The 269,959-nt window shown below is 38.6% G+C and overlaps 1 long non-coding RNA gene and 2 pseudogenes across 1 annotated transcript; 1 reads left to right on the top strand and 2 right to left on the bottom strand.

Moving 5' to 3' along the window:
* The first annotated feature begins 30,728 nt into the window (after positions 1–30,728).
* LOC121156740 lies at positions 30,729–150,237 on the top strand. Its single transcript, XR_005883919.1, has 3 exons — positions 30,729–30,832; positions 98,617–98,745; positions 150,100–150,237. It is a non-coding gene; the product is annotated as an uncharacterized LOC121156740 (long non-coding RNA).
* A 6,641-nt stretch (positions 150,238–156,878) lies between these two features.
* Positions 156,879–162,935, bottom strand: LOC121156951 (annotated as a pseudogene).
* A 90,604-nt stretch (positions 162,936–253,539) lies between these two features.
* LOC121156864 lies at positions 253,540–254,309 on the bottom strand (annotated as a pseudogene).
* Positions 254,310–269,959: the final 15,650 nt, after the last annotated feature.

The following is a 269,959-nucleotide window of genomic DNA, read 5'->3' as shown; positions in this document are numbered from 1 at the left end:
CATGGTTGTGGAGTTACAACAAATGATTTTGCATCCAGGGTAGTGTGTGCCTTGTATGTTTGTACATTCAGTGAATATTGTTTGCTAACAGTGCAGTGTTCTCTAATTTAGAGAATGGAAGATCCTTGGTGATAGAATCTTTATTTCTAGCTTGTTTTGCTATTGAAATTTAGCTATATGCCCTTAGCAGAGATGGCTGGAGATTCTGGGCCTCAGTATTCTCATCTTTAAAATACAAGCATTGAACTTGTGGTCTCAAATCTATTTTTTCTGGCTATAAACTATTTGTGCATCAAGTCATTAAGGTTTAAACGAGGAATTTTTGATGGTTCTTTTTTTAACCTTTTCTGTTTCCCATACTCTTTTTAAAAGGATTTATATATTCATTTGAAAGGCAGAGAATAAAAATTGGAAAAGACAAAAAGAAAGAGAAAGGAGAGTGTGGGGGAAGAGAGAGACAGAGTCAGAGACAAAGAGAGATTGATTTTTCATTGACTTGTTCATTCCCCAACTGGCCACAATGGCTAGGATTGGGCCAGGCTGAAGCCAAGAAGCCAGGAGCTGCATCCAGGACTCATTTGCCCTGTGCAAGGATGTACCCGGGCCAGCTTCTGCTGCTCCACCGGGTGCATTAGCATGGAGCTGGAATGGAAATGAGGCAGCCAGGCCTTGAACTGATGTGGTTTTCTGGCACTGCAAGTTGTGTCTTAATCTGTCGAGCCAAGCATCTCTGCCACTAGTGTTCTTTCCTGGCTTCTTCTGGGACACAGTTTAATAATTTTTTAAATTATAGTATTCTTTTAAAAGATTTATTCATTTTTATTACAAAGTCAGATATACAGAGAGGAGGAGAGACAGAGAGGAAGATCTTCCGTCTGATAATTCACTCCCCAAGTGAGCCGCAACAGCCGGTACTGTGCCCATCCGAAGCCGGGAACCAGGAACCTCTTCCAGGTCTCCCATGCGGGTGCAGGGTCCCAAAGCTTTGGGCCGTCCTCAACTGCTTTCCCGGGCTACAAGCAGGGAGCTGGATGGGAAGCAGGGCCGCCGGGATTAGAACCGGCACCCATATGGGATCCTGGCACGTTCAAGTTGAGGACTTTAGCCGCTAGGCCACACCACAGGGCCCAAATTATAGTATTTTTTCTAAAAAAATTTAAATAACACTATGTAGCTACTTAGTATAAATGCCATGGTGAAAGCTTCGTCAAATAAATTATCTCATTTAATTATCACATTCACACTGGGAGTTAGAGATTATTATTCCAGATGGAATGCAGAACCTAAAGCATGGGGAGATGAAATCATTTTCTTAACACAACTAGTAAATTACAGAGTCAGGATGCAAAGCTTTACATACTAATTCCTGGTATACCATGCTGCATCTGTTAAAAGCAGTTAAAAATGATGCTTCCTTACTCATATTTTAAAATGAAAGATATGAGGAATTGGGAACTAAAAAGGACTTGTCTAATGCAGTCTACTCTAGTATTAATGGCAGCACTATAAAAGGCTGTGATTAAAGCATGTTCATGTATTTTCTGTTTTCTAATGGTTAGATTTTAAAATTGTACTGATTTCATGGCTGGCTGGAAGTACATTTGCCATCTGTTGTTCAAATCTCCATCTCCTGGCTATCCTTTTGGATAAGTAGCTTGTGCAGGTCTCATCCTTAGTGGTACAGGCTGTGCTTTCTACATGCCACCAATCTGCTGTCATCCAGCATCAGTAACAGATTTCTAGCCAAACTCTGCAGACTTGGCCTCTTAGCAATCTATGCTTCCTGACTTTAATTGATGTTTAATCCTTTCATTAATCTCTTATTGATCCTCTAACAGCCTGTACAAGAGGCATTCCAAACCTTCACTCACTTCCAGTACCTGGTCCCATTTTTTCCTCTCATTTTGAAGTGAACAACTTCCCTTGTAGGTCGGGAATTTAGAAAGTATGAACATATGCTTTTGGATTCTCTTTGTGTGTTCCTCTGTCAGAAAGTAATAGCTGTATATTGCTGTGGCTAGCACTTGCACTTGAGCCCTAGGAATAATGCCTTCATCAGCTCTGTCTCCACTATCATTACTACCTTCTTGCTATTGTGTCCATTTTCTAACAGATTGAAAGTCATCCCTTCACCTTACAATCTTTTCATCCAAATTTCATTGAATGTTTTTTACATTTCCAAGTTTTTAAAATTATTTATCTGGAATCAATATTTAAATGCTTATATCACATACTCCCCCTCCCAATTCCTTATAATGATTTTGACAATTTATACTCTATTGAAACTACACTTTCAAAATATCTGCATGATCATTTTTCATTTTCTTATAAAATATGTTGAACTTTCATAGTTGTTATTCTTTCATATTATCAGATTTATTTCCTAATTCTCTTCTTCATGAAATTCTTCCTGTTATTCCCAAGATTTAAAAAAAATAATTTCTTTGTTCCTTCATGTATTTTCTTTCCAGCCTCTCCATGTTATTCTGTTATATGGCATTTCATTTCACAATAAGTGGTGTGTATATTTGATAACAAACTATACCTCTTTTCCTTTAAGGATAATTAAGAACAGATGTTTGATCTAGTAAGCTATTACTTGGAGTTTCCACAGCCTATACTGGCCTTCCTGACTTGGAGTCTATCTCCGCTTCCTGTTCTTTTGCTCCATGCTGTGGTGCATCCTGAGGCCACAGATGATAACTCAAGTGAGAGATCCAGACTGAGTTCTGAATCCTGGTTTTAGTATGAGCCGGGCACAGCTGCTGTGGGCATTGGGAGAGGGACCCACGGACAGAATTTCACTGTCTCCTCACTCTGCTCCTCATGTAAATAAAAAAAAGAGCAAATTTTAAAAGATTCAAAGTTACTCAAGTATTTTATTAGTTTTAGTGCCCTAGGTTCACTCTATCCCAAAACATTTTATTCTCCCCCAAATCTTCTTTTCCTATAACTTTTTATGGTAGAAATAATATCACCATTTCTCCACACAGCATTTCCCTCAATTTGTCTTCAACTTGATCTAATCAACCACCACCTGATTATATTAGTTTTCTATGGGAGATGACAGATTAACACAAATTTAACAGCTTGAGGAAATGAGCATTATTATGTCACATTCTCTCTGGGCCAGATTTTCCAAGTTCTCTGCGTGGATTCTCATCGGATTATACCCAAGCTGTTACTGAATCTGAGGTCCCTTCTGAGGACTAAACTGGAGTAGGATCCACTTTTTTGTCTCCTGCAAATTGGTGGACCTTCTTTGTTCTTTCATTTTTAAAGCTTTGAGACTAACAATAATTTTCTTTTTCAATGTTATTATGAGAGTGACTCTTCAAGAAGATCTGTGTCATCTTTCTAGTTTCTATATATCATTGCTGTTAATAAAAAAATGACATTCAATTACTCTTGTCATACTACATTGGCTAGAGGAAAGCCATAGGTTTTATTATCAAGTGATATGTGAGACTATCAACAGGGAACTGTCTTAGAATTTTGCCTCGTACATAGCTCCTGCTACCTAACTCAGATGAAGGAAACACACCTTTTATCCAGGCTATAGAAATAACTTTGCAACCAGATTAAATAAACTTACAAAATTCATGAAACAATTTTGTTTACTAACATCTTGGAAAAATTGGATTTGGAAAGCACAGAAGAAAACCTGGAAGTGAGAATGAATGCCTCTAAAAGGAGATTCATAAACATTTTCCTCAAATGATCAAATTCAGTGCTTAAACTGCTCATAATTATGTTTCTGGATTTATGTGAGTTTTTAAAAAGACTTACTTATTTTTATTTGAAAGGTAGAGTTACAACAGAGAGTGGGAAGGAGAAAGAGTTAGGGAGAAAGAATCTTCCAGCCACCCACTGGTTCCCAAATGGCCACAACTGCTGGAGCTGTGATGGTCCAAAGCTAGGAGTCAGAGACTATTCTGGGTTTCCCACTTGATTGCAGGGGCTCAAGTGTCTGGGTCATCCTTTGTTTCTTTCCCAGGGACATTAATAAGGAGCAGGATTTGAAAGTGGAGTAACTGGGCCTTGGATTGGAGTCCATATGGGATGCTGGTGCTGCAGACAAAAGAAGTTTAAAGTTCTATGCCATGGTGTCGGCCCTGTTGCTTGTTTTTAATATACCCAAGCTTTCACAGGCCCGAACTTGTATAAAAGGGAAAAAAAAAGCAAGAAAAAAAACACCATGACTGGTTTTAATAATGACAACATCATCAACAACTAAAGATTATAAGGCAAAAAAATACAAATTTGAATATTATTTTCTTATACTACACTAAAAAGTCATAAATTTGTCACAGAATGTACTATAAAAGCTTCCAAATGCTTACTTTTAACATCTGAAATAGTCTTATTAAGGATCAGATCAGTATTGCCTGCAAGCATTTTAAACAGAGCTAGCAATCTAATTCATTCCCAGAGTGTAAAGTATTCCTTCCCCTATATTCTACCCCAGAGCTCTCTTCTGAACTGCCTTGGTTCATTCACTCACAAATGAATTATTGAGCAATTACCGTTGTTGGTCAAGCACCACGCTGAACTAGACAAACTGCTAGGTAAATTGATGGCTTATCTTTGTACATCTTAAAGTTAGAAATCAAATGGTCTCCAACATAGCGTGTCAAAAAGTGAACATACCATCTTCTCTCTAGTCTGCCTTCCTCCTATCATAACTGACAATTCCAACCTCAGTTCCCAGTGTCAGAATTTACTCATCACTCCTTTACTTCCTCATATTAGCTTTTGAAATGTACACTCCATCCATTTACATACATTTGCAGTGCTGCTGCACAGCTTCAGAGATTTCCTCACACCATTTCTTGCTGTGACCAAGGTAGATGTTTAATGTTCCTTTTGACAGTGTTTTTGCTCTTCTCCATTCAACAACCCTGGTTGAATGAACCATGCAATAATAGAAGTATTATTCTAAGTATATTGCTACCTTAAAATTCTTCAGTGGATTTTCATAGCTTAACAATGAACCAGAAAATTGATCATGGTATATAGTGTCCTTTCTGGATTAATTCCCATTTATTTCTTGCCTTGCCTTACTTCCCCTCTGAAGTTTTTCTCAATCCCTATTCAACTGTTTAGAATTCCTGGACTTCCCACATTCTTCTGTGTCAGGGGTCTTTATATTTGCTTCTTCCCTTCCTTGAAACATCTTTCTCCTGATCCTTTATCTTGGTACGAAGGGGCAATCATGGATTTCTTTCCATCATTAGACTGTGAAGATCTGCAATTAGAAAAATCTGCCACGTTTCCATTGATGTGTTGAAATGGAAAGATAAAGAAATTCTACCTTTACAACACAAATTTTGGAAGCAATTTTGCCATTTAGCAGGGCGAGGTGAATTTTCCCTTCTACTTTCCTGTTTAAGAACTCCTTGCAACATATCTGGGATGTAAGTACATCAGATTTGTTCTATGACTCTATGACTTTTTTTTTTTTAAAGATTTATTTTTATTATTTTTTCATTGGAAAGGCGGATATACAGAGAGGAGAGACAGATCTTCCGTCCGATGATTCACTCCCCAAGTGAGCGCAACGGCCGATACTATGCCGATCCGAAGCCAGGAGCCTCTTCCGGGTCTCCCACGCGGGTGCAGGTTCCCAAAGCTTTGGGCCGTCCTTGACTGCTTTCCCAGGCCACAGGCAGGGAGCTGGAAGGGAAGCGGGGCTGCCGGGATTAGAACCGGCGACCATATGGGATCCCGGGTGTGCAAGGCGAGGACCTTTAACCACTTGCGCCACCGGGCCGGGTCCTCTATGACTTTTTTTTAAGAATCCATTTAAATGCCTACTCATTGAAACGAATATTTATCTAAATGCATTTATGTTTTAAATAATTTTTTAGCACCTAATTTGTGCCAGGCACTTTTTCTGTTGCCTGGATCACCTGAGACAAACAAAAACAATTCCATGTTTTTAATAGAGCTACATTTTTTTGTTTTCCCCTGATGCTGTAAAACTGGTCATACTCATGACTGAAATCTGATACCTTTTGATAAACATCTTCTTACTTCATCCAGTAACCAGACCTGACAGTTACTATTCTAGTATTTGCTTCTAGAAGTGAGTTAAACTTTTTAAGATTCTATATGTAATTAATATCATAAAGTGTATGTCTTTCTGTGTTGACCTTATTTCAGTTAGCAAAATGCACTCCAAGTTCAACAAGCAAAATTTCCTTTTCTCATTTCTTTTCCTGGCATTTCATTTATTTTGTTTTTAATATTAAAATACAAATAAGCTCAAATGTACAGATGTAAGCAGCCAGTAAAGCTAAAGTGTGAGATTTGTGTGGCCCAATCATCTTGATCGCCCAGCCAGCAACCAGTGTACAGTCAGACATGGGTGAGCTGATCCTACCACAGGAACCCTTGATGTGCCAGATTTCTACAGCTTTGTGAGTGAGCATGGTGTCATCGGAGTCCAATCCAGACTAGCAGACATAGGATGCACAGATTCATAATAACCTTATTCTTTTGAGTTCCAGAACCTGGTTTATCATACAGTATTGTTGTGGTGATAAATATATAGGATGGTAAATAAAACATTTGCAAATGAATGGAACACCATGGCCTTCACACACTTTAGCTTTACTGGCTGTGCTTATTCATACTCTCTTGGAAAGTTCAAACCTAGACAACAGAGATCAACAGCTTGGGAGACTAACTTCAGAACAGATGCAGACTCTCCTGCTGCTCCCTGTTGGCCAAAGCAAGATTCAAACTTAGTGTAAATTTATAGGAATAAGTAAAATTAATTTTACTTTTGGAAGAGAGGAGGTGGTCACATTGCAGAGGATAGGAACAGAGGGCAAGGCATTTGTAATTTGGGGGCAATTACTCTAGTTTTCTTTTAGGCAGACTAAATATCTAATAGATTGCTTTCAAAGAGGTCTAACTTATTTGTCACTCTACATTAATCACCTGTGGTTTGTATCTATTTTGTAAGGTAAGCTGGTATATACCACTAAAATGTGAATTCTGAGATTTTTTTAAGTGCCATGAAAAGGGTAATTTGTCTCCTTATCTCCCATCGCTCTCCGTACATTGTATCCAGTAGATTCAAACTGATTTACTGAATCAAATATATGAGCCTGGAGCAAAGAGCACATAATGTGTTTTGTTTACATCCCCTTCCTTATCCACTTGGCGTAAAAGGAATATGAAACCATTCTGATTCCACTACCATTTCAATAGCTTATACACTTTCTCTATTTGATGGAGAAAAAGAGCTGAAGCATATAAAATTTATGTGACTATCTGGTGATTTGGGGAATCTCATAAGGACTGCTTTATTTTTCAGATAGTTAAAAAAAATTCTTTTTAGAAAATGACAAAAGCAAAGTAAGACACCATGGAGGCAGGCAGAGGGGCCAGAGGACATGTCTTGTACCACAGTGGAGTGGGACTAGGCAGAGCTAAGCCCTGCATGAAAGTCTCTTAGAAAGTGCATAGCAAATGAGCATTATTTTAAAAACTATGCATGAATTTTTTTTTAATTTGCAAAAATATCTTTTGATTCCGTTTTCCATGCGATTTTTGTAGTCCCTTTATATGACTTTGCATTTGGGGGAAGAGGAAGTATGTGGTAAAAACCTGACCCTTCTCTAACATTTTTCTTAATTGAGCGAATCTGATGATGATGATAAAGAGTTAAACAAGGCTTTTCAAAATAGCATTGAAATTACTCCTACTGGGCCCGGCGCGGTGGCGCAAGTGGTTAAAAATTCCTCGCCTTGCACGCCCGGGATCCCATATGGGCGCCGGTTCTAATCCCGGCAGCCCCGCTTCCCTTCCAGCTCCCTGCTTGTCACCTGAGAAAGCAGTCGAGGACGGCCCAAAGCTTTGGGACCCTGCACCCGCGTGGGAGACCATCGGCTGTTGCGGCTCACTTGGGGAGTGAATCATCGAACGGAAGATCTTCCTCTCTCTGTATATCCGTGTTTCCAATTAAAAAAAAAAATCTTTATAAATATACAGTTTCCTAAAACAGAATTTGTGAGAAATACAACTGCTGAAAGGGTTCAAAATGAATGTAAGAGTTTCTTTCTCCTTTTTTTTCCCCTTTTTTGCCCTTGCAAATGTATTTCTGTCCATTCTTCAGAGTTGAAAGGGAATGAGTGAAAATCACAATTTTAAGACGTGACTTTAGAAGATCTTTAGGGAGGAATGATTTTTAATTGGATTTTATTTTACGAAAGGGCATTTTTTTAAAGAAGAAAAGTAGCATTTCATCACAGGCTAGTTTTCAGAGGAAGGTTGGAATTGTTTAAAGTTAAATTTGAAATTTAAGATCTTATTTTAAGGAAAACTACGCCAAAACATATGGGAAAAGGAAAGTCTAATATGAATATACATGCTAAGCAAAATCATACTGTGAGTTAATCTAATCAGATTAACCTACAGCATAAATGGAATGAGATAATATTTATTTAAATTATAATATTCATAAAAGTTATTTTTAATAACATGGGCAGGCAAGTTTAAATCTTATAACTCCAAATTTGTATTTTGCTCAAGCAATCCAGATCTTATTACATTAGGCAAACACTATTCAGGAGAACAGTGGATCATGTCAATACCTTTAATATTATTCATGAATTTTATTCCTGCACTAGGTTGGAAATATGCTACACATATTCTCTTAAGGGTGACCATATTTAACTACTGATATTGCGTTTCGGCATTTTTTCATTACAATTTAAAGAGGCTTTGATTTATCCCCCTAGCTCCAGATTTAGTGTTATTTTCTTCCTACCTTTTGTTTCAGTTTTCTTAACTATGCTTTTCTTTTTTATTTATTCTGCTGTTGCTTTTTTTCCTCATCCTTACATGCCTCTTGGCACCAATTCATATCAGCAGTCAAGATTGGAGGCTAAGGTTATTAAGTTACTTTAGACAATACATGGATTTTACTCTGTGTGTGTGTGTGTGCAATCAACTTGTAATTTATGACTGTTTTACAGTGTGTAATTCACTGGCAGAAATGAGACCATAAAATACCTATGCTCTAGGATGTCTTTGCTAAGCAGTGCTGCTCATATTACATGATATCCTTTGAGTATCATGATCTCAAAAGAATGAAAAAATATATCTGTATCTAGAGAAAAGTACATTTTAAACTTATGGAAAACTGAAATTAACAGATAAGCTTATTTTTAGGCAAAGTATTTTTGAAATCTATAGTTTTTTGTAACATATTTTCTATGAACTTTTTTTTAAAGATTTATTTTTATTATTTTTTCATTGGAAAGGCAGATATACAGAGAGGAGAGACAGAGAGGAAGATCTTCCATCCGATGTTTCACTCCCCAAGTGAGCGCAACGGTCGATGCTATGCCGATCTGAAGCCAGGAGCCTCTTCCGGGTCTCCCACGCGGGTGCAGGTTCCCAAAGCTTTGGGCTGTCCTCGACTGCTTTCCTGGGCCACAGGCAGGGAGCTGGAAGGGAAGCGGGGCCGCCGGGATTAGAACTGGCGCCCATATGGGATCCCGGGCGTGCAAGGCAAGGACCTTAACCACTTGCGCCACCGCGCCGGGCCCATATTTTCTATGAACTTTTAAAAATCCTTCATAACTGATATTTCTGTAAGCATTGTATTCTAGTCATGTAATCTTTATTTCAGTAATAATTTATTGAGCATCTACAATGTTCCAGTTACTGCTCTAAGCACTAAGAATGCAACAGTTGCGAAATGTTTTTGATCTTTTGAGGTGTGTATTTTTAATTGGAGGAGATGTACCAGGAAAAGAATATTGGTCAAGTGATAAATGCCAGTAAGCAAAGCAAATAGTGAGAATATCCAGTTACAAGTATGACTTTAGATAGTCTTGGTCATGTCATCCTTAACAGGTGACACAGAGGAATGGATGGTGTTGGTCTCTGGAGGGCAGTCTGCTTCATGATCATGGGTGCTTGGTGAATTCAGCAAACAGCGGATAAGACAGTTTACTTGAACTGAATGAGTCGGGGAGAGTCCTGAAGTGAGGTCTGACACTTGTTTGAGGAAGCTGCCATAGTCCCTTGTAGGTGAAGTGGAAGGACCATGAGGCTCTGCCCTGCAGGCCATGACAAAGGACAGACATTGTGCTGGAAACATGTGAAGTCTTTGGAGGAGTTTGCATAGAGGAAAAGATAAGATCTGACATGGTTTTTTGAAAAGTTTTTCTGTGTTACTGTCTCAGTCTTTTTTAGTATGTAGTTCAGCAGTGTCAGTTAGTTCGCACCATTGCCTCTAGCACTTTTTCTTCTTGTACAGCAGAACACTATGTGCATTGAACTGCTTCCCATTCCCTGGCTGTCACCATTCTACTGGAGATGAGTTTGAAAACTTTAGAAACCTCATTCAAGTGGAATTGTACAGTATTTATCCTTATGTGATCAATTTATTTTCACATGCAATTTGCATTTTTGGCATGATTATGTCAACTTGGTGTTATAGCTCCTGAATGTTGAGGAGGCACAAGACTAAATGAGGGCATATTTGGAAGCAGACACAAATTTCAATTCTATTGAAGTACCACAGGCAAGAGATGATAGTAACCTGAGCAAGACCGACAGTTGATGTGCTAGCAGGTGGATGGAATCTGGAGAGATTTTGAAGATAAAGATAGTGTAGAAGTTAGCAGGGCTGATTCCTACAAAAGAAAAAAAAAATCCTACAAAAGGGAAAGTCTTTTATAAACCTTTCTTTTCCAACTCCATACTAAACATAGCCTCTGAGGACCATTTCAAAATGTCTGAAAGTCATCGATTATTGTTTCAAGCTGTACAGTGTAAATCCAAACACACACAGCCAGAGACTTCCCATTTTTATGAGACGGAAACAAACCTAAGTAAAGGAGGCAGGTCTCCTGGGCTGTGTTCCTGTGCCCTGTATTTTCTTGACTGACATGAAGCCAATCAGCAAAGTGCCTGGAGGTCCATATACTGTCCGTATTTTTTTTGACCATTCTTTGAACATGTCAGGCAAAATTTCGTAATTAGCTGAAAGGCACGCAATTCAGTTTCACTTTGCTGAACCCAATCTGCAGGATTGACAGCAAGACTTTAATAGATTCCTTCAGTAGATAATTAGAGCAGTTTAACGCAAGCACTGCATGAATTAACATTTGCACTTCGGTATGAATATTTTGGGGTGTGAGTTCTTTCCCCAGGATTTGCAGGACTGCCTATTAGGTGCTTGTTAGCGTATTGATTAGTACAGAGTGGCACCAATTAGAGCGTATGGGACCATTTCTGGAGTCAGCAGTAATATGCTTATTGGTTGTACTTACACTTGTTCCTGCAAACTCTAACCCAGACAACAGATTGCCTGCTTCAGCTAGTCATATGCTTGGGGTTTGATATGAATTTGTCCTTAAATTGCCATGCAAAAAGAAATACTAAGTTTTCTTCTTGCATTTGGAATCACAGCATCTATTCATTTCTCTACACTGAGATTTTTTTTTTTCATCTGTAACATCAACTGGAAAGATCATATACTCTCAATATTAGAAATGAACAATTAAGTTAAAAAAAATAAAAGAATCTGAGCCATTGAAACATGCTTTTTGTTGTGATAAAAAAAATGCTTTGGCATTGCTTACTGATACATCAAATATTGTCTTCAAATTTGTTTGCATTTATGTGGGATTCTTACAGTATGTTCTATTTAAAAAGTCATCTTGGTGCGGGGCTGGGTAGGTGTTATGGAGCAGTTACTGAAGCTGCTTCTTAGGATACCTCATCCCACATCTTAGGGCTTGATTTGAGTCTCTGTTTATGATGCTGCTTCCTTTAATGCACACCATGGGAGGCAGTAGATGATGCCCAAGTACTTGGATTCACTCATGTGACTTCAGCTTGCCACACAGCATCTGGGGAGTGGGACAGCAAGAGGAATTTCCCCTTTTTTTCTCTGTCAATGTTCAATACAAATAAAGAACAGAGTAATAAATTAAAATACTCCCAGAGACAGCAATAATTCACATATGCCTATCTTTTTTTTTTTTGCCTAGCCTGATGTGTTTTCTTTTTTTATTATTAATTACATTGCATTATGTGACACAGTCTCATGAGCTTTGGGATTTCCCCCAACCCCTCCCCATACCTTCCCTCCATGGTGGATTCCTCCACCTTGTTGCAGTATTACAGTTCAAATCCAGTCAAGATTCTTTCATTGCAAGCATCAGATATGCCTATCTTTAAAATAAATCTAGTGAAGAAATCTGGAGATGGAAGAAATGATTGAGCAGCTGATGGTTTGAGTGAAAAAAATATTATTACTTTGTGAAGCAGAAAGGGATTGTATCATGTGAGAATTAAGAGCAGGAAGTCTGCGACCAGGATGTCTGGCTATGAATGCAGCTCTAACCCTAGCTGTGTGGTTTTGGGGGACATTACCTCCCCTCTCAGTGTTCTTACCCACAAATGGCGATGATAAGGGTAGTTACTTCACAAGGCATTGTAAGGATTAAGAGAGTCTAATACTCGCAAAACATTTAGGGCAGTGCTTGATGCTACGTAAACACTGTTGTCGACTCTTCTCGTTAACATGCATATAGCATGGGCACTTTCATCGTGGGGATGAAGAGTGTGTATCTCCAGATGGATTTATTCTGTGACTTGACTCAGTTTGAGAAATTAATTCTACGGAGACACATAGGTAAAATGCAAGACAGAAGAGGATTTATTTAAAGAGACAAATACACATTTAGCAATGGACCTTGAGATTCTTTTCATGAAAGAAATGGGAAACAGGTTGGTACTGCTGCTTCTGTCTTACAGTGCCTGCCCAAGTTTAGGTCGCCTCTTTTATGGGGTACTGGATTCTGCCCATTCTCACCTAACTGAATATGTCAGCGCACATGGTGATACCCGGGAAGGTCTCATGGTGTCTGTCTGTTGCTTAGCATACACCTGGCTGTCATGACACTGTGTGTATATTGGAGGATGTCCAGGTACTTCATGAGAAAGTGTATGTCCTAAATTCACAAGAAAAGGGGCTGGGGTTCCAGCAGTTCCTTGCTCAGGTAGAGTCCTGAAAGTCTCCTTTCTTTAAAGCTCCCTACCTAGACCATACATTGACATGATGTTTTGTGAAATATGTAAAACATTGAATGCATATTTTAGGTTATTTCAAATATCGTTTCCTTATCTCCAAGAGATGATAGCTATTCCCAAAGGGGTGAACACTGAGTCTTCCTCCCTTCCCAACCTATAACCCCTGAACTCCCCCTCTGCTCCTCTGCTCTTTTGGAACTTAGCATGTTTGGAAGATTAATGCCAGATAGCGTTTCCATGCTCTGGAGCGACCATATAATTTTGTGTGTAGCTTTTCTGTGATTTATCCATTCTACATTTCAGTCATGCACTAGGATTTATAATATATAGCTTTTTGTGTAAATAGCAGCTTCTATTCTGTATGCCCTCATGTCCAGGGTATTAGGGCAACTGGATCAAGTTGTAGAGAGAATGTTAAGAAGCTTCTTTCTGCTCATCTTGAAAATGCCTCCAGGTCTGCATTTCTGTGGGAGAAGACCTACACTGCTGTCAAAAAGGCCAAGTGGAAAGTGGAACAGGCAATGCATCCTTTACCCAACACCGATGCATAGTTGCATTACTACTGGGGTAACTGGAGAATATCCCAAAGGCTATCTATTCTTTCTTTTCCTAAATGATAAATAAATATAAATGGTCTAAATTGAGTTGCCAGAGATTTCAGGTTCTGAGTTCTAGTGGATACTGTCTGTTACCAGAGTTCAGGCTGCCTTCTTCTTGAATGTCCTTCTAAAATGACAAAATTTGTGCTTCTGAGGCATGGCTTCTTCAAAGGCAGCACTTAAGAGCTGGGGAAGGTCACGTACCCAATATGTTGAAGAGAGTTGAAGGATTCTTTCTGGCCAATGCAGACTGCATTGAACAGGTTTATCGGTGGAATTTTTTTTTTTTTTTGCTGCAATTCACCTGATATTATAAAGTCATACTTTTGTTTTTGATAATGTGAACAAGTGCCAATGCCTTCTATATGCAGGGAAGTCACTTATTGTAGTTACCATACTGTAGAATTATAAATTTGAAAATTCCAATCCTTCAGTAAAAAATAATGTCATATTGTATATTGTTCAAATATCCATTTATTTGCATAGATTTCCTTTAGGGGATTGAAGTAATTGGTTTTATAGAGAAAGTGCCTCTGTTGAGATTAGTGTTTTGAATACACAGAATGGAGACATTGGGTTGATTCTAGAAGCTTTCTGTGAGAAGGCAATTTCTTATCTGTGTGTTTGTGTATGTGTGTGTGTGTGTGTGTGTGTGTGTGTGTGTGTTACATGAGTTTGCAAATGGGCTGGGCACTTGCAGCTGGATCTCAAATAGAAGAGAAACATCCTGGATGCATTAATATCAGAATTGTAGGAGATACCTTTAGTCAAAGTGTGGACAAAGCACATAGAGCTATAAGGATGAAAATTTGCTTTTCAAGCATCTATCAGATTAGTTGGGAATATCAGCATCACTTCCATTGCTGTAATTTTTAAAAAAATATATTTATTTTAACTGGAAAGGCAGATATACAGGGAGGAGAAGAAACAGAGAGGAAGATCTTCCGTCTGATGATTCATTCCCCCAGCAGCCACAATGTCTGGAACTGAGCCAGTCCTTAGCAGGGTCCCAAAGATTTGGGCTATCTTTGACTGCTTCGCTAGCCCATAAACAGGGAGTTAGATGGGAAGCAGGGCTGCTGGGATAAGAACTGGCGCCCATATGGGATCCCGGCCTGTTTCAAGGCAAGGACTTTAGCCTTTATGCCACCGTGCCAGGCCCCCATGGTTGTAATTTTATCTTTGGGTATTTAGTTATGAACAGAAGCAGAAAGAAAACAAACAACAACAAAAGCAAAACCAACTAGGATTTTTCAAGTTTCTTCCCTCTCTTTCTGCCTTCATTCTTTTCTTTCTTTCCTTTTCTTTTAATATTTCTGAATTTTATTACCTTGGAAGGCAGAGCTGCAGAGAGAAACAAATGAAGCAGAGAGATCTTCCACCTGCTGGTGCGCTTGAACTGGCTAGGGTTTGGCCAGGCAAAAGCCAGGAACCAGAACTCAGTATGTCTCATGAGTCACAGTGGCTCAATAACTTGGGTCTTCTTCTTCTGCCTCTGGAATATAATGGTAGGAAGTTGACTTGAGGGTGGAGGTGCTGGGACTCAAGCCAATGCTCCGATGTGGGATGTGAGTCCTGAGCATTGAGTAAACCCCTGCAATACAAAATCTACCCCATTTTCTTATTTTCTGACTTCAATTTTAAAATTTTTATATTGATGATGTGAAATACAATGCAATATTTACATCCTGTGGTTTTTATAAAATTATGACACTGCATACATTTGAAAAGCAGGTTCAGATATTGAAGGAAAACTAGGAAATTGAGAATTAAAGAGAAATAGGAAATTTCATAATCTATTGAATTCAAATTTGAGAATTTTCAGTTCTGCTTTAGTGTGCGACAATATCTCACAGAATCATTTTTACTTTATTTATGTTCTGAAATGTCATGGCAAATAGTCATTTCTGCATGTTCTCCACAGGTTGTGAGGGGTTTATGATGTTGCAGACACATAACCTTGCTGACTTCCACATAATGCAAGGTACATCTAATCTCAGATTTGGAATAAATGTTTCATTCAACATTTATATGTTTTATAGGAAAATACTTTAACATGATACTGGAATGAGTAGATGTGGACAATTGTCTTTAAAAATAATAACTTCATGATTACATACATGAAAAATCTAAATATATAGTCAGCAAAAGTAATTTAAAAACTGGAGCAAGTCAAGTCGCCCATGTATCACTAGCAAAAAACATGTGCATCCTCTTCTGCTCCAGCTTCATTAACACTAAGTGTGAGAACAGATACTGTAATTGACAACTAAGTCTTTACTCAAGGTTTTGCCTTCCATATGGGTGTGTGGGATGTAAGTTATGCATTAGGAGTTGTCACTATTGTTCCTAAGTATATTTTCCCTGATGTATTCCATTGCTTTCTTAGCTCCCATTTTCTCTTTTTAATTTTTATGTGTCATTTACTTCTCACAGTACAAGCTCATTAGTAAGTTAAAGTTTCTTTGTAAATGTAAGTGAAAGTATGCAAATGAAAAATCTTTTCCCCAAGCAAATTTGAAGTTTTATTTTAAATTATTTTGAGTTTTATAGAATTTGAGTAACTCCAGCATTGAGGAATACATAACAGTGTTACAAAACAACATTCTATTTCTTTTCAATTTTTAAAAATTCTTTATTTTTCATGAAATAGTTCCTTAGGGTCAGGGATTTCCCCTTCCACCCTCCCGCATCCCTTTCCCTCACTGTTTTCCCCTGAAGTGTAACAATAATTTAGTCCCTTCACAACAGTCACAAGTCCATTTAAGTATATCCTGACACTGTAGGTCTAGACAACTATATAAAGTCTAGCATTCTAGTGTCAAGGTATATTTAACAGTTTTGGTGGACGCAGTACAATAGCCTAATGGCTACATTCTTCCCTTGCATGCGCTGGTATCCCATCTAGATGCCCATTTATGTCCTGGCTGCTCCACTTCCCATCTAGCTTCCTGTTTGTGGCTTGGGAAAGCAGCAGAGAATAGTGTAGAACCTTGAGTCTTGGCTCCCAGCTTTGGATGGGCTCAGCTTCGGCTGTTGTGGCCACTTGGGGAGTGGACCAGTGGGTGGAAAATCTTTCTCTCTGTCTCTCCTTCTCTCTAAATCTGCCTTTCCAATAAAAATAAAATCTTAAAAAAATATACTTAACAGTTTTATTCAGAATCCATTTTTTATTCAGAAGTAGAGATACAAAATTGTTTAAAGCATTTAAAAATTGAACAAGATATTTCTTCCAGATATCTGATCAGATGTACCTTGCATGGGTGTTGCTCAGTTAGGTGTTGTCAAACCATGGAAAATAGTTGGAAATCTGGCACAGAATCTTAGACTTGATGACCAATAAATAAAAGTGTCAGACAAATCTGCCTTCGCATCCTAGGACTAAAATCCATTAATGAATTATCAGTGTAACTTGCCTACAGGAACCTGACTTCCCTCTAGATATAATAGTATATTCCTGTTTCCTATGGTTGTTACTGAAGATGGAATGAAATACCTTGTATTAAGCGCTTAGCATAGCGAATGCTTTATTATAAGTAGGTAACAAATTGTAGTTAGTTCCTTTCTTGTTTTAAAATTATTTTTTAAAGAAAATCTTTATTTATGCAAAAAGGAATAATTTCTTATATTGCATATTTATGACAGTGGTGATACCTCCGACCCGATTCTTCCAGCCAACACACCTACCTCCCTTTCTCATTCTTTTCTTCTTTCTTAGTAGTTTTACAAACATTTAGTTTATTTTGTAATCATAAGCTTGACCCTCCACTAAATAAAGAATTAGGCAAATGGTAAGTAGAAAGACCATGGGTCCTTAAGAGTCCAGGCCGTGCCTATAAAGTGCCTTGTAAAGAAAGAAATTTGAATAAGGACGCTGCTACTGTTGATTCTCTCACTTTTCGGGTTCATTTTATTAATTAAATGTTAAAAACATTTTCTTCTTTTGTTTTTATTGTGAAGCAGGAAAACCATCATAAACTGATGATATCTTAATTGTTCAAAGGGTTCAATTGTTTTCTGGTTCAAATTTTCACATGGTCATCTGACAATGCATATTAAAAGCTTTTTAATCTGTGTCTCTTCAGCCTCCTTCAGGTAAAGAAATAGAGCAATGTGTAGATGTTTATATGTAAAATTTATACTACTGAACTATATATTGTTTTAAAGCAACTAAACATTTAGACATGTGTGTAAGGAAATATTTTGAAGGCATTGTTCTCAGTTGACATCTTCCAGGGATGGGGCTGTTTCTAGTTTGCATATTTTATAATTATTTGAATTTTAGTAAATAAGCAGGTCATATTTTTGCTTATTTGGAAAAATGTCTATAAGTTTTAGAAAAACATGTCACTGGTATGTGAATTACACAGTGAAGGAAAATTTAGAAATGCAAAATATAACAAAGTAAGAAATGGGATGTTACTTTACATCATTCATGCATTTTATTGATAAACAGTAAAAATAGAAATAAAAAGTAATCAGATTCTGCTATTCTAAGTCACTGCCCTGAAAGCAAGAGGCATACATAGAGCACAGAACAGCAAATTTCCTTGCTAAATGATTTTTTTGAAAATCGTGACTGTCATTGTTAACTTTTCTTCTGTGACATTTACCATTGTAACCTCATTTGAGGCTTTAAATGAATTCAAAATAAAAAAAAACCCTTTGCACTGGCAAAGAAGAAATGCTTTTTCAAATATGCAGAACACATATGCCTACCCACTGTGTGAAATTGCACTGACAAGATTCTATTGGAAGCCTGCTGTGCCACAATAAACTGAACTGAATGCCCAAGCGACTAGACTACACTGAACTAAGAGGTGTTATGTGAAAAGGGATCTCAGGAGATTGGGCAAAGAAGATCCAGGCAAGCATACCTGGCTTAACTAGCCAAAATTTGCTTTTTTCTTAGTTGACATAGAGCCACAAGAAAGGTATCTGTTATTCAATCCTGCTGAACAGAAAATGCTTCAAGATACACATGTTAAGAAGCAATATTCGTTTCTGTTCCTAGATTTCATTAAGTATGAATGGCTCTCAAGGGACTTAAATCCTGTAGGAAATGAATATAACGCTTTTTAGCAATTTTTAGAAACCAGGCATCAGTTGGGAATTCCTCCACTAGTTTTCTTGTACAGTATGTTATTACTAACCCCAAATGGGTATTTTATTATATTATATCCAATCAAATCATTTTCACCCTCTCTAAGCCACATTTCATTAGAGGAACTTGAAAATTCTGCAGTGTCCATAGCAAGCTGTTCAAAAAATTTGGACTTATATCGATATTCTAGCATGGGCATGGTCAAGTAGACAATGCTAGTCACGAGGTTTGGGATTTTCCTTTTGATTTCGGTCAAGCCCCTTTACCTTTCAAAGCCTCAGTTTCCATACCAGTGAAATATGAAGAATGCACTCATTTCTGTCCTGTTCTCTGAGTGCCCACCGAACACCTGGTGATACCAATGATAACAAAAGAAAATGACAGCACCAATGAAGTTTTGTTTTGTTTGTTTTTCTTAAAGAATGTAACTGAATCAGAAGGCAGCATGATGTGGACAGTTTCAGCATTCAAGGTTGTTAGGGGCAAAAGCAAATGAAAAAGGACTCAAGTATTCAAAGCATCAATATTAACGAATAAGACAATAATCAACATAAGATAGCATCCTAGAGCTGCTGTATTGTTTTAAGCATAAGGACATCTCATGAATTTTAAAAAAATTAGTTTCATTTTATTTGAAAGGAAGGGATTGAGAGAGAAATCCTCCAGCCACTGTTTCACTTCCCTAAGTATGTGCAATAGCAAGAGCTGGGACAGGGTGAACCAGGAGGCTGGAACTCTGTGTGCCATGTAGGTGGGAGGGACCCGTGCACACGGTTCATCATCTACTATCTCTCAGGCTGCTAGACTTCAAGAGGAGTTGGGACTCCAACCAACACTTGTCCTGTGAATATTTTTTTACATACACATTTTTTTCATGTTTTAAGTTTGTATTAGAAATTCTAACAAATGAATCACTGAGAAAATTAAAGAAGTAGTTCATTATTTGTTGTCTGCGGTATTATCCATTTTGCCATTGCAAAAGTCTATCTGTTCATAGGTGAAGATAAAAAAAAATACAAAAATGGATCTAAAAATTAGTGTAGAGATGCTGTAGAGGATAAAGCCACCACTTGCAACACTGGGATTACATAGGGCTGCTGGTTTGAGACCCAGCTCGTCCCCTTTTGATCCAACTCCTTGGTAATATGCCTGGGAGTAATGGGAATCCTTAAGTCGTGCACCCAAGTTGGAGACCCAGAAGAAGCTCTTGGCTCCTGGCTTCAGTCTGGCCCCACCCTAGCTGTTGCAGCCATTTAAGGGTAAATCAGCATCTAGGTCCCTTCCTCCCTCTGTAACTCTTTCAAATAAGATAAATCTTTTTTAAAAATTAGCTAAAGTATTTATCTTGAAGGTAATCTTTATTTCTAAAGATTTATTTCTTTTTATTGTAAAGTCAGATGTACAGAGAAGATCTTCCATCCATTGATTCACTCCCCAAGTGGCCACAGCTGCCAGAGAGGAGCAAATCTGAGCTAGGAGCCTCCTCCAGGTCTCCTGTATGGGTGCAATGTCCCAAGGCCTTGGGCTGTCCTCAAATGCTTTCCAAATACCTGAATAAAAAAAATGTTAAATTTCTTTAAAAATCTAGATATTACATTTTATTGGCATGAAAAATCATTTATTAAGAATATCTAATGGAGCCGGTCTGGTACCCTAGTGGCTAAAGTCCTTGCATTGCACCCACCAGGATCCCATATGGTTGCTGGTTCTAATCCTGGCTGCTCCACTTCCCATTCAGCTCCCTGCCTGTGGCATGGAAAAACGGTCGAGGACAGCCCACAGCCTTGGGACCCTGCACCTGTGTGGGAGACCCAAAAGAAGCTCTTGGCTCTTGATTTTGAATTGTCACAGCTCTTGTCATTGCAGCTACGTGGGGAGTGAATCAGTGGACAAAAGAACTTTTTGTCTCTCCTCCTCTCTGTATATCTGACTTTCCAATAAAAATAAATAAATCTTTTTTAAAAATGCAGAAACAAATAAATCTAACTTGAATGAAATTATGCTAAAATGAAAAGAAAAATCCTGTATTATTCCTTTTTAGGTCTGACTTTGTGGACTATGAGAGTCTGCTGGTTGAGACAATAACATTTAAGAGCATCTCTGCCTTTGCACCTTTACATTCACATAAGGATTTGTAAAGCTTTTGTAGGCCGTGACTATCTAAAAATCAATCTATGCGAAAGTATAATAGGTTAAGAATAAGAGAAATTGGGCAATGAATCAGGTGTAGACTTTTTCTTGATTGCAGTTCTCATTGGAATATTACTGACTCTTCCTTTTCCTTTGGGGCTGTTCAATCCATGGATGGTCTAGTGACAAATTGCCCTACCTGCCATTGCCTTTTCTGCAGAGAACTTCAAAAATCCATTACAAGGTACAGGACCATTGCATGTTAATTCAGACTGTCACCTAGGTGTGATTTTTAGCTTCTCAATTGAGGATGAAGGGCTAGCCCTTTATTTGCAATAATGGCTCAGACACCTTCACACAGCATCTTCGCGTAATTTGTCTTTTCACTTCCTGAGTGAAATTTTTGTCTAATAACTAGTTGGAATAGGAGGACCAAATAAAATCTTGTGTTCAGCATACTCAATTTCTGTCAGGTTTTATTGCACTTTGAATACTGACAAATGATGCCTTAGAGTGTCCTTTCATTTTCATGGTTTGGGAAATTCATGGCTATGTATTTTTCCTATAAATTTGTGTGCTAACTTCAGTTCCTATTTTCATTTCCTTCAGTTGGAATAATTAGATGATTATAAATGTAACATAATCATGCTATGAAATGTGGAGAGTTTGTTCTGCCAATGACAGGTTGCATGGTGATCAGATTTTTAATTTAATTTACCATATTTCTTCATAATTAAGAGCTATTTCAAACACATGGAAAATTTAAATGACTATTACATAAAATGTAACTCTTGTTCTACTTACTTTTAACTACAAAATGAGATAAAACTGTATAGAGCTGTGCTGAGTTTATTTACCTAACCCAGTTATTTTGTTCTTTTTTAAAGGTTTATTTATTTTTACTGGAAAGTCAGATTTACCCAGAGGAAGGGAGACAGAGAGAAAGATCATCCATCCTATGATTCACTCCCCAGGTGACCGCAATGACCCATTTGAAGCCAAGTGCCAGGAGCTAGGAGCTTCTGCTTCATCTCTCACGCAGATACAGCTGTCCTCAACTGCGTTCTCAGGCCACAAACAGGGAGCTGGGTGGGAGCTGAAGCAGCTGGCATACAAACCGGCTCCCTTGTGGTATCCCAGTACATGCAGGAGGGGGACTTCAGCCACTAGGCTACCACACTTGGCCCAATTCAGTTATTCTTTTTGAAGTTCTTGTACTCTATTCAAAACTGGGTTTCCACAAACAACACATACTCTGTTCTATCTTTGCTTAACAATTATCATACTTTAAATATCATTCAGTTACTTGATTTTTCTTTTTCACTAACTCTATGGTCTTAACATGTGTGCAAGAAGGCACATGTAATTGTAGTCCATTTATCTGATTGTATAGTGTTCTTTGAATGATACATCAAAATATACTTACTCATCTTCTGATGAACATTATGTTACAATGCTATAAAAATATGTCTACACTTTTTTGCTTTGATGCAAACATTGTTTTCCTAGGCTTGTGTATTTCCATCTTACTTTTGCAAGTTATTAATGAAATTATTCTCTGAAGTAGTTGTGACAATTTATCATTACATCATTGTATAGAAATTTTGCCTCTCTCAGCATCCACACCAAATATTGTTAAGTTCTAGCGTTTAGAAACCATTTTCTGGGAAGCCAGTGCAATAACTCAACTGGCTAATCCTCTACCTGCAAGTGCTGACATTCCATATGGGTATCAGTTCGTGATCTGGCTGTTCCACTTCCCATCTAGCTCCCTGCTTATGACCTTCAGGAGCAGTGGAGGATGACCCAAGGGCTTGAGACCCTGCACTCACGTGTGAGACCCGGAATAAGCTCCTTGCTCCTGGCACTAGATCACCTCAATTCTCACCATTGTTGGCATTTAGGGAGTGAATCAGCAGACAGAAAATCTTTCTGTCTTTCCTTCTCTGTGTAAATCTGCCTTTCCAATGAAAATAAACCTTTGGGAAAAAGAAAAAAACACATTTTTTTTTTTACTTGGGGATGTGAAATGATATTTGAGTTTTCAGTGTATATTTTCCTGATTACAATGCATTGCTCATTCATCTCTTTCATTTCTGTTTGACATCCTTTCTTTTTTATTTACTTTGCTATTTTTTTGCCATTATTTGAAGGGTGGAGAGACAGAATTGAGCAAGCAGATTAAGAGCCCCCATTGACTATTTCAGTTCCTAAATGCCCAGAATGGTGGAAGTTGGGCTGACGGGGTTGGCAGCCAGGATCCAGAATTGAGGGCAGAAACCTGATCTCTTGTGTCATCACGTATTGCCTCCTATGGTGTCCATTAGCAGGAGGTTGGAGAAAGGAACCAGAACCCAGGATCAAATTCAGTCTTCTAATATAAGATATGGGTTTCTTAACTGCCATCATCATCTCTAGATTTGTAATTATATTGTAATATTATATTTTCAGTTTTCAACCTAATAATTGAACAACTTTTTGTGTGTTTTCTTGCTATCTGTGATTCTTCTTTGGTTATGGGGTCTGTTGAGGATTTTTGCTCATTTTTAGATGGGGTTTTGCATTTTCTTGTCAGTTAATTTTGAGTTTATGAGTTTAGGTAAGTCTTTTATCTGTTATTCTCTCCAAGTTATTGATTCTCATTATCTTGACTCCAAAGAACATACATTTAAAAAAGTTATAATAAGTCTAGCTTATCAGTTCTTTTTTCCCCTAAGTGTGCCCTAGTTGTATCAAAAGTTATCACCCTAGTCAAGTTCATGTAAGTTTTGCTTATTGCTGTCTTTTAGGAATTTTATAGTTTGTGTATTACCTTAAGATCTATAATCCATTTTGTGTTAATCTATGGGAAAAGCTTAAGGTTTTTTTGTTTAGATTCCGTTTTTTTTTCCATTTGGAAGTTGGGTGTCCAGCTATTCTTACAATAATTATTGGAAAAATTATACTTTTAAAAATATGTATTTATTTATTTGAAAGGTACAGTAATATATAGAGATGGAGAGACAGAAGAAAGGGAGATTTTCCATCTGCTGGTTCATTTCCCAAATGGCCCCAAAGAGCGAGGCTGAAGTAAGGAGTCTGAAAGGTCTCCAAAGTAGGTCTAAGTGCCCAAGCACCTGGACTAGTGTCCACAGCTTTCTCAGGGGCTTTAGTAGGGAACTGGATCAGAAGGGAGCAGCAGGTGTCCAACTGGTGACTATATCGGATGCCAGCACAGCAGGCATTGGCTTAACTTCTTATGCCACAGCACCAGTTGCTGAAAAGCTTATCTTAATTAATTAGTTAATTAATTAATTTTTGTGTTTATTTTTATGAACTCTGTATTTATTTTGGAGGCAAAATTACAGAGATGCGGGGGAGACAGAAAGATAGAGTTCTTCCTTCTACTGATTGTCTCCCCAGGTGGCCACGACAGCCAGTGCTGAACCAGGCTGTAGCCAGTGGCCAGTAGATGCAGCTATCACTTATGCGGGTGGCAGGAGCCCAAACACTTGGAGTAACTCCATAGCTCGTTCCAGGCTATTAGCGGGGAAATAGATCAACATTGGACCATCTGGGACATGAACTGATGCCCATACAGATGCTGGTATCTTAGGTGGCAGTTTAGTTTGGTATGCTGAAACATCAACCCCAGAAAGATTATCTTTATTCCAGTTTATTCTCTTTGCTCATATGTTGGAGATCGGTTGACTGTCTTTAAATGAGTCTGTTTCTCTGTTCAGTGTTCTTATCGAACTATGTATCTTTTCAGACAATATGCACATGGCAGTGCCTTGACTAGTGTAGCTTTATAATGTCTTGAGGTCAGGCAAATGTCAGTTTTCTCTCTTTACTCTTCTCCAATAAAGATTTGATAGTTAGGGATCCTTTGCTTCCCAGCAAAAAAATTTCAAATCAGTCTTTTTTCCAAGAAATAATTTGCTTTTGGAAGAATTAGCGACTTGATGATATCATGTCTTCTATGCATGAAAATGAAATATGTCTACATTTATTTAGTTCTTTAGTTTGTAGTTTTACTCAAATAGACATTGTATATATTTTGCTAGATTTATTCCAAGCTTACCATTTTGGGGGACTCCAGTGTAAATAATAATGTGTTTTCATTACATATTCCACTTGTTTACTGATACTGTATAGAAAAATAGTTGAATTCTATACATTTACCTTGTATCTTGAAATCTTGCTACAATTGCTTATGAATTTGAGAGATTTACTTTATTGATGCTTTAAGAGTTTCTACAGGGCCAGCATGATGGCTCAATGGCTAAACTTCTTGCCTTGCATATGCCGGTATCCCATAAAGGTGCCAGTTCATTTCCCTACGGTTTCATTTCCTAACAAGCTCTCTGCTTGTAGCCTGGGAAAGCAATGGAGGATGGCCAAAAGCCTTGGGTCCCTGTACCCACACAGTATAACTGAAAGAAGCTCCTGGCTCTTGACTTTGGATGAGCTCAGTTCCAGTTGTTGTGGCTACTGGGGAAGTGAACCAGTGGATAGAAGATCTTTGTTTCTACATCTCCTTCTCTCTGTAAATATGCCTTTCAATAATAAATAAATAAATGAATAAATCTTAAAAAAAGCATTTATATAGTTATGTTACATGTGAACAGTGACATTTTTATTTCTTCTTTTTCAAATATATGCATCCTTCTCTTGTTCTTAATCTGTGTTTCCCTTCATTAAGTATGTTATCAATTGTTTTTTTTTTTCTTTTTTAACATTCAATTGGAAACCAGGGAGAGACAGTGAGACAGAAAGACATCTTCTGTCTACTGGTTCACTTCCTACATGCCTGTAGTGGCCGATGCTGAGCCAGGTTGGAGTTACGAGCTTGGCACTCAGTCTGGGTCTCCACCATGGGTGGTAAGGAACCACATAATTGAGCTCTTTCTTCTGCTTCCCATGGTGCATACTAGAAGCAATATGGAATTGGAAGCATAACCAGGACTCAAACACAGGTCCTCCTATCTGAGATGTGTCCAAGTGAGATCTTAACTACTATACCAAATAACAAGCTAGTAGGTTTAAAGAAAACCATTTTATTACTTTATCTCTGATCCAGAAAACACACGGAGGGCCAAAGTTCCCATCTGAGGGTTTACTCCAAATACTTGCACCTGTCTCAGAAATATGGTATAGAACAACGGTGTTCTAACTGACCTTTAGCCTGTAGGCACAACAAACACCCTAGAAATAAGTTTTGTTGATGTGCTTTATTAAGTTGGATAAACCCCTCTCTGTTTTCTATTTGTTGAGTTTTTATCAAGTGCTTCTGTTGTCAAAGATTTTTTTAGTATATGTTGATATTTAACACTTTTTGTTTAGCATGTTGAAGTGGTGGGTTACATTGACTGATATTCAAATGTTGAACCAGCTTTGCACACCTTAGGTAAATCCCACTTGACTGTGATGTGTAATTATTAGTATTCTGTAAAGAAATGAAATCAATAGGATATATGCATAGATATACAGAAGGGAATTCATCAGTGGAATTAGTTCATGCCATCATGATGACCAAGACATTCCCTGATAGGCTGTATGCACACTAGAAACCCTAAAATGATGGCAGTGTGGCTTCATTCAAGTCAGAAGAGTTTCATGCCAGTAAAATTAAAGATATAACACTCAGTGCAAAGCCAAAAGCCTGAGTACCAGCAAAACCCGCCCTAGAGTACCCTAGCATAAGTACTGGAATCCAAAGGCCATTCAACCGAGAGTTTATGACAGATGAACAAGTTCCAGCTCTCAGATAAAGAGAAACAACTTGCCTTCTTTTTTTTTTTTTTTTTTTTTTTTTTTTTACTGTTTTCCGATTTCCAACTAATTGTTGGTATTCATCAACATTAATGGTGGGTCTTTACCATCTTGTCTACTCATATTAGTCTCTTTTAAAAATACCCCTTAGACACATTCAAGATAATGGGTTTTCAGGTTTCTACATGTGCCTTACAGTATGCAAGTTCACACTTAAAATTAAGTTCCAGAATAATTATTTTCATACATTGTTGGATTTTATTTGCTAATTTTTGTTCAGGATTTTTATATGCATGTTTTTAAGAAATATGGTTCCATAGATTTCTTGTGATGTTTTTGTTTTCATATTAAATTGATGCTGGCTTCTTCAAATGAATTAGGAAGCATTCCCTCTGATTCTGTTTTCTGAAAGTGATTGTAGAGAATTCATTTCATATCATTCATAAATATTTCATAGGATTCACCAGTGAACTAATCAGGGAAAAATGCTTTCTGGGGTGGAAGGTACTCATTATTAGTTAACAGGCACAAACCTATTCAGATCGCCCATTTCTTTCTGTGTGAATTTTGGCATTTTTCATCTTCAAGAAGTCATTTCTTTTTATTTATATTATCAAATTTGTATTATTCTTGTGAGTATAAGGTGACTTCAAATTCAATCTCTGAAAACATTAGATACACTACCAATAATAAATGATTGTTTCCCAGTTGTAGGCAACTGCCTAGGCTGCCATGTACCTACACAAGTGTTACACTGCTTGGAGAAAAGCATCCAAAAGCTAGTGGGTTCTTTGGGCCTGGTTAATGCCAAATTTGTTAACTATACTAGTATGCTAACATAATTACCTTTGTTTCTCCCTTCCTCCCTCCCTTCCTTCCTTCCTTTCTTCCTCTCTCTCTTTTTCTCTCTTTCTCTCTCTCTTTCTCTTTCTCTCACTCTCGTTCTCGCTCTCTCTTTCTTTCTTTTTTTAAATATATGTGGGGAAGGCAGAGAATGACTGTCAAGGGCATGCCTTCCTAGCACCCAGGCAGGAGGCTGTAGATTGCCTGGGGAAGGGGCCCTGGGAATATATTTGAGTGGAAGCTGTTTAAGGCATGCTTGACAGGGAAGGAATGACTTTTTTGGTCTTCCATGAACTGGACCACTACACTTGTAGGTAGGCAAAGGAGCTGAGACAGAATGGTAAAACTAGAGGATATGTCTGGGTCAGGCTAAGATATCTGCCCATGTGGGAGTCTTGGGCTCGGCTAAATAACATAGAATGCCACCCACTAGCAGAGTGGTAAAATTAGAGGATATGTCTGGGTCAGGCCAAGACACCAGTGAGAGCCAGAATGGGTGTGGGTCAGTCAAGTTAGGCTGCAGTACCCATCAATGAGTGCAATGAGTCGGGCGCAATTGTGTCAGGCTGAGCTTCAACACTTTGCAATTACACACAAGATCCTGGGCTGGAAGTGGGCCTGGTGGAGGAACTTGAAGAATTTTTCTGTTAGGCTGCAGCTCTCACTGGTGAGTACAAGAGTGAGGGCTGGGGGCAGACCAGGCCTGGCTTGGATGCACCACCCATCGGTATATATGTAACACAGGTCTGGGGACAGGCTCAGCTGGACCACAAGACCCACCTGATTGTATAAGGGTTGAGGCTGGGGCTGCCCAGCTGGGGCTGCTGCACTGGTTGGTGAGAGCGGGGGTTGAGGGGTAGGTTGGGGTAAACCTGATGGTAACACCTGCTGGTGAATGTCCACTATGGGTGGGCCTACCACTGGGGTAGACCTGGAAGGGAAATTGTAGACATTCTCCTTTTGGGCTGAAGCTCCTGTTGGTAAGCATAACAGCCAGGACTGGAGGCAGGACAGGCTGCCTAAGGTAGCAGCACCTGTTAGCAAATATATGGGCTAAGCTGCAGCACACATAGCCAGATGGGATGCAGGATGGATCAGGCTATACCTTAGTACATGTCAGCACAAGCAAGTCTGGGGGCTGGCCTGTGGAGGTTATTGGGAGTCACCCTGATTAGGCTGTGGCACCCACTGGTGTGTGTAAAGACCCTGCAGTACCCCTGAATTCACATGAGAGATGGAGTTGGGGGCACAACTGACCAGGCAGCTACATCTACCAGTATGTGTGTTGGTTGGTACAGGTGACAAACTGAACCTGACCCTGTACAAGATAGTGCACACAGTAGTCAAATCTGAGGAAATCCCAGGCGAAGTTTCTTGGGGAACTCCCCAGCTAGATCACTGAACTCAAATCTCAGCCACAGGGAAGGTCGCAAGATATATAATCCAACCTTGGAGTGCATGTGCTGGAATTGAGCCTCCTCAATTGCTGGCGTCAATGCAGTGCACGACATGTCCTGATACACACTCATCTAGGGTAACAGAGGATATCAAGTGCCTTGTCAGAAGTTGGGAAACAGAACAGGTTGTACCACTCTCCTGGCCAAGCTTTGCAACATATCCCTGGGCCTGTGGATACACCAAGGTGCACTTTTTTGACCAGTAGACTTTGGAATAATTTTCTGACCCTGGTGCAATAAATCCATGTTTCAGAACTATCAAAACCACTTAAGTAATACCCTCGGAACACTCTTGCTGACATTGAGATCTCTAAGGCATCATCAGTGGCTGTATTCCATTTCCAGGTGCTGATGTAGTTTTGACAGAAAGGAGTGGCCCCCTCCATTTCCCTCTCTGCACATGCAGGAGAAAAAAAAGTATAACTTTCATCTCACCTACCTTCCTCTGTACCTCAACATTCCCCACATGGGTGTGCATCCCTCTCAACTACTTAAACAATTTTAAAAATAAAAAAATGAAAAATAATGAATAATTGTTATACCACTGAGTTTTGAGTGTTTATTTTCATAGTAGTGGCCAAACTTAAAACAAAGATAATTTCAGCTAAAGTCAATAATTATAGGAGTAAAAATGAGTTTATTTCCAATTAGCTTTTTTAAACTTGTGATCACTATAGATTGATGAAAAATTGTGAAACTAAGAGTATTCTTATTTGCCACTCACCTAACTTTTCTTAATGTTAACATATTATAGAAGTATAATATAATTGGTAACATCAGAAAATAAAAATTGTTACAGCAATATCACTAATTTATATATTTTATTTGAATTTTGCTAGTGATGCAGCAAACAACCCAGAATTCAGACTTAGTTTTATTTTATTAGATTTTGTTAGTTTCTGCTAATCTAATTCATTCCTCTATATTTGTTTGTCTTTTAAGACCTTGACATTTTGAAAAGCATGAAACAATTGTTTTGTAGAATGTCAGTTAATATGAATTTGTCTGATGCTTCCTCTTGATTAAATTCAAGTTATGCATTTCTGGTGAAAAAAGAGAAAGTATTATTGTGACCTTCTCAAAGCAGCATATCTAGAGGCACGGGATATTGATACGTCTTAATACACGATATCTATGTCAAAATTTTAACTTTGATTACTTGGTCAAGGATATATCTTCTGGATTTATCCATTGTTGAATCACTTTTCTTTCATGGTTAATAAGTGTCTTGTAAGAAGATGTCTTGAAGCAATGCAAATGTTCTATATGTCCTCATATTTAATTTTAGCAACCACTTGTTTATTTATTATATTTGTTTATTTATTATTTATTTGTTTACTTATTATAATAAACAATTTGCTTATATCGATGGTGTTTTCCTAATACTGATTTTTCTGTTTTCATCATTCCTTTTGTATTTATTAGTTAAAATTTGACTATAGCAAAAGCTATTCCTTCTCTATTTATTTAACCACTTATAACATGATGTACAATGTGTTAAAATTAATATGTGTTACTTCTTCAAATTTTCCAACATTTGGCTATTTAATTTCTTCAAGTTGTTCTTTGCATTATTACTGTTGTTGTTATTGTTGTTGTTTAAAGATTTAATTATCTCCATTGGAAACTCAGACTTGCAGAGAGAAGGAGAGACATACAGAAAGATCTTCCATCTGCTGGTTCACATACAACATGACCACAATGTCTGGAGCTAAGCCAATCTGAAGCCAGGAGCCAGGAGCGTCTTCTGTGTTTTCCAAGTGGGTGTAGCACCCAAGGCTTTGGGCTGTCCTCTACTGCTTTCCCAGGCTGCAAACAGGGAGCTGGATGGCAAGTAAAGCACCCAGGATACAAGCCGGGATCCCAGTGGTGGCAAGGTAAGGATTTAGCCATTAGGGTAACGTACTATGCCTGTGTTACTTATTTTTTAGTATCATTTTTCTTGTATCACAAGATATTCCAGGAATTTTTTTCTGAAAACTTATATATTTATTTATTAGAAGGTAAAGTAACAGAGAATGAGATCCTCCATTCTCTGTTTATCTGCCCAAATGCCTGCAATACCCAAGGTTGGGCCAAGCCAAAGCCAAGAGCCCAGGAACATGTGAAAATCCCCGTACAGATGGCAGGAAACCAAATCATTCCAGGTAATTAACAAGAAACTGAGTTGAAAATGAAGGAGCTGGGACACAAACCCACCACTCTGATATGGAATTAAGCATCAAAGTGGTGGCATAACGCACTTCACCACAAAGCCTACCCCCCAGAACATACTTTGCTTAACTCAGTTCTGGAATCCACAATTGCTTCAAAAACCTTGGTTCCTTCTTACTGTAAGATGACAATGGTAAATTAATGTCTGAAAGCTAAGCATTCTCATTATTGGTATAAGTTTCTTTCAGTTGATAGGGTCAGAAATGAATCTGTGCTTATGTACATATCTGTATTTATGTTTTTATTGAACTATTTCTAAATCTAAATGTGATACAGAAAACATGATTCCAGTCCACCAACACAGGCATCATTCTAGTTTTCTTTTACTCCTTATTTGTCATTTTTTTAATAACAAAGCTCATTCACACTATCCACAATGTGTTTTCGTATGAAAATGTACTTTTGATGATGAACAAAAAGCTTTTTCCTTAAATGTTCCTTTTTTCTTCTGAGTTTAGTTACAGTTCAAACCTCATAAAGGCAAGTATGTCAATAGAGACAAGTGGAGATTCCCAGTTCAGTAGTGCTGTGCCTTTTAATGTTGCACAAGGGATTGGGGTTGGTAAGCAAACAGAGATATTATGAATGTTTTCAAGTAACTTCATTTTACTAGATGAATATCATATTAGGTTAAGAAATCAATCATCTGATGGATTTTGTTAAGTGCCATGCTAACTCCCTTCATCAGAATTTACAACAAAAGTAGCAAATTGAGACTTAATACATTCAGTAATATTTATCAGACATGTCCTGGAAACTGAAAACAAACAAAATTAATATTATGTATTATTTTATTTTTTTAAATGATGCAACATTTATGTGAATGATACCACACAAAGCGAGCATGCACTGTTCTGGTTATGTGGTGACAAGAAGAAATGAATATCAATTAGACATTTGATTTTCATTTATTTTAAGCGTAAAATGTTAGCTATGTCATTTGAATAATGTATGTAACCATTTTAACTAATAGTCTCATTTTTCAGCTACTTAGTTTAGAAATGATAATTTAAGCTTGAAAGCATGTTTTGATTTGCAAATCTGTTACACAAACTCTTTTCCTTATAAATAAATTTCTAAACATCCATAACTTTAGAAGTGCAATACCTCTGTTATGCTCATGAAAGTCTTCATCAGTTCATTGGATATCTCATATGATCCTTTTTTATAAAGATTTTATTTCTTTTTATTGGAAAGTCAGATATACAGAGAGGAGAGACAGAGAGGAAGATTTTCCGTCCGGTGATTCACTTCTCAAGCGGCCGCAATGGCTGGAGCTGAGCCAATCTGAAACCAGGAGCCAGGAGCCAGAAGCCAGGAGCCAGAAACTTCTTCCGGGTCTCCCACGTGGGTGCAGGGTACCAAGGCTTTGGGCCATCCTCGACTGCTTTCCCAGGCCACAGGCAAGGAGTTGGATGGGAAGCAGGGCCGCTGGGATTAGAACCGGCGTCCGTATGGGATCCCAGCACGTTCAGGGCGAGGACCTTAACCACTACGCTATCGCACCGGGCCCTCATATAATCTTCTTTTAAGCTATAGAAATGTCAGTTGCCATGGCAAGTGTGAGGTTTGCACTCATTATTTATAAGATTGTCTTAGGCACTATCTTCTCACAAATAACAGGTGAATATTGAGCACGTTTTACCAACTTTTTGCTATCCAAGCATGCACGAGAAAATAGGAGACTTAAGGTAAGAAATTTAAATTTAATCTTGAGCAGTACTTTTCTTTTAGTGAAGGAAATGAAGCCCTCAGCTATAATCTTGAAGGTGAAATTTGGATTTTTTTAGTAAGGTATTAATAAATTAATACATTTAAAGATTTTGCTGTGGATTAGGTGTGATCTCTTATTTACGTAGAATGGAGTCCTCTCCCTACTGACTCCTAATAAGGTGATGTGAAGGGCCTGGCGTGATAGCCTAGTGACTGAAGTTCTCATCTTGCATGTGCCAGGACCCCATATTTGTGCTGGTTCTAATCCCGGCAGCCCCACTTCCCTTCCAGCTCCCTGCTTTGGCCTGGGAAAGTAGTCCAAAGCCTTGAGACCCTGCACCCGGGTGGGAGACCCGGAAGAAGCTCCTGACTCCTGACTTCAGATTGGTGCAACTCTGACCATTGCAGTTGCCTGGGGAGTCAACCATCGGATGGAAACTCTTCCTCTCTGTCTCTCCTCCTCTCTGTATATCTGACTTTGCAACAAAAAGAAATAAATCATTTAAAAAATGCTATATGTACTTAGCATTTAATGGGAAAAGAACCAAGAAGTCTATCTGGTTCAACCAATGCGGAGAAGTGACACACATTAGAGTGATGGGAAAAATTTCAAGAACACACCTCCTCATGTTGGCAGGTTTGATACCAGATCAGTCTGTGACATTTGGTATACAGAGGAAGTGTAGTATCTTTTCTTTATCCATCACAAGATTCATGATTGACTCCCCTTAAACCAGATTAACAAGAGAAAAGTACAACATATTTATTTAACTAAGATTTATGTGACACTAAGATGAAGGCCCAAAACCAAGGGAAAACAATTTTTATGCTGAGGTTCAATAAAGAATGCACAAATATACAGATATGATTGGACAAAAATAGTATGCTCTGATGTGAATAAATCTCTACATCTCTGCATACTGCAGGTTTAGGGCAGGATCTTCGTCACAGGAAACTATAAGGTGAGAAAGTAGGCAACTTTTTTTTTTTTTTTTTTTGGCATTAGAGGACAAAGGCAAGAGAAGGCCAAGGAGTGACATTTCTACTGCTGCTAGGGAGCCATGTTTTGTGGTATCATATTTGGAACCCTGACAATGGAATAACAATAACTTCCAGATATTTTGCATAGTATGTTACATACTGTGGATGATTTGGGGTGAAGGGGAATCTGTGTTTCATTTATCTATTATCACAACTTTGTGAAATAGACAACATATCATTCCTGCTATGTCTTGTGGGAAACCAAGCAACAGAGATTTTAGAGTAATTATCTTGCAGATTGACCCAGGTGATGGGAGATATCTCTGTTAAAAAAAATACAAATTAAACTGCCTTTGGGCCAAGTGCTTAGCATCAATCTCACCACAACTTCCATTCACCTTTCTGATACAGACCACCAGCGTCTCTCGCGAGGAGTTTTTCTATAGCTATCCAGTCTCTAGCTTTTCCTTTATCCCACGAACTGTATTCTCCACACATCAGTCATAAGAGTCCTGTTAATACACACTGGCAATTCTGCCTTCTTTACTTTCCTAAAAACCCTCCAAAGGCTTTCAATTTTACTCAAAAGGCAAACCTTTAAAACTTTCTATAAGAGAAAACCTCACTCTTCTTAGCTCTTTGACCCATGTACTCTCTTCCTCTTTCACAAAGCTCTTGGTGCACTGGCCTTCACAGTCCATCTTTTCTGCCAGAAACATGCTTTTCTCAAATTTCCACATGATTAATTCCCTTCCTTCACAAAGTTTTTGCTGAAATGTCACTTTATCTATGAGACTTACCCTGGTCATCCTGCTTAAAGTCTTTTTTCCCATTACAGGTCTAACCCTCTCTTTTGGTTTTATTTTTTTTGTCATTGCTACCCTTTTATGTTCCATACTGAATATGTATTTTTGATGTTTATTATCTCTTTCCCTTTCTCAATTTAATAATACAGGGGTTTTCACTTATTTTCTTCTTTTTTTCTTCTGCTAATATACTGCAAGTGTGCAAAAGAGTGCCTGGTACACAGCAGGCATTTAAGATTTCCTAAATGTCAAGTAATTGTATTCTGCTGGCAGTACTGCCAGATGGGTATTGTACCTCTTTCTTAGCTGCACAAATCAAGTTGTGGGATGTCAAATTATTTTTTGCACTGCATACAATGAGGAAGCTGCTAACCTAGAATCAAGACACAATTTTCTCAGTACAGTGTTTTATACTGTATGGTAATTTTTCCTAATTTTAAACATTATTTAATGTATTTTTGAAACAGAGGAATGAGAGAGTTAGAGAGAATTTCTGTTTTCGCTCCAGTCCTCAAATAGCTACAGTGTCCGGGAGTGGGCCATATCAAGGATGGGAGCCGGAAGTTCAGCTCAGATCTCCTATGTGGGTGACGAAGTCCCAGCTTCTGCAGTCAGCATTTTCTATCTGCAAGGATGTACATCATGAAGTAGCTTAAGTCAGGAGTGAGACTCAAGTTTTCATCCTCTGATATGAGATGTGTTCATCCCAAAGCAATATCTTTGCTAATATGCCAAATGCCAGAACTTGTGTGGTGATTCTGATTGTTATGTTGAGAGCCAAGGCATGAAGATGTCTCAAAAGAAGAGTATTGCCAGTAGGGTCACAATTTTCATTAAAGCCAGAAAGAACGATTGAGATAAAAGACTATGATTCTTTGTAGTGAGTCAACAATACAGTGACCTTTGTCAAAGTGATTTCAGTAACACATGAGCCCAATCCAGAGAGCAGTTGATGAGATAGTGAATGGAAAGGAGGTAAAAGAGTGCATTGTTGCTGCACTTCCAACTTCTAGGAAGGAGAAGGAGAAAGGCTATAGTTCCAGGAAAGGAACAATTCCTTTTTCAGAGGAGTGATACTCAATCATATTTCTACACTTGATCTTAGTCAAAAAGCCGAGAAGCAATCAATCATGTTTCTAAGAGGAGATACAGGCAAGTTAAAAAGAGCCTAGAGGTGAAGGTACCAATCCCAGTCCTGAGTTTTTAATTTTATCATGAGAATTGCAAGAGATGAAGGGGAGGGACTCTTGTCTAAGAAGACGAAACTTGGTGTTTAAAGTAAAGCACTGATGTTCACAAAATATCTGATCAGGTTGTACTGGCTATATTCTCTGAGGGATGTGCCCTGGGGTAAGGTAGTAATTAGTTATGTGTCACTTCATTTCTGTCAGGAGAAACTTTTCAGCTTCTTCTGCAGCTTTTCTTTTTTTAAAAAATTACATTTGATTTTATAACACAGTTTCATAGGCTCTGGGATTCCCCCAATCCCTTCCTGTACCTTCCCCCCATGGATTTCTCCACCTACGTGCAGTATTCCAGTTCAAATACAATCAAAATTCTTTCATTGCAAGTATGTACTTTGCATAGTGTCCAGCATCTTATTGTCCAGATAAATTCAACAATTTCTTTTTTTTTTTAAGATTTATTTTTATTATTTTTTAATTGGAAAGGCGATATACAGAGAGGAGAGACAGAGAGGAAGATCTTCCATCCGATGATTCACTCCCCAAGTGAGCGCAACGGGTCGATACTATGCCAATCCGAAGCCAGGAGCCTCTTCCGGGTCTCCCACGCGGGTGCAGGGTCCCAAAACTTTGGGCCGTCCTCGGCGCGGGTGCAGGGTCCCAAAGCTTTGGGCCGTCCTCGACTGCCTTCCTGGGCCACAGGCAGGGAGCTGGAAGGGAAGCGGGGCTGCCGGGATTAGAACCGGCGACCATATGGGATCCCGGGCGTGCAAGGCGAGGACCTTTAACCACTTGCGCCACCGCGCCGGGCCCAACAATTTCTTGAAGAGACCATCTCTGGTCTGAAGGCAGAGCTGGCAGAATATCTTCCCAACCGATTGAAAGCCACAACATAACATCAACAATGGTTTACAACCTTATGGAGTTAAATGAAATGGTATTGAGTGACCAATATGTTAGAAAATGCAAGTTCTTAACCACATCCTGTGATTACTTCATTGACATTACAATTTTAGTTTATACACAACTGGCTGCTATACACCTTAAAATGGCTATAGGGTACTATTCAGCTGTCTAGTGTCTATTTTCATTTTAGTAGTTAGTAGTTTATAGTGTCGAAGCATAATTTTTACTGAACTTGGTGGATTTTGGGATAGTCCATGTTGGTTTATAACTCTAACAAGTCATAGGTCAACAGTTGAGGCGGGGTGTGCAGAATGTAATTTACTCCTCAATATCTTAGTGAGGAATAACTTGCATTCGTGTCCTACCTAGTAAGGTATATGTGAGTGCAGGCTAATCGTTTTCTGTTTGGTACTAAGCTTTCCTTGTTGTTCTCTGTCTATCTAATCTAGTTTTTTGGGGGATGGGGCTGGAGGGGGAGGCTTTGGAGCGACCCTGATGGTCATTGCAAGAAAGGGTGGGCATCCAAAGTTGGAACTAAGTAATGACCAGAGAAAGTTTCTCTCCCAATTCCCTAAGGATGTGTACTGTTATTCTGTTTCTGCGGACCGCTCAAGGCTCCTGGCTGTTGTTCCGACGACATTGGCTCCTGCCTAGTAGGATTTGGGCTTCTTCCATCCCATGTGGTAGATGGAAGTGGATGATCTCAGAGTTCTCGGCCTCTGAAGGCACTCCAATTCCCCATGGTCTCCTTGGCAGTTGGGATGTAGTCCTTGATGCCCATACTGATAGTCCTTAGTAAGGATCCGGGAGTCTCCAGGGTTGGGATACAAGCCGCTTCCTGTCCACCTGCTCCACTCTGGGCCACCCCCTGCCCTGTACACATGACCTCCTGCTAAGAGTTTGTCAGGATCGCTCTTGATTCCCCCTATATGTCTTTATAGTTTTGCTATTGTCTAATGCTGATTTGAGTCTGTTGTCTATAAGTTGCCTGTTATATTCTTGATAGATTATACTTCACGTCATCCTCATACATGGAAGATTTCTCTGCTCTCCTGCCCCATTACTGAGTAGCCTAGGGTCTTCAGAGTATAATAGGTTTTACAATTCTTTGACGTAGATCATAAGCAGTCTGACGCATTTCAGTTGCTTTCATATTTTTGCAATTATTGATTGTGCTGCTGTGAACATAGGGGTGCAAGTTGGTTTCTCATGTAACAGGTTTTGGATGTATTCTTACGAGTGCTACTGCTGGATCATATGGTATGCAGATTTTCAGTTGTTTGAGTGTTCTCCATGCTGATTTCCATAGAGGCTGTACCAACCTGCAGTCCCACCAGCAGTGGAGTAGGGTTCACTTTTTCCCACATCCTCGCCAGCAAGTGTTGTTGGTGTTTTTTTTTTGTATATGAGCCATTCTTACTGGCTTTAGGTGGTACCTCATTGATGTCTTAATTTGGGTTTCCCTTATTGCTGCAGCTTTTCTAAACAGACCTTTTCCTCAGTCCTCCCATCTCAGTTCCCAATGTGTCATCTCTTGGAAGCAGCTGGCATTGCCTGTGATCACTGTGAGCAGAGACCAGTGTACATGAGCTGCTTCATCTCTTCACCACCCATTTCACTTGTGTCATCACTGACATTCACCAAGTTCTGCATCTATAGACACAAAAAAGATCCCCTGAAAGGGGGGATCTTCATAACATTAGGTGGAAATGGTCATTACATTTCTATTTCACTTTTTAAAAAAGATTTAGTTTTATTGAAAAGGCAGATTTATAGAGAGAAGGAGAGACACAGAGAAAGATCTGTATGCTGATTCAATCTCCAAGTGGTCGCAAATATTGGAGATGACCTGATTTGAAGCCGGGAGCCAGGAGCCACGAGCCAGAAGCCAGGAGCCAGGAGCCAGGAGCTTCTTCGGAACCTCTTATGGGGATGCAGGTTCCCAAGGCTTTGGGCCATTCTCTACTGCTTTCCTAGGCCACAAGCAGGGATCTGGATGAAAAGTGGGGTTGCCAGGACATGAACTGGTCTCCATATGGGATCCCAGTGCACACAAGGAGAGATTTACCCTTTGAGCCATTGTGCTGGGCCCTCAGTTCCCCTTTCCATGAAAATTTTTAAGTAACCCCAAAAAGCATTCTCACATAGTATTGCTTTCCTGGCCTCCCAACTAATTTTTAATATCGTTAATCAATAGACTGATCCTCATTCTGTTGTCCAGGGCATTGTATTAGGCACTGAGAAATTCCAGGAGGAAAAAAAATCTCAGAGATACAGATTGGGAGAGACCAAAATATAAGCAGATTATAATGCTGCTTATTGAATTGTGATAAGGCACACCTTTACAGTAAAATTAACATCGTGTGCTGCTCTTCTCATAATTTGTTCCTAAATGAATATATTCCTTTTGTTTTCCTTAACTTATGTGAATTGGGTTTTTGCCACTTTGCAGAAAAAGGAAGTTGTTCATTAAGCTCAAGTTTAACTCAGCAGGTGGCAGGGATGCCTTTCAGGAAAACCGTAGAAATAATGTGTGGACTTAGCTTAAGTGATGTGTAAGAATTAGACACTAACTCGAAGATGTAAAGGGACAAATGTGTGAAGAGTCAATCTGGGTAGAAGGGACAGCATGTAAAGAACAGCGAAGAATCATAAAGCATATGGTCAGTGTGGGTGTTCAGGGGGCACTTGGTCATTTTTCTAGAGAAGCCAGTACATGGCAGAAAATAGCAGGTGCAAGTATAGGTGAAAAGACAGGTGCAAGTATAGGAATCAGAAGGCATGTGAATGAACCGTGTCTATAGGCAGTGGAGATTCACATGACCAAGACTGTGACTCCGTGGAGAATGGCGATGAGGTAACAAGCCTTATAATATCTTCCAAGACCTGGCTCAACGTATGCCTCTGATTTGCTCAATTTTCATCTTATTCTTAAACAGTGAATGTATGGGTAGATCACCGATGCTTAAACATAATAATCTTCATTCTTCTGTCCTCTCAAGAGCTCATATCAATACTTTTTTCTTTAAACTCATATGTGTAGAAGCTTTTTCTTTTATACTTTTCCTTTTATAATTTGGAAATGAGAACAAAACCTGGGATGGTGGGAATGGCTAAAAAAGAGAAAAGTGAAAGAAGAGGGAGTTGAGGACATTGGCTCCCCACAGGTTCCCTTTTACTGAATTTGAGCCTCTATTTTGAGAGTGAAGTTTTAACCAGAGTGATGGGTTATCTACAGAAGAAAGTCCATCCAAGACAGTTACTTAAGAAGTTTTTGCAGTAAATGGAATAATACTCCTAAATAAGTGAAATACTGTAGGATGCTGTTTTAAGCTAAATAGATTCATTGCAAATAACAATGACTTACCAATACTGGTTTAGGGCAAATATCTGATTTGATGAACTTAATATAATTGCCTTCTGTCTTAATTATTCTTTAAAATTTTACATTTGAAAAGCAGAGAGAGAGTTAGGCAGGGAGGGAGGGATGGAGGGAGAGAAAGTGCTCTTGCATTCACTGGCACTCCTCCAAATGCCTGCAGTGGTTGAACTAGACCAGGCCAAAACCTGGAGCCAGATCTGCTCACAGGGTTAGCAGGGACCCAACTGCTTGCATTAACACCTTCTGCGTTCCAGGGCACATTATCAGTGGGTTGGAATCTGGAGTGGAGCCAGAACTTGAACTCAGGCATTCTAACGTGGGATGTAGATATCCTAAGTGGCATTTTTTTCCTACTACATCAAATATCTGACCAGTTTTGTCTATTACTTTAACCTATAGTCCCAATTTGTCACACTTAAATTTTAAAATGGGAACAAAAGTTAAGCTTATAGTGAAATAATCTGCGTGCAGACTTCTAAATTGTTTCCAGTCTTATACAATTGCTCCTTTTGGTCCTATTTTTTCAGCAGTCTTTGGGGAAAATTATTCTTTGAAGGGAAATAGAATATCCACAAAAGGGCCATATGTTCTGTGTCTTGGCTCTTTGTATATCAGTATACTGGTTGTGATATTACAGCTTTATAAGATATTAAATTTTAGCATTGGATCTTTATTTTATAATTCATGTAAATCTATCATTATCATTAAAATTCAGTTAAAAATATTTGAGTGTCTGTTATGTGCCAGACATTATTGTTGATGGTAGGGAAAACCAGAGCTTGACAAAAGTTAAAATAATAAAGTCATTTTTTGCAGAACTGTTGTAACAGGGAAAGAGATACCAGTATACAGCAGGATCCACTTTGAATATAACAGACAAGTGGGGATTTATAGCCAACTAACAAGAGGAATCAATGGGTAGAAACCAGCTAACGTAAGAGGAGTGTCTGTGTAGGGGAATTCAGGTTGAAGTGACCAAAGAGAACTTGTGCTAATGGAATGGAAGGTCAAAACAGACCAATAGTGGGTAGTGAGGAATTTCAATCTGATATTGAGAGTGATGGGTATCAAATGTGGGACTTCTTGACTAACTGACTCATCAGATTTCTAAAACTAGATTTTGCAAAGAAATGTGTAGATGCATCTTGGAAAAGTTTAAGAGCTTAACTAAAATCTCTGTCATAGATACAGAGATAATGTAATGGAAGAAACATATTGAAATTTGCACTCATACACCAGCTCTCTGCCTTAGTGTGGAATCAGTGACAGTTTGAAATTTGTAAACCCAAAAGTCTTAGAAACATTCAGCTACAGAATATTGTCATAAGCAGGCGCGTTTCTGTGGCAGACAGAAGCTGTTCATGGTTGCTTTGCAGGCAGCTAATGGTGGTGGGTGGGAACTCACAAAAGGGAGAAAGATCATGAGAGATGCAACATGATGATTTCAGCTGACTTCCTGGTTTGTGGGTACATTAAAAAAAAAGAACGCTTTGAGGAGGAAGCCTGGTAATTTGCTGCAACCAGATGGAAGGCTGTTGAAACAACCAAAGTTAGGGCTACATTTTCTGCTGTGGTGAAAAGCGTCACCTTCTACTTTGTCCCTCAGGTAGAGAAACCTTAATGTTTGATATGTCTCTTCACTCTCCCTCACACTTGCTATTCAATATGTGCACTCAAGTTTTCTTCCTCTTTAGTTCAACTTTACCTTCCAGCTGTATTTTTAGTACAAATAAGGTGATTATGATCTTTTGCCCTGACTCCTCAAAACCTATTGAATAGTTCCACTACAACTTTTGATTCATAATGCATTCCATTTTATATACATTTTTAAAAATAAACATCTTGGGGGCTACGGTTGTGGCAAAGTTATCTGTTACCTTCAATGCCATCATCATCATTCAAGTCTTGGCTGCTCCACTTCTGATTCACTCTCTGCTAATGTGACTTGGAATGCAGAGGAAGATGAAGCAACTGCTTCAGGTCCTGCCACCCGGGCAACAGACAGAATGGAGTTTTAGCGTGGCCCAGTGCCCTCCCCTCCCATTGTGGCCATTTGGGAAGTGAATCAGAAGATGGAAGATCTCTCTCCCTTTCTCTGTTTTTCTCTAACTTCGCACTTTGCCTTTCACATACATAGATTTTTATAAAAATCTAAAAACATAAAATTATTGTCTGGGAGATTTTAATGCAGTTGGTTAAGCAGCTGTTTAGGATGGGATACTTATATCCAATATCAGAATGTCAATTCAAGTTCAGGCTACTGCTTCCATTCTTTTTTCCTGCTGATGTATCCTTGGAGACAGTATATAACAGCTTGGATCCCTACCACTCTCGTGGGAAACACAGATGAAATTCTGGGTTCCTGGTTTCATCTTGGTCCAGTTTTGGCTATTACAGGCATTTAGGAATAAGGGTGGAGGGAAACTATGGATGGGGGAATATTTTTGTGTATTAGTGAGTGTGTGTGTGTGTGTGTGTGTGAGAGAGAGAGAGAGAGGGAGAGAGAGACTATTTCTTTGAAGGAAATAAACCAATAAAAAATAGATATATGATCTATATCATATTCCTGCTGAAAGTTGTCCCACATCCAGACTGTGTAGATTGATTGGCTCATAAATGCTTCACGATATAAACCTATCATGTTTTCCAAAGCTCTATTTAGAGCACTCACCACAACATACCGTGCCTTATTGATGACAGACTTTTCAAAAATCATTTCCTAAATGCCCTTTGTCTCCTGATGCCTTTTCCAGCATCTGAAGTTTCTATCCCATCACTCTACTCAAGAGCGATTCATAATTTAACATCTGCCATATGTAACATTTTATCTGGAACTTTCACTAAAACCCTATATCCCAAAATCAAAGAAGGGACTCTGACTGCCACATCTGTAGTCACTTCTGCATGTCTTTATTTCTCTATTTATCACACTGACTTGCTGTTATTTCTTGTTGTGTATGCCTCCACTATTTCTGCTGGTAGGAACACTGGAAGGATTGAGATGGTTCAAAAGGTCAATTCTTCAATTTCTAAGGGATGGTACTATTTTTTCTCCTTGGGCATTTATCCTTTTTTACTTAAGCATTTTCAACCCTTGAGTAGTTTGGTGTTTCAGACTCCCATGAAAGTCAAATAAGAGCAAAGCCAAAATAAATAAATGGGACTATATCAAGCTAAAGAACAAATTCTCATGTTTCTTATCTATTAGGGAAATACAAACAAAAGCCACATTAAGGTTCCAGCAGGTACGTCCTATTGGCAAATACATTGAGATGCTGGTTGAGTGGTGTCGGGCATATGGAAGTTCATGGCTATGCACCACCCCATACCTGGCACTATGCATTTCTTCCATCTGATGTTTCCTGGATGTATCTCTATAATAAACCAGATTTTCCAACTTACTGTTGACAGCAAGTTGAGAAGGCTGTGAAAGTAAATCTGCTTTGTTTGGAATGATCACTCTGAGCTTTCTGTGTCCATCAGTCAACTTATGTTTCAAGTCAACGAGTCACAGAGACCTGATCTAGCCAGTCTCAATCCATTAGTGCTGCTACAACAAGACACCTGAGACTGGGTAATTTGTAAGAAACAGAATTTCGTATTGAGAGTGTCTAAGATCAGTGTTCCAAACATGAACTATCTGGTGAGAGGCTTCTTGCTGCATACTCCTGGCAAAAGAGGAGAGGAGAAAGTTGGCAAGTTAGCAAGCACCAAGCTTCTCTTAGTCCAAATAATGAGAGAGCAGTTCTTATGGCTAATCATTTTTAGAGGCTTCATTTCTTAAAACTGTCATATTGGCAACATTTGAAATTTGTGGCGGGGGAACATTCAAATTCAAGCTTGCTCTTTCACCAGAAATGACTGGAAAAATATAATCAGTTATGAAAATGGCAAAGGATATAGATAGGCATTTTTCTAAGGATGAAATTCAAATGGCCAACAGACACATGAAAAAACTCTCAGGATCATTATCCATGAGGTAAATACAAATAAAAACCACAGTGAGATTTTTCCATATCCCCTCCCTATAGTTAGAATGACTGTCATATGGAAAAGAAAAAACAATAAATGCTAACAAAGATGTGGGTGAAAAGCTCCCTAATATACTGTTGGTGTGAATGTAAACTTGTACAGCCACTATAGAAGACACTGTGTAGATTTCTCAGAACTATGACAATAGATCCACCATATCATATGGGCATCCCAGCCCTGGAACTTGCCTCACACAAATTAAAATCAGTATATCAGAGGGTCATCTGTACTCCCAAGTGTAGAGCATCTCTATGCACAATATCTAAGATACAGAATCAATGTACATGTCCATCAACTGATGGCTGGATAAAGACGTGTATGTGTATATATAAATAGATGTTATATAAATATGTATAAGACAATGTTGTCTATACAAACACATATATAAAATGGAGTATCAATCAACTGTAAAAAAAATGAAATTCTGTGTTTTGCAACGAAATGGATGCAACTGGGAATCATTATGGTTAGTGAAATAAGCCATTCCCAGAATGGTAAGAAGCATTTGTTTCCGCTGACTTGTGGTGCAAGCAGATGTAATGTATGTAAGTGAAACTGACATTTTGAGATTTGCTGATTTCTTACAGCCCTAATGTATTCTCTTGAGAATCAGTGCATATTTTTTCTGCATATTGTTGGAGTCTACTTAGCGGAGGGTTAAGCTTGGGATTATAAGATAAACTAAAAGTATGTCATTGTAAGCATTTAAAATAAATTATTTTTAAAACATTGCATTTTATAAAATAGTTACAGTTATATAGGAGCATGAATATAAGTTGAAGGTTGCTACTAAAACAATACAAAAAGAATATTATTTAAATTTACACTTAAAGGATAAAATTAAGAATAGAAAGAAAATTTCAAGATTTGTATAATAATAATGGAGAATTTCAATGTAAAGATAGAAACAGCAATTCAGAATTCTCATCTGCCGTTCAGTAAGGTGATACAACTTCTGTAGCTTATATGTTGTATAATACTATTGCATTCTAAGAATACGTATAATAAGGATAGAAATGTGATGTTTTTATGTGTGTTCAATGTCTTTATTTTTTGCTTCATATAGTAATATATTGACAATTTTAAATTATGGTTGGCCTTGAGGAAAGTAGCTCAGTGAATTATGATATGTCCAAAATCTTTCTCAAAGTATCCACTAGTGGCTTTATTCAATACTTGAAAATGTCACATATAAATATAGTGAAGTTGATCACACTAAATGTTCAAATATTCTGATTATTCATATCCATCCTGGCTGGAGTGAGACGATACCTCACTGTAGGATTTATTTGCATTTTTCAGATGTCTGCTCATACTGAGCATTTCTTTCATGTAGTTGTTATTCTTTTGTATGTTTTTTGAAAGATACTTATTTATATTATTTGTCCATTACTTAATTGAGCTGCTTAGCTGCTGCATAATCTTTCTGTGTTCCTTATGTATGATGGATTCTAATGTGTTGTCATATGCATGCTTTGTAAATATTTTTCTGGTTGTTTTGGTTGTTTCTTCATTCCGCTGACTGTTCACTGTGTTGTACCAAAGCGTCTTGATTTGATAATATGCCGTTTGTCTGTTTTCACCTGTGTGACTTATGTTTCCGGAGTCTTCACCAGAAAAGTCAGTACGTATGTCAGTGTATGGAAGTGTTGCATTCAGGTGACTATAATCCACATAAGGCAATAGAACCAATTCACTGATGGCTTTCTGCCAGGTATATATGTTGGGTGTAGTCCTGTACACCACAAAATGTTTGAATTTTTCATCTTAATACACAATTTAAAAATTAAATGAATAAGACGTCAAAACAAAATAAGTGTTGAAAATATGCCGTTCAACATATTGACACTGAACAACTGAAGACAGTGATCTCAGAAACCGATGAGAACTTTCTGTGTGGTCATTTTCTACAGGGACTCCGATCTGAAAAACTTAGCCATATTAGTTTGCTTTCCACTTTTACAATGGAAGTGCCTGGGAGGTGTCACTTGGAAGGGAAGAGGGGTGTTTTTTGACTTACGCTATGGAAGTTCATGGTCTAAGAATGGATGACACTGTTAGTTTTGCACTTAGGGAATTCTGGTAATAGCAGAGCATGTGTTGAGGAACGACCACATGGTAAGCTAGCATTCAGAGGCAGAAGTCACATTTGGCTTATATAATTAACCCTGTCCTGAGAATTACCTTCAGAGCTCAAGCCTGCAAGGTTCACTTCCCAGTGTTACAGTTAAATCAGCTTTGAGTCATGAATCTGCCAAGTGGTAACATTGACCCATCAATCATTAACAAATACCTTAGGCTTTAAACATCTGCAAGGCTTTGGGGGTTAATTCTTTTCAAGCCAAAACAGATGTTATGATACTGCAGGTTACGTCATCTCTATAATAGCTTTCCAGTTTGAAGCTGGGCACTTCTTTATATCTGACTTCCTACATATACACCTGGGAGGCACAAAAGATGGCCCATGCTTCTGGGTTCCCGACACCCATGTGGCACATCTAGGTGGAATGACTGACTTTTGTAGTCATTTGGGGAATGAACTATCAGAAGATGGACTTTTCTTTTTTTCTGTGTTGCCTTTGAAATAAACGAGTCTTTTTTTTTTTAAAAAAAAAAACAATTTTTATGGCTTTTTAAAACTAATACTTGTGCATATAACATAGTCATTCCATCTCAAGGCCTCCAAAGTCTTGATTCAATCTAATGTCAATTTAAAAACTCAAAATCCAAAGTCATGTGAAACTTAGAGCAAACTCTTTGTACAATCAAAAACCAGTTGTCTACTTCCAAGACACAATAGTAGGGCATGTATATAGTCTGCATCAGAAAGAGGAAACAGGAAAATAGAAAGAATTAATTAGCTCAAAACAATACTAAAATCCATCAGGAAAAATATTAAATCCTATAGATCCATGTTCAGCATTCTGGACACATTATGGTGGGGGCTGGCTCTACAGTGGCTTAGGAAGCCCTGTTGCTTGGCTGCAACCCTTGCCACTCCTATCTGCTCTAACTCTTTGAGAAGAAAATAAAAGTAATCATCTCTGTCATTCTACTTTTCAAATAAATAACATAAACCATTAAATTTGTATGAAATGGAAGTTCTTCAAAATTGCACAACATGGAAGTTCCTCAAAATGTATTATGTGACACTGCTGAGAACAGAGAAGGAAAAACTGGGTGTCTCTCCCAAGGATGGGTCCAGAAGAGTATGTGTGATGTTGCAGGAAAGATGAGAAGTTTCTGGAGTTGATGTGTATGAGAGAATTTTAAGTAGTGAAACATTTTGATGGAAGCTACCATGCACTTGCACTTCCTTAAATGTTTAAGGAAATAAAGAGTAAAATAATAAGAAAGAAAAGAACCTAACTCTGTGTTGTGATAGGTTAAGCATGTTAAGCTACTGCATGGGATGTGTACATTCCTAAATGAAGTGCCAGTTTAATTCCGGCACATTTTGCTTATGATTCAGCGTCCTGCTAATGTGCCCTGGAAGGCAGCTGATGAGGGCTTGAGAGCCTGTGTGTTTGCCATCCACAGGGGAAACTTATCTGAAAGTCAGGGGTGGCTGGCCTTATCCTGGTTCCTTTGGATGTTTGGAGAGTTAACCAGAGGATGATCAAGCTCCCCGTCTCTATTTTTCCCTCTGTCTCTGCTCATCTAGATGAAAATAAATTAATGCACATTTCTAAAAGGATCAAATGCAGTTGCACTCTAGCTCCATGGTGCCCAAGTGACTGGGGCCTCTGCAGTGCCCTACAGTATGTCTCTGTGCCATCCAGGGATAGAACTGATATAAAAAAAAAATACCTGTATCTTTATTTTCCTCATTTCCTACTTCTGCTGACCTTGTACTCAGGACAGCAACAATAATTGGAGTCCCATCACAGTCGAACACTTATTTATGAGGGATTTGTGCTAATCTAGGTATCTGTACTGTGAACCCGGTGACAGGGATCACCTGCTTTTAAAGATTACTAGTATGAAGTCACTATTTATTACAGTGCTTAAGATCTCCATATATTTGGCTGTCATTTGCACAGTGCTATGAGGTTTGTTAAAATAGGAGAAATGTCTAACATTCCAATTTGTCTACATTCTTACTAATACTTCACTGCATGCCAGGTTTGTCAGGCTGATACATTCAAAACGTTCAGAGTCAGGCAGACCTTCACACTACTCTGAGAATAGTTGTCAAGCTTCCTGCGTTTGCCAGTGCTTCTCTCATGACACATGGATAGCAGTGGAGATCAAGGTCCAAGGAAGGACAGTGAGAGTGCTGTGAGACATACTTTATGTTTTCATTAACACGTTAACTCACCCATCTCACCTTCATTTCTAGTCCCATACTATATTATTGTGACTATTATTACCATGGATCATTCATCTATCTGCCTGTTTCACACACGCATACACACACTTATGCATATGCACATAAGGGAGTGTCGGTACATAGATTTCTGTGTTACCCTGAAAAGCTTTGGTGTGATGCCTATTATTTCACACTTAAAACATTTAACATTGCTAAATTGAAGACAGAAGAAGCAGGGGAGGAAACAGGAGGTGACAAATAAAGAAGAGGAGGGAGAGTGGGAAGGCAGCATGTAGCAAGAAGAGGGAAGGCATATGGGAAAACAGGGATACATCAACTTCACAGAAAATAACAAGCCGGTATCTGATTGATGACAGACATTTGTCTCCAAATCGTGTTTTAACTTAAGTAGCGCTGATAATGAGAAAGATTTGTATTTTTTAAGTGGCAGAGGCTCTTATATCTATAACAGTCATTGATATAAAATTGCTAAGCGAGAGGAGTCCTCCAGAAGTTTGGAGCGCATTGTTGTCTTGCTTTTATTTTAGCCTTACCATTCCATTTCTGTCCCAGGCTCCCTGAAGGTCAGATTTGTTTTCCCCCAATTTCTAGAAGCTTCCTGACTTAATCAAAAGTGAGAAAATGAAAACAGATCACAGAGCAAAAAGCCAGAGCTCATCCACTTGCTTGTTTTGGTTGCATGCTTAGTTGGTTTTTATTTGTCAGATCATGAAGTTGTGTACAACACACAGAGGACCTTGAAATGACACGTACAAGACTTGCAATCTCCACTTTGCAATGATGTGACCTTATGAAAGCTACTTTTCCAAGTTTTTATGTCCTTAATCAGATGATTGTTATTGCTAACCAAAATTGTAATCATTAAGCTGTTGGATAGCAAGTTGTATGAAAGGAAGCTTCATATTTTCTTACATCTACCTTGATGACTACCATGTCAGATTTCAACGTGGACATAAACTAAATGCAGAAGATTCCAGCTTGTCTAGGCGTATCTACAAGTATTTACATATTTGGCAAACCTCTGCCAGGCATTATAACCATCAGTGGACATTCCTTAGTTAGGAGCTGCCTCAGTGAGGGTGGTATTGGATTAATTAACACAGATTTCACAAGGAGTTATAGCAAGAAAAGGAGAAATTGAAAGGGTGGTGGTTGAGAAAATTGTTGTTATTTGAGTGGTCACATATCCCCTGCAGGTTAAAAATAGCAATTGGAAGAAACTAAAGCCAGTTTAGAGATGGAGCATCAGGGCAGAAGAAATACCATTTTGTGCTCCTTGTTATAAACCTGTATTTTCCCCAAGGTTAGAACAATCTGAGATCCTCTCTCTGCATAAAATGATTATTGAATGTGGACAATCTTGCATCATGTACTGTCTTATCTCAGCACAATTTCATAGGAACTACTTATGTTTTGACACCATAGAAGTTTGAAAGAGCATCAGAAGATTTCCGAACTTATTTCTTACTTTTTATTCCTGAAAGAATCTGTTAATTTCAGATAAAAATATTTCCTAAAGAGTTGAGCTTCTATTATTGTGTGGCTGTTGTGCTTACAACTCATCAAGTTCTGCTATAAGAGATTTAGTGATCTAAGGTTCAGATTGAATTCTGGCTGGAAGGCAAATCTTAGGAAATTGACCTCTCATAACAAGAAAGATTTGAGTGACTTCAGAATAGTGGGTATGTCTTAACTAGTAAAAGAAAATTAACAAACTGATGGCAGTGGGGATGATTGTGACGTATTCAAGGCCTAAACCCCAGGGAAGTGTTTTGAGTTGGAAAGGAAGGAGGTAGAAGACATTCCAGGGAAGATCTCAGTGCCCATAAACCTTTTGGTCTCTGTACTTTAGGCAATCAGGCAACATGTGTTTTTGAGCAAAAGAGCACCTGCTTTATATGTAAATCGCAAGCAACAAGGAGTGACTATTCAGACCATTGATTGTCAATGCTTTAAGCCTACCACCCCTCAAGTGAGCAGCACAAGACCATAGGTATCAGTGTAGACTTTGAAGCTTGATTATTGGTTCCCTTTTCACAACAGACTACTTCACAGAGACCTCCTTCTCAGCACTGTGCCTCAAAAATGCTCTGCTTGGAAAATAGGCTTATTTTTTTTGTGTGTGCTTAATACTTCTGGTAAGGTATTTAGGAACAGCAAATACAGAACCTTGCAAAGATGAAGTGTCTGTTATTTGTAATTATTCTCCAGCTCTCTCCTTTAAGTTTCTACAATGGTAGCTGGGCTTTAATTGCAGATTCATAACAGTGATGGTTTGCCTTCATATGAGCAGTTCTTCCATGGTTTTCACAGCATTTATTTCTTCACTACTGTCACAAAAGGTAGAGATTATAAAAAACACTACCATGGATAAGAAAACAAAGAGTTATTCATCTTCACATGTTTTCAGGTGGACATATTCTAGGTGTGTTTCACAGTTAGTCAACTGTGAGGAACCCATAAGATAAGCTTTTACCCTCTGTATTTCATGTATTTTGTTTTATTGTATACATATCCCAAATTTGTTTGCCCATTAAATATTTTCAAAATATGAAGTAAGTATACTATCAAATAATAAATAATAGTAATACCACCAGGATTGCTGATGTATGTTAGCCATCTTAGGATTTTAATAATGGAACCCAACCGTCTTTTTAGGTGTGAGAATCTTTGCCTAGTAGAAAAGTATTTTGAAAATCCAAAAGGTAGTACTTACATTTGGAAAATGTAATATGGTAAAAGCCTATCACAGGTAGACGTATTAATTGTACTAGAATATTCATTACTTTATCCTTTTCCCTGAAAATACCATAAGTGAGGGTAGCTCTAATAAACCTCGTACTGCAAAGTCAGAACTTATTCACTCCATCCACATTTGATGTGCTTATATCCTCATTGCTTCAGACCCTGTAGCCCTATTGCTTCTCAGAATTCTGCTTCCCAGTACTGGGAATGACTGATCTAAGTTACAAGATCAGTGTTTTCAGGAGTTACTGCTCATGTACTGAATAATGATATAGAACTCATTGGAGTACCTGAAGAACATTCAGCATTCAAGAGCTCCTCACTGGTTAGTGAGCCACCCTTCAGGGTTAAAGCTACTTACACATTAAAACAATGGGATTCACATGCTTCAGAGGTTTTCTTTCTCCTTATCTTGTCTCTTAGAATTAATAAGTTAGAAGCATTCAGCTCAGAATAGAGGCTTGATTGCATGCCTCTTGCTAAGGATCCGAGACGTGAGGAGACTGCAGGGTGAAGTTTACAGAGTAAGCACCTCTTGGAAGCCAAAACTGCCTTGCATTGTTTTCATCTGTACTTCCCATTGGTTATATTTAAGTAGAAAGATACCCTGAAAAACTGTATTATTTTTAATGCCTTTTCTAAAGAGTGTAATGGGAGCTAAATACTTTGTTTCTAATTTATTGCTACTTTGAGTGGTAAATCTTGGCAGAAAAGATCAAAAAGCATTAGGATTATCTTCTCTTAGGATTTGATTTTGTGATCTTCACTTTCTAGTTGTAGATAATCCTAAAAAAAGAGTTAAGTTTGGAGAAGGGTAATAGAATTTTGATTAAGAAGCATTTATGCTTAATTCTAGTTAGGCTTTAGTTTACAGTGCTTTGAAATAGAATTTGAATTACCATACCCAACAAAGTAAATATGTTTACCATCTTTCTAATATGAAAATTAAAATATTAGAAGCAATGTTTGACTTATTGGGTAAAAATTGAGAAGAAAATCCAAAATGCGTGATTGCTTTTGAATCAGCTAACAGTATTGTTAGCTATTGTAGAGTTTGACCTTGAGTGCTCAGGTGAAAGCAGCCCTCTACAGCGTGGTGGCTTGCGGAGAGTACCCAAGCCAGGTCTGACCCAATGCTTGGGACTCGGCCCATGGACACTGTCGCCATGTGGTGATTGAGTCCTGGCTGTTGGGCAGCCAGTGCACCCTTAGGAGCCCGGCTCCACCTGCTGGCCTTCTGGCAGCAAGCTCTAGGGTTTTTTGGGCATGTAATTGCTGCCTAAAGACATCAATTGATAAGGCCAATGTGAGTGTAGGTGAGGGGTGAATCCTGTGTGACTCCAATGACAGGGTCACTGAACTTGCTGGCAAGCATGGGGACTGAGACCTGGTGTTCAAAGGGGAGTGTCCATATGATCTGTTTGGGTCAGAATGATTCATCAGCCCTCATGGGAGCCCTGAGATGGGCTGTTAGCATAGAACATCACTGACTGCCACACACCAGTCCACATGAAAGCTATGGCTGAGGGCCTGTCTGAGAGTTGGATCCCAGGACCTGACTGAGGGTTGGAACAGGAATAAGTCATATTAGGAAAGGTCATGACACTAATCAGCATGTGAGACAAACAGGTGTGGGGGTAGATTCTGCGGGGGACAAATGGGCCCAGCCCTGTGTAAATGCAAGTCCCACTGATTAGATGAAGAGTTGGGGTGGTGGTGGGCTGAGCTAAGAATGACTGTGAAACCTACTGACACTCATGGGTGCTGGGGCTGGTGACAGCATGAGCAGGTCCAGGCTGCAGCACCTGTATGTACATCCTACCACAGGGTGTGAGGCAAGTCAGGCCACAACATCCTCCAGCTCATACAAAGGCTAAGATGAAGTGGCAGACTATGGCGAGCAAGGACCTAGCACCTGCTGGTGCATGTGAGCTCTTGGTCAGAAAGTGAACTGAGTGGGGGAACCTGGGAACTTGGAGAACCTATTGGGGATCACAGCTTCTGCTGGTGACCACGTGTTTCAGGCCTGGGTGTTTGGCAGCCTGAGCAGAGTAACTCCAACTGTTGGCTAATGTGTGGGTTGACTTTGGAGCGGGGTGACCAGGCAGGGCTGAGCCACCATTACCTCACTGGCAAGAACAGAAACCAGGTTGGAGCACAGGTCAAGTTCAGCTAGGCTGTCACACATATCAGATTGCATAAGCCTGGTAGGGGAGCAGATGGAGCAGGGCCGGTTTCCAGCACCCACCAGCAAATGGTGGGACTTGGTTTAGGCAAGGTCAGGACAAGCTATAGCATCCAAATGCAAAGGTCATGACCTGTGAGGGACTAGGCCAAGCTGTGTCAGAGCAACCACTGCCATGTGAAAGATCTATAGCTGGGAACACACCAATTTGGGGGGCTAAGGTGACCCTGGCTGGGTTGTGGGTCCCACTGGTAAGCATGGGGTTGGGATGGGATCCATGTTCTGGTCTGGATAAGGCTGCAGCATACCTTGGCCAAAGTGTGGGCTGGGACTGGATGCACTGGACTTGGCTAGACTCCAATACTCACTGGTGCTCGTGAGGACCAGGATAGGTGTAGGACAGGCTAGGCTATGTTTTACACCTGTTGAGCCTGGCATGAACTGTGTCTGCATGTGGACCACGCTAGACTGGACTATAACACCCAGCAGTAATAACTGGAATGGGTTTAAGGCTGGTCAAGTAAGGCCATTGCTCCTGCTAGATCAAGAGGTAGACTGAGCAGGGCTGGCTCATGGACCCACCTGTGTGCACGAGATCTGGCATTGGGAATGCTTCTGAGGGAGGAGCCTGGGAAACTCCTCTGTCAGGACACAGTTCATGCAAGCGAGCACAAGAACTATGACAGGGAGCATCCCAGACCAGGCCAAGGAATGGTACCCAGCAGCACACATTTGGCACAGGTCGGGGGCGAACAGACAGGGCCAGTTCACATCACTCACTGGCAAATCCGAACACCAGAATGGAGTTTGGGTTGGGCCAAATTCAGTTGCAACGCACACCAGTACACATTATGGCCTGGATTGGTGCCGGATGAAATGGGCTAGGCTTTAGCCCCCACCAACCTGAGCTGCAATTAGGGGTGGGCTGGGCAGGGCCAGGCTATGGCAGCCACTGACAAAAGCTGAGGTGAGGCAGCCCATGCCAGACCGGCCCAGGGCACCCAACCAGTACACGCAAGACCTGGGAATGGGGGGAGAGGTAAAGCTGGTAGGGGAGATGTGGAGGGCTCCTCTGCTGGAACACCACTCTCACTGGAGAGTGTGTGAGATGAGGGTAGATGAGACCAGCAGGGTTATAACACCTGTCGGCCTCAGTAGATAAGATCAGGGAAAAGACAGGCTGGGTTGACTGCTCCTACTGGTGCAAGCATAAATCAGAATGAGTGAGGGTTTGTTGGGCTTAGCCACAGGATCAGCTGGCAGATGCTGGCACTGGGGACTAATTCTGTCAAGCTAAACTGCAGAACCACCTGGAAAGTACATGGTCCAGGAGTGTGGGCCCAGGAGGGAAATAGTGGGCACCCCTCTTTTGGGTTACCACTCCCACAGAGGAGCATGAAAACCAGGACTGGTGCAGATGCAGCTGCACAGAATGGCACCCACCAGCATGTGTGTGGGCTGGAGAGTGGGGCTGGTTGTGTTGAACCAGGCTTCAATGCCCATTGATATGTAGGAGAGCTGAATGGGAGGTGGGACAGATTGGACCAGTCTGTTGTATATTCTGGCAAGCATGGGAACCAGGGCAGGGGCAGGCCTGGTGGGGATTATTGGGAGTTGCCCTTACTAAGCTTCAGCTCTCACTGGTTTGTGTGAGAACCACATGTGCAGTGAGTAGAATCAGGCTGAACTGCAATACCCATTAGTTTGTGTGAAAGATAGGGCTGGAAACAGAACTGACCCAGCAATTGCAACTGCTAACATATGCATAAGCTGATTGGGGTGACGGACTGTACTGGACCCTATTGGCATGTACACACAGGAATTGGGCCTGCGATCACCTCAAAGCTTCTTTGAGGAACTCTCCAACTGAGCTACTGATCTCACAACCACAACCATTAAGAGAAGTGCAGGTTCCATGGCCTGATCATGGAGTGCTGGAGTCAAAGCTGAGCCTCCCCAAAGGCTCAGAGGCAACAGTAGACAGCAAATCCAAATGCACATGCAGGATGTAGCAGTATCTTGGAACCTGTAGAGGACACCTGGTACCACAACAGGACGGAGGACAGAACAAATCAATATCTACCCCAACCAAGTATTGGCAGTGAAAATCTGGGTTAATGGTGATTTTAAGGTAGACTGTGTCAACCAGTGGATTCAGGAGAAATTTCATCATGCTTAGAATGGTGAGATTGGCAGCAATTCAAAACTGCTGAACTATGAAAACCACTTGAGCAAGATCCTTGGAGCATGCCTCACATCCGGGACCTGGGATGGGTGGGAGGCCGGGTAGGGGCTCTCTCTTTATTCTCCCCTTACCCCAGATCTAGAAAAAAAAATAATAATGTGGAAACAATGGTTCCTGTAGCTCTGACCCTTTGGGCCCTAATCAACTATGTTAAAATTATCAAAATAAAATAATTTTTTAAAAATTAAAAGAAAGCAACTGTATTGTTAGCTATTGTTAGCTAACTGGATTGTCTACTATACCTTGTTTTCCCACTTACAGATTGAGGTTAATTAGACATTATTGTCACTTATCTCATAGAACTTTTCAGAAGAATGTATAGAATATTGAATGCACTAGTATAAGCACAAGGAGGGACTTATATCTAAAGTATAATATTTATTTTTAGAATTGCGCAGAAATGTGCAATGGGAGGAGACTGTTTAAAAAGGGAAAATTTACTATAAAAAACAAAAGGGTACTTAGCATTGGATAGAAAGAGAGTAAGTGGATGTGTGGGAGGAATAAATAAGAGGGAGTAGATTTGATATCCAACAAACTAAATAGCCTGAGATCTCTGTGCTTTCATTATTTCGAGAGAGTTCTGATACTGGGGTGTTTTTTTTTTTTTTTGGTTTATTTTATTTATTTATTTTTTTTGGAGAATGAGAGTGCACAATTTATAGGAAGCAGCCAGTGATCTGAAGATCAGGGAATACAGCCGACACTGCTGGCATCTATATTGAAGATGCCTAAAGCTGAAGGTGTTGGGTAACCAATAAGTTAACTTCTACTGTGTTGTTCAGTGAGATGGTCATTCAGCTGTAAGCCGAGATATAAGACAGTTAATGTTCTATTTTCTTTCATCTTCTATCTCTAAATAAGTTAAGATTTCATAAAAGAAAAAGTTTTCCCAGAGTGTCACTGGAAAGTCTTGCATTTTCTTTCTTAATACCCTTACCATAATCCTAGAACTTTAAAACTTATAATGAATCTTCAGGTCTGCTGGTCTTCCATCTGATATTTTCAGGAATTCAGTATACTAGTTAAGTCTTATTCCTGAAGTAACTGGCTTCTTCAAAAAAGGTTTCGTTTTTTTTCTTCTTAAAAAAAGTACTTCTCAGTTGCAACCAAAAATCCCTTTCAGTTCAATTTTTTTCAAATCACCAAAATCTTGTTGAAAACTACCTTTCCAAGTTCACCATTTTCTCATGTCACAGCTCAGCCTAATCAGATTGACCTTACACAGACACCCTCTTCTCCAACATCTCTTGTTTAGTCATTACACAACAATTCCATTCTAGCTGCTTCTGTGAATTTGAAATTATTTGAGCTCTTTTTCTAATCTAGTCAATGCTTCAAGAGTACCTGTAAAATTGATATTGGTGTACTGTAGCCAGAATTAAGAGTGTAACTCTGTGTTCAATGGACATCTCATAGGTAGGTAGAAATCAGCCATGGTTAGATCATTTGCACAATAACAATTGACCCAAAGATCACTATTATTCCCTGCCTAAAAGTGACCTTTAAGCCAACACCCCTCATTGCTCCTAGCTCCAAATGTTTGATAAATCACAGGCACTGACTTTACATTCTTGAAAAATATTTGTTTTATTTGTATAACAGAGGTAGAGGAGATGGCAAGATGGAGAGAGAGAAACACAACACAAGCTATTTTCCATCTTATGGTCCACCCCTCAAATACTCAAAATAGTCAGAACTGTGCTAAAACTAAGCCCGAAAACTATCTTGGTCGTACATGAGTGGCAGCAGCCCAAGTTCCTAAGTCATCATCTGCTACCTCCCTGGGTGGAAACCAGCAGGAAAGTAGAATTGGAGATATAACAGGTGTAAACTCAGGCACTTCCTCCAGTATAGAACTCAGGTATCTTAAATGCTCTAGCAAGTGCCCAACTCCACAGAAGCTTCCTTTCACTTGAGCCTTTTTTTTTACATGTTAGAATAAATACTATAAAATTATTTAGCTGGGGACCTGGAAAGGTATGATCTAGGTCTTCAGGTGCAGACATGCCTGTGACTGGTTGGGCTGCTTAAAACCCGGCTGTGGATAAGCTTGGTGGAATGCAGAAGGGTGCAATCTGGGTCTCCAGGTGTCAGCATGTCTGTGGCCATTTAAAACCCAGCTGGCTGGCCAGGTTGCCAAGGGTGCCAGGCAAAACCCTCAGGCCACCTGAAGAAGTGCTCTGGAGACTTGGGGGTGTGGTCTGCCTGCACTGCAGGGTGGCTGCTGGTTCTGTGAACCATGGAGGTGGTGGTCCAGGGGGCTCTGGTTGCCTGGCTTGGGTCTTTGAGCCTGCCTGTAAGGTGGGTGCAAGGCCCGTAAGCCCTGGGGGCAGGTCACCTGGCCCAAGTTTTGGAGCCTGTCTGTATGGTGGGTGCCTGGTTCATGAGCCCTGAGTGTGTGGGGTCCGTGGGGTCCATGGTGCCTGACCTGGGTCTTTACACCTTACCTGTATAGTGGGTATTGGGTCTGTGAGCCCCTGGGGGTGGGTCCAATAAGGGCTGTGTCGCCTGGCCTGGGTCCTTGTGCCAGCCTGAATGGTAGGTGATGTTTGTTTGGCTTGGGTTTTGGGTTTATCTGCATGGTGGATGCTGAGTCAATTAGTCCTGGAGGTGGGGATCTGGTGGGGCTCAGGTAGCATGGCCTGAGTTCATGGTCCCACTTGTTAGAGCTGGTCCTCCTCACTGGAAAAAACTGAGTAGTGGACAGTTGGCCCAGAGCCAAATAGAGGATATAGCAGTCCATGGGCCCTGCAGAAGACATCTTTTACCATCGCTGAGAAAGAAGAACAGACAAATTGGACAACTACTGTAGCCCAATGATGACAGCAAATATCTGAGCAAATGAAGACTCTAAAGTGGATGTCAGCCAGAGGACATTGAAAGTGTTCCCTCATCCTTGGATCAGTGAGATCGACAACATTTCAGAAGTGTTTAAACCACCTAGGCAGAACCCTTAGTGTGTGTGCCACATCAGGACCGTTGATTGATATTGGGTGGCCCTTCCCCATCCTCTGGGGTACTGAGGTGGATGAGAAACAGAGTGTGGCTTCTCCTTTTGACTTTCCCTCCCTCAAGCAACAGGAAAAAGAAATAGGAACCTGGAAACAATGATCATACTCATTTTCCCCAACCCTCAATCTTTCCCGCCCTAATCAAGTATGTATGCATCAGTTAATGATTAAAAATTTAAAAATCAAAAAAACAATTACTTAAGCTATGTTGGACTTTATAATTTGTCTTCTGAAGTGCACTGAAGTCAATCTGAAGAAAAATACTGAGAGAAAATTGAGATATTCAATAAGCAACTCCTCGTTTATCTCCACGACTCTAAAGATTAATACTTTATACAAATCTAGAAATTACAGTTTATGTATTTTTTCCTTCTTGCTGATCCAGTGTCTAGCATCACTTGTTATCTATACTGTACAGTTCTTACTTGAATAATCTTTGTATGCTAGAATTGTATGGTAGATGAATAAACCAATACTGACTTACATGGCAATGAAGAGCTGCGTTAGACTTTTACTTATGTTTTTGTTTATCTTTTTAAAATTCCAAATATAAAATTGATTTATGAATGATTTTCATCTTTATAATCTTGTAATTTAAACACTGAATTGTTATCTTAGATGTTGATTGAATTTTGAGTTTTACATAAATATTTGGGATACCAGTTGGAAAGTCGGTGTTCCAACAAGCTTACAGGTATTGGTTGTTTACTATATATCAAACACTAGCTTTTAGAACCTGCTTTCTCAGTTATGCCCAGTATCAACTTTCTGAGATGATGCCATTAATATGCATATTTTATAAATGAGGGAATATGCTGTAGACTGGTTACATGACTATACCCAGTGGTAATATAGCGTGACTATTAGCCACTTTAATTGCAGAACTCTTATCATAACCAGTGTACACATTAATTTCACATAGGAGCAACATTGCATTGTTATACTTGCTTTATATTTTCCTTGTTGGCCCATGCCACGTGGGAAAATTTTGAAAAATAAGATCTTCAAGCCAGACTGTACATATTGCATCTTCTAATTATTGAAGTTTTAATTTCAGTCTACTCTACCATTCTATTCTAAAGTAGAAAAAAATGCTGTTGGTTAAGACATCATTTAGGAGGCTGATCTTGTGCTTAGTGCTATTACAGATGATCCAGAAATTGAAGGGTGGGGGGAAGGATATGATACTTTCCTCAAACATCTAAACCAGGAGGAATGACAATAACTTATGAAATAATAAGGAAACAATCAGGCAGCTCTCCATGGTACTAATTGATACCAGTAACGTGCACATTCAGTGCGACATCAAGGGCAAAATAGAAATGAAATCTTGAATCTGGAAGGTAGTGTTTGAAAGAGAAAGATGAGAAAGTAGAATAAGGCAGAGTGTGTACTGAGTATACTGAGGCAGAAAATGAACACAATATATAGGAGATTATCATTTATTCTCTTTTTAAAATTATTTGCTTATTTATGTAAATGGCAGGCAGAATGACACAGAAGTACAGAGGGAGGGTGCGAGGGAGGGAGAGAGATAGAGAGAGAGAGGTGGCAGGAGAGAGAGAGAATGAATCTTCCATTCAGTGGTTCACTTTTCAAATACCTGCCAGATTGGGGACAGCCTGAAGCCAGAAGCCAGGAATTCCCTCTTGGAATCCCACATGGGTCCAGGGACTCAAATACTTGGACCATCTCTTGTGCTTTCCCTGGAGTGTTAGTAGGAAGCTGGATCAGAAGTAGAACTGTTGGAACTGAAAGTAACATGATGAGGGATGTCAGGGATGCAAGTTCTGATATCCCACTTTAATCCCATCAATATCATTTGTAAATCACAGAACTTGAGAATCATGACTTATTTCATCCCAAACAAATGGTTGTTTTGAAGGCAAGGAAAGTCAACTTGGATGCAATATTTTGGCTTATTTTGTTACGTCTGTAGGTACTCTGCCATATATAACCTCATTTTTGCTTTCCCTGATCCTTGACTCTATCAAGGTGCCTGGCAAATGGAGCATCATGTGGTAAGCACTGGGGCATTTGAATAGAAATACTACTCTACTCTACTATTTTACTTATAGTTATTGCTCCTCACACCCATCACCCCCCCTGTTTTGGTCAAATTCATCTTATGACCCTAGGAACTGTGATCTCACGTCAGAGAGAGTCATTGCTTCCACAATGCTTTTATTCAATTTCCCATGTGTTTCCTCAGGTGCCCAACTGCCCTTTTACCCTCCTTCTGTTTGTCTTATTTTGCCGCTTAAACAGTTATATGCAAAAAGTGCTTCTTTATCCAGTTGAAGTAGCCTTTTCTCTGCTTCTGGTGCATTGTTGGGTAAACAAATGTCTTGCTTAAATTTGCACTGGCATGTGTTTGTTAAAGTGTTCCTCTCTGGACCCAAAGTGGGAAGCATATTGTCTGGAAGGGCTGGCTTGTTTAGATTCTTCCCAAGGCCAGAATACTTGCTTTTTCAGAGATTTCCAAATCTTTCCTTTTAATCTCCTTGGCTGCCTGCAGTTTTTTCAAGTTAATGGATTTTGTTTCCTATTAGCACTCTGAGAGACTGGGAGGAGAGCATACTAACAATTTATGCATTTTCCTCTTTCATGAGCATCTTCCTGGATTTTCTAAGATCTTTAGTTCCTCGTCACTCAGCCATTAACATGGCCAATACTTTCATTCATTCTATGCTTTCTTTTCATCTATCTTTTTCTTGGATGATAACTGTTCATCACCCTCTCATTGCATTTCCTTCCAAGGTAGCACTGAATTTGGAACTGTAATAAATCTGAACCAAAATCTCCAAAAAAGCTTACCATAGGAGCTAAGTTTGTTTCTATCTCAAGATTCTTCGTGACAGGGGTAGCCCTCTATATGCTTCATAGAGCTTTTGTTTCTTTTGTTTTCAGTGGAGCTGTCCAATTGTAACTCAAAGCAGCTAGATGTTAGGATGTGAAATATGTATCCCTCCCAGCAATGCTAGTGGAGAAATAGACTTACCATCTAACCTGTCAAGAATGATTCCTTATGTATCTACTTAGAGAGGTCCTGAGAAATAAAATCACATGAAGATCCCAACGTTGAAAACACTTGGGTTTTCCATTTCTGCATGTCACAGGGACAAATTTAGCGAGACAAGTGATGTGGATAGAGGAGTACATGGACAAGCACAATCAATTAAAAACACTCTAGTAGACTCTTTGATCATCATGACATGTAATTGCACACAATGATTTCTCCTTCCTTGGTTATAGCCTAATAATGAATTTGGTCAGTCTTATGCTGAATGCTTTATCCTTTCTGCCTTCATTCTTATATTTAAAACATAGCTGCAAGTATACCATATCCCTAATCTCATTATTTCTGAGAAACATGAGAAAATGAACAGGAACATGACTTTGTGATAATTTCTGAGAATACATTTGATAACTCTAAGAATACATTTGAATACAATTACAGTTGGTCTCTCTAGGTGTATTAGTATTTTAAATGTACATAGCATGTATTTTAATGCAACATGGTAAAATATGAAGGCATGACAGCTGCTAGGAAGTAAGGGCTTTTTAATATTTTGTAAATTTTACTGATTTATTTATTTTTATTTGAAAGGTAGGATGAAAGAGAAAGAAAGTGAGAGATCAAGAACGAGAAAACAAGAGAAAAACAAGAGAGCAAGAGAGTGTGCACATGTGCAATAGAGAGAGAGTCTTCCATTTAATGGCTCATTCCTTAATTGCTGATGATACCTGGGGTTGGACCAGGTTGCCTGAGAGCCTGGAATTCAATCTAGGTCTCTTGTTAGAGTGAGAGGGACCAACTGCTTGCACCATCTGCAGCTGCCTCTCAGGGTGCATACATCAGCGGGGAGATAGACCAGAAGCATCTCTAAGACTCAAACCCAGACACTCAGAGTTGGGATGAGAGCATCTGGAGTGATATCTTAACTGCTGTGGCATGTCACATGCCTTCACCAAGAAGAAGTTTTTGTACACAAAGATCTGTAGGTTCATGTTGCTGTGGGCCACATGAACCATTCTGTTATTTCTGTAGAATGTAATGGGAGATTCTGAGTAGTAGGGTCAGAATTGGCTGCTTTGAGTAACTTGTGGAGGTGTTTAAAACTAGGAACTCTTTGACCTTGTGTGGTACCTTGCCCTGGAAGTTGAATAATGTCTCAGAGTATAAGAGCTATCAAAAATAACATAGTTGCGTGCTACATGTTTTGGATTGGTTGGTTTGTGTATTAAAGTAGTGCTCCCAGGTGAATCTTTAGCTATTCTGGGAGTTAGCTAGCTTTGGAAGGGGGAGTAACTGCCAGTGTTGGCAAGACCCCAGAATATCGAAGTGCCAGAATAAAAAAAAATGTAGGCAATATTCATGAAATTGGTGATTGTTTCATGGAAAAGCAGCACTAACAAAACACAACTCAATCTGTAGCACTTGTTGAATTCTCTAAGTGCTTCAGCAAAGCTACAACTTAATGTAATCTGTTTCAAAGGACAAGTTCTTTGTCATAGCTGTGTGGGAGGTTTTATTCAGGGACAAACTGAATGAAGATGATTTTCAGAGTCATGATGCATTCCAGTGTAATCACCTGGGGCTCACCTAGATACTGAGAATGGATTTCAATGAAAATCAAAAGCTTAATATTTTCCTTCTTCTGTGCTAAGAAAGTAAAGTAAGTTTTTTTTGCTTTTAGGTTAGTTTATTGTTCAAGCAAATAGAAAAGCACCAAATAAAGAAAAGGATAAAAATGTACCTAACATTATAGCATATTAAAGTCATCCTTAATTTATGATATTTGGATTTTTAAAAAATAAAGTTATACCTCTAGTATTTCATATTTCCAAGGTATTTGTAAGTAAATACCTCAGTATCATTATGAAATCATAAATGCCTTCCATAGATGTTTTACAAAGTTAAAGAAAGTCAATGTAGAGCAGATGATTAACTTCTGTTAATATTAGTCTTTATCTAATATGGGGATGTACTTCTCCATTGGTTTCTCACATTGCTTGTATGTCTTTTGTGCCTAGGCACATAGACGCTGGTGTTTTGACTACTGCACCTTGTGAATTAAAAAATCATCCTTTGATTGATTAGCAACTCTTATGTGTGTTTTTTTAACCAGTATTCACTGTGGTGAGTTAAGTGGGTAGGTTGCAACCAGACCCTGCACAGTTCTTGACACTTTGAGAATTTAGTGATATGCTAATGTATATATGCATATGTATATATTTTGTATTAGAATATCTTCTTAGAATATTCAGGGTAGAATTGCCTGTGATATTCCAAAACTGGAAACAAATAGGCATCTGTCACAGAGCATTTATATAATGGAATTTCATATAGTGAGTAAATAAGTGAATAAATTACAATTCTACACAGAATCACACAGGCTCCATTTGAAAACAGAAAATAAGCCACCAAATTATTCATCCCAGCACAAAAGACAAAACTAAACTGTATTTGCAGAGGTGAATCAATGGTGATAGCATAAGTAAACAGATACTATGACAAAGGTCTTATGTTTGAGAAGCAATTGATGGGAGATGCACACCATGCCAGCATGTTTCGATCAGCATGGTAAATGAATGGATATTTATAAATATTTACCATGCTGTGATTTTGTGTTTCATGTACTTTTTCTGAGAGCGATTTTTCTTGATCAAAGTGGTTAAATAGTAAAAATTTCTCAATTCTCAAAGTGATATAATCCAACTTTCTATTTACAATGAAGAATGTGAACAGAAAAAAAAGGTAGAGAATTTTATACTAAGAATTAAGTCTGTAACCACTTACCAATAAGTTGTTGATGCTTTGGAATGTGATTTGTAAAAATGTTACTCTTCTAAATATAACAGAATAATACTGTGGAAATCACAGTGGATTTTGCCAATGATTCTCATATGCTTTAAGGTGTGTTTCATTTTGGGAATCAGAACTGAACGCATACACTGTGACTACATCTCTTTGAAGTGCTTTATAGAAAGATATAACATACACTACTTATTCTCATGAATATACTGAGATCATTCCCCCACTGCCCCATGATTATCTACTAATTGAATAAAAAATGACCCATTAACAAGGTACACATCTGGAATTATTGATGATATCTCCACGTGTTATGCTTTTGAAAGAACATAAAATATGTGCTAAAATGCATGTAGTAGTCAAACAAAATTTTATTTTTCGGCTCCCTCACATTGATTCCTATGTATCAAATATTAATATTTCTTTGATCTGCTGCAGTATGCATCTCCGATGTATCCTCTTTGCTGACCATAGCATTCCTTTCTACTTATTTGAAGAAAATACAGGAAATGTACTTCTGTCAATCTTAATATTTTTTAAAAGAAAAAAGTTTTTCTTAACTTGTTAATAAAATTTAAAAGGAAAAAATAAAAGTAATAATAATAATGGGGCTGATTTAGCAATGTACTGTGTTAAACAGCTGAAACAGTAGAGTGTTTTTATACTACAAATAATTTGAAATCCTTCCACCTTGTCAAAAATTGTTTTTACAAGACCACATGTGATGGCTCAGTGGCTTAATCTCACCGTGTTAGCACCAGAATCCCCATACTGGTGCTGATTTGTGTCCCAGCTTCTGCACTTCCTACCAAGCGCCCTGCTTGTGGCCTGGGAAAGCAAAAGCGGACAGCACAAAGCCTTGGGATCCTGCACCCATATGGAAGATCCAGAAGAAGCTCCTGGCTTCAGATTGACCCGGTGTAGCAGTTGTGGCTACATGAGTGTGAACTAGTACACAGAAGATGTTTCTCTCTGCTCTCCTCTCTGTAAATCTGCCTTTCCAATAAAAGTTAAATAATTCTTTTAAAAAATTATGTTTACAAGTATGAAATTCATGGTGTTAAGTAAGATCTGATTTGGGGTGCTAGCATTCTGTATTGGAGCACTTGGGTTCAAGTCCTGTTTTTCTTAGCTTCGTGCTAATGCATGCCCTGGAAGGCAGCAAGTGATGGCTCAAATACTTGGGTCCTGTCACTCAAATGGGAGACCTGGATTTAGTTCCAGAGATAGATTTGTTCTATTGAGCGCCAGCTGTTATGGTCATTTGAGGAGGGGTCATGGATAGTAGGTCTTTGCTGTCTGTCTGTCTGCCTGTCTCTCTCTGCTTCTGTCTCTCTTTTTCAAATAAATAAAATGAGAAAATTAACATACTATATCATATAAAAGAAAAACTAGGTAAAAATCATATAATCTGTATCAGATTTACAGATCGGTTATGGAGGTTGTTAGAAAATGAATGCCTACCCAAATAAAATGACTAAACACAATTTTCAGCAGATTTATCCATCAAAAATCAAGAATCAAGTGCAAATCTTGAGATCTTTTCTCAGCTCAATCTCACGTACCCTCTTCTAACCCAAAGCTATCATTAACTTGAGAAAACTTTTTTATGAATTCTTGCCCCCTTCCTCCATAAGCCTCAACTCAATCTCCTTGTACTCGTCCACAGAAGTTAAATTCACAACTCCAATTCTTTCTTTAAAAATTTTAGTAACTATTGAAGAGATGAGGGGGTTGCAGACTCAATAGAACCTCTGATTGCAATGGAGAGGGTAAGAGGTAAAAGCTGGTGAGATAAAGTTTTCAGGTTTCCCTCCTGTGTCTATGGAGGGGGATGTGGAACAGATGGAGGAGGAAGGCACTCCTTGCTGTCAGCCTCTATCAGCTCACTGGGATGGTGGGGGTCGTTTGATGTAGTCTTAGAGAACCCAATTTTGGGAGCAATACTCCAAGGGTGTTACTTGAGTGGTCTTCATTGTTCTGAGAAGTTGCCAATTGCCTTGCACAGGAGGTGACAGATTCTTTCTAAGGCCCGTTAGCTGTCCAGTTTTACTTCAGTGTTACTACAGACCTAGATGTGTGCTGTAAAATCTGGCTTTGAGTGTTGCTCACTCTGTCCTTTTCATCTTAGAGGCCCCCTGTTGGCTTAGATGAGCTGTCTCCCCTGTCTTTCATGTGCCTCTGGCTATGTTCCACAGTACACAAGTGTCAGTAATTGAGAAGGCTTAGTCCTGTAACAGGGGCTTAAAGGTTGGACCACATGCCCATAATTTCGCTGAGATCAATGATTAAGTGCAGTGGTCCATTTGGGGAGCCCCTTTAGAACCCTGTTTTAGGAGGTCCTCAGACCTGGATGAAAATGTGTGTGGGAAACCAACTAAGAGGGTGTAGTAAGAAGTACTGACAAAGGATGGTGGTTGCCAATACTAAAATTTTCTGATAGTTTCAATGATGATATACACATGTTCTCTCCTTCTATGACCCAGAAATATATTAGAGAAATGGAAGCATGTTGTGACCTTTTAGCAAACTTCCAGGAGTGGTTCTCTCTTCACCTCTATATGTAAGAGTTAAACAGACGAAATTTTGTATTACATTTACTTGTAGATAGCAGTTTTAACATAACCAATTTTATATGTGCTTGTTGGTCAGTTGATGTCTTTCTGACAGTTAAACATTACTCTTCCAAGAGTGTCCACAGGCTACCCTGTGTCACTTCTTGCCCAAAGATTCACTGGTAGTAGGTTATATCGCTGCCACAAAAACTGTTACAAGATGCCTGACCATAGTTTTCCCTCTGTGACAAGTAATGCCTGATACACAGATGCTTCTGTTACAGGTCCATGACCGCAGAGGAAAGAAAAATGAGATCTTTAACCATAGGAAAAATGAATGTTCATGAATGGATTCTTGGCTTATTTCTCAAGATGGGAACTGGTCTATAGAATGTTAATTAAAATGTACCAAAAGTTTGTTAGTTTGAACTTCTGCTGCATGCTCCTCTCCTCTTTACTTGCTGCATACAGGTGAACAATAAAGAGAGAATTCACATTTTTGTATAGCAGTCATGTCTGACTCAAAGACCATGAGTTCTCTGATGCAAGGCACCTCATGAAACTCTGCACACCAGGCAAGATTTTCCTAGGAAGACAATCTGGACTTTTCCCGACCCTTCTGTGGGCAGTTGATGTCTTAAAGTTCTATATCATAACACAGCTAGAGTGATTTAACCTGGGCCAATTCCCAAGGATATTTAGTAGAACTTCCATTTCACTGTGGCAATTAAAAGCAATTATTCATAAGGTATTTCTTACACATCTATTTCTGAGTCATGTAAACGTGTGGGATCTTCAAATAGTAACTATATACATAGCACAACACAGGTAACTAAATTTACTTCTTTATACATGAAGTTTAAAAACACTTCCATTAAATATTGTAGCATCAATGCACATAAAGGATACATTTGGTCAGAGGTAAATTTTTAAATAGCACTACAGTAGTGGGAAAACTTTGTGTTGAAGCCACTCCTGATATAAAGAGGGAGAAGAGAAAACGAGGGCAAGAAGAGGAAATATTGATTTCTTCTTCAAAGTAAGCATATAGCTCATTTAAAAGTGCTACTGAATTATTAAATTTCACATTAAAAAGTAGGAAACATGAATTCACTGCTTTTTATCCTCAGAGCTCCTGGAGGTGTAGGGATGCATTTTAGAAACCCTGGATACCACCTGTGGCAAAGGAATCCCTAATGAGTGCTTGTTCCTATCCCAGCTGTTCCACTTTTCGATCTCGCTGTCTGCCAATGCCCTGGGAAAGGCAGTGGAAGATGGCCCAAATGTTTGGGCCTCTGCCACCCCTGTGGGAGACCTAGATAAAACTCCTTGTTCCTGGCATTGGCATGGCTCCACCTGGCTATGGAGGCCATCTGGGACTAGAAGCAGCAATGGCAGGTGAAAGATCTTTCTCCCACTCTCTGTGGAACTTTGACCTTCAAAAAAAAAATCTTTTAAAAAAAATCACTTGGAGGTACCTTTATTGAGTTAAAAGTCATTCATCCAAGACTCATGTATTTTAAAAGCAATGATTTAGAGCCTGCCATGGGCATGCTAGGGCATACCAGATTTCTTTCTACAGGATCAAAGACTACAATAAGCTAGATAAATGCTTCAATGATTTTTTTTTCACACAAAAAAAAATAGTTTGGTTTATTTGCTCTGTAACAAATTCTTTCAAAATTTAATGCTTATAATAGAAATGGTTTATTATTACGTTATTTTATCTGTTGGCTGAGTGGTTTTTCTGATTTCCTCTAGATTCAATCATTAAAGTGGTTGTGTTCAATATGAGGGTCTCCTTGGCTTGAAGATAGGATATAACTTAGTATATATGTCTGGCACTTGGTGCTGCCTGTCTTCTGTTGCTGGTTTGCCTTCATATAGACTAGATCCACTTTTTACATGACTAGCTTATATGTTCGTGCAGGTGAGTCCTAGCACCTGGGTCGGGCGTCTCAAGCATCACTGAATCCCCCACCCCTGGGATTCACGAACCTGACACCCACCTAGTAGGTGGGCCCTGGGACCGGGATCAGGAGACCCAAGCCCTGCCAGGTCCCCCATCCCCAGGGCTCACGAAACCAACACCCGCCCAGAATGCGGGCCCCAGGATCTGGATCAATCGACCCACACCCCACTGGTTCCGCCATACCTGAGGGCTCAGGAACCCACCCCTGACCACACAGGTGGGCCCAATGACCCACCCCAAGCCAGTTGAATGCTGTCAGATCCCCTGTCCCTGGGACTCAGGCCTCCGTCCCCTACTGGGCCCAGGCTGGCAGGACTTGCCTCACATTAGTGTCCGCAGTCATATTGTGCAGCCTGGCCTAATTGGTCTTGGAAATGCATTTTTAGAATATTTATTTTTTTGCCTTTCCAATTTCTTGATATAGGCAACAGTTATTATGAAATTTTTTAACACTGCTTTTACAATTTTTCATAAGTTTTACATGTTATGTTGTCATTTGTGCTTATTTCAAGGAATTGCTTTACTTTCCCTTTTGATTTGTTCTGTGCCTCCTGTACTCCTGTAATTTAGTGCCCATGCCTTTCTTCAAATTAAGATTTTTTTCACTATTATTTTTATATTATTATATTATGTATATATATATATATAAATAGCCATTCTATTTTTATATTATTTCAGAAACTCCAAAGAGTTTTGGTATTCCAAAGAGTATTTTTGGTCACTTGATGGTATCCCATAGATTCTTAATACTGTTTTCACTTTTTTTATTATTAGTTTATCTGATTAAAATATTCCAAAAGATTTATTTTCTGCCTTGTAATGTCTCACTGAATCTGTTGCTAAGGTTTTCGCTGTATTTTTTTATTTAACATATTGAATCCTTCATTTCTGATATTTCAGTTTGATTTTTCTTTACTGACTGTGTCTCCTGTAGAATTTCACATTCATGTCTGGATGGATTTTCTTGATTGTTACAATTGCTTCGTTGTGTTTGGAGTAATCTTATCATTGCTTTTTTCAATTATTTTTTCATGTATTCCATCAATCTCCTTGTCTTCTAATCCTAATATTAGAACATTATATTGTTCCTTTCGGGGAGTCACATTGTCTTCCCTTTTCTTGTTTCGTGTATTTCTACACTTACTTTAATGCATTTGTAATAACACTGGTACTTTCTCCTAAGGTTTTATTCTTGGGACTATGCCTTTATTATTTGGTGGAATGCCTGTACATGCAGTGGCTAGCCAGACATGTGCCAGTGGAGCCTAGATGCTTTTGTCAGCCTTCTGGGGCAGAGTTCAGAGTAGCACTCAAATTGGGCATGATGGTTCACGTGTTTTGTCAGTAAGGGAAAAGGACAGTCATGCTGGCTGGCCTGTTTAGAGTCTCAGCCCTTCTCTGAACCAAGGTGACCCAACTGCTTATGGTAAGCTCATGATGCCTGCAAACCCCATCCACTCAGGCACAGGAATGTCATTAAAGACCTTCAGACTCTGTGAGCATTGACTCATCTGTGACATTCCTCCCCGGCACTTGGGGAGCTCTTGGCTTCTGTAGTCAGATTATGAGATTGTCCAAAGACACAGCTGTACTCCACACCTTTGCAGCCTATGAAGTCATGCAATCTCAGGATCCCCAAAGTCACAGGGTGCAGAGGATCTATGATCTGCCTTTGAAGCCTCCCATCTGTGGGGCAAGGTCAAGTTGCCTAAATCTCTCCCTTTGCGAGCTGTCTAGTGCTTTGTTGGGAGCATGGAAGAGGAGCAACATTTATTCCCTTCAAGGAGTTAAGTGGGTACCCTGATTCACCAACTCTCCAGGTCAGACTCAAAGTCAGTGGGGACCACAGAGTTCTCCTTTAAATGAAATACACCAGTGGGATGTGGCCACTGCAGACTCTAGTTGTTGAGATTTCTCCTGATGGCCTTCAGGTGCTGTGTGGAGTGTGTGTGTGTGTGTGTGTGTGTGTGTGTGTGTGTGTGTGTGTGTGTGTGAATGGAGGCAACATGGCCTCCCTTCCTAGAGCTAAGCTGAAAACCTACACTTCACTAGATCGCTAATCCAAACTCAAGTTTGGTGGTGACCGGAGGGTTCTCCCTTGGACAAGATCACCAGTGATGGGTGGTTGATGCAGCCTCCTATCAACTCAGTCGGATAAGATGGCATCTCCCCTCTAGCCACTGGTCGTGGAAGTGGCTGATAATGTCTTGCCAACTGCCTGAAGTTTCTTTTTAATTTTATTTTTTATGTTTTTTCTTTTTACTTCTTTTTATTATTATTTTATGATACAGTTCCATAGGCCCTGAGATTTCCCTTATCCCCTCCCCAATCCCTTCCATCCTCACTGAGTTCCCCTATATCATTACTATAGTATGGTTCTTCATACACAGTCATATGTCCATCATTGTGGGCATGGACAATGGCAGAGAGTCCAAAATCCTATTGTCAAGATATAGTGAACAGTTTCTTTGGAGTCCATCTTTGACTGGAAGTAGAGATGCATACTTCTTTGTATCCCCACAATGCAAAATCAACAACAGGATGAAAAATAGAAATTTACAATGCCATGAAGTTAAAATACATGCTACTAGATATGCTGGTCTCCATTGCAGTTACTCTACATCCCTTAAATGAAAAGTTGCAAAACAAATCAACAACAGGAAGAAAAAAAAGTTAACAACATCATAAAGTTAAATAACATGATACTGAATGACTAATGAAATAAAAAAGAAAATCAAGAACCTCCTTGAAGAAAATGATGCTACTGTGTGATCTATGAGCCAATGAAGAATTTAATCAGAAGAAAGTATTTTGAAGAGCTGAAACTAAAAAAAAAAAAATCAAAATCCATGAGATATAGTTTCTGCTGATCTTTGTTGGTGAAATGTGTATCCTGTAGGCAAAAAAATAAAATAAATAGTGTTTTGTTTCTTAATCCAGTTGACTAATCTATGATGTTTGATAAGTTTAAACTGTTTACATTCAGGGTTAACACAAATAGGTGGTAATTTGATTCTGTTACTTTAGCAATGGGTTGTTCATTGATTTAGTCTTCTGTTGTTATTTTACTGGGATGTTCTTCGCTTTTACCTTTGGTTTTGGAGGGTGCTATTCCTCTTCTCTGTCAAGAGAAGATCTTTAATATCATTTGTAGGGTAGGTTTGGAAGAGGCATTTTTTTAAAAAAAAATTTCTTTACTGTGGAAGACTTTTATTTCATTTTCAAAGAAAAAGGAAAGTTTGGCTGGGTACATTATCCTGGGCCGACAATTCTTTGCTTTTAGAATCTGGAATATGTCATTCCATTTTCTTCTTGCCTGTAGAGTTTCCTATGAAAGATCTCCTGTGAGTTTAATTGGCATTCCTTCATATGTCAGTTAATTTTCTTTCATGTGCACATTTAAGGATCTTTTTCTTACGTTCAATTGAAGAGAGCTTGGTTATCATGTATCTTGGTGAGGATTGCTTTTGTTAAGCCTGTTAGATGTTCTGTGCCCCTCCTGGATGTTGGTTCCCAATTCTTTTTCGAAATTTTCCATTAAATACATTTGTAAACCCAACTTCTCTTTCTGCCCCTTCTGGGACTCCCATAACTGTTACGATTGGCCATTTAATAGTATCTTTCAATTCTTGAATACTTTTTTTTAGCCAGATCCAGCTCTGCTTCTAGCTTTTTGATTGTTTCTCCCTGGTGACAGAAAATATCTTCCAATTCTGTGATTCTTACACCTTCTTCATTCTATTTTGGAGACTCTTCACTGTATTTTTAATTTGTTCCACTGTACTCTTCATTTCTGATATATCAGCTTTCATTTGATTCATTTCCAGTGTGACATATTTCTTGAGTTCTTGAATGCCTACTTTACATGCTTCTTATTGCTGATGTTTTATAGCATGTGTTTTGAATTCTGTATCCCCCATTTTCCTCAATGTCTTCCTCAGTTAACTCTGAGGTTGGCAAAGGGTATTGCTTCTTTGCAGGGGAGTCTTCAGTAATATTCATTGTGCCTCTGTCTCTTCTTTTGCTCGTGGTCATTGTACTTCTGGTTATCAGATTCTTCTCGTTGGGGCAGGTTTCTAAGTTGTGTCACTTTCAGGTATACAATTCGATTTTCCTTATTGCAGTTGGTACACAGTTCTTTGCTTGCAGCCAATTGTGTCCCCTCCCTCCAGTGAGTTCCAGATCTGGGTTTTTATGTTTGATTCCCACCATGATCTCTATAGCCCCAGCTCCTGGCTCACCACTCTCCACCTCCTGTGATACCTTGCTGAGGCTGCACCATGTCTGTATAACCTTTCTTCCACTTCTGGTTGGAGTAGGTCCCAGGGTTAGGGAGACACCAGGTCCTATATAGCTAGGTTGTTGTTGGTGGTGATCTAGCCAGAACCTGTTGGCTGTTAGGTCTGAGGGTCACATGGACTTATTTTGGACTGTATAATGCCATAGCTGGTATTATTTTCCTGTGTAACAAGTGTGATGCACTGAGCTCAGTGAATTCTCGCCAAGCTCAGTGCATGTGCAGATCATTGTTGTCCCTGCATTCTTAAAAGTTTTTCCACACTGTACAAAATAGTGCCTGATGTGCCTCTACTAGAGTTCTTGTGATGCTGGCTGTCAAGTCTGAGGGCTACTGGGACCTGCCTTGGATACCGCATTGTTGCAGTTCACTGAGTGAGAAATGAGATAACTCCCAGCTCAGTGCGTGCACAGTCCTACCCTTATTGCCCTTGCCTCGTTAAACAAAACAGTGCCTGATATGGCTCTAGGGGGCGCACTGGGTTGTGAGATCCACCCTGTTCCCACACCACCCATCTGGGACCTGCTGTTCTGTCTCTGCTCCTGGTCAAATCAAATAGACCAGCAGGATGAGCAGTTCTCAGGTTACATCCCTTCAACCTTGTTGCTGGTGGAGCTCAGGCTACCAGCAGAGTTCAGATTGCCACTTGCTGAATGCCGCTGGGGTATCAGTCACCCCAACACCACAGGGTTGTTTTCACTGCTTTCCTGTGTCTGTCAGTCTCTGAGCACCCCTCTGCTGTTGTTGTGTCCTCTCCTATTTCTTGGAATGTGCCTTCTCTGCTTCATACTGGCTCATATTTCTCTGTCTGTTTAATTGTGTCCTTACCCTATTCTACCATCTTGATTCTCCCTTGCCTCAAGGTTTTATTCTGCTTTTGCTGTGGGCTATCTCCTGTGGGGTATCCCCTGTCCTCTTTATGCTTTCCACTGGAAAGCTCCATGTCTCCTCTGGGAATGTGCTTCCTCCCCTGTTATTCTTGTGTCTTTCCTGGTCAAAACTGCTGTATTTTTCCCTATCCAGTCATCTTGGATTCCCCCTATTTTTCTTATATTGTCAGCTATATTCGATTCCAATTGTTAAGGATACAAAAACACACTCTTCAGTTGCTGTATTTCAATACTTTATATAAATTAATGTTTGTAGGACTAGAATTATAAACATAATAAAGTAACATTATGAATCCAAGAATATCTGGATTCACAAGCACTTCTCTCCTCAGAAAGTTGGAATACTTAATTGTCATGAGATGTCTGAGATCCTTGGCTCCCAGTTCTTACAAATTCCTGTATTAAAGGGCCTCTCCCTTTCCATTTTGTTTTTGGAAATGAGAGTCCCTTGCCTTTGTTTAAACTGTGTGACACTAAGACAATTCACTGATCTAATCTTCACATCCCACACCCTAAAACAGCATGACTTCAAATTGCAGCTGCATATGCACCTCATTCAATGTTTACAAAGTTTAAAAAGTTTACAGTCATATTTTCAGAACCACTAAAAACATTCTGAATCAATTGTTTTGGAAGGTCCAAAGAATTATTTTGAAATATTTATTTATTTTTGTTTGAAAGGTAGCCTCACAGAGAGAGAGAAGGAGAGACAGAGAGAGAATAACTTACCATCTTCTAGGTCACTCTCCGAGTTACTGGAGCTGAGATGATCCAAAGGCAGGAGTTTCCTCCCGGTCTTCCATGTGGGGGCAGGGTTCTAGGGACATGGGACATCCTCTGCTGCTTTCTGAGGCCTTAGGCAGGGAGCAGGATGGGAAAGGGAACATCTGGAACATGAACCAGCACCCGTATGAAATGCCGGTGCTAGAAGGTGGAGGATTTTCATGTTGAGTCATGGCACCAATCCCAAGGAATTTTCATTTCCAACATCCTGTGAACAATGTGTCTCACAGGTTGGCCTTTGAGAAGCCATGTTAGATCTTTCCCCTTAGTCAGTGCTTTGGAGGGGCTTTATGTGACCCAAACCTACAGACTTCAGTGGAGGGTGAGTGTGCCTTGGTATCTTTAACAGTTAGGAATTGAGTCAAGAAACATACAAGAAGGAAAAAACAAATATCAAGAATTGTGGCTTAAGCGAGACAAAGGTTTTACATTCCTCTGACATCATCCCTACCGAGGGGATACAAAAGATGATTCCTGACAGATCCAGGGGTTCTGATTGGCATTCACAATGAAAATTTCCTTGTGAAAATCACATTTTTACTAATTTATAGCTTTGGCACCAATTGTATCAGCTGGATAGGTAAATCCCTGGCTTTTACAGGGTTCCAAGATGTCTTTCCTGTTCTTAATTATTAAAGATTAATGTGTTGTCTTTAGAACATTCACAGAAAATTGTCCAAATCTATCCTCAAAGGAAAGATTTTAAAAGTTTAAAAGATGAAAACCTCAATAAAAGTTTCAAAATTCTGCCAATAGTTTTATAGAAGCCATTAAAAGATTTCAATTTTAATTCTGCACATTATAGGTAATGATTAAGGGAAAGTAAAATACAAGTCACACATGAAATGAAAGGAAGGTCTGTCAGCAAACTGACAACACAGACCATCTTTTGCTTTTATTGAAGCAGAAAATATGCGACAAAATGAAATGTGGGAATGTATTTGTTTGAAGACAGAGTGAGACATTTTACAATATCTGCAGGTACACCTGACTACTCAGTATCGTTTTAATTGCTTGTCATATATTTTCTTATATCTTTAGTATCATTTATTTTTCTTTTTTTTTCCTGGTTTTTTTCTCTTCAGCCAGGTTTATGTCAAATTAGTTTCATTTGTAACACCACCATTGCAATCATCCGCATGAGGCACTGAGGCTGCTACTGTTTCTATCATTATCCTCAGCTAGTTAGGTATGCCGTCAGTGTGAGGCCCACATTTCAGCTGTGCTGTCAATTTCATCTGTTTGAAGAGGCATCTCCCTGTTCCCACATTTCAGCTGATTAGCCTCTCAGGCCAATTCACAGTCACTACCTTGGGATCTGTGCTGGTCATCACCTTCAGGATTCTCTGTTTTTCTTTCAACCAGGGCCCCATTGTTTAGCTCTCATGGTTTTATTTTTCAATTCATTTGTCATTTTGGTGTAACACAATTTTTAGTATGATCCTGAAAAATATATCATGAAAAGTAAGCTTTCCAAGTTTTGAATGTATGAACCTCCCTATACCATTATTTTGAATAGGTAGTTTGGCATATCCTGGATTCTCTGTGGGAAAAAAATTCTCTGATCATGAACTCTTTTGGCTTCCATGTTATTGTTGGTTATTCTTCTGCCATTCCTATTCTTGATCATTGTATAATGTATGATCTTCTTGCCTTCACAGTTTTTATAATCATTTTGTCATTATCAGAGATCTGAAACATCACAGAATATATTTTAGTATGAGTATTTTACTTACCCAGATCTTTTGTGAGATATTTCAATCTAATGACTCATTTTCATAGTTCTCTGAATTTTCTTTCTTTTTTTTTGCTTATATTCTTCCTTTTGTAATTTGTATTATTGAGATGTTGGACTCTATGGAGGAAATTCAAATTTCACTGATTTTCTTCTTTTCCCCATCCCTTCATCCTTTTCCTATGCTTTTGCCCATTTTGTCTTAATTTTGCCTTTTATCTCTTACATTGATTTTTAAATAAATATTATTATGTCTTTCATTTTCCAGAATGATTTTTCTTGTCTTACTGGCCTTTTTCTTTCTTTTTCAATCATATAACACATATTTTTATATTTCAATAATATGACATAATATGGATTTTTAAAAATTTATTTTTTATTGTAAAGTTAGATAAACAGAGAGGAGGAGAGACAGAGAGAAGACCTCCCGTCCGATGATTCACTCCCCAAGTGACCTCAATGGCTGGTTCTGCACCGATCCAAAGCCAGGAGCCAGGGACTTGCTCCAGGTCTCCCATACGGGTGCAGGGTTCCAAGACTTTGGGCCATCCTCAACTGCTTTCCCAGGCTACAAGCAGGGAGCTGGATGGGAAGTGGAGTTGCTGGAATTAGAATCAGCATCCAAATGTCCTTTAGCTGCTGGGCCACTGCGCCGGGACCGACATGATATGGATTTTAAGCAACAGACAGACAGGTGGAGATCTTCCAATCATTGGCTCAATGTCCAAGTGCCTGCAACAGCCAGCGTTACGATAACGCAAAGCTAGGAAACCAGGCATTCAGTTTGGGTCTCCCACGTTGGCAGCAGTGATGGAAGCACCGGGACCATCGCTAAAACACAAAGGCAGGCACTCTGATATGGATGTGGGCATTCCAAACAGTGTCTTAATTTTGTACCAAATGCTTCTCCCTCTCCCCTCAAATTTTCTTCCACTTAGCTTGGCTTAAATGATCTTTTCAAAGTGAAAGAGAAGCAGCCTGCTCTTACTCCTCTTGCTGTTGTGGTTCGGGGCATGACCTGCAACTGTGGCACAGGGCCCTTTGGGTGTGGACCTGCTGATGACCCACCAGGTGCCAGAAGCAGCTCTGTTTGCTGTCAGTGTGCTGTGGCTGTGGCAAACCTCTGCATCTCTAGGGAGTAGCGGCAAACCCCGAGAGTTGGTGGCTGGATTTCCAGACCTCCATTCCTTTAGCATTCTGACTGCTTGATAAGCACATAATTCTTATATGAGTGCTCTTTCTGCTTGAAATACCAGAGTGACCAAATACTAACCACCATTGTGCCCATTTATGCTCAGCTGTAAGATCATCTGCACTGTGCGGGTAGTTGAAGGTTATCTTCATCACATTGCACAAACATAATGTGCTACACGTCTTTCTCAATGCTTTTGATGCCTTTTTGTCTATACTGAGAACCTGTTACTTTTAACTGAGAGCTCATTTCTGGGGTATAATTATCAGGGAAGTTCCACTGAACTGGGTATTCTATTTTCCATCCAAGTGACGTGGGACAGGGGCACCCAGAAGCTAATTTACGCATAGAAATTATTTTAGGATGTCTTTTTCTGCAAAGGGACCATGAAATATGGTTACAGAACAAACAACTGCCAGTATGCATCTCTACTATTGAATAAAAGAAGGACTCCTAGTGAAACTGTTATATGTATCTTTACAGTAAGATGCTGGACTCTCTGCCATTGTTTATACCTACAATATCTTGATAACACTTAAATAGCAGATGAAGTGACTATTGCTGAAGGATTACAGTATTGTAATAATACAGGGGGAAACAATGGGGAAGAGCGGGAATGGAGATGGTGGAAGGCCAACCTCTTAGCTTATGGAACCGTAACATAAAGAACCGAAACTCCAAATCAAATAATCTATACAGGTAAATGAGCAAATGAAGCATTCTGTGCTTTAATCCAGAACATGAAATGATGCTAGTAGATGCTGTTTAAATGGTGTAATAAGTAGAAGTATAATTCAGTGGATTCCAGCCTAATTTAAATTTTTTTATTATCCATACTGTCACCCTATGAAAAAATTTGAAAGTACTTTTTGGTCTTCTTCTAAAAAACACTGATGACTAAATTTATCTATACATTATAGAAAATTTCCCTTTTATGTCAAATACGTTACCGGCTTTCTCAGTGAATCAGCCATTAAATTTGAGTGCGCTGATTTCTATCTTAGTGCAAACTTAGGTTAAAAATCTATGAAATAAGAAAATGAATACCTTTAAGAACATAACCTTGTCACATCAAGTTTCTTTGAAATATACTGAATGCTAAAAATCACTTTGTATTGAAAAATCTCTATTAAGACCGAATGGTTTAGCTTTTCAGGATATCCGCTTCATGGCAGTTTAAAATTTCAAAGTAGGAGCAAATTCAGACATCACCTGGGATGTCAGTCTCCTACGGAATACTTGAGTTTAAGTCCTGTTTTTTTTCCCGCCTAAGTCCAGTTTCCTGTTAATGTATGACTGGGAGGCAGTTGTTGAAGACTCAAGTAGCTGAGTCCATGCCACGTCCATGGGAGAACTCAGTTGAATATATTTGTTTGTTTATTTAGCTCCTAGCTTTGGATAGGCCAGATGCAGCAGTTGCAGCTGCTTGAGGAATGAACCAGCATGTGCAAACTGTTTCGTCTCTTAATTTGCCTTTCAAATAAATGTAAACTGAAAAGTAGTTTTCTACAAATAATTTTTACTTCCTATTTTTAATACAGCCTGTTGGTGGATTATAAATTAATCATTTGATTGAGCTGCATGGATTATGCCATGAAATGATTAAGACTGTGGTTTAAGGGCTCATACAAAGGCTAATTGTTCTCTGGGCCTTGCAACATTTTCTTATATAAATATAATGTTTTTTGCTTATGTTATACAAGCACTTGTTTGCAAGAAATATTGGAAGCATCTTGTGTCAAGTAAATGTAATGTGGCATAAGAAAAATTTAAGAAAGAAACAGAATATATATCCCTGAGGACCTAGTTTTATTTATATATGGAGGCAGGACTATGTAAATAAAAAAGTAATTAATTGCACATAGATTCTCATCATAATTTTTATACTGTAGACAAGGTGTTGGTCCAGTTTCTAAATTTCATTATCCACATCTGATAAATGGTCGTGAACTGTAGTCCAGTTGGCTGGTGAGTGTATTTCCAAGACAAAGCCTTAACAGAAGATTCTTCCTTGAGATCTCCTCGGGAATCGCCGTTTCTTCTGGAATCTCTGGATAGAAAATGTTTCTAAATGCCTGCAGTACCAGGGCTGGGCCAGGAATTTGATTTGATTTCCATGTACACGGCAGGGACACAATCACATGGGGTTATCATCTCTCCTTGAGTTTATATTAGTAGGAAATCAGAGACAAAAGCCAGAGCCAGATAGTGAACCCAGGGACTCTAATAGATGTGGGAGTCTTTTTTGTTGGCTTATATATTTAAAGCTTTATTTATTTTTTTGTTGGAAAGGCATATTTATAGAGTGGAGAAACAGATCTTCCATCTGCTGCTGATTCACTCCCCAAATGGTTGCAATGGCTGGAACTGAGCCGATCTGAAGCCAGGATCCAGAAGTCTCTTTCGGGTCTCCCACACAAGTGCAGGGTCTCAAGGTTTTCGGGTGCCCTCTGTTGCCTTCCGAGGCCACAAACAGGGAGCCAGAAAAGAAGTGGAGCAGATAGGACATGAACCAGTTTCCACATGGGATGTGTGCTTGGAGGAGGAGGATTAGCCGATTGAGCCATTTGTGCTGGACCCATGACACAGGTGTCTATTTTTATGTTTTTGAGATTTATTTTATGTTTATTGGAAAAGCAGAGAGGCAAGACATAGAAAACGATCTTCCATATGCTGGTTCACTCACCAAGTGACCACAATGGCATGAGCTGAGTTGATCCAAAACCAGGAGATTCTTCTGGGTCTTTTGTGCTGGTGCAGGGCCCCAAGGCTGTAAGCTATTCATGACTGCTTTCCCAGGCCATAGACAAGGATCGAGGTAGGAAGTAGAGCAGCTGAGACATTAAGTGGTGTCCGTGTGGGATCCTGGAGCATACAAGGTGAGGATTTAGCCACTGATTGAGCTATCGTGCTGGAAGCAGATGTCGAGTGCCATGCCAAATGCTCCACTTCCACATTACTAACTTTTTTACTGCACCAAAACAAACTTGCTTTTTTATTCCATTTTCCCATTTCTTTTTAATTCCATTTTCCCATGTCTTACACCTGCTCAAGCAGCTGCTGAGCTGCTTTGCCTGCTGATGCTGAGCTGCTCTGCGGGGTGAGCTCTGTACCTTACAGCCTGTCAGCCTCCTTTATTCCAACTCTTCCTGGCCACCTTCAGAGTTGACCTTTTTACCTTTAAACCAATTATAGCCCCAGCAATGCTGATGACCCCTTAGGATCATAGACTTCTGCAGAGGACAGAACTGGCAGGTAGGTTAAGCAATGATGAAGTACAGCTTTCAACTGGAGTTCCTGGTTCCTTTGCCATCCCTGCTCTACCACTCAATCCCAGGCCCCCTTGATTTGCAATAGGATTTTTCTCGAGATTCCTGAGCATCTCTTTGTTTTAGTACAACTTCCAGGTCTCAGACGAGTTCATACTGCAATTGACAAGTTCAAAATCTCGGGACCCCAATCAGCTGGTGGCATGCAGCCATTTCACCTTTCGCTGTTGCAGCCGCTGATTATCTTTCCAGAGTACAGACGTGACCAGGAGGGGGCAGTGTTGTCTAACTTCACGTTCCAGCTTACTGCTCAAGAAATGCAGCTCAAACCTTTTGTTGAACTTGTTTAGATAAATGGTGAAGTCTAAGTGAGATAATATAATTGCTGCAAATGTTTTTTTAAATGCCTTTTCAGTGGCGCGTGTTTATGTATTATTTGGCTTGATTTTCATATATTCCAGATAACACTGGAGATTTTGATGACATTGCTTCAAATGCTAAGTGTTCTATGACTTTATTTCCAAAGTTGTCTTTGCTGCTTGTATTAACTTCTGTCTGGCAATGGCTTCGGAAACTATATATGCCGCCTCTGTTTGCATAAACCATTTTTAAAAATAAGCATCCATGGGAAACCTGCTGCATTCACACTTGTTTTGAAGACACATAGGAAGGAACAAGTTGCCCCCTTTGCCCCCTTTGGAGCTCTTTACTCACTTTGAAGCATCAAACTCCTTTTCCAGCTCATAGTCATCCATTGAAGGTATCTCTTGCATGTACTTCTCTCAACTAAGCTGCAGGGAGACATCTCAAAATGTAGTATTTGCATGAGTGAATACTTAGTCAATGAAGGGTTTATGATTTCAGGACACTGAGCATATGCAAAACGGCTCTTACACTAATCAGAATTTCCGAGTTGTTCTCCAGCAGTTACATGTGGAGTGGGTTAATGATGAACCGTGCCTAAAAATAGGTTGAGCATGCCGAGAAGTTCTCAGAAATACCTCCAATGAATATTAGTGTTTTGAAATGTCTGTGTAATCAAAATTAATTTAAATGTAAAAATAATTTGAAGAATGCTAACGTAATGGTAGGATCCCACAGATAAATATGTCAAAACACATTAGAATTTCTCTGGGGCAATGACAGAAAACTGTAACGATCAGGTCATGGAAGAAGATTTGATTTGATTTTTTTCTTTTCTATTTTGTTGGGGTTTTCTTATTTGCATCTTTAGTCTGGAGCTTTTTCTGCTTTGGCTCTACTGAATTTTATGGGAAATGGTACCTTTATTTTAGCTTTGTTACATTGGCTAAAATAACTATATACCCAGATTTGGGTTTGGGAATCATCAATAAGCTTTAATTTTTAAACAATTAATTGCTTTGTCCTAAGATAGAAAAATTTATTAATTTTAATTATGTGAAAGAGAGACAGATAGGAAGGAGCAGAGAAGTGGAGGGTGGGTATGAGAAACAGGTATGCTCCGTCTGCTGGTTTAGTCCTCAAATAAATGGAACAGCTATGGTGGGCAAGGCCAAGCTGGGAGCTGGCAACCCAGGATGGGCCTCTTAAGTGGGTGCAAGGACCCCAGAACTTCAGCCATCACCTACCTCCTCCCAGAGCCTGCGTCAGCTGGAAGCCAGAATCAGAGACAGAATAGGCCCTCAAATCCAGGCATACTGTTGTAGGTTCTTGGTATCTCAAGGGACGTCTTAACAATGTCAGTCTACTCATGCAAACGCTTACCTGGACGACTCACCATTTATTTTCTTTTTTAACAAAGAATTGTTTTTATTGGAAAGACAAATTTATGGAGAGAAGGAAAGACAGAGAAAAAGATCTTCCATCTACTGATTTACTCCCTAAGTGGCCACAACGGCTGATACTGAGCCCATCCGAAGCCAGGAGCTGGGAGCCTCCTGAGACTCCTCCAGGTCTCCCATGTGGGTGCAGTGTACCAAAGCTTTGGGCTGTGCTCCACTGCTTTTCCAGGCCACAAGTTGGGAGCTGGAAAGGAAGTGGAGCTGCTGAGACCCAAACCGGTGTACACACGGGAACTTGGCGTATACAAGGTGAGGATTTGGCCACTGAGCCATTGAGCTGGGTCCCAGCAATTAATAATTCAAAAAAATCATTGATTTGACAAATACTGAGTGTTGTCACTTAAATGAGCTATCTCAACTAATGAAATATAATAGCAAAATGGTGCTTGAAAGGAATTTCCTGGGGAATAAAATGAAGAGATGCTGTTGAATGGACTCAAAGTTTCAGTTACATAAAGTGGACAATTTCTAGAGTTCTGTTATATAATATAGTTTCTATAGATAAAAATACTGTGTTGAGCACTCAGAGACTTCCTTAGCAGGTAGAATATCATGTCAAATACTCTTACCACAAAACAGAAATACAAATAAAGGGGCATCACAAAACTTTTGGGGTCGATGAATATGTTGATTACCTTTATTGTGGTGAATTTTATGAGTCTCATCTCATCAATCGTAAAAACTAAGTAGGTGCAGTGTTAGGGTATTATTTAAATATCAACAAAGCTTTTAAATGTATGTAAGATCCAAAGGAAAGAGATTGAGATATTTTCTTATTAAGTCACTTTGAAAATCATGCAGAAAGGGCAAAGAATATGAATTGTTTCTATTTTGCAAGGCTAAATACATGAAGGTATTATCCCAGGCCACTGTATAATACTTTACAGTATACTGTATTTAACCATTTTCAAAATTATTTTAGATACATTATGGCATCTTCGGTAGATTTTTACATTCTCTGCAATTATCAAGTTTTTCCTACCCCTCCTCCTATGCTTTTCTGCCTCTCAAAAAATCCTATCTTTCGTGAAGTCTTGGAGCGTGTCCAGGTTTTTCAAACCTCCCACCAGAAGGCATGAATTGCATTTGAAAAACGCCCTTTGCACTATATCAGTCATGTGATCCTTGCCGCATGCGTCCTCCACTGAATACTTTTTTGTATCTGATTTATTGATGCATTATTCTTAGGTGACAAATCTGGCAGATGAGTAATTTTCATTTACTTTAAAAAAGCTTATTACCCTGCTTTTCTTATAGGTGTTATTGCTGATACAATAAATAAGATTTCTTTTTTCTTACCATTGTCTGCCATCATTGATATTATCTTGGTTACTCAAATTTTAACATGGGAGTTATGAATGTTTTAGTCAAAGCAGTGATGTTTGAAATATTTTGTAGTTTCAAAACAACTAAAAGTAAAGCAAAAATGATATCCATGGCTGTGTTTATATCGCCTTCCTCTTATTTTCTTAAAATTGTTCCTTAGCCACTCTGACTTAATCTGTCTCCAACTTCCCCATTTTTTTGTACATAGAGTTTCACTTCTTTCTTTGATTTTTCCTGGGCATGTGGAAGGCAAGGCAAAAATGCTGTCTACCTTCCACACTGATTATGCAAACTGTCTAAGATGGCTGTAAAACACTGTAATAGAGTTTGTTGAGAGGCCCATGCTGTGGTGGAGTGGGTAGAGTTTCTTGCTAAGTTTGCTTTTCTTCCAATTCAGCTTCCTAATGTGCCTGTGGAAGCAGCAAAACATGGCACAAGTCTCCAAGTCTCTACCATCCATGTTAGAGACTCAAATACTGCTGGTGGTTCCTGGCTTCAGCCTGGCCCAGCCCTGGCCACTGGGGCTGTTTGGGAAGTAAACCAATCGATGGAAGATCTCCTTCCATGATCTTCTTCATCTCTGAAACTCTACCTTTTGAAGAAATCAAGAAATATTGTAAAAAGAGTTTGTTGTATTTTAAAAAAAATATTTATTTTTTTATTGAAAGTTAGATATACAGAGAGGAGGAGAGACAAAAAGGAAGATCTTCTGCCTGCTGATTCACTCCCCAGGCAGCCACAATGGCCGGAGCTGTGCCAATCTGAAGCCAGGAGCCAGGAGCTTCTTCCGGGTGCCCCACGTAGGTGCAGGATCCCAAGGCTTAGGTTTTCACTAATGCTTGCAGAATAAATGTAAGACTGTACAGATAAAAACTATCAAATGCACATGTATTTTCTATTTATTCTCTTTGTTTTTTTATCAATGAGTTTAAAATGATATAGGAAAAAGCATATTCCATCATTCACCAAGTAGGTTCATGGAAGACTAGTTTTATAAGAAACAGATGAGTATAACTGAGAGGAAAAACCAAGTGTCAAAGGACTTGTTTTTGTGCACCAGCACTTCCTGTGCCTGTCCTATGCTAAGCTATGTTAGAAGGCTCCAAGTCAGTGAGCACCATTACCCAAATTTGCTTAATTCCAAATCTTTCCTTAATATGCCTCAGACAGAATGCACATATCTGAAGGAACAAATTAACTGCTGCTCTTGGTATCTGAATTAGGAGATTTTTCTCTGTTATAAAAATATGTATGTGGACAAATACATACTTATCCACTTAGCTTACCATTTCATGATACATATTTAAAAGATTGTTTTGCATGTTATAAATATATATATAATTTAAAATTCTAAGTATCATGATAAATACAAGTAGGTAAGCAGGGCTCAGCTTTGTTACCTGCTATGTTCTGTGGTGAATTTATTACTGAATAGAATTTCCCAGAAAGGAGAAAAGGCTAGCCCCCAAGCCTTTTGATTCTAAATTATGTTAGTTTAGCAACCACGGTTCAAAGACAGAAATGTTCACCAGATAGTTCTGGAAAATTTCCACTTGTATATGAATTCCCCGAGTTTTTAATTTGCTTCCAAACATATTTTCAGGGAGCGAAGTATCTATTTGTACTTCATGCTCAGCAAACTGAGTTACATTTACTTGGCTGAGTTCTATTCTTAAACAAGCTGCTGTGAACCAGACCATGGAATCCTCAGCATGGCACGCTCAGTCATTTTTCTCATAGTGGGATTAAAGAAGGAAAGTGTTGGATCCACCTGATCAATTAACTAAGAGTGGATAATAGGAAAGAACAAAAATGAAGGGCCTGGCAGGATGAGAGAAGGAAGGAAAGGAGGAAAAGGATAAGAAACTCAAAAGAATTAAATAGAGAAATCTTTGATAATATGCTAATGCATTGTCTCTCCCTATGATTTTCGATGGCTCCTAAATATCTGGCTTATGCACAGATACTATATATTAGTGTCAGGCCTAGAATTTTGTTTTATGCTAGTTATAAGCAAGTAGAGTAGCATGAATTTATTTCATGATTGCTGGCAGAAACCATGAGACCCCTTTGTTTGAGGCAAAGGACTGCAGTGCTTGAGACAGAGCAGATAGCCACCAGCATGTTTGCACCCATCCGCTTGCCCCAAGTCCCATGTGATGGGGCGGATGAATGCTTCATGTGCAGTGTGCTTTCCTCACACTTTTCCAAACAATAAGGTATTTACAGCTTTCATAACAATTTAGCAAGCAGGTTTAGTCTTTGGGTGGAGATGTTAGCTCGTTCATTCTGATTGTTCAATAAACACAACTCTGCTACAAGGGCCTGTGTGAAAAGCAGGCATGGCCTGCTGAACCCGGCAGGAAGTGTAGACGTGGGAGAGGTACATGGAGGACTACCTCCCACTACTTGGCCTGGAGATTTTACTTTCATCACAATCTAATCCAGCCCATGTAGAGTGGGCAAGGATTTGTAGCCTTTCTAAAGCCATATGACATAAGCTGTTACCTCATTACACTAGCTCCATATATTCAAATTCCAGAGAAAATTGCATGTATTTTGAGGGCATTGATATTTGTCAGAGAAAGGCTGTAATCTCTTTACGTTTTACAATGGTGGAACATTCCTTAGCATGAGGAAGAGGATAAAGGAATCTCTGTGAGCTTTCAGAGGGAGCACTCAGCTATTCTTTCTTGCCACCCATTTGAATTCCCATTATTAAGACATTGCTCAACATGTCCTGTGAAGAGTCTTTATGAAAACGAACAGCCCGAAAGGTCTGCAGCGGGTCTGGTTCTGAATCTAGCCTCTGTGGTCGTCTGGCAGTTTGTCTAAAGCCACATTCATCTTTTTATAAAGAGTCGCTTGATTGTGAAAAGACAACCCCCTTGTTCCAGCCTTACTGATGAGCCACACTTACTATTTTTCTTGACTTCTTGTACCCAGGCCGTATGATTACCAAGTGATCATGTGTAAACAAGAGGCTGCTTTGTGCCGATAAATGGATTCCCACTGTTGCATAAGCCCTCAGGAGTCTGTATTAAAAACAAGCCAAGATGCAGAACAGAACACAGCATTTATTTTAACAGCAGGCACTTATCATTGGTGACATTACCTGATGTGGCTGATAATCTAAGGCATTATGACTTTTGAGCAAAATTTGGTTTATAAAGACATACAAGGAGATAAACCATGACTACGAATAGAAATTACAGGCAATGCTTTGAATAGAATGATCTTATCTACATTCATCATCCAGCTAGCCTCTCCTCCCACTGAAATGAGGCAAGGTAAATTCACAACTCCCGTTAATGCTAATAGCAGCTTCAGAAGCAAATCCCTTGTTCCTCCACAGGGGAAGACAGCTGCCCCCTCTTGTTTCAACATGCTGCAAACCCATTTCGATCCATGCTAATTGGTTGGAATTTGGAATACAGGCAATTTAAAATTTAACCTTTAATACAATGATCAGTTCAGTTGGTGATAACAGTAACTGGCTAAGAAATACTGACATTTCTCTTTACAGTGCTGATTCTGCACTGTTGGTATTAAACCTTCACTGCCCCTGGACCAGGTTATCTACTTGTACCCATTTCAGCTTCTAGCATTGGCCTGTGAGGTCAGAACTGGGTAAAGAAGGATGCTATGAATAAATGCTGGCAGTGTGCACTGCTGTGACATAAAAACTAAACTTAGCCATTTTACTATGTTGTCAAGTTGGCCAAGTAGCTTAAAAGCTCTGAATCTCAGCTTTGTCACTTAAAATGCCTCTCTCTCTCTATATATATATATATATGTGTGTGTGTGTGTGTGTGTACATATATATATATATATATAAAATATTTCCTTCACCATGATCTTCTCAAAAGTTCAATGAGGCATGGTAAATTAACATTCTCCTGGTTGCAATGCATCTCTCACAGCTGCTGGTTCAGCCAAGTTCCTCTGTTGACTCTTTAGCATGTTCAAAGCTCTCCATGCACTGGCTAACAAACATGACTGGCTGAAAGTTGGGTTAACCTTGTACAAAATTGTTTTCTATCTCAACAAACAACCTAATGAAAATATTTTAATGATCAAGTAAGAAACCGGTTGGAAAAAACTTTTGAAATGCCAATAATACAATATATTTATATGGTTAGTAGCAGTTCCTTAGGATTATCCTGTTGAATTATACATGTATGAGAAAAAATTATACGTGCATATATTTGTAGTCAGCATTTGTACCAGTAAATGAAAAAAATCACATCTGTGTTCCTCAAATTAAAAGTTCAATGAGATCATGAGGTTTGTTGTAAAACTGAGAGTTTGTAATGCTCCTGCTTCTATTAAAACACAATTGCTAGGAATATGCTAACCTTCCAGGAATTAATACCTGCTAAGCCCAGGTTGCCTGAAGAAGGAAATTCCTTTCATAACGGAGAGACAAGGGAATTTGTCGTGGGGATTTGGAGGGTTGAAACGGGAGAAAAAGATGTTTAACCCTGGTAGGGGAGGAAGTGTAGAAGATGGGACCTTCAGTTGATAGAGACTTTGGAGAAGGGAAATGACTGAAGGAGGTCATCGTGTGATCATGGATCTAATCAGATACAGGGCTCTTGGACATATTGTGTAAAGTCTGTACCATCATCATGACATTTACATAACTGACTAGCTACAGAACAGAGCACTTTGGTGCTGGGGCTTGCTGCCACACTGGTTCATAAGGACACAGGATTATGATTTTTGCAGGATGTGACAATTGGGAGTTTTGGCAGAGGTAACTGAAAAAAAAATAGAGGAAATTGCTAATGTGATGATAGGTCATGCTACAGATTCTCAAAGGTAATGGTATTGGGTAGGGAGGCTCTAGACCTGCCTGGAGAAAGCGCAAGTTGAAGGACCAGTGTTGTTGTATAGCTATTTAAGTTGCTGCTTATGACAGCATCCTATATCAGAGTGCTGATTTAAGTCTCAGCTGAACCTCTTCAGACCCAACTGATGTACCTGGGAAAGCAGAGGGTGATGGCTCAAATGCTTGAGATCCTGCCACTCCTGTAGGATGCCCAGATGGAGTTCCAGTCCTGACTATTCCAGACATTTTAGAAGTGAACCAGTGGATGGAAGAGCAATCTCCCTCTTCCTCCCCCACTCCGTGCATGTGTCTTTCTCTCACTCTACTGTTCTATCATTTGAATCAATAAGTAATCTTAAAAAAATAAGTGTAGCAGTAGAGAACAAATATGCTGAAGAGACCCATTTTACAGAGAGTATCGTTGAGGTGAACCTTGTGGCTTGAGACCAGTCCTATCTCATCTTTCAAAGGGAACAGTGGTACAGGTTGTTCCCTCAACGTTTTTATTTCCCAATGAACAATCACAAGCAAATGCGCGTTGGAACAACAAATCATTATTATTTGTTTAGAATTTATAAATAGCACCTAACACGTGCATGTTTTAAATGCACACACATACACATATTGCATGGTGACGATCACAGAAACATTGTTAGAAGAAATTTACATCTACCAGACACATACACAGAGCAAAATCTTTTTTTAATACTTACCATCTGTAAATACCTGAAAAAGATCCAGCAAAATCCCTGTGGGCCTTTGATCGGTGACCATAAAAAGAACGGGCGTGGATAATGATAAAGGTATACAACCAAGAAGTGAAAAATCAGACATTCGTAGTGGTGTTTATGGCTAAACTATTTCATTGACAGGATAAACTCATATGACCCTTTGAAATTGTGTTTTTTTTATGTGGGAAAGGAGTTGAACGAAAAGCTTAATCATGTGACAACATCTTAAATGAAATTATGAGAATACAAGGGGTAGGTATAGTGCATATATAAAAATTCATGCAAGCTTTGTATTATGAAATAGCTATTCATGGATTTCAGAATTCTTTGCACCCAAACGAACACCCTTTTTCTTTAGGGTAAAAAAAATCTACTTCAAAGCAATTTGAGGATCAGATACCCACCCACCCACACATATACACAGAGTGGTGCAGGGTATGCCTCTCTTTCAATCCTGGTTAGGAAGTGCCTTCACCGAAGATAACAAGTGAATGGGATCAGTGGTGGGGTTAGAATGGGATTAGTGAATGGGATCAGTAGGGACGTGTGTTTTGGCTTGCTGTGTGAGAGGCCCTCCTGTCCTGCAGCAGAGCAGGGTGTATGGCCACACAGCTGCATTGGTGAAGTTACAACATCCTCATTGATGCTAATGTGAGCATCCTGTGTTTTCCTTGGCCTGCGTTGGGAGAGAGGGGAAGAGAAAACTGGCCTAGAGAACCTGCCCAAGGGAACCCCTCATGAGTGAAGACTTGGAGAAACTCTGAGTTAAGTGGATTTCTGGACAAATAAGGATCTAGAAATCGACCCCCAGTTAAAGAAGCGGCATCTATTTAGTTAGGTTCCAAATGTGGGACTGTAGAGGGCTCCAGGAATCTGCAGAAGGGTCCAGGAAATTGCACTGGCATTCTACATCTGCAAGACGTAGGGTATAAAAACCAGTTTAGAATAATAACAGAAGCCAACCAAGAACTTTCTAGTAGGGTCTGCACCAATGGTGTCCAGCTGAGTAGAGATGAGTAGAGATGACAGAACGGACAGCACCCTCTTCCTAGAAGCAGACACCATTTGGACATCAGACTTCAAAGATAACAAGGGAAAACCAAAGAATTCCTACAGCAAACGGAGAGAGCATAGCTTGGATGCTTTCACTGCCTCCACTGAGGACACATTTTATACCTTACAATATTTTCTTATTTTTTCAGATTTATCTTATTTTTATTGTAAAGTAAGATTTACAGAGACGAGACACAAAGAAAAAAAATCTTCCATCTGTAGCAGCTGAGCTGATCCAAAGCCAGGAGTCATGGGCTTCTTCTGGATCTCCCACATGGACCCAGGGTCCCAAGGCTTTGGGCATTCTTTGCTGCTTTCCCAGGCCACAAGCAGGGAGCTGGAAGGGAAGTGGAACAACCAGGATACAAACTGGCACTCATATGGGATCCTAATGGTTGCAGGTGGGGATTTAGCACTAGGCTCTCATGCTGAGCCCCATAAGATCTTTATGAGGTTGTGTATGAGCCTAAACTATGCAGATGAGCCATGTAGCCAGTAGTGATTCTCAAAGTCTTGATTCCTGGGGCAAAAGGATCTGAAAACTTAGTAGAAATGCAAATTCTCAGGCTCATCTAGCCACCCATACCAGAAACTCTGCTAGTCAGGATGGGAGCTTTCCAGGTGATTCTGATGTGCACCAAACTTTGAAGTAGAGGGGGGAGGAAAACATCCACTATACAGGCACTTCCGCTGTCTTAAGGTAAAAGGTGGAGGAATGCAAGCTACACTCCATGGTATAACCACCTGGGGTTTAGAAGAAAGGATAAAACATTTTTTCATGATGACTTCTGACTTTTAAACCAGTTCTGTCAGGATAGCTGCTTGAGTGTCTTGAGTGGCAAGCATCCAGCTGCAGGGTGTGTGGGTGCACGGAAACCAGAGCTACAAAGCCAGAAAGACTCCGCTGGTGCTCGTGGGGTCCACGCAGCCATCACCCGGTGGTTCCTTAAGCTGATGTTTGACTTTTGGACATGAGCAGGTGAACCACACGCAGCATCCAGGTTTGGAAATAGCATTCTGTTCTCTTGGTAGCTCCATATTGTATATTAAATACAACCTAAGAGACAGCACTCTGAAGAGTATAATCTAAATACATTTTGGAAACAAAAAATTAAAGACTGTAGTATGTCAAAAGCTGTGAATAAGGGATGAACAGATTTTCAAGCGTAGACATTGTGTCAGCCCTGTTGCCTTTTGCTAAATAAAAATACACGGAGCTGCATAAAGGTGCTTCCAGGTGACACAAATTTAATGTTCATAGAAATGTGAAATCGTAAACAAATAACTTTAGGCCCTTCAAAAAAGAGGTCTAGTGTAATATGAAAAGAATACAGATTCAAATGTAAATTCAAAAGTAAAGTCATCGGCATAATGACAAATTTATTCAAGAGTGCTAGTATTTTTAAGAAGGCTTTAAATATATACATGAGTCAAACAGTCATAATATGACAAAGTTTAGCATAGCGTTCATATGTTCTCATATTCATCTTGGGAATTTGCTTTCCAAATTCATGGTTATTAATTTGTTTTCATTTTCTTTAAAACATGAGTTTTGAGAGGTTTATTTTACTCTTCAGCTGCAGTTTTTGGGGGCTGGTTGCACAGCCGGTTGGACCAATGTCTTACAACATAGCAGGTTAAGCCAAATTCTATAACCCCAGCATGCCACATTGGCGCATTGCGCCCAGTCCCTGTTGCTCTACGTCTGACACAATTGTTTTCTAAGGCACCTGGGAAGGTAACAGAGATGAAGCAAGTACTCAGGCCCCTAGCACCCTTGTTAGAGGTCTGGACAGAGTGTTAAACATCTGGATTTGACCTGGTCCGGCCCTGGCTGTTGCAGCCATTTGGGGAGTGAGCCAGTAAGTGAAAAAGTGTATGTTCTCTCCTCTCTCCAGTGCTCCCTCTCTGTCATTATGCCTTTCAAGTAAACAAAATACACAATTTTACAATGTTTACCAAATTTCTTTCAGAGGGAGGGACCATTTTAAATTTGGTTTATGAGATCCATTTAGGGTGTGTGTGTGTGTGTGTTTAGAAGAAAAACTGAGGTAGGGGCATAACTAATTTAAAAATCCACTTTGTAAAAATTCTGTGAAAGATGGGTGTTTTAGAAATCATCCTATCATTTTTATTAATGGCATTCTTTTTTCTAGCTGGATTGTAGGCTCCATTTCAAATTTCCCGTAATATTTAATGTAGTGCAATGAACACACACAATAAAGTTCCAATAAATGTTGATATAATGGCTGGTTGAGCAAGAAAAACACCCGTTCAGCCAATATCATCATCATCTGCCTATCGAGTTCTCTCTTGTCAGTCCTTCAGGAGACAGTTGATTGAACTTGTTTGGGGTTAGGCCAGAAGCAGCCTAATGTGTACAACATCTTCACTTGAAATAACTGTCAGAAAGATCGTTAGGAAGCAGCCAATTGCTCTCACTGCCTCTTTCCTTTGAAAACTCTAATAATTTTCACATTTAAAAAATTCTAAAATAATAAAATCTTCACAAGGTATCAGGATATTCTTTAAGCTGTATAACTGGTTTTTCTCAGCCGTGTGTTCAGTTCATTGTATTGGATTTGAATTTATCCCATGAGATGTGGCATGAGAGGACTATTGACAGCACAGCCTTGCAGATCTAGTAAACTTCTTAGAGAGGTGACTTCACTCTGTTTCTTTCCTCAATCAGCAAAGCAGGGATAATAACATCTAACGGGACTGTGAAGGAAGTAGTCCTCGTGAGCATACTGGTGGGACTCAATGGCTTCCGCAGAAGACAGACACCAGAACCATTGTGGTGGCTGCTTTTCTCTAAGCCTGTGAATTGAGAGGTTGACCTAGCAACAATTTGAATAGCAAAGCATGTTTTTCTTAGTGCCCATTTTCCTGCAAAAGCATATTTCTGATTGGACTGCAGTCCAAAGCATAATTAAATGTTACAGAGGCTCTCAGAACTTTATGTCAGAGTCTTTTTTCCATTTTAATTTGACAACACAAACAAGTCTAATGTTTCATTTTGCTGGCTCCAGATGTCCATTGTGAATGTAAATGATGAGCCAGTGGAGCTGACGCTTCCACAGAACTGATAGTTGGTGCAAAAATGAATCGTTGCACATCCTGCAGGTGCCTCTGCTGAGGGAATCTTTTCACTCTGAGGACATTTAACAGATAGGCAGCTGGTCAAAGAAAGCCTTTAGGCTATTTCAAAGAAGTTTCAATACAAAATGAAATGCTTCACAAAGTTAGCTTGAAAGTACAATTTTACAAAATACAGTTATATACACTCTTTCATTTTTATTCCAATAATTCCAGGCTGTTTTCAGGGCTGAAAATACTATTTTTTTAAACAATCAGATGAACTCCAATATTTGGAGTTTTGATGGAGAGAACTTTCCACTTAGGATTTAATTTGGAGGTTGTATTGAAGTCAACAACAGCAACAAAAATACAATGATTTCCTGTATCTTGTTAATGAATACTGATTGCAGCTTGATTATTTTGGAATTTTCAGGATATTCAGAGCAGCATATTTTTACAAAGCCTTTCAAAGGACACTTAATGAGAGCCATATATAGAGGCAGCACCGATGTCTGCCTGGGGAGAGAGCTGTTCACACATGTATTTAGCATTTGAACTAAAACGCCCCATCTAATTTTTCAATCCTGTGTTCAGATCAGGGAGAATCTATGGCTAAATCTAAGCTGTCTACTGAAGTGCTTATGACTACAGAATTTCGAGTCAGAAAAAATGTCCTGAGAATTTCCTTTCTCTTTGCCTCAGAAATCCTGAATGATTATAATGCAAATGTCTGCTCACTTTGCCCTGTGATGATTCAACTGGATTCGTCTTTTCTGAAAGATCCCTGCATTCTAAAATAACTTGCTTCCTTTCCTACCATCTGTTAACACTCTATGTTTCAGGACAGCTGACCACTTCCAGAGGAGAGCAAACAGATGGAGTTAATTTGGGATAAGACAAGAGAGTATGCTAACTTATGTGGGGATGGGGTATTTAATTCATAAAAGGGTTTGCTTGAGAAGCCTGAATTTGTCTTTAATAATTGGAACTTGAAAAATTAACTTAGAAAATGTAAAGAATTCCAGGGCTAGGAATAGATTTGAAATTTGGATCTTTTGTCAGTATTTGATTTAGAAGAGATGCATGAGCACATTGTCACCAGGAAAAATAGAATGAATAATGATTGAATGATTAGTGTGTCTAAGGGAAAATATAAAGCATCAGTTAGCAGTTAGCCACCCTTAGATGTATAGAAATGGACAAAACGGCACACTTTGGAAAGGTATAGCCTAATGAGAAGGGAGTATTGCATGACAGACGTTTCATTCTTCCTCTATTAACAAGAAGACACAATATTAACACATATTTTATTTGAAACACACACACCCATACATGCACACACATTTATTTGACAGAAAGAGAGCAAGGAGCAAGAGAGAGTTCTCTCAACTGCTGATTCACTCGCTAAATATTTTCTGCTGAGGTCTCCTGCATGAGGAACAAGAATCTAGATATTTAGCTATCACCAATTGCTTCCCTTTAGCAGGTTTTAGCAGGAAGTTAGAGCCAGAACTAAAATCCAAGTGTCCTTATATGAGATAGAGCATCATAATTACTGCCCCTTCACATGCATTTTGCATTAAAGGGCTGATTTATGTAATTAATCTTATTTTAGGTTCACATTTCCTAAGTAAACTTCTGATTATCGTTTAGTTTCCAGGTTGTTCTGTCACATCAGTTGAGGAGCTCAGGCCCCATGATAGTTACTTTAAAACTAGTTTAACAGGATAGAACCAGAGAGTGAGAACCACTAGAACTTTAATAATTCCATTTTATTTTTTATTTTCCAAAGATGCATTTATTTATTTGAAAGATTTGGAGAGAAAGAGAGTATCTGCTGGTTCATTTCTCAGATGCCCACAATAGTCAGGGCTGGACCAGACCAAACTGAGGAGCCCGGAACTGCATCTGAGCCTACCCTATGGGTAGCAGGGGCCTAGGTCCTTGAACTGTTGCTTTCCCAGGCACAATAGCAGGGTGCTGGATGGGAAGCAAAGTAACCAAGATTTGAACCAGCATTCTGACATGGGATATGGGAGTCCCAAATGGAGGCTTAACCTATTGGCTCAAAATGCAAGCCCTAGTTATTTTTGCTTCTTAAAATGCTCATTTCTTTTTTCACCTAGTTGAAACACAGAGTAACAGAAAAAAAAAGAAGGAAAAAGAGAAAAAGAGAATCCATCCCACATGTCCACAATAGTGGCAATAGCCAAGGCTGGGCCCAGCTGAAGTCAGGTGTCCTTCGCTCCATCCAGGTCTCCAACTGGCCTGGCAAGGGCTGAAGCACTTGAGCCGTTATTTACTTTCTTCTGAGCTGCATTACCAGGAAACTGGATGGATAATGGGGCATCTGGGACATAAGCCAGCATTCTTATATAAGATGGGACATCCTAAATGGAGACTTAACTTGCTGTAAGACATCATCTGTACCCTATTAGGACTTTAAAGATGAACTATACCTGATACAATTGTGAAAGATGGCTAAACAGCCTCTGCAAAACTGTTGCCTTTACATCTTTTCTGGCACTAATGGTTGTTGGACAGGAGTCCGGAAAAGAAGGCAACTACGTGGAACCCATTGGATCAAGTGAAGTCTGCAAGGACGTAATGGACCCAGATCTCACATTGTCCCCACTTTGATGGCCACAGTGAATTGCAGAAGAAATTGATACCCTTCATTAAGGAGGTAAATCTGTGTCTTAGGACAATTAACCTGAGGCTGATGTTGTGGCACAGTGGAGCCAAGCCCCTTAGAGGGATACCTGTGTCCACATCAGAGTTCTGGTTCAAGTCCTGGCTGCTACACATTTCATCAGGGTTTCTGCTAATGCTTTGTGGGAGGAAGAAAAAGTGCTTATGCCTCTGCCATCCATGCGAAAGACCAAGATGGGTTTCCTGGCTCCTGGCTTCAGTCTGGCCCAGCCCTGAGTGTTCTGGCCAAGTAGGAGTGAAGATCTCTCTATCTCTCTTTCCCTGTTAGTCAGTCTGCTTGCTTGATGAATGAATGAGTCCTCAAATAAAAACAAAAATGAGAGACAGTGATTTTTATGTGTAACTGAAGTGAAACAGATGATTTGTAGAGCCAGCTGTTGCTCAATGTCCACGCATGTTACCTGAGACATCAGGGGGCATGACTGGAATGGTGGCCTGTGTTTTTATGCTCAGTAAATGAAGAAGAGTGTGGGTACTTCAAATCTATTTCCACAAACCATACAAAAAACTCATACAGAAGAGAATAATGGAAAATGCAGTTCTGACCTGGCTAAGTTGCTGATTTTCAACTTCTTTTTACTAATACTACATTGGCAAGTGTGATGACCCAGTTCTAGTTTATAAATATACTGTGTTAGTAGTCTGGGGTCTGAGAGATGGATCTACTTGAAGTCCACATGAAATAAGAGGGTTGACTGTGAGCCAGAACTTGGGGAGAAGTTGGTCTTCAAAGCTAATAAGTGACAACCTGTGAGATCTCTTCTCAGACAGTGTACTTCATTCACCCAGGTCTCAGTCAGACAAGTTCTTATCACTCTCCTGGCATTTGCCTGGTGATTTTCCTTTTCTTTTTGAACTTATATACCTAGAATGTTTCAAATTTGCATCTCAGAAGTTACCTTGGTAAATTATTTTTCATTGGTTTCTAGAGTCTAGGATGTGAAAATGAGGTTTTTTGCTCCTAATTTATGCTTTTGCTCTTCTACTTATCAAAAATGTTTTCCATCATCCACCTGACACTTCTTTTTCTATGAGATTCATATAACAGCCAGAAATCTCCAAACATCTTTTTAAAGAAATATTTATTTTTATTGGAAAGTCAGATGTACACAGAGAAAGATAGAGAAAAATATCTTCCATCCACTGGCTCATTCCCAAGTACTCTTAATGGCCAAAGCTAAGCTGAACCAAAGTCGGCTGGCACCCGTAAGGGAAGCTGGCGCTTGCTAGTTGAGGATTAGCCAATCAAGCCATTGCCCTGCCTCCCCTCCAAATCACCAAATATTTTATAAAGATGACTATAGCCATGGGTATTGCTTGCTATATATGTTGATTTAATTATGTTGTTAGTTTCTCACTGCATCTACTTCTATCTTCTCATCTAGAACAGGAACTGTTGTAATTAAAATGGGTTTTAACCCAATGTGATAGGTTAAAAGTTCGATTGTATCTAGGCTAAAAGCTTGATTGTATCTACAAGTGTGTATTACATTCTAGTCAGTTAGTGGATGCATTGAACAGGGTAGAGAATGTTGATGAAACAATGTAAATCCATCACTACTCTGAAAACTCTCTTTTCTAGGAGAAGCTTATTTGAAAAATAAAAAATAAATACTATTTCTTAAGCCAAGAGTTCTACATTCTCCAGTCCTTCTTATTTTTGGAAAGTTACCAAGATGCAAAGGGGGAAAATTCCTGTAAAATAGCTTACCTGAGAATGGATGAGTTGTGTTGATGCAGGAGCTATTTTTATCCTTATGTGTAGGTCTTTTGGCCTATCATTGCCCAAAGATTCAGAAGCATTGTTATCTTGTCAAATGTAGTCTATTTTTGCATTATCTGCATTTCAGATATCCTCGTACCAACCTGTCAGTGAAGGCAGATGAAGGATGTTGGTAATGATGAAGGGCTGATGAGAACAGGACAAGAGTCCTGCAGAAAGATCGCACAGTTGCTGTAGGAATCTGCAGGGAGAGAAGGTAAGCAATTCAATGGGAGGCCTGATGCAAAAGGTCAAAGACAATGTTATTCAGAACTGCCTTCTGCCTTAGCCTAGAGAAGCTCAAATCTGTTAGCAGGTGTTTCTCCAAGGTGTCTAGACCGGACCCTACGTATGTGTTGATTTCTGGGAAAAATTAAAATTGAGGACCAGTATTTAAGAAATAGGAAACTTCTCATGAAAGCTCAGACCATAACTAATGGGAATTGACATACTTCCACTTTTACCCCCTACTTCTTTGGATAATATAAAATGATTTTTAAACCACCTCCCCCCTTCCCTTAGGCTCAGGTTTCCAGGAGTTGGCAGTAAAACAGTCAAATCTTGAGAGGGTAACTTGGAGACAAGGAAATAACTGAAAAGCTTGCTTGCTTATTAGGCAATAAATTAGGTACTGGGATTGACGCCAGGCTGGTTTTGAAAGGGCCACTACATATTGACCTCTTTGAAAAAATGGATTTATTATTGAATAGTCTGTATGAAATCTTAACTAATGAGTGCCGTGTCAGAGCCCTGTGGTTTAGGCAGGTCCCGTATGCAGTTACAATGAGGTTGGGAGGTTGGATTCTGCTGACATCTATCTGGCAGAGACACTGGTACTTGGAACCTCCTGCTAATCAAAGCTTGTCCAGACCATTTCTCACTATGGTATATCATCCTCTGCTGAATTGTGATGCAGATTAGTGAGGGAGACCTGGCCAAATTTCAAAGCGGCTGTCAAATCTAGTGGTACTGGTCTACTCCTGGGTGTTTCTAAAACCAAATAAGAATTTTTGAATCCAATATTGTGCAGTAATCAGAGGAATAGCTGTAGAATTCATTAGCAAATTAATGTAACTATGTTTCTGGCAAAAAGGCACAGACCAAGATTATTTACTTTCCTTTGTTGAAAAGCAAAAATTGAAATGGTAATTAAATAATTGGATGAAACATTTAATTAATGTCTATGGCTTTTAAAAATCCCAAGCAAGTGGTTTCATAAATGGAAAATACATTAATTACATATTAATTTGTCAGTGTTGATAACAGTTCATAGAACAATTTAACAGTTTAGCAATCTATTTAACAATTTATTGCCAGTTTCATAACACGTGAAACTGTTATGCATCCCTGGTGTTCAATATGGGTGTGTTGCTTTCTCTCCTGGTTGCTTCACTTTCAGCTCAGCTCCTGTTAATAACGTGAGGAAAGCAGCAGAAGATGGCCTAAGTACTTGGGCCTAAGTATTCTGGGAGACCTGGTTGAAGTTGCTGGCTCCTGATTTCAGCCTTACGTTGTGCTGGCCATTGAAGCCGTCTGGGGAGTGAATCAGCAGGTGGAAGATTCTCTCTCTCTCTCCTATTCTCTGGAATTTGCTGTGGAGTCTGGAGAGTTAGCACATCCTGGGGGTAATGCCAAGGAATAGCTATGTGAAATTCTATAGCAGGCAGTTGATTCTGTGTCTTACAGGTCTTGGGTTGCTATTGAGCAACAGACATGGCAGAAGGGAAAATAAATGAATTGTGATTAGCAAGTACGTGCTTCGAGCATCAGCACCAATATTTTTACCTCCCATCTTATGTAGCCAAGATCACCTTAGAGGGTATTGGTTGCTGCTTCATTCTCATCTTCATATCGCTCACAAATTCAGGTGAGTGCTAACCAGTAAAGAAGGTGATATTAGGAATCAGTATTTCAATTTCAACAAGTTAATGCACTATAAAACAATATCAATGTCATGCAACTAACTTATTCCATATTCTAGTTAGATATTATATCACATAAATACCACTCAAGGTTGGAATCTATGCTTTTCAATTTTAATTGGAACTTGTGCAAGAAACATACAGACAGAGAAAGAGAGAGAACATATGCATGTGCATGAGACAGAAAGATAAAAGTGCTCTGTTCCATCTGCTCATTCACTTCCCAGACATTTCCACAGCAGAGGTTGGGCCACACAGAAACCAGCTTGGAACTTCATCCAGTTCTCCCATGTGAATGTAGGGAGTCAAGTACTTATGCCATCACCTGTACAAGCCTTACTTAGCAGGGAGCTAGCTGTATTGGAATACTGTGTAGTGAGGGCTTTAAATTTGTCAGGCCCTTGTGTATGAGATCTAAGCAACCCAAACTGCTTGAGGGGACGCCATCCATTTTCATGTATTTCTGTTTTTATGCAAAAATACTTATGGTAAATTCGGTGGAATTCACTTTAACATCCAGGATACTTGCATTGTTCCAAGCCGTAAGCTGCATTTGTAACTAGAACCAGGAAGACATCAATCAAGTCAGGATTGTTTTTACATCTGCAGATAGTTGCTATTGGCATAAAGTTACGATGTAAAATTACTTGCCAGATAGAATTTTCCATCAATTTTTGACCTCAGAAACTCTTATCAATAAAAGTTAAAATAATTTTAACAGCTTGGTTTAAAATACAAATTTACATTATTTCCTTCTACTTATGAATGTTTTAAGGGAGTCTGTCTTATGTCTTTACTTAGATGGGTATGGATATAGGAAGATAGAGGGCAAAGGAGATGTAGGATTAAAATGGTAAGCAGGATTTTTGTATCTAGTTCTCCATGGATATCAGCCTGTAATAGTCTTTCTGTTGTGTCTCTATCCAGCTTTGGTATTAAGGTGATACTGGTGTCATAGTCTGGGAGAATTGCCTTCCTTTCTGTTGTTTTGAATAAATAGCTTGTGGAGGATTGGGGGTAGTTTCTTCCTGAAACATTTGGTAGAATTCAGCAGTGAAGCCTTCCAGTTCTGGGCTTCTCTTTGTTGGGAGGGATTTAATTATTGATTGAATCCTCTACCCTGGTTATAGATCTATTTAGATTTTAATTTGCCTTGTTATTCAGTTTGGCAAATTGTATATGTTCCAGAAATATATGCATTTCTTCTAGGTCTTCTGGTTTAGTGATATAGTTGCTTGTAATAGTTCTTGATATTCCATATATATTTGAGGTTTACCTTGTTATGTCTCCCTTTTTGACATTGATTCTATTGATCTGTATCTTCTCTCTTTTGTTTTTTTGATTAGATGGACTAGGGGTGTATCCATTTTGTTGATTTTCTCAAAGAACCAGCTCTCTGATTTGTTGACCATATGAATGTTCTTTTGGTCTCTATTTGACTTCTTCCTTTCTTATTTTGATTGTTTTTTTTTGTGCCAATCTTGAGATCATTTTGCTGCTTTTTTTTTTTTTTGGTTCCTTCAGCTGCATAGTTATCTTATTTACCTGGTGTCTTTCTAGTATCTTGATGGAGGTACTGATATGTTCTGCAGATGCCTTCATTCATTTCAACAAACCGTTTATTTCCTCTCTGATTATTTCTATAACCCACTATTCATTCAGCAGCATGTTGTTCAATTTCAAAGAATTTACATGCCTCTGGGGTATTTTGATTTGCTGGCCTTCATTTTCACTCCTTGATGGTCTGAGAAGATGTATGGTATAAAATACTCAATAAAATACTGGCCAGTGGAATTCAATAATACACCAGACATATAATTTACCCGGACCAGGTGCAATTTATCCCTGGAATATAGGGATGGTATATGATATACAAATGAATAAATGAGATAAACAACATCAGCAAAATGAAAAATGAAAGCCCTATGATCATCTCAATAGACTCAGGGAAGACATTTGATAAAATACAACATGCTGAAAACACTAAACAATATAGAGATGGAAGGAGCATTCTACAGCACAATCAATATATTTGAAAACTAATGCTAGCATCATACTGAACAGAGAAGCTTTCCATCTAAGATCCAGAAGTAAACAAGAGCATCTGGTTTCATCGTTGCTATTCAATAGAGTACGGAAAGCCCTTGCTTAAGCTACTAGGCATGAAAAATAATTGAAAGGAATTCAAATCAGAAATTATGAATTAAAATTATCCCTTTTGCAGATGAAATGAAAGAAATAGAAGAAGACATCAAAAGATAGAGAAATTTACCAGGTTTCTGGGTTAGTAGAATCAACATTATCAAAACATCCCTATTACTGGTCTCTTAGTGTAGACTAATATGGACACTATGGTAGTCAGTATGGAGAGTGCTCAGAAAACTTTAAACAGATCTATCATATGACTTAGCTATCCCACTGCTTGGAATATACCCAAAGGAAGTAAAAGCTGAATATGAGAAAGCAACCTGCAATCTAATATATGTAGTGGAACAATTGGCAATAGTTGTTAGGAAACCAACTCAGGTGCCCATCAACAGATAAAGAAAATGTGCCCTCAGAGCATGCTCCGCATCAGGACCCTGGGATGGACGAGAGGCTGGGCGTGGCTTCTCCCTCTATCTTCCCCCTATCCCCAGTTACAGAAAGGAAAAAAGGAAGATGTGCAAACAATAGTCTTGCCCACTTTTCTGTAATCCTTGACTCTTTGTGCCCTAATAAAAAATGTAAAGATCATCAAAATATAATAATAATAATAATAATAATAATAAATAACAGATCAACTTAGACCTTAAACAAAACTGTCTTACATACATTATGTTTATGTGAAGTACAACTCTTAAGTATTACAACATCGCTTCACATTTGCTTCTGTGAATAATAAAAAAAGAAAGAAAAGAAAATGTGGAGCACTTACTCCATGAAATACCACTTAAGCGTAAAAAAGCATGCAGTCGTACCATTTGCAATCAAATGGTCTCGGTTGGAGACCATTATCCATAAAGGCAGGTTTACAGACAGAAAGAGAGACACAGAAACATCTTTCCTCTTCTGCTCTACTGCCCAAGTGGCTGCAATGGCCAGAGCTGAGCTGATCCAGAGCCAGGAGCCAGAAGCTTCTTCTGTGCCTCCCATGTGGGTGCAGAATCCTAACGCTTTGAATCATCCTCTGCTGTTTTCCTAGGCCACAAGTAGAGAGCTGTTTGCAAAGTGGAGCAGGCAGGACATGAATTGGCACCCATATGACATTCTGGCATGTCTAAGGCAAGGATTTAGCCACTGGGCCTTCACACCAGGCCTATAATACAACCTTTATACAAAATAGCAAATAGATATATAGACAAGCCAGTATATACAAATATATTCATGTATGAAGTGTATAGTAGAGACCAGCTACTAGGATTGTGTACTGCCATTAACATTGCAGTATGCACCACTCTAAATAAATGGAGGACTCCCAATGAAACATTTCAATATACACGACAGTATGATAACAGATCTACTACTTTGCCTATACCTACAATGCCATGAAGCACTTTAAGAAAAAATATCCAATCAATACATTTCAATATTCAAAGTTCTCTATTATAAGCACATTTCACAACATTTGTGTGGCTGGCATTGTGACATGACAATTAAGGCATCCCATATGATGCTGGCTTGTGTCAGCTGATTGGCTCTCAATTCTTTTTCCTACTAATGGCTTCAGAAAAAGTAGAAGATACCACAGGTACTTAGCCCTGCCATCCACCTGTGAGACCAGAAAGATGCTCCAAGCTCCTGGCTCTGGCTCAGCCCAGCCCTCACCATTGTGGTCTTCCAGTGAGCAAATCATTGGATGGAAGATCTCTATTTTCCTTTTTCTAATTCTGAATTTTGAATTTAAAAATGGTTAGTAGAAAAATGGAATGAAAAGATTGTTTTGTGAAACAAATGTTGAAATAGTTAATACATATTTTTCACGAACTTTTTGAAGAATTTCTCCATATGTGTGGATTTTAGCATCTTTTGCTTCCATAGAAATATTTAATTCCATTCTCTACAACTTTGTCAAAGTAGCCTTATTTTCTTAGCATTTATTCATTCAAAGGAGGGGATCATAAATTTGGAATCTTTTAAGGCTTTTACCAAAACACATTCAAGGAGATGTCATGGTTAAGCTGTCCTGCAATGTGAGAACATTATTTGTATTTTTCACTTTCTACTATTATTGGGTATGGTTTTCCGGGGGTTACATGATGTGAGATGATATCATTGTTTAGACAGGTAATGGAACATGTGCTTTTGCATTGTTTGGTGTTTTAGAAACTTCCCAACTTTAATCTCAGCTCTGTATTACTCATGTAAATAAAAGCTCTGGGAACTTTCAATAGATACTGTAAGAACTGAAGTGACTCTGGGGACCAAAAGTTTTAAGAAGTCTTAATTTTGGAGAGCCGTTTCTAAACTAGTCTGAATATTTTATAAAATTACTCTGGGAGTATTTTTTCATTTCTGTTGCTCCCCGCCCCCCCCCTTTTTTTGTATTTAGAACTTGTAGGCTTATATCCATAGGAAGATGAAGGGAGAATTTTGCTGGAGAGTTCTATAGCATTCAAAGAATTTTGCATCTAAAAATCAAATAAAAAGAAATGGATTTATGTGTGTATGTAGCAAAATCAGCCTTTTTAGCATTAATCTTTTGCTCTTTAATAAGATCATACTGAAGAGTAAAATGTGGAACTAATCAAATATGCAGTAGATATTTATGCTCATCTTACAAAAAGCTGACAGAAACCCAAGTCCTAGAGCCAAAAGGGAAAGAATTATTTTTCCTACCTAATATAAAGAATTTGACAAATCTGACAAATATTTAAAGGTCCCTATGTTGGGATATGTGAACACAAGGAGCAGTAGTGGTGATCAAGAAAAGTGACTCAGAATGGTCCTACTGAACTGCTGGAGTCAGTTCAGAAAACTCTATTCTAAATTATACTTCTATTTATGATAAATGAATAAGCATATTGAATAGTCATCTGAAAAATACATATATAGATATTTTTATTTGGAGACTCACACAATTGAGTTTTCATGAATTATAGAGATAATTAAGATTATCGGACCACAGTTCTTTGAATAATTAGGATAATTGGTTTCTATATCCCTCAGAGTATCTGGAATCCTTTCACAGATGGAGGATACCAATTTACTCAGATTACTTTGGACAGTGGTGTATGTACAATAAATGCATCATCACTGTGGAAATAATTCCTGCCAGCCCCTTGAGAAATAGACTCATTTTGAAGCCTTTGATTTCAGCTGCATGGAACATGCATGGAAGCCCTGATCTAGGCAACTGTGTTTGTTTTTTACTTATGTCTCACTTTTTTAAGATCAAAACAAAAAGCAGGAATTAAAGACATGTTATTGTAGATTTGAATTGTGTATTTATTATAAAATTGCTAAGATGTGATGTTAAATAGGAGAAGATGCCTATTTTCTGTGTTTGGCTTTTCCTTCCATTGCTAGGATGCTGAATTCAAAGAACTAAGGCAAATATCTTCCTATGGCCTTGGCACACTCTCATCATCCTTTTCTGTAAGATTCATCTTTTGTTTGGTTCAATTATTGCTTTCCTCTTCTTTTTCTTTCTCATTTCCCTCCTCTCATACTAACGTACTCTAATATATTTGAAATGCAAATGTTTAAATCCTTGCAATAAAGACTTTATGTAGAAGTTATTTTCAATTTATTTTGATGGTGTTACATTTTAAAGCTCATTTTATATTTTACTTTTTACTCAATACTGTGTTTTAAGAAATCTATCCGTGATTCAATAAAACATGCCCATAGCTTCTAACTCCTGTTAGAAATATTCCTAAGATAGGATCTAATACATCCATTTGCTTTCTTAGCGATGAACACCGAATCCCATAACCCATCAGGGACACTGCAATCTTTCACTCAAAATTTAAATGACGTACAAGGAGAGGATGCTTGGCTTATTAAATTTTGCATCTTTAATGCTCAAACAAGTGCCTGCAAGTTGCTGGGATCTGAGCAATTCTTAGCAAAAGAAAACATTTACATTTGGGTGATGTGCAATATAGCATATAGATGAATGAAAAGGTGTTAATTTCCTTAGTGAATCCTTCTCCAACTCCTAAGTCTAGGTTAGGATTTTGTTGCTTGAAGTGCTGACATTTCAGGAGAATCATTCAACATAATTATCTCCCTTCCTGGATTCAAGTTTCTACTATGTTTTTTTTTTATACTAACAGATATTTAACTTCATTATGTCTTTAGTGTCACTCAGCAGTCTCTGCTGCAAATCTAAATGAAACGTGAATCCTAGAAATGGAAGGCAATGGTGGCACGGGCAGTGGCTTTGGTGGTGATTGAGTTTGAAATCTACCAATTATAAGTTAAATCAACCCTAATCCAACACAGATATGTATTACTCTTTAAATACAAACATATTTTTGTTGTTAAAGATATATTTATTTGAAAGGCAGAGTGATACACACACACACACACACACACACAGATTTTCCACATACTGGTTCACTCCACAACAGCCAGACCTGGACCAACCAAGGCCAAGAGTCAGGAACTCCATCCTGGGACCCAAGCACTGGTCATTTTCCACTTCCTTTGCAGAGTCATTAGAAAACCAGATGGAAGTGCATCTGCAACTCAGATATAGCTTGTCAACATCAGCATCACAAGTGGCCGCTTAGGCAGCTGTACTGCAGGGGCAGCCTCATGAACAGCCTGAAGGCGAGTCCTGCACTGCCCTTTAGGGACAGTCTCAGACAGAAGATGAAAAACACCGACCCTCTAGTCCCATATATCACCCCCAAAGCACATACCACGATTTTCTTCATCTTTTATACTGCAAAGTTGAGTCTTCCATGTCCTCCTAGCACTGTTCTGACAAAACAAAGGTGCATCAGAGGAGCAAAGAAATTAGGGGAAAACGTGCACAAGTGATTCTCAAAGAATTTTCTGATAATTTCAATGATTAAAAAATTAGAAATACTAAAAGGAATATATTTGGCAAGAATTATCCATTTAATTATTTTCAGGGACCTTGTGTGCTTCAGGATTTATGCAGTAGAGGAATCGGGTTCAATTTATGGCTAGAACCTAATCAATGCAGCGAAGTACTCAACAAGGCCAAATGTAATCTTCACTTCTTCTACTAAACCATAATTTATTAAAAATAAATTCAAGATCTATATTGCTAAGTATCACCCTCTGGTGCAGGGTTAATTATATAAACTTCAAAACATGCTAGAAGTCTTCGCAGATAAATTAGTAGCTGACATAAAATCTAACGGCAGAAGATATATGCTCTCGGACTGACAATTTTCTGCTAGTCAGGAGTACATGGGAAATGTAGTTTAAACATTCATTCTCTAGTTTAAACACTAATTGGTTAGTAGCTGCATCACACATTGATGTTGTTGACCTCATTAACTTCACTGTAGTTTGACATGTTAAAAATACAGTGGAAAAATAAGTGCATAAAATAGAAATCAGACTTTGAAAATGTTCAGTTTTGAAAGCTCAATTAGGAATGAAATGTCAGTTTTGTAGAGTGAGCATTTTAGGAACTAGTTTTGTAACAATCTGACATCCACTTTCAAGTAGGAATCTTGTAGTATCTGACAGAAGATTCTTTATTTGGTTCTTTCTGTTTTAAATGTTTTATCAAACTGTTTGCCTTCTTCTTTTTTTTTTTTAAACCATTTGATTTCACTTTGGTTTATGGTAAGGCTTTAAGGACCAGGTGGAATAATACACTGGATTGCTAATGTCTGCAAGTGTGACTCTGTGTGTGTGTGTGTGTGTGTGTGTGTGTGTGTGTGTGTGAATATGAAAACAAAATGTTTGCTCTGCTGCAGTGGCATAGCAAGCTAGTCTTCTGCCTGGAACGCCAGCATCTCATATCAGCTCCTGTTTGTGTTCTGGACGCTCTGCTGCAGATCTAAGTCACTGTGTATGGACTGGGAAAACATTGGAAGTTTTCCCAAGCCCCTGGGCCCCTGTGTCCATGTGTGGAACCTTGACTTTGGAGTGAACTAGTGGATGGAGGATCTCTGTCTCTTTCTCCTCTTGCTAATCATGCCTTTCTAGTGAAAATAAATAAACCTTACCCTCCCCCACAAAACAGCAACAACAATACAAGAAAAGCAACATATCTTCTTTCTCCTTTTTTTTTTTTCCAGGCGATTATGGCTCTTTTTCAAGAGACCCCCACACAATGCTCAAAGAAAAAAAAATCTCTCAGCTCTGCTTGGGCAACCCCCCTTTTTTGGTTGCCTTACCTACAGCCTACAGCGCCAGGTTCAACCTGCCCTGGCCTTGTCTTCCTCTAGGTGCCCCAGTCTAAACACACAGTCCTACAGGTCACGGCTGCCTGCCAGCCCTATCACTGGGCATGGGTGCTGTCCGACATGGCCCACCTGCAGCATTCGGATGATGTGATCATGCCGCAGGCTACTGAGGTCCCTGCTTCTTGTTATGGCTCCCTGGAGTGCAGGTGTTTCCTTGGATGCCAGATGCAGCTTCACAGCCATGTGGCTCCCAGATGGCCTGTGGTGGGCCAGCAGCACCATGTCAAAGTAGCCCCATCTCAGGAAGGACAGAAGTCCAGCTCAGGGTGGAGGCTAACTTGTCCAGGAAGTCTTCAAGACCTTCCATCAGGAGGTCTCTAACTACTCTCTCTCATCTGCCCTTAGGGATCAACAAACTAACTGAACCTCAACCTTAACAATACCTACCTAAGGGTCAACTAACTGCCAAGATAACTAAAACACAAGACTATCTATGCTAACTACACTAAAGATATGGAGGAATAAAACTAAGGGCCATCTAACCAAAAGTGCGAACAACAACAAACAGGGAAACCACATGCAGGCCAAAAGCATAACACTGCATAACTACACTGACACTCATAAATCTCACCACATCCTTTATCTAAAATGGGGAAAGTAATAAATAAAAAAAAAACTGCAAAAAAAGGTGAAAGAGCCAAAACAAACTACAACAAATTGGAGAAAAGGATAAATTAAATAGAACGAGAATCAAACAAACAAATAAAATAGCATAAACCATCAATAACCACAAACATTGGATAGGATGGGTTCAAGTCACACAGGTCACAAAAATAGCTCAGTCATAAGCGGACAGAAGCCCAGGCCCAGCAGGGCTTATCCAGGCACCAGGAATGATTTTATCATAGGGGTCCTTGTGGAGTCTTTCCAAGAAATGGACCGATCGCCATTTGGCAGGCGTTTGTGTAATATTGGTCCTTGAAGTCAGAGAACGGCAGGAACCAAGCGCAGCTGCAGATAATCCTGGGGTGGGTGAGGATTTGTCAAGCACCTCCCACTTGAATACGATATTTCTCGTGTCAAATTCCAATGGCACTTTTTCATGCCTGCTTCTGTTTTTCTGTTTTACATGAAGATGACATTTAAGAACATTTTTATTTACGTTTGGTTTGGGACTTTTTTCTTGAATTACATTTTATTGCTCTTTGTGGCAATTAAGGGAAGACAAATGTTATAATCTTTGTGATCAGTAAGAAACATGCACGGCTTTTAAACTGGGGCAGATCTGAATGAATTCGGTGAATGCAGAGTTGCTGTGGGAAAGCAGAAGTGTTCTTTTGGAAAGAGACCAGTGGGCAAATATTCAGCACTTGCCCCTCTTTCACACATCCACTTCCCATGGGCAACCTCCCCTCCTCCGGGCCCTCTGTTCATTATTGACCTTCCAACCCCTCACACCCCCCAACTCATAAAGACTTACTGTCTCCCAACATTCACCGGTTTCCATGCTTGTCACGGGGTTGCACTCTCTGTCACCTTAACAATAACCCCTCCCTGCAACACTTACTGTTCTTTTGAATGTGATTTTAATCGCTTAAATGGATACCATAACTATTTTCCATAACTGATAATTTTGGAGAAAATAGCTATTTTTATGTTCATTGCTTCTTAGGTAAATAAATGATTTTCTCATTATTCTATGTTTCGCCCTATTTGAGAGTCAACTATTGGAAGGAAGACTTTTCCCTTTGTCTCCTGTCTGGAAATCTGACTTGCCTTTCCAATACAAAGATATATATATATATATATATATATATATATATATATATATATATTTCACATATTTATATATATATTTTATATATATATACACATATTTAGAGAATTCTTTACTGAAATGGACAGAAGCACACAGCTCACTGCAAAATTTTGAATAATTCTGAATCCTGATTTTGATTTTAGTTTGTAAGATCTTTTTTTGTTTTTTCCTATATGGAAGTCTTTGATCTGCTGATTCACTCCCCAGATGGCCACAAGGGCTGGAGCTGAGCCAATCTGAAACCAGGAGCCAGAAGCTTCTTTTGGGTGTCCCACATGGGTAAATGGACCCAAGAACCTAAGCCACCCTTCACTGTTCTTCCAGTCACATTAGCAGGGAGCTGGTTGGGAAATGGAAGAGCAGAGGCTCAAACTGGCACCTCTATGGGATGCTGGAGCCTCAGGCAGACGCTTAGCCTACCATGCCATGGTGCTGACTCTTGTAAGAGCATTGTTTTCTAAGACCATTTTTAGAGACAGATCTATTTAAACATCAAGAATTCTAATGGTTACAAATTTTTAGAAAGAAAAGTGAGGAATTTCATTTTCCAAATAAATTCCTGCTGAAGAGTGAAAAGCAGTGTGTGTTAAGATGAGTCATGCCCAGTACTTCCCTGGTGATCTCTTCTCAGCTATACAGACTTCAGGCAACATAATTTTGTTCTGATTCACCTTTTATTTGACTCTAAAATAAATGCAGTCTTAGTATTTCTATCTTTTCTTTAATCCTAACCCCGGCCTAGAAGTAACCCAAAGTTACTACAAATAAACAGTAAATTTAATGCCCTCTATTTGCAAATAAAACTTTCACCTACCAGCCATTAGACAAAAAAAAAGCAGTGAGTGAGCGCGTCTCGGGACTGGTGCTAAAACCTTCTGAATGCTGTTTGCATGCTTCCTCCAGCATATTCTATCTCAGAATGGTGTGCACTTTTAAACACCTTTGAGTGGACATGGACTGGGTCAGCAAAACAGTGACAACAGAGGAAAAGATTATGGTGTGGAGAGAATTAGCTTCTCCAAGCCAGCTTACCTCTATATGTATCTATATTTGGAGCTACGGCCTTGTAGCTGGTAATTACAGTTAAATGAGATCATATACTTGTAAGAAGAAGAGACCCTAGGGACGTGAAGGTGCAGAGCAAACACCGCCTGAGGGCACAGTGAGAAGGTGATCATGAACAACACAAGGAGAGAGGCCTCAGGAGAGCAAACCTGCCAGCACCTTGACCTTGGGTTTGTAGCGCTCAGAACTAAGAGGATGTGCGTTTTGATGTGTAAGCCACTTCATGTAAGTTATTTTGTTACAGTAGCCCTGGCCCATGAATGAAGATTCTGAATGAGTGTTGCTATGTCTTTGTTATTGTAAAAAAAAAAAAGTTATATTATGTATTTATTTAAAATTGTATAAACTGATTCAGAAAATAATGAAATGCTAACAGTAGGAGTGACAGTTTAGCATTCACAATGGTTGCCTACTGTTTTATTTCTATGAAGTAGGAATGACATTAAACTGCAACATTAGTCTAGACATCCTTTTTCACCCACCATATGCTGTTAATCAGCTCATTTTCTCACTACAATTCTAATGACTTCAGAATCATTTTGAAGGCATTAAAATATATATTAGGCACTATAAAATAAACAATTTCTTTTTTCCTTTTCAGAATAAGTTATCAGAGCATTTACTGACAAAAGATACTTAGAATTTTAGTCCATTCAAAGTTTATAGAATATTAGCACAAAAATATTTCTTGGCGCTTAATATTGTAAACTTTAATTTTTGTTAGCACTCAGGTTATAAATATTTAGAAGCTTTTCCACTTTGCAGGTACTTATTTGGGACATTTTAGTCTTGTCTAATTCTCAAGTTCCTTGAACTTGTAATAACATTTTCATGAAGAAATTTTTTTCTTCATCATTCCTATTTTTCACTTGTTATGGGGTGAGTAAAAAAGCATATGTCACTGTACTTTGTTAATTTGTGTCATTAGCATATCAGTTCTAAGACAACATATTTTATATGTTGCACAAAGGCTTTGACTATGAAAATCCATAACTGTATTATCTTCTTATATTTACATTCATTTTAATGTGATTTCCATGAACTTAGCAGTATTGATCACAGCAGAAAATAAAAATATGCAGAGTGAGGAATATAGGTCATTCTGGGAGCATGAGAATTTTTAAATTTAATTTTAATTCAAAAAGTATTTGAGAGAGAGAGTTGGGTAAACAGATGGACAGATGGGTTCCATCTGGTAGTTTATCCTAAAACACCCACAGAAGCTAGGAGTAGGTTAGGATGAAGCCAGAAGACACGAACTTAATCCAGGTACCTCACGTGGAGTGGCAAAAACCCAACCACTTGAGTCATCACTGCTGCCTGCCACGAGGCAGCACCCCGAATCAAACCCTGGTTACTGTCAGGTGCGATATGAGCATTGTATTTGTCTTATTTAAAGATTGATTTATTTAAAAGGTAGAGTTATAGAAAAAGATTGATTTATTTAAAAGGTAGAGTTATAGAAAAAGATATGGAAATGCACACACACACACACACACACATACACACAGAGTGACGGTGAGGGTGAGAGAGAAAGAGAGGGAGAAAAAAGAGAGAGATTTCTTCTGATCACTGGTTTGCTCCCCATTCCTGGCTCTTGGTGAAACTGAAATCAGAAGTATAGGATTCTGTTGGGTTGCCCATGTAGGTGAGAAGAACCCCCGCCCTTGGGTCATAATCCCCTGTCCTCTCAGATGCATTAGCAAGAAGCTGGGACTTGAGATTTTATTCTGATACAGCATATGAGAATTCCACATTGTGGCTTAACCCACCTGCAACAAACACTCTTGGTTTGGGCATTTTAACCACTGGGCTGGTTAATTATGTCTTAAGTGCCAGGCTAAATGCTTACCTATGAGTATATTATTTTAAATAAACTTATTTAGGGACCCGGCACGATAGCATAGTGGTTAAAGTCCTTGCCTTGCATGCCCAGGATCCCATATGGACGCCAGTTCTAATCCCAGCAGCCCCACTTCCCATCCAGGTTTCTGCTTGTGGCCTGGGAAAGCAGTCGAGGATGACCCAAAGCTTTGGGAAACTGCACCGACGTGGGAGACCCAGAGGAAATTCCTGGCTCCTGGCTCTGGATCGGCTCAGCACCAGCTGTTGCGGTCACTTGGGGAGTGAATATTTGGATGGAAGATCTTCCTCTTTGTCTCTCCTCTTTCTGTATATCTGATTTTGTAATGAAAATAAATACATCTTTAAAAAATACCTTTAGAAAAGAGATGCTTAGTTTTTAAAAATTATTTGTTTATTTGAAAGTCAGAGTTACATTGAGAGGGGGAGATACAGACATACAGAGTGAGAGAGATTTTCCATCTGTTGGTTCATTTACCACATGGCAGGAATAGCCGATATGATGCTGGACTGAAGCCAGGAACCAGGAGCTTCATCCAGGGGCAGAGGTACAAACACTTGGGCATCTTCTGTTACTTTTCCAGTTCAATAGTGGGGATGTGGCTCAGAATTGGAGCAGGTAGAAGCTGAACTGGTACCTACATGGGATGACACTCTTGCAGGTGGTGACCTTTCTGCTACGTCATAACTTCGGTCCCAAGAAAGTCAGTTTTGAAGGGAGTTGGTCATATTTTGTAAACAACTGCAGCATCTGCTTCAAAAAATTCTGTGCATGTAGCCCATGGAATTACATACACAGTACATCCCTGACACAGCCAATGGATAGAATAAGCTAATGTTATTAGCAAAGTTAAATTTTCTTTTTTATTGAAGAAAGGATTGTAAAATTTCTGTTTGAAAATCTGAGCTAACCAATATTCTAAATTATAGTTGTTGTTACTATGATTATTTTAAATCTTTTCTTTATTTTTATTAGAAAGGAGAGACAAAGAGATCCTTCCATCTGCTGTTTTACTTTCTAAATGGCTATAATGGCCACAGTTGGGAGAATCCAAAGCCAAGGGCTGGGAGCTTCTTGCAGTTTTCAAACATGGGTGCAGAGACCCAGGGACTTGTACCATCCTCTCGATTTTCCCAGGCCATAAGCAGGAAGCTGTATCATAAGCAGAGCAGCTGAAACACAAAGTGGCATCCACAGGGGATGCCAGTGCTGCAGGTATAAGCTTAGCCCCCTAAGCCACCATGCCATCCCCTAAACAGTTATTTTAAGGCTAATTTCTGCATTGGAGAGTGACATTATTTCCCTGTTAGAGAAAATCATTGTGTTTAAAAAATCTGAGAAAGCTGTGTGATATCACCAAGCAACAAGAGAGCCTCCAGTTTGACATGCAGTCCTGAAAGAAAAATAAACAAAGAAACGCTGTAATAACAGATTTTAGGCCTTTAAGAACCTATGTATCACTTATTCCAACTTTTTTATTTGACAGAAAACTGACTGAGGGTAGGGTCAATCAAAGCGGCAGTCATTTGGGCCTGATATTGGTTTGTGTCTCTTTGCATCTCATCTTTATTTGCAGACGTTTTGAGGTTAGATCCTTTCAGAGTGAATGGTCTTCTAGCATCTTGTCCTCGTTTCCTTTGTGTGCAGTGCAAATTTGCCGAGGTTGGAGTTTCAGTCCCGAACATGTTATCTGATGATTCAGATAGGCAGGGGAGTTATACTAGCTATGATGAGAGAGGCTTAGCCCCGCTGTGTTGCTGTGACCATGGGGGAAGCCCAGGGAAAATGCTGCCTCAAGCCTTGTCCCTTTCTATTGCATTGTGATTTAATTTAATTTCCAGACATTTTAAGATGAAAGGATAGGAATACTAGAAGAAATTATGAGTTGCGAAATTATTTTAATGTATTTGAAGGCAAGATTAGCTAGTAATGGTTGGAATAATAATAAAATTAAATATTAACAATGGTGCTGAGGTCTAGATTTAAAAATAAAAAAGATTTATTTGAAGGCAGATTTATAATGAGAAGGAAAGACAGAAAGGTCTTCCATCGCTCTGGTTCACTTCAAAAATGGCCTCAACGGTTAGAGCTGAATTGATATGAAACCAGAAGCCAGTAGCTTCTGCTGGGTCTCCCACACGGGTGCAGGGCTCCAAGGCTTTGGGTCATCCTCCACTGCTTTCCTATGCCACAAGCAGGGAGCTGAATGGGAAATGGAGCAGCCAGGACATGAACTAGCACCCATATGGGATCCTGAAAAGTTGCAGGTGAGGTTTTAGTCACTAGGCCATTGTACCATGCCCAATCTAGATTGTTTTTATTCAAATTCCTGTAGGATGCTTAGGGAGAAGGTTGCCAGGGAGCAAAATTCTGACATGCAAGGGACAGCAGGAGTCACTTAACATTTCTGAAATTATCTCACTTGTAAGTTGTGAATAATGGTGACAGCTAAGTTTTAATTAACATTTTGTATGTGCCAAGCATCATTCTGTTTCACCTGCTTTTTTTTTTTTTTTAAAGATTTACTTTGTTTATCTGAAAGAGTTACAGAGAGAGACAGAGAGAGAGAGAGAGAGAATCTTCCATCTGCTGGCTCACTCCCTAACCACAAACAATGGCTGGAACTAGGCAAGAGCCAAAAGCTTCATCTAGTTGGCAGAGGCCCAAATACATGGAACATTTTCTGTTGCTTTCTCAGTCTCATCAACAGGGAGCTGCATTGCAAATTACACAGCCAGGACTCAAATCAGAGCCCAGACTGAAAGCTGGTGTTGCAAGAAGTGGCTTTGCAGCTATGCTACAGTGCTGGTTCCATGTGTGAGTGTGAATTTAGTTAATATGGGGCCAGTACTGTGGAATACAGAGTTAAGTCTGCAGTGTCAGAGTCCCATGTGAGCGTCAGGTTGAGGGCTTGCTGTGCTGCTTCCAATCCAACTCCTTTCTAATGTGCCTATGAAAGCAGCAAAGGCAATAGGTTGGGCCCCTGCAAGCATGTGTGAAAACCAGAAAAAGCTGGTTTTGGCTTTGGACTGACCCAACCCTAGCCATCGGGACTCTTTAGGGAAGTGAACTAATAGATAAAAGATTGTTCTTTTTGATGCTGCCCTGTCCCATAACTCAGTCCTTCACATGAACAAAATATATATTTAAAAATAAAAAGCAAGTAACAAGCAATCTGCCTGAAAACCCAGGAGACTATTATTGCCATGATCCCTAGACTCATAGAGAAGTTAGAGCGTTTGCCCAAAGTGAAGCAATGAGTTAGGAGAAGAGCCAGAATGCCAGGGCAAATGGCCTAGCTTCAGGACTCAGGCTATTCAACAGTGCACCCTACACCTTTTGTGTTTAAGAAATGAAATAAACTAGAGCTACTCAAATGTTTTTATGTTTGGTGTGGCTCATATAAACCAACCACACAAAAGGAAGTATTTTGTTGTTTCCAACCCAGAAACTGGTTATGATTTTTTTTAAACATTTATTTTTTTGTTACAAAGTCAGATATACAGAGAGGAGGAGAGGCAGAGAGGAAGATCTTCTGTCCAATGATTCATTCCCCAAGTGACCACAATGGCCGGCGCTGTGCCGATCCGGAGCCAGGATCCAGGAACCACTTCCAGGTCTCCCACACAGGTGCAGGATGCCAAAGCCTTGGGCCTCAACTGCTTTCCCAGGCCACAAGCAGGGAGCTGGATGGGAAGTGGGGCTGCTGGAATTAGAACCGGCACCCATATGGGATCCTGGGCGTTCAAGGTGAGGACCTTAACCACTACACTATGCTACCAGGCCCATACTGGTTATGATTTAAACATTTTGAATTTTGTTCACTGGACGTGATGTGCCCAATGGGACATTTTTCATAATGAATTGATGCACCAGTAGAGTTTTGAACTTTTAGAAGTCTTCCAAACACCTTTTCTGGTTAAAGAAAAAATTACCATTTAGATAATTAGTATTTCTTATTCACAAAATTATCTTCTAAAGACACCCACAAAAAGTTTTCATGCTTGTTGTAAAAGATGCACTTATTTGGGTGAGCATTGTGGGCTAGCTTGTTAAGCCGCAATGCAGCACACGGGCATGCTTCATCGGGGGCTCCTTGGAGTCCCAGTTCCGGTTCCTCTGTTTGCAGCGCAGCCTCCCCCTAGTAAACCCTGGCAGGCAGAGCATTATGGAGCAAGTACTGATTTTCTTGCCATCCATGTGGCACACCTAGATGAAACTCCTGGATTCAGTTTGACCTTATTTTTGTTGGTGTTTGGAGTATCAATCAGGAAATATAAGATTAATCTCTCTCTCCATTACTTTGCCTTTCAAAAAAAAGTCAACTTTTATTTTCAAAAGCCCCAAAGTACTTGTTAACAGCAATTAGTAATCAGGATACCTCCGAGGATTGTGAAGAAAACCCTTTTTGAGCTTTTGAAAAGATTCTTACTTTTCTATTTTCCCATGTGCTTTTCAACCTACAGGCATTCGGGTTCATGTTTATGGTTTGTCTGCCTTGAAACCACAGGATACAAATACTGTGTGCATTGCTCATGATAAATTCAGCAGGTATTTGTGTAAATGCCATGCTGCATGTAAAGTGACAGGAATTTCACCAAAATTTGGCATTGGGCAAAGCATAAACTAAGGGACAAATGAGTTGAGGAAAAACATTTTGCTGTCAGGTAGTTTATGTTATATGAAACTTTACCAAAAAAAAAAAATCCACTGATGTCAGCAATAGTAAAGCATGAACTAATGGGTATTTAAACGGTGGCAAATGAGTCAGATTAAATCTTCAGAAGAATAAATTAATACTTACTGATGCAGAATGACTTGTGTGATTATTGCAGACTACAATATATGAGGATGGAATATCACCCCTAAAATACTAAATTCAATAGATCTATTTATTTCAAGGTATTATTTTTTGGTGCACATTATTTTCTAATTTGTAGGACAAATGTTAATGGCCCAAATCCTGGTTGTTCAGGTGAAAGAAAATGTGCATTATACAAAGAGCCAAACTGGAGTTCCAAAGCATTAAAACTTATTTTATAACAATATATTCCTACCTTGCCCCTACAAAAACAATCTTCTTTGTTTTTTTTTTTTAATTTATCATTATTATTTTCCTTTTTGGAAAGGCAGATCAGATTTACGGAAATGAGCAGGCTGATTCCATTGGAATCAACAAACCCTCTTCATCTTTCCCTTGTAGTAGAGTGAAAACTCTTCTCTGAGCAGCACATCTTGTACCTTAAACACTTCTGAGGATTCTGCATCAGTAAATTCTCAAAAATAAAGAAGGCTTAATGCCTGTTCCATTTCCCCTGGCTCTTTTTTTCTTCCTACATTTGTTCTGATTTTGTTTTTCAGGCTTACTTGTATGGTGCTTTGATTCTCATTTCTGTCTATCCAAACATGGCAGGCGTACCCCTGTGTATCGATTTAACTGTTTTTCATGTTTTAAAATGCATCTTGATTTTCAGAGTGATATAGAAATGTGAAGGAAGAAGTGGTAATCAGGGATGCTACTGAAAGATGCGTTTGTGAACTTGTGTTCTTCCTAATTTCCATAGCATCAGTTCCAGCTTCTGTTTCTTACACTGGATACAAAGATCTTAAATCCAAATGTTTTAAGCAATCCAGGGCATTGTTTTAAAACTTGTTCCCTATCTTGTCCAATAATAATTCCTTCCCCATTTTGAGCCAAGTGTTTCTTTTGCTTCTTCTTTGCTGTCTAGGCTATAAACTCTCTGAATTTACCTACAATAGCTATATGTGCTCTATCCATCTGGAACGTTTTGCCCCAAAGCTTCCTAATCAAATCCTCTTTCTTGGATCCACAACTAAACTGTACTTCGCTGGTCTCCAAATTGAGGTGGGGCAGTGAAATTCATTCTATCGCATGACATTTAAGAAAAAAATGACATTTTCAAATGGAAGTCATTAATAGCAAGGTTGGACAATCAGATCCTTGTTCTTTGTTCACCCATCTATTCCCTTCTGTCTGGCTCTCTGTCATCTCTGGCTGAAATGCTACACTGACAGCCAAAGCACGTATGAAGCGACTTGAACTAAAAGAAGGTTCTTTGTGTCTCTGAGTGAATGAATACGGTAGAAACTCTCTTGTCAACCTGCATTTGAGTATAATGTTAAACTTCTGAAATTTTGCATTTGTTTGTCTAAGGCAGACTATCTAATTTATTCAGAAGTGGGTTGTGACTATAATAAAAACCTAAACTATACAACAGTTGCTTAGCATTTAAGTGACAAAGGGAGAAAATAGATATTAGAGACTTCACATATGGCAATTTATATGGTACACTGATAGTATATCTGATCCAAAGTATCCTGCCATGTTGAAAGCCTAGGGAAGTAACATGAAATAATACAGTTATTGGTGTGTGTTGGCTCATATTAATTGGGGTTGGCATAAGCAAATGTGACCTCATGTAGGAATCGACCAATTCGTAGGGAAGAGATAGAATTAGTCTAGAGTAAAGGTCCTTGAGAAGTTGGAAAAATTGATTGTTTCTGCTGCTGAAATAATTTCAAATAGCATATAATGGCAAATAGGACCCAGAAAACTTGTGAGCAAAGAAAATGTATTTAAAAATAATACAATAAATTTTAAATATTAGGTACATCAAATATGTTTAAAATAATTTTAGTAGTATTTTTGATGTTTTAAAAATCACTTTCCAATTTAAGCCTCATCTCTTAAGAAAGCCATCCTGAAGACTGGACAGTCTGTTAGCAAAACAGCAAATAAACACATCATATTTGGAAACAATTTTCAAGAAAGGACTTTTGCTTATTTGCTAACTCTGCAAATTGGAAACAAGCACTTCTGAGGCAGAAGAAATGTAATATCAGAACTGAAACTCTGGTACTAAGCCTCAAACCTCAGACTTTGATAAGCAGCAAGTGGATTCCTATGACTTCTCCACCTCCAAAGAAGGCAGAATTTACCAAGTTTCTTTTAAAAAAATCAAGAAAGTCAAACTCTAGAACATTGGATAGATGATGATGTTCTATCCAAGCAAGTCATTCAGGCTTACAGCATCTGTTCCATGGGATTTCCAGAGTTTGTAGCAGTTCTTCATTCTTCTGTTTTAAATAAGCAATTGTATTGCAGTAAAATATCCCTGAGCCGTTATTCTCTAGTCAGTGTTAGAGGAAGACAGATCGTTTCTCTTTGTGGTTTGTTAGTTGACAGATCTCTAGGAGCAGTGTAACCTAATTTTAAAATGACACAATTAGGAGAACTTGAACTTTCAACTGCTGATGGTGAATACTTAGGACTTGGAATTTTCTTTGGAGAGCAAATGAGTGTTCTCTATGTGAGATGAAAACTAATCTAGACTTTTCCTATATAAAGGAGGTTTATGGATAAGATAGTGGTGTATGTTAACCAAACCCATTTCTTCTTCCTCTAGGCAGATTGATAGTTTCCTAGCCAGCTTGAGATAGATAAGGCTGTGAGTTAAGGATTCTTATGGATGGAAAGGGGTTGAAGTGTTATTTAAGCTTCTACTTCTTGTCCATAAAAGTTACTCCTGAACAATTACTGGCTCTATTACTCTTTTAAGACATCCTTAGGTTTTATGTGTTTAAGGCAGCAGTGGTATCAGAATAGAGGAGTAACATTTGGGAGGAATAGACTTCCTGAACCCACCACCATTTAATTAGATTGCAATATAAGCAACCAAAGAGATTTTATTGAGCTACGTGACGGAAAATTTATTTCTTTTCAACTCATAGTTAAGCCACCCTAAGTTAATATACTTCATATTTTGAACTTTCATTTTTTTGTAAAGACAGTGCCCTGTGCATTATTTTAGGTTTTTTTTTTCCCACACCTCTACTTTTTTCTATTTGATCTACATATAAATGATAGTGAATTCTAGTTTCCTCATATGGATTTCATAAATTGCTTACTTGAATACTTGTTTATTTTTATACTTTGTTTATAATGAAAACATTTAAATCTATTATTTTTACTCTGAGTGCATTTTAGCTTGGCTCAATGAGTACTGTTGTAGCCATACCCCTTGCATCTTGACATATTATTTTATTCATCAATTTTTTGTCAATTTACACATTGTTCCCAGCAAAGTTTCTATTTCTTAATTGGCAGAAGAGTTATAGAATGATTTTAAATGATTAAATGTACTTTAAGAAAATTTTAAAGGCATACACACACACACACACATAAAAAATAAGAAAAGGAGAGAGAGGAATTTGTACCCACTTGAACACTCCTCCAAATGCCTGGGACTGTTGACAAAAGATTTCTAGTGATCTTTCTATGTGAAAGATAAGGTTCCTTTGCAATGTATGGTTCAGTTCCCAGAGTATAGTACAAAATCAGAGTGAGAGAGAGAGTGAGAGAGAGAGATTGCAGAGAATCACATGGGAGTAGCATTGACTTGTCTACTTGTCAAGTAGCCCCAATAGTTTCAGACCAGCATTTCAATTTGTTAAAAACACAAAACTAAGGAGCCCTGTGTTCCAGAGACAGCAAAGAGACGTTCTCGCCTGAATGCCAACATAGTCTTGTAAGAGCACATGGTGTGCCGTCTAGTGGGGTGGCGGTATTTGGAACTGAATCTGACCTACTGGATCTTTGGCTGAGTGTGAGTTTCGTTTTTATCCCCTACTTCAGTAATGCGTGCAAATTCTTCTTAGCTTCATATTTCAGTAGTGGCTAACAATCTTTATGTTTGTTGTAATTTGTTTCCTTTCAAACCCTCTTAGGGATTTTAGTGGAAAGGTTATAGAAGTCAGATACACACTTAAGGATGACTTAAATCTTTTTGGGCCACGTTGGAAATATTTTAACTAATTCCTAAACACAATTTTCATTATTATAACCCACCAATCAGCTTGGATTGACATCAATTTGGAGAAATAATGAAAACACACTAAATTGTGACTAATTCTATCTTAGTTCAGTTTTGCAGTGTACCACTACTTTGTTAATAGGCACAATTTTTAAGATGGCAGAATCTTGGTCCAGCGTTAGAAATATCATGAAGATTGGAGCTGTGATCTATGTTTTGTGTAGCCAAATCTAAATCAACTTTTGAAATATTACTTGGGTTGGCAGGAGGCAGCTTGGTGCAAGGACATTATTGTAAGCCAAAAACTTGGAACTCTAGGTAAAACTCTGACATTCATACCAGCTGTGACTTTGATTAAGTCAACCCTTCTTGCATTTCTGGAAATTTGCCTTAACCTTCTGCCCAGGCATCCTCATTCACTTTGCAAAATAGGATGATAAGGAGCACTAAAAAGGCAAGCATTTACTTGCTGAATTTATCAAAAATTAAGTAGTGCCACATGATGAGCTGGCAAAGTCTGAATCAGTTACAGAATCGAGAATATGTTCAAGCCAATAAATAAAGCCCAATACAGAACACGGGGTTAGAATCATATTTTCAAGCAATGTTTATTGTCTGTTTATTGCTGTCTTGGCACTATACTGAACACTTGATTATTACATGATGTGTTCCCACACAAGTATAAGAAACATTTATTATTATCATCATCATCATCATCATCCACTACTATGGCTCAAAAAGTTAAAACACTCAAGTTCATACAGCTAAGTCACATAGGATGAATTCAATTTGAAATCTTTCTGACTGAAATTTTGTACTCCCAAATATCATGCACCACTGATAATATGACGATCTATTTCAACCATTCTAATTTAAAAGTGAGGTTGTTTAGACCTGGAGGGATATATAAACTCCTTCAGATCACAAAATTGCTTTTTTGTTTAGTCAGGCTTTGAACTACTGTGCTGAAATATTGTTTGATTCTCCACAAATTGTAGTGTTGCATAGATTTTCAATTCCATTAGGGCCCCCATGTCTCAAATAACTAGGCATACTCTAGATAATTAAATATTAGTGAGATTTGTAAATTTATGCTTTTATCACTATTTGTGTCCTTACAAAATTGTTGCTTGGCAAAATGCTCTCTATAACATAATTGCTCCTTTACTTGATTATTTCACAGAGACATTTGCAGGATCAAGGGATTGCTATCTGTATCAAATACAATGTGGAGCACCTACAATTATCTAGATGAATCATCAGACATCCGTATCATGGCTGCAATTGTGACTAGCAAAACTTTTGTCATTGGCTACCCACAGTGCAGAATTCCAGCAACCACAATACATTGCCTCCCACTTGCTCAAGTGGTTCTTTCCTTCTCTGGCCAAGCAAAAATTGATGTGGTTGTTGAATTTTTAAATAGAGGGTAGCAGAAAGTAATGAAGTGATTGTAGTTACAGATTCAGCAGCCAAGCAAGCTTAACTGACATGTTGAATTACTTCCTGTAACATACTACCTCAAAGTGCACCTTTGTTGCCCCAAGGCTGAACTACTAGCACATGATTGCGTAATGAAAGTAACCAGGAGAAAGCCCAACACAGTGATATCTGGCAGTTACTAGCTGATAATAAAATAACTGTATAAAGCCACTTCACATCACGCTAGCCTCTTTTTTCAGTGGCTGTGAAAAGCCAGCTTTAATAAGATGTTCTTGATAAAAAAAAAATTCTCTGTTACAAAAAATTCAGAATGTAGTTTTTGGTTACTTAGGGAAGAAATTCCACCCAGTTGCTTCAGAGCTGAAATAAATAGAGCAAAACTTTCTGATTCCCTAGGTGAGTGCCAGGTGCACTTGTACCCTCTGCTATGGAATTTCCTCAGCTTCGTTTCAAGAACTGATAATTCCAGTTTGTGCCTTTCTTTAATGTTCCAGATAATGCATTCAGTGCTAGCATAATATTAATGTGTATTAACATGAAGCAACTGTAATAATTCAGTGATTGGTATCTGATTAGCACTGCCCCTAAGACATTAAACTTTAGATTTTTAGAGTAGCTAAAATGCTTCCATAGCTGCCCGATAACATGAGCAAGATTCTGAGTTTTCCTACGTCCAAGCCGGGCTAACTTGTCTCTGATCCAAGGGGTGTGAGCCAAAATTTATTGTCTCCTTTGCTCTCATTGTCATGGTAATTCTGAATCTGTCACGTTGCCAAATGCTTTTCTGATTTTAGAAAAGAAAAGAAAGGAATCATCACCTTTGCTTTTAGTTACATTTTCTTTTTTTCTGTAAAGTAATTGTTTCTCTGAGTTACCTTCACTGCTCCCTCAACCCACATCCTTTTCCTGCCCTCCAAAAAGCAAGATTGATCTTGTTTTTTTTTTTTTTTTAATTGACCAGAGGTCAGTTCACTTCGTTCACTGTGTCTTCTGAGCACATCTGTGTGTTCTCATGATTCAACATAGTCAGCTAGGGGCTTGCTGGGGTGTATTTGGTGGGGGAGTTTCCTGCCAGCAGGCCCGCAAGACCACCAAGGGGGTGAAGCAACAGTGTTCTTCAGCCACAAGAACCACCTGGGACAGTATGATAGAACATGCACACAAACTTATACAGACTAGGAAAAGGGAAGGCAGAATGGCGTTCCCTGACAGTCTTTCCACGCAACAGTAACACTGTAATTGGCTAGAAGGCACATCTATCCCTTTAGACTCTCCAATCATGACACAGCCCATGTTCTACATGCAAAGCTGGAAGCTGTGCCTCAGGTCACGGGCAGTTAGGTAATGAGTCACACCCACCAGGCATCAGGCAGAGACCCAGGGGTGATCTCCCACATATTTGTTTGTATGTGCACCAAAGAACCAACATTAAGGTTAAATACCACATGTTTGCCTTAATCTGAAATGAAAAGTTGTTAATCTGGAAAATAATACCTATACATTGTAATATTATTGCAATCTCTGACAACATGTATTCAATGCAATAAGACAATGTGTTGTAACCTATAAAACAACAATTAATGTGAGTCAGAATGCTTATGATCTACATTAAAGAACTGTAAAACCTAAAACACTCTTAATACCCTATGTTACTCCATAATGGGGAGGGAATGCAGAGAAATCTTCCATCTCCCTAAAAAGCGAGAGGAAGATGTGAAATATAGTCTATCAGGATAAAATCTGATAACCCATAGACAACAGACTCCAGTCGGCGCTAGACAATAGTAAAGCTACACAGGCATAAGGGGGGAATTGGGAGCGACCCTGAGGGCCTCTTAATAGGAGGTCATGCGTATGGAGCAGAAGGGAGACCCCAGAGTGAAGCAGGAGGTCAGGGGGAGGCTCGCATCCCAACCCTATAGACTCCCAGATCCTCACCAAGGACCATCAACACGGACACCAAGGACTACATCCCAACCGCTAAGGAGACCACGGGGAATAGGAGTGCCTTTGGAGGTCGAGAACTCTGAGGTCACCCTCCCCCATCTGGAGCTTTCACAGGGGATGGAAGAAGTCCAAACTCTGCCGTGCAGAAACCAGCGCCATCGAAACGATGGCCAGGAGCCCTGAGCGATCTGTAGAAACAGAAGAATAATAAACTTCCTTTGGGACTAAGGAGGCAAGCTCTCTCTGGCCCTTGCCTGGCTCTGGCTCTGGGTCCCCACCCTCCCTCGCGGTGACCACTAGGATTGCTCCAGTAACCCCTAAAAGCAAACAAACATACAAACAAAAAATCTAGAATGGACAGACAACAACATCGAATGCTTAGAATCAGACAGGAAACGGCCAGCGTGGATCCAAACATGCCTCACTAGGTGGGACACAAAGATTAGTTAAGCCTCACTGGGGTATTGGGGATTTCTCTGCACACCCATCCTAAAAAAATGTACTGTACCTAAACTGATAACTGTATGGAATCAGATTGAATATAAACCAAACTTGAAATGTCTATGAAGAAGTCACAGGATGTAGTAAAGAAACCGCATGTTCCTATCAACATACTATTAATCAATGCCATGTCAATTAATGCCATAAGGTTGTAAATGGCTGTTGATGTTATGTTGGGGCTTTTAATTGATTGGGATGATACTTTGCTGGCTTTACCTTCAGAACAGAGATGGTCTTACCAAGAAATCGTTGAATCCACTAGGATGATAAGACACTGGACTTTATGCTTGGTAAATACTTCCAATGAAAGATCCTCAACTGAATTTGAACTGTGGTAACGCAGCAAGGTGGAGAAATCCACCATCGGGAGAGGGTTCTGGGAGGGGAGGAGTGGGGGGGAATCCCAGTGACCATAACACTGTGTCACATAATACAATGCAATTAATTTAAAAAAAAGACTTCTTTCTAGATCTAGATTACATAATATCAAGTGGATTGTAAAATCCATTACATGGAATACATAATACTTTCCTAATCTTTAGTTAGCTGTTATTTAAACAATATCTCAGAGGGTTGGCAACTTTGGAGTACTCATGATCTATGTCAGAATTTTTAGTTTAGTAACGTGCTTCTCATAACTAGTTATTACCTTACATATTGTAAAATGTTGGTATATTTAAATTCATGGCAGTCTTATAGGTCCACATGCAAGTCAAACCAAAAAAAGGAAAGCCAAAAATGTTACTGGCTACTTTCTGTTTTTGTCTAAAATATAGCCATTTAGAAAAACCAAAAATGGTAGTGTACTTACTTTATGACAAAAGAAAAATGAGAGAATATATATTTGTTAGATGGTATTTTAGGGGTTCCCCCACATCCTTAGAAATTTATGGTATAAAAAAATTATGAATATATTTCAAAATTTTCCCTTTTGTACCAAGATAAATGTATCTCTCAATTCCATTCTTCCACGAAGTTTTTAAAAGTGCCCTTGTGTTAGCAAAAGTTGAAGTAAGACAAAAGTAAGGCAGAAGAAGTAAGACAGAAGTAAGACAGAAGGCTAGTTTGGAAAGAGCTCGGACATGGAGGTAAAGGTGCAGTATGGGAAGAGTCTATTTCCTGCTCCCCAGTGGAATCCCTGGTTTCTGGAGCTTTAGATTTCCTCTTGCCCCATTTGATATCTTTCTTCTCATTTGAAGCTCAGGCTCCTTGTTCAGGGGCTTGAAACTGAAACACTCCCTGCTAGTAGGATATAAATCCCTGTCATTTCAGTTGAGATTCTGAATGCATTCTTCCACAGGAACAGCATAGCATGGCGTTTTCACAGTGTTCTCTGTACACGACTTTGTTGCACCTCTTTCACTATTTAGGTAAATGCAACTGAGTGCCAAGCAAATAACTCCCGAACTGAACTCTTGGAACTTGGTGCACTTGGAATACTGGGAGTGCCTTTATAATCTTAAAAATATTAAAGAAATCCTTTTTGGCTTGTCTCCAAGCTTTTCTGAAAATCCTCAACACTGACTGCCCTAGTGGTGTCAGCAGGCAGCCGGAAGCAGGAAGGTGTGGGCTACTGAACTTTTGAACTTTGGAAGAGCATCTATATTCTTAGTTCTGTTTGTTGACTTCACTTCGATCTCATCTTATTAGAAAAATAATACCCTAACATTTTAGCCTATTTAAAATAAACTGCTTCAACCATCCTCCAGAGAGCTCAGCTTAACTATAGCCTTTCCTCAATCTCTAAAGCTCCTTACTGCGGTGTGTGCTCACCTTCATGGAAATTGTTTGTTGAGTAATTCTTCCTAACAGGCCATTTGCTTTTCTGAACAATCTCTAGGCAGCTGTATTTATATTTAATTTGGTCCTTTAAACATGAACCCTATTCCTCAAACTTTGAATGCTTACTGAAAAAACCTAAAGGAATGAAAACTCTGTCCATGGTTACAGGGGTGGTGATGGGTGGGGGAGCTTTGTGGGAGTTACCATTTTTCCAGAAATGTTCTTTTAGAATGAACCTCAAATTTAGACTCACCTTAAAGTCAAAATGAGTAAGTAGCATGAGATTTTCTACATAAAATAAAGGATTAAGAGATGATTTTCTAAATTTCAAACTTTTGTCCCTAAATCACATCAGTGTGGCCCACTAAGAATTAGTTAGTATTTTAAAACTATCAGTTAATTTATTCATTCCTTAAATTAATATTGATAAATATCCAATGCATATTATGAATCTTATAATTTTTTTGCAAATAGAAAAATATGCTCCATTGCATTGCAGTTTTTGCTAAAAGTTTATAGCTTTGAAATGTAAATATTGAAAACTTAACCTTAGTAGTGGACAGAACAGAAGCATTGTGGTAGTTGCCCATGGATCCAGGCTTTCCTGGCTATGTCAGAGGTCATGAGGGTGCAGCACACTGCACCCTGGGAAACCGGCAGAGGGCGTGACAAACTGAGACCCCTCTTTGACCTGATGGCTGGCAGGTGGCCTGGGACCAGATGTCCATGTCCTGTTTTCCTCTGCTTGGACAGAGGGAACCAACCAGGGGCTTCTGCGGTCAGGTCAGGCTGGCAGGTTGCTCTAATCAGGAAAGTCTGCAACCTTTAGGTTGACTGGTGGTTTTGAGAGTGCAGGGACCAATCAGGTTATTGATCCTGGTGCTCTGGGCCTATGTAAGCTTCACTGTCAGATTAAATAAATAGATTGGTTGGCTGACCCCTGGCCGTTTCCTTTCTCCAGTGGTCTTCCGTGGGGCCTCTGTCGCTTCACCTTGGGATCCTCCTAAAAGATTGCAGACAACAGCCTCAAAGCATTTCAAGAACTCCTTCTCTTTCTCCTTTTACAACTTCATCCAGATTTTCTTTTGGTTTTGTTTGTCTCTTATGTGCTCATTCCACCTTCAATTTAAGAATGGACCTGATTGTTTTGAACCAGTCATACCTCATTATTGTTGCCACAATCACAAGTATAGGGATAGATACAACTTCTGCAGCCCAACTCAAGTTCCAAGAATCCTTTTTAGAAAATTGTTAACTTCCTTTTCAGTTTAGAAGAGTGTGGGGAGCCATGCAATTGGGTCAGATGACATGGGTGTCTGATGAGCACCATCCCTCAGTTAGCAAGGCTACGAGGAGTTTCTGGCTGCGAGGCAAGGCCCGGCAGAATGTCTCTGGTTACCTCATTGCTGTCTCACCCCATTGTACGGACACTCAGTCACCTCTCTGATGTTTTATAGAATTCTTCTGAGGGTGTTGTTGTTTTTCTGCTAATGTGAAGTTGTCCCTGTAATTTGTATGACACCTCAAATTAATCAGTGATGTTATGATAAAAACATATTTAGCGACGTAAGGCTATGACACACAGTTAAAAGTATACAATAGTACAATTGAGCCCACAATGTCTCCAAACATCCTGTTATGTGCCCACTTTTGTCCTGAAGTTTGCCCTAGTATGAGTAAGATTTTCCTTAAGAAATGGCTTGACAATATCTTGGAACAGATGGCAATCATGGAGGCACACAAAGTTTGTTTACCATGCACCACGAACTGTTACAACACATGATATGATGCATTTTAGTTTCTCACCAAGAAAGCAAAAGTATATGGGGCATCTTTTATAAGGAAATAGATGTGAACCCCCTCAAAATGGCTTAAAACCTTTATCTTATATTGGCACCTATATTTAGGGAAAGAAAGCAGTTTATAGGATAAAAGGAAGTTTCTTGTAAAAGCCCTCTGTAGATTGGCTGAGTTGTCTTGATTCCTTTCACTGCCTTTAACAAAAGAACAAAAAACAATTGGATCAGCACTAGGTGAAGGTGACCGTAATTAATGCATGATTTGATTATAAGATTTAGTAAAGAATCTATGTTATATGTTTTTATAAAATCCTTTCATTTATGATCTTTTAATTCTGTACTCTTACTATTTTTAGCAATATTAATTAGTTTGTGTTTAGTAAAAATTGATTTTGAGTATAAGGAAACCACTTGTCACTATGTAACCACATGCGCTGTCAACTGTGGAGTTCCTGGCTTCAGCTAGGTGACTGCAGGTTTCAATGAGTAATAATTGTTGTTTTCCTTAGGATTGTTTTTTGTATTCTCTTAACCATGAAGTAAAAATGAAACAATTGGATATTGTGCAAAAGCTTGTGATGATTTGTGTATAAAGAAGGCAACTTTTCTGAGTTGTCCATTATGAGCATCATGCCTTAGTGGTCCGTGTCTTATCTCTTCTTCCTATCATCTTGCCGATCCACGCATCCTTTGCAAGCTCTCAGTCAGCCGGAGCTAGTCTCCAGCAGAAGAGTAAATGTAGATGTTATACCATGAGAAGAGTGGGTCATAGAGGTCTGAGAAGATGAACGGGGTTCTCTCATTACCCTCTGCTGGGTCTGCCAATTCTGAACTTACATGCTTGCAATCAACAGTTTTGCCTACTTTTGAATGTAGGTTTGACTTAAATGTCCTATTATTGATCAAATAGCCTTAATATTTTTTTCTGTGATCCTGACATAGAATTTCATAAGTTTCTATTATCCAGAAATTTCCTAAAGTTTGAAGTGATAATGACCTCCGTTAGACTTTGAGTCCCTCTCTCCATCTGGTGATTGTGACCTGCTGTATCCTTGTCCATCCAGCGTTCCCAGTGAGTCACAGGCTTATAAAGCATTGTGCTGGTTTTCAGCAGGCTTCATAGGTTTGAGAGGTTGTGATATTGTGAACTCAATATACCTGTCTTCTGTTTTACATTCCCGATTTGATCCCCCCAAGATATATCATATAATTAACTTTTTGGAAATTAATACTAAGTACGAACTGGCTTTAAACCAAACATTCTCACACAAGCCAATTTTTCCCTGTAGAAGACTTTTTGCTATGTCTGGATGGATCTATACTTGTTTGTCACAAATTGAGGTGAGATGTTATTAGCATCTAGTGGATAGCACTAAGGATGCTGTTTATTGCAATATGTACTTCAATCCCTCAAAGCAAAGACTTTTCTAGTAAAACATGTTAGTAATGCAGAGCATGGAATGCCTTGTTCTAACCATACAAGAACATGAAGCAAAGACAATGAAGCTGTTGTTATTTTTAGTTTGCTTAATTTTGTGTTCTTCCCTCCCTATCACTGCTTTCCTTTTCCCTTCGATCCTTTCTCCTTTCTTTCCCTCTCTCTTCTCCTAAGCATTAAAAAAATGAAAAGATTTTGGGGGAGAAAGAGATATTTAATGCACTGATTCACAAGTCAAATGGTTGCAACATCCAGGCCTGGCCAGGAGCTCCATCTGGCTCCCTCACATGGGTGAGGGACTCATATACTTGAGCTATCACCTGCTGCTTCGCAGAGGCGCATTAGTAGGGAGGGGAAGCTAAAACAGAGTACCCAGAACTTAAATCTGGACTCTGTGGACATCATAAGTAGGTATAACTTGCTACCCCACAACATTCAACCTTAGTTTTCTCTATCTTTTATATGTTCTAGAAGAACTGCTTATTTACAGTTATCACAAAGCTTCCTGTTTTTCCTGTTGTTATTATTGTTTTGCCATTACAGGAAATTGATAGATTTGAAAATTTCTGTTGCTGAACAATACCCCAAACTGGTTAAAGGCTTTGTGATAGAACCCCCAAACTGGATCTCTTTGACTAGACATTGAGGTGGTGAAGGTAGATATTTATTGCAAAGCATAGAGAAGAAGCCATGCAGCTACTACTTAATTCTCTAGTTCCCAAAGGAGTTAAAGGTGGAGGTTCTAACAGATTGAAATTAGAGCTGAGTGGTACGTGATCAGCTTGTGCCCAAGTTGCTGGTTGGTGAGTGGAGCTCCTGATTTTCCTTTGATTGGTTGGTGATGCTATACTCCTTAGGGAATTCATGATGGACAGGTGGGCTCCAATTGGTTTGGGGGGTACGGTTACATTCTACCTAGACCTGAAATTCGCTTACCCAAATCATGTTTTTGTATTTGTCTCCTTCTGTCTCTTTCTGTTTCTCTGCCTGTCTCCCTTATATACACACATATGGCTACTTGAAAGAGGCCACTCTCAGCCTGTCACTTTCTGTTGGTGGTATCTCAAAAATAGCAGAGTCGTCAAGTGCTTTTGGGAGCTTCTGGGCTGCTGTCTGTGGTGAGGCTGCCAGCACTCCTTGTCCCTCTTGCTCTGTGCAGACAGCGAGAAAGCACAGCTCGGCAAGGCTAAGAAGGCAGCAAACTGTGTTAAGCTGCACTCATGGCAATGACTGGATTTGCTATTTTAAAGCAAGTGACTAAATGCTTCTCTCTCTCTCTCTCTCTCTCTCTCTCTCTCTCTCTCTCGCTCTCTCTCTAAAAAAACTATAATATTCCTGTGCTGTTAGCTGTAAAGGTGACAGCGTAGGGTGGGCTCTCACAATTCCCACACGACAACTAATCCAGTTGATTCATTTGTTGAGGTGGGCAATAAGCTCAGTTATAAAGCACAACTGAGTTTTCACCTCACCAAGATACGGTACTGCACATTTTTTTCCTCTTTCCACTTTTGATGGGGGAAAAATAGTCTCAGACTTTTCAGAATACTGTTGCAGACACCTGAGGTTTTATGTGTAGCAGGATCTGTGTAAGAAGCCCAGTTCCCTAAGTCTGCTAGTAGCCTTTCAATGAGTGATTTAGGCTGTTATTCCTAATGTGAGTTGGAGTGGTTAGTGGGGAACATCCCAAGTTTATTCTAGCCCAATGTCAGGGTTGGTGGAGTGTAAAATGCTCATTTACCTACTGTTTATTGCATCAGTCCGAGCTGACCAGAGGCAAGTGAGCAATGGCCCAGTGTTACCAAATTTCTCCACAGGATGGCATCCATAAGTTACAAACAAAATTTGAAGTCCTGGCAGCACTCGCAGAAATAGAGATGGATTAAATTTCCTATTAGATTTTATAGTGTTTAGGGTTTATTTTGATACACACTTTAACTTGATCATAGAGTGAGGGGGCGGTTTCTTGCGTGTTCCAGGAGCTGGCACAGGTGCAGGAATGAAATCTGCAGTGTGTGCAAAGGGAGAAATAGACTCGACACTGAGGATGGAGTTCCTGACAAATAAAGTTTAGCATTTAAGAGCCCCGATCACCAGAGAGCCATTTGCAGAATTAATTTTTCCCCTCTATCAGAAGATTAGCAACTATCAAGAGATCAAATCAGAACAAACAGAGCCTAAAGCTAAATTAAAGAGCAAAGCAGAAGATGATTTGGGGCTTTGGCTAGGTGACAACAAAGTTCCAATATTTCTAGTATTTTACTACATGAGAATAATAAAAGTATACTGTTTTAGTCACAGGACCACAGAAATCCTAAAAGGCAATTTTGACTGTTTCTAAAAAACAGACCAAAAGAGGAGTCTACAGAGAAGAAATAATTTTTTTTTTCTTATTCAGGGCTAGAACAAAGTCAGTGGTCACTCCGGATTTCCACATAACCAGTGAGAAGGTGAATGAAGGGGCATGGTCTGAAGTTGTGTGTGCCCTGGAAATAGAGTTTCAAAATTAGGTTTTTGTTTCAGACCAATAAAAACACCCAAGTGTTCCAAAAGTGATCTAGTCATTAAAAAAAAAAGAAGAAGAAGAAATGTTAACTGTCTATACTGAAGCATTTTGCTATTATTATAAATACTTGAGGAAGCTTGGGAGCTTGAAGATAGGGACATTAGCAAGGCATCCTTGGCATAGCCAGGAAATTTGAGTCTTCAACCTTTTCCTTACTTAGATTCCTTGACCCGTTCAAAACCTGTGGTGAGTAACTGCAGCATCTCTGGAGATCTCGCTTAGTCTGTCTTCCGAAGCTCTTGACTGTGTACCTGCTGTCCCTTTGTCCATTACACTTGCAGGCCTTTTACAACTCACCCTGTCAAGCACATCTCCCCATCACCTTGGAAAGGACACGGAAGCACTCAGAGGAGTTATTTCCTCGCAAGAGAAAGTGAAATCACAGTTCATTTTTACACTCCCAATTGCCAATTCATTTCAAGGCATCTGGGAGTTCCTTTACTGTATGTGGGCAGACATGGTTTTCTACACATTCATCTGCATCAGAGGTATCTAATAGAAGATGAGAAAGGTAAATGTGTTGTCTTTTGTAGCTCACAGGGCTCTTACAAACACAGGTATTTTATTTAGAAAAAAAAAGCAGAGCACACAGAAAGAAGCTACTGATTGTAACGTGTTGGTGTCTGAAAATCTTTAGGTACTAATTGCATCCACTGGCTGAAGAGTTGACTGCAGCTGGATTATTAAATAGCATTCTCTAGAGGCGCTTGTTTATGGTGGTGATAATGGTAACTCATTTGTGGGGTTATGAAGTCCCCTCAGTCTGGGACTCTGCGTTTTAACTTCTTCCTCAGTGAATTTGAAGGTGGAGGACAGCTGAATGCTAAATCCACACCAGAGCCCTTTCTGCATCTGCAAAGACTGAGCACTGAGGGAAGCCGTGGGATGTCGGGTGATATTAGATGTATTTTACTGCTGAGTTGGCAGTGATGATGTTCTTCCTGTACACAGGTGGCTGTCTTATTTATATATTTGCCTTTCACTCTTGGCCAATGGAAGCTGCAGACAAGGTTATGCTATACATCACTTTAGAGACCAATGTTGATGAATATTAGCAAACATTGTTATTATGCATTACAAAAGCAGAAAAACCATCACTTCTTTCCATTGTCAATATCTGTGGCATTTAAAAAATAAACACCTTCTAGCTGTTTGTCGAATCTGGCAGGCCGAGTACATCTCTTAGGTGTGATTAGTTTGCAACAGTGAAACATCCCCAGGCTGCAGCAGCAATACCTTCATCTTCTTGAATCCTGAGCTCTCTGCTGACATTCTGTTAGGCAATGAAAGGGAAAAAATGGTCTCTTTTCCTTTCTTTTTTCTTTTTTTTTTTTTTTTCTGTTGATACTATCAATATGTAAAACTCTGGGCATGGGAAGGACTTGACATCTTTGTTAGTAAACAAACAGAGCAGTTACAATTCTTTTGACAAGAGTGTGCCAAGGATTACACTCTCTTCTGCTCCCATCTCTTTTCCAACTTGACAGGCCGATTGCAGAGGCCAGTGAAAACATGCATGTCTGTTTCAGGTTGAGAGCATTTGTTAGGCATCCGTGCGGGTGGCTTTCTTGCTGTTGAGTGTCAAGTCACGCAATGTGAAAAGAGGCAGCAGTCTTGGACTGCACCGTCGTGCTTTCCTGAGAGAGCATTGCTGTGGAGCGAGCAGCCCAATTAGAAATGGGAAGAAACAGAGCAGTGTCGGGGACAGCAGCTTGTGTTACTGCCTGCCATTATTCCCCAGACTGACAGGAGCAGTTAGGAGTGCTTCAAGTGGCTGAGAGGAAATGGAGACACAGTTCGTGTTTCCTCTAGCGGCAAGAAACCACTCTGGTTTCTGATGGCTGGCAAGTTGTTGATCTTGAAAATCAGGACTCATCACAGCCTGTTTCCCAGACTCTGCTCCTAATTTAAATTATTTTGAATAACGTTATCCAAACTTAATATCTCACAGTGTTTAGGACATTGTGGATTATTCCAGAACTTTCTTCCAGCTCGTGCATTCTAATTGCTCTGTGTAGGGTTTGCTTACTCACAGCTTCTAGTTTGTGATGCTCTGTAACTGTTGCCTTTGGTATTCTGTGGTGTTCTCAGAAAGTGTTGCTCACCCCAAATTGTATGTTTCCTGGAGTGTTAAATCAAGAACACACCCAAAGGAGCTGTCACAGAAAGGAGTTTACTTGCAGCAAATAAGGGAACTGGGTGAATTGTGTCTGAAGTTGTGACTACTCCAACAAAGAGAAATGGATATCTTTATTTTAGTGGGAAATGATATACAAGAGGAGAAGGTCTTGCTGTCCTTGGTAGGAATAGCCACAAGCCTTGTAGGTTCGAGCCAAAAACATGTATTACATATATTGCATCTTATAGTAACAGAACTTAAGCTCATCCTAAGCTGGGAATCTTAGGGTCAAAATAAGGGGAAGGTGATCTTTGGACTCCCTCTGACCCATCTAACCAGGCATTGCCCTGGGCCAGTTCAGGGTTGTTGATAATTACATTCATTCAGGAATGTAACTGACAACCTGAAAAGCAACTATGGAAAACATCAGGTGCTTTGGAAATTTTAGGGTTTTGAAGTAGAAATCGGTCACAAGAAAGACTTCTGAGCTTTGGGGGACATTTTTCCAGTGGCAAAATGCTTCATCCATGCTGACTACAGATATTCCACTGCAGCTAGCCTCCATGGCACCTGCCCTTCTGCTAAACATCATGATAACTTCACATTGTGTCACTGCTTTCCGTTTTTGCCACTGACTTCTTATTGTTCCTGGTTTCCTCCCAAGGGGAGAGACTAGCATCTTCCCTCTTTTGTGAATTATGCTTTCTTACATACTTTGACATAATCAGCAATTTGTTCCACATTTCATATATTCTCTTTTGAAAAGGAATTTGTCAGTCTATTAGATAGGAGCTCTTCTTTCTCCAAGTTTCTTATTTGTTCTTTCTTATCTGCTTTTTGTCCAACCTACATGAAGACTTAGAGGCAATAACACTAAATCATGAACACTGAAATGTAAGAAGAACTAGATTATTTTAGCACAGGTGAACTCACATTGGTAGCATGTGGAAGATTTGGGGTTTTAGGATAGCAGAGGATGAGCCATCCAAATTTTCTTCATGATGTAGGCCTTTACCCATCGCTTTGTTCCTCTTGCCTATTCATTCTTGAGAAAAGATACCAGTAGTGAAAAAACACATTTCCTTAGTTTACTGGGGTCAGATCTCAGTCTGTTTGAGGAATACAGACAGTTCATGAATCTCTTAACTTTGCTTTATAACAAACACTATGAAATTAATCTCTTAAAACATTTATAACTTTTTTTTTAATCTTATGATTTTGTAGGTCAACCATGTAGTTCTGCTCAGCTGAGAGTATTTTCTAGTCTCTGCTGGGCCCACCCACGTGCATGTGGTCAACTGCTAGGATGGCTTATGTCTGGCTCACTGAAGTTGATCTCACTTAGTGTCAGGGTCCCTTGGCCAGCAAGTCAAACCCGGACACTCGTTGTCTTTGTGGAACCTTTATTGTGGAGAAGACACAGCAAAACCTGTGCGCGCAGCAGCCACAGCATCGCGAGGCACGCTCTCTCACTCTGAGACACGCTCTCTCTCTCCCCTCCCCGGTTCTCTGGCTCCCTTATATATTGGGTAACCTGGCCAATCAACGTAAAGGTCACCTGTGCATGCAGCGGGCAGGCCAATCATCACACAGATCACGCGCTGTCCACGCGCCATCCACGCACCCATGGGCCAATCACAGCAGACTTCCTGTGACTTGTTTTTTCTAGCACAGGAGGAAGCAGCAGTCCGGCGCCGTCCGTCTAGGGTGTGGGATGCAGGCTCCCTACAACTTAGTATGTTCTGTTTCTGCTCCTTGTGGTCTCTCATCTTCTGTTCATCTAGCCAGCACTGTTCTCAATGATTTGAGGCTTATGCCAAAGAGAAATTTATGTGGTACACAGGACTTCTTCAAGCATAGATTGGGAATTCATATATCATAACTTCTATTGCATCCTATTTTATAAACAAGGCAATTATAAATTCAAGGGAAAGAAAATGGATCCCCTTCCTAATCCAGATATGAATACTTAGTCACAGAGACTATAAATTCAGGGTGGAGTGGAAAGTTGTCATACCGAGCAAGACGTATCTAAACACAGCTGCATGGAAGATTTCTGTATAATGCATTACAGTGTGAACAGTTTCCAAGTGTGGTTGTTTTTGTACGTGTAAGTCTGATATTGTTCTTTTCTAAAAGATTTTTATATTTACTTCAAAGAGTGCCCCCATACACAAACACACACATATAGACAGAAAGAGAAAGAAAGAGAAAAACAAAACTTCCATATCTTGGTTTACTCTTCAAATATACACAAAGTCAAGGTTGGCCAGGTCAAAACCAGGATCCAGGAATCACAACTAGGTCTCTTATGTGGATGACAGGGACCCAGCACATGAATAAGGACCTGGATTGGAAGTTGAATGACTGGGACACTTGGTATAGGATGTGATTGTGCTAAGTGGAGGCTTGCACTACTGTTTCATAATGCTCACCTTGGATTTACTACTTACTTTTCATAGTTTTGGGAGAAATTTTATCTGGAGTTCATCTTACAATTTGTCATGAAATCCAGACTATTGTTTCAAAAATTAAAAAAAAATTTAAAAAGGCAAATACAAATTAGTACACTTCTCTATATCACCTGAGCAAAAGAAAGGGCAAGGAGAAAAGCATTAGACAATAAAGGCAGAAGTTACGGTTATTCCTGTCATGTCTGGGTAGACGAAGAAGAAAGCAGCCACTTGGTCTGCGGCCAGTTCTGGGGGTATTTATTACTCATTTTGTTTTATGCCTTCCTTCTTTCTTTCCTCTCTCTCTTTACCTGGCATTTCAGATCACTTCATTACCTTGTCAGCATATTGCACCTGCTCTGCTCAACCACATTAGGTTTACAATCAGTACAGCTTATTGCTTGTACTTGCTGCTGGATAATATTGGAGGATGACACCATTAGGTGTGTTGCACACTATTGAAGGAATGATGCCATGAGGCATGATGGGTGCTGCTAGAAATATGGCCCCACTGAGCAGTGGGAGCAAATTTTTAACTATGTGTTCAAATCCTTGAACATGTCAGTCACTTTCTTTTACCTCCTTCTCTTCACTTACAAAATGGTTTGTATAAGCACAAACTTTTCTAATGTCTTCTTACTTAGTGAAAGAAGACTCTCCTTCTTAACAGCCTAGAATGCATTTAGAGGTGCAGATTATAAAGCCAGAGCACTGTAATCAAAGATTATCTACCTCTTGCAAGATGAATGATTCAGCTTGTATTGCAGATTTCTTATCTATAATAGGAAACTTGTTAGCTAGAGTGGTTGTAAGAATTTAGTAGGACTTTCCCATGCTTAGCATGAGGCCTGGCTCATAGTTACTTGGGTTCTGACATTTCAAGAATGTCTGCTTGATCAGTTGTGTTGAAATTCTTTTATATAGTGCATTCTTACCTTCTATTGTCTCAGATATGTTTGGTATTTTTTACTTTTCATTTTTATTTTGACACTGTAAGTGACAGCTTGCTACTTTAAATGATGTAAATTTTAAAAAAATATATGCTTTTTTTTTCTCATGTGCTTTTGTATCTTTAAGAATTTAATTGTTTCAATTCATAATAGGAAAGTACTTTTGATAGGGCCGTTGTTATCTTCTTTGTCTATAGCTAAGTATGGACTTACAGTCTGTTGATAATCAGTTTTATTCAAATGTGCACCCCCAAATTTCAGTGGCTTATACAAGGACTATTTGGATCATTTCCCTGCTGAGAATCAAAAAGGATTAATAAGAGACTAAGATGCACCACATGATTGAATTTAAATTTTTGTTTGTGGGGCTGAAGTCGTGGAGTTGCATGCTTGCAATGCCCACCTTCCATATGAATTCTGGTTCATATTCTGGCTGGTTCACTTCCAATTCAGCTCCCCAGATATCCTCCTGGGACTGCAGTGGGGGATGGCCAACTGCTTGGACCCTTCTACCCATGTTGGAGACCAGGATGGAGTTCCTGGATCCTGACTTCACTTTCAATGTTATGACCATTTGGGGAGTAAACCAGCAAATGGAAGCTTTGTTTGTTCTTTTTCTTTCTGTATCTCTCTTTCAAGAAAAATAAATCAATCTTTTTGGAAAGGGGAAAGATGTTTAGCATGCTGGCATTGTGGGAGAGTGAAATAAACTGCTGCCTCCAGTGCTGGAATCTTGTATCAGAATTCTACTTTTTGTCACAGCTGTTCCACTTCTAATCAAACTCTCTGCTAGTCTATCAGGAAGAGCAGCAGAAGATGGCCCAAGGACGTGGGGTCCTGCTACCACATGGGAGCCCTGGATAAATGTTCAGGCACCAGGCTCTGGCTTGGGTCAGCTCTGAACATTGCAGCCATTTAGGGAATGATTCAGAGGAAATGTCTCCAACTGTGCTTTTCAAATAAATGAGTGAATCTTTTAACAATTGCTGGAGACCAGCTCCGCCTAAGTTCAGAATTCAAAAAGGACGTGTGGAGTCGGTGAGAAGGAAGATGTGGACCACTATGGCTTGATGCTCATAATGGACAACCCAAAAAGCTGCCTTTTATATGCAGAAATCATCACAAGCTTTTGCATAAGTATCCAATTGTTTCATTTTTATTTCATGGTTAAAAGAATGATTCAAAACATTCTAAAAAAATTGGCATAATCCTTTTACTTCAAAGAAAACATTCTCAGCAAGCCATTACTCATTTAGACCTGCAGTCACAACGCTGAGACCAGGAACTCCTCAGTTGGCCACAAATGTGGTTACATAGTGACAAGTATTTTACTTAAATCCAAATCAACTTTTACTAAACTTAACCAATATTGCTGAAAAAATTTAAGAATACAAATTGATAAGAAAGTTTATAAGTGAAAGGGATTTATAAAGGAATGTGTTATAGATTCTTATTAAATCTTAGAATCGGGCCTGACACGATAGCCTAGCACTTCAAGTCCTTGCTTTGCACAGGCTGGGATTCCATTGGGCACTGGTTCTAATGCCAGCGGCCCCACTTCCCATCCAGCTTCCTGCTTGTGGCCTGGAAAAGCAGTCAAGGATAGCCCAAAGTCTTGGGAGCCTGGGCCCACATGGGATACCTGGAATAAGCTCCTGGCTCCTGATTGGCTCAGTTACTGCCATTGCAGGCACTTGGGGAGTGAATCATTGGACAGAAGATCTTCCTCTCTGTCTCTCCTCTTCTCTGTATATCTGCCTTCCCAATAAAAAATATAAATCTTTTAAAAAGCCTTATAGTCAATCATACATTAACTACCATCACCTTCATCTTCTCAATCACCTAGTACTGATTCAATTGTTTTTTGTTCTTTTGCTAAAGAGCAGTGGGAAGGATCAGGGCAGCCTGGCCTTCCTATGAATGGAGGGCCTACATAAGGTAGAAATTTTACACCATTTTTCCCTAGGGTCTCATAATATTTATCTCCCTTTTAGAAAGTGCCCCATATGCTTTTTGCTTTTTGTGGTGGGAAGCCAAAATGACTGTGTCATTCTATGTATTGCAGCAGTTTGAGGCTGTGTGGCAAATAAATTCTCTGTACCTCCATAATTGCCATCTGTTTCTAAGATATTATCAAGCCATTTCTTTAGAACATTATGCATCTTAGGGTAAATTCCAGGACAAACGTGGGCACATAATAAGATGTTTGGGAACAATGTGGGCTCAATTGTACTACCATATGCTTTTAGCTGTGTCTCATTGTCTTAAGTTGCTAAAGACCCTTTTACCATAACATGACTGATAAAATCAGTTTCAGGTATTAGACCAGTTGCAGAAATCATTCCGCAGTTGCAGAAAAACAGCATCACCCTCAAAGGAATTCCAAGAAATATTAAAGAGGTGATCGAGTGTCCATACAATGGGGTGAGGCAGCAATGTTATTTTTTTTAAAGATTTATTTATTTATCAGAAAGTCAGATATACAAAGAAGAGGAGAGACAGAAAGGAAGATCCTCCGTCTGATGATCCACTCCCCAAGTGACCACAACGGCCAGTGCAATGCTGATCCAAAGCCAAGAGCCAGTAACTTCTTCCAGGTCTCCCACATGGGTGCAGGGTCCCAAAGCTTTGGGCCGTCCTCGACTGCTTTCCCAGGCCACAAGCAGGGAGCTGGATGGGAATGGAGCTGCTGGGATTAGAACCGGTACCCATATGGGATCCTGGTGCGTTCAAGGTGAGGACTTTAGCCGCTAGGCCACACTGCTGCTGGGCCCTAGGCAGCAATATTATTAAAGCAACATTCCACCAGGTTTTGTCATGCAGATTGAAATTCCTTGTAGCCTCCTTGCCAACAAGGGAACCATTCTCCTTACACCTTTGCATCATTTGCCCCAACTGCATAGCTCCCAGTAAAAAATAAATTTTGGGTGGTCAGTACTATGGTATAGTATGGGGGCAGGGAGCTGAATGGGAAGTGGAGCTGCCGGGATTAGAACCAGCACCCATATGGGATCTGGGCGTGTTCAAGGCGAGGACTTTAGCTGCTAGGCCATGCCGCTGGGCCCTATAAATAGATTTTTAAAAATTAAGTTTGTTTACATATGGCAAACATAATTTCAGGTCTATTTCTTTGGGCCAACCAAGTCATGTGACCATATCGAAGTTACTGACATGGGTGCTATTTGTATGTATGCCTGCAAAGTGTAAACGATACTTAGACATGAATATCAGTGAGATAATGCGCAATCCACCATGCTGCCCCATTAACACCTGATCTTGCTTAGTGTTTAAACCATCACTCGGTATCTTCATCTTAATTGGAACCGGAGACACATATGGATCTGTAACCTGCTTACCTTTGTAATAAATTTAAAACAAACATTCAAACAAGGATCATTTCGGAGAGCCTTTTGAATATACAGATACTAAGTTACTGAGACATTTGGTATTAAAATAAAAAAATAGAAAATGCAAAAGAATCTTTTCTTTTTTGTAGAAGGTATTGTTTTAAAAAGAGATATATTGGGACTGGTACTGTGGATCAACAGGCTAATCCTTTATCTTTAAGCACCAGCATCCCGTATGAGCACAGGTTTGTGTCCTGGCTGCTCTACTTCCCAACCAGCTTTCTGTGCTTGGCCTGCGAAAGCAGTAGAGGGGGCCCAAAGCCCTGGGAGCTGCACCTGTGTGGGAGATCCAGAGGAGGCTCCTGGTTCCTGAATTCATATCAGATAAGCTCTGGTCATTGTGGTCATATGGGAAGTGACCCTTCAGATAGAAGATTTTTTCCTCGCTTTCTCTCCTTCTGTGCCTTTCCAATTGAAAGAAATAAACCTTAGAAATGAAATATATTATAATTATATATATTAATTCATATATTAATTAAACACAAATAAACATTATTTATAAATAAATATTTATGTATTATTTTGGAAAAAGTTTTTGCTTGTTCACACATGGAATAAACTACTTGAGTTTGAATAAATATAAAGAAAACAATTCTTTTTAATTTTTATATTTATTATGAATTATTTTGTATGTTAACTCATATATTCATTCATCAATTCAATAAGGATTTATAGTGTCTCTCTTACATGATGTAAATTTTGAGACATAGTAATGTACAAATGCACAGATAAGAGTCCCTTACTTGTCGAACATTCGGTTTATTTCTGTCCATGTTTGAGGGCAAACCAGATCAGAGAACAGCTTTGGTAGGTAGAGGGATTCAGAGACAAGCCCACAAGACAGAAGCCAGAGGAAATTCCTGTGGCAGTCAGTAAAACAATGGAGCAATGCATCAGAATTTACTGGATTTCAGAAGGAATACCATCCCCACAATAAATCAGAATGTACACAGCACAGACAATGACACACACTTTGTCATTTGTAATTTCAAGGAAGGTGAAAACAGAAAAGCCATAGGTGCTTGCCAAGGTGTGGACTTGTTCCTTTCCTCCCTTCTGCCTCCTCCTGAAGCTGGGGGACTTGAAAGAATGTCTTTCATTTCCTTTGCTACAATATCCTAATGGCTAGCACATTGCAGGGACGGATCTGTGTTTACCCATTGTTCTCTCTAGAAACAAACACATGAAAAGGGCTAGAATCAACAAGGTGGCAGCTTTTATGGAGCTACCTGATGTCTTTACATATCAAAGCACTTTGAAAATACAGAGGGACACAGAGTGAATGAGAATTTGAGAAAGAAGAAACAATTTTTTGATCTACCTGAAAGGCAGAGTGAGAAAGAGAGAGAGAGAAATTGAGAAATTGATTGGGTTAGATAACGCTGAAGTCTCCCACATAGGTGCCAAGGGTCGAAGCCCTTCAACCCTCACCTGATATCTCTCAGGATGCATTGTCAGAAAACTGGATCCCCCAAAGAGGCGATGTGTCTCAAAGTGACAACTGTGAAGTGGGATGCAGGTGTGAACTCAGTGTGATAAAATGGCTATTTGGAAAAGTGTGCCAATAATTTGAATGCTGCCAAGTGAGAGGCATGGATGCAAGCTAGGGAGTCTTTGAATACATACCCCCAGTTTTTATTCCATATGCTTTTTCTGCCCCACCTTCCTGTTTTCTCTCCGGAGGTGCTTTTCCCTTCTCTCTCCCTTTCCTGCTCACCTGGTCTCTTCACAAATAAACTTTTTTTTGTCTGCAACAGATTCCCGGCTTTTTATTTCTATACTAAGCTGAGGAAAGAACCCACCGGGCATTTCTGTTAACACATGCTAACAAACATACTAAAATAACAGATCACAGGTCCAATCAAAGCAGTACATAGGGACCATGCTCAGGGGATTACCTGTCCTGGATGAGCTAAGAGTCAAGGTGCCAGAGTAACAGGAACACCTGACCAGAAAGAGTGAGCCCCTGCTTCATGGGTCTTTTAAAGGGGCTTGTGAGGGGAGTAGTTACACAACAATGCAATACCATCCCCTCTCAGTTGATAGGTGTTCACTCCTGCTCACCTGTGACTCACCTAAGTGTTGTGGGTTAAGAGTTAATTGGCGCTCATTGGGATGGGCAGGAACAGGAACTGGGCTTGTAGGTAAAAAGACTAATTTAATTGGCCTGGCTGAATTAGGATATGGGGGGAAGAGTACACAAGGAGAGGTGAAACACACACACACACACACACACACACACACACACACACACACACACACACACACACACACACACACACACACACACACACACACACACGGAGGGGTTATTAGGGGAGGGTTAAGCTCCTCAAAACACAGAGGCAGAAGCCATCTGCTTTCTTACCGGTGCACCAAGCTGATGCGCAGCTGATGTGAGTGGTATCTGAGTTGGATGTGAGTCACAGCACCACAGGTTGTAAGACGATGAAGGTGATTAGTTTCACATTGAGGAGTTTCCATGAGGACAGGGACGGGGGCAAAGTGAGCTTTATTAAAAGCAAGAACCTTCTTGCTACAGCAGTTAGGAGGAGGTCAGTAAAGGACGAACTGCCCTGGAGTTTTCTCTTTTTATCTGTTTGGCTTCTCTGCATCTTCTGATTGAAGAATTCTGATCTATTTATACCAAGGTCATTATTGAGAGCTAAGAGCCGATTCTTCCTATATTTTTCATTGCTTCCTAATCATTTTGTATATTCATTGTTTCTTTCTGTCTCTTCTTTGTTTTGTTGTTTCTGTGGTGCTAGGGTTTGTATCTCTTGCTCTTTATATATCTGCTCTGTGAGCTTTGCACTTTCACGCACAGACATCTCACGTTGATAGCTATAATTTACTTCTAATGCAGAAATGCTTTAAGCATTGCCTGTGGTTGGTCTGGTGATGATGAATTCTCTCAGTATTTGTTTTTGTCTGAAAAAGATATTTCTTTTTCATTGATGAAGGATAGCTTTGTTGAATATAATATTTACTGGCAGAATCTCTTTCAGGACTTTGACTACAACATTTCATTGTATTCTGTTTTTTAAGGTTTCTGCTGAGAAGTATACTACTAATTTAATGATGCCTTCCTTATATGTGATTTGATGCTTTCTTTTGCAGTTTTTTGAAATTTATCTTTATCTTGATCTTTGGTAGTTTGAGTATAATGTGCCTTGGGGAAAAATCTTTTTTGGTGAAGTCTATTTAGAGTTCTTTGTGCTTTCTGGAGTAGGATTTATTCCACTACTTAGGAAGATTTCATATATTATTTAATTAAACAGGTTGTCCGTGCTTTTTTCCTGCTCTTTTTAAGGTGTTGCACAATGCAAACATTCTCTATTTAATAGCATACCTTATGGCACATTGAGTTTCCTCATTCTTATTAATTCCATTTTTTTCTTTCTGAATCTGACTTTTTTTAGAACAATTGTTCTCAAGTTTAGAAAATCTTCTGCATGATTGAGTCTATTGAAATACTCAATTGCATTTTTAAATTAATTACAAGGTTTCTTTTGACATCTACCTCTGCTGATTTTCTTATTCATATCATGTACTGTTTTCTTCATTTCAAGAATTATTTGTGTTCTCTTGCATCTCAACGGGTTGCTTTATGATTGCCATTTAAAGTCTTTTGAACATTTCTTGGATTTTCTTTAAATTGGGACAAATTTCTTGGAAATGCTCCTTTGATGGTGTCATGCTTCCTTTATTTTTCATGTTTCTGAGACTCTTGATGTCTGCATATTTGGTGCAACTATTGCTGTTTTACATTTCTTGAAGTTACTTTCACTGGAAAATATATGTGTGTGCTTATATTTGCTTATGTATGCACTCAATGAGTAGATGCTTTGGTTTGGTTTTAACAGAAACTCAGGAATGTATCATCCGTGTGATCCTTCAGCTGTAATCAATGCCAATGCAGTTTATGACCATCTCAATTATTTATAGGCTACCATACATCATGGAGGTAGATGTGCAACTTTGCACCGAACATGCAGTTTCAAAGGTGTATGTTATCAAGCTCTGCAGAGTTGAATATCAATGGCACTTTGGGTTTGTGGTTGTGGTAGCCTAGATCCTGGTCATAAAGGATATAGAGGGGATTGCCAAGAGATTGTTCAGTACATGTGCCACTGACACCAGTGCTTATGCCATCATAGTTACAATGCTATGGGACATAGAGAAGACCTCTTAGTACCGTTGGAGGAGCTTGAGTAAATCAAAGGTTACTGTTTCTGGCAATATAGTAATAGAACTGCAGGATGCAGACAGACTGTTCCCATTTTCTTTTAATATATTCATCCATGGATGAACATGGTGACAGCATGAATTATGCAATGGCAACCATCGTCCTGATGCTATAGGATATAAACTGCTTTATTCAAGTTCCTATGGGGTGAATGAGGTTGATGTTGTAGCATGTGCTTCAACAACTATGGCCCTAGTGTGGGTACAGGATATCTATGGGACTGTCCGTAAATACCATGAGGCAAAACACAGTTAATGTAAATGAGATTTTGTTTTTTTAAATAAAAGATTTGTTTTGCATATTTAAAAGGAATTAATAGAAGTATGGAAAAGCCAATCATTTATCCACCAGTTCACTTTCCAAATGGCTCCAATGGTTAAGCCTGGGCCAGTCCAAAACTAGTATCCAAAACTCCATCTAGTTTTCTTACATGGGTGATGGGTGGCCAAGTATTCAAGTCATATTCTGCTGCTTTTCCAGGTGCATTATCAGGGAACTGGGTCACAAGTGGAGCAACCAGGATATGGATGAACACTCATTTGGTCTGCTTTCCACAATACTGGCCTCAACAATTGAACTCTGAAGGAGGAACTCCAGGAGGTTTTTCTTTCCATCCATTACCCTGGAAATCTGTTTGAAATTCTGAGTGTTCATGTTCCCATCCAAATTTCTATGTTGAAACTCTAACTTTCAACATAGTGAAGGCTCTCCTCTCTGTTATTGGTGTAGTGTTCTTGTCGAAGAGCCCGCAGTCACCTGCCTTGTCTGTGTCCCTGGTGAGAGCATCATGATAAGGTATCACCTGTGAGGAAGCCAGCAGTCACTAAATGTTGAATGTGTTACTTCTCTGATCTTGGACTCACCAGTCTCCGGGATTACCATATATGCATTTATGTGGTTTATAAACTGTATGGATTGTGGTATGGGAGGACCCAATATATAAACTAATGTAGTATTTAAATGAAGTAGAACTTTGCTATCCCTAAAGGCATACAGAGATTGTTTTAAAATTGTATTTCTTTTCTTTGGGGGAGAGAGATCGGGATAGATAAGAAAAGGAGGAAAGGATGTTTTCTGGCTTTTGGTTTGAAATAGGTAGCTCACATTCACTTTCTACAGGTTTGTTCCTGCATGGGAAAGGTCATTTAATATCTACAGCAGGTCATCTCAGACAAGCTTTTGTACATACCCAGGCGGGTGCATTTGGATCTTCATTTACATTTTTAGAACTATGCAGGTTAGGTTTATTTCTAATTTTACTTATTTTGTTCTGAGGAAGAAAATGGTACATAATGCATTTAATCCAAGAATTTTGTAGATTTTGACTCATATCAGTTCAGATGCTATCTTCAAAATGTAAGCCTTGAGATCACAAAACATGGTGTTGTATTACAAAGCAGCAATTATCTGATCCAATGTTTACAGTTGTTTTCTCAGAAGATGGCTTCTTTGTCTTTCGGAGGAATGACAGGACTGTTGATGAGCTCTCAGGGCAGGGGCTGAGAGGTGACTCTGAGGTTAATACTCATGACAGGGACGCTTTAGGCTGAACCTCCAACTGGAGAGTCCCCTGAGGTGGATTGTGATGCTTTGTTTAACAAAGCAAACTGAGTCCAAATTCTTCATTACCATATTCATAAGTAACATATTTAGTAAGATGATACGGCGATAATAACAAAAATAAATAGTGAATAAAGCTCTTTCCACATCAATGGTCCCAGCACACACAGTACAGTGCGTCAACTCATTGGTAGTCTGAAATAAACAGCTCAAAATGAGTGCGCATGTCTTCTTTATTGCTAGGTGAGACGCCAACTAATGGAAACCTGTGGTGGCCAGAGTATCAGTGACAGGTTTCCTGAGGGAAAATGCTGGGTAAAGAGAAGACAGTGCTGAAGTCAAAGGGATTTAATGTCCAAAATTTATTGTATGCGGTTCTCTTACTTAAAGATGACAGTAACTTTCATTTAAAAGAAAACATCAGTTTCAGGCATCGGGGTACAGCTGTTTAAGCTGTGGTTGGAGATGCTGAATCCCATAGCAGGGTGAGTTTGAATCCCTGTTCTTCTGTTTCTAAGTCCAGTTTCCTACTAATCTACCAAGTGCTTGGTCCCTGCCTCTCACAAAGATCAGGTTCCTAAATCTTAGGTTTGGCCTGTCCCAGTCCTGGCCGCCATGGCATATAAGGTAGTGAACCAACAGATGGAAACTCTGTCACTCAGTTTCAAGTAGGTGATGATAATACATAAGTAAACACTAAAAAAAAAGGCATAAACAATATTTGCTAGTATTAATTTATCCAACCTGTTCTCATTTTCATTCTTTCTTTATTTTTTTTTTAACATTTACTTATTTTTATTGGAAAGGCAGATAGATAGCGAAGAGGTTAGATAGAGTGGCTACAATTGCTGGAATTGAACCAGTATGAAGCCAGGAGCCGGGAGCATCTTCTGGGTCTCCTGAAGGTCCCAAGTCTTCTGGGCATCCTTGACCTGCCTTCCCAGGCCACAAGCAGGGAGCTGGATAGAAAGTGGGGTTGCTAGAATATGAACTGGTGTCCATATAGGATCCTGGTGTGTGCAAGGTGAGGACTTTATTCACTAGACCATTGTACCAGACCCTGCATTCTTTATTTTTATGTATCCATCTTACTTTATGATACTGCAGCTAGATTATGAAGACATGTTGTTACAATCTGGTTGAATATTGCTTTATACCCTATTGATTTTATATTCTCCTTTGATTTTCAGTTTGAGTAGCTTCTACACATGTAGTACTGCCAATTATAGGTATCCAAGGATATAGAATATAAACCTTTTTCATTTTTGCCTTCTGATGCTTTCACAGGTAGAAACGTATTTGAGACTTACACATTAACACAATGTAAAGCCATTTCCTTGCCTTATAATCATGTCTGAAAGAATTGATTTTGTTTCTTGTTGAAGGAACTAATAGAAACATGTGATTCACTTTTTTCATGCAGTGTTCATTTTATAAAATTGGGAGGAAATGATGATGTGATAAGAAGGGAATTTCTGAAATCATCAGAACATATCATTACAGGGAACATAAACTGTTGTTTTTCTTCCCCAAAGGACAAAACAGAAAAGAGCTCAATGGTCCTCTGTGGAGGGAAGACCCGCCGACTCCCATTTGGGATGAGCATAATGCCTGCAAGGTCGGTTGAGAAGATTGTGCTAGCACAGAAGAAAATCATCCTTGATTATAAGATGAAGATCAGAGACAGGCTGGATTACCACGAAGCTTCTGAGAGGGGCTCCAGTCAGGTATGTTGAGGCATGCTGTTTTACTCTTCTCTCAGAGCTCTGTTACTCACAGAAGACACACAAAACCTGGATCTGCCCTCAGAGGTGGAAATCACATTAAAACTCACTTTAAAAATCAGTTAAATTGATTTAAATGAGAGGGGAAGAGGAACTGGAGATGGGTTTTGAGGTACTGGATATGTAAGGAGAGCACATTTTGAATTTTTTCTTTCCCAAATGTCTGGGGTAGGGCGGGATGGCCCACGCTGAAGTAGGAATCCTGAAATTCAATCACTGATATTTGTTTTTAAATACTCTTCATGACTACAAAAATTAAATAATCTGTTCTGAAATAATTTTCTAATAAGATGTAATACTCTGATGTCTCTTATTTTATCTTTTAGCTATGAGATGATTTTATTCAACTTAAAAAATTTCATATACTATCTCATCTTAACTCTCACATGGCTTATCCTAGATCATAATAATACTTAGGCTTCTGAATTTGCAAAATAAAATAGAAATACATAATAGGTAGACCGAGGTTTAATAGAAATTTCCTTCGGTATTATATTTTGATGGTTCACAAGAAGTATAATTAATGAAAAACTAAGTAATGGTCAACTCTGAAAAATTGCATCTATTGCAGAATTCAAGGTAAAAAGAGATGTTGCTGATTTTTATCTTTCCTTTTTGACATTGGCGCTTTACTTCAAAGAAATAGAGCTATTTCACATATTTAAATCAGTCTTTTGCCTTTAGAAGTCGCAGCAAGAATGTGGAAATATAAGACAAGTGAGGGTGGAAGAGGTTGGAGTAAGTATAGCCATAAAAAACCCATTAACCTAGGGAACTGTGGGAAAGCAGCCAGACAGCCAACCTCATTCCAGTGTCTGTCTCTCTTTGGAACCCATAAAACAATATTATTCCATACATTTTTTTTTTTACAAAGTGCGAAAGTTTACTTTTTAAAAGCAATCGCACAAATTCACTACAAACAACCAAGAGCAAACTCTCCTGCTTCTAAGGGCATCAAAGAGCATCTATTTTATGGGAAAAGCTTGTTTAGGTCATTTTTTTCTTCTTCTAGCTGGTGTGAAAACTTGGGCACATTAAACATGCATTGTGTTTTGGAACTTACAAAAATGCTGTCTTTAAAGAATCCTATTTTAATTCTCTTGGTTGTTCAGCATAATTGAAATAAAGCCGTCAAACACAAACAGCTTGTCAAACACTTCTGGAGGTTTCTCCTGACTCAGGCGGTAGCAATGCAGTGTGAACACTGTAATTCCTCCTCATTTTGTAGAATATGTGCTCCGTGGATGATCAATGCAAAGAATCTTTAAATGAATCCTCATGTTTTCCACATAACTTGTATTTTCATAGAGAAAATAAGTAAAACACCTATGAAATCATATTATTGGTATGCTAATGAGTACAATGTTAATGATACTAATGATGGAATTGATGATAATCAAAATATTGTCCCTTATATTTGTGGAGTTCTGACAACCTGTAGTAGTTATTATTTATCATGTATGCGGTATGATATGTATGCTGCCTAGCATGTAACCCATACACATTTGGTATAAAACAACCGTTTATTATAGTCGTGGAGTCTGCTGGTCTGTAATTGAAAGGACACAGTATCTGGAGTCTCAACTGGAATATTGCAAGGCTGAAAGGATGGAGTCTGATGGTACTTTCCATTCATCTTCCTGGTGCTTAATGAGACCTTGCTGGACTTTGAGCTGAAACACTCTTAGTCTATGCAGGATGCTATAACAAAATAACTTAGAATGGACAGTTTATAGTTCCGTCAATTTAGTGTTTACAGTTGTAGAGTCTAGAAGATATCAGATTAAGGTGATGACAGATTTGGAGTCTAGTGAGCACTTGTCCTTGGACTCATATGATAATACCTTTTATGGCATTTTCACATAGTGGAAGGGACAATTAATCTTCCTTGGTTTTGCTTTATAAGGGCACTGAACTGAAAGAATAAACATTTTTCCTCTGTTCTCACACCACAATCAATACATGACTTCTGTAAGCCGGTGTGGGTGGTTTCTCTCCACCAGCAAGCAAGCCATCAGTCCGGCAGCTCTGACCCTGGCCGTGTGTCCTCCCCTCGGAATCAGTTAGGACACCATCCAGCTGCAGACAGTGTCATAGCCCACACTCTGGAGGCTCAGTCTCCAACACTGCCCCACTTCAGACTCATCCAGTAATTCTGACTATTTGGCTACATTATCGGGGTTCCCACAAACCTCCAAAATAATTACCTAGTGTGGCTCGCACTACTGAGGGAAGAACTAAACCTAAGCAACTAAGGATTGCTTTGGAGTGAAAATTTTATGACCTCTGCTTTTGGGGAGGGAGCTGTGAGCCACGGAGGAAAGCCAAAGCACGTGTATCATGTTGTGCCAGGCACTGATCCCTTTCGTGGTCTCATTCCCTAGGACTTTGCAAGGGCCCTGCCTCTTCATACTGATTCACTGGGATGAAATTTCAGTGCCTGAATTTCTAGGGGAAGCAAATGTTCTGATCCGGAGAAATCACAACCACATGGCCTCCTTGTGTCCCCTGACTTCTTCACCGTGTGCTGGCTGTGCTCAAATGTGGTGGTTTGAACAGAAAGTTAAGAGCTAACAGAAGGCAGGTCATCTTTTATGATCTATCTCAGAAATCAATCAGGATCACTTCCACTACATTTTTTTGTGTTGGGTCATCTGCAAAAATAGTCACTTTCAAGGGTATGTAAAATTGACACCACTCCATGATATGTGATTGCAAACATTATCCCCTAAGAAGACATGTATTCCAGCTGTCTTACTAGCCTACAATGAGCAATTACCTTGCATTAAATCATATCCATGTGTCATTTTATTTAGACTTTACTTCTACCGCACTGGTTTTATCCTCAGGTTACATGTAAGAAACCTGAAGATTGGAAAGTTCAGAAGCTTAGGTAAAGTCATACAAAAAAGCCAGAACTGGGATCAAAGTCTTCTGTTTCAAAGACAATATGCCCATTTGCCACATTGAAAGTGATCATTTGTTGCTAAACTTTGAATAGTAAATCTCAAGGATATTAGGATTTTAGATGTCAGAAAAACTATGTTTGGAAAATTTGGTGCAGTAGTTCAGAGGGAAGGTACACAGGAAAATATGATGGAGCAGGAATTGGCTTCTGTAGCTTCAGGGCTCAATTAGGAAATATCCTTGGGTGCACAATTGTGAAGGCCCAACCTCAGGTGCACAGACTTGCTTTTAGTTCATCACTTCCTGTCCCCAGTATCTTCTGTGACTCCATCTCTACACTGTTAAAAAAAAATAATAATAAGCAGCTAACTGTTGGTGCCCAGTCTACCTTACCATGTGAGTTCCTATTTGCATATACATACATATTCATTGAGAGAAGTTCTGATTTGGCCTATCAGTCAAACCCCTTGATGGATAGCCTTATTTTGGCTGACCTTTAGGGATTTGCACCCACTTCTAGCCTAGTCAGTGCCTGCCAATATTTTAGGTCATATAACAAATTCTTGACTGTTGTCCAGAGGACCAAACTCTAGCCACTTTACTCAAGGTTATGAATCAAAGAATAATGGACAATTTCATACTGAAACTTTAAATTAAGAACTTAGGTTTTTCTAGAGCACTCTAATCTCCGTCAAAGGACTTATCAATTGCTGTATTTTCTGGGCATACTAATTTCTGGACAATTTTGTGATGAAGTGCTAAGCAGTTTGCTTCTTCACTAGAATGCTACATAGCTGTTGCTTAGAATACCTATTGTTTTTGAGCACCATTGAGCAAAACCATTAAAAAATGGGACAAAGACGTTCCCTAGCAAGTTGCCAAGATTCAGTGACACATACCTTATAAATCCACTGAAGAAGTTAGTCACTGGCAGGTACCAGCAGGAGACACCATAGAACATAACAGCTGGAAAGGCTTCAGGGAAGCCATTTATCCTGGAAAGTCAGATATATAGAGATGAGGAGAGACAGAGAGCAAAATCTCCCATCTGCAATGGCTGGAGCTGAGCCAATTTGAAGCCCGGAGCCTGGAGCCTCTTCTGGGTCTCCCACACAGGTGCAGGGTCCTAAGGCTTTGAGCCGCCCTCAGCTGCTTTCCCAGGTGACAATCACAGAGCTGGATGGAAGTGGGGCTGCCGGGATTAGAACCAGTGCCCATATGGGCTCCTGACGTGTTCAAAGCAAGGAATTCAGCCACTAGGTTACTGCGATGGGCCCATCTTCTGCCATTTTAATGTAAAGGAGTTTTATTGGAATGAAAGAGAAAAAAATTTTCTTGAGTTTTTAAAGATTCGATCATTAAATGGCTAGCATTATATCAGGAAAGCTAGCAAGTAAAGATAGCAGAGATTTGGGGAAAAGAATTGGGTACACATTGAAGCAAGCTCTGCTTCTTTCCTTCTCTTCTCGGTAGAGTACATAACTCTGGAAGAGTTAATAAAATTTTGACTCACGGGGGTTGTACAAAGTAATGCCAAAAAGATTCAGTAGCTAGAAATATTGGGAAAGGTTAGTTAACAATAGATTGATTATGTTGTTATTTTCAATTGATTAGGTCTGGAAACCTCACTTCTTATGAATATTTCTTAAAAAGTTAGCAGAGGAAAATAGAATAAAATCAATATTCAATTCACTTGTCACAAATAACTTTATTGCGTTTGGTTACTAATACCATTTATCTCCAGGAGGTGAGCAGACATCCCTGAAAGCGCCCATTTGCCAGTGACAGAAGACAGCCATAAAGCTGACTGATCTATTTGTGGTTAGATCAAAGTGCTGAAACACACTAGAATAAAAGTGCTTTGTTCCTAGAAAGCTATGTACCTTTTGTATCTTTTCTATGCAGCCCTTCCCTCTCCATATGTTCTCCTCATGGATTTTTTTTTCAAAGTTAATTCTTAATGAGCCCAGATTGATCAAATCTCAATAGAACATACCACCCTTATTAATGATTCCAGAAAACCGAGATACCTATGCGACAACTTCTACATCCCCATTTTGCATCTTATTTATTTGCCATTAAATCCTTTTAATTCTACCTGCAAAAAAAAAAATGCACTTCAGGCCACATCCTTTACCTCCATGTCTACTGCCGCCTTTCCGAGACAGGGTAACTCCATTTCTTGCCTGAACCACTACAGCGACCTTAAAATTTGTCCTCTCATTTTCTCTCTCTAGGCCCTCTCTAGTCTATATTCTACAGAGCAGCAAGAGAATTATTTTTAAATTATCAATTGAATGCCATTTATGCCTCAGCTTAAAAACTTTAAGTGGTTTTTGCATTGCACTTAGAATGAAGTCCACACTCGTATTTTGGTGCTGGAGACCCACAGTCAAAATGTCTTTTGCATGAAGACTGTATGCAGTGGATAGTTTCATTTGCTTCCCAGATCTGGATATCCAGGAGCAGAGCAACTTCAGGGCTTTTCCACTATTGATGGCCCTGCTTACAGGAGGTCCCTTGGTAAATCCATGTCACAACCGCCCGCTTCCTTTTTTTCTGTTTGACTCCAAAAAGGTAATGATTTTCAGCTACTTCTAGTTATAGAGTTACTGCATATTTCTGCATTGTCTCTCTATATCATACACACTCAGTCTTAAATATCGCTTGGTTAGAGCTTTGACAAATTGGCAAGTTAGGCACCCGACTGATAAAGGATGTGGCAGAGAGGTTATCTCAGTAGTTGGGTCCAAGAATTGGATTATTCCACACAGTTGAGGAACACACAGATCACTTTTCATTAGGAAGAATCAGGACCCTGGATATCTAGAAAAATTGATGTTAATAATCCAGTAGACAATTACAGAATTTTTCTGATTGTTCAAGATCTCGGTTGTGTGGTATTGGCTGGAGTGCAGTTAGAATGAAAAGATTGAGAAATGGGATTGAGAAATGGGAGTGTAATAATGACAAGCCACCTGACTGTTTTAAAGGGCCCTAAAATCTTATAGGGCAGGAGGAACACATCGGAAGTCATGAAAATAGAATCCAGAATAGGATGAAGAAATCAGATATCCTTAAGGGCATCTTTGAAGGGGTCCCTCATTTCCTATATTCACAAGTTGTGGATGAAAGTCAAGCCAAGGATCTTATTATGAGCTGTAGAATTACAGTGGCAATGCAAAGCTTAATTATCTCCCAAACCCACCAGAGGGAAAAAGATTCTCCTTGCATGAAACTTTTAATGATTTCCGCAAGGGGTTTTTGTCTTACAAGGAAATGCCAGTTCTCGTTGCCCACCAGCACTATCCTTCCTGGTCCCGATGCAATCAATGATAAATGGAGACCTTCCAGGCCTGCTTTGGAAGGATATAATTTCTATACCCTCAGAGAGGGTACCTTCTATAGGTGTTAGACCAAGGAGGATTAAAAACATTGGAAAAATATGCTCACACAAATGGCAGAATTTAATGCGCCTACTCAATCTCCTCAAAGTGATTTTATCACATGTAATGCCTAATTATAGGCATTTGTAACTCACCCCCAAAGGGCAGAAATGCAACAACTTCTTTGATATACTGTGGGAGAGTCAAAATACTCAGGTATTTTTCTAATTGGTCCTGTTACAGGGCCAGACACTTCCTCAAGAAGGCATGGGGACTACCTTGCTGAAGGGCCATGATGTCCTTGCAAGGCTGGGTGGTGGCTCTGTTCTGTAGCTTGGAGATCACAATAGGGATGCTCCTTAACTCACTCTCAGGAACTAGATAGGCTAACACATATCCCACGATATTTGAAGAATTGACTGAAGCAATTTTTATGACTTTTTGGAGAACACGGTGCCTTTGATAGCCATAACTCATCACCTTTCTTCTAGAAATGTAAAGTACAATTCTAAAAGTAATAAGCCAATTGCTTTGATCAATGGATTTCTGACCACCCTCTTCATCAGTATCAAAACCCAATCTTCTTAATCTTCCCCTCATGAGTATTTATGGTTCTTTAAAATTAAAATGGATATACATATATGTGAATCTCTATAGGCTTTCACTCAACGAGGTTTAAGAGTTTAAAAGCAGGTAACAATCATTCTGCATTTTCATTAATAAAATAGAAAACACAAAAAGTGAGCAAATTATTTAAAATCAATAAAGTTTTTTTTTTTAAATTTTAAAGTCTTTTAACTTACAATTTTATGTCAAATGAGAATGAACAATAGAAGAATGTTGGGATATTGAAAATGGCATTTTCAACTCTGCTTTTTAAGCCTTCTATCCAGATTATCAAGGTTTAGCTAATTCAGACTCCATAAAGCCTATCATAACAGTATACGCACTTTTTTAAAAGGCAGAGTTACATAAACAAAGGGAATGGTACCACGTCTATCTGCTGACCCATTCTGAAAATGACCACAACAGTGAAGGCTGAGCTAAATAGAAGTTTCCCATGTGCTTGTGCCCCAAATATTTCAGCCATGCATCGCTCCTTTTCCAGGCTCATTAGCAGGGAGCTGGATTTGAAGTGCAGCAACAAACACTTTAAAGGTGCTCATATGGGATACTAGCTTTATCTGCTATGCCACAATGTTGACTCTAGAATTTGGGCTTCTGATTCTTTGATTATCTTTCTTTTTTCTTTCCTTCCCTTTTATTTTTCTGTTCCTTCAAGTTCCTTTGTCCTTTCCCTTTCCCTCTCCTCTCTCCTCCCCAACCCTCCCCTCCCTGCTCCTCTCCTCTTCTCTCCTCTCCTCTCCTCTCCTCTCCTCTCCTCTCCTCTCCTCTCCTCTCCTCTCCTCTCCTCTCCTCTCCTCTCCTCTCCTCTCCTCTCCCTTCCCTTGCTTGATTGCTATCTGCAGAACAAGAATGAAACTAGAACCTACCTCAAAGTGTACTCTAGGATTCAACATCTTTCACAGTTTATGTGTCCATCTCCACTCTTCTCTTGCCTTTGTATAAGGACAAAGGTTTTGTGAAGGAACATTATGGAAGGACGATTACATAAACCATTACTATATTTGTCACTTTGTATTCTAAGCTCGCAGAATATTAGGTTAAAGATTAAGGAACTAGGAGCATACAGCAAAGTAAAAACCAAGTTGAAATCATCAGTAAAGATTAAGGTTATATTTTCTTTTGGTTTCTTGGAGTTAATTTGCAGATAAGAGGTTTCCTGTTTCCGTCAGATACACCTTTTTAAAAAGAAGTAGTAAGCGTTATGGACAATCGCCTCTCTTCACTAGACAGTTATTATATTGGAAAACAAGAATTGCTGAATAGTCCATTGTTGGCACTGGCTTATTTAATCACATCAAGGTTAATGTCTTTGGCATTTTATTGACCTTTCTCTCATGGTCCCAACATGTTTATTACAGCTCCAGCAACCATAACCTCAGTCAAGGTAGGAGGAAGGAGGGGAGAATTGGGGCTAGCTTCCTTTGTTATGGTTTATTTGAAAAGCACAAGCTTTTCAAAATATTTCAAAGAAACTCCAGTGCACTTGTACTTTCTTACAATCTTTCCGCACAATCTTACTTTTCAGAACCAGCACCACCATGAACCCAACTGACTTCTGAGTGAATACAATCGAGAGTAGTGTTGTAATTGATTTTGATTAACCAACATTGCAATTTTAATTTATGAGTATCAAATGCAGACCACATTTATACAGAAGCTGGGATATATATATCTGCCCATCTCTCTCTCTACATAGATATTTATGTATATTTTAATGGAAATAAAAAGCTACCTTTTAGAAAGTAGCCATTGTGTCCTAGGTTGTATTCTTGACACTTTGTTAGTTTATTATACAGAATTCTTTTTGAGAGAATAAACTGAAATTCACAATGGTGAAATTTCTTCTAAAGTTCTTATTATATAATGTTCTTGGAATTTAGGTCTAACTGACTTGGACATCTGTGAATAAAGTTGTATGAAAAAAATAAAAAAGAAACTGTACCATAGTAGCCAACAGTTAGTGAGATATCACTGAATTCAGAGTGAAAAATAAACATATCTAAATTTACTTAGCACATCTGCATTTGCAACAATCTTGTGAGGTAACCTTGCTTGCATTTTATACATGGATAATTGGAGTCCTAGGGACTGAACAAACTTGTCAAAGTTAACTCAGCTAAAAATTTTAGGTTGGTCTTAGTAGCACCTGGGTTTGAATGCCAAGCATTTGTTCCTACAGCTAAAGCAACTTTTCATTTGTCATCTGTACTGTTTAAGTGCTGTTGGAACTTACAACTTGACATGTGATTTTGAAATATACAAAACACAGCATCTGCTTAGGTCCTGACCACTTGGATTTTCCCCACCTTACTTGCTTGGGATGCCAGGATTACTTCCCAATTGAATGGTCTCAAAAGAAAGAAAGGGCATGTTGGTAAGTTCCAGAATGCTTTCATTAGGCATCTGAAGGGCAGTGAAATACAGAAATGAACTGGAAGCTCTCTGCTTTACTTCTTCTGTCTAATTTGTCATGTATGAGAATACTTCAAAGCAGTCATGGAAAAGTACAATTAAAACAAAAATTTACTTTGGTGCACAAAACATAAAATGGTACAAATGAGGAAGTCTTCAAAAAGCTCATGGAAAATACATGTAATGAAGAAAATGTGTATAAATTTCAAATTTTTTGTTCTATGAAATCCATTTTCCCTATGAACTTTTTCACTTGATCTTAGCCAAAAGACCGAGAAGCGATTTCCCTATGAACTTTGAAAGGAAATTTCATATTTTTTATTTAAAGCTTTTTAAATGTAATAACATGATAGAAAATAAACAGCCAACTTCTTCAGAGAAATGTTTGCCCACAGAGCAATAATTTTAACATTCTTCTGGTGTGTTAGAGTGTTTCTGAACTGCTAGCTATTCAGAAGAGAGAAAAAAATCAACTATTAAGGTTTCTTCATCTTCAGCAGAATGATAAAATGCTCATCCTCTTACACGTAAGGCTACTCAAGTAGTTCATAGAAAGATAAAATTAGAAATATGAGTTATTTTATGTGGAAAATGAAATTGAAATCCTTATCTTTTGTAATCCTATTTTCCTCAAATTATGAAATGTTTTTGCATTAAAATAAATTCACATTTTAATTCTGTTTTTCATAAACTTTTCCGAGATCAGACGAGATCGGGTGCGTTCAGGGTGCTATGGCCGTAGACTGTTTTTCATAAACTTTTAACTATTTTAAGGGTCGGGGCTGGTGTGATGCTATAGTGCTCTAATTTTCTGTGGCACCGTTCCTCTACCTTTCCAATCAAAATAAATAAATCTTTCAAAAATTACTATGGGTCTCAAACATTTTTAACAGATTTTTTTTTGGTCATTTCCATTAAAATATACAGATTTTAAAAGCAGAACTTAAACTGCCATCTACACACACACACACACACACACACACACACACTAAAACAAATGCTGTACGGGCCTGGCATGATGAGTAAGTGGCTATATTCTTACTTTGCTCATGCCAGGATTCCATATTGGGTGCCAGTTCTAATCCTAGCTGCTCCACTTCCCTTCCAGCTCCCTGCTTGCGGCTGTAAAGGATGGCCAAAATCCTTGGGACTCTGTGCCTGCATGGGAGATCTGGAATAACTACTGACTCCTGGCTTCAGATAAGCTCTGTTCCAGCCTCTGTGATCACTTGGTGAGTGAACCAGCAGATGAAACATTTTTCTAGCTAAATTTCTTTCTCTTTGTCTAAATCTGCCTTTCCAATAAAAATAAATAAATCTTTTAAAAAATACTCTACAAGGCATTTTTGATTCCTTCTGAAGGTTTTAGGATGCATCGTTATCTTTAGCCACTCTTGTGGCCAATCTGAGACCATTTTCCACTGCGGATTAAGACTTGGGTGGCAGGTATTAGGGATAATATTTATTTAGTCTTCTGAGCGTTCTGGGAAGACTTGGTGACTTTGCTAGCCCAGAAGTCTTCTTGTCCATAGCTTTGATGACACCCACAGCAACTCTCTGTCTCATATTATGGACAGCGAAGCAACCCAGAGGAGGCTGGTCAGAGACACTACCTACACTCTTGGGCTTGCCTGGAACTATATCAAAATGTTGAGAATTGAGGGGTCATGTTCCAGCTTCATTCCAAACTGTGGCAAATCTTTTCCTTCAGCTCACAAACTTGCAAGAGATGTGATCTGTGTGACAATCTAATACATGGGAAAAATCAGTACTGATTTGACCTGTATCACCTTGGCACTAAAAAACAAAACAAAACAAAACTATCTCCATTGCAGGGACATTTTGGCTGTCACCAGCAGCATCACCATGACCAACTTTATTTTTCAAAATATTGAGTAGATTTTATTTGAAAACTTTGTAACTTTCTTTTTTTAATTTTTATTTTTGTGATAAAATTCCATAATCTCAGAAATTTTCTCTTCCATCTTTCCAACAAGCCTTCCACCCAAGGATTTTCCCTACATTATTACAACAGTTTAACCTTCAACAACAGTCACAAGTTCATCATTCTTCTATTTAAGTGTATCATGACACTGTACGTAGAGACAATTGTACAATCATATATTCTTTCTGATAAAAGGCACCTTTAGTGCAAAATGCAAACCAAACATACACACACATTTATATATATGTAAATATACATACACATACGTGCATATATTCATATAAAGAACTGTAAAATGGAGACTAACATACTGAAAAGTGAAGACACATTGCAGTATGCATCTCTATTACCAAATGATCAACACCTTTGACAGACACATTCTGTACACTGAAGTCCACTTTGAACCCAGGGAGTTTCACTCAAAGCTGTGTTGTGTTTTTCAATGTATTTTATTCCAGTTGTCATTGACTATAACAAGGATTACCACCATGACAGATTTCAGTCCCCACTCAGCCCACAGAGATAGTGTGATACCACTAATTCTGTAGATTCCTATTGGGGCAGATGCAAAGGTGTCGTGGTTGGGAGGATGCAGTTTACAGCTTCGAGCACTGCTCAAAGTGGTGCCATTCCAGTGGCATTGCCAACTTTGCTGGTGATTTTTCCATTCCTTGAACCACAGAATGTTAGCACTTGGCACCAGCATGTTGTCACGGTTTCAACCAGAAATTGGTACAAACACTACTGTGTTAGGTTTGTAGCTAAAATATTTTTTGAATGTGAGTGGGAACTTCCTTGGCGATTTCCTCATATTTCTTCTGTAGGCTGTAGAGTGGCTCAGTGGAGTCCGTTTTGTTAGCATCAACAATGACTTGTTTCATACCAAATGTCAGCCAGAAAGAAATGCTCACAGATCTACTGCTTCTGGGAGAAATCAGCCTCAGATACCACGATACTAGCAGCAACAGTTAGCACAGCACAATCAGCCTAAGATGTGCCTGTTAACATTCTCTTAATAAAGTCTCTGGATCCTGGAGCATCAGTGACCATCACATAACACTTGCTGGTCTCAAGTTTCCACAGGGCGATGTCAGTGGGGATAACATGCTGACACTCAGCTTTCTGGTTATCCAAGACTCAAGATTCATCAGAGAGTCCTTTTCCATCTCAGCAGCCTCCTTTGACATTTTTCAATGGTTGTCTCGTTGATACCAATACCTTTGTAGATCAGATGGCCAGTAACAATGAGCTTGCCTGAATCTATGTGTTCAGGGATAGCGATGCTGATCATGAATCTTGTTCTTTCCCATCTTGGCTTTGATTTAGTGGTGGTTTTCATGACCTCTGTGTTGCAGTAGTAAACCTGCTGTGAAAAAGCTCAACAGATAAAATTTGAAATATCATTTAATTATCAGGGAATTTAGAATAGTTACTGTGTGAAGATGAAGGCATGAAGACAGATTTTTCCCTTATAAATTGATTTTAATTTAACGATTCTTTGAAGTATTAAAATCTGTCTAGAGGCAATCAAGAAAGAATTTAGAAAGAGATGTTTCATTACTGTATGCCAAGAAGAATAAAATCATTTGTCCAGTAGAAATTAAACACACAGGAAAAGAATATACGCAGTAACTGACAGTAATCAATCACCAGTGGGGGGAAAATGAGAAATCAGGCTTGAGAGTTCATTGTCAGCACAAGTAGGAAGAATTTGCAAAATATATTCTAGTATTCAAACACTCAGTCTGAACTTCTGCATAGACTTATTTCTCAGAGCATCTGGTAGTTGGTCCATTTGTTATTTGTTTGATTTAGGTTTATGGTTGAACTTTTTACCATCATGATCAAGAAAAGTGATGCCATGCAGTGCAGTTCCAAAGAGGGGATCAGTTGGCATTTTTAGCTGCTCTGTTAAGACAATTTCTTTCTGTAGCTTGAGGCTACAAACAAATCTTATTATACTCAAGTTTCTAACATAATTGACTTTTCCCTTATTGCTATAGGATAAATATTTCCATACCTGAATGCTTAGTACTTCAAATGTTCAAAACTATACCCTGAGATTTTAATAATGTTTTAAATGATAGCCTGGTCCCTTTATTTTAATAATTACAAATAACAGTCAGTAAGTTAATTGAGGTATTGCTATGTACTGGTTTCTGTAAATATTTTATTAATTTAATTTCACTTAATCTTCTCAGTAACTTTATGTGCTCTCATTTTATATTCACAAATAAATTTGAAATGATCCCCAGATTCATTTGCCCAAAATTTTATAGCTTATAAATTGGAAATTAATCTTGGTCCAGAGCCTCAATATACAGTAACTCTGTTAGAAAACTTTAGAGGATGCAGCAATCTACCATTTAAAACTCTAATTTAAAAATTGTCAAGCAACATTGAATTGTAACAGTGATCTAATGGGGAAGTGGGAATAGTAATGGACATTGTGTCTCAGGTCATTGCAGTACCTTTTCTTTTTCTATGCCCCAATGAATGTTGCAAAATAAAATGTTGATGAATGCAATGAAAGATCTGGTAATGAAAGATACAGAAAGTGCTAATGTTGGAGTAATTTAGAACAATTTCATCTTCTTGTTATCTTGCATCATGCTCAAGTTATGTAAACATTGGTATTTGATCATTCCGTAAAGTCAAATTTTAAATAATTTGCATTGTTAACTATTTGTGCAAATACTCCCCATATTCTATGTTATTTTATTCTATGGGAAATGTGCTTCTGCTACTTTTATTTGGCTTTTAAACTGGTCCTTTTGACAGAGATATTTGTTAAAGAGCTTAGGATCAATGTCCTATGTTGACTGTGCAGAAATGAATACTCCTAAAAGCAGAGGGATAACTCCTTTAAGATGGAGTTTTCTCCGTATTGCTGTCTGGAAGAGCATCTTTACAAATCTGCTCTTGCAGTTATTTTTTCTCAGGTCACAGTCCAATAGTGTGACCTTCACATGGATTTTGGACTCTTGCTGCCTGTACTCCCATTTTTGCACAAAACTGAAAACTGACCTTATCTATCTATCTATCTATCTATCTATCTATCTATCTATCTATCTATCTATCTATCATGAGGATACTTCAAAAAGTTTGTAGAAATGAACTTAGAAGAAAAATGTATTTTGTATAAAAAATTTGAACTTCATGCATTACATTTTTTTATAACAGGCATTTCCCATGAATTTTGTGAAGAATGAGTATTTATTTTTTTGCCATTAAGGTAAAAAAGGAAGCTATAGCTATAAATAAAATTAGATATCTTTCTCCTTGAGCTTTGGAGACATTAGATTTCAAACACTTTAGTTTACAGTGCTACGTTCCCAATTAAAAATGAGTGCATCTTTACTTAAATATTTTTTAAAGATTTATTTTATTTTTATTGCAAAGTCAGATATATAGGGAGAGGAGGAGAGACAGAGAGGAAGATCTTTCATCCAATGATTCACTCCCCAAATTACTGCAATGGACAGAGCTGTATTAATCTAAAGGCAGGAGCCTCCTCCAGGTCTCCCACATGGGTGCAGGATCCCTAGGCTTTGGACTGTCCTGAACTTCTCGCCCTGGACAGAAGCAGGGAGCTAGATGGGAAGCAGTTCCACCGGGATTAGAACCAGTGCCCATAAAGATACCAGCGTGTTCAAGGCAAGGACTTTAGCCACTAGGCCATGGCGCTGGGCCCTACTTACAATCTTTTTTCCTTGTTGCCCAGTGTCTCAAAACTTAGTTTGGTATTTGATGATTCCCAGCTTGAACCACACAATTCTCAGCTTTAAATCCAAATAGTTTCATGTGCATTCAATGTGAAAAGTGAATAAATATTATTTCCTGGATATTTGCTATATTTTCAAGTCTTCATCTGTCTTTGTGGTGATCAAACTCATTGTTCTAGACTACAACCACCTTTATAAGTGTACAGATTGGTGGCTTGAAATAAAAGTGATCTGTTCTTTGGAACCAGTAATAGTTTTTCTTTTAAAGTATGTATCAGTTTCTTTTTTCACTGTGGATATTTGTTTTTTTTTTTCCTTTTGAAACTTCTTGAAGGTTTGGGAGATAACTTATCCTGATATGCTATAATGGATGATGATTAATTGATCTATATTTGGGCTTGTGCAATGGGGCATGGCATGCAAGAGCCGAAGAGCAGGAAGTCTAACAGGAGAATTATCAGTTCTCAAGATGGGCCAGTTAAGGTCAGCCTAAACTTTCATAGTAAATTTTAATAATAATGTTTGCCTGAGATATTACCCTGAGAAATGAAATGTTCTCTTTTCTTATACTTAACACATTTACATTTGAATTAGAAATTTTCTGTAATTATTATTGTGAAGCAAAAAGTGTTCAAGGAAAATTTTACCAGCTTTTTCCAAATCCTCTGTAACACTTTAATATTAAGATGACTCCTTTTAACGTTGCAAATGGTGTTATCACTGTTTTACACCTCATCGTCAGCAGTTAACAAGAAATGTCATTTTCTAATGTGTTAATTATAGTTCTTGTGTGTCAAGCAATATTTGATGTCACTCTTTAATTCCATGAAACTTCAGAATTCATCAGAAATTTAGTATCTTTTTCATTTCTTAGCACTACATTTCCATTGTAGACTGATGAATAATTGTGATGCAAAAACATTGGTGCTAAATTTTAGTGGTAGATAATGTTAAGTGGGAAGAAATAGTTGAATAAAGATTGATCTTGCAAGTGATTCACATTTTAATTATTCATATTAGTGAGTTTGTGTTATCACTTGGACAATGAGCGCTCCAGTGAAAATCAGCTCCTGGATACGTTTGCACCGGTCTGCTTTCCTGCCTGTTTCTCTAGGTGCCTGCTCATGCTTATCGCATGATGCAGGCTGTATCTGAACAAAATGTGAAAGTCCAGCACAAGCTTTGTCTTCTTGGAGGATAGGTTTTCTTTGTGACTAACTTAAAAATACATTAGCAAGGTAGCAAGCAGGCCAGAGCTGTCCCATCTTTCTTGTTTACTGCATGTCATCTTGTGGGTTCTGTCACACTCCATGTGAACTGGCTTCTTGGGGCTTTTGGAGATGTTCCTGTAATTGAATTCACCTTACCAAGAGCTCTTACGTCACTCCCTGCTTTTCTTCATGTCACCTACCAAAAATATCATCCAATATCATCCTTCACCATTCTTTATGCCCTAGCCCTACTCTATTTTCCACTTTTCCTTTCTCTCTCCCGCTCTCACTACCCACTTTCCTCTCCCCCCCTTTTTTTTTTAATATTTGTAGCACTTACATTGCACTACATGTTGGTAGATGTCTGCCTTTTAGCAAATAAGAGAGCATTCAATCAGTGTTTGTTGAATGAATGATTTTTTGACCAAGTAACTTCAACTTCAACTCTCCAAGTTGAAAGAAAATACTTGATTTTTCCTTCTGCATGGATGGATTGTTAGTAACTTAGCAGGTTTAACATGTTAAACAAGGGATTTTGCTTGTTTTATATATTCTTTATTCATTCACAAATTACTGTAGCAGGTGGCAGTACCATTTGTTAGGTAAATGTACCACCAACTTTAGTCAATGGATTATCATCTAATTCCAAGAAATTTTGTCCCGCTTTTTGAACTGAGCATAGATTTTTGGATTAGCTCCTGCTGTGTCTTCAAATACAGATGTGTATAAAATTCCTTACTCTGATATTATTTACATTTTGGTTTCATTTTTTGCTCATTATTGATGGTTTCTGATACACTTAAATATGAAGAATATCTACTGATATAGTAGTTAATGGACATTGTAACTACTTGAGATTTAGGTGCAAAATGTCTCCTGAGCAAAGACCTTCCAGTAAATGAGATCAGTTGCAAATGAGCACCATTTTTTTTCTGTATTAAAAAAATTAAATCCTAAAAAAATTTAAAGAATTTAAGGGCTATACACATATATATTCCTTAGCTATCTGATTTTTTTTTGCTATTTTACCACATTCACTTCAGTATCTCTATCAACCTTTCTTATATTTATTTTATTGAAATATTTACATGTAAATTATAGGTATAGTATTATTTATCCTAAATTATGCCTTCAGCATATGTCTTTTTAAAAATATTTATTTATTTTTATTGGAAAATCAGATTTACCGAGAGAAGAAGAGACAAAGATCTTCCATCTGCAGGATCATTCCCCAGGTGGCTGCAACGGCTTGAGCTGAGCCAGTCCAAAGCCAGGAACCAGGAGCTTCTTGTGGGTCTCCCATGTGGGTCCAGGTTCCCACCACTTTGGGCTGTTCTCAACTGCTTTTCCAGGCCACAAGCAGGGAGCTGAATGGGAAGTGGAGCAGCCGGGGCATGAACTGGCACCCATATGGGATCCTAGGGAGGGGATTTATTCACTGGGTTACTGTGCTGGGACCTCTCATCCTATATCTTTCAACAAACAGGCAAATCCTCCCATGGAAATGAGTTTTCATATGTAAAATATTGAGTGTAACCTCAGCAATAGACAGTTTTATTCAAAGTTCTGCAACTATCCTATGTGCATCCTCTATAGCTGCGTGAATCTGGTTTTTGTTAGCCTGTTTGTATTTCCCTGCTATTGTCAAACCTCTAAAACTCCTCATCTCATTCAAATCTTTCTCAGTCACTTCAGTTTTCTGATTTTAAAGATGTTCTGAATTTCCTAAAAGAAGTAGAGACAATCATTGAACCACACTATCTGGAAGACAGAGTAAATGCTTACCTGTTTGTTTTGCCATCTGCTCCATTTTTGTTTGTATGGATACATATTCAGTCTCCCCAAACAACACATATTTCGCTAATACCCATGGAGGCTTCAGTTCCATCTGGTTGATTGTGATTGTGCATTACAACTGCTCATTTACAAACACAGCAATTAAAAGAACTTAGACATGTTAATACTTCATAGCCCCTAACTACCATGCTTCAAAAAAGGAAGAGGTTCCTTTTTTTTTTCAAGTTTGATGACTGTGAAAAAACAATGCAGATTCTCTTTCCCAACCTACCAACAATGTTTTGATTTGAAGAGTAGGAATGTCTGTGACTTGTTCTAGAGTAATAAATTCAATGGGCTCAAGTCCATTAGCTGGCAAGGAGGTTGGTAGCAGCCCGCTCTTGTTAACCTTTTAGCCTTCACAGTAACGATCAGCAGGCATTGAGTCGATGCTTATAATAAACTGGCAGTAAAGCTGCTGACAACGAATAACTTTTAAAAAAGATTTTATTTTTATTAAAAAAAAAAAAAGGAAAGCCAGATATACAGAGAGGTAGGGAGACAGAGAGAAAAATCTTCTGTCCATTGATTCACTCCCTAAATGGCCGCAATGACTGGAGCTGTACCAAACTGAAACCAGGAGCCTGGAGCCTCTTCTGGGTCTTTCACGTGGGTGCAGGGTCCCAAGGCTCTTGGCCTTCCTTGACTGATTTCCCAGGCCACAAGCAGGGAGGTTGATGGGAAGTGGGGCCACTGGGGCATGAACCAGAGCTCATATGAGATCCATGCAAGGTGAGGACATTAGCCAGGCCCCCTGACAGCTAATAACTTTTAATAGGTTTCCAGAAATAAATAAGAGAAAATGTTCTGATTAATTAGGATCAAAGAATTTTCAAATTGAAAAGTCTAGAATTGAATAATTACCAGACACGAAATACAATAAATATCATTATAGCCTTTCAGGAGACATGTTCTCATAAGCAACATAGATTTTCAAAGTATATTCTTCATTTTACTAAAATTTGGTTTTCAGCTAGTAAAAGGGAAGATAGCTAAGAAATGGAGAACATAGCACACCATTACGTAAGTAAAGTTTTAACTAGGTTCTTTCAATATGTAAAATAATTTCTTCTGGTAAATCATCAAAAGCGTTTTAATTCCCAATGATTGTGAGAGATTAGACCTTCTTTCTGCGAGGGCAATTAGGACCATCGCTAGAAGCTTCAGAAATCTTTTCCTTGCCTTTAGAAAGACAGATCTGCAGGTGAACTTTCTGTAAAGTGAAGCTCTTCATCACTGGTTATTCAGACAATGGGCTTGAGATATTGCAAGCACATGCCACAGCGAGACAGTCAGTGGAACAACTATGGTCCTGCAAAAAAAGCTAGAAAGAATCTTGTCTTCAGTAATGCAGTAGGGGTTTAGCTGATGAACACAACCCTGTAGAAAGTGTGGACAGAGATAGGGTAGGGGCCCAGCTATTATCATTAGTGAGGCAAAACCAAGCAAAAACAATCCTCACACTAGAATCCAAGGTTTCTTAGAACCTGCACTCGGGAAATTATTGTGATTGAAATGTGGTCGGGTAGATAGGCTCTCCCTTGCCTGTGACTCACCTCCTGTGGATAGAAGGAGTAGAACCATACTTCAGAGAGAATAAATACATCTGAGACAGTCAAGATACACTACGAGTAAAAAATTCCCTGAACTTTTCAGGCTTACACCCCAATCTTGGAAGACCAGAGGTGAAAACAATATAACATATGGTTTGCATGTTTGTCCTCTGTAAAATTCATGTTACAATATAATTGCATGGAATAAAATATGTGAATACACTGTGAGCGCTTTGTCCTCTGAAGTGGGTATTGCCCTAATCAGATAAATGAGCTTATGTTATTGGGAGTAGATTTCTTATACAGGGTTATGGTCATTTTCTTTCTCTCTCTGGATCTCTGATTGTCCAACCACTGTGTGTTGTCTTCACCATGTTAAGATATAGTGAAAAGAACCTTACCAGATACAAGTAGCATGAGTGTGGGCTTTCCAGTCTGTAGAACTCTCAGAAATACATCTCTGTTAATTATAAATTACTCAGTTTGTGTTTTGCTATAGAGCACAAAGAGACAAGCAAATAAAAGCTATTTCAATCTTCCTCATTATCAAGGAAAGTTCTTGCATTGGACTCATAGCTCCTAAAAGACTTTTTGATATTCAGGCAGCTTAAAAATAGTAAGAACTTGATAACTACTTGGTGACTATTTGTTAAATAATATTTACTGCCCCAAGCCAAAGAATTCCTAGTAGCAAATTGTCTTGGTTAAGGCAAATCATCCATACATTATTTTCAGGCCTGGTAGTCAGCTACTTTATTTATTCAGTGTGTCAACAGCTATAGCCAGCTACAGGAAACATTATCTGCGACCAGGAAGGTATGGCAGAGAAGCAAAACGCAGCGTTTCATGAACCGTTCTCAACCGAGTCATTTCTTGTCTCCACAGTTGCTGTCTACCTCATGAAGTGCTGTCTTTGCTCGGTTGCCAACACTACTCACCTAGTCTTCCTCCTACATTTTCATCCACTTTGACCCAATCTCTTCTGCTGTGTTCTTTCCCGTCAACTTTGTTCAGTCTTCAGAACAGCAGTTTCTTCTGTATACTGACGAATCATACATTTCCGTAACTGACCCACAGTCTCTCCAATTGCCTCCTTGAGCCAAATTCTCTTGAGGTCTAATAGGCCTCTAAAGCCTAATGTATTTGTGGCCGAGACCTACATCCCTCTTTCTTTTCATTTTTTTAAAAAAATTATTTCACTAAATGATAACCTTTCACTTCCAGTGTCTCAGTCCAAGCAGTCTGATGTCACTCTTCCCTCCCCCCAAAACGCATTCTTTCTCCCTGCTTTTTAACTCTCACATCCATAGCTTTAGGGAAGCCTACTAGTTTTACTTTTATATCAAGAATGTAATTGTTCTCTATACATTAACTATTGCTGCTTTACTCCAGACCACCATCACATCTGGCCTGAATTATTGTAATTGCCTCCCTGTCTCTGTTCCCCTGCAGTCCTGCAGTGGACTGGGCATTTATGTCCCCTCAAAATGCACATGGGGACGTTCTATCAGGGTAGTGGCATTAGGAGGTGAGGCCTTTCATGGTTACTAGGTTTTGAGGATGAAGCTCCTGCTGCTCATTTTCTTCTTTTTCTTTCTTTCTTCTTCTTCTTTTTTTTTTAATAAAAGAAGTCCCAGATAACTAGGGGAGCTAGCTGCCCCTTTCAATCATGTGAGGGAACAGTGAAACAGAAAGTTGGGCCTCATCAGACTCTAGATTGCCTGGTGCCCCTGCCCTTGTGCTGCCCAGTGTTCAGAGTGGATTTTCAACCATCAATTAACTTCTCAGTCTATAGTATTAGATACAGCACTGTGAAGGTAGTAAGACATAGCTATCTTCACAGTATAACACTGACCAGATTTGTCCTTTTAAATTAGGTTGTGTAGGGCCTTATAATGTTTTCAACTGCTGTCTTAGAGTAAAAAAATATTCACTGCAAATTCTTGCTTTTGCAATTTGGCCCCTTGTCACGTTTCTTCTAAGGAGAAATCTGGTTTCTTGCCTGTTTTCCAAGCCTCTCCAAGCACTCTCTGTACTTATTATCTCGAAGGATATTCGATGTGGTGTTACTTGTCACAATGACATGTTAGTTCTCTGACATCTTTAAGATTTTTAATGTAAGCTGATCTTTTCGTAATGAATTCTCTGTGATTATACCTAAAGTTTCAACACCACTGTCTTCACGTCTCACACTGCTCTTTGTTTAATAATTTTTTAGGTAGGCATAATTTACTTTAACATTATAAATTTTGCCTATTTTTGGCTTGTGTGCTACTTGACAGTGTTTCATTCACTGTTAGTGCTTGGGATATAGATTAGCCTACTGTCCAATACTTCAACGCTCTAGAGGGGAGGGAATGCACTGCAGGTACAGACAGGAGCCCCTGGGCAGCCATACTCAGCATTTAATCCTGCAGTGTAAAGTGATGCTCTAGAGATGATGTGGTCACACCAGCACAGTTAGCTGGATGGGTGGTTTTGTTTGACTGAGACCCAATTTCACTCACATGTACAAGTTTCCATCAGGTCCCGAGGACATGGCTGTGGGTTTAAGCTCCTTGGCTTAAGGTTTTGTTGTGTGAGAAATAGCCTGGGGGAATGAAAACATGGAGCCTGCCTTCTGTAGTCATGTCACCCAAACTGTCCACACTCAATGTACAATATTCTAGGGACCAGCAAAGGCCAGATAGGCCCTGTTGCTCTCTTTGCAGGTCCTGTAAACTAAAAAAAAAAAACAACTTAAAATTTCAGGTGTTTAAAAAAGAGTAAAAATATCTTGTGACTGTACAACACTATTTGAAAATAAAACTTCATAAAGCAGATCTGCAAATAAAATTTTATTTCTGATAACCTCATCTACCCCTTAATGCCCTGAATATAGTTGCTTTACTCTTGCAATAGCAGAGCTGAATAGTTGTAATAGAGCCTAGCTAGCCAATAAAGCCTAAAATATACTATCTGGCATTTTATAGATAATGTGTGCCTACTCCTGCAGGACAGGAAAATAGCCTTGGGAGAAAGAGAGGAATATAAAGAACTGAACCATTATTTGAAAAAAAAAAAAAAAACCTCAAAGATACCATTGAATTATTGAATACACTAAATTGAACTGCTTTAGACAAAAAATTAGTTTTGGCAAAGAAGTGTAGGTAATTCCAGTTCTATGACATGGCTACCAAACAGCTCAGTGGGACAGCCTCAGTTGCAGGGTGTCTCAGATGGGAGGTTGTACCCCGGCCCTTAATAGACTCTTGAGGATTTACTCTCACTTTAGGTGAGTTTAATTCTTTACAACAAGTCTCACTCACATGAAGATTTTATTACAGCCAAAGTTTATGAAACCCCCAGGAAAAACTGGGAGATATATATATATATATTTTTCCCCCTTTTTTCTCCTCTTATAAGTCTATTGGCAACCCTATTTGCATGTTTGCTAAGATACCAAACTCAAGCTGTTTTTCTACTGTCCTGTGTCACTGCAGACTGCCCTCTGTTTTCAACAGTAAAAGCATGTGTGTTGTTGCATTAAAACACAGGTGTTTGATAGTTACACACTGTTGTGTCCCTGGTATTTTAAAAAATAATGGTTTGTTAGTGGCGAGGGATAGATTTCTAACAGAAGAACTGCAGCAGTAATGTTTGCTCATTGTAGGTGTTATGCTCTATGCTCACACTATCAAAATTAATTTTTAAGAAATCATAGGTATATATGCTCCATTTTCCTTTATGTACTATTAAAATTAGTGGGGCCAGAATGGCAGCTTAACAGGCTAATCCACCTACAAGAGCTGGCATCCTATGTGGGCACTGGTTCATGTCCCAACTGCTCCACTTCCAAACTAACTCTGCTTATGGCCTTGGAAAGCAGCAAAGGAAACTCAAGTTTTTGGGATCCTGCACCCATGTGAGAGACCCAGAAGAAGTTTCTGGCTCTTGGCTCCTGGATTTGGGTTGGCCTATCTCTTGCCATTTGTGACCAACTGGGAAATGAACCAGTGCATGGAAGATATTTCTGTCTTATTCTTTTCTCTGCATATCTGCTTTTCTGATAAAAATAAATTTTAAAAATTGTTTCTAACTTTAAAGGAAAGTAAATGGAAATGTGTAAGAATTCATCTTGACTGAAGTTGCATCTGTATTTAATACTAACTAGAAAGGAATATGGTTGTAATACTTATTCTTTAAATTTAATTTTGCTTAAACACGATAAGTACTAGTTTCAGTTTACCATGTCTCTTATTGGTTTCATAATGAAAATATAATTGATAAAAACATCCTCCCCTGTATATTAAGAGTTTTTAATATTAGGAAAAGTTTCTAATTTCACTTGTTCTCTAGTAATAACTGTGAATAGATATTACATTTGTAACTTACAGAAGGACAGAGAGAGATGTTTCATTTGCCTCTTTATTCTCCAAATGGCTATAATGGTTAGAATTGGCCAATCCAAAGCTAAGATATTTGAGTTTCCGCTGGGTTTCTCTGTTGCCTGCAGGCACAAGGACTTAAGTCATACTTCACTGCTTTCCCAGGAACATCAGTAAGGAGCCGGACTGGAAGTGGAGCAGCCTGAGTTTTAACCAGCACCCATAGTGGATGCTGGTGCTACAGGCAGAGGCTTCACTTACTGCACCATGAGATTGGCCCCTAGAATCTTAATTTTGAGTATTTTATTTTTTTTTAGAAACACATACATACATATGAGAAAAGAAAAAAAATTATTACCTTCTGGTTTGTTCCCCAGAATCCAGCCATGGCCTGGACTGAGCCAGGGAGAGACTGGGAGGCAGGAACTATATCTTGTACGACAAGAGACTGGTTTATTGAGCCATGATTGTTACCATCCGGAGCTTGGCTTCAAGTAGTAAGCTGGAGTAAAGAATGGAGTCCAGTACCTAATGTGAGACATGAACATCTTAACTGATGCCTTTATCATTAGCTCAACATTAACCCAACTTCAGCCTCAACACTAAAGATGGAAGAAAGTCCTAATAAACTCTTGCTCTTAACTCTCAAGGCACACAGCTTCTATGTGATAAAGCCAGGATTTAATTTCATGTACACATAACTTCAAAGCTTATGCTCTCAAGAATGTGTATGAAATCATCATTACTACTTGACCCTACATTTTGTGCTTGCAATGCGTTTTTGGAATTGTTGTTCTTATTCTGAGTTTTATAATTGTTATTATTATTTTTTGTCTTTAAACATATTGACAACTTGTTTCTTGGCCTGAAGGTTAAGTGGCCCATTTTAGCTATGCCAGCATTCTTCTTGGTGTAGGAGATTTGGCAAAGTAGCAACTGATTGTGAGAGTTAACCTTGACGTTATATGATGTTAAATCAGTTTTACTTAAGGATGTTTGCTCACCCCCAAGGTCCTTTTTATTCTGTCACACAATTTGCTGTCAAACTAAATGATGCATTTAAATAGAATGACCAAAGATAATGACAGTAACATGAGAGAGACCACTACAACTGCTGCTGTAATGTCACTTTGATCCAAATGACCCTGTAATATTTAAGTCATGATATAAGCAGTGGCAGACCATGGTAACCTACCGCTGTCTTTCAACCAAATAATGCAAATTTCTAGCAGGATGGTATTTAGAAAAAAAAATGGGTAGGTATTGGTTATGAGACAGGCTGAGGAATGATGATGACATTAACTGGAAATAGCAGAAACAATGTGTTTAAGTTGATAATCAGACTAGGTGAGATAATTGTTTTTGTAGTGGGTCTATATACTAGGGTAAAGATGAGAGAGAATAGTTGTGACCAGAAGATTGCCGGGGCTCCACATTGAAACAGAAATATCAGTTGAAAAGATGGGTTTTTCAAAGACAATTAAGTTTATAAATTGGAGTTTTGTGGTATTAAAAAAAAAAACACTATTGTGGAACTTTCATACGACTTGATAATTTAATAGAATATCCTACCTTTGTCCCTCCCTCCTATCATTCCTTCTTTTACTGTAGTTTTAAGATCTAAGAGTAGCATGATTTGTCTTTTTGTTTTAAGATTTATTTACTTATTTGAAAATCAGAGTTACTGAGAGAGACAGGGAGAGAAAAAGAGAGAAAATCTTGCATCTGCTGGTTCACTCCCTAGAGGACTGCAATGGCCAAGGCTGGGCCATGCTGAAGGTGGTAGCCGGGAGTTTCTTCCAGGTTTGGTACGTGGATAGCAGGTACACAAGCACTTGGGCCTTGTCTACTGCTTTTCCCAGCCTATTAACAGGTAGGTCGATTGAAAATGAATCAGCCCAGATACAGTCACCCATATGGGATGCCAGCATTAAAGATGAGCCTTCTTACTTACTATGCCACAATACTTGCCCCATCTTTCTATTTTTCATCTTTTCATTTCAGTCATATGTGCATATATATTTGATTTACTCTCCAGAAGAGATGAATTGCACTCTACCGCTTAATATTATGTTCTGCATCCTTGTCCATATTTCTTTTGGTTTGTAAGCCCTCGGAAAAATGGGCTTTCTTTTTCTAAAATTGCTTAATGACCTTCTATACATTTTCTGAATTATTTCTGGGTAGAAAGTCTTATGTTTCTCCTAACACTTATTTTTCCCCATAAGTAACATATGATATGGTCATGATGTCTTAATCATGGACGTCACCTCCTAAATATGGAGTCTATTACAGCTAGGTTATGAATTTGTGATTTTTTAATGTGATGTTACAGTTTGTTTCCTAACTGCTGCAATAGTATTTCATTTTCAAGCACTAAGAAAAAGTTAAAGTGCATTTGATCTCTCTCAAACCTTGTTTTTCCTTTTGCCAATTATATATCCTTTTCCAAATAAAGAAATATGTGATCTGTTGTTTTTGATCTTAATATTAATCCTACAGTCTCAATCTTGATATTTGAAATTTTTTTGTGAGTCACAGAAAAACAATTGTGGAATATAATCAACAATTCTAAAAAACAATGTATTAGAAAAATATCTATGTCTAGGATTTATAACATCGTGCTTTAACAGTAATTGTTAATTGCAACGAGGCATTAGAAAAAACAACAAGAGAACCTGTTCTTTTCCTTTAGTGATTTATCTCATTGAATTAATGACTTTCTCAACCTGGTTTGAGGAACTAAAGTAAAATTCAGTCTGTTTCTACTTCCCAGTGTTGGCAAGCTCATTTTCTGCTTACAGAAGCAGAGCTCAGCCTTCTTGGTTCCTGTCTCTGATTCCTTCTCTGTTTTCCTCTGAATTCAGTGCTTCTCCAAGTTTATTTCCTTTTCCCACCTGTGCAATAATCATGATAGCAGTCCTACTAAAATACAGGCTTAAAAATCCCAATCAGGTCTCTTTAAGGAGAAAGCTGTTAGCGAGGAAAATGAGTTTGTAGCAAGTTTTTCAGAGCAAGTGCTAAGCACAGAAGATTGTAGAGCTGAAATTTTAAATGGTGAGCTGTATAAGGATTTCACTATGCTTCTGTCTAGGCATAGCAACATTATCTTCAGTTGTTCAAAAATATTTCGGATTTCTTCCACTTCTCATTGTATGTCCATAAATCTCAGACTTTTATCTCTCCTTGCAGGATTGAAAAACGCATCACATTCTCTTTAACTGACTGTCCTCCTGTCTTTCCTCTTTCAATGGCTGGCATCACTTAAACAACATAGATATCAGAACTAGAAACAGAAAACCAGAAACCAGGTCTGTTCCCATTGTAGCCATTACTCACAAGTCTTTGCTAATTTTTCCATCTAAATATATGTACATTACATTAAGTTCCCTTTGGTACCACTGTCCCTGCCATTGCTTTGGCCCCAGACATTATCATTATCTCTTATCAAAGTTATTGTAACTGTGATTTTTCTCTCTTTCACTCTCTCTCCTTGTTTCTCCTGTTTCTATTAAAGTCCTATGTGTTCTTTTCTTCTTCAGTGTCAATCCAATCTTATCACTTTGATATAAGCTTTCCATTAACTACCTTGCTTTTCGTGTAAAACAAACTCCTTCAAGTGGCTTACAAAGCTCTTCTTGATCTGGTTATTGTCTGTGAAACTTAATTCTTTCCATCCTTAACCTTATGCTTTGTATATTCAGCTTCCATTTCAGCAGATCCCATTCCCTTGGGTTCATGAGGCTCACACAAAGATGTTCTCTCTCTCTCTTTTTCAGAATCTGTGACTATACTGATCATATATAGATAATTTTCTTGCTCCTTCAATAATACATTGTAGTAACTATTTAAATGGAATTCACATTGAATTAGATTTTACAAGTAATTCACATGAAATTGAAAATATAAGAGAAGGTATATGTAAGTTATAAGTAACTATATCATACTTTTTATATAATGGACTTGAAAATCTGAACATTCTGATATCAATAGAATTCTTTGAACTCATCCATAAATACATAAGGGCATCTGTAATTTGACCCTAATAAATGTCCTAGTTTCTTCAAGTTTCTTGCTTTTGTGATTTTATGTGGTATACTCGTTCTGTCTGGAACCCAATCCACGTTCTATTGTCCCAATCATTTGTGCCTCACTATTGAGTCTCACCTCCTGTGAAATGTGTTCCCCTTGTCAGTGGTTGGATGTGCTAATAGGTTGTTAGGGTCAATTCTCTGTTGGAAGAAGAAGAAGAGGAGTCCTTTAAAAGTAAACAAGGTACTTATTTCAGTGCTGAAGGTACTCTAGCAAGACAAAAGTGTCTTCTCACCTTTGTGAGATTTTAACTTGAAAATCCCCTCCCAGTGCTGTGGCAAGAGGTTTCCATCTTCAGTATCTTTAATAAATCTTGCTTGGCTTACTGAACTTGTCCACATAAAATTTCTTCTTTCATGTAAGACAAGAATTGAGAAGCCCATCATGAAGGCCCGATTGGCTAATTCTCCACCTTGCAAGCATTGGGATTCCATGGAGGCTCTGATTCATGTCTCAGCTGCAACACTTCTCATCCAGCTTCCTGCTTATGGTCTGGGAAAGCAGTGGAGGATGGGCCAAAGCCTTGGGACCCTTCCTCTGTGTGGGAAACCCAGCGAAAGCCTGTGACTATAGCTTCAGATCAGCTCAGCTCGAGCCGTAGCAGCTATTTAGGGAGTGAACTAGTGGATGTAAAATTTTTCTGTCTCTCCTTCTCTGTATAAATCTGCCTTTCCAATAGAAAAAAAAAAATCTTAAAAAAAAATCAACAATTAAATTTGCCTGTTCTTTTTTGGTGAAATTCCCTGCAATACTGTCATCTTCCAGTGTATCCAAGTGTAACCAAGTAAGAAAGAAGAAAGGGGATCTCTACTCCAGTCGTATTGTAGCATTTTATTTTCTTTCATAATATGTTACAAAATCAAGTCAAATAACTACCTGTAGCTGCCAAGGAGACTAGGGAAAAACTATATGGCAAAAGGAAAACAACAGCAAGATCAGTTCGGGTGGATCTTGATTCATCAATTGGACCAAACAAAATGCCACTGAGGACAAAATTCAGATCCTTTTATCAAGAAAGAAGGAAAAGTATCCCTAGGGGAGGTGATCATTAGTATCTGCCAAGCTTTTCTTTACAGATTGACTCCACAGGGAGTTAGGAGGCTGGTCTGCTCTTTAATTCAGACGTGGTTATACTATCAGACCAAATGCAGGGCTATTTCCAAAGTCAGAAGCAAATACCTTCAGGACTTTCCCAATTAAAGTTGATGTCTGGACATCCAGTGTTTGCTGCCTGTTAAGGGAGTCCCATGCTACTTTGTGTGCTACTTGTTCTCAAAGTTGTAGGAACACTGCTTATAAGGATTAATTTTGCTGGAACTCCAGAGAATTTGGAAGGTAAACAACTGTTTCTTTTTTGTCAATATGGCAATTAAGACCAAGAAGATTAGAGAAAGAAAAGTAGCTGCTGCTTTTACTTCTACGGGAGACTGATAGGCCAGTGAAGTCACTGAATAGGTAATGAGCCTCAAAATAGTGTGGGATTAACAAATCCAATGCAGGCAAAAAGATTCCTCTTTCTTCACTTACTTTGTACAACATCCTCATGTATGGCATAGATAGAAGTTTATCAACTTAGAATTAGGATTTTTTTTTTTTTGCTCATTTAAATGTGGCATGACGTCTTTTAGGAGCAGTGACATAGACAAGCATGGAAATTTGATATCAAATAAAAATACATATTTTTTTCTGCAGCCAGAATTTGTTTTGCTTTGATTATTTTAAAGAGTTACTGCTACTTCTTATTTTTGATGGGTGATGTAAATATAAACAATTACTAGAGTAAATGGTCCAATGGCAGCATAAGTAGTTGATATAGAATAGTTTTGCAGAAATGAAGAATAGTTCTACCTCTAAAACTGATTTATAAATCAATGATCTTCACAAATCACTTGATTTGCGAATGGAATTTTCTCATTCTTTAAAAAGCAGTGACTCTGTCTTCTCCATTAAGTTGTTGAAGGATTCCTCTTACACTGCATTTTATGGCTATAATGTGATAATCAGTAGATGTTTATTAAACATCCTAGAGAATTAAAAATCAAATTGAATACTAACATATGTGAAAATTGTTTAAATTATTATAAAATATAAGTAGTGTTGTGGTGAAAGAATAAAATTTTGGTAACTTGACTTGACAAGATCTAATTGGCTTATATTGGTGACTCACAAAACCAGCATCACCTGGTCTAGAAAACAGAAAAGACTCCACCAGGTACAGCACAACAACCATGTTCTGTAAGGAAGCCTTAGCAGGAACCAGGGAATAGCATTGTGCAAAAAGCTGTTGTTTTCCACCCTCAGGTTGGTGTCTCTGGATGAGTTAAGGCAGAAGGGATTTCTTTATTGTACAGATTCAGGTGTATGAAGCCAATTTTGATTGGTAGCTGTCATTATCTCCTGCTTTTTTTTTTTTTTCTCCTGAAACTATCCTTCCTAGGAGTTGGCTATCCTCTTTCTTCTAATTATTTCTTGGACAGTCAGATCTCACAAGTAGACTACTTAAGGTTTTCTGTTGCAAAACAAAACAAAACAAAAACAAAAACAAACAAAGACCACTTTAGCATGAATGACTGTTTTGGTCTTGCTATGTTTTTAAAATGGTACTGTTCTTTTTTATGACATTGCGATGATCAACTTAGGCTTGCAGTTAGTTCAGGGTCATGAGTTTGGATGCCATACTTCCCCCACTTATGTAATCTTTTCTGTCCACCTGTGGGTCACATGGGACCTCCCATTACCTGGGATCTGAGAAGGGTGATGTTGCATTGCCATTCTCCTTTTAAGTCCATTGAAAGTCCACCCTGAGGAGGGACTTCTCTTTCTCTTGTCTCCCAATGTACAACCTTGGAGGACAGAAAGTAGAAATCCTCTTTCCCTCACCCTTCCCCTTTTATGGCACGCTCTCCTTGAACATGGCCGACAGGTGTCTTTATTTGTCATCTTCCAGATAAACCGTATCACTTTCTTAAGCCTTCTTAATGCCTGTGCTTCAAATTATTCCTGAGAGGGAAGAACCTAGAAGATTAGGCAAGAATTTAGACCACAAAAGTTTTAGAAACTACCATTGGAAATTAATGATTGAATTAAAACTGTACTACGGAGATCTGTAATTTAATATTTTCAGCATTCCTGTTAGCAATCTATTGAGAATGACTTCATCTCCAAGATTTTAATATTATTTGTACATGTACACTTTGCTTATAAGCATTAGAATCATTAAAAAGAAACTTCATATTTTTAGCTTTTTTAAGGTCCATGTTTCTGCGTAAAAGAGCAAATGGAGTAGCTTTTGATATCCTGTGGTTTTCATGATCAGCCATTAACAAATAAATTAATCACAACTATACTTGTGAAGGGTGGCTGGGGAGAGAAGAGATCATTGGTTGTTACATAATTTTGGGACAAGATTATGAAGATGGTTTCTGCTTCTCTTTTAATTACTAGAAGACAAAGAAGACGTGGCTCTTGGCAAGTGATGGAAGAGCATTGGCGGGGTACAATACTGAGCAGGTCAAGAGAATCAGATTTTTTGCCTCTCTGATGCACAAAAGGTTTCAAGCAGAAGATGTAGTTAGAAGCAAGCAAAGAAAAACAGGTGTTAGCAAAGTGAAAGCATACATACGTTCAGGAAATGTCAGCAGTCTAGATGGCATAGCCAGCCACAAAGGAGGTTGGGGATCATCCCTTATGTGATGTGGAGGCAGAGGTAGTTAGTAGTTACTTATCATCCACAAAATAATCAGAGTCAACACTGCAGAAACTGTAAACAATGGTGGCCTCACTACCTAGAGAAGAGGGCTCACAGAAAGCTGTAAATATCCTGAATTACTTTCCACTTTGTTATCTCATCTTGGTAATTGGTGTTTTAGTTGGGTAACCTTTGTAATTAAACAACAATGTAGGGGTGGTTATCTATTGCCCTGAGGAAAAGAGGAGAGAAAGAGCCTGCAGAGTCACACTCTTACCTTTATAGCCCTTAAAGAGGTTTTATCCTTTTCTAATGGAGACATTAGTCTGAAGGATGAAGAATGTTTGAAAGTGAGAGTCAGACTCTGTTGAGACGTAAAATGTCTGTGCTGAAACAAGAATCTTGGGTACTCACATCCAAAATAGGGAATTTACACCCCAAACCACAGTGCTGGTAGGAAATGAGCAGGGAGCTCTTTTGCCCTAAAGCCCTAAACGGAAACACACGCTTGTGCGCACGTGTGCATACACACACACACACACACACACACACACACACACCAGGGTGAACTGAGAGAGTTTATTTGATGTGACTCAAATTTAAATTCCAAAATGACCCTGAAAAACTATCAGTGCCACATCCTGCTGAGAAACTAGAAGTAATTCTAGTTAGTACTTTGATCGTTGTTTCTATTAGGTGGCTTACATAAGTAAGCAGGTGTTATAAAAATTAAGAAAAAAGTCATTCCTAATCACACCAACCTGATAGCATACATTTAAATATTTTCTATAGTATTCATTTTAATCTGTGCATATTGACATATATTTATAAATGTACTTACAATTTTATCCAACTCTATTTGCATCTGTAACTGCCCTTGTAGCTATAGCTGGTCAACCTTTGCGAATGCTTCCCTTAGCTTAGCATAGACACAAAAGGCCAGAATCAGTGACGTGTCCTGAGTGAGACACTGGGCAGCCAAACCAGCTTTTTAGATCCTTTTTTTTTTTTCCAACCATGAATGTTTGTTCAAGTTGGCAAGCAGCAGGAGCTTCTCTATTGGAGGGATTTTTTTTTTTATATGGTGGAGGCATGTTGTGGATTTTTTTTATCCCATTGGTGGGAGTTGCACATAGGTATCCCTCAAGGGAACTTCAATGCTCAAACACAGGAACAGTTCTGTTCAATAGGGAGAAACTGGGGAGAGAGATAGTGGGAACAGGTGCCTGGAGCTAATAATGGAAGGGATTCATATATTTGTGATTCATTCATGGATGGGATTCATAGATTTGTTAACTGAGCAGTAACATTTGCTAACTATAATGTTACTCAAATGGGCATCTGGTCTGAGACCATGACCTGCAATTCCCTCCTCATGCATTTGGAAAGAAAGAAAGCAAAGCAAAGAACAACTTCCACCTATCTGAATTGCCTATGCCTCTCAAGGATTAGCAACATATCTCATTCTGTACAGCTTTGCATAGCTAATGCATTTAGTATGTGAAGACAGAGGGTGCTGGGATGGAGATCTGGGAAGCAGGCATTTTCCCCACTCTCTGAAGCTGTGAATCCAGCCTCACTATTATAGCTAAATCTTTAATCAATTCAAATTTAAGAAGTGAGGAAGAAAAATAATTTTATTGAATGTAGCAAGTTCAATTTGGGATACATTGGTTTGGGTAGCTCTGATTCAGTGTTCCAAAGAATTCAGTAAATGAGAAAGCTTATATTGGCTATGGAATATTAAGCAGGTGCAAGGGCTATATGATTAACAAGAGATACTTTAGAAAAGAATTTCTAGGCAGAATGAAAATGATTATGAAATATTTCTGATCACTTCTTTTTAAATTTTGTAAAAAGTTTACTTGTTTTCATTCAACTAAAAAGGTGTGTGGGAGAGAGAAAGAGAGAGAGAGATGGGGCTCTTTCATCCACTAATTTACTCCCTAACTACCAGCAATGACTAGATCTGGGCCACTCTGAAGTTAGGAGTCCAGAACTCTCCAGGTTTCCCCATGTGCCTGTCAAAACCCCAAGTACTTCAGCCAAAATCTGCTGCCTCCAAGATGCACACTAATTATCAGGAAGCTGGGTTGGAAGCAGAGTGACTCCGTGTTAAAACAGGAACTTGGATATAGCAGGCAGGCATTCTGGGTAACAAACTAACTGATGCGTCCCATGCCCACCTTGTCTGGTCACCTCTTTATGGTGCATCTGGAGCCTATGACTGCAGTGTAGTCTTCTGTCTATGGTCAAAGGATGGAGATAATCAACTTCCTCTAAACTCCATTTTGAAGAGCTCTTTCAGTGTTGGTTCCTTGTACATTTCCCCTTCCTCCCATAACATATAAAGAAATTCTATGGTGTGGAGGTTGGATGCTTACCAAAGGCTGATGATACATTAAAAGTTTTTCCCTCAGGGTGGCATTGTTGCAAGACCGTGGAATCTTTAGAATGTGGGACCCATTGGGAGGTCCTTAAGCTCCTGGAGGTAAGTTCCCTCAGAAGGTAGTTTTTGTGGGACTCCGGTAGTTCTCACAAGAGAATTGTTCTAAAAACCTGTGTTTTTAGAGCTACACTCATTCTAACTGCTCTGGCTTGCAATGTTACCACTTTTTTTTTTCTTTTTTTGACACACAATGCTGCCATGATATGCTGCCATCTACTACCCTCACCAAAGCCCAACAATGGGCATTATCGTGCACGTCAAGCCTCCTTTTCTCTTTATAACCGTGCAACTTCAGGTATTATAATAACACGATGTTGACTAAGAAACACAACATGTCCTGGGACATTCTGAGAATTTGGTGACAACTGGAAAGCAAAAATCATAACATCCATGCTCAGTACATCTAACAAAACTAGGAAATAAAGTGTATTTTGAATCTACAAATATATACAATTAGGAAGAAAGAAGCAACAGTCACAAAGCCTGATGCAAGCACCGTTTGGGTGATTGTGAGCACCCACATTAAGGTTTAATGTCTTCTGAGTCATCACTGCTTCCTAGGGTCTGCAGTAACAGACAGCTGAAGCTTGGAATTGAAACCTGATATTTTGACGTGGGATACAAACGTCTTAAAAAGCACCTTGATCTAGGGGCTAACCACTTATTGCTAAAATTGTTTTAACAGTTAATTTTGGTCATGGCTTTATCAATATTAGTATTCTGAGACTTTACAGGTAATATGGGATAAGGCAAGGATATCTCTTCCACACTTGAGGACAGACTTTTTTTAAAGATTTATTTTATACTTATTGGAAAGTCAGATATACAGAGAAGAGGAGAGACAGAGAGGAAGATCACCCCTCTGCTGATTCACTCTCCAAGTGGCCACAATCACTGGAGCTGAGCCTATGTGAAGCCAGGAGCCTCCTCTGCGTCTCCAACATGGGTGCAGGGTCCTAAGGCTTTGGGCCGTCCTCTCCTGCTTTCCCAGGCCACAAACAGTGTGCTGGATGGGAAATGGGACCGCCGGGGTTAGAACAGGCACCTATATGGGATACCAAGTGTGTAAGGTGAGGACGTTAGCTGCTAGGCTATTGCACCGGGCTCAAGCACAAATATTCTTAATGTGAGAATAAGGGGATACACAGGTAATATAGAAGTTAAGTTAAAAAAACTGTGAATATATTTGTATATCTATGTAGGATTTCAGAATATATGTGTGTATATAGACATGCACTCATATGTGATTATGTATATTCATACAGATATAATTGTAGATTCACATGAAATATACATAAACACATAGAAATGCACATTATTTCTGGTGCAAAATTTTGTCTTGAAATGTTCTTGTTAGTCCATTTTTCACTTCTTGATGAAATTTCTGAGATATGACAAGTTGTTAAAGAAAAGTTTTCTGCTTCATTTGTAGAGGCAGAAAGTCCAAGACTGCGCTGCCCCAATGACTCATATGAGCATTCATATGTTTAAATTTGTCAGTTTAAAGTAATGTAAAAATTAACTAGTCATTAGTGGAAAATGTATGGGAATCTATCATATCACGGGAAATACCATATAATGGAAGAATGAAGTATTCATTTCTGTTTTCTTGCATGAACACTATCACTATATGACCAAACGGTGTACAAAGGAATTGTCTAAAAATTATTTCTAATTTGACAGGTGTTAGAAATGTGCTGCCAACATTTTTCATGATAAAATATGCTCCCAGGTGAATCATTTTCTTTAAGAATATAAGGGTGCTGTGGTTTCTCTCACAACACCTTGCTAAATTTGAATCTCTCTCTCATCGCATATACAGAATATGGTATTGTTTATATTTAAATATTACATTATACTGTAATGGTATTTGAGCATGACTTAGCTGCTGTTGGTTTTTGACTGATTAAGCTATTTGAAGGAGAGAGAGAGGAAAGAGGCAGGGAGGGAAGGAAGGAGAGAGAGAGCTTAGTAGGTTCTTTTCCTCTTCAAGTTCCTATGAAAGTCAGGGCTGAGTCAGGCTGAAGCCAGGAGCTGGAGGCCAATGCAGTCACTCACTAAAAGGCAGAGATCTAAGTACTTAAATCTATTACTTCATAGGGTGTTTATTTTGGGGAAGCAAGAAAGGGGATAGATGAAAGAAGTTGAACTAGGATACATTGAATTGGGATATGAGCATTAATAGATTGTATCATATGTGTGTCAAATGCTCACCCCTTATGGAGGACTTTACACTTCCAGTTCTAAGTTGCTGTTACCAGAGAGTGGGAACTTAACCAAATCATCATGTTTAGGAAGTAGGCCTTCTGGGAAGTCCCTAAGTCTTGGGGTATGTCCCTAGAAGATGGCGAAAGCACTTCATTTTTTTTTTTAAAAAGATTTATGTATTTATTTTGAATGTCAGAAGTTTGTGTTTCTATACCTCCAAATGAAACCATAAGTGATCGTCTTCACTATTTTAAATAAACAAAAATTGGAGAAATAAATATCAAATGTAATAAAATGTAATAATTATAGTGTTTCATTTATTTCCCACAAATTACTAGCATTATTATTATTTTAATTAGAAACCCAAAGATAAGAAGAGAGAGATGGATAGACCAGTAGAGGCATTTGGTTTAATCTTCAAATATGCACGATAACCAGTTCTGGGCCAGGCTGAAGTGAGAAGTGTGAAACTTCATCCAGATCTCCTGTGGGTTAGGATGGGATCCTATTATTATTATTGCTATTTTTTTAAAGATTAATTTTATTTTTATTGGAAAGGCTGATATACAGAGAGGAGGAGAGACAGAGGGGAAGATCTTTCGTCTGATTATTCACTCTCCAAGTGAGCGCAACGGTCGATGCTATGCCGGTCTGAACCCAGGAGCCTCTTCTGGGTCTCCCACGCGGGTGCAGGGTCCCAAAACTTTGGGCCATCCTCAACTGCTTTCCTGGGCCACAGGCAGGGAGCTGGAAGGGAAGCGGGGCTGCCGGGGATAGAACCGGCGCCCATATGGGATCCTGTCAGGTGCAAGGCGAGGACCTTAACCACTTGCGCCATTGCGCCGGGCCAATTATTATTGTTACTATGTTGTTATATTATTATTATTAAATTTACTTACTTGAAAGACAGATGCAGAGAAAGAGAGAGAGAGAGAGAGAGAGAGAGAGAGAGAGAGAGAGATCATGCATCTAATAGTTCATTCTCCAAATGGGTGCAATGGCCGGAACTGGGCGAATCTGAAGCCAGATGCTGAGACTTTCTTCTGGGTCTCCCACATTGGTGCAGAAACCCAAGTCCTTGGACCACCTTCTGCTATTTTCATGTTAGTAAGCAGCTGGATTGAAAGAGGTGCAGCTGGGCCTTGAAGTAGCATTCATATGGAATGCTTTATCCACTATGTCACAACCCTGATCCTGGATCCAAGTGCTTGAGCCATCCTTTGCGTCCTCTCAGGGTTTACATGAACAGAAAATAGAAATAGGAGCTAGTACTTGGATCAGACATTGATCTTGGATGCCAGATGCCAGTGCTCTGCCACAGACTTATCTGGTATGCAAAATATCTGCTTCTGAAAATAATTCATCTACGGCTGAGGATAACTGGCAATCTCAAAATTCACCTGTGTTATATTTAACCAGATTTGTAAGTAAGTCAGAAAAGCATTTGTTCTGGGGAACTGGCACAATTTTCCTCTTTATTTGCTCCTGTTAATAACAGGTAGAAGCTAAGGAAAAATGCAGCTTTGTTTTCACTGTTTTGGAAATTACTGAAGACATTTGAGAAGAAACAGCTAATTTTCTCCTTCAAATCATCCTTGACCTAAAATGAATGACATCAAGCAGTGTGGGGTGGGAGGTTTCTAAGAGGGCATGTCTTGTTAGTGCAGTCTCTATTGACTGCATGAGTGCTGTGCATGGGCAACTGTCCATATACTTGGCAAGGGGTCTAAGTGTCTGCCAAGTACCCGGATTTAGTCCAGCCTCTTCAGAACAAGAGAATCTCCTTAAAGGAGGAAGTCTCTGCATTATTTTTAAAATGTATTAAGTACTAATTTTACATGTCAATTGATTTTTTTCACGTGCACATTTAAGGATCTTTTCCTTATGTTCAGTTGAAGAGAGCTTGATAATCATGTGTCTTGGTGAAGATCACTTTTGATCAAGCCTGTTAGGAGTTCTGTGCCCCTCCTGGATCTTGTTTCCCAATTCTTTCTCCAGATTAGGGAAATTTTCCCTTATTATTTCATTAAATACATTTGCAAACTCAGCTTCTCTTTCTGCCCCTTCTGGGACTCCCATAACTCTTATATTTGGCCTCTTAATAGTGTCTTTCAATTCTTGAATACTTTTTTTGGCCTGATCCAGCTCTGCTTCCAGCTTTTTGTTTGCTTCTCCCTGGTGACAGGAGATATCTTCCAATTCTGAGATTCTTTCTTCTGCTTGCTTCATTCTGTTTAGGAGACTCTCCACTGTACTTTTAATTTGCTCTACTATGTTCTTAATTTGTGATATATCAGCCTTGATATGCTTTATTGCTTTCTTAAATTCTTTGAACTCTTGCATGACCTTCTCATTTGGTTAAGTTCCCACCCTCTGGTACCAGTAACTTACAACTGGAGGTTTAAAGTCCTCCATAAGGGGTGAGCATTTGACATACACAAGATACAATCTTGTGTTAATCTAATGTTGATGCCCATATCCCAATTCCAGTATCCTAGTTCAGCTTCTAACATCTATACCCTCTCTAGCTTCATTTTTGTTATTTCCACTCCTTTTATTAGATCCGTCTTTGTATATTAAGCAGGCTAGCAAGTTAAATACTTCATAGGGTGTTTATAATATTTCTGGAGCAAATTAGAATATGCAGAAAATAAGGAAGATGGTTTGGAGCTTTTTTTAAAAAAAAACAATATATATATTTTTTTATTCTGTTTTTTTTAAAGATTTATTTATTTTTATTGGAAAGGCGGATATACAGAGAGACAGAGAGGAAGATCTTCCATCCGATGGTTCACTCCCCAAGCAGCCACAACGGCTAGAGCTGAGCCTGTGTGAAGTCAGGAACTTCTTCTGGGTCTTGCACATGGGCGCAGGGTCCCAAAGTCTTGGGCTGTCCTTGACTGCCTTCCCAGGCCACAAGCAGGGAGCTGGATGGGAAGTAGGGCTGTCGGGATTAGAACCAGTGCCCATATGGGATGCTGGCACATTCAAGGTGAGGACCTTAACTGCTAGGCTATCGCACCAGGCCCAATATATTTATTTTTATTGGAAACTCAGTTATACAGAGAGGAACAGAGACAGAGAAGAAGGCCTTCTCTCCAATGATTCACTTTCCAAGTGATCTCAACAGCTGGATCTGTACCAATCTGAAGCCAGGAGGCAGGAGGCAGGAGCTTCTTCCAGGTCTCCCATGTAGGTACAGGGTTCCAAGACTTTGGGCTATCCTTGACTGCTTTCCCAGGCCACAAGCAAGGAGCGGGATGGTTAGTGGACTGCGGGGATTAGAACCAGTGCCTATATGGGATCCTGGCTTGTGCAAGTGAGAACTTTAGCTGCTAGGCTACTGTGCTGGGCCCTATGGTTTGGAATTTTAATCAGGTATTTCAATTCGTATAAATAAAAGGGTGAACTAAAATCAGAGAGAGAGATAAGAAACAAAGAGACAGGGAGTGAACTTTTTATATAACCAGCAAGAACGCAGGACCACAAGATCTCCTAGGTCCACGTTCCAGACATCATAATCAGATTGTCTTCTCTCTTAATGTGTCAATTATTAACATTAATCCATTAAATATTAAGTAAGATTTGGGAAGTTAAATGCTTACATACATTTAGCATTCCAAAATCCTTTCAAATATAGTAATTATGAAGCGTATGAAGTATATTGTGAGGCTAGGCTTAGCACCTACAGCTGGGAGCCAGAATAGGTGTAGGCCAGTTGGGCTGGGCTGCAGCATCTACCTGTTTAGTGCCAGGACCAGGACCTGGCCATATCAGGATAATCACAGTACCCTTTGGCACATTTGTGATCTGGGGCTGGAAGCTGGCTTGGTAGTGGATCTTAAGGAACTTCCTTATTAGCTGCAGATCTCACTGGTGATTGCAAGAGTTGGTGCTGTGGGTAAGCCAGGCCAGGCTGGACTGCAGCACTCATCGGTATATGTGTGAACCTGGTCTAGAGGTAGGCTAGGCTGAGCTGGTCTACAGCATACCCTGGCATGAACAAGAGCCACAATAGGGCACAGGCTGGATCAGGTTGGACCTCAACACTTGCCAGTAACAGGAGGGCTGAATGTGGGTCAGTCCAGGTTAGGCTGCTGCACCTGCTATCAAGAGCCGGGACTAAGGATGGGCCAGGCTGAGTCAACCAGTACCATCTGCTAGTGAATGCCAATGTCTATTTAGGCAGCATGATCAGCTGGCACACACAAGATCCAGGGATGGGAGCTGGTGTAAGTAGGGAAACTTTGGGGACTTTCTTGATGCGCCACTGCTTCTACCAGTGAATGTGAGAACCTCTCAGACTAGTTTTAAGTCCTTCAGGCTAGACTGCAGTACATCTTGACAGTGGCAAGGTCTGGTGCTGGAAGCACGCCTGGCAGGGAACTGTGGGCACTCTCCTGCTAGGATGTACCTCCTTCTGATGAGCACGAGAATCAGGGCTGGTGGCAGTCTATAGTGGACAAAGCAGTGGCATCTGTTGGGCTATGTGAGGGCTGGGTCTGGGGGTGAGTTGGGTTGAGCTAAGGCACAGCACCCATGGATGTGTGTGAGAGCTGGATAGGATGAAGGCTGGCCTGGATTCGGCTGCAGCAAAGGCTTACACATACAATTCCCTGGGCTGGGGGCAGGTCTAGTAGAGGTTATTGAGGGGCCCACCAACTAAGCCATGACATTAAAGTTATGTGTGAGGATTGGTCTTTGGTGGGCTGGCTTGGCTGGGCCACAGCACCCACTGGTTTGCATGAGATACGGGGCTGGGCAGAACTGAACAGGCAGCTGCTTCTATTGGTATATGCCTTGGTTGGTGCAGATGATGGGAAAGTCACAGGATGTCAAGTCTGACCTTGGAATGCAGGTATCAGGGCTGGGCCTCCTCAGTTGCTGATCCCTGTGCAGTAGACAGTGTGCTCAGATGTAAATGGGGGACATTACTGTCAGCTAATCTAGGCCAGCAGGGATGTGGATTGCCTTGTCAGAGGATGGAAAGCGCAATAGGTTGAACAAATCTCCTGGCCAAGATAGCAGCGTGTTTCTGGGTCTGTGGATTTTTCCAACCTTAGTGCAGTGAAGACCATAGTATTGCAGAACTATCAAAACCACTGAAATAAAACACCCTTGGAAAACTCTTTCCCATGTAAGGGTCTCTTTAGCATCCTCAAGGACCATCCCTCCACGCCTGGGTGCTGATGTAGTTTGACAATAAGGAGCAATTCTCTTTGCCTCTCCCTTGTGGACAAAGGAGAAAAAAAGAAAACATTTGTGAAAATAACATTGAAATGAAAATAAAATTAAAGACTAAGAGGAGAGATGTGAAAGAATTATGAGGGTTCTTGATACTTCCTGCCTGGTATATTTGCTTAGAAGAAATTACTTTTTTTTTTTGCTAATTAGTCAAAATTTCAACATTTACAGGAATAGAAGCAAAATGGCAACATTTAACAAACTCCTTTTACACTTTTTTCCTCACAAAATTACACTTTTTTTTTTTTGCTTTAGTGCTATAAATAACCACTTAATGTTGTTACAGGGTTCTCAAAATTTTAACAACTTTACATATATTAAAATAAAAATGTTCATGTCCCTTAACTTTGTCATACTGTAGATAATTTTCTTTATCTATCCCCCCCAAAAGAATGATTTATTCCAAAGATATGGCCACTTTATTTCTTACACACAAGAAAAAATTATTTTCCAAAAGCAATCTTCTGATTGTATCTCTTTACCTTATAGGTGCTATAGTTTGGATGCAATCTAATATAATCTTCAAAGATTTACTTCATTGAAATGTAATCTTCACGATGATGCAACAAGAAGCCGAAAGCACTCTGCATGGGGTTTAGACACAGGGCCCTTGGGGGTCGATTAGGATGAGAGGATTAGATAAAGACATAACCATGGAGTTCTCATGATTGGACGCTGGTGATTTTATGAAAAGGGAGAGAGATCAGAACATATAATCATATTCCTCATTTATCCCCATTTGACACCTTGTGTTGTCATGGGATTCTGGGAACAAAAGGGCCATCACATATGATCCCTTGACCTTGATACTGAATTCAAAGTCAAACCAAGATTCTTTATAAAGCTACCCAGCTTCAAGTATTTGATTTTGTAATGAAAACCCAATCCACATGATAGGTTTAAAGAGGCACATTACTGTTACTGCAGTGATTTTTTGTTTGATAACTAGTCAGCAGGATTGAATGGCTTTTATTTAAATTATTTCACTAAACTTCATTTCATTTAATTTTCATATTCTTCAAAAAAATTTAGTATTATTGTCCACATCAATATGCACGAGCTTTGTCTGCAATATAATATGCTCTTTTCTATACAAAATTTGCTTCAAATATTTGTATGGATCGGTTTTCTCATTAGTATGAAATCATTGTAATAATCATCATTATTGTTTTATACTATATAGCCTGGTGATCTTCCTCATTCATACAGTGAGTTTGTGTATTATCTAATGACAGATATTGTGAGGTGTGCAGTTTAAAGCAGCAAGTTTAAGTTCTATTCACCAAAGGATTCAGACTTACAGCTTATATGAAATAGCTCATGAGCACCACAATTCTATTTGTGCATATGTTGGCTCAATAGAAGGAATAAGGCTACATGCTTTTAAAAGATACATCTTGTTTCTGATAAAATTTTTTCCAAAAAATTAATTCAAAGAGATTTCTGCTAGCTTTTGAAAATATTGTTTATCTGAAAGTGAGATTTACAGAGAGAGGGAGGAGAGACAGAGTTAGAAGTCTGACTCACTCCTGCTGCTGATTCACTCCTCAAATGGCTGCATTGAGCAGGGTTAGGCTATATTGAAGCCAGAAGCCTAGAACTCCATTCCGGGCTCCAGGTCTCTCACATGGGAAGTAGGCATCCAAGCAATTTGACCAGTTTCTCCTGCCTTTCCCAGACCATTAGTAGGAAGCTGGATCTGAAGAGGAGCAGCTGGGTCATGATTCAGGAGTCCTAAGTGATGTCAGCATCACCAGTGGCAATTTTACCCAGTACACCATGACCCGGACCCTCATATACTCCACCAAAATGTATTCTTTAGAAAGATAAAACATTAAAATAGCTATCAAAATGAATGGCAAATATCAGTGACAAATGTTAAGAGCAGACACTTTCTGGCAAAGGACATGTTTATTTTGCTAAAATTTTCCTCTTTGATTATTTTTTTCTTGAATAATAATAAAACAAACACTAATATGCAAAATCAACCTTGAGGGTTTTCTAACTATTTGCTGGGTTTGTGTGGTGTAATCCATTAGCAAGTCAGCAGCACATAGTGCTGCCCACACTTCACTGGAAGAATTATAATTTCACAGTTTGGTTTCTGGCTCTGCCTTGTGGGGATGCTATGGTAATGAGTTTCTGGCTCTGGATATGCAAGGGGAAATTTTTTATACTGACTCTCAGTAGGGAAGGGGACAAACACTAGTGGCAGGAGCAATTAGATCACTATATGCTACAAAAGCTATAGGATTGTTCCCCACACCTCTGTGTATGGTGCTGAAGTAGAGTGTCTCTTTGTTTCTCAAAGAAGGATCTATTTTTCAAGACTAGGTTGGATTTATACAAGCGAAAGCATATGAAGAAATCTGAGAAACTATACTACTTGAAATATGTATTTAGAATGTTATCTAGCTGTGCTGTTTTTGTTTTGTTTTATTAGCAGAAAAAAACCCACCCAAACTGAAGAGTTTAATCAGCCATGATGTATCAGATGCAACGCCACTTTGTTTAAATTTTTTTTTAAAGTCCTATTGTTAGAAAGTATTATTAAAATAAAGTAGATTTAGGGACGCGAGCACATTCTATGCGGGGCAATAGGGTCCATTCACTGAGCAGCAACAGGCATCAGTGCTCTGCAGTGACATGGAGACATATGACATCAGTCTGCTCAGTAGCACGGCTTCCTACTGACGGCAATGTGATACATGAAAAAATGCAATGACCTTAAAATCAGCTAAACCGGGGGGACGCATGGCAGCTACACACATCCCCTGGACGTGTTCCTAAGTTTCCTTATCCATTTTAAGATGTATATCTTTTTGGGCCTCGCATGGTAGCCTAGCAGCTAGAGGCCTCACTTTGCACACGCCTGTATCCCATATGGATGCAGGTCCCATTTCCCATCCAGCTCCCTGCTTGTTGCCTGGGAAAGCAGTCAAGGACAGCCCAAAGCCTTGGGACCCTGTGGAAGATCCAGAAGAACCTCCAGGCTTCTGGCTTCAGAGCAACGCAGCTCTGGCCCTTGTGGCTACTTGGGGAATCAGCAGATGGAAGATGTTCCTCTCTGTCTCTCCTCCTGTCTGTATTTCTGACTTTCCAATAAAAATTTAAAAAAATCTTAAGAAAAGATATGTACTTTTTAACTTTTATTTATTTGAAAGAGAGAGAGAGACAGACTTTCCATTTCCCACTTTCCCAAAGGGTCATGATAGCCAATGCAGGTCAGCCTGAAGGCAGGAGTCAGAAACTCCACTTGAGTCTACTACATGGCTGACAATAACTTAACTATTCGAGCGATCATCTACTCTTTCCCAGGAGCAGTGAGAAGATGGCCATGAGGTAGAACAGCTGGGACGCAAATCAGCGCTCTGAAATGGGATGGAGGTTCACTGAATGGCAGCTTAATCCCCATGTTACGGTTCTCTGGGATTGCTTCGTTTCCTCTGATTACACCTCTTATCCTGGTACAGTTCTTGACACAGCAAAAATATTTTAGGGAAAAACAGTGAGCACTCAAATTGTTGATAATTTTATCATGTCTTTAAAATATAGTAATAATAATATTGACATAGATTAATTCTTTCTTTCAATGGTAAAAGTCCAAAATCTAAAACTATATTACAGATGAACACAGTCTTGTAATGCCCGAGAATTATATAGCCAAATTTAGTTTAGAAAATGTCAGGGAATATTATTGTTATACATTTGCTTGCATATCAACTCAACTAAATAGTACTTTAGTTTTGTTAAAAAAGATCAGTGAACCAAATTTAATCTGTGTTTCTGAATTTTATTTGTATATCTATGATTAAATGTATAAATAAATTATTTTTAATAATGTCTTGAAAGTCAGATTTACAAAGAGAGGGAAAACAGTGAGCGAGATCATCCATCTACCAATTGATTCCCTCAAATGGCTGCAAAAGCCAGGGCAAAGGCAGGCCAAAACCAGAAACCTAGAACTTTGGGTGGGGGTCCAAGTAATGCTGCATTTCTCTGCTGCCGTTGGCACACCAGCAGGGAGTCAGACTGCAAGCACAGCAGTTGGAACTGGAACCAGTATCCATCTGAACAACGTAGCCCACAGTACCATAACACCATCCCCATTCAAATCTCTTTAATATGAATTATAATGGAGTGGTTTTCGTTTCCATAATTTACATTTTAATTTTGAACTTTTTGAGAAAGTGTCCTATTTTATTAGTCTTGTCAATGGGGATTTGGAAAGTAATGGGGAGGGAGATGGGGAGAAGTTGGCCAAGGAATGCAATGCTGTTGTTGGGTGAGTGTTTGATGCTCCACAACACAGTAAGTGAATGTAGTTAACAATATTGTGTTGTATAGCTCAGGATAGTCAGACTCGCCACAAAACAAGGCTATCTGCTCATCACCTGAGCGTGGCTTGAGTTACTATTACTCAATGTAATCATGATTCAAAGCATCATATTGTACTTACATATATTCAAACATCATATTTTAATAACAATTAACAAATCAGAAAAAGAGGAAAGTCAGATCCTCAACATCCTCATGTTAATAATGCTCTTCTTCCCACTTCAAAGAAATAAAGTAAATAATAATAATAAAACTTTAGACCCAGACCCAATTTTAAGTTTCCTGTTCCACATTGTCCATTTACCCTCCAGTAAACTTTCCATGAACATTACTGAGTTTTGAAGTTTTTGTTTTCTCAGCGTCTATTCATTAAGTTCTTCCTTGACTTTGATTGCCTCTGTCTCTCCAAGACAGATTTTTAGTAGTAACTTCTTAGCAAGCTAGCTTCCAACTTTAATAAAAAAAATTTAAAGATTAATTCCAACATATATTAATTTGAAAAATTTTCCATTTTTGACTGTTAACCTGCCTATAGTGTAAAACTCTGTAAGGGCTGGTGTCGTGCTCTAAGTTAATCCTCTGCGTGGGGTGCCAATATCCCATATGGGTGCAGATTTGTGTCTTGGTTCTTCCATGTCTGATCCAGCTCCTTAATCATGGCCTGGGAAAGCAGCAGAAGATAAACAAGTTCCTAACTCTTGGGCTCAGCTGTGACCATTTTTGGTACTTTATTTAGTGAATCAGTGAATACATGACTTCTCTTTCTGTCTCTTCTTTCTCTGCCTTTCAAGTAAAAATCCTATAAACCTTAAAATCAAAAAGTATAGTTTCCTTCCATTGATAGTCACATCTCAAATTCTTTCTCAAATGAGCCCCATAGGAAGTCAACCTTATAATACAATCAAACACATTCTCTACTTTGCAATCTTTGTGTGTGTGTGCGTATTAATTTTATCTTTTTATATGAAAGTCATAGTTGTCACAGTAATGGAATAGCGTGGAGACAGAGAGAGATCTTGGATTTGTGGATTCATTCCAAGATGACTACAACAGCCAGGATTGAGCCAGGCTACAGCTAGGAGCAGGGGTATTCTTTCAGATTTCCTCTCTGGATGGCAGGGGTTCAAAGAGTTGGACCATTTTTCCTAATCTCTTATCAGGGAGTTGGATCAAAAGCAGAGCAGTGTTTATTCCAACAGGTATCCCTATAGCATGATAGTGTGACAGGTTCAAAAGTGGAAGCTTGATTCTGCACACTACAGTACTGGCCCAATGCATTTTTATTTTTAAGTTTCTGCTAGATCTTAATTTTCTGGTTAATTCTTCCAACGTTCACACAGTATTAGGTTCCCATTCACAAAGAATCACTTTAGTAAGTAGTTCATTGTCTTTCCAACCTAAGTCATTGCCCTGAGCCATCTAACCATCATTAGTAGCAGCCCCAATTGTATCTGCTCTTATTAAAACTTTGCAGGGTTATCTTGCTAACAAACCTCCTCCAGTCTCTGCTCTCGAGTTGACAATCATCTGGAGAATATAGTTTTTTGTTTATGGTTTTATCCTCCATAGTGTCTAATTTTGTTATCTTATAATTAGATTGAGAGGTTTTTTTTGGTGCAGAAATAGAATTAAATTTTCATTTATTGACATACATTAAAAAATTCCATCCATAAAATGAAGCAGAGGACTGAAATAGGCAGATGTAACAAAGCTCAGTTAGGATTAAACATATTAAGAAAATTTACCATATACCTTTTTCATAACCAGGATTTTAGTTAGATTTGATTTTCTTTCTTTATATTAAGATTTATTTATTCTCACTGAAAGGCAGCTATACAGAGAAGAGGAGAGACAGAGAGGAAGATCATCCATCCAATAATTCACTCCCCAAGCAGCCGCAACGGTAGATACTGAACTAAGGTGAAGCCAGGAGCCAGGAGCTTCATCCAGGTCTCCCATGTGGGGGGCAGGTCCCCAAGATTTTGAGCCGTCCTCAACTGCTTTCACAGGCCATAAGCTGGAAGCTGGATGGGAAGTAAGGCTGCTGGGATTACAGTCAGTGCCCATATGGGATCCTGGTACATGCAAGGTAATTTAGCACAAGGCTATTGTACCGGACCCGATTTAATTTTCTTTTTAACCTATTTTTTTTTCTGTATTTATCTTCATTAAGACACAGAAATGGCCATTTTTCTGTCTTGATAACAAAAAATTCTTCCTCTAGTTGATTTTGTTCTAGAACTAGGAAAAGTGATTCAAAACAAATTAATTTTGACTTGAATCTTCCACAATTCCTGAAAATGGTTACTTTTAAAATTTCATACTTTCATACAATATTTGGGAAATCTTGATTTCGAGATTCTGCATTGAGCAACAAAACACACCATGTTTAAGGGTGAGCTCTTTTGTAGATCACATGTCTGAAAGAAATAAAAATACTCAGAATGTCACTTCATCTCAGATGCACCTCAAAATACCCATGGCAAATGCATGACCTCGGCATTAGGTGCGACCTCCCTGTTCGGAAGGAGTGGCAGTGTGAATGGAGGGAAGGGGAGTGCTTTTGAGGTCGATGTATGTGTGCGGGGGCAATTTTTAGCAGCTGATCTTTCAGAAAGTAATGTTCATTTATGACGTTTTTGATGTTTTACTATAAAAGAGTAACCTGGTTACACTGAATCAATACATCCTTACAAAGTTGATCATTACAAAATGGATCAATATGGAACAAGTTCATTTGTGTTGAACTGAACATGTTCAGTTTCTGTTGAAAGCTGTAATGTAGATCTTTTGAGAGGCCACATGCTTGAGATTCTATTTTTAAAATATCATGACAGTTTTTACACTCTCCTGAGCATGCAGGATCTAAGTTTTTACTGCCATGAGGTACCAAGGAATGGCAAATGGAAGCAATGTCAAAAAGAGAAGATGGGCATGCTGAAGATAGTCACGTGAATATCTGAAACTCAAATGCTCTGGCAAGCACTCCACCATTCCTAGTAACACTAAAGTGTATTTCTTACAGGCAATGCTTATGTAATTTCCAAGGTGTTTCATACCAGAGAAAATAAAAGTGCTACTGTATTGTTTGAATGCTTTGTTGATAATTCAAAACCCTACTCTTTCAGAATTATTGCCTTCCCAACTTGCCATTTTACCTGCTATTTCAATTAATAATAGATTTGTTCCTTTGGATAAAGGTATTGGCTATGGAAAGCAACAATAATAACATATATGAGAGGGCACGGCTGCCTAATGGCTAAATTCTCACTTGCCATCGCTATGGTCCCATACGGGCTCTGATCCATGTCCCAGCTGCTCCATTTCCCATCCAGCTCCTTGCTTGTGGCCTGGGAAGGCAGTAGGGTGTGGCCTGAGGTTTTGCGACCCTGTACCTACTTGGGAGACTTGGAAGAAGCTCCTGACTCCTGGCTTTAGATCGGTTCAACTTAGCCATTGTGGCTACTGAGGGAATGGACTAGTGGATAGAGGTCTTTGTCTCTATTTCTCTCTGTAAATCTGCATCTCCAATTAAAAAAAATTAGAATCTTTAAAACATATGCAAGAGGAGGACCTAATAAAGGAATTGAACATGTGTTTTAGCTTTTGATATGCATGGAAACTGCAGACAGATTCCTTAGAGATTCTGATTCAGTAGGTTGGTGCTAAACCCAACAATTTCCCATTTTTCTGAAGCAGAAAGTCTTGGGCTAAATGAGAAAGACACTGTTTTAATTTACAAAGAACATCATCTGGGCTGTGTTTACTCAGAGTATAAACTCTGGGCCAACAGGGCTAACATTTGTTGAAAACATTATAGAATTTATAGAATTATAGAATTATAGAATTTTATACTCAGTTTACTTACTGAAGCAGGATTTGTATTTTGATAACAGTGTGAGAAGCACTACTTTAGCAAACACATTGGATTCAGTTTCAGTTAGTAGCCTAGTAGATTTGGATGGAAGGGTAGACATTGGTTTGGGAGATGGTGGTAGAAGGCCTGAGACAGTTCTGTGGGACAAGATAGGGGCAGAACTGGAAATTATGACAACAGAGCAGGCTTCACAGAGATTCCAAGAGCACTTCAATCCCAATTAAAAGCTGTTGAATGGCATTTATTGTGTTTCCTTTCTTTGAAAATATTCTACCTTAGTAATTCCTTCTTTGGATTTTGCATGAATCAGTTTGGATGTTATTATTAAAATGTATCCACCATGCTATAATATTTGAGAGCTGAAATGCATAGACATTTTTTCTGTACCCTTTTGGTTTTGAATATGTGTGCAGATTGACAGTCCTAATTGCTAAAGAGTTCAGGGAGAAAATATCTGCTATTCACCAGATAGCTATGATTTTAAGCATGCCTACAGATGCATTTTTTTTTCTGGAGCCAAATGATCTCAATTAAGATTAAAGTATCAAGCAAAACATAGGGGCTGTATTGTCTGAATGACTCCTGAGTCTGCTAAAATGAGTTCAGCTATTTTCAGCATCTACCAACAAGGACAAATTTTATGATAATAAATTAAATCACATAGCCTAATGAACGTATTTCTTGCCATTCAGCCAGATAAGTACTTTAAGCTAAATAGGAAAAGCTAGATATTTAATTGATAAAAGCACAATTAGTGCATTAAAAAAACATAAAATTACTCAGCAATGTCAGCACCAGACACAGTTCTGTTTCATTAATTCCAAAGAGACACTGTGCAAGTTTCATAGTAATTTTGACATTAAATTTGTTATTGTTTTAATTCAGATTTCATAATCTATCATGGAAAGTAATTATTTAACCTTGCAAATTCTAGTGTTCTAATAACTACTTGGCATCTAACTCTCATTTACAAAGTGTGGTTATAATCTCTAAATAAGGTTATGTTTTATTTAAAACAAACGCTTATCTTCATTTAGTTTTTTTAAAAGATTTATTTATTTTCATTGGATAGGCATATTTACAGAGAGGAGAGACAGAGAAAAGGATTTTCCATCTGTTGGTTCACTCCTCAAATGGCCACAATAGATGGAGTTGAACTAATCCAAAGCCAGGAGCCACAGCTCCCTCTGGGTCTTTCATGTGAATATAGGCTTCCAAGGCTTTGGGCAATCTCCCAGTGCTTTTCCATGCCACAGTAAGGAGCTGGATGGGAAGCAGAGCAGCTGGGATGAGAAATCAAAGTGCTTTACAACAGGAGAATTAGTCAATTGAGCCATTGTATGAAAAAACTTCATGTAAATTTCATTTCAGAGAAGTGTCGGTTCAGGTTTTTCTCATGGGGTTGTAAACTTGAAAGTAATTTGTCCATGTCAGCAAGGAATTTAGGATACCTTTTCACCAGAAGTGCTCTTAAGTTTTATTTGCTTTCTGATACATAATTCTAAGCCACTTGAATTTATGAAAATAGATTTTTTTTGTTTATGGCATTATAAAAACAAACCATTAATAAGATTTGAAATATTTACTCCATGGCAGTTCAGCCATGGGGCTGGGACAGAAGGAGCCTCCTGCAGCATGGCTGCTACAGGGGGTGCCCCAGTAAGGCCGGACCCACTGCTGGGGGCTTGGGCCATGGTGACTGCTGCCAAGTGGCGATCAAGTCCTAGGCTTTGCACCTATTTGGCACCAGGCTCTGTCTGTTGGCCGCCTGGAGGCAAGCTCTGGGATTTTTAGGATTTATAATTGCTACTTAGGGACATCATGGATAAGGCCAGTGTGAGTATAGGTGAGAGATGAATCCTGGATGATTCCTAGCAATGGGGTCAGAGAACTTTCTGGCAAGCGTGGGGACTGAGACCTGATGGTTTGGAGAGGAATGTTCATAAGATCTATTTGGGCCAGACTGATTCACCAGCCCAATTAGGAATCCTGAGATGGGCTGTTAGCATAAAGCATCACTGATTACCTCACACCAGTCCACACCAAAGCTATGGCTTAGGTAGCAGTACCTGACAAAGTGGTGGAACAGTGGACGGGTCACACTTGGCAGGGTCAAGACACTAACCAGCACGTTAGAGAACCATGTCTGAGGGTAGATTCTGTGGGGAAAGTGTGGGTCCAGCCCAGTGGAAGATGTCCTGCTCGTTAGCTCATGAGTTGGGGTGGTGATGGGCTGAGTTAGGTGTGACCATGAAATCTGCCATCACTTACAGGTAAAGGAACTGAAAAGAGTCTGGGCAGGTCAAGGATGCACCGAGTAGGGCTAGATCCCAGCACCATCTGGTGCTCTGGAGAGAACCTTGGTAGATGTGGGATGGACTAGGCTAGGTTTCTGCCCTTACTGAGCCATGTGTGAGCCATATCTGGGTATGGACGGACATTGGCTGGGCTAAAACATCCAACAGTAAGAACCGGAATGGATCGAAGGCTAGTCAAGAAAGGCTACTGTTCCTGCTAGGACAGGAAGTGGACTAAGTAGGGCTTGCTCGTGGACCTACCAGTATACACGAGATCTGACAATGGGAGAGGTTCTGATGAAGGAGCTTGGGAAACTCCTCTGACAGGACACAGTCCCTGCAGGTGAGTGCAAGAATCACAATAGGGAGCAACCCAGACCAGGCCAGAGAAAGATGCCCACCAGCATACATATGGCTTAGGCGGGGGGGCGGGGTGGCTTAGGCGGGGGGGGGGGGGCAGACCATTCTGAACCCATTCACATCACCCACTGGCGAATTCAAGCACTAGAACAGAGTGTGGGTCGGGTCAGGTTCGGTCACAACACATATCAATGCACATTGTGGCTGGGATTGGATGCTTGGTGGGCTGGGCTAGGCTATTACCTGCACTAGCATCAGCTGGAATTAGGGGTGTGCCGGTCTGGGAAATGGCAAAAGGCAAGGTGAGGTGGGCCATACCAAACTGGGCCGCAGTGCTGAGCCAGCACACAAGAGAACCGGGAGGGAGGCGGCTAGGATGGTTGGAGGAATGTGTTGGGATCCCTTTCTGGGCAACCACTCCCATTGGAGAGCTTGGGCTGGGATCGGGGCAGACCAGACCAGGCAGGGCTACAATACTTGTGGGCCTCATATGAGCTAGACTGGGGAAAAGCCAGGCTGGGCTGATTGTTCCAACTGATGTAAGCATAAATTAGAGTGGGTGAGGGTTGGTTGGGCTTTGCCGCATTATCAGCTGGCAGAGTTTGGCACTGGGGGCTTAATCTGTTAAGTTAAACTCCAGAACCACTTGGAGAGTGCATAATCCATGAGCATGAGTGGCCTAGTAGGGAGGTAGTGGGAGCCTCCTTCTTGGGTTACCACTCCTACAGGAGAGCATGAAAACCAGGACAGTGGCAGGGGTGGCTAGACAGAAAGGCACCTGCCAGTATGTATGTGGACTGGATAGTAGGGCGAGTTCTCCCTTTTTTCTACCCTTACCCCAGATACAGGGTAAAATAAAAAAATTATATTAGTGTGGAAACAATGGTCTTACCCACTTTCCTGTAACCCTTGTCCCTTTGTTCCCCAATCAACTATGTAAGATTATCAAAATAAAATAAAAAAACAAGAAAAAAGAAAAAAGGAAGAAATATTTACTCTGTGGCAAACATTCACCTTCATTTTACATATACTGATTCATTTAGTCTTCACAGTGATGCTGTGAGTTACATATCATTATTAAACCATTTTCAAAGGTAGAAAATTTGTAGCAAGAAAGGATTATGTGGTGTGATTAAAATCACACAAGTTGTCTTATAACTCTAACATGGCATTTGCAAAACAGTTTTAGGAGGGGTTTGCAGAGAAATCTTCAATAGCTTAGTGAGGAATAACTTATCTTTGTGTCTTGCCTAGTAAGGTATATGTGAGTCCAGGCTAACTGTTTCCTGTCTCATACTGAGTTTTCCTTGTTGTTCTCTAATATAATTTGGGGGGGGGGGGGAAGCAGGGAGGGGCACTTCGAGCGACCCTGATGGTCATTGCAAGAGAGGGCGGGAAAGTTGGAACTAGGTAAGGACCAGAGAAAGTTGCTCTCCTGATTCCCGAAGGAAGTTTACTGTTCTTCTGTTTCTGTGCGCTGCTCAGGTTTCCTGGCTGTGTTCCGATGTCCTTAGATCCTGTGAGAAGGATTTGGGCTTCTTGCATCCCATGTGGTACATCCAAATGGGGGTGGATGACCTCAGAGTTCTTGGCCTCCAAAGGCACTCCAATTCTCCATGGTCTCCTTGGCAGTTGGGATATAGTCCTTGATGCCCATGCTGATGGTCCTTGGTGAGGATCTGGGAGTCTCCAGGGTTGGGATACAAGCCTCTCCCTGTTGCCCTGCTCCACTTTGGGGTCCATCCCTCTGCTCTGTGCATATGACCTCCTGTTAAGAGGTTGTCAGGATCGCTCTTGATTCCCTCTATATGTCTTTATAGTTTTGCTACAAACGCCTTGTTACAGTTATAAGCCAGCATGGACTATCCCAAAATCTACCAAGTTAAATAGAAATTATGCTTCAGCACTACAAACTGCTAAATACAAAAATGAAAATAGACACGAGACAGTTGAATAGTACCCCATAGCCATTTTAAGGTGTATAGCAGCCAGTTGTATATATACTAAAATTGAAATGTCAAGGAAATAATCACAGGATGTGATTAAGAACTTGCGTTTTCTAATCATATTGGTCACTCAATAACATGTTAATTAACTCCATAAGGTTGTAAACCATTGTTGATGTTATGTTGTGGCTTTTAATGGGTCGGGGCGATATTCTGCCAGCTTTACCTTCAGATCAGAGATGGTCTCCCCAAGAAGCTGTTGAATTGATCTGGACAATAAGAAGCTGGACACTATGCAAAGTACATGCTTGCAATGAAAGAATTATGGCTGGATTTGAATTGTAATACTGCAATGAAGTGGAGGAATCCACCATTGGTAAAGGGTATGGGGAGGGATTGGGGGAATCCCAGAGCCTATGAAACTGTGTCATAAAATCAAATGTAATAAAAAAAATCACACAAGTTGTCAGTGGCAATACAAACTTGGGCTTTGGTTATCTGACCCAGAGAGTACATGCTCTCAACCACTACAAGCTTGGCTTCCTGTCAAGACTATAGGAAAAAGCAATATATCATTATCGTTAGGTGCAATTCATAAAAAAAGAGTTTTCTTTCTCAGATTGTTTGGAAATTTGAACAGTGCCTTTTCTTCTTAAGATTTAGCTTAATTAGTACACAAAACGATAATGCATAGAAAAGATCAGTCAGAAATTATAGTTTTTAAACATGATTTAGTTTACTTGAAAGTCATTTATGGAAAGGGTGAGAAAGATCTTCCAGGCACGGCTTCACCACCCAAGTGGCTGCATGGTGAGAGCTATGCTGATTTGATGTTGAGCCAGGAGCTTTTTCCAATGGTTTTTGGTCATCCTCTGCTTTTTTCCCAGGCCATGATCAGGGAGCTGGATTAGAAGTGGAGTCTTTGGACCGGGAACTCAGGCTAAAGTCACTGCCAAAAGGCAGTTACTGATTTCTCGTCTTTCTCTAGGCCTGAGAGAACTCTTCCCTCAGGGTAAATACACCATGAGGAAAACTTGGGAACTGGATTAAAGTTCTAGCTCCATACTGTTGCTAACATTTTGAGGCAGGATGAGTTTGGGAGGAGTTCTGGCCTTTGGGTTGGGGCAACTGCAGCTCCCTGCAGGGTGCTGGCTATGGGGTCGCCCAGCAAGGTCAGATCCAATGCTGGGGACTCAGGCCAAAGCCATTGCCAAAAGGCAGTGACTGAGTCCTTGGCTCTGGGAGGCCAATGCACCAAGAGCTGCCAGGCTCTGCCTGCTGGCTGCCTGGTGGTGAGCTCTGGGTTTTGGTATATAATTGCTGTTTAGGGGCGCCCATGAATAAGGCCAGTGTTAACGTAGGTGAGACATGAAGTCTGAGTGATTCCCAGCAATGGGGTCAGAGAACTTTCTGGCAAGCATGGGTACTGAGACCTGATGGTTTGGAGAGGAATGTTCATAAGATCTATTTGGGCCAGACTGATTTACCAGCCCAATTAGGAATCCTGAGATGGGCTGTTAGCATAAAGCATCACTGACTACCTCACACAAAAGCTATGGCTGGGGGCCTGTCTGGCAGGACTAGGTAGCAGTGCCTGACAAAGTGGTGGAACAGTGGACGGGTCACACTTGGCAGGGTCAAGACACTAACCAGCACATTAGAGAACCATGTCTGAGAGTAGATTCTGTGGGGAAAGTGTGGGTCCAGCCCAGTGGAAGATGTCCCGCTGGTTAGCTCATGAGTTGGGGTGGTGATGGGCTGAGCTAGGTGTGACCATGTGCATGTGCATGTGCCCTTTGTGTGAGGGGAAGGATTAAATTGTGAGACATGATAGGAAGTGAGTCTACTTATTGTATCTCACTAAATGATTTGTAATTTATTTTAACCAGCCCCTCTGATTGGTCATTCAAGTGATAAATTTATCAGTTCAAAAAGTTGTGCAAAATGGAGCTGGAAAAACTAAGATCATAATTTAACTTATTTTATGATTGCATAGTTTACATTCCATACGTCATATTGAGAACTTCTGAAGAACACTCTAAGGCAGTTTTTTAATATTAATGCTTTTATTGACTTATTTACAGTGGTCTCTTTTCTTAAACACTTGGTGAGTTTGCTGGACTTTATATGGTATATGCTTGCCCCCCTGATTTGGGGTTGGTCGTTAGATTGCAGTCCAAGTGAGAGACATGCTAGGATCAAAATGAACTGATTTTTGCTAAAACCTTGGTATTTCATATTAGTTTTCAAGTATCCTGTTACACCAACACTATCATCAGCATCACACTAGTTTTTCTTCCAACTGGAGTTCTAGAAAATACCGAAAATTTCCCCCTCTTTTCATTTTACAGTTATGATGAGTTTTTCTATCTACCCTTTAATTAAGTTTAGCCAAATTCTGGCACACCACTGCCTGCAATTTCCAAGCCTGGTGCTTTGTTCACCACATGGCTCCCAATCCCCACCTCTTCCAGACAACTGGAACTATTGTGTTTTTGAACGGTTTGTCTATGTGACTTCCTGGTATATATGTTAATTGCATCTGAAGGCAAATGCAGAATACTAATGTAATTTATTAAGTCTTCTAAAACTGAATTTCAATTAAAATTATGATGTCTCTCAAAAAAATGTTTTTTGTGTACATAAAGCTGTACAAAACCACACAAGGTGGTTAGATTGTAGGAAGATGATGCGTGAACTCCTTCAAATTAGACAATAAAGATTTAAAAAAACATTCTATAATAAAGTTCCAATGAGCTATTTTTATTAAGATCAGCTTTAAGTAGAGTCATTGTACTTTCTGACAGTCATTGTGAAGAAAAGTGTATTAGTTCATTAATGTGTAAATGGAATCTTGTGGGTGTGTTGGGATGGGGGAAATAGGAATAGTGATTAGAGGTTTTCCACTTATGACTGGAAGTGGCATTGTTGGCAATAAGCACAAAATATACTTTGGTTTCCTTGTTAATTATGTGGTGTCATTTCCTGCTATAGATAAATTGAGGACTTGAAAGCACAGTTATCAAAGGAAAGCTTACGTCTTGCGGTTTTTGCCTCCATTTTCCTCTGTTGAAGTCTCTGCACTCTTTACTTTCAGCTTGGATACTCCGGATAATACAGAAATCAAGTACAAGTTTCACAAACATCCTAAGTTAAAAGAGACATATTTCAGTTGAATCAAAATAGGCCCATTAAAGTATTTGGATTCTTTCTCTCTCTCTCTCTCTCTCTCTCTCTCTCTCTCTCTCTCTCTCTCTCTCTCGGTTAGCCAAAACCATTGTCAGAGGAGTGTCCCCCCCCCCGTATATGGTGTACCTGTGACTTCTCACGAAGGCCAAGCAGGCAGAGATCCAAAGGCAATCTCCCACATATAATACCAGAATTGCAAATGTCAGCTTAACCCACTGGATTACAACACCAGTTTCAACGAGATCACATTTTTTTAGTTAATGTTGTCAAACAGTTTAGAAAAACTGAATCTTTTATGTTGATTGCTATATGGCTACTATGTGTTATGTGGAAAATTTCAGCTATCTTTCTTCTAAAGAGAATATTCATCCAGTATCTTACATATCTGTTTTATGCATACTGTATCATGTCTCATAAAAAACCAACATAGTTTGAAAATGAAAACAGTGTACATATGTTAGGGTATGTATAGCCTTCTCTGTCCTCACACCTTCGTAGGTAGGCTCAAGAGAAAGGTTGTCACCCTGTTAGATTCCCTTGTACCTCTTTTATTGCTCAAAGCCCCATTGAACATACATCAGCGTAATGCATTGTACTATTATGAGGCTACTGGGGATTCCCCAGTGTTGACTTTGCAGTTTGCTTGCCTTCCATATTTGTTAGAAAGCCTGAATCACAGCTATGGAAGGCATTGCAGTTATCACAGCTATGGAAGGCATTGTAGTTCTAATGCATAGAAAATCAAAGTGATCTGTGGACATGTTTCTCTGTTCAGCATATCTGAAGCTTAATTCAGTTTAGGTGTCTATGAATTTTGATTTTAAGTATCAAGAATATCCTTATTAGTGAGTGTCAACCATCAGTATAAGAATATGAATCAATCTTTCTACACTTTGTATGATTGTGGTGATAGGTATCTGTGTATATTGCTTTGGTTGTGTTGTAGGATGTTCCTCCTGTGCCTATCTTGTTTAGAAGCTACTTTTTCATAGTAGTGCGTTATGTGTATCTTTTAAAATGAGACTACATCTGAATGTATAAGTGCTCTAGCAACCATCAAAATACATTGCTTTAGAAAATTATTAAATTATTCTGATTACATTGTTTTAAAATAATTTTATTTAACTAAAATTTTACCTCACTGGCCAAATCACATTGAAGCAAATGGAAGAGAAGAGTGGCAAACTACATCATCAGCATCAACTCCAGGAAGGTCAGGAGACCAACCTTGGATTGATATGAGGAGGCCTTCATAACTTAAGAGACTTGGAAAAACACACAAGTTGCTAACAGTTCTCACCGTGATGAAAATCATCCACTGAAGTAGGTATTATTGTAAATCTTTGTCTACATGACAGATTTACATCTCCTTACCTCCATAAAACTCACCGTTAATGGCACAGCACCTATTAAGCTGAGATATTTCTAGAAGTAGTACGTCATGGTATTTTCCTGTACAGTTTACATTATTCTTGGCATTTCAGTGCCTGTCTCATGAGATGGCCGAGAAAGAAAATATAGTAACTTGCACTCACTGCTCAAGGACAAAATGCCACATCTTACCAGAGGAAACATTCAGAAAGAGAAAAACAAATATAGTACATAATAAGGTTTAAAACTGTGGCATATGAGAAATTTTTAGGTGTAGGGGAAAAAAGTTTGTTTCATAGAATGCAATTGTAATACATTAACAAATTCCCAGTCCTTATAATTTTCCCAAGAGAGACAAATACGTATTTCTAGAAACCAATTCTTAGTGCCTGGAATATACAGGGGAGACAATTTGATCTTTGACATAAATGCAGTCGTAGAGCCTGTGTTTCTATTGGTATTTCTACAAGGAATTCCTGGGACCTCAGACAGTTGGGTAAAATTACCATGTTAGCTTCTGAAAGCACAAGCTGAGAAGACTGTGCATAACATAGGCCATTGAAACGTCCAGGCCAACATCGAAATGTGTCAACACATAGAGAATGGGGAATGCTGGATAACTTAATCTTTAGTCACATACAGCCAGAGAAGAAATAAAGTAGTTTGAACTCTTACCATATACAAGTGAATAGTAGTTACAAACATGTATTAAGCATTCTGACTCATTGTTACGAATTCTGGGCCACATTTGAGGGCAGAAAATTCTATAAACCGATGCCAATGTATCTTAACTGGGTTAAAAATGCGTTTTAAAAACCAGATTGCAACATTCAACAACTGAAAGTGATTGGTGGCATTTTTTCTCAAAGTTCTGATACTATAGTCGAGGGAATTGCCAGATGAGCAACTCAAGGCCATGTTGTTAGCTAATGGGAGATTCAAAATTTAACAAGCACGGATCGTTTTGAACACTAGGGGACTTTTCCCTGAACCCAGATAATGCTCTTTAAAAAAAAAAAAAAAACTTACTTCTCATGGAGTTAGTTTTGTATAACTTTACACAGTAGGGGAAAATGCTCCTTAGCCTTTGCTCTTTTTAACTTTGGCAAGAGAAGGAATAGGTGGATTACTGAAGCCTTAAACAAATTTTTAGAAAGAGAAGTTATACTTTTGTACGTAGTATATACGGCTGCACGGTCCAATTCTTCACTAGCAGCAATGTCACTTTCTTTTTATATTAGCAATAAAGGGCTCTGTGGAAAAGACTCATGTGCAACAATATGGTCATTACACAACACTTTGGATGTATGGTGTTTATTGATGCTACAAACTATTGGAAATGGCCATATACATCTTGTGCAAGAGCCCTCTCATAATGGCTGGTAATGGCTTCACGTAATAGAGGCTCAGAAAATATTTGTGATTTGATTCTTTTCCTTTGCAGGTGTTCTGTAAGCCTGATAATCCAATCTGGAACATGAATGGCTTGAAAAAATTAATATACTGAAATACTCAATATTCATCATTTTTTATAGGTTTTTTACATAAAAGGATTTTCTTGAAGCTGGGGAGCAGATTTACAATCAGGAGGAACAGAGGAGGAAACAGAGCAGGAAAATTTTTAACTCCTACCAAGTATTTGTGTGGGTCTTTTTGGCTTACAGAAGGGTGCAGGAGTATTCAGATTTGCAAGGCAACATCTCAGCACAGGCTAAGCCATACCAAACTCACCACTCAGAGACCCTTAGGCTCTTGTGCACAGAACGGTAGAGTTATGGACTGAATGTTTATGTATACCTGGACCAAATACTTGTGTGCACTTCATATTCTGAAGTCCTAACTCCCTAAATGGCTATGTTTGGAGACAGAAGGCTTATGAAGTAATAAAAGTTAAATGTGGTCCTAAGGGTGGCTCCTGAGAGCAAAGGATTGGTGATCCTAAAAGAAAAGGGAGCAGAGTGCTTTATTTCCTCTCATCATCATGTGGATACATTTGCTTTGCTTCCAAGCCAGAAACGGACTCGGCTTGGTCTCATGTTAGACTTACCTTGTCCTCCTGTTGAAGTCACCCGCCTCATCCTGGGTGCTCTGTTACGGACTGATACAACTCATTTTGGAATAAAGATATGGTTGGTGAACCAACGAAACAGATTTTGTTTATGCTTCAAACATTTAAAAAATTGCAGTGTATCCCTTTTAAAAATTCTTAACTAATGATTAAGTGATCAAAATATTAAACATAACTAAACCCCAAAATTTTTAAAAGTAAATGTTTTACAATTGTCTCAACAAGCCAATTTCTCTGTAAACTAAGTGAAAGTGTACATGGAAGTCAGTTATGTAAGCTGTCTTGTTAGTTTTATTATCCTCACTCAGATTTGCTTTCCTTTTGCCTTTGGAAGAGAAACATCACCTGAAAAGGCTTCACCAACAGTTACTGCATCCTTGTGAGTTTTGCTAAGATGAGAAATTAATATTTTCCTAGCACAAAACACTAATTTAAGGTGGAAATATGTTGGAAGTGTCATTTCCCTTGCAACTTAAACAAATCAAGAGTAAAAGAAATATCACTTAGAATTTAGAACATGTTATGAAATGTTGAAAGAGTTCAGAATTTGGCAACATCTAAAAACATTGCTTGGCATTTATACATGGGAATCAGTATTTTAGGAGTTCAAATTAAGTTTGTTCATAGTAATGTGCTGAAAATGTGCAATTTAGTGTGGTTTCTATCTGTTAGTGTAAGAAATGCCCAATGAGCTCAACATTTGTCTAATATATAACCTGATAACTTATAATGTCATGCTGCTGAAAAATTTCTATTTACTGAATTTTTCATTATAAAAATTTTAATTAGTATATTATATACATTTGTGTGATATCATATGATATCTTGATTATTGTGTAAATTATGCATTAAAATTTGGGAAAATACATCTATAATATTAAATATTTATTACTTCTTTGCCATGAAAACACTAAAAATTCACCCACCTGGCTTTTGTAAGATATGCAAAGACACTCTTATTATCTACAGTGTTATGCTAGTGTGCAGTGCAATACTGGAACTAGTCTTTCCTATTTTATTATAAGTTAGTACCAATTAGTAGAATAATTACTATCCCTCCCTGCATCAAAACCCAACCCAGAGTATCCCCATTCTTTCTTAATTCATGTGAGATACATTTTTGGATTACATATATGAGTGAGACCAGGATATACTTGTCTTTTGATCCTGATTTATTTTAATTACTATGATGACCACTACTGCTATCTATATTGTTGTAAGTAATACAATTTTATTTCTTTATATAGCTCAGTAGTATCCTACTGTATCGGTCTTTATTCATCTGTTAATGGAGACTTCCATTGTCTCTGTATCTTATCTAGTGCAAATATGCTACATTGAGCACAAGGGTGCCTATTTAACACACTGTTTCAGTTTCTTTGGATATAGACAACTAGCATGGGGGTTGCTGGATCGAGGAAATTTTACACTCCTTTCTATAATGGCTGTACTAATTTATTTTGCTACCAAGAGTGCAAGGGATCACATTTCTTTTTTTAAAAAACGATTTATTTACTTTTATTGGAAAATCGGATATACAGACCAGGAGAGACAGAGAGGAAGATCTTCTATCCACTGATTCACTCCCCAAGGGGCTGCAAGGCTGGAGTAGCACCAATTCGAAGCCAGGAGCCAAGAGCCTCTTCTTGGTCTCCTCCATGTGTGCAGGGTCACAAAGCATTGGGCTGTCCTTCACTGCTTTCGCAGACCACAGGCAGGGAAATAGATGGGAAGTGGGGCCACTGGGATTAGAACTCTCACCCATATGAGATCTCAATGCATTCAAGATGAGGACTTTAGCTACTACACTATAGCGCCAGGCCCAAAGGATCATAGTTTTACACAAGTTTGGCAATACTTTTTTTTTTCTTTCTGACGATAGCCATCCCATTGGCATCAAGTGATGTCTCACTGTGGTTTTGATCTGTATCTCTCCCTAATTATTAGCAATTTGGAGCATTTGCAAAAAAAAAAAAAGTTACATATCAGAAAGGTGGAAGAGTAAAAGAGAGAGGTCTTCCTTTTGCAAGCTCAATCCCCAGTTGGATGCAATAGCTAGGGCATGGCCACGCTGAAGGTGGAAGCCAAAAACACCATCTGGATTGGTTATATAGGTGGTAGGGACATGAGCATTTGTGTCATTTGATGCCTTCCCGGATTCATTAGCAGTAAACTGAATTATAAGCAGAGCTGCTGGATCTCTGATGTGGGAAGCTGGCTGTTTCAGGGGTAGCTTAATTCACTGGAGCAGAACACTGGCCTTGAGCACTTTTTTATTTCCTTAAAATGCATATTTCTATGTTTTGCCCATTTACAATTGATTTTTCTGTTACTGAGTTATTTGAATGCATTATATGCTTTTACTGTTATTTGTCAAGATACGTAATTGGAAAATATTATTTCCTAATCTAAAGGTTTTGTTCACCCTTGCTGTTATTTCCTTTTCTATATATAAGTCTTTAAATTGGTGAAATTCCATTTGGCTGTTTCTGAATTTGTTTCCTGTGCTTTTTTGGTATAATCCAAAGAATTGCTGCCTAGTCTAGTATCATAAATTATTTTGCTTGACTTTTCTCGTATTAATTTACAGTTTCAACTCTTGCTTTTATTTTTTTTTAAGATTTATTTATTTTTATTGCAAAGTCAGATATACAGAGAGAGAAGGAGAGACAGAGAGGAAGATCTTCCATCCGATGATTCACTCCCCAAGTGAGCGCAACGGCTGGTGCTGCCAGGAACCAGCAACTTCCTCCGGGTCTCCAACGTGGGTGCAGGAACCCAAGGTTTTGGGCCATCCTTAACTTCTTTTCCAGGCCACAAGCAGGTAGCTGGATGGGAAACGGGGCTGCTGAGATTAGAATCAGTGCCCATATGGGATCCTGGCGCGTTCAAGGCTGCTGCTAGGCCTTGGTACTGGGCCCTCAACTCTTCCTTTTATGTCCTCATAATCCATTTTGAGTTGATTTTTATATGTGGTAAGAGATAGGAGGAGTGAGTTACATTCTTCTGCATGTGGGTATACAACTTTTTAAAATTGTTTATTGAAAAGGCTGTCTTTTCTCCAACAGATATTCTTAGCACTTTTGTCAAAATTTGATCAGACATGTGTGGATTTAATTTTAGAATGTATGAAATTTTATTGACTGTATCTTAAAGCCCAGAATTCTAATTTCCATTTTCTTTTTTTCTTTCAAGATGACTCTCATTATTTGGTTTATTTTTGTTTTGATGCAAACTTCAGGATTTTTTCCTTGTTCTGTGAAGAATCACATTGCTACGTTTGAAAAGATGTACTCAATCCTGATTATCTTGTGCTATGTAGACCTCTTAATGATGCTGCCTCTTCTAATCCACAAACACAGGAATTCTTTCCATTTCTCTGTCACCTTTAGCACCTCTCATCAGCAATTTGTTGCTCTCATTTTGGTGATCCTTTACCTCCGGGGAAATATATTGCTACTTTTTTGTTTTTAAATAGTTATTGGAAATGGGATTGCTTTTGTGGTTTTCTTTCAGGTAATTCATTATTAGTGGATTACCTGAAATTATCTGTTTTTGATGATGTTTACATAATTGATCAAGAGAACAAGGGTCAAGGATCAGGGTTAAGAGGGCGAGACCATTATTTACACATTTGCTTTTTCTTCTGCCTGTATCTTGGGGAGGGAAGAATACAAGGCAGAAACCATGCCCAGCCTCCCAACTGCTTCAGTACTGCGGGACGGGAACAGCACCTGATATTATCCAAGGATCCTCAATGGATAACATGTTCTGAGGATTCAGCCCATGTGGTCTCTACAGTTCTGAGATGCTGTTGATACAACTGCTCCAAGGATGAGGAAATCCTTCCAAGGTCAATTTGCTGACATAATCCATCTCGGAGTCTCCATTTGCCCAGAAATTTGCTGTCAAGCTTCACTGGGGTAGTTGATCAGTTTGTTCTGCCCTCCTTCCTCTGTAAATCAATAGGTGCTGCAGCCCAGCCTAGCCCTGCCCACCACATGGTCTGCCCTTACTGTATACCAGGGGAAGCTGCAGCCCAGTCAGAGTGACGACCAATACCCCCCACTAGACAGGCCTCCAGCTCTGGTCCCTGTGCCTGCCAGTATGTACAGTGGACTGCTCTGGTCTGTCCCACATCCTGTTCAGATCTTGAATGCATCAGTGGGCACTGAAGCCTAACCCAGGACTCTGCCCTTCAGCCCATACTCGTGTCAGCAGGTGCCACTGCCTGAACAGTAGGCTCGCCCCCAGTACTGGTTCTCATGCTCACGGGTAGGAATTGTGGCCATCAGAGAGGTGCCCACAGCCTCGCTAGATCTTGCACTCTCCAGGTGGTTCTGCTCTCTAGCTTGATGGTGCCATTTACTGTATGCTGGTCTTGTGTTCTACGATCTGAGTAGTTTGTTTACATATATGGTGTGTTGTGGGACTTCACAAACACAAGGTACTGCCATCTGCAGATAATGACAACTGGATTTCTTTATGATACCCTCTTATTAATTAGAATATCTTCCAGTTTGAACTCTTCCCTTTAAAATTTCTTTCATGTAGTGATAAGATCTATCAGGCTATTTCTTAAATGACTCTTCATATATAAGAGTATACTATTATTGATCAGCAGGTTTTAATTTCTTTTTGATATGTTTTTAAAATATACACCTTGTTTTTAATGGGAAAGAGATTTACAGAAAGAAGGAGGAAAAGAGAGAAAGATCTTTCTTTACTGGTTCACTCACCAAGTGGACACAAAGGCAGCAGATGAGCCAATCCAAAACCAGGAGCCAGTAGCTTCCTCTGGGTATTCCACATTGTTGCAGTGTTCCAAGGACTTGTGGCATCCTTCATTAAAGATTTGTTTTATTGGAAAGTCAGATTTACAGAGAGAAGGGGAGACACAGGGAAAGATCTTCCATCCACCGGTTCACTCCTCAAGTGGCCACAATGGTCAGAGCCGAGAGAATCTGCAACCAGGAGCCAGTAGCTTCCTCCAGGTCTCCTATGCAGGCATAGTATCCCAAGGCTTTGGGCCGTCCTCCACTGCTTTCACAGGCCACAGGCAGGGAGCTGGATGGTAAGTGGAGCAGCTGTGACAGAAACTGGTGCCTGTATTGGATTTGGGTACATATAAGACAAGGGTTTAACCACTAGCCTATTGTGTCTGGCTCAAGAGTTTATTTTTTGAAAGTTATTTGTTTATCTATTCATTTATATGCAGGACACAATAGGGTTGAACAGGAGAGGAAAAGAGCTTCTATTTACTAATTCTGTTCTCAAATATCACAATTATAAGGTGGGGCAAGAATAAATCTAAGAGCAGAGAATTTAATGCAGGGACTACACAATGATGACAGGAGCTCAGCTACTGAAATTATTACCAGGAGCTCCCAAAGTCTGCATTTGTCAGAAACTGCGATGAGAAGATGGAGTTGGTTATGAAGTTAGATTATCTGATTATGGTATGTAGGCATCTTAACAGAAATCTTAACTGCTAGGCTAAACACTTTTATTTAACCTAGAAATTTGTTTCATTCTTTAAAAATTCATTAAATATCTTTGTTAAATTTTTGACTGTCATAAAATTGCATTATTTCTCTGTGTTTCCTAGATTCCCTTTAAACTATTGTTTTGAATCCTCCATTGGAGCATTTGCACATGTCATTTCTTGTAAGTACAGTTCCTGGCACTTGCTATCATTTTTTAAGTGAGGTCATCAAGGATCTAAATCCACCATCATTACCATCAAGTTACTAGAAGAAAACACTAGGGACCCTGTGCAAGAGACTGGCATACAGAAAAAGTTCTTGAAAAGACCCCAAAAACAAAACTAGAAAAAAAATGGGATTGGATCAAAGTAGAAATTTTTTGCTTTGCAAAGGAAACTCTCAAAAAAGTGAAGAGGCAATCACAGAATAGGGGGTAACATTTGCAAATTAACAAACTGACAATTACAATTTAGGAAGACCTCAAAAGAAGAATATAACAACACACTTGAGACATGGGCATAAATCGTAATCATGCATTTTTGAGAATAAGCTACAAATGATCAGCAGACATATGAAAAAATGCTTGAGGTCATCAGGCATCACGGAAATGCAAATAGAAAATATCAGGTGATTTCACCTCATTCTTGTTAGAATGGCTATCATGCTGGTCAGGAAACAATGAATGCTGGTGAGGATGTGGGTAAAATGGTATTTTAATACAGTGTGGATAGAAATGCAAACTAGTACAACAGTTATGGAAGGCAGCATAGAAATTCCTCAGATATCTGAAAATAAATCTATTAAATGACCCAGCCATTCCACTCCTGGGAATTTACCCAGAAAAAATGAAATCAGTATGCAAAGGGGTTATCTGTATTTGTATGTTTATAGCAGCTCAATTCACAAGAGCTATGAGATGGAATCAACCCAAATGTCTATTAACTGATGACTGGATAAAGAAAATATGCTATATATACACTGTGGAATACTTCTCAGCTGTAAAAAAGAATGGAATCTTATTCTTATGAAGTAAAATGAATATTACTGGAAACTGTTATGGTTGGTGAAATAAGCCAGCCTGAAAAAGAGAAATGCCTGTTTTTGTTTTCTCTGATTGCTTGAAAATAACATGCAAAGTACAAAAATGTGACATTTTGAGATCTCATTATTTATAATCTCTGTATTCTTGAGGAACAATGGCTTTCTTTAGTTAGCATATTTTTACTTCTTTAGTAATGCAAGATGAAGTTTGTGATTGTGAAGTGAAATTATGTCATTGAAAAATCTAATCCAATTGCCCAGGTAAAGAAATAATGGACAAAGAAACTATGGAATGTCCTTTGCATGGAATACTATACAACCATCAAAGGATGAAATTGTACCATTTGCAACAAAATGGTTCCAACTAGAGACCATTATTCCACGAAGATAAATATCAGCTATTTTCTCTGATATGAGACAACCTTCATGCAAAATGCTAAAAAAGATACACAAGTAAATTAGCATATACATATATTCTCATGCATAAATTATATAATGGCGACTAACATAGTGGGAAGTGAAGCTAAATTGTAGTATTTCTATTCCCAAATAAAAGGAGGATTCCCAATGAAACAATTAAATATACCTTGAAAAAATGCCACTTGCTTTTCTAACCTGGTCTACAGTGCAATAATGCATTTAAATAACAGGATGGTAAACTTGTAACTGTTATTAAGAAACTATAGTATTATAACAATATGGAGGAAGTGGTGGGAGGTAAACATGAGTAGGGAGTAATGGGAATAAGAGGCAGAAATTCCCGTACATACAAAACTGTATCGTAAAAACCAATAAAAATAAAAGCAAAAGACAAACGAAACAAAAGCAAAGAAGGAGGGAGGATGGGGAGCAGACAGGAGGGAGGGTAGTAGAGGAAGTGACCCTCTGCTTCTTAGTCTGCACTGTGAACTACATGAGGTTTATTTACTCTTGAGGAACAAAGTAATAAAAAGCACAGAATTTTACATGCCCTATATTTATAGAGCCAAACATAGAATGTTAGGATTTACTTTCATGTCATTGAAATGTTATTATTCTCCTATATATCACCCAAGTAAAGAGAAAACCACAGACATTAAGGAAATCAAAGTGCAGGAAGACTACCAAGATATTTTTGCCATGTTTTGTGTTTAAATGCTATATGTGATTTCCTGAAACTAGTTAGCTATATATTTTATTTTATATGTATTATACGGAAAACAGGCAGAAGAAAGGAAGCTTGTTACAGTTTGTCTGATCTAGGAGGAACTGGATTTGATTTCACAATTTTTGGAGAATAATAACTTTTCCATTCAACACTTCCTGATACAATGAAGAGAGAAATATTTGTTAAATAAGGAAGCTTATATAAAAGTCAGGGAATAAAAGGAAGGACAGGTACAATGACTTAACATGCTAATTCTCCACCGTCTGCAGCTCAAGCATCCTTTTTGGTGGTGTTTTGAACATAGCTGCTTCACTTTCTATCCAACTCCTTGCTTATTGTATGACAAGCAGTGGAAGATGATTTAAATCTTTGGGTGACTAAACTCATATGGGAGACCTGGAAGAAGCTCCTAGACCCTGGCTTTGGATTGGCTCAGGTGTGGCTGCAGTGACCATTTGGAGTGTAAACCCCTAGATGGAAGCTCTGTCTATCTTTCTCTCAGTAGATCTGCTCCTCAGATAAAAATACATAGATCTTAAATAAGCCAGCAAAAAGAACAACCATGGGTTGGTATGGAAGCATAGTTTGCTAATCTACCTTGTGTGTTGAAATCTCATATGGATGTTGCTTTGAGTTCTGGCCTTTCCACTTATGATCCAGCTCCGTGCTTATTACACTGAGAAATCAGGAGAGGATGTGAACAGGATGTGCCCATGTACCCACATGGGGGACCCTGAACATACTGTCTCCTAGCTTCAGATGCTGAGTTGTGGCCATTACTTCAGCTTGGGAGACTGAACTGGTGAATAAAAGATCTCTCTCTTTCATTCTCATTCTCTCTCTTTCATTTCTGTATCTCTATCAAGTAAAAATAAATGTTTATTTTTTAAATAAAAAAAAGAAAAAAAAAGGCCAGAATCTATGTAGTGTTGAAACAGAAGCTACGGATAGCAGACAAAAGCACAAGATGAAGGTGCCTGCCATCAAGGCAGTTTCTATTGAGACGTTTCTTTCCAGACTGGGGTGGGTGCTTTCTTTTGTCCTCATTTGCAATACCTCTTGTGCTCATGAAGAGTGATGTGTGGTGTTTCTTCATCTTATAACAATGCCAGGCCTATTGAGTTAAAGTCTTACGCCATCACATCATTTAACCTTAATTACTTTCCTAATTGGATTGTCTCCCCCAAAAGCAGACATACTGTAATGTATCTATAGTATAATCAAGCTTGCAAATTTGAGAATACCAGTTAAATTTCTCTAAGAGTGGTTCTAAATTTTGCTTTAAAGTATTTTATAATATCTTCAAAATAGCAACAACAGCAAATAAGTTAATAGTGTTTGGTTCGATAAAACTCATTTCATTGTGTATTTGAACTTCACTTGAACCAGGTTGATCAAAGGAGTACCAAAGCAGTCATAGACTTTATATTTTTAATATTTAACAATATTTATTGTTCATGTAGTAAATTGATATTTAATAAAAATTTTCCTGTCATGTGAGTGATCCTGAAAATTGTTAGGCATTTTTGTAATGCTTCTATAGTATTTTCATTTTCTGTAATTTCTTCTTTTAACTTTCAGCATTAAATCAATCCATGAAAATTATTAGAATTTTATTGGCATGCACAATGAATAGTTATGTGTTTAAATACACAAATGGAGACTCATTGGGCATTTAGCTCATGGGAGAAGTCTTACATCATCTGTGGTCTTGAGACGGTTTCACGTTGATAGCATAGCTCAGAGTACTCTTAGCACCATAGACCCAGGGAAGCCAGGAGTTAAACTTTCAGTTTGAAGCTGAGAGCCTAACTAGCAGCAAAAGGGCCACAGGTAGGAATCCTGGTGTCAAAGGCTAGTAACCGACATCCAGGATGGAGTGGAGCATGTCCCAGCTCTCAGCATGCAATCATTTTTCAGATTTCCATGTATTTCTTAATTTGATTAGCTTGACAGTATAAAATTAACCATCACACTATGGCTTTAAAGTTCAGGCTTTATATTCCACCAGATTTCCTGAGTTACTTTTTGCTATTATTATTTAAAATATATAATCAATTGAAGTCAATATGTTTTGAGCAAATTGTGATATTATTCAGATCTATTATACTCTAAAGTCATCTGAGAATGATAAAGCTGTTCATCTGTGTTATATAAAAGTACCAAAATTAGAATGTTAGGATTGTTCGAAAGACTACATTCCTTGGAGTGTTTTGTTGCAGTTCAATGACTATTTTGTTGCATATTTTAAGTAACTAGTTGTTTAAAATATTCTATGTTAAATTATAATTTTATCTATAAATAATACTTTAAAAATAATTTTATTTATTTGAAAGGCAGAGTTATAGAGAGGCAGAGAATCAGAGAGAAGTTTCAATTCACTGGTTCACCACCCCCCCCAAATGGCTACAAATCAAAGCCAGGAGCTCAGAGCTTCTAATTTTGTCAATGGGGTGAAGGGGCCAATGGACATGGGCCATCTTCTCATGCTTTTCTAGGTGGATTAGTAGGGAGCTGTGTTGGGTGTAGAACTGCCAGGAATCTAACCGATGCCCATATGTCTCAGATTTCATGAACAGCAGGTCGTTAAGACCACTGAGGGGATGAAGTGACACTGTTCAGCAGCAACAAAAACCACTGGAGACAGTCTAGTGGAGCATGTCCATTTGTTTTAGTGCAAGCACAAATGTATATAGACTAAGAAAGGGGAAGAAAGAAGGGTGTCTCCCAACAGTGCTCTCACCTAACAACAGCACTGTAATTGGCTAGAAGACACGTTTATTTCTCTGGATCCTCCAATCATGTCATAAGTCATGTACAGTACTCACAGCTGGCAGGTAGGCTCTGTGTCACGTATACCAGATTGGTTGGTGGGTAGCACGGATCACACTTGACCTCTCAGAGTTGCTTATTAAGGAAGTCCCAGTATAGCTCATCCAAGACAGAAGAGAGACTGGGGTACAGCTCACTGCTCTTGCCTGTATGACCAATGCCCAGGCCAGATTGAGGTCTCTTTGAGTCAAGACCATTGCTATGCTTCCCTCAGGGTCATGCTGTGCCATGTGCCTAAGATCTCTACATAATCCAAGCAGGTAGACGTTAACGTATGGCTTACCACACATATGGTTTCTTGCCATCACAGGTGGTGGCTTAACCTGTTAAGTTACAATGCAGACCCATACTTATATATGTTGTAGACCAGTTTTTATTGCTCTTAGACTACTTCAGATGTAATAGAAATGCTAGATTATTAGAAATAATATCATATTATTATATTGTGTGCACAATGCATTTTTTTTTGTAAAATCATGTATTTGGCTATATGACAAAAGTACCAGACATAGAGTTATTATCTATAGGATAAAAAATTTTTTCTTTCTTTAAGGTTTTAACATGTTTAATTTCTCCTTTTTCTCTTTTTTTTTTTCAATTTCACCTTCCTCTTCCCTTTCCATTGACTCTGCTAATCATGATTTCCCATTTCTTATTCCTCCCAGAACTGTCCAGCATCTAAATATTCACATCTCTGTATCTTCTACAAATCATTTAATAACAAAAGATTACCATTTGAAACCCAGTGACAACATGTGGCTGGTTTTATTCTATGCATTTGAATTTAAGCATAACAGTAACCGAGTTCCCAGACATAAATAAATCCTTTCATCTGTAGTTAGTGTTACATCCCCACTGCAACCTATTGATTACCCGCCGAGACATGATGTTTTTGCAATGCTATTGGATTTACACTGTTTGAAATATAAATGCTGGATGGGCATTCTTTGTAAATGGAATATCTGAGAATACACAGAGTTATGTTTTTTTTCTTTTTGTTGCAATTTTGTAGTTTGTCCTAAGATTAAATAAAAATGGCATTATATGAATTTAGGGGAGATACTACATTTTATTTTGTTACATTTTTTTTGTATGCATGGAACACTTTCAAATAATGGTTGCTCTGTTCTATGAGACGGTTTTTACCTTCTTGCAGCAGAAAATGGCTAAAGTCCTTGGGCCCCTGTTCCCATGTGGGGGACCCGGTAGAACCTCCTGGCTCCTGACTTGTGATCAGCTCAGCTTTAACTATTGTGTTTGGGGAGTGACCCAGTGGATGAAAGATTTCTCTCTTTCTCTTTCTCTCCCCTCCCTTTCTCTGTAAAATCTAACTTTCCAATAAAAATAAATAAATCTTTTAAAAAATGTGTTCACATGTTGACTCAATTTCTTGAGAGTGGAATGAATTCTTTTGTACTGATCCTGTCCTTTCGAAACACACTACATTCCGAAGTTTCTAACAATGCTTACATGAAAAATTTAAATAGAAATTTTATTTCACAGCTATCCTTAACCAATAAATAAAATACAAAAGTATGAAATAAAAATCTTTGTATATGAGCGTCTTCTTTGAGTTCACCTTTCTTAGCAGCAGGTTTCAGATCTTCTCAGTCTAAGCCAGCTGCTCACATCAGCACAGAGCAATAGGTTGGAGAGATAAGGCAGTTTCCTCTACTCTCAGAGTTTGCACTCATAGTGATTTTATAGAAAAAAGATATTTCCTTTTTTACAATGATTTTTTTAAATTGCAAAGTCGGACATACAGAGAGAAGGAGAGACAGAGAGGAAGAATTTCTGTCCGATGATTCACTCTCCGAGTGACTGCAATAACTGGTGCTGCGCCGATCTGAAGCCAGGAGCCAGGAACTTCCTCCGGGTCTTCCACGTGGGTGCAGTGTCACAAGGATTTGGGCCATCCTCAACTGCTTTCCCAGGTCACAATCAGGGGGCTGGATGGGAAATGGGGCTGCTGGAGTTAGAACTGGCGCCCACATGGGATCCCAGCGCGTCCAAGGACTTTATCCGCCCAGCCACCATGCCAGGCCTGAAAAGGAGATATTTCTAAGCCCTAGGATGGGACAGGAATCTGCAGTTGATTGTTTCTTTCTGGGTTCCAATTTACATTGTTACTGCTTTAGCAACTTTCACAAGTGCAAACTTCAATGAAAAGTGCAGAATGCAATTTTTTGCATTTCTTTTTGATGTCTTACAAATAAGTTTTAGAAGTTACAGCTTATTGACCATAAGTCAGAAAACGACTCACTTTTAAAAAGATGTTTATACTTGCACTAGTTGTTTTTTCCCAAATGGAGTGCTTGAGTCAAAAAAGCATGCGTTTCTTATGTTGGATCTTATTGAACTGTGGGAAAGGAAACTCATATTTCATTATCTTAATACTTTCTATTGAAACTTGTATATAAACAAGCTTATGTTTGAGGCAACAAATTGCTTAATGAAATGCTTTCCCGGCTTAGAACTTTCACTTTTCTTAGCCTACAAGAGTCCTTATTATAAATTTGAATAGACACTTCTACATTTCTAGAGCTTGCAATTTCTTATTTATTTGATAGAACATTTTATTTTATTTTTTGTTGAGATTCGTTTTATTTTATTTGTTTGAAAGCCATAGTTTCAGTTAGTGTGTTACTTCACTCCCCAAATGGCTGCAAAGGCCATTGCCGGGCCAGCCCAAAACCAGGAGTCAGAAGTTTTATCTGGGCTTACCCATATGTATGCAGTGGCACATGTTTTGTTCCATTTTCCACTGCTTTTCCAGGTGCACTATTAGGGAAGTAGATCAGAAGTGGAACATCCAGGACTCAAACTAATGTCAATAGTGCATAGTACATTGCAGGTGGTGGCTTAAGGTGTCAGGACATAATGCTGGCACATTCCACTACTTTTTAATATGATTTCTTTGCAAGTGAAAAAAAAAACACAATTAGATCAGTTAGACAAATTTCACCAAAAATATAACTACTGAGATAGTTGTAAGAAACAAGGAAACTCCTTGAAATTCAGTCTGAAATCAGAGACTTGATTCACTAAATTAAACAATTTTGTTTAACAATCTGCAATGTGCTAAATTTTGAGGTCAAAATGGACCAAAATCACTCCCTAGTTTCCTAAAATTTAAAGATCATTTCATGAGATTGTTATTTTTTGAATCCTTGTTTATTGTTTCTATTGTTCTTTGGTAGTAAGCACACTACATAGTTTTAATGAAGAGAATATGTCTGGACAGGCCAGATAGGCATCCCAGTAAACAATGGAGAATTTAATCTCTTAAGGCCAAAGATCTTGTATATACAGATATGGACTCTCCCTGTCTCATCTCCTTTCCCTCTCTGAGACATTGCTGGACACACAACTTCCTGAGTGTAAGATTTCTGAATTTAATCCCAGGACTTCATCAGCATGGTGTCATTGGACCCAATGATGCCCCTTGTTCCGAGACTGGGAAGAGCCTCTTAAGCTATACTTGGAAGAGGGCTGGAGCCCACCTGCCACATCTATTGATTAAGGATAAGACTGTTGATGTACCAATGCCAGACTGCTTCCAAGGCTGACCAATAGATTTTTCCTTAGTTCACCATATAGAAATTACAATTTTCACTCCATAGGGCTAATTTTTCAGCACTTCTTACACACAGACTAATTTCTGCCTATCTAACATCCACATCCCTCCAGTTGTAAGAGAAATAATCCGTTATTTTTAACAGTAGCATGAGTAAAGCTCCATCTTTTGTATTTTCTGTAAGCTGACCTGGGGACAGAACTGGATATGAATGTTCATGTTTGTGAGTTCTATGTGTTAAACAATGGCCTGGAAATGACTGTCTTACATGCCTTAGAGGGTTGGTCGCACTGTTCCAAAGTGTGGTTCTGCCTCATGACCATCTGGGCCAAAGAGAACATTTTTCAAGTGGCACACCACAGTTGCCCACTTGGGAATCTGTTTGACATCTAACTAACTGCTTGCCTCTTTTGAAACACCAGGTTTGGCTCCCCTACTGCGGGGCAGCCTTTCCTGGGTGAAGGGTGTGTTTTGTTCTCTTTCCCAAAGGAGGATGACTTATTCTGACTATTGAGATCCAGATATAGGAACTTATTCTTTCCCTACACCTAGGAAACATATCTGTTTAAGGAGTGCCTGAAGCTGTGTTAAGGTTGTAGGAGTGGAATTAGCTGTATGTCCTGTATCCTCTGTGGGGCCCTTTGTCTGCTCCCCCGGGATTGAGGATAAGCCATTACAGCTTAACTTCTATTGCTCCAGCTTTGCTTTACTCAATTTTCTTTTTATTGGATACCTGGCAGCCATATTCTGATAGGAAGTTAAGAGTGCTTGTCAAACGCCCAACCTGTCATTCATGCCTCAGCGCCCTGCAGACTGATGTTTTAAAAAGGTGGGGGCTCTCTAGAAATCCTTTTGGAAACACTGTCCAGACTAAGTGTTATTTTATGCTCTCTTTGCTGAAAACATTTAAAGGCAAATAGACAAGAGGGGTTTCAGGCTTCATCATAATAGCCAATAGATGTAATTGTAAAATGGTATTATAATTCAAAATCTTATATTTTAGCTAGACTTTCAGGTCAACTGATTTATATTGTGATCAGATGTTGCTGCAAGGAGAAATTATCTGTTTTTTCTTTAAAATCAGGAGGTCCAACTGTGGCCAATATTTGAGAATATGTTGGTGGCAAGTTATATGGTGATGAGCGTTGATTTGCTCTCTGAAAGAGAATGGAGAAGAAGCTGTGGCAGACTTCACTGCCATCTAAAGGGAGAGACAAGGTGTCTCTGTTTCTATCTCCCTACTTATAAACAGCTTCATTTTAGTTATTCCTTAGGGTTCTGGAATGACAATTATAGCTCTTGGGTTTCTAGACTTTCAGCTATGGGCTCTAAGTTTCTGTGATTATGTATTATTATGTAATGCTTGAACTTACCTGGGTTCAGATTTTTCACCATGTAGCCTATATATACCAGCCTATGGATACTTCAGCTTATTGTATATCATATTTATATTCACTTTGCAACCATCTCTCGTTGTCTCTGTCTCCTTTTGGAACTCTATTTTTCCTGACTGGGCCTCAACTGTTGATCCATATTTTGACCTGAGACAGTCTGAAGCCATCAGCTCGGATATTCTTCTGAGTCTCTAAAGCCTTGGAACATGCTCCACTGCTTTCCTAGGGGTATTGGCAGATACCTGGAATGTAAGTGGAAAGGTTGGGGATTGAACTGGTGCCCATAGGGGATGTTGGTGCCTCTGGTGGGGGATTATTCTGATATGCTACAATGACAGCCCATAGAATTTTTTTTTAAACTGGAAGATGTTAGAAAAATTTGGAAAATTAAGTTAGAAGAACATTTAACTGATATAAGTAGAGCATTATGGTTAACATTTAGAAGACAGCGAAATCAGAAAATTGCTATTATTAAATGTTAAATATTGGCTGAATAGTGGACAGAAATGGGGGAAGTAAAGGCAATGTTGATGTGGCTTCACATGAAAATGAAGGTTCCACTTAAAAAATTGTATGAAAGGCTACCCTTTATTGTGTCAAAAAAACTCAACTTTGCAATATTGTTTTTAGGTGCTAATTTTTTATAAGAGGATGAACTTACAAATAGTGAATTAGTTTGGTTAGCTTAAGAGACAGAAGGCTTCAAGTCTTCAAGGTGTAGTTTGGATGCTATTGGCTGCTATTAATAAGTTTTACAGTGAGAATCAGCAGTAGAAGGGAAAAGAGATGAAAACATTTTAAAAATTTTATCTCTTTTCAAATAAAGAGAGAATAGAAAACAAGCTTTACAGAAGTAGAGATAGTGTAGTTACAAAAAAGTCATGTGCAGACACTAAGCCATTGGGAGAAAGACAGAGAAAGCATTTCAGAAGCCTTTCAGGCTGCCCCTTTTAACACAGGTCCTGATCTGGAGGGGAAATATTTTGTTAAATCTTAAGATGCTTTCTGAGAGCTCACCCATATACCATTTGGGATTCATTTTGCTGTATATTCAGCTAACAGAATACCCTGGTTCAAGTGGGCCCAGGTGCAGTTGATGCTGGCAGCCAACCCTGAGCTTATCCACATAACATTTCTTTTGCAGGTGCACAGGATACAAGAATTATGGGGTCAATCACTTCCATGTAGATTTCAAACAAAAATTTTTGAGGCCAGAAAAAAGTGTGCCGTAGAATTAGAGAACCTACATGAACTATATAATGGTGGTGATGTATGTATGGTAAAGCTGTGAGATTAAATCCAATATGGAGAACACAAGAACATGAACTGACCAGAAATGTACACCCATCTGGGAGAGATACAGACATCTGTAGGCAGCCTCAGAGAACAGACATGTGGATAGAGATTGATAGAACCACAGAGAAATAGGGGGCTTTACTTAGATTTTAAAAGATTCTTAGACAACAAAGGAAGGGATGAAGGAAGGAACCCCCCTATTCAGGCATTAACCCCTCCCCCCATTCAGGCATTAACACTACAAAGATTATCCACTATGGCAATTTGCAAGCAGAAATGTGGAGTCAGAGCTGTAACAGAGATTAGCCACCAGGGCAAAGTGCAATTTCAAAACTGAGACATCAACCTGTGAGAACAGAACCATAGTCTAGCCAGGAAAACCATAGGGATAGGGCTGTCCAAGCCCTGCAGAGCTCATTCCCCAACAGAGTGTACTCAGGATGCTGGACAAAAAACTTAGGATTTGATGTTTTTCCTGCTGGTTTTCACTCTTGCATCAGCCAGATTATTATTATTATTGTTGTTTTATCTATTATATCTATCTGTTATCTATGTTTGGAATGCACTATATTGCTTTTTTCTGTCCTGAGTTTGCCTTATATTTTAGATGAGACTTTGCACTATTTTGAACTGAGTTAAATCCTTGGAACTATTGTACATAGAATGAATGCTTAATGTAGTAAGATGTGTGTGAGTTTTGGGAGTTGGGGGTTTGTTGCTATGATTTGAATAGTTTATGGCCCCTGAACCTATGCAAATGTTTAGTTTCCAAAGATATAAATGAATGGTACCTGAGGAATACAGACCTGATCCAATAGTGGTACTTTAGGGGGTGGATATAATGGAAAATCGTTGGTCCATTGAAAGTGTTTTTTTTAGAAGTTAATGAACAAATATTTTTCAAGAGATCAAAATTAAATGGTTAAAATACTAATGAAAAATACTCAAGTTCCCTACATGCTAGGGAAATACAAATAAAAAACCACATTGAGATCCCACCTAACTCCAATGAAGTTGGCCTACATTCAGAAATCTATTAACAACATCCGTTGCCATGGATATGGGAAGAAAGATACCCTACTTCACTGTTGGTGGGAGGGAGTGTAGGCTAGCGCAGCCACTGTTGAAGTTAGTATGAAGAGTCCTAAGACAACTGAGAACTGATCTACTGTATGACCCAGCAATCCCACTTCTGTGAATATAACCGAAGGAAATAAAACCTGCATATGAGAAAGTGACCTGAAATCTTATGTTTACAGAAGCAGAACCTGCAATAGTGAAGACATGGAAACAATCCAGATACCTGTATAAACAGGAATGGATAAAGAAATAGTGGACCCTCTACTCCATGGAATACTACTCAGCATTAATAAAAAAAAAAGGAAGAAATTCTACCATTGGCAACAAAGTGGTCTCAACTAGAGACCATTATGCTCAGTGAAATACTCTAATCTCAAAAGGACAAATACCATATGTTCTATCTGATATAAGGCAATATTCACATAAAATACAAGAATAATAGATAGATAGCCCAATATATGCATATATAGTCATGGATGAACTATACAATGCAGACTAGCGTATGGGGGTGTGAAGTCACATTGCAGTATGCATCTCTACTCCTGAATAAAAGATTTACTCCCAATGAAATACTAAATATATCTTGACAATAGAGTCCCTGGCCTTCTAATATTGTCTATACCTACAATGTCATAACACTTAAATAATAGAGCATTGGACATGTGGCTGTTGCTGAAGGACTGTGCTGCTGTAATAATAAAAGGGGAAGCCATGGGGGTGGGTGGTGAAGAGGGCATGGGGAGGGAGGAAGAGGAAATTCTTGAGCCTATGGAACTGCATCATGAAAAATAGAAATTTAAAAGATTAGATATATCTCTTTAAGTCCTTATGTCATAGACAATATGTGAGACATTTTTAAAAAGAATACGACTTGGAGATATGATAATGTGATCATATACATTTATTTCTATGTAAAACATTTGAGTGAGCTTAAGGAAATGTAAGGCTCTAAAATGATAGTTTAAATATGTCAGGTTAAAGAAAAATAAACTTTGAAACTTATTTAAGGTAGAATGATTTTGAATCTTTTCTGTATTATCTAGATCCCCGAGGTGATCAATAGAATAATGGGTGAAGAAAGGATGACTGAAGTAATTACTCGTTCCTTGATTACATAAGAATCATTCTTTTGTAACGTCTGTTAACTCCCTGGTATATAGGGGGAAAAAAATCAAGTTGAACTTAGAACAGATAATTATAGGCTGGGAAGGGTGTAGTGAGGGGAGAGAAGGATGGAAGAAAGTTGACTTCAGGAAGGCATCAAAATATAGTTGGGTGGAAATACTAAGTTCCATTGTTCCGTAGCACAGAAGGCCACAGTAATTGATACCAGTTGGTTTAGAAGGCATTCCATTCATGAATTTTGGAAGTGCCTTGCTTTTTTTTCTTACTCAATGAGTATTTGAGAAAATTTAGAGACTTAAAAATGTCTATTTATTTGAAAGGCAGAGGGAAGAGTGAGTGAGTGAGGGAGTGAAAGAGGAGTGGGTAGTAGGAGAGCAGAGAGAGTTTGCTCACTTTCCAAGTATCTGTGGTGTCCCCAAGTCAGGTTGAGGGCCACAAATGAGAGACAAAAACTCAATTCAGAGCTCCTACATGGAGGGCAGGAATCCAACTACTTGAAGTGTTACCCCTCTTTAAGTGTATCCCAATGTTGTAGAGAATGGTATAAAGTCTAGCATTCCATTGTCAAGATATATTTAACAGTTTTATTGGGAGTTCCTCTTTTAATCAGAAGTAGAGATGCATACTGCAATGTATCACCAGTTCCACATTACTACAAAGCTGAATGCAGACTCTTGAAATGTGTATCAAGCACAGTCACCCTGTTATGGAACACTGCAATCCAGTGTTTTATTTGCTATCCCAACACCCACCCATTAAGACATTATTTTAATTATCAACAATTAAGAAGTGCTGTACTACTATATCTGGTAGCTAGAGGTTGAGGATATTCCTAAACGTATTATAGGGCACAGAACTACTCCCATAAGAATGATTCAGCCCCAAATACCAATAGTGCTACAATTCAGAAGTTTTGCCTTAAAATTATTCCATGAAAAACTGTATTGTTGACTTTTTAATGCATGCTTGATTGCCATGGTACTACATTTTTATCTATGAAAAAAGATAATTTAAGAGCATTTGTGCTTTGGATTTTCTTTTTAATGTATTTCTCCTGAAGCTCTAAATTGAGTAGATAAGCAATTTCCCTTCTAAAATGCTCAACTACATATAACTATGAGTACTTTCCTAAAGTATAAGTGCAAGCAGTCCTCTCAGCAAGTGAGGCCAGATTCCGTTATTAAGAAAATGAATACTTGAAGATAAATATGGTCTTATAGAAAATAAATTGTGCATTTAAAGATTGCTGCAACAACTTTTTGAAACGTGTTTCTTCTGTACAAATGAAAATTCTATTTCTGTGTTCATTGTGTAGTTGTGTGCCTAATATCGAGGCTTGAGATCTAAATTTGTAAGACCATGGCAGTGAATGTAAATATTCTTTCTCCCTAAGGTGCTAAATGCATATTTGTTCATAGTTTATGTACAAATTACTTTTAGATTTTACTGCTACCAGTTTAATGACATTAAGAAATATTATGATATGATGAAATATACTTAACCTTATCTGTACTTTAGTAAGGAAAAGAGTGTTGGATGTATTAATATGCATATTATGCTCTTCTATAATATAGCTTGAATTTATTTCCATTAAAGTAATAAAATGGGGTGAGACTGTCCCTTTTAGAAGCTTTTTTGATGCCTCTCATCCAGTGTAAATCCCTCATACTCGAATGTGGCTTTGAACCTACAGCTAGATTGCAGCCACTGTGGCATAGAGGATTAAGCCAACATGTGCATTGAGCATTGGTTAGAGTCCTGGCTAGTTACTCCGATTCCAATCCAATCCAGCTCCCTGCTAATGCTCTTGGGCATTCATTTATCCTTAGCCAGCATAACTGAAATGAAAAAGCCATGTTTGTTGCTATCCGCCCTCTGTGATGAATAGGTCAGTGGTGGAATATCCTCCTTTCTAGAGATTGGTTCAGGACAGAGAATAAAACTTCAAATGCTCAGACTTTTGTAGGATCAATTATGAATTCAGGTGCTTAGTCCGGGAAGGCTGAGAGAGGATTTGGAAGAACTACCTGCTATTCTTTGGAGGCAGGATTTTTGTTTATCTTTGCTCAGTCTGTACAAACAAGCAAGGTTGCTGCCAACGCTGCTGCAGGTTGTCATGTTGCTGTCGTGGAGACACGACTAAGAAAGCAGGATGGCAGAGGGTAATAAGAGAACCGGATCTGGATTTTTGACTTCACCACAACCTACCCTAGCCAGGGTCTGACTCATCATTTGATTCAGGTCATGGGAGAAAATGCTTTTCTTTATGTCTTAAACCTTTTTGGAAGAATACTTGTTTTCATTTATAGCTTAAGCTTTAAAATTTCTAATAGCCAGGTTTACAAAAACATTTCTATCTGAAAACTTTCTGTATAACAGGATATAGTTACCTGTCTCAGTTATTTTCTCTGTATCATATCTCATTACAGTAATGCCTTTTAAAAATATTTAAAATTAATTATTAAGAGGAGAGATTTGATGCATGCCATAGATACAATTCCAAGAAGACAATCACAGTTCTCTTTCTTCTCCCCTGTTCCCTTTCCCAATTTCTCTCCTTTTCTCCTTTCATCAGTTTTTGCAAAGGCATACTTAAAAAAAAAAGATTTATTTTATCTTTTTATTGCAAAGTCAGACATACAGAGAGGAGGAGAGACAGAGAGGAAGATCTTCCATCTGATGATTCACTCCCCAAGTGACCACAATGGCTGGAGCTGAGCTGATAACAAAGCCAGTAGCCTGAAGCTTTATCTGGGTTTTCCATGTAGGCACAGGGACCCAAGGCTTTGGGCCATCCTCCATTGCTTTCCTAGGCTACAAACAAGTAGCTGGAAGGAAAGCAGGGCTGCCACAATTAGACCTGGTGCCCACATGGGATCCCGGGGGGTTCAAGGTGAGGACTTTAGCCACTACACCACCGTGCCGGGTCTGCAAAGGCATACATTTAATATATGATATTTTTACAGGCTTACTTTGCTACTAGTCATATTATTCAACAAGCAAGAAATAGGAAGACCACAGTTCCATAGCAGTCTAAACAAGGGCTGAAAATGACAAATGTGTCATAAATATCCATTTCATTCCTGCACATATTTTGGCATTGTATATTAACTCTCATATTTAAGAGAAAACAAGGCTTAAATCCTGTCTTTTGCTACAAAAGAGATGCAACTGGAAACCATTGTGCCCTGATTCTTACCTATATTCATGTGACTTATCAAAATTCTTAGAATTTCTAAGAAATTCTGGGATCAGTTACTAAAATTTTCATTCTTTGCATTCATTATTGAGGTTGCAAGAGACCCTAGAAATACTCAACGTGATTGTTAGCATCTCAGTTCTTAGATTTGTTCAGCCTCATTGATTACAACTTGGGTGTGCAATTTAACTTTCCCAATCTCAGTTTTATCTGGAGGAGTGGCAAGCAAACAATAGATGGCTATAGGTAAATCCAGCCTATTGTCTTTTAAAAAAATAAATTGGAATACAGCTACTTGTATTTGGTAATGAATCTTAGATCCAACTTTTGTGCCTTAAGAGTAGCTTAGTAAGTGTAGCAAAGGCAGTTAGGCTAGCAAAGCCTAACAGATTTAGTATTAAGCTCTTGAACAAGAGCATCTACTGACCTTTGATCTAGAAGGTGAGTTTAATAAAAGCCTCATAGGACCGAGACTTAAATGAGATAACGCATGTAGGTGGTTGACAGGGCAAATGGCACATATAAATTTACAATAGATGTTAGCTGCCATTATTGTTGTTGTTAATATTATTAATGTTTGGGAAAAGGTCATAGTCTGCTGAACAAAAGTTATTGGAACCAATAACCTCACCGGTTTTTGCAGTTAAGAGACATGTCTGCCATGAGGACCTGTGATTCAATTTCACTTGGATGCTATTTATTAGCAGGGTAAAGAAAACAATACTTATTTCTAGAGTTAGTCCCCCAGGTGACATATAAATATAATTACAAAGATTCATAAATATATTTATAACATCCCAGTGAGTTTACAGTACTTTAAATCTTATTTGTCATCCAGAATAAATAAAGGCTATTTTAAAAATCATAATTCATTGCTATTGGTAATTCGATAATAATTTTGTGTATGGTGCTGCATTAGAGAAGCGTATATCACCAGTGTTTGGCCAGACAATGAAGCAATTAATAGAATCCCCATTTCCCTTAAGAGGTGTATTTGTCATGTCAAAGTTACTCTGGTCTGGTGCAACACAGATGGTATTGTGACAGCACGAAATGATGAGTGCCACATTGTTCCTCCTAACGATCTTCTTGTGCTCAATTCATCTGGCTTTGCAGCGCTGGATCTCTGCTACATGCCTGTTTTGAAAATAGGGGCTCCTCCTCATAGCAGGCAAAGAAAGGTGCTGTCACCTTTGTTACTTTTATGATTCTTATGTGTGTCCCAATAGTACTAAACCATAATACAGATAAGAACACCCCCCCCCGAATCACAAGTCTTGTCACATAAATGAGAAAAATGCAAACTTCTTTCAAAACCAGCAGAAAGTAGCACAGCTTTCTATAAAATAAACTGTGGAACCGCCTTACTCATCTCCATGCATGACGCTGTATATGTTAATAAAGGAACACTCTTATACGTACTAAAATGAATGCAGATTAGCCATGATTTTCTTGTTAATTCATTGCTAAGAGGATATCAAACTGATTAGAGAACAAGTGAAATTATCAATTGATAGAGTGTAAATGTCGATAGTAAAACAGGATAGTTCACATCATGAGGAAGCTCAAACGAAAACCCTAACATGATGTTAATATAGTATTAAAACATGTCTCGATTAAAGTTTGTAGAGTTGACTTTTGAGGCAGAAAATATATTTATGTTGAAACTTACACTGTTCTGAAAGTCACTGCATGACATTCTACTTGTCTGTACTTATTTCTCTTGTTTATATGCTGAAGTAAATATCAAACACAAGTTTTCCCCATCCTGCCAATTTTCCCCACACAGTATTTTGGGAATAATGCTATAAAAATTTTGCCAAGTTTAAGAATCTAGAAAATTCTTAAGATCATCTAGTTTGCATGTACACTGTCAAATTTCAATTACCAATTTAAAAATTTAAGTAATGTCTTAAATTGGAAATTTACCAACCTTAAATCTATAAAGATAATGCTCTTTACAGATTGTCAATAGAAGGTTATTATTAGTTTCATAAAAATTAACTTGAGCCTTAGAATTCTCATTGAGTGGATTTTTAAAATTCTGCTTTTTAAACTAAGTTGAAAGTCTTATGTAAAGTTCTGTAAATCAAATTAAATTTTGTATATGTGGGCCCGGCACGATAGCATAGTGGTTAAAGTCCTCATCTTGCATGCCTAGAATCCCATATGGTCATCGGTTCTAATCCAGGCAGCCCTGCATCCCATCCAGCTCCCTGCTTGTGGCCCAGGAAAGCAGTCGAAGACGGCCCATAGCCTTGGGACCCTGCACCAGTGTGGGAGACCCGGAAGAGCTCCTGGCTCCTGGCTTTGAATTGGCTCAGCTCCAGCCATTGCAGTCACTTGGGGAGTGAATCACTGGATGTAAGATCTTCCTCTCTGTCTCTCCTCCTCTCTGTATATCTGCCTTTTAATAAAAATAAATAAATATTTTTTAAAAAAATTTAGATATACTAAATTCTTGAACCAAATTGTTCATTTAAGTCAGTGAGGTACTTTTATTCAGATTCTGTATCTGTTTATTGCATTCACCTTTTTTGCTTGCTTTCAAATCTGGGAAATCTATTTTGTTATAACACTGAGATGTTGTTTACAAATGTGTCACTGCACATTTTAACAAGTCTGTTATTTTATTTAAAAAATAAAGTGTTAGGAGAAGGTGCAGTTTAATGACCTTGTAAGAATATTTCTTATGTCTTCAATGAAAAAAAAAGCCAACACTTTGATGTTGAGATGATGCTGTGACGCTTTTCAAGATTTGAACTGAACCCTGGAGATGTGCCACGAGAGGAAGCTGCATGGTGCTGCTGGTAGCATGGAGACGTATCTTTTATCTAACAGTCTATTTTCAATTTGTTGAAGATGTGCTACTTTGATTGCCATTGTGTTTACAATTGGATACCTGTTTGCTGTCAGTATTTTTTTCAGAAAGCATACTGGCATATTAATAAACTCAGTAGGTGAGATATGATGTAATGAATGATTTCACCATGCTTTTCCATATTGCATCAACGTAACATTTACCTTTATTGACTGCCAAATGGCCCTTGGCTGTGGCAATTTATGGGACTAATATTCAGATATGGCTTTGATTTGTCTTAATTCTTTGCTTCATCAATAGAGCAACAGAGAAGTGGGGTCAACATTGTGATGTGGATATCTGCAACACCAGTGTCACATATGGGCACCTGTTCATATACGGATGCTTCGGTTTCTTTTTTTTTTAAGTTTTATTTATTATTATTGGAACGTCAGATATACAGAGAGAGGAGAGACAGAGGAAGATCTTCTGTCCGATGATTCATGATTCATTCCCCAAGTGATCGCAATGGCTGGTGCTGCGCGGATCTGAAGCCAGGAGCCTGGAACTTCCTCTGGGTCTCCCACGCGGATGCAGGGTCCCAAGGTCTCGGGCTGTCCTCAACTGCTTTTCCAGGCCACAAACAGGGAGCTGGATGGGAAGTGTAGCCGCCGGGAATAAAACCAGCGCCCACATGGGATGCTGGCGCGTTCAAGGCGAGGACTTTAGCTGCTAGGCCACGCCGCCAGGCTGGATGCTTCAGTTTCAATCCAGCTCCCTGCTACTGGCCTGGGAAAAGCACATGTCCCTCAAGTGTTCAGAACTCTGCCACCTGCTTGGAAGACCCAAATGCCTTTTCAGCCTATTAATTTTCTTCTGGCTCAGCTCTGGTCATCGTGACCATCTGAGAAGTAAACCAGCTGATCAAAAAGAGTTTTGTATCTTTCTTTTTCTGTAACTCTGAATTTCAAATAAAACATAAATCTTTTAAAAATCTCAAAATAATAATTGAAAATAATGTCTGTTCAAGCTTCAAAGGTGCCCACTAGATGGAAGAATATGGCAGCTCCACCTTGAATAATTTTATCCAGGCATTGTTTTCATATTTGATCACTGTATCAGCAGAGTGAATCAACATTGCTTTATTTTTGGAAAATTAATTAATTAATAATTGGAAAAGCAGAGTAACAAGGAGAGACAGACAGAAGGAAATCTTGCATCTGCTTCTTTACTCATTAACTGGATGCACTGATCAGGACAGGGCCAGGCCAAAACCAGTACCCTAGAACTCCAACTGAATTTGTTATGTGGATGCCAGGGACCCAACTGTTTTGGTCACCTTTAGTTTCTTTCTCAGGCTCATTAAAGCAAGAACCTGGTTTGGAAGTGAAACAGTAGTGATACCAATGTTACAGGTGGCAGCTCATTTTCTTGTGTCACAATGCTGTCCACAACCTTGGCTAAGTAAACTCTAGGACTAGCCATTGAACCCAGATCACTAGGTCTAACTTCTTATCTTGCTTTTGAAGCCCTTGTTTCTTTTCCCCATTCAAAGTTGCCCATGCATTTATCTTAATTCAATCATTGGCATTTTTTTTTTTTGTCATATTGGGATTTAGGGTAAGAGAGGTGATTCCTTTGATCCAAGCTCTCTATTTGACCACTGCACTTTTACTGTTCTTTCCCTCATGAACCAAAGCTAAGTCAAGAATTTTGAAAGAGGCAGACACCACTAGTCCCTACAAGTGTGCTTGGATAATTGAGTGCCTATTTTAAAAGTCAGAAACATTTTTGATAATGTTATCTTATTTTTAAGATGTATGTAATTTGCTTGAAAAGTAGAGTGATGTGTGTGTGAGAGAGAGAGAGAGAGAGAGAGATCTTCTGTCTACTGATTCACTCTTTAGAAAGCCACAGTGCCTGTTGCAGGGTCAGTCTGTAGCCAGGAACCTAGTCTCTCATATAGGTTTCAGGAACCCAAGCACTTGTAGCTTCATCCACTGCTTTCCTAGACATATTAGAAAAGAACTGGATTGGAGGTGAAGCAGCTAGGACATCAGTCAATATTCGAACATGGGTGCCAGCATTGTAAGGAGAGGCTTAAACAACTGAGCCACAATACTAACCCCTGTGCAGTCATTAATTCATCTTCTGGATAACGTAGTTAAACAATTTCACAGGCTGATATTTTTTTCACCTTACACAAAAGACTTAAAGACATTTCATTCTACACATAAACCAACTATAAGCAGGATGATAAAAAGTGTTGTGAAGATCATAAAGCAGATACGCTCTGAAAATTTGAAGGATGAAATGACTACTCTTTATTATTGTTAAAAACATGCACAAACAAAATCAAATGATCACAGTAGCTTATAATTAGGCTTTCTCCTGGTCAGTTTGGGAATGTAATCTTTGTGCATGTAAAATGAACATACTAATGAACATAAAATGAACATCACTAATCTATGAGCAAGTTTACATTCCAGTCCTGCATAAATTGAGAGATGCTTGTAGTATTGCCTTGTGCTTGCTCTTTTTCTGTGTTTCAGTGGAAAACATTTAAAATGAATTTAATACATGTGAGATTACTGACATGTATTATGTGATGTCACATGTATGGCATGAATTGGTTGATTATTTTACCATTGCTATAGGGTAAAAATGAAAATTGTAGAGTAAAATGTACGTAATCTGCACACAAACAGTTACGAATTCATCAGTTATGGAAGCTGTGGTGTGCCTGTTTCCAGCTGAGGATCAGAGCCAGCCGCATTACACCATGTCTACTCCTGCTGCGGTTTTAATCCAGGATGGCTATTTATCATGGGCTGCATTTATTTCCCAATGTCTGAGTACTTATTATGGAGAACATCATTGGAAAGACATCATACTTTCATAGATGACTAATCTGTGATTAAGATAGATCACCGATTGCTTTGTAAGTAACATCTGGCACCAAAGATAATTCCATTGACTTGAAATCTCATAAAATGTAACATCATTAGACTGAAGAAACGTCTGTCATTCTCTCTGGTTATAATGAAACACTCATACTAGAAAGTCACATAAAGGTACTTTGTAATTTTCCCTAAAGAATTATAAAATGGCAAATGTACTTTCTGGAGTTATTGTAGAAGTTTTCTTCCCCATGACAGAAGATCCTTGAACAGTGAGGATAAAGTTATAATTCTGAGGCATAGAACATACTTTCCAGAGTGGTTTTGAATTTACTAATACTTGTTTTGCTGATCTATAACCACAGATACTAAAAGAAGAGACCATTGATTTTTAATGAAAAATGTGTTTCCGTTGGTCTTTAAGCTTTATTACGTTCCCTCCTGTTAGTAAATTCAAGTGAAAAATACCTTACATATGATGACATCATTAATAGGTCTGAACTGATGAGAAAACTTTATTGTTTTCTGGGAATAAATAAGGAGTCATTCTTTTGCCTTCAATCTTTAATGATATTAAGCCATGCTAGGAACTATTGTGAGTTGATATTAGATAATTGTTGCTTTAAAAACAACAATATTGATGTCACCCTAACTAATATCTAACAATAGGTTCTCACATTATTATAGATCACTGATTAAAAACTTAGAGAATGATAAAATAAGGAGTTTATTAGAATTTCTTTGAGATTGTAAAAAAAATCAACCCTATTCAAGAATTTAATTTATTCTAACAAGGATTTCCTTCTTAATTTGATTGAAATGTAGAATTTAGAGAGAGAGTATATTTATCTGCTGGATTACTTCCCAGATGGCCAACAGTCAATCCTATGTAAGGTCAAAATCAGAAGCCAGAAGATTCTTCCAGATCTCTTACATGGTAGCATAGGCCCGAGAACTTGAGCCATCCTCTGTTAGTTTTTCCTAGGCCAACCCTATGCTGTAATGCTTAAATGGTGATAAATGCCAGCTGTAGCAAGTGTGTTGTGGATAATACCAAAATAATTTCTTTGAAATGTTTTTGTGCTTCCTAATTAAAATGATGAAAAAAATTAAATACCTGGTGGTTTCAAGGTTGATGTGGTCATCAAAGAAAGGGAATTAGCAATTTTGCAGTATTGATTGATCGATTTCAAGTTGTTGCTACACATACATTTTAAAACTCCTTTTGTACATCCATAATCCATTTTTATCTGTGAGGAATGTTGAGGCTCAGAGAAGTTAAGTAAACTGTTCAAGGTAACACAGTTATTGCATGCTAGAAATATAATTCCAACATATCAGTATCTAACTTATAAGACAATTATGTCACTCCACTGATAGAACTTGCCAGTTGTCAAAATCTTAGACAAGTGTTCCTTGATTTCTTCTTGTTTCTTTTTTTTTCTTTGTTTTGAACTGGTGTGATAGCAAAGTTTAAAGATGAGAAATACACCTGACAGACCAGGTGGGCATCTTGGTAAACAACTGAACCTTGTTGGCTTTCAGACTGGAGATTTTATAGAAATTGGATATGGTCTACTATATGTCTCTTCCCCTCCGCCACAACTTCTTGCCCTTACCTTTTCTGGAACATTATAGGTAGAGGATTCCTCCCAGAAGGGAAATCTTGTTTCTTGTGAAAATTTAGACCAAATACCAGCAACAGTCAGATCACAGATTGGCTTCCAGTTAAATAGGTTTTCTATGTGGCAAAGAGCTTTCCAGATATAAATTATTTCTGTTAAATAAGAGAAGCAAGACCCTTTTAGGAGTAAGAAAACAGGTCATAAACTGTAAACGTTCTGATATTTTACTCTGCTTGCAAATATCAGGTTAGTGTGAACAGTTTCATAAATACACATTGCTTCCTTCTCAAGAACACACTCAGAAGAATACAAGCCCTCTGGGTCAGAGAAACATAATTTTTGTTCTCACAATGAAAAGCTTCAAGCAGAGCAATAGTTTGTCCCAGCTTTTTATGCCAGTAACCCTCAGAACTGCATGATGAAAGCCAGATATTTATCTGCATATACAGTGAAAGAAAAGCCCAAAACATTGGAGAGTCTGAATTTTAATCCAGGAATCAGTGACTCTTCCAGCTTTTGGACAAAGATCACTCACCACCTAGGAATAGAAATAAACTTCTCATGGAACTGTAGAGGAAGACAATTTTGGATCTGTTACCGTAGAACATAAAGAGAAAGCTTGAGAAGAGTAAAAAAGACTTTTAGCATCTGGAGATGCCATTTTCAAATTTTATTATTTATTATTGTTTCCCACAATATATTTTGCAGGTGTAGGGAGTCATTCCTCCTGTTCTCCCTCCCTTATTTCCCCTCTTGCCATTCCCCCTGTATCATCACAATACTGTATCCCTTACTACAAGTTACAAGTTTTACTTTTTGACATTTAAATATATCACGACATAGTAAGTATAGCAAAGGTAGAATAAATACTATTGTAGTTTAATCACCCTGGAGAAATACAACACTGTTAGCCATGCAATCAAAATGTCTGTTCAGAAGGCTCTAAAATGCAGGAACACGGGAAATTCATGAAAATTTGCCTCTCAAAGAGCCATGACACCAATCATCCTCCTGTTTTTCTGGATAACTTCTTCTTCTTCTTTTTTTTAATCTCTAATTTGAGCTAAACTTAATGTATTTGATGAACTATCCTTTATTTTTATTTTCCTCTTTTTAACATTTTGGTGAATTTCTTTGCCCTAGAAACACACAAAGTAATATCTGAAGAATAAGTGCTCTGTTTCTAAGTGTGAGGTTAGTGGCAACAGAACAAGGGAGGAAGAAGAAAAAAAGAAGACAATGCAATAGTAGGCTTTGACTTATCTCCATGTAGCTCCTTTCATGTTCCATGTTCCAGGCATGGGTGACCTTCTAATTCCTCATGATCCATGGTGAAACAGTAGTGGCATAGTATTGTATTACATCACATGGGTTCATATATCTTGTTACCTTACTGCTTTTGTTTCTTCATTTCTTGCTTTTATTTACATTCCCCAAATAAGCATTCCCACCTTAATCTTTGCTTCAATTCTGCTTGTTAGAAAACCGTTTCTGGGGAAAAAAGTGTTCTTATTTCCCGATATTGTAAAAAGTAAACTTTTAAAAGCTGGAAAAGGGCTGATGCAGATAAACAGCAATCTCCTGGTCTACTGCCTCTCCATTCTGACGGTCCGTTCTCCAGGGCTAATGTCTTCAATTTTATAACAATGAGTTTTGGTATTTGCTTAGTTTTTTTTTTTTTCATGTATTTGTGCACTTAAAAGCACCAATATCAAGCAGCACCTATTTACTCCTGATGATACTCATTGAGAGTTGCATTACAGCATCAGGGATCATCCACTGCTCACCAAGTTCACCCTTTAATTCTATTTGTGTAAGCTGTGATAAAAATTTTCCCATTTTTTTTCAACACAACCTAATGAATACCTGTAGTCATATTTCCAAATACACCAATGTTTTGTTTTCTGGGCCACATCCTTTCCCAGACGTTTATCAAACTGCTCAAATCTGGTTGAAACACAGTTTCTAACACATACCTGACACCCTGGAACTTTATTTAGTTTTTTTATTCTCTGTTAATGACATTAAATCCTCAATTTCATTACTCCTCCATTATGCTGGGACACATTCTTTAATTTTCTAAAAATGGGAGAAGTATTGTTGAGGTCTTTTAATCTATTCATTGTTGGAGAGAAATACATGAGACTCATCTTAAATTACTTTGATTTATGCAAAGTCCATAACCAAGATTGTAAATCAGGTGTTTGCGGTTTTTTGGAATACAGATAATATGAGAGAGTGTTCACAGCACTAATTGTGCTCAAAATTGAATGGTCAAAGCAGTCTTCATGTAATAAATAAATTCAAGGTCATAAATGCCATGAACTAGCTTCCTGTAGCCTTTACTCTGTTAACTTGTTGGTAGGGGCCGTGTGAACACTCAAGGGTTACTCTAACGTTGCCTTGTTTCATTTTATTTATTACTGCAGCAGGTTGCCATGCAAAAACACCCCATGATTATGGGAAGATGTTTATTTTTTTCCTGTGTGTTTGATCAAATGTTTGGTTATAAAGATAATTGTGCATTGAAAATAATTTTCTTTAGAATTTTCTATATCTGAGCTAATAGCATTTTACCATCCGATATTTGCTTTTAAATAACTCAATGTCAGGCCCGGTGTGGTGGCACAGTGATTAAGGTCCTCGCCTTGCACGCCCCAGGATCCCCTATGGGCGCCAGTTCTAATCCCGGCAGCTCCACTTCCCATCCAGCTCCCTGCTTGTGGCCTGGGAAAGCAGTTGAGGACAGCCCAAAGCTTTGGGACCCTGCACCCGCGTGGGAGAACTGGAAGAAGAAGTTCCTGGATCCTGGCTTTGGATCAACACTAACTTGGGGAGTGAATCGTTGGACGGAAGATCTTCCTCTCTGTCTCTCCTCTCTGTATATCTGCCTTTCCAATAAAAATAATAAAATAAATCTTTAAAAAAATAACTCAATGTTGCTTTCATTTTATTTATTTCATTTTCTTCTAGTCTTTCTTAAACACAATTATCTCCTCTCTTTAGCCTACTATCTTCCTTTGCATTTGAACATCTCTGCACCTCCTGTATATGTCTATTTTGTTGGTATGAAAAAGGGAATTTATTTTGTTTGTTTGAATAGAATTTTCTAATATTTTCTTGGTTTCTTCAGGCAGTTCTTATAGTTCAATACAGTGTCTCTAGTTTTACATTCCATCATTATTTCATATTATGAAGAGCACAAACATCAAGGTAGATCTATGCCCCAACTGATTAAAAGAATATACCTGCCATGCTTGATAATAAAATTCAGGCATAAATCAGTGTAAGAGTTCAGGAATGATGGACTTGTGGTGAACACTGACCCTGCTTAAATAATGTGATTGCACCAAGTAAAGGTAGAAATTGTGGTTAAAGGACTGGAGGCAGCATTATAAATTTTCAAAATATAAAAATATCATATCTGAATCAGCCCATGAATTTTGCTATGGAACAATGATGCATATTATCAGTCTGTTAACTGTGGACATAGTCTTGAATACATATTTTAAAACTAAGTAACCCATAATCATCTTCTGAGTCTCAATTTGATATTCTCTGGAATATAAAAGATTTAAAACTATTAATGACTTTCCTCATTTTTCTCTCCTTTAAAAGAAGAACTATGCATTTCTTGCTCTGCTACTGCAATTTTATTTTATAAAAAAAAAAAACCCAAGTAATCGCTGTGCAGAGACAGAAGGGAGGGTAGCCATGGCAGCTATGAAGCATCAATTAATACAGATCTGATATAGGTAAGATATGTATTCATTAAACTATGCCATATATTTATTTACTTGCAGAGACAAATATATACAGGTATAGATATATAATTATTTAAATTATACTTAATTTGTATTGGTATTTCCTGGAATGAAGCATTGTTTTGCAATTGCATAAAAGAGATTATGTAGTATATTTTGAGACCTTAGCTATGTTTCATATTACATTTACCAGTTCACTTTTATTTAGCATTTTAAGAAAATGCAAATGTGAATATTTTGTTAACTACCGAAGAAATGAAATAATATAAATGATAGTTAGAAACAAGCTGACTTTCGTTCTTTGTTTTCCCATAAGCTGTTCTTAGGTATTCACACAAGAACAGTTCAGCTGTGCTATAGTTATTGGTCTATTTATTTTCTATAGTTTGAAGGACAGAATTCACAAAGCTTCAGAGTTGTAAGGGATCTAGAATAAGTAACTTATCTGTTTCATCGGGGGTAATAGCAGGGCAAGAAACAGAACATGAGTATTGGAATGGTTTTCCTTGAACAACAGCATATTGTGTAATTAAAGCTGTGATTTTCACATTTTGATATATGCTAGTCATTGGAAAATCATTAGGCAGTCTGTCAGAACAGAAGTCACATGTACAAATACATATCCTTACGGAGCCTTATTGTTATAAACATATGCTTGGGTATGGATTGTTTAAAGGGTGTTTCCATTTGAGTCATTTATCAATCACTTGCACACACAAAATGTTTATAATAAGTTGCTTTTAGGCTTGATTAGGAACAGTGATTTTGTTTTTCTTTTCACCTTTTCCTTACAGAAGAAGTCAGACCACATCTGTTCATGGTGTTTTGTTGCAACCTTTTCAAAAACTGAAGACAGCTGATTATGATCACAATAATTAAATAAAGCAATTATTTTACATTGTGTTTTTCTTGGTTTGGACTCTTCAATTCCCATACAACCCTTTCACAGTTATCATTTGAATTTTACACCTAGGCACCAGTCTCTCACCCCTTTACCATCAGCAGTAACATCTCGTAGGCAAATGGGATTGCTGTATGTCCCATCTGCAGCATTGTTTCGTGTTTTTCTTCATATGAATTATTAAACTTTATGAGTCTGGGCTGTAATACAACAGTGCAGTTCACAGTCCATTGGTGCTGCTGAAGTCAGTCTTCATAGATGCCTGTGTGAACACGATGCTGCAGGTAATGGGCTGTTTCAGTTCTGCTTGAGCTTTCCTTGCCGGTTCTACCCTGGAAACAGCTGTGTTTCACTGCTGTCATTTGGAACCCATAAATAGAGGGGATAATACTGATAACTCCTTTCAGTATTGCATTCTGATAAATAATAGTGTAAATGAATGGAGTATTCAGGTGCTTTGAAAAAAAGACACATTAAAAATTCATGAAAATTTAAATCATTTTGATGAGTTGTAAACATTTTTTATTAGTGCTATTCTCCACAATGGAACCACATTCTACACATTGTAATTTTAGTAGTGCTTGTTTTTTGGCAAACTCTCTTTTTAAAATTAAGGGCCCAGTGCGATGATTCATTAGCTAAATCCTCACCTTGCATCCGCTGGGATTCCATATGGACAAAGTTTCAAATCCAGGCTGCTCCACTTCCCATCCAGTTCCCTGCTTATGGGCTGAGAGAGCAGCAGAGCATGTTGCATCAGCCTTGAAACCCTGCACCTGTGTGGCAGCCATGGGAGAGGCCCTTAGATCCTGCCTTAGAAACAGCTTAGTTCTGGCTGTTGGATCCGTTTGGGGGGTGAACCAGCAAATGGAAGTCTTTCTATCTGTCTCTCCTTTCCTTTGTATCTGGCTGCTCGATAAACGTTTTTAAATCTTTAAAAAATATTAAATGGTGGACAAGTCTGTAATAAAATGAGAAATGAATGTTGCTAGGTCATACAGATCAGTTCTCAGTTGTCTTAGGACTTTTCATACTAACTTCAATAGTGGCTGCGCTAGCCTACACTCCCTCCCACCAACAGTGAAGTAGGGTATCTTTCTTCCCATATCCATGGCAACGGATGTTGCTAATAGATTCCTGAATGTAGGCCAACTTCATTGGAGTTAGGTGGGATCTCAGTGTGGTTTTTTATTTGTATTTCCCTGGCAGGTAGGGAACCTGAACGTTTTTCATTTCATTTTCAGAATATTAGTCACTTGAATTTGTCCTTTTGAAAAATGCTTTTTTTTTTTTTTGCCATTTCTTCCTAGTGCTGCTGTTGAGTTTCCGAAATTCTTTGCAAATTTTTGCTGCTAATCTCCTATTTGCTGTGTAGTGTGCAAGGATTGTTTTCCGTTCTGTTTACTATTTTTTCACATTATTGATAAGCTATTCAAAACAATAGAAAAAGAGCCAATCTTTCTAAACTCTTTTTGTGAAGTCAAAATCACCTTTATACCAAAGCAAGATAAAGACACAGCAAAAAAGGTGAACTAAATAATGAAGTCCATGATGATCAGACTCAAAAATCCCCAACAAAGCACTAGCCAACAGAATCCAACAATACATCAGACAGATCATCCATCAAGACCAAGATGGTTTAACATACACAAATCAATTAATTTTTATATCACATCAATAAATTTAATAAGAGCCATATAATCACCTGAATAGATGCAGAGAAAGCATCTGATATAATCTAGTACCACTTCATGCTCTAAACCCTAAGCAAGGTTGGCAGAGAGAACATTCTATAAAACAATCAAAGCAATATACACAAAACCCAATGCTGGCATCATACTGAACAGGGCAAGACTGAATGCCCTCCCTTCCACTAAGATCTGGAAATAGACAAGGATGCCTCCTTTTACAACTGCTGTTCAACATGGTATTGGAAATCCTTACTAGAGCTATTAGGCAAGAAAAAAACCCTGTAATTCAAAGGGAAAATTAGGAGTTAAAATTATCCCTGTTCATAGAAAACACAATTCTCTACATAGAAGAACCAAAAGACTCAATAAAGAGACTATCTGAACTCGTCAGAGGATAGCAGTGCATAAAAATGAGCATAAATCAAAAGCCATAGTATATACAAATTACTCAATGGCTGATAAAGAACTTTTAAGTGCAGTTCCCTTTAAATTAGCATATAAAAACCTTAAATATCTTGGAATAAACCTAACCAAATATGTGAAAGACTCTATGATGAAAATTATGAAACATTAAAACAAGAAACAGAGAAAGACATCAAAGCATGGAGAAATTTACCATATTCCCAGATTAGTTGAATTAATGTCATCAGTGATGAACGTAATATACAGATTCAATGTAATCCAAATCAAAATCCCAGCAACATTCTTCTCAGAAATAGAAAATACAAAAGTTCATCTAGAAACAGAAGAGACCATCATTAAGCTCTCATGAAGAATAAAATCAATCTGGAGGAATCACAGTTTCAGATCTCAAGGCGTACAACAGGGCTGTGGTCATCAGAACAGTCTGATACTGGTACAGAAACAGAGAAGAAAATAAATGAAACAGAATATAAACCCTAGATGTGAGCCCACACATGCACAGCCAATTAATCTTTGACAAGATAACTGAAATAACCCAGGCAAAAAATTGGATTTGTTCAACAAACGCTATTGGGACAATGGAATAGCAGTATGCAAAAGTAAGCAACAAGATGCCCACACACACCTGTCACCTTATACAAAAATCAGCTCTAAATGGATCAGATATCTGAAACCTTTAAGCTATTACAGGAAAGCATAGGAAACACTGCTTAAGATATAAGCATTGGGAAAGAATTCTTAGAAAAGTTACCAAAAGCACAGGGAGTCAAAGCCAAATTATACAATTGACACTCTATGAGACTGAATGTTTAGTAAGTAAATTTCTTGACATATGGCTGCTCTTTCATTTATATTTTGTCTAAACATACATGGGCGATTGCAATAGAGCTATTAAGTTGAAAAGAAACTGCATTGTTCATAAATGCTAAAATATTGGGTACTTGACACTTTTTGGAAGAGGTTTGCTGACTCTTCACCAAACCAATGCTTTCAAGCCTTTGTAGTTGCTTCTGAGAGCTTTTAAAGGAGTGCAGAAACATGGACTCTATAATGAAAGATTTCGATCCAGTTGACCTGAGAGGAAGCTTCCAGTTGCCTAAATAAGGATCTACAAGCAATGTGCACTTACTCCTGAAGTGTATCACATTTCTCTCACAAAATGTTAATCTGAGAGATACAAGTTTGTTAAAACAAGTCATAGGCTCAGTTAAAAAAAATTCCTATTCATGTAACGTAACCAAAGCAGCTTCTTCCTTGGTTGAATAAAAGTTTCATGAGTGACTTGTGAAGTTATTATGTAAAAAAAGAACTGAGAATACACAAAATAGATTTATTTTGGGCCTCTGTTTTTTAGTAAATATTTATTGGTACATAAAATCTGTCATGAATGTGTATATACACATACATATTTATTGTGATTCAGAGGAAGGAAAGTGATTTTTGACTTGAGATTTTTGAAAAAAATAGCACAGGGCCCGGCGCGGTGGCGCAAGTGGTTAAGGTCCTCACCTTGCACGCCCAGGATCCCATATGGTCGCCAGTTCTAATCCCGGTGGCCCCACTTCCCATCCAGCTCCCTGCCTGTGGCCTGGGAAAGCAGTCGAGGACGGCCCAAAGCCTTGGGACCTTGCACCCGCGTGGGAGACCTGGAAGAGGCTCCTGGCTTCGGATCGGCATAGCATGGACCATTGCGCTCACCTGGGGAGTGAATCATCTTTCTGTCTCTCCTCTCTGTATATCTGCCTTTCCAATAAATAAAATAATAAAAATAAATCTTTAAAAAAAAAAGAAAAAATAGCACAAACTAATATTCTGAAACATGATGAATGCATTTAAAACTGAATAGAATTCAGTGATTTATATAAGCAATTATATATTCTAATTGATCTCCATTATTCTTTCCTAAATTCTAATGATACAAAGTTTATTCATGATTATTTTAGCCTATTCAGTTCAACAGATCCAGGTATTATCAGTACTATCAAGTATTGAGTACACTGCTGTGGACAAAACAGACATGAAATTTATACCATTAATTCCATATAGCAACAAAAAGATGTTGTAAAATCCTGGTGGGAGAAATATGGGATCCTCAGATCATATAGAAACTACTTAGTGTTATATAATCTGGAACTCTTCAGACTAAACAGTTTCAAATCTGGACTTTTGGAATGGTTGCTATGGAGTGTAGTGGAATGAAGGATGATCAAAGAGTAAGTAGGATGGATTTGAGGGTCCCAGTAATTTTCATAGAGCAGCAAAAATGGGTATGGAGAGTAGTTTTAAGTTTGCAGAAATTTTAAAGTGTGTGGATTTTCAGTAAGCTATTAGGAAACTCTAGTATTGTTTTGAACTGTGGCTAACATTCAGAGGGTAAAGGTATTAATTACTGTACCACTATTGGTGAAAAGATTCAAAAAGTCTTGAGATAGGAAATGAAATTACATATCTTTAAATGTTTATCAAGGAAAACAGGTTGATTAAAAAGAGGAAGGTGATCACTATAGTAAAGGAGATAGGCAAATATCTTCTGGAGTTAAAATTGCTACATGATTCAGAGACTTTTTGTGTGAATAGAACATGCTGGATGTAAAGAAGAATCGTTGGAAGACAGATGGACTCACTTTATCTTCAAGAAAAGCGTTTGGAATGTCTGATAATGATGTATGGAATTCATAATTCTAGTTAAGTATCTTCTTGCCTTCGCTTCTAATACTAAAATAATCATTAAAAAAATAAACCACTTCGGTCTCTACTGAGACCACCAATATAAAGTCAATTTGTTTCATGACCCTTGAGGAGGAAGTTGATTTTGAAGGTTTCATTTTGCAAATGGCTGGGGGCTCACACTGAAATGAGCTGTGACACATTCACAGCTATATTAATATCACAAAATGTAGGAGGCAAAGATATTTGCATAGCCCTGACTGCCAGCTTTGGACAAGAAACCTCTTTCACCTCAAGGATCCATTCATCCTTTCAAATGATTCTACTTAATGCATGACTCATATCCATTCAACTGCCGTACTTGGAACATTTAAAGGATCCATGGGCCATTTACTTCTTTAGAGATTGTTAGCGATGCTATCTTGGGGATTTATGCTTCCTTTACCATGTTTCCTGAACTGTGAGGTAGGTCTTTGCTATTCATTTATCCTAGTCCTTGGGAAGCAAAAGCAGGAAAAAAGAACAGTGAGAGAGACAATGTTAATATTTATTATTTGTGCATTGAGCATTGGCAAAACAATAGTCTGCATTCAAATGATAAATGCGTAGCAAGGTGTTTTAGCAACAGAATTATCCAGTGAATATAATAGTTTTATCTGCATTCACACTGATTCTAGTTTAACCATACATCATTCTTACTGAAAGCAGCACAAGGCTTACTATGAAAGCAATGTGTTTTTTCTGTTTCTAGTTAGCTTGCTATGCTTAGACTGGATGCATTATAAAGTTTTTTCTCAATTTCATGGCAACACATTAAATGTAAGTAGGTAGAAGGATTGACAATTGCTGAAATTGGCTGTCCTGTTTCTAAAATGTAATTTCTTCATTTCATTTTTAGGAATCTATTTATTGGTGTATTGAAACAGACTTCTGTGGATAAAGGGAGGGAGGAAGGAAAAGAGAGAGGCAGAGAGATTCCATTTTCTTATTCATTCTGTACATGACCATTGCACAATGGTAGAGTTAGGCTGATTGGAAACTAGGAACCAGAAGCTTTTTCTAGGTCTCTCACATAAGTGCAGGAGCCCAAGCACTTGGGTCGTTTGCCAGTACTTTTCCAGAAACATTAGTGGGGACTTAGATCATAAATAGAGAAGCAAGACTGGAACGTGCGTCCATGAGGGATACTGGTATTGCAGGTGGAGGCTTCATGCACTATGCCACAGCACTGTCCTGACTTCTCCTCTCCCTCCATGTCAGTTCCCATTATGCATGGAGTGCTTTTTCTCCACTTACTAATTTATTACCTACTCCCCAAGAGTAGATAGTTTGCCAATTTAAAAATAATTGAATTACCTTATCTGCCCACTCTCACACTGACTTCCCTTAAAGAGTAGCTTCTTTTTTAGATCTTACATGCACCATGAGTCACTTTTCTTTGTTTTTCCAGTGTCCATTTTATTACCTCCAACTTTGAAGCACTTGTGGTATTGATATTCTTTGTAAAGTATTGATCTGTGTTTGTATGAAGTGTTAGCTTTAACCCATTCTCCTCAGCTTTTTCAAAAGCATTGAAAGAATTCAATGATTTTTGTGCCTCATTCTAGATAATATGAATCTTTTAATCTTGAAGAGAAGTATGTGGAATTTTCCAATCAACATTTATTCAATTGCCCCTTTGGAACGCATGAAGGGGTAATCCTCGCATAATAAACTTTCAGGAAGAAATCCAGGGAGTTCTTATATAGAGAATGATTAAATGGTAACCGTGTTGATACTAATTCATAGACATAAAGGTAAATATTTAGAAAAATTAGAGATTTCTAAGGTTGAAGTTACTGGAAACACAATATTAAATAAGGCCTCAAAGTGGAAAGCAAGAAATAGATAAATTTGGGAGCTGGTGTTGTGGCACAGTATGTAAAGTTTCTGTGGCAATGCTGGCATTGATGCCCATGTGGGCATTGGTTTTTGTCCTGGCTATTAAACTTATGAGCTTGTTCCCTTCCAGGGCACCGAGAACAGCAGAAAACGGTAGGAAAATTTGGGCTTCTGCCATTTACATTGCCAACTTATAAGTACCTCCTGTCTCCTGGGTTCCGTCTGGCCCAGGCTTCTTTTTGAAGAAATGAAACTAAAAATAAAAATATTAAAACTTGTGAGATACAAAAAGGACTTTTTCTTCTTTTTCTTTTTCTTTTTTTAGTGCTCAAAGCCTATTTATTTCCTTTTCACCTTAAGTCAAATTAGCCGTGGAAAGAAGAATACAAATAAGGAAGGGAGGACCTAATCTTACAATCATTTAAGAACTCAAACTGAACTTTTACTATCATCAAGTCTTGCATGGGTGGGTTTAGGCACCCAATTGGTATACAAAAAAATAGAATAGATCACCCAGGAAACTATTATGTGATAAAAACTGTATTGCCCAGAACTTAACAGTCTCACACAGCTGCAGAGCAGTGGAGAAATGAAGTTGCTGGCTAAACAGAATGCCTCAACAACCTATCTCAAAAAAAGTTAAGAATCTTTGTTAGATATCTGGCAGTCTTTGCCAACAAATCTTTTTTCCACTACAACATTCCAGCCTTAAACATGCATTAGCTTTACAGAAAATGTGTAATTCAGTCATCTTAATTACCAAAATCTGTTATCTGTAAGTTGACCAGCCTTATTTACCCAGGTGAGAAGAGAAAAGAAAATTTATGGAACTTATTAAGGTTCCATTCAGTCTCAGCAAAAGAGTTTGCTAAAGTATTGGATTTTCAAAAATCATAACAAAAAATAAAGTTATTTTATAACTACAGCTTCTTTCTTTCAATACACTATGGTACTTTTTGTAGATTAAGTAGACTTCAGAAATTTGTTCACATTTGTATAGCTTGAGAGTTTTTATTTATTCATCATTCTTGAAGCAAATGAATAATCTACTTTTCAAGAATGAAAGCTTTGCTATTACTGAGGACACTGAAAAACTTTAACTCCAAAAACAAAAATGCCCTACAGATCAGCAGAAAATATTTTCTTTTTCAGGTAATTACTCTTAATTTAGGGATACTTTTTATACACTGAAATTGCTGCCTATGACATTTCAAAATTGAAAAAGCTGGAGGGTCAGAAAGCCATTTACACTTTATTACTCCTTTTTAAGACCGTTCAAAAGAAAATAAACCAGTAGTCTAATACTATTTACCAGAAGGTGAAAACAGAAAACAAGTATCAGTCATGGTCTTTCACTCATTTCATCAATCAGGACACACAAGGCAGCATCCTCTTCTATAATTTGGTCCCTTCGAAGACTTGAATTCTCTTTGTTGCTCACTCTGTCCAGTACAATTATTGCTATCACCAGCATCTGTTGGCTCAGGTTTCACTTTTATGCCTGCTTCTGAATGTGGCACATTATTGGCAAAGAAATGTGAATCACCTAGCAAATCTGAATCATCTCAATCGCTCATTCCATATTCTTTTGAAATCTCTTGGCCATTTCCAGCCATTGTTGTTTCTGGACCTTTTTCAAGACTCTCAGGGTCTCACTTGGTGGAATTTGTGTTCATTTATGAAATGATGCATATGCACAATAGCAGATTAAGGTCTTCTAATTTTTCTTCTCATTTTGTACTTGCAGGGCTACTGATCAAGACATCTAAGAGGTCCAAGAAATTAATAAGGATAGACATATTGAGTTTTCTCAGATCTTTCTTATGATCAAATGACATAGGATGAAGTCACTCAATGCTTTGACTTTTTAAAGGTCAGATGATGAGATCATTGCATTAGAAAAGCTTGCCAAGCATCATGTAATTTTCTTTTTTAATGGAGGGGAGTCTTGGGAGCCAGACCTTCCTGAATATTTTCAACAGTGTATTCCTTGATGTACTACATAGGAGGTGGAGGAATTGTTGTGGTTCACCCATTGTGGAAGATCAAACACTCAACACTTTGGTGACTCAAGTACCCAACCTTCCTCACCACAGTCGAAATCTTGAGAGGGACATTTATAGCATCAGGTGCTTATAAAAAATAAAAAATAAAAATATCTCAAATAAATGATCCAATAATGCCTCTCAAGGAATTGTTAATAAAAATGAACATGAAGCAAGAAATCATAAAAAACCACAACAAAAATAAATGAAATTGAAAGTAAAAAAAAAACCTATAAGTTACAAGATAACCATTTTTTAAAGATGAATAAAACAAGCATCTAGCCCAGTTAGCAAAGAAAAGCAAGGATAAGAATAAATACATTCATTCTTAAATGATATTCAGTACATTCACATTATTTTGCAACCATCCCCAGCATCCTTATCCAGTATGTGTTTAATTTTCTCAAATGGAGATCTTGTATGCTCTTTATGATTCTATTCTCCCCCTCAAGTCCAAGAACTTAGCACTGTTGTTTATGATCTTTGATTTTTATAACTCCAAATACCTCAAAAAGGTAACTAAATACTGTTATCTATTTGTTATAGTAATACCTATTTTACTAATAAAGAGAACAGTTTACGGTTACACTTCTCTTCCTCCCATACCACTCTCTCCATTTGCTCTCTTCAGCAGTGTCTGCACAGACATAATAGTAATCCACTTTATATTTATAGGCTTAGTTTAGTATTGATCATAACATTCAACAAGTAAAAAGTAAGAAGACCACAAGACCACATTTCCACTGTGGTATAAACATTTGTTTCAAAAAGACAATTATACTCCAAAGTGACAATTTCATTTCTACACTTGTATGTGTGTGTGCATTGTAACTTAGCAGTCAAACATCAGAGAAATCATGCATTAGCAATCATTCTGAACATTTTCCCTAATCTGCAAATCCAGTGGTTCAATCAGAGACTTGTGATGAGGTGGCACACCCTTCATTCTCTGTAAGGTGACTGGTGGCTTAATCTCATGTCAGTTCACTGGGTTGGCAAAATTAAAGGAAATTATCAGTTGAGTATGAATATAATCAACTATTTTTAAACTTTCCAGAATGATTGCAAATTGCATGAGAAATTCTCCTTTATTTTTGCCTAACTAGAAGTTAATGTGTCCAAGAATAAAATGAATAAACTGCATTTTTCAGCACAATTCTCCTAGTGAAACAGAAGTTATTTGATTTGACAGCTCAAATACTGGAAACACATATTTGCTTCGGTATTTCCTGAAGCCTTCCAGTTGTCTGAAAGTGCTTGAAAGTGCTTGTGAAACATTCAGATTACTCCTAAGACTCAGCCCCGGGTGACCCCTAGACCTACTAAATAGCTATAGAAAAGTGCTTGATAACGTCTAGTCTTTCATTTGAAGATGACTCGATAGATCTAGCTAATGAAGTGTTCCTTTCAAGTTCACAGACTTAATAAACAGAATTAATGACAGTGATTTCTGTAAAAACTGATAAAAACTGAGTAGAATAAGATAATGAATGTTTACTCTGTCCAAAGAACATTAGAAAATCCTGCAATATTGGATACTGTCACAATGGTGGATTTCTCACTCAGCCATGCAAGCTGTGAGTGCTTTGGAAGGCAACTCTCTTTCCTTTCTTTCTTCTTCTTCTTTTTTTAAGATTTATTTATTTTCATTGCAAAGTCAGATATGCAGAGAAGAGACAGAGAGGAAGATCTTCCATCTGATGATTCACTCCCCAGGGGACTGCAATGGCCAATGCTGCGCTGATCCAAAGCCAGGAGCCAGGAATTTCTAGGTCTTCCCAAGGCTTTGGGCCATCCTTGACTGTTTTCCCAGGCCACAAGCAGGGAGCTGGATGGGAAATGGAGCTGCCGGGATTAGAACGACACCCTTATGGGATTCCAGTGTGTTCAAGGTGAGGACTTTAGCTGCTAAGCCACCACACTGGGCCCTTTCCTTTCTATCTGTATGTACTTTTCTGCTATCCTGGAATCTCATATTAAGTACAATCATATCATTTGGTAGATCCTTTTGTGATGGGATTTGTATTTATGTCTTTTTATGACTCCTTCATAAGTCAAGTGGCCTCTGAAGATCATGTTTTCACATGTGCTATCATTTCAATTAAAAAGGAATATATAAGCATATAAATAAAAGCTTTGGAATACTGTCTTGTTTTTTCTGAATCATACATGTAAATTTTTATTTACCAATCTACATCTTTTTATTGCTCCTTTATTCACTAGCGCATTCATTTTCAATACTTTTTTCTTATATTGTCAGCCCCGTCTCCATTGAGACAGGTTATGTATCCAAGGAAAATATGATCAATCTGTCAATGAGACCTCTGTGCTTCTGTTTACTGAAGTACTTTCCACAATAGCTAAGAAATGGAAACAAAACACATGTTCATCCATTGGTTACTGGATAAAGAAACTGTGGTACACAGGCATAAGGAAATACTACTCATCCATAAAAATGATAAAACAGTGCCATTCAATACAACATGCATGGAATTGGAGATCATTGTGTGATGTGGAATTTTGAAAAAGGGGGGCCTGGCACCATGTATCAATACGCTAATCCTCTACCTGCAGGCTCTGGCATATCGTATGTGTCCTAGCTATTACACCTGCAAGCCAACTCTCTGCTTACAGCCAGGGAAAGGTGTTGAGGATGGCCCAAAGCTTTAGGATGCTGCATGCATTTGGGAGGCATGGGAGAAGATCCTGGCTCCTTGACTTAGATTACCTCAGCTATGGTTGTTGCAACCATTTGGAGATTGAACTAGTGGAAGAAAGGTATTTCTATCTTTCCTTCTCTATTTAAATCTTCCTTCCCAATAAAAATAAATAGGTCTTTTTAAAAAGAAAGTGTATCTTTTGGAAATTGAAAATATAATGGTAGTTTACTAGGGGTTAGGAAGTAAAGCGGGTGATAGAATGAGGAAAGGTTGTTAACAAGTGCTATGTTTCAATTTGATAAGTGAGAACCTTTATGGCTTGATTGCAAGATAGTCACTACAGATCATGTTAATGCTCTGTATATTTGTATACAATATAAGAAAGCAGATGTAGCTAAGTCTGCAGAAAACTCAGGGACAGGATCCAGTGGAGTTGAGAGCTGGAAGAAGAGAATTGCCCAGCGAAGTGACTGAAACTCCATGGAGTTCACCAGAAGGGGGCAGGTACCATATAGGCAAGGAAGAGCTGCTGAAAATGCTCAGTATGGCAGCCAAAGACTAGGAGGGTGAATGCATAAGGAACCCCTGCCACAGAAAAAAAGCCTGGTAAGTTTTGAACCAGCACAGGGAGATGCCTGGTGGGGGTCTTTGTCTTCCTCAAGGAGAGAGTATGAGGCAAAGGAACCCAAGGGACAAAACACTGGTGAAGGAAGGCAATCCTGAGAAGAAACCCACAGACAAATGATTGGGTGCTGCCTTGACTGAGGAAAGCATGCCACTGGGGGGTGGGGAGCAACTGGGGAGTGGACCATTTTAGATAAGGACATGTAGAGCTAGAACTGAGTCCGCACACACCTGAAGGATCTGTACACTGAGTGCCCCAGAGAGATACCAGAATCACCCAAGAGGGAGATTGCAGTATGCCAGGGGCATAGTGTGGACCCAGTCACCGAGTGGTGGAAGAGTGAACATCCACAGTTGCACAAGGCAGCCGAGCATAAAGCCGCAGTTGTTGGTGTGCCTTCCCGCTGCTTGCTCAAACTATCAAACTACAGCTCTTGATGTTTGCCCAGTCTGCACTGGTGCACGTGCCCCATCTGCTGCCTGAAGAAGAGAAACCATTCCCAAGCAGGTGCACAGCATGTGTCCCTGTCCGTTGGTAGGCTCCTGGACCTTAGACAGGCATCCCAGAAAACTCCAGCAAAACACTTGAAATTGAAGACCTATAGGGGTAGTACATTGCGAAGAGAGAAGAAAAAGCCCAAAGGCCATGGGGAAAGGCAGAAAAACAGGAAGTAATAAACATGAGGGAGCTAGTGCTTCCCTCAAAAATGAACAAAAGATTACATCAATCTTAGACCTACAAGATTGAAGACACAGGAGCTCCCACACAGGAAATATAAAAAAAAAATCATCATAAAACTCATGATGAGACAATAATAAATGAAAGCAAGAAATCAAAGAATTTAAAGAATATATCCCCAAAGAGAGATTAAATAAAACAGGTCCAAAATGAAATACTTGTGCTAAAAAACACATAGAAAGCCTAAACAAGAGTGTGAATGCTACAGAAGAAAGAATATCAGAATTGGAACATAACCAATTCAAGAACACAATAAATTAAACATTTGAAAGATAATGTGAATAAAACCACAAAATATATGAAAGAAATGAGTGATAACATGAAAAATTAAATATCACAATTATAGGAATTCTTCTAGGTGTAGAAAGAAAGGCAGGATTGCAGGAAATATTCAGTGAAATTATAAAAGGGAACATCCCAAACACTGGGAACATAAGGGGAAATCATAAACAGGAAGGACACTGAACCCCAAACAGATTTGATCCAAAAAGACCCTCACCCAGATAAATCATTACCAAATTCCCCATAACTTAACAGGAAGAAAGAATACTGAATCAAGAACAAAGAATGGATTGGATAACATATAGAAGAAAAGCAATCAAAATCACTGCTGACTTCTCAGAAAAGCCCCTTCAAACAAGAAGAGAATATAGTAACATGTTTCAGATCCAAAACAGTAAAACTTTCAACCTTGGATGGTATATCCAGCAAAGTTTTCATTTGTATGTGAAAATGAAATAGAATATTTCCATAATAAAGAGAAGTTAGACTATGCCAACACTAAGCCAGCCCTAGAAATGCTGTTCAGAAATGTGTTGAAGTCAGAAAGAAAGGAAGTTAATTATAATCAACAGTGACAAAGAGAAGATCTTCCCATTAAAGCCCCCCAAAGAAACCAAAGCTAAACAGAGACCCCCCCCCCCACACACACCAGGACTAAATTGCAAGCTCTCAATATTAAGTCTGAACACAAATGGACTAAATCCATTAATCAAAAGACATGAATTAATAGAATGAATCATAAAACAGGACCCCTCTATCTTTTGCCTACAAGAGATACATCTATTCAACAAAGTGAAAGGATGGAAAAGAACATTTTATGCCACTGGAAAAAAAAGAGCTTGTGTAGCCTTTCTACTATCTAAAGATATAGACTTCATTGTGAAAACATTGAAGGGGTTAAAGAGAGACACTACATAATTAACTCCCTACACCAACAAAAACAAGTTGGTCCCAGGTTGCTTCACTGCTGAATTCTGCAAAACATTCCAAGTAGAACTGACCCCAATTCCTCACAAACTGTTAAAAACCACAGAAGGGGAGCCAATGTTTCTGAACTCTTTCCATTAGGCCAACATCACCTTAATACCAAAACAATACAGAGACAACAGAGAAAAAAAGCTATAGACTGATATCCTTGATGAATATAGGCACTCAAATCTTCAACAAAATATTAACCATAGAATAAAACAATACACCAAACAGATCACTCACCTGCACCAGGTAGGATTCATCCCTGGCATGCAGGGATGGTTTAACATATGCAAATCTCTAAATGTTATATACCACATCAAGAAACCAAAGAATAAAAATCATATTCTAGTCTCAAAAGATGCAGAGAAAGCATTTAATAAATTCCACGTTCCTTCATGTTAAAAACTCTAAGCTAGATAGTCATAGCAAGAACATTTTACAACATAATCAAAGCAATTTATGAAAACCCTAGTTCCAGTGTCATACTGAATGGGGAAACATCGGAAGCGTTCCCACTAAGATCTGGAGCTAGACAAGGATGTTCACTATCTTCCACTGCTATTTAACATAGCACTGGAAGTACTCAAAGTGCTGTTAGATAAGAAAAAGAAATTAAGGAAATTCAAATTGGAAAAGAGGGGTCCAAGCTATCTTTGTTTGTAAATGATATGATTCTATATATAGAATCAAAAGACTCAACAGACTGCTCAAAATTATATGAGAGTTTGATAAAGTCGCATAGTACAAAATAATGAACAGAAATCATTGGCCATAGACAACAAAAAAATCACAATCCCTACTACTGACCATGCATGCCAACAATATCGTGACCTATGTAAAGAGCAAAAAGTTGGAACCATTGCTTTTTTATGGCTAATTTTAAGTGGTTATCCCCTGGCAATGGTGAATGTTAACATATGGCTGAATGGTTGTTTTGTTCATCTTCTTGGGGAATGGCTCTTTGTTTCAATTTTCAGGTTTTATTTGTGTCAAATCTAAATTTTTTTTGCTGTGAATTTAGCTTTTTGTAATTCATTTACATATTTTTCAATAAGTTCTTGTGGTTCATTAATTGATCATCCATAAGAAGCTTATTGATTGCTTGTAAGCACCTGAGGTTGTACACGTCCCCTTCAACATTGCTTTGCTACAACTAAGGTTTTATTTATTATTTATTTTGCTACATTCTTGTTTTTATTGTAATTTCCTCAGCACCACATGGGTCATGTGGTAGCATCAACTCCTACAACAGTGTTTTTAATTTTCTTTTTCCTGTCTAGCAACATATTGGTATTTTTATAGCATGTTCTTTAATGTCATATTGATGAAAATGTTCTGTTGTGGGCTGTGTTTTCTGATATTAGCATTAAAGGTTATGTTTCAATAAAACATTTTGTGTAGTTTATTTTACTTTATTCCATTTAAAAAATTTAAAAGGATGTGTGATCGATGATGAAAGTTATGTTTATATAAACTGAACACAAAATACAAATTACTCAGTCTTGAACCTAGATGTAAGTAGCATTATCATTCTCTAAACCGATGTGGTTTTTTTTTTTACTCTGAGTACTTCTCAAAAACGTCCTGAAAATCTAATATCTTGATAGCATTATCTCACTTACTATTTATGTGTGTGCTTCTGCACACCCCCCCATTCTGTTGTGCTCTGCTGATATTTACCTATAGGGGAATGGCTTCAAATTTTTTCACTCATCATACTGAGTTTATATTTGGTTTTTAATCAAAGTGTAACAGAAAGCTCATTAAAAGTAGCACTTAACTGTAGGTTATTCTTGCTGTGAATCTCCAGCAAACATTATAAAGATAATGCATATTACATTCGATGTCCAAATCCTGCTGTATCATAGGTGCATCTGCTCAGTAATAGCCCGGAACAATGAGAGAGCATCCTGAGGTATCCTCCAGCTTCTCCTTGCTGAGATGCTTCAGTGGTTTTTTGAGTCCAGAATTTTGCCTTACAGAAGATTGAAATCCAAGTTGGGAACATATTAGAAGACATGAACAGCAGATGATAACTTTCAACAGGACTCAAAGGAAATGAAATACTTGATGGAAGTGTGGTAATATTTGTTGACTGTTGCTTGAAATTATCTTAGTTTGCACTAATGACATGGCTTCTAGAAACAAGTCTTTCCTATCAAATTAAAATAGACAGTTGTATGATGTGCCTGATGCATCATTTTGTGAAGGCAGCAGTAGTAGCAGAATCAGCTGACTGTTTCCCCTGTTTTAACGACAAATAATTTATTTGGGTGCCATACACATGCAGTTGTCTATTGTTACATACTGCAGTCACACAATATTTTAAAGATTGTTTATATATATATATATATATATGAGTACTAAAACAATTTTAAAGAAAGAAATTGTAAGTAAATGGATCAATAAAGTTCATTGTCCTGATGTGAGGACCCTTATGCTAAAGACTGAAGCTCATAAATAAGTTTTTCACTTAAACACTAAAACTGCATCTGATCTCCCAATTAAATTTTAATTGGTTATTTATTTATTGCCATATGCATCATTATGTTATTGTGGGAGATCACCCTGATCTCTGCCTGCTATTTAGTGGGCATAACTCACAGCTTACCTGCCCATGACCTGAGGCACAGCTTCCAGGTGTGTGTATGGAACGTGACCTGTGACATGTGCCTTCTAACCAATTATAGTGTCCTCTGTGAGTGAGAGGACTGTCAGGGACTTTTCCTAGTCTATATAAGTTTTACTCTCTTTACAGTAAGTGGGCATGTTCCATCAGATTGTCCCTGGTGGTTCTTGCAGTTGAACACCTTCACTGTACCCTCTCAGTGGTCTCAGAGCCTGCTGGCAAGAATCCCCCCAAGAGGATGTCCAGGGTATCAGTCACAAAGCACATGCATAGAATGAGAGGACTCCCCAAAATTCATAGAAATTATATTATAAAAAACAATTGCTCAATGATTTGATGCATTTTTTTGCATCAGAAATTAATCTATCTTTCAATTTCAATTTGAAATAAAATTTTGGAAATTCCTTCATAAATTCTAGATCTGAGTTTTTCACATATAACAGAGAATGTTATGATAAAACTGGTCCTATGTTTTCCCACAGGCAGCTCTAATTGCTCTCCTTATTTGGCTGAACGTCTTCTCTCTCATAATCCACACTCAGAAACATCATTCGGGCTTCCACGGACCAGGTTGTAGGGAATATTGCCTCTCAATTTCCTGCATGTTTTCCCAGTTCCAAGCCTTTGCATTTTTATTCTCCTAACTTGAGTGCTCCTGATTATTCTTGAAGTCATTAGTTGGCAAGCCATTTTTCTTTTAAACCTTTTCTAATTTCCCTGCAATTAAGGCACTTTATTTCAATGGAAATGTAAATAAATTTGGGAAACTGTTTCAGGACCTTCACTTGTGATGTCTAACATATTTATGGCACTAGGCTTGAGTTGTAGCCTTGCTGTCTATTCAACTAAGTACAAAAAGTACGGCTTTGTACTTATTGAGCAAATAACCATATGTATAAATAAAGATGGCACAATGGAGACATTTTCTATAGTTACCTGGAAGAAAATCAATAATTTCCAGAGTATGATATTACTATGTAGAATGATTTTCTTGTTATACATTTTATATGCTAATTCTCTGCATGTGTCTAATAGTCAAGCTTGTTTAAAAAATCAGGAAAGTGCAGATACACTTGGGTCATGTTCGTGGGTCGAAATGGATCAGGAGAGGAGAGATAGGAGAAAGAGAAATATTTAAAATTGTTTATTAAAGTGTAAACTGGAGATGATTTTTATGTCATTTTAATTTCCACAGACAGGTGTAATAATTTAGAATGACAATCTTTTATAGATTATAAGTGATTCCTGCTGAATACCCAGTAGCTGATTGACTGGATATCCCTGGCTGATTAAGACAACATTTCTCTGCTAATACATTTTTGAAAAATAATTATGCATCTTCCTTGTGCCATATGTTCTAGAGAAATTGCTTATGAGCTTCTGGGTGCTTTTTCTTTTTCCATTTTTAATTGTTCTTTTTTTCTTTTTTTTTTTTTAAGAAAAAATGACTACAGTGTGACACAGTAGTGAACTTCAAGCGCATGTGCTATTGGGATGGTATTCTGCGGCTGATTGACATTAATAAACAGCATAATGCTTTTGGAATAAATTTCTCCTCAACCCTGGATGTGCCTCACAGGAGTTTAGTGCTAACCTGACAGATGCCTGTCAACCATGAACAGATATTTGTAACTCAAAACTTGGTAAGGAAAGAAGGTGTCTGTTATTCTGATTCTGAGGACAGGAAAAGGAAATGAGGGTGTGTGTTTAATATCAATATCTCTCATTGCGACCCAGTGGATACAAAAATGTGATTTTTGCAAAGGGTTAAAATAAAAATCATTTTCATTGATTGTCATTTAGATTTTGTACCTGCATGTCAATATTTTGCAATGTCATTTGTGACAATCTTCAATTGTAATTAGCCTAAGACCTTCATCTATCTGAATGCAGTTCACATAGAGCAGTGACTTCTTTTGAAAGACACTTTTGGCCAAAGAAATGGTAGACAAAGAGAATGAAGAATTTTGAGAACAGAGGGATCTGCTTAACACAGTGAGCAAAGCAAAGAGGGGGTTCTGCTAAGTCCCAAGACCACCTGCTGATTCAAGATTTCTCAGAACCACGAAGGTCGATGTTTAGATATCATCAGGAAGTTTCAAGAAAACAGTCAAACTCAGTAGGAATATTGTGTAGTTGATGTATTAAGGATGAAATGTTGGAGGAAAAAGATATCTTAATGATACATTCTTGCACTAATATTCAGTAATGAAAAGGGCAATTGGAGAGCATTGGAAGTAACATAATTAGGAGAGAAAACGAGGGAAATTTATGTTGATAAAAGAAACAGGGCATGCTCTAAAAGATACTTAGGCATTTTTGAACATGAACCTTGGGACATAGCACTTGATGAACCAGACAAGCACGTACAACTTAGGTTTTCTGCTGTGGGATGAGGCCTTCCTGTTCTTTTCCCATTTGTTTACTGTAAGCATAATACAGATTGTTACAATAGAACTTCAGTCTATATCTGGAGACAATTTTAGAGTTAACTAAATGCTTAGTAAATGACAGATCAGAAAGTGGTATTATGGGCAATACCATGCTGTCCTATTCCAGGCACTGGAAACGTACTCTTTGAACCGATTCAGGGAGCTTACAAAGCACTATATCTGATACCACACAGTTTAGCTACTGAGTTCTGTCACATTCTGGTTGAGGGGAGGAGAACCTGTTCATGCAGCACTAACAACCTCTGAATGCTTTTATTTTATTGTAGTCTGGCTGACTTCATATCAATTGATGATAATAATTTACAGACTATTTTATGACACACACTTTTTTGCATACTTGATATTGTGTGTTTTACATGTCTTACATAGTACAGCATAAAATTAAACATCTTAGTATATGTTCAACAAATTTGGTAAATAAAAGAATAACATGGCTGTTTTATTCATCACAACTTAAAGGTCTATGATCGTTCCTGGACATATGTGTTGTGATTATTATAATTCCAGTCATAGAAATTTGGATTTTTGTAGTCATATTAGATCAAATCAATAATTCTCCATTTCATATCTGTTACAAGCATGTTAATTAAAATTATTTTCAGTGCTTACATGGGCTACAATGAGTCAGTTAGTCAGTTGCCATTTTCCATGTGGTCTCTGGGAAATGATGCTGATGGAACTCAAATCCCTTACAACAGTGGCTCCAGCCTTCTTTCTGGGTCTCACAATTCTAGACATGCTGAGATTTTTGTTTCACAGGTAACAGAAAGTCATGGTGTGTGCTTTCATCCTATCAGGAAGCTGAATGCAAGTACTGGTAGGACTGAATTTGAATTATCTGCTGGTACAGTCTCTTACAGGTGGCACACTCATTACTGTGAATAGTAATGAGGAAATGAGAATGGGAGGTGGAGAAGAATCTAGGGATCTAACAAAGCTTCTGTTAAACTTCCTCCTTGATTATTAAACTTTCTCTTTTCATTCTAATTCCTGGTCTCTTCATATTCTGAATGCTTGTAATACTTATCACATTGTCTCATTATGCTGTCTCTAACATTTGCAAGAGCTTCTGGTGTCCTGCTGCAATTGTTCACTCTGAAAGATTGCCCCTTTCATGTCTCTTGTTTCTTACCTGTGATTTAACCAAAGGACTATTCTTTTCCTTGATAAAATTCCAATCTTTGTTGAGCAAATGAAGTGTGACCACAAGCATTGAATTAGATCATTTCAAATTAATGTTTTGTCTTAAATGGGAAAATAGCTAAAAGGGACTGATTATCATTAGACAACTGATGGAGCATATAAACGATGAGTTAAAATGAAGATGGCTTTTTCAAATTTTAAGTGTGTATGAAAGAATAGTTATTTTTAAGTATGAATTCTGCCCAGATCAATAGTAACAAAGTGTTAAATGTTACTTTCGTCCTTCAGTTCTTTTGTTTTGAAGTGTTTGAAAATAATGGCCTGTTAATTGCTCGCTGTACTTGGAAGCACCATGAACTGAGACAGGTAATGACTTCAGAAGAGAATGGCTACTTATATTTCTACTTACATAATAACATGCTCTTGTTTGCAAAGAAGACCTAGCCAACCTAAAGCAAAAGGAGTGGGATTATAGTTTAGTCAATAAAGGAAAAGTGACGTATAAAATGGGTCAATTTGGCCTGGTGAGATGGCTCAGTAGCTAAAATCTTCACCTTACAGGCACAGGGATCCCATCCGAGTTCCAGTTCATGTCTGGGCTGCCCCACTTCCTTTCTAGTTCCCTGCTTGTGCTCTGGGAAAGCAGTAAAGGATGGGCCAAAACCTTGGGACCCTAAACCCACGTGGGATACCTGGAAGAAGCTTCTGGATTCTGGCTTCAAATTGGCTCAGTTGCAGCCACTGTAACTGCTTCGGGAGTGAACCAATGGATGGGAGATCTTTGTGTCTCTTTATCTGTCTTTTCAATAAAAATAAATAAATCTTAAAAAACTATTGAGTCAAGAGGAACATATCAAAATGTGTTACCTTGGACTGGAAAACTTGACCAAAAGTGTTTAAGTATTTATCAAGTTTCTGTAAATCTCAAGATTCAGCAGCAAGTACAGAAGAGTCTCTGGTATATAATCTTAGGACTTTCATCTGGAGACTTAGATATTCTTTGTTTCAGCATGGTATCACTGTTTCTTGCTTTTTCATTTGTTCATTCACTTAATGGTGCTTTTCAGGCTTTCCTCATGCTGAGTCCTTTTTAGGAACTGTAGAATTCAGTGGAAGAAAAAAGTGGAACAATTTAGTTTTATAAATCTTATAGGATAGAGAAGTGCGTATGTGTGTGTGTGTGTGTGTGTGTGCGCACTGGGTGAGGAATTTGGTAAGTTAAGGCAATCAAAATTCTTGAATCTAGCCATTCAGTAACAATAAATGTTATTACTACTGTGCATCAAAATTTCATGTGTTATTTCTCAAAATATTTTAGATTTTAAACTTGAGGAAATTAATTTTGCAAGAAACTATTAAATAATAATTAAATGTTATTTAAGATGTATTTATTTTATTTTTATTTGAAACCCTGATTTATGAGAGAAAGAGGGAAGAGAGAAAGATCTTGCATCTACTGGTTCAATCCCCAGGTGGCTGCACCAACCACAGCTGAGCCTCAGAGGCCAGGAACCTCCTTGTATACATTTAACGAACTGTCCCTTTTGTTATCCCAAGAGGAAGCTGAAGGAAACTACCTTTTTGCCCTGTTATGTGTCACTCCATCTCCAGAAGAATGGCACCTAGTTGGTTTTAGGGACTTGGGGATTGTTAGGAATTTGAAGCAACTCTGGCTGCTTCATGTTGAAAAGGGTGTCCTTGAGGGATGGCAGCAGGGCATTCTGCTGAGGCTAGATCCAAGGTCTGGGTGCAATGCAGGTTTCCTTGGAGACATCATCAGGGTTGGTGCTTGGTGCTTGTGAGCTTCTATTTGTTTAATTCTGAATAACACAAATCATAAGGCCATTGCCATCTCATCTAGTTGGAAGCCTCATCGTTGAAGAATTCCACCTATAGATGTAAAAAATCTGCCAGAGATTTAAATTGTTTGCTCTGAAGTTAAGCTCGAGCATTTCAACCAAAGCTACGGCCTGGTCCTGATCAGTAATGAACTTTATTACTTTAAGACTCACATTTTTAAAGCAATTAAACTCAACAGAAAACCCATAAGATTTCCCTGAAATGGATAAAAGGTTGTTACCTGGATCAGCTACAACACAGAAGAGCATTGTTTGAAATGACTAGTATGCGATATCAAGATACAAACCCCATTGTGTAGGATAGACAAATACATGATGAAACAAAGAGAATAAGGCAAGTCTGCTATCTTCACAGGTAGCTTTCAAAGTAATTTTCTCCTACTATCATTGACACTAATCTTGGAAAGTGTTTGATGTACCCAGACCTTCTGCAACATGTTTATTTCTTCATTTCCTCTATAATACTGCATAAATAAGAATATATTCTCATGCTTAGGGTCTACTTCACAACATTTCTACTTACTGGTTCCCTTCAGTGAAGACCCTAAAACAGCTGCTTAAAAGAACATGCAGAATTTTCACCCATAGTTACTTGAATTAACTTGAAATTTTTAAATGTTAAAGCAGCTTTTAAATGTAGGCAAGAAGCAGATAAATGGTTTCTACAAAATTATACATAGTCTAAATATTGCGAACTCTAGGAGTTTAACCGATGATGTTTTACTTAGAAGACATTTTAAAAGTAGCACCCGCAACTCTTTGTTAGTAGGCATAATAAATATTTTAGAATTACATTGTTGATGGCAAAAGATTGAGGTTTGTGATGATTACAATAACAACACACCACGATGTGTCTTGTTAGGAAGGCTAACTGGAGTTCACAGACTTGTATACTTTTTCGCCTGTGGTAAACTATCAGAGAGCTGTTTAACAAGATATATGTTGATAATTGCAAGCAGATTGCAGAGAATCAGAGAAATTTCTAGGAATAATTTGAATCAAAGCATTCAGGGCACCCGCCCTTCAGTCTGGGAAAAATCTTCAGAGAGAGGGAGCCCTGTGGGGAGTTTAGTCAATGGTAAAAGATAAGACAAAACAAAATAAAACACACACAAACACACACACACACACACACACACACACACACACACACACACACACATACACGCACAGCAAAACTTGTGATGAGTTCTTGAGTAATTCAAACTTGTAGAAATTGATATTTTTCTTGGGTTGAAGGGAGCATCTAGAGAAGTGTGACAACCAGAAAAATATAGTGATGGTTTCACACTCTGGGTAAATAAAGGATTCGAGATCATTTCAAGTCTCACTAACAAACCGATCTCTATGAAAAAAACAGAATGCAGTTCTCACTCTGACACCCCAAGGGGCTGCCAGACTTTGGTGTTCAGTGTCTGGTGAAAAAAACCTTTGAGAAACAGCAGAGTGAAGCTCTGGCCTGAATTTCAAACTCACTTCAAGACCTTTCCCCCAGTCTCATGTGACAGGCCTATTTCACAAAAAGTAGCTGAATCAGACAGGACCAATATTCCCAGGGACATATGAAAAGTGAAAGGATCTCTGAAAAAACAGAAACAAGAGGAGTCTGCTTGCTCACTCATCTGTCAAGAAGAGCCAGTGCTGACTGGAGCAGAATTTGAACTGGATCTGAGTCATGCTGGCATGGAATCTGAGTTGTGATGGAATTTAGTCTAAGTTGCACTATGGAAGCAGCTATGTGAAAGTAACTCAAAGGAAAGAAGGAAGTGACCTTGATTCTTGTCCCACGCTATGGAAGAATTTCCATATGGATTAATCAGTAAGCAAGGCAATATGTATTAAAGATAGAAATCTTCAAATGCAGAAGTCAGGATAGGGACTTTAAGAAAAGAGGACCAATGTGGAGTTGTTTCAGAAATTTTGATCCAGTTTGGTCCCAAATATATGCTATTTGAATTTAGAATTTTTAACTTCATAAATCATTCAAGATCAGTATTAAGTTTGTGGAAACTGTGCTCCAAATTTTGATCTTATTCTAGACTAATGGTAATATACTATGATAAACTTTCTTACGCAAAGTAGCAGCAACTTTTAGTTGGCCATGGAATTACTTGAGTAAATAATCAAAATTCAACTGTGTACTGTGTTTCTGAGCTGTGTAGGCTAGGTGTATTAAATGCATTTTCTAGAATTTGGGGGTGGGGAGAGGATAAAAAAAGGGAAAACAGAGACAGAGAAAGGAGGGGTAACAGTCATCTGATGATTCACTGCCCCAAATGC

This window comes from Ochotona curzoniae, unplaced genomic scaffold, assembly GCF_017591425.1.
Source record: "Ochotona curzoniae isolate NIBS_2020 unplaced genomic scaffold, NIBS_Ocur_1.0 contig_3498, whole genome shotgun sequence".
Lineage (NCBI taxonomy): Eukaryota > Metazoa > Chordata > Mammalia > Lagomorpha > Ochotonidae > Ochotona > Ochotona curzoniae.
Note: the sequence above shows the minus strand (reverse complement) of the source record. Positions and strands in the feature narration are given on the sequence as shown.